The sequence below is a fragment of the Spermophilus citellus genome (genome assembly GCF_964194105.1).
Source record: "Spermophilus citellus genome assembly, chromosome: 3".
NCBI classification, from domain to species: Eukaryota; Metazoa; Chordata; class Mammalia; order Rodentia; family Sciuridae; genus Spermophilus; species Spermophilus citellus.
This window is the reverse complement of record NC_138184.1, coordinates 177,211,688-177,494,762: the sequence shown is the minus strand read 5'-3', so window position 1 is coordinate 177,494,762 and position 283,075 is coordinate 177,211,688. Positions and strand designations below refer to the sequence as shown.

Sequence of the window (283,075 nt, the reverse complement as noted above, 5' to 3'; positions counted from 1 at the left end):
CGACCGGCTGACAGAAGCCGAGTCCGGCAAGGGACGGTGGGGTTAAGAAATACACAGGATACCAAGGTTCTTCATCCAGGAGGAGGCATGTGTGCACGTGCTTTATTATCAAAGTTTGTTCCCTTATATACTTTCTATAACTGCAGTGGAAATTTAGCCAAAACAGGGGAGGAATAACACCTGCTACTCTTGGGTTACCGTGATCGTCCCTTATCAGGAAGCTCCGAGAAGGCCAAGATGTTCCCAAAAAGGCACATATGTCTGAGGCAGATAAACATGAAACCTCAAGCCTGCATCACGACCCTGTGAGCTGGCCACTTTGACATGCAGAACAAGGAACTGGGGGCTGGGCCCCGGGGGCCAGGGAAGGCCTGCTACCAGCACCCTGGTATCTGACCATCCTCTCAATAGTCAGCCAATATTGTTCTTTGTTCTCTAACAATGTCAAAATTGAATGAGGAACTCTGACAACCAATTCTTGCCCCAGATCCAGTTTATCAGCTTTCGACTCCAGAAGGGCTATAGCTACAAGGGCCAAGGGCCTGTAAACAAGGTGGCTAGCCTTGAGCTACGGAGTCCAGCTGTTTAGAATGATAGGTCACTGAATGGTGCCATGTCCCCAGCATTTGAGTCAGAACTCCTACAGCTATTTCAGACCATTCATGGACATGCAGAAAGAAAGGCTTTGTGAGGCCAGGGAGTCCTAGTCCAGATGTACCAGTGAGTGCTCGTTTAATGTCCTCAAAGGCCTTTTGCTGAGCTGGCCCCTGCATCAGAGGATCCCATTCTCCCCCTTTGTGGTTTCTTAGAGGAGTTTGGCCATAACTGAAAAGTTAGGGATCCTTATACAGCAGAATCCAGCAGCACCCAAGAACTCTGATCTGACTGTGGGTTAAAGGAAACAGAAGTGAGCAGATCACCTGTTTCCTCTCAGGGCAAGTTGCTGTTGTCCCGGGGTCAGATAGAAACCAAGGTACTTGACTTTTTCTTGATAGATGTGGGCTTTCTTCCTTTGAGACTTTGTAAGCATTTCCACATAGGAGAGTGAGAAGCAGTTGTGTCCCCTTTATGCAGTCTTCTCTGGTTGCCCTGGCCAACAAGAGATCATCTACAGATTGGAGCAATGTGTATTCACATCAGAGGCCAGCTATGCCTGTAATAGAGATCAAACACATTTTCATCTTTCCATAATGTCAGAATTTGTTGAATAACAATAAATTCATAAGTTACATGGTTACATGGAGTTCTTGTGGGTCACCTGGCAATCACAGGTTCTTTTATTCCAATCTTAATTACTATCTATAATACTCAAGTCACACATCATACTTTACACAATGATATATATAGGTTACAGATTTTTAAAAAGATTAAGGCAGCCATGGGGGTTTAGGTGGCTGAATTGAACAAAGGCCAGCAGATATGAATCTGTCACTGTAGGTGGTCAGATAAGATTTCAACAAGCCAGCCATAGAATTTGTTCAGGGTACAGAACTGTCAAAATGGGGAATTTATTCTAGACCAGGGTCCAGACAGACATCAGGCAGTTTTGAAGGTCACTGAATGGTGCCATGTCCTGAATGGGACATATTAAGCAGGAAGATCAACCTCAACTGAAGCCAGAGAAAAGAGAATTGGAGGTTTGTAATCTGTTCCTCTTGTGACTAGATTATCAGAAGTTCTGATAGTGACTCAGGTCATTATGTGCTGCCGCAACCAGTCTTAGGGTGCTCCTGTTTTTGTGGACCTAAGGTGAGGGAATTATTTTATTTGGTGGTCTGGTGTGTTTGTTAAGTCCATGGGCCTGGTTTTTCTGATATGGGGTTGATTCATTCATGCATCCATGTGCTTCAGATTTAATTCAACAAGTTCACTGGTGAACATTTTTTATTAGCACAATTAATTCATCAATTTATGCCTTATAGTTGTACTGTGCAGATGGTGGTTGTTTACTTGTACAAACAAGGTGTAGAGTCATTCTAACTTAGCACTTAAAATGAGCAACTCACTGCTTTCTAAAATGGAGTAACTCGCAGCGAGACACAGCCTGAAAACTACTGTTCTATTCATCGTGGAATAGCTATGAGCAAGACATAGCCTGTCTCAAATAAAATGAATTTCTAAATTGGCAGGGGATGTAGAGAATCCCTGGGTTTAATCCCCACTACTGTAAAACAAGCTGGGCATGGAGGTACATACCTGTAATCCCAGTAGTTTGGTAGGCTGAGGTAGAATAATGGCAAATTCAAGGCCAGCCTCAGCAACTTAACAAGACAATGTCTCAAAAATTTTAAAAAACTACAAGGATGTACAGCTCAGTGGTAAAGTATCCCTGCACTCAATCCCCAGTACAAACAAACAGACAAAAACCGCCAAAACCAAAACACTCAAAATACAAAACCAAAAAAAAAAAAATCCTCTCTAAGTAATAATCTAATGGAGATAAATGACTATATGTTTGTTGTAGTTGTTGTTCTTGTTTGGTTTGGGGATGGGACCCAAGCGCTTTACCACTGAGATACACCCTGAACCCTATGAGAATTTTTCAGAGCAGTAAAGGGGTCCATTATTATCAATTGAGAACATGCTTATCAATTGGGAGGGATACACTTTGAATGACATCAGCAAGTCACATCCCAACATGAAAAAGAACTAGAAATAGGGATGGGTGAGATTTCCAGAACCAAATGAGAGAGTTGGGAGTCTGAGACACTAGATAGTTTAGACTGCTTTTCAGGACAGTGTGGCGGGGGGTGTGTGCTTAGGAGGGACTGGGCTATTTAATTGAGGCTGTCCATTAAGAATGGTCAGCTTGACTCTCTAGTTATACCCAGGGCTTGGAAGAGTCAGTCAAGAAAAGGGAAAAGGGGCGGGGTCTCCTCCAATGCCTGTGTACTTTTTCCCTCTTTATCCTTCTCCCAGCAGCAATATCTGTCCTTCTTGACTGGGACAAGAGGCAGTAAGACAGCCACTCATTCTCCACTAGCCAACTTGGAGCAGAGTGATGAAGTTATCCAGCTGGCAACAGAAATGTCCGGGCATCTGTGTCTGGGATAGAGGTGCCAGCCAGCTAGGAAGAGGGAGAATGTGCCTATGTGCACACATGTGTGTAAATATGAGGCATGTGTGTGAGGGGGAAGTCATTTTTGTAATGATGAATGAAAACAGCACAGAAATCTGGAGAACCCCTGTTGGCTTCCAACACTTTGACCCCTGCACTTCCACCCCCTGTCGGGACAGCAAGACACCTGCCTTCTTGATAGCACTTCCACCACCATTTGTCAAGTAGTAGGAAGCTCCAGGGCTGGTTTTTGTGGCTGCCAGGCCTTCCCATACTCAAAACCCAGGGACCAACAAAACAAGATGACAGGAGGAAGGTTCCCTCTAGATTTCATTTTATTTTTTGATACTGGAGATTGAACCCAGGGGTACTTTAACCACTGAGCTACATTCCCAGCACCCCCCCCCACCTTTTTAAAATTTGAGACAGGGTCTCCCTAAGTTGCCCAGGCTGACTTTGATTTGTGAGATTACAAGTGTATGCCACAGTGTGTGTGTGTATGTGTTGGGGGGTCCTGGAACCAATTTCCCACAGATAAAAAGGGACAACTGAATATGCTCATATTTGAAAATTGGAAACTATAAAACTTCCATAATCCACCCACTCTCACTTTAAAAACTTCCACAGGCCATATACATTCTACCATAGGTTGTTCCCATCACATTAAGATGCACACACAGCATTGAAGTTACTGTTAAGCTGGGTGTGGTGGCTGTTAAGCTGGGTGTGGTGGCATACACTTATAATCTCAGCAACTTGGGAGGCTAGGCAGGAGGATCACAAGAGTGAAGCCAGCCTCAGCAATTTAGTGAGGCCCTGTGTCAAAAAATAAAAAGGGCTGGGGATGTGGCTCAGGGGTAATGCATCTCTGGGTTCAATCCTCAGCATATATATATTCTATTGAAGCTGGGAAAGTGAGGTGCACCTGTATTTCTAGTAACTTGGGAGGCTGAGAAAGGAGGATCTCAAGTTCAAGGCTGACCTTGGTTCCTCAATAACTAAGAAAGACCCTGTTTCAAAAAGTAAGTAAGTAAGTAAGTAAGTAAGTAGATAGGACTGTGAATGTAGCTCAGTGACAAAGCATCCCTGGGTTCAACTCCCAGTACAAAAAAAAAAAAAAAAAAAAAAAAAGACTGCATTGAATTGCAATTGTCCAATTGACATATGTGAAATTTTGCTGACCACTGATGAACCATCTACTTGTTTTGGTGTGCTGGGAATTGAACCCAGGGTGCCCTATGCCCATCTTTCAGGGCTGTCCCACTGGCTATGGGGCTCTTCTCCTGGTACCCCCTACCTACACTGTCATAGCTCTCCCACTTACTCCCACCTCCTATCAGCTGCCTTGCTGCTCTCATTTGTTTGTTTTGCCATGCTAGGGATTGAACCCAGGGCCTTGCACATGCTAGGCAAGTGTTCAACTATTGACTGAGTGACACCCCCACTCCTGCCCCAAGCTCTTGACCTAATTTCCCCATTCAATTCACATGATTGTTTGTCCTTCATTGCACACATATTGTCACAATGTTGCTCAAGGGGTGAATTTACCAAATGTGAATACATTTTAATTTTTTTTTCTCTGATTCTAACAGTAACAGTTGCCATTGGGAGAAAAAAGAAGTTCATCATCATTTAACACAGATATGATCATTGTTAACTGCTGTTGCACAACAAATACCAATAGTCACTAAGCAGCTGTCCTGTTCTCCCCCCTCCAAAAAATTTTTTTGTGAAATATCTTAGATATACAAAAATGGTTACTTTATCAAATAAATATTTGTTGATTACCTAGTATATGTCAAGCACTGTTTTGGGTTTATGGATATAGTAATTTCAAAAATTGTACAATCCTCACTTTCAAGAAGTTATCTTCTAGTGGGGGAAGATAGCTAATCAAAAATACAGTGCCGCGTCCGGCAGAAATGGACCGAGTCCGGCGGGAGACGTCGGGGTTAAAAGAATTCACAGGACACCAAGGTTCTTCATCCAGGGAGAGTCTGACTTTATTATCTCAGCTCATACTTATATATTTCTTTCAGACAGAATGGAAAGTTACTGGTAGGCAGAAGCAAGGACGGAGGGGGGCAGGTGGTCCTTGTCGACTCATACTAAGCCTTCAACCAGGAACCTTATCAGACCCAAGCAGGTCGGGACGTTCCCACATGACTGTTATAGGCTGAATATGAAAACAGACACCACAAATCTTTCAAGGCCTTGGGAGCTGGCCTCTTTGACGTGCACACAAGAAACCAGGGCCGGCACCAAGCCCCGGGGGCCAGGGGGAATCCGAGCCAGCAGTTCCCCCTCTTTTGTTTGTTGCACGTCAAAGGGAATCAAGTAGCCCCTGTCTTAGGTCGTTCACTGCCCTTACAGTGCTTACCCGTCTCTGGGGAGGCCCCATTCCCCTGTCTTAGGTTGCAGTGTAAGCGTGAAAGTTGCCCGTCTCTGGGTACTACAAGATCAGCTCGTTATTACCAAGGCATTTAGTGGTAGCGATCCAGCCAGTCATTATTGGGTCTCTAATCAGTTCCGGTTCAACAAGGCATAGAGTCAGAGGAGAGGAATAACAAAAATAAAGAAGGAAAAGGGGGTAAAAGGAGGAAGGCATGAAGCAGGGATCATTGTAGAAAAATCATCTTCGAATCGGTCGGAGACAAACTTCAGCAAAATCATCCTTGGTTTGTAGGCGTTGATAATGAACCTGTATTGGCTTAGAAGTCAGAATGTTAATTTGATCTTTAATAAATTGTGTTATTCTATTGACAAGGCAGGGGCCTACAGCAACTATAAGGAGAAGGCCCGACAGGGGTCCAAGCAAAGGAAGGAGATAAGGCAGAAATCCATTTAGTCCCGTCCAAAGGGGATTTTCAAGTAACTCCCTTTTTCTTTTCTCCAAGTCATCTTGAAGTTCCTTAATTTTTGTACCAGATCAGATTTATCACTAGTTCATAAAAGGGAGTTATCACCCGAAAGTTAGAAGCGGGTAGATGGACCCAATAGATGGGACTTGTTTGTCAAAACACTCCAGTAGGAGTTAATTTTGATGGCAGGATTATAAATGATAGGGGTATAGAATAATCTATCTGGGTAACCTGTATCTTTTGTGGGGCTGTTTTTATTAACCTGAGTGCCTTCAAGGCTTTTGGAGTAGGTTTTCACAGGGAGGTGGGTGAGGGGTCTCCTCTCAAAAGGTCATACAGGGGTTTAAGTTAGTAGTTCAATATACTTAATGTTTAATCAACAATGTGAATTTATTTACCAAAATTAATCTTTATCTTAAACAGTAAGAATTATTAGGCAATAAGGATCTTTCTTTAAAGAAGTAAACTTACATTTTAATAGGTGTTTATCATATCAAAATATGGACAAAATTTTTGCTCACATTAATATAGTTAAATTAGGAAAATAACCTGAAATACCCTTAAATTAATTATAGTCAGTTTAGTATATATAAATCTCTTTTTTAATTGTTCTAACTTTTTACATCATCTGTTTAGATACCAATATAAACCCCCCCCCCTTTTTTTTTTTTTTTTTTTTTTTAGGAAAATGAATATAAAGACCTTGTTTTACCCAAAGATGATTTCTTTCTTCTTTTTAGGATCCATGTGTGCTTTTTCTTTGTTGAAGCACCTTTTTCTTAAAAAAATATATACTTTGGAACAATTTCTGAAAACCTTAGAATCTATAAACAAATTATTATACTTTGATAAGAAATATCAATGAAAATATAGTTAAAACCCTTAGATATTTTGTAGAAATAATTATAATAGTTTATCATCTTGTAAGTTTAAACAGTAACCTTGAGAATTAGAAACTACTTGATTGTATTTTCACTTAAAAGCAAATTTATAGTAAACACATTTATCTCAAATATCTGTAACTGAAAAGGCAGAGTATCTTGATAAATGTAAATATAAAACATAAATTATGGGTTTCCTGTTGAAGGAAAACAATTAGGCAAATATATATTAACTAATCAATTAGGCATGTGCTAATTAATTTATGGATTAACAAATATAGGTTATTTAAATGTCTAAAAAATATATATTAAGAATAAGAACTTAACTTATAATTGTATTAACTTTATGTAACCACGTGGTCTTAAAATATTTGGATCCATTTTAATTTATTTTTAATTAGGAGTGCACTCTTTTATGTGACGTCACTTGATGTAACTGAAATAAGATCCTTGAGTATACATTTTATTTTTATAGTTAGCAATGAGAATAAGGATTTTTTGGTCATCACAGGAACTTTGCCGGCTTGTTCCTGTGACGAGCAAATGCATTCTCATAACCTCCAAAATTAAAGGTAAAATATAAAGAAGCATATTTGATATCTCTCATCAATAGAACATTATTTAGTAACACAACTATAAAGAAAAAGTCAGGTTATTTAACTTAGAACTAGCTTAAATTTAGGACTGTAACATAGAAACCTGTAGAATTAAATTTTGTCTGAAAAAGATATCTTTCGTTAGCATTTACAGGTAGGCATCTTTTAAAAATACAGGCTCTGAGCAGCTCCGGTAGAAATCTGAAACACAGCAGTACAGGTTAGTGGCTGGAAGGTGGGACTAGAAGTCCTGTCTAAGTGACTGTGGAAGAACCAATCAGTAGCCCCCAAAAGTGTGGAAGGTGGGACCAGGAAGCCGCTCTTCCGGCCAGGCACCCCATGGTTACCATGGTGATGCAAACAACATGGAGTCCGCTGCTCATTTTGGAGGCAAAAGTTCCCTAAGTTTTCCTAGCCGATTGCATTTTGTTTGATTTTGTCTGCATTTTTCCCTGCCTGGCCAAGATCTTACTGCGGTAGCAGCTTGTTTTGTCTCTGTATCGCCCCGTACACTCTGGCTTTCGGGGCCCGGGGTGGGCCCCTGTTCCCGTTTCCCGGCTGCAATGGGCGTCCCTGAGCAACAAACTTGGAAGGACACTCGCTGCTCCAATGATTCCCCTTGCCACATTGGGGACAGGGGCCAGGCATGTCTTCCCGACCCCGCCTATCCCCCTCGGGACAATTTCATTTCTTTCTATCTGCATCAATCGGGCTATGAAGTCAGAATAAGGCTCAGAGGGTCTTTGAACAATTTTTGAAATTTTTGTTTCAGCATTTGAAATAGGTAGAGCCTTCCAAGCCTGAACGGCTGCTGTAGCTATCTGAGCATAGACCCCAGGATCATAATTAATTTGTTGATTTATGATAGCATATTGTCCCGAGCCTGTTAACATTTCAAGGTTACGCCGTGGGAAGCCGGCGTCCTGATTGACTCGGGCTAGCTCGCGACACCTCTCTTGATTTTCACTTTCCCACAACAAAAAAAATCCCCTCCGAACAATACAGCCCTACAAAGCTGTTGCCAGTCACTAGGTGTCAGCTGATTGGCAGAGAAAGACTTGAAGAGAGTCAATGTGAAGGGGGCATGGGGTCTGTAATTAGTAACTGCCTCCTTTAGTTGTTTAATATCCTTAAAGGCTAAAGAAACATACACTCTGGCCGGCTGTCCATAGGCATCCAGGTTTTCAATTACTGGAAAAGTTTGGGCTATCTTAGGCTGCCACTGAATACCCTTGCCCCCCGCCTTCTGGGGTTGTCCTTGTCTCAATTGGGGTTGTAAGGAGGGAGCGCAACAGGGATTGGGGCCATAGGTGCTTTAAATCTTGGCTTCTTCATTCGACCCTCCTGTTCCTCTATCTCCCTTTCTAGTTTCTCCTCCTGCCAGCTGTTACCATGGAGCCCAGTTAGTAACTCCCTTATCTTAGAAATGTACTCAGCACTGTGAAGCCCAGCTCAAGGCCAGAGGCCTTGTTTACATATTTTTGTGAAAAACTAGTAAGGGAGTGTCTAGCGCCTGGAGTGCTAATTTTTTCAGACAGTAGCCAAATAAAACAGGGCAATATGAAAATAGGAAATTTATCCACATTGAACTTTTTTGTAGAGATTGTTTTGTAGAAAGTCCTAAAATAAGCCATGGTGAATATTCTGGAGAAGGTCAGTTAAGACTTTTTTGTGGGCCTATTAGGGAGGGGGAAGATGAGAAGGCGGGGTTGAGAGCAGCTAGGGTGGATCTAAGAATGAAGAAGGAGATGTGAAAGAATAATGGGAAAGGGGTAAGGACTCTGCCATTTGCTCTTCCTGGACCTGGCCAAGGACTTGTTCACATTCTGCAAGCTGTTCCTTAATCTTTATTTTATCTATTAACAAAGCATCTTTAACCAGTCTCCATAAAGAGAAAGTGGCGATTGGGATACTTTCCGGACCTTGATCCCTCAACAATCTTTGTAAATCACATCTGACCTGATCCCAATCATTGTTATTAAGAAATCCCCCTGTCAGAAACCAAGGACATGCCTGGGCAATAACTTCAACAAATTCTGTTACAGTTTTTGTTTTTATTCCTGTTCCTTGTGTGTTCAGCAGCTCCCTGAGTTCGTTGGCCAGACGAACTTTTGCTGCTGAGTTACCCATGGTTCCTTATTTAAGTTGCAACTTTTTCCCCCTTCTCTTATGGAAGGTCTCTTTTTCTTATGGAAGGACCCCTTCTTCTAATGGAAGGCTTCCAGTCTCTTTACTTTATGGAAGGACCCCTTCTGCTTATGGAAGGCTTCCAGTCTCTTTACTTTATGGAAGGACCCCTTCTGCTTATGGAAGGCTTCCAGTCTCTTTACTTTATGGAAGGACCCCTTCTGCTTATGGAAGGCTTCCAGTCCCCCCTCTCCGTGGAGGGAGCCCCCGTCCGCTTACCTCCTCTTTCCGGTCGGCGGAACCTCCAAACTGCCGCGTCCGGCAGAAAGACCGAGTCCGGCGGGAGACGTCGGGGTTAAAAGAATTCACAGGACACCAAGGTTCTTCATCCAGGGAGAGTCTGACTTTATTATCTCAGCTCATACTTATATATTTCTTTCAGACAGAATGGAAAGTTACTGGTAGGCAGAAGCAAGGACGGAGGGGGGCAGGTGGTCCTTGTCGACTCATACTAAGCCTTCAACCAGGAACCTTATCAGACCCAAGCAGGTCGGGACGTTCCCACATGACTGTTATAGGCTGAATATGAAAACAGACACCACAAATCTTTCAAGGCCTTGGGAGCTGGCCTCTTTGACGTGCACACAAGAAACCAGGGCCGGCACCAAGCCCCGGGGGCCAGGGGGAATCCGAGCCAGCAATACAGGACTAGGGTGGTGGCTCCGTGGTAGAACACTTGCCTGGCATGTATGAGGCACTGGATTCTATTCTCAGCACTGCATTTAAATAAGTAAAATAAAGGTCCATTGACAACTAAAAATAAATAAATTAATACAGGATTGGTGTTGTTGAGTACTATGAATTCATTTTTTTTTTTTTTTTTTTAGAGTACTATGAATTCAGAATGAAGTTTGGAGTAAGGAAGATGGGGGAGGATGTCCAGTATTGCTTTGTATGAAAAAGCCTACGAGAAATAACATTTGATCAGAGTCCAGAAGGAAGTGAGTAAGCCATTCATTCATTAAATATTTATCAAACATATTTTTAGACTCTAAGGACACAGCAGTGACTAGAAGACATTCCATTATGGGCCACAGATACTCCTCTTCACTGCAGAAAACTTGCTTTGTTTTACCTAATGTCTTGAAGACTAAAATGTTCTGGAAGGGAAAGAAGAGGAAAACTTACACTTAACTTTTTATTCTTTGGTGCAGTGCCAGGAATCAAACCCAGGGTGGGCCTTGTGTGCTGGGCAAATACTCTACCATTGAACCACATCCCCATTCCTACCCTTAAAATTTTGATATAAAGACTTTAAAAGTCTAAAATTAATCAGAATCTATTTTCTTCCTAAATAAAAGGAATTGTTCAACTTTATCTCTGCTTCCATCTTAAATGCATACCATTTTTTGGATTCATTTTATTTTTATTTTACCAAAGTAATCATTAGGGTTAAAAGTAGTTTTGAGTATTCATAATTATAGACAGCTCCATATGTTTTCCAAATATTTCTTCTTGCATGTCATTATTTTTGAGGGGAGGGGTTCAGTTTTCTACTTTCTACTTTTTTCTTAAGTACATATTTCAGAAATTTCCTTATATGGTAGCTACTCTGTTTTTGTCTGTCATCTATAGAGGTTTTTAATTTAAGACAATAATGACTTGGGCTGATGTAGCTCAGTGGTAAAGTGCTTGCCTAGCCCATACATCCAGCACCTCAAAAAAGAAAAAAAATGACTTTATCCAGACATAATTTACAGTGTACAATTCTCTCCATAGGGATTAAGACAAGGGGTGCTTTGTCATTGAGCTATATCCCCAGGCCTTTTAATCTTTTTTTATTTTGAGACAGGGTCTTGCTAAATTGCCCAGGTTGGCCTCAAACCTTCAATCCCCCACCTCAGTCTCCCGAGTTGGATGTGTACCACTGGGCCAAGCATCCACACGTTTTAAATATGTTCACCAACTTGTGCAATTATCACCACTAATTTCATAACATTTCCTTATTCCCAAAATAAACCCCATATCTATTAGCAAACATTCCCCATTCCCCTGACAACCATTAACCTATTTTCTGTCTCTAAATTTGCTTATTCTGACATGTCTCAAATGAAATCATACAATATGTGCCCTTTTGTGTCTGATTTCTTTCAGTTAGCATGTTTTCAAGGTTCATTCATGTTGAAGCATGCATCAGTACTCCATTTTTTAAAAAAAAATGTTTTTAAATTGTCAGTGAATCTTTTATTAATTTACTTTTATGTGGTGCTGAGGATCGAATCCAGGTCCTCACGCATGCTCGGCAAGTGCTCTACCACCAAGCCACAACCCCAGCCCAATTCGCCATTTTTTTATGGTTGAATAATACTTTATTGTTTCACATTTCAACTATCCTTTCACAAGTTGATCAACATTTGAGTTGTTTCCACTCATTTGGCTATTGTGAATGATTCTATGAACATTTGTGTACATGCTTTTGTGTGAATGTATGTCAATTATTTTGAATATACTTAGGAGTGGAATTGCTGGATCATATGGAAACTCTGTTTAACCTTCTGAGGGACTGTCAAGCTGTTTTCAAAAGCAGCTACACCATTTTACACTTCCAATAGCAACATACAAGCAAAACATCCATTTTCTCCATATTTTCACCAACACTTCTTTTTCTGATTTTGTTTGTGTTTATTATAGCCATCCTAGTGGGCCTGAAGAAGGATCTCATTGTGTACATTCTAATTGGTGGGTTTGTTTTCATACAAACTGACACACACTATACTTGCACTATATGCTTATCTTATCAACATACTGTGGAGATGATGTCAGTATGTACAGAACTGCTTCTTTTTTTTTTCTTGCCAAATTTAACCAGTTCCTTATTGATGTTTTTTTTTTCCCCCAGTTTTTTGCTATTACTAGCAGTTGCTGCAATGACTATCCCCTACTACATTCTCCACACATAGAATATTGTCCACAAGGATAATTGCTTGGTGTGGAAATCCGGGTTAAAGGGTACAAACATTCTGGTATAATGAAGGACCACAAAATTGCTGTGGGTTGAGGAGGGAAGTTGGTTTACAAGTGCCTGTCTGTCAGCACGTCTTCATCCCCAACTTTCTCCTTTTCCAGCCTCCCCACCCTATCTTCCTCACACACCATAAACATGAAAAGTAGGGGAAAGGTTGAGGCAGGGATTTGGCTTCTCCCTTCCCATCAGTTCAGCGCCTTTTGGGCAGAGCTAGCCAAGTTGGGGGAGTTCCCGGGTTCTCTCAGCCCAGCCAGGGCACTTGGTTTGGGCACAAAAATTCATTGCATCCCTACTTGAGTCAGCCCTGCTCCATGAGCTTTGACCTGCTGTCTCTTCCTTCCCAGGATAAAGACCCTGAAGCTACCCACAGCCTTCCCTTCCATGGAGTGGATGTTCATTCCAAGTGGCCTCTTCATTCTCATAGTCTCCCCAGGACTCTTTTTTTCTGAGATATTCTCTGGCTCTCTCACAACAGAACATCATATTGTTTTGGTTGGGGTGACAGATGGTAGCCCTGTCCCCAAATCTGGGCATAAAACTGAATTGCAACCTCCTTAGTGCCGCGTTCCGGCGAATGGCCCGAGTCCGGCGAGAGGCGGCGGGATAAAAAACACAGGAGTCCGAGGTTCTTCATCCAGGGGGAATCTGTCTTTATTATCTCAGCTCATACTTATATATTTCTTTCAGACAGAATGGAAAGTTACTGGTAGGCGGAAGCAAGGACGGAGGGGGGCAGGTGGTCCTTGTCGACTCATACTAAGCCTTCAACCAGGAACCTTATCAGACCCAAGCAGGTCAGGACGTTCCCACATGACCATTATAGGCTGAATATGAAAACAGACACCACAAATCTTTCAAGGCCTTGGGAGCTGGCCTCTTTGACGTGCATAACAAGAAACCAGGGCCGGCACCAAGCCCCGGGGGCCAGGGGGGATCCGAGCCAGCACCTTAGCTCTTTAGATCAAGTTAAAAGTATCCTTAGCAATTATATAGGGGGCAAGAGCATGGCTCACACCTGTAATTCCAGCTAATCTGCTGATGGTTTACATTTGATGTCAACCTGGGCAATTTGGTGAGACCCTGTATCAAAAATTAAAAATACCGGTGAGGCCTAGGGCTGTGGCTGTGGCTCAGTGGTACAGCATTTGCCCAGCACATGTGAGGCACTGGGTTTGAGCCTCGGTGCCACATAAAAATAAATAAATTAATTAAATAAAGCTATTGTGTCCATAAAAAAAGTTTGGAAAAATACCGATGGAAAAAAAATCACTCAGCAGCCAGTGCCCCCACAATAGTTGAGACTGAGGCCACTGACGACAAAGTGTTTTGCCCATACCTCACCAGGGCCAGGAGTACCTCCAGTCTCTTAAGCAACATGACAAACTTTTATGAAAAGTGAGTTAACATGATACAAAAGGGCTGCCACCATTTCAGATAGATCCGTGGTAAATTCAATCTCAGGATCTGGAATGGAGGGTGGAGAGGGGTCTCAACTGGTTCTTCTAAGAATTCAAACAAAAGCCGCTCTTCAGTCCCTGAAATGGAGGGGTGGAATGGGGGTCCAACACCCTCTGACAAGTTGTTCTTTGGGAAGTCTCTGGTTAACTCCCTCTACCTGCTGGGGTTGTGGCTCAGTGGTAGAGTGGTTGGCTGTTGTGATGGGCAAAAGGTGCGACTTATGCAGTCCAGGGGGAGAAATACAGAATGTCCACGAGCTTCTGCCCTTTTCAATACTTTATTCACTCAAATCACTCAATACAATTTAACTCTATAGGTTCTTAGTCAAGAAAAGACAATCCTTAATGCTAGGCACTGCAACAGATATAATCAAATCACAGCAAACAATTCTAGATTAATTCTAAGCACTGCAAACACACTTAATCGTGACAGACTTTTGACAGACATTTCCTCTGTGTGCTAAGTTCAATCGTCAGATCAAAAGTCTTAAGACTTAGGCTTTAAGTCCAGCAGATGCACACTCACTCAGATGGAGGTGATCAGATCAGGAACCAAAGCAGGCTTCTCTTAGGATGGAGCTGATGGCTGAGGAGAGGGTCATAGAAGTTGCGGTTCTCAACAGGGTCAAGATTCGACTATAGAGTTTGAGAGCAGTGAGGACCACACAGAGAATCAGGCAAACAATGACAAGTGATGGGATGTCAGTCCAGGTCCTCATCATCAGGCTCTCCAGCTTGAGTGCATCTGTATTGGGCTGGCTGATATCTGTCATTTGCTCTATTATTTATACTAAATTTGGGGGCTTTTGAACCCCCCTCCTTTTTCAATCCTTATCAGCTATCAAGGCTTCACTTTTGAGTTTATCAGGGTGAGTGGAAGTGACTTGTTTGTGCCTGGGGGGCCATACTGGAGGGCTCCATTAGGTTGCCTCATGAGACAGCAGGTTTCAAACTGAAGTTTTTAAAATGGAGTAGCTTAGGGTCTGGCCTAAGGCCATCCTCACATTGCCTAGCAAGTGTGAGGCAGTGGGTTCAATCTCCTTCATCAAACACAAAAATAACTAAATAAACAAAATAAAGGTATTGTGCCCATCTACAACTAAAAAAAAAACCCAACCAACCAACCAAACAAACCAAAAAAAAAAAAAACCCAAGAACCCCTCCGCCATGGCGGAGCCTTCAGGGGTCATCTGAGGTGTGCTTTCCGCGGGTTGTGGCATAGATTAATGTCTTCTGACTCCTTCCGAAGTTTAGGACAGGCGAAGGCAGGCGGAGGTAATGCACTCGACCAGTACCACCCCGGCGGCAACGATTCTGAACCATTAGCCACACACTTTTAAGAACACGTCTGCCCTTAACCACCCACACCAGACCGCTTCGCGCGGGGGCGGGGGCGGGGCCGCGGGCGGAGGTGCGTGCAGGCCGGAGCGTGCGGACGCCATGGCGAGTGCGTCAGCCGCTCGGGGGGCGGGGCCGCGGGTATAAGAGGCGGGGCCGGGCAGGCTGACTGTTGGTTTCGCCACGAGCTGGGCTTTTGCCTTCGTAGACCTTAGTGCGTGGGGCGCTGAAGCTGCTACCGGTCGAAGGACTTGCCTTCCGATTCCTGTGCGACCTGCTGTGACCGTTTGCGGGCCACTCCCGGCCTTCCCCCTCGAGGTGAGTGGCTTTCCCGGCTCCCCGCCCCCATCCTCCGAGCTGCGTGCTGGGCTGGCCGCCTCGTGGACTGGGGCTGGGCCGCCAGGAGCTTTGGCTTCTTGTCTCTACCGGTCAGCCGCCCCAACCCGTTTTCCTCTAAAATGGACTGGGATTCCGGTAGCCCACCCCTTGCTTGCTGGTGTTTGGATTAGGCATCCCTGTCACGCCCCCCAAAAGCACCCTCAGCATATTTTTTCCTATCCCAGCGTGTAGTTTGTTGAGGGCATGGTTTGAGTCTGTGGGGTTATCTTGTGGCCCTAGTACCTTCTGGGGTGCCTGACACTTTTAAGTATTCAGGGTTTATTTGTTGAGTAAATGAACTGATAGATTTGACTCTTAAGGTTATTTTAACTTTCAAAAAATTTATGGTTAACTGGAATCTAACAGTAAAATGGGAGAGACTTCTTGGTAAGTTGTCTTGTATTTCCCCCTTTCCCCTGCAAGAAGGCTCTACCTCTGCTACAGGTAGCAGCAGTGTAGTATAGGGTCTGTGCATTGTACCTGCCAAGAACAGTCTTAAAGAGAAGTAGAAGTTTTAAGTAGTCCTCTTGAATTAGAGAAGCAAGTGAGGCTCTACAGTAGTGGAGTTTGCAGTGCAAATTTATGTACTTGGAGATTTTGTTGTGAGAAAACTGTTGGCCACTGACTCCCTGGCTGGCCAAGCCTCTCATTTACTCCTGGGAGGCAGAAGTGTTGGGGCATGATGCATGTAGATCTCCAAAGGCTGAAGATTAACCCCTTCCTTTCTTTCCTCAGGATCCAGAGACCATCCAGAAGTAGAAGGCAGCACTACTGCTCTGTAAAGGAGTGGGGTACTTTCAGCCATGAAGAATATGTTGAACCTTTACCTGCTAGGTGTGGTGTTGACCCTACTGTCCGTCTTTGTTAGACTGATGGACACTTTGGGGGCCTTAGTGGAGAGCCCATTGCCAGGGAGTACATGGAACACCAGAGGTCAGCTAACTAACACAGAGTCCCCCAAGGGCCTACCAGACCATCAATCCAGAGGGGTGCAGTAAAACTGTCCTCTGCATCAGCCATACTTTGGAACATCGACCTCCGCAACGCCAGCCAAGTTTCCCATTTACTAGCAGGCAAGCTTACACCACCAGTGTTTCCAGAGAACTGTTACTAGGCACAGACAGACCTGTTTGACTGGATATGCTCCTTGCCCTGGGGGTGGGGGAGCCTGTTTAATGCACAGATGTGCATGGGTTGCCTATGGCTACGGGATGGAGTGAACTTGCCCTTCTCCCCAGGATGGGCTGTATGCTTTGCTGTCCTTCACAGTGTGGATCTTGACACATCTGGGATGTGGACTTGTGCTGCACTTTCAGCTGTTGGGAGATGGTGGTGTTTTCAACCCAGCATCCTAAACATCTGCCAAAGGTTTCTTTGGACATGAATGTCTTGTGGTCAGTTTATTTGGTGTTCAGTTTTTTCTTCCTGAGAGTGCCTCTGTTTCTGGGTAACTATTAAGGTGTGTACATTGGCTACAAGGAAGGAGATGTTTAATTCTCATTGTCCTATATTTTATAAGTTCTTTCTCCAACATAGCATGCATGTGTTTGTGTATGTTGGTCTGAAGAGGGCAGTGGGATGATAAAGCCTGCTTAGGATGTGGGCATTTTGGCCACTATGTGGTTTAAATGAATTTTTTGATGCAATAAAGTTGAAAAAGTATTTCCACTGTGTTATTTTGACTTCTGACCTTGAAATTAGTGATAGGGAAGAGTTTTAATTCCTAGTCTAAGGATTAACATCCTAAAACTTCAGAACAGGAAAATGCTTAAAGCACTTTTGTTTAATCATAAACTTCTGAATTTGGGGGTGTGGGCAGTTTACTGCCCATATAACAACCAGTTATTAGAGCCTATGCTTTGACTATTACAGTTTACTATATCAGACTAATAAAATTCTATATTCATGGATTCAGCCAAGTGTAGATTAAGATTTTTTGTTTGTTTGTTTTCAGTAATAGGAATTGAACTACCATTAAGCTGCATCTTAGCCCTTAAAAGTATTTTTAATTAAAAAATTACTTCTGAACCAGGCACAGTGGTAAGCTCCTGTAATCTTAGTTCCTTGGCAAGCTGAGGCAGGAGGATTGCAAGTTTGAGGTTAGCTTGGGCAATGTGGACCCTGTGTCAAAAATAAATAAAAAGGGCTGGAGATGTAGCTCCGAGGGAGAACACCCCTGGATTCAGTCCCTACTACAGCCAAAAAAGTCTGTACTGAACATTTAACAGATTTGTCATTCCTAAACAATATAGGATAACTACATGGTATATGGCATTGTAAGTCATCAAAAGATAATTTAAATTACATGGGAGAATGTGCAGAGGTTATATGCAAATACTATACCGTTAAATAAAACAGACTTAAGCTCTAAATGGGGTAGGGGCAGTCCTGGAACCAACCCCTAAAGATACAGAGGAACAACCACAGTCCTTTCGTGACTATCCATTCCCTTTTTCCTTTTTTTGTGCTGCTGGGGATTGAACCCAGGGCTTTGCCCGTGCTAGGCAAAAACTATACTATTGAGCTATATCCTCAGCCCATTTTATTTTTTATTTTGAGGCAGTGTCTCACTAAGATACTGAATCTGGCTTCAAACTTTTGATCCTTCTGCCTCAGTCTCCCGAGTTGCTAGGATTATAGGAATGTGCCACCATGCTCAGCCTCTATTTCTTAAAAAAAAAAAAAAAAAAAAAAGATCCCTCTTCCAGGCCCTCAACTTTAGTCTCTGGGGGAAAGAGAATTACCAGTCCAGGAGACTTTTTTCCTTCTATGTTCTTCAATGTCTTTTCTTTACGAAAATGACTGCTTTATTCTGATCAGGTCATCTGACAATATCTGCATCTCACAGGTAATTGTTTTTGTTCTCTTGTATCCATCATCACTCCTCCACATCCTGTCGCGTGTATAAGTATACGTCTATTCACTCTGCTTTTGGTAATATACCTATTTACACTCCCATCTGGGTGTATGCATTATTTTATTAATTTTACCAAAGAGAAGAATGGAACATGATGTCCTCTGTTAAACCAGTTTATCTTCCCGAGTAATTTTTTTTTCTAGTTGTGGATGAACACAATGCCTTTATTTTACTTGTTTATTTTTATGTAGTGCTGAGGATAAACCCAGCGCCTCATGCATGCTAGGCAAGCATTCTACCAGTGAGCTACAGCCCCAGCCCCTGAGTTTCTTAAATTTAAATGCCACTACCTGAGAAACTAGTGGTTTAGGCATCAGTTTTATTTATTACACTATGGTAGTCAGTATGGGACTAGTAGACTAGTTCCTAAGAGGTTGGTTAGATTTATGTGACTTGTATTTTGTTAGTATAGTACTATAAAAAATGTAGTTGGCCTTTTATCTCTGATTTTAGGGCAGTTTCATGTGCTAATACCTGCCCTTTTCTAGATTTTTTTTTTTTTTTTTTTTTTTTGGTGGTACTGGAACACACTGTAACTCTGCCATTAAGCTGTATCCCAAATTCCTTTTATTGAGACAAGGTCTCACCAAGTCGCCTAGGGTGCTCTTTAACTTGTGATCCTCCTGCCTCAGCCTCCCAAGTTGCTGGGATTACAGGTATTCACCTCTGCTCCTGGCCTGTAGTCTGATGCTTTACACCTGCTGACAAATAGCTATTCTAATTGTTGTCAGTGACAACAAATAGTAACCCATATTCATGTTGCTAAAATTCTGTCTCTCCTAGATCTACAAGCTTGTTAGATAAAGTCACTGTAGGCTACAATTCTACCACATATTTTGCTACTACATAACAGTGTTTGCCATCCTTCCATCCTCCAGCAAGATCTCTGCTGCCCTCTGTGTAAGTTAATATCATACATGTTACTTTTTTTTTTGTTTCATTTTGTTTTTTGTGACTCTGGGAGTTGAACTCAGGGCCTCATGCATGCTAGGCAAGCTGTCTACCACTGAGCTCTGTCCCCTAGCCCTTTTTAATTTTGAGGGTACCAGGGATTGAACTCAGGGGCACTCAACCACTGAGCCACATCCCCAGCCCTATTTTGTATTTTATTTAGAGACAGGATCTCATTGAGTTGCTTAGCTCCTAGCTTTTGCTGAGGCTGGCTTTGAACTTGTGATCTTCCTGCCTCAGCCTCTGGAGCCACTGGGATTACAAAATACACCACCACGCTTGGCTCCTTTTTAATTTTGAGATAGAGTTTCACCAAATTGCTGAGGCTGCCCCGAACTTGGGGTGGTTCTTTTTCAACCTCTTGAGTACCTGGTATACAGGCATGTGCCACCATGCCTGTTTTATTTTTTAAATATCAATACCCCTCTCTAGATTCCAGTTTCTGAGTCAATCAAGGACACATTAGGTTAGGTTATGCTGTAGCAAGAACACTAAAGTCTCAATGGCTTAAAACAGAAAAATAATCAGCTCTATTTTGTATTTTATTTAGAGACAGGGTCTCATTGAGTTGCTTAGCACCTTGTTTAGTTGCTGAGGCTACCTAAGAATCCCCTCCTAAGAAGTGAAATTGGAGCCTAAGCAAGGTTATCCTCTTCCCCCAGGGCAAGAGGTCCTGCCACATCTGCCTAGTGGGATATCATCATCACTACATTGTGGTGCCTCCCATTCTTCCTCTTCCTCCTTTACTGCTTTAGTCTGTCATTATTCCATTACTGTGCATTAGATATGCGGGGCACATAGCTTGTCTTTTTAGTTATAGATCTCCACCTCAAGCCTCATCTGAAACTAGTGGAGAAACTTTTGTGCATCACCCAGAGATTGTTATATTTGAATCTAATATTATTATAGCCAACTCTTTAACCTGTCTTGGATTGTTTTCTTTGGGGGAAGGGTAATGAGTATATGCAGGAGGAGAGAGTGAGCTGCATGATTATCAACAAGAATCCTTAGTGATAGTCTTTGGTATTCAAATACGTCTCCCATACATTCTAAGCGCTAGGTAGATGGTACTTTTTGACCCCTTTCTGGTTGGATGGGGCCATGTAATTAATTCCTGACAGTGAGTTGTGAGTGGAAGTGACTATATCAATTCTAGGTTAAAACATTTTAAGAGCTGATTCCCAAACCTGCAAGGCCCTCTTCCTTTGCCTCAGTGACTGGAATTGTTCCATCTGGAACTGCTCCATTAGGGTAGGTCCTGGAGTGGAGATGCCACAGAAAAGAACCCTCAATGGGGGGGCCGGGGTTGTGGCTCAGCGGTAGAGTGCTCACCTAGCACGTGCAAGGCCCTTGGTTCAATCCTCAGCACCACATAAAAATAAATAAAATAAAGGTATTGTGTTCAACTACAACTTAAAAAAAATTTAAAAATAAAATAAACCCTCAATGGATCCCTGATGAATACAATTACTTTGCTGTGTTAAGTTACTGAGATTTTGGGATTTGTTGCTGAGGTATAACTTTGCCTCTCAGCTCTGATAAATTGCTTACAGAACATTTCAGATGTCAGGCTTTAACTAAGACCCCCCACCACTATTTCCTCAGATAATGTATGTACACAAGGGAGTAGAGGGTACTGACATTGTGGCACATGCCTGTCATCTAAACATCATGGGATCCTGAGGCAGGAGGGTCCTAAGATCAACCTCAGCAACTTAGTTAAACCCTGTCTCAAAAAAATAAAAAGGGGCTTGGCACAGTGGCACATGCCTGTAATCCCAGTGGCTTGGGAGCCTGAGGCAGGAGGATTGTGAGTTCAAAGTCAGCCACAGCAAAAAGCGAGGTGCTAAGCAACTCAGTGAGACCCTTTCTCTAAATAAAATACAAAAAAGAGCTAGGGATGTAGCTCAATGGTAGACTACTTGTCTAGCATGTGTAAGGTCTTGGTTCAATCCCCAGTTAACCCTCTAAAAAAGATAGTAGAACGAAATTCAGGTAAAAAGATGTACATAGTTCTGTAAAATAAATAAATAAATTTATACACACACACACACATATATACAAAAGGGTACAATAAAGTCATTTGCAGGCAACAGTAGGATGTTAAGGAAGGGCTTCTTAGAGGAGCTGAAATTTTTCTTAATTGTTTTTTTTTTTAGTTGTAGTTGGACACAATACCCTTATTTTTATTTTTATGTGGTGCTGAGGATTGAACCCAGCGCCTCACACGTGCTAGGCGAGTTGCTGTACCGCTGAGTCACAACCTCAGCCCCATAGAGGAGCTGAATTTTTTTTAAATTTTTATTTATTTTTTGATATTGGGGATAGAACTCAGGCAAATTGACCACTGAGCCACATCCCCAGCTCTGTTTTGTATTTTATTTAGAGACAGGGTCTCACTGAGTTGCTTAGCACCTTGTTTAGTTGCTGAGGCTAGCTTTGAACTCACCATCCTCCTGCTTTAGCCTCCCCTGAAATTTTTAAAATGAGTAAGCTTGTGGGCCTGCTGCCCAAGGTGAGTAAAGAGTTTTCCAGTTGAGGGAATAATGTGAGCAAAGCCAAGCAGATGAGACTATGCAGAACATAGTTTAGGAAGGTGCAAGTACAAATTTTAAATTTCTAAATTATTAGGTAGAGGTCGGAATTCTAGTGCCATCTAGTGGACACTAAGGAAGAAGGGATTACTTCAAACATACATGCTGCAGATGCTTTCTTGATTTGTTTTAGAGAGGAGAATATTAAAGGCTGGAAGATATGATCTAGCCCAGTGTCATTCAATAAAAATACAATGAAAACCACATGTATAATTTTAAATTTTGTAGTGGCCATATTAGCAAAAAGAAACAGGAAAATATATTTTAACACTTAACCTAATATGTTCAACATATTATCATTTCAACATATAGTCAATGTAAAAAGTCATTAATGGGGGCCAGAGTTGTGGCTCAGTTGTAGAGCACTTGCCTAGCATGTGTGAGGCACTGAGTTTGATCCCCAGCACCACAAAAAATAAACGAAGGTAAAAAAAAATCCTACATTAAAAAAGTCATTAATGAGATAGTTTAAATTATTTTTTAGTGTACTAAGTGTGTATTGTGATGATGGGCATTTTACTCCTCCAATACATTTCCATTTGGACTATCCTCATTTCAAGTGCTCAATAGTCACAGAAATGTGGCTACTGTATTAGACAGTGTAGGACTAACCCAATCTTCCCATTTTACTGTGGAGGAAAAGAAGACACCAAGTGAATCAAATAGTTTTACTGAGCTAATTGGTGGTAGAGTCTCAGTATGAAGCTCTATTTTCTACATCATATTTTCTTCTTTTTCTAGGACTCTTTAAAATGCATTATAGCAAAGCATATTAATAATAATGAACTTTTTCACTCTCGAGGTAATTCTTATGTGGGAATGTGTGGAATTCTAAAAAATAAATAAACCCTAAACCAGGTGAGGTGGCATATAAACTGTAATCCCAGCAACTCTGGAAGCTGAGGCAGGAGGATTGCAAGTTGCCCAAGTTGCCAGCCTGGGCAACTTTATTTTGAGACTTTGTCTAGTGCCACCTAGTGAACACTGAGAACATTTGGTCTCAAAATAAAAAATTAAAAGGGCTGAGGAGATAGCTCAGTGGTAAAGCACCCCTGGGTTCAATCCCCTGTATTACAATCAGTCAATCAACCAATCAGTTTTATTGTATTTAATTTTATTTAATTTTAACAAATCAAAATTCTAAACAGATATAACTTAAGAATGTGTGCTGCTTTGCCCATCAACTATTAATAATGCATATACACTTGATGTACTTTATATAGTAAAAAGTTTGCCAAATTATAACTCATAACTCATCACTTGGATACTATTTTTTTATTGTTTCCTTCTAGACTTTTTCCATACATGTGGAACATTCATATATTGCTGTACTAGTACGAGTGCAATTTGGACTTTTTCCTTTTATTTAACACTGTAAATGCAGAACTAAATAATTGATTAAAGGTAGTTTTCATTTTTATGTAGTGTGAAAAATCCTACCCTGAACGACATACATTCTTATAACTTATTAGCAAAATATAATGTTAAATAAATTAATACAGTGTTACATTTTTAGGTTTTAGGTGCCCAGAGGTAAAAAAGATTAATAATCAGATGGAAGAATGCAGAGAAGACAAGACATTACCTTCAGAAATATGCTAAAAGTGTTTCAGAGGAAAACTAAATTATTATACAATAACCAAGAAGAAATCAGAGTTCCTCTCCCTTCTTATGTAAAGTTTTCCCTTTTCTTTAGGGCTTTTCTTTCCTCCTCCTTTTTTTGGTTGATTCCACTTGTTTCAGTTAATATTTCAGTTTTCTGTTACTGTGTAACAAATTATCCCTAAGCTTCAAATAATTGTTTTCTTATACAGTTGCAGAAGGTCGGGAATCTGGGAGTGGCTTAGCTGGGTGGTTCCAACTCAGCATCTCTCTGGACATTGTAGTGGTGCTGTTGGTCAGGATGACTGTCATCTGAAATCTCATTGGCCCCTAAAAGATTCCTTTCCAAGGCCATTCATGTGGCTCTTGATAGGCCATAGTTCTTCACTATGTGGGCTTCTCTGTAGGGCTACTCAAAACATGCCAGATGGTTTCCTCCAGGGTGAATGATGAAAAAGGAACGAGAAAGAGAGAGGAAACCACCAAATGGAAGCTTCAGTGCTTTTTATTACCTAATCTCAGAAGAAACATCCTACCACTTCTGCTTAGTTTTTCAGTCACACAGACCAACCCTGTGAGTGAGATCTTGGTGACAACCAAAAGTAGGAGTAACAGGAGGTGACATCATTGGGGCCCTCTGGGAGACTGACCACCACAGTTGTCTTTTCCTTTTCAGATCACTTGCAAAGATTTTGTTACCACAGAGATAGCTGTGGGTATTATCAAAGCGTACATGTTGTACAGTCCTTTATTGTACAAAACTCTGCAGTGAAACAATGAATAGATCATTGCCAAAACAGTTATAAAGTGTAGAATTGGGGGAGGGGAAACTAAACTGTCACATGATAGGACTCTCAAAAGTCTGCCTGTACACACACATAAATGTGCATTAGGGAAAACTAAGAAGTGACCCAAAAATCTTCCTAAAGTAGTATTGTCTAGAGAGATTGATAGATCTAACAGCATCCTGAAACGGTGTTTCTGGAGTCTCAATAGTTATAAGAACTTGACAAACAAAGTTGACAAATAAGTTAATCTAAAAATTACCAATTTTTGCAGGTTCATTTCAGTATACCAATTATAATCTTAAAAGAAAAGGGAGAAAGGATTTTTTTTTTTTTGGTACCAACTGTATTCCCATTTGGGCTTTTACTACTGTAGAAATGGAAATACTGAAGTTCTTTTTTGAATGGGTATGGTATTGTGGGATAAATCTGCAAATGATAAATCAATAGCTATATTTTCCTATTATACAAGATATTCATGTGATATGATGTACTAATGCACACTGTGAACTTAGATTTAGATTCTATTGGTTAGATGTGAATCTAAATGTTACTCATTTCCTTTTTAACCTTTAATATTTCCATATATAGGTTTTTAATAATAAAGATCACTTTTATAGCATTTCAAGATATAGATATTGTTTTTCTTTCTTTTTTTTTAAAGAGAGAGAGAATTTTTTTAATATTTATTTTTTAGTTTTCGGCGGACACAACATCTTTGTTTGTATGTGGTGCTGAGGATGGAACTCGGGCAGCACGCATGCCAGGTGAGCACGCTACAACTTGAGCCACATCCCCAGCCCCTAGATATTGTTTTTCTTTGTTTTATTTGGTACTGGGCATTTAATCCAGGCACATCTCCCACCAAGCTACGACCCCATCCCTTTTAATTTTGCTAAAGTGCTAGACTGGCCTTGAACTTGCAATAATCCTGCATCAGCCTCCCAAGATACTGGGATTACAGGTGTGCACCACTGGCAAGATAAAAACTATTCTTAAATAATTTTAAAAATTTTTTAGCTATAGATGGACACAATGCCTTTATTTATTTTTATGTGGTGCTGAAGATCCAACCTAGTACCTAACACATGCTAGGCAAGCATTCCACCACCAAGCAAAAGCCCCAGAAATAATTTTATTCATGTTAAATTTTTCTGATTTCAAAAACAATGATGAAATTGGTAGTGTATTTGGAAATTGTAGAAATTTGGGAAAGTCCCAATGTGAAAATGAGGATTCAGATTCAGCCGCACCCAATGTTACTAATTTTGTATCATCTTCACATTTGACAATTATAGTTAGGGTCTTCTTTTTTGGTACTGGAGATTGAACCACTGAGCTACATACCCAGCCCTTTTTATTTTTTATTTTGAGATAGGGTCTTACTGTGTTGCTGAGGGCCTTGTTAAGTTGCTGAGGCTAGCTTCAAACTTGTGATTCTCCGTCTGAGCCTCCTGTCTCTGAGATTACAGGCATGCACCACTGGGCCTGGCTCAGAGTGCTTCTTTTATGATGTAGCGTTAGTAATTTATTTTGTGACTAACTTTTTTTTTTTTTTCATGCTGGGGATTGAAACCAGGGCCTTGTGCATGCAAGGAAACCAGTCTACCAACTTAATTATATCCCCAGCCCTAGGACTAACTTTCTTTGAGCTGTTATTATGAAAGTTTTTTCTCTGCTGAGAATTTTATCCAGGCAGAGACAAGGAACCAATTGCAAACAATTGCTTGTCTTACTGAAATTTTTTAAAAACTTGCCAATTATGAAGTGCCTTACTATTCAAACTTATCTTTCAAATTCTCTGTGTTAGAAATATCCCATTCAGGGCTGAGGGGGTGGGGCAGGAATAGGCAGTGGTAGAGCACTTGCTTAGCATACCAGAGACCTTGAATTCAAACCCCAGCAAAGGAAAGGAGGGAGGGAAGGAGGAAGGAATTATTTCCTTCAAACTAACCTGATCAGATTAGGAAATACTATAAATCCTCAATATTTAAAATGGTATGGTACTATACTATGAATGGACAGATCAATGGAATATATAATAAATTGTGAAATTGGGCCAATAATAGGACTTTTGATTATCATGAAGGTGACATTGTTCTCTTAAATCTCAGTGAGATTTAAAAAAAAAATCTTTATTTATTTTCTATGTGGTGCTAAGGATTGAACCCAGAACCTCACACATGCAAGGCATGCACTCTACCACTGAGCTACAGCCCCAGCCCTCTTAGTGAGATTTAAACTACAATCTGCTCATTCCATCCTCCACCAACCTTTCTGGTCCCCCTTATTCTACTTCTCCAACCCCCCACTTTTTACCCATATTTCATTTCCTAACTTCTACATAATTATTTGTTGTGTTTATTTTTTATTGTCTGAATCCCCTTCCAAAAATGTAAACTTTTTGTTTTGTTTTCTTTTGTTCAAGCACCCAGGATGTAGTAGCATGTAGTAGGTACTCAGTAAACTCAATGAATGAATGACTCTCAAATCAGTGAAAAAATATGTAACTTACTATACGGTAAGGGTGTTGGACAATTAATTGATAGCCATCTGGAGAAACAGAAAAAAAATACATTGATTATAAACTTCACATGACATACCAGGAAAAGAATCTAGATAAATTAAAGGCATATAGAAAGGTAACAAACATAAAAGTAATACAGAAAAGCCTGGGGAAATTATTATATAACCTTGGAATGAGAAAACTTCTTCAAAATATATTACCATAATAAAAAGATTAATAAATTTAATTACCAAAATAATTCCACCTGGCAAAAAACACTGTAAACAAATTCAAAGACAAATTACAAACTAGAAAATAATGCAATTCAGTTTACACACACAACAAATTATGTTTCCAATATAAAAAAAGGCCTGAAAACAGAGAAAAAGAAGACCAGTAATGTAATAGAAAAATTGGCAAATGCTATGAACAAAAATTAATGGAAGAAAAAAAAAGCAAGTGGAAAGATGCTCAATTAAAATCACATTGAGATGTCATTTGTTTTGCCTTTCAAAGTTCAAAAGTTTGATGATCCACAGAGATAATGGATCTATAAATATGAGCTGTCAAACATTATTAGTGGAAATGTGAATTGGTGTAATGTTATAAACATCTTCCAAAGGATGAAAAGAAAATGACAACTTTACCAAAGGCCAAATGCTTTCCCTTTTAAGCAGATGCTGATCCATAATGCAGGTGGGGGGTTGGGTAGGGGAGAAGGAAGGAACTCTGGATTGTGCAGATGGGAGGGAGGGGAGGGGAAGAGGGGGTGAAGAGGGGAAGGGCAGTGGAATGAGATGGACAGTATTAACCTATATACATGTATGATTATACTACTGCATCATGTACAGCCAGAGGAATGAGAAGTTGTGCTCCATTTGTGTACAATGTGTCAAAATGCATTCCACTGTCCTGTATAACTAATGAGAACAAATTAAAATAAGAATGACAACTGTGGCTTTGTTTCGGGGAAGGTTAGTGGGAATTGGGTCAAGGACAGGGGTGGGAGGGAGACGACTCTTCTCTATCTCCCCTTTCATGCTGTTGGATGTTTGTACCTTGTGAATGTGTTATCTGCTCAAATTTTTATCTTAAAAATAACTATAATCAATCTTTGCCAATTTCTAGTGTCTGGAATTTTTATTGGGACTTTATTCAATATACAGATCTACTTAGGGGAGAATTGACATCTTAATACTGAATCTTCCAACCCCTGAACAGAGTATGTCTCTTTTGGTTGTGGGTCAGTGATTTTGTGTCCATTTCTGAATAGTCCTGGTCTGTTGATTTTTTTTTCTTACATTGTCTTTATTTGGTTTTGGTAATGCTGGATCATAAAATGAGTGCTATTTCATTTCCTGAGTTTAAATTGATGTTATTCATTCCTCAAATGTTTGGTGGACTCCTCTAGTGATGCCATATGGACCTGGAGTTTCATTTGTGGAGAGATATTTAATTACGAGTATTGTGTGAATATATGTATTTATTTGTTTTATTCCTAAACAAATTTTAAAAGTCAGCCAAAGGCTGGGTTGTAGCTCAATGGTAGAGCGCTTGCCTAGCTTGTATGAGGCACTGGGTTGGAATATCAGCACCACATATAAAAAATAAATAAAGGTCCATTGACAACTAAAAAATAATATTTTTTAAAAGTCAGTTAAAATATATATATATATAAATATTTGATACTGGGGATTGAACCCAAAGGGACTTTACCCCTGAGCCACATCCCTGCCCTTTTTATTTTTTGAGACAGGATTTCACTAAGTTGCTCCAAGCCTAAGTTGCTGAGGCTGGCTTTGAACTTTCAATCCTCTTTCCTCAGCATCCCAAATTGCTGGGATTACAGATGTTGACCATTGTACTTAGCTTAAAATGTTTTTCTTAAGACAGTTTTACTCAATTGTATGTGATGGCATAGAAATAGAAAGTCTAAGTTGTCAATTTTTGGCATAAAGTTATTGGAACTATTTTCTTTTCATACTTTTAAAATTCATAATATCCATAGTGATATTCCCTCTGTCTTTTAAATTGGTAATTTGTATTTTCTCTCTTTTCTAGATCACTGTAGCAACAAATTTTTTTCAATTTTTATCAATTTTATTGGTTTTTTTATAAGTCAACTTTTAGTTTTATTTATTTTTCTTTGTCCATTTCTATTTCATTGATTTATATTCTTTATTTTTTAACTCTTTCCATTTAATTTGTTTAATGTTTTTTTTAAGCTAAATTTTATATGGAAGCTTAAATAATTTTTGAACTTTTCCTATAAGACAATTAAACTATAATTTCCCTTCCTAAGTACTGCTTTTATTTCAATTCATGTTTTATGTTTTCATTTTACTAAATTCACAATATTTTAGCTGGGCATGGTGGACTTGGGAGGCTGAGGCAGGAGGACAAGTTCAAGGTCAGCCTCAGCAACATAGTGAGGCTCTAAGCAACTTTGTAGACCCTGTCTTAAAATAAAAAATGAAAAGGACTGGAGATATAGCTCAGTGGTAAAGTACCTCTGGATTCAATCCCCAGTACCCTTTTTTTCCTCTCTCTACATATATATTATATATAATATAGTATATATAATATATATTTTTATATATTTTATAATTTCCCTGGTGATTTCTGATTTCTTCTTTGATGATGAGTTATTTAGAAATGTGTTATTTTATTTGCAAATACTTTGAAGTTTAAAAAAGAACAAAAGTTTTTTTGTGATGGGGTCGCACTATGTTTGCCAAGGTTAGCCTCAAACTCTTTGGCTCAAGTGATCTTCGTCCCTCAGCCTCCCAAGTCGTTGGGACCACAGACACTTGCCACTGCACCTAGCTTCCTTCATGACCCATTTTGAGTTGGCTCCAGCCTAACGCTGTGCCAAATACTTCTTCCTTTGTCCACTGTTTCTAAATAAATGAGCCTCTTTGTTAATAGCCTGGTAATTAAAAAATAATTCTCATTTTATCCCATGAGATGGGGTAGGAAAAATGAATTCCATTCTCCCACCCTTAGACTCATCTGGGCAGGTCAGAGCCTGATCTGAGGTGAGCAATTCAGTCAGAGTTTATGTGAGCAGTTTCACTGTGAGGAGAGAGAATTAAAGCCTGTGGGTGTCCCCAGACCCTTTCTCGCTGTCCTGGCCAACTCACTTCTCTCACGGTATAATCTTGGGAAGGTCATTTTCCTCCTTCTTAGAGTAAGACTGAATGTTGGAAGAGTGGAAGAGGCTTCGTGACTGGTGGTTTGTAGCCAGTAGAGAGAGGGACAAGAGGGTCATGCATATCTGTCATGCTTCCTGTCCTCTTCTTTTTTCCTTTCCTGTTGTTGCCCCTCACACTCCCTGATGTCATTCCTGCCATTGTGAGCTGACAGGCCCTCCCAGCCCTGGGGGACAGCCATAAGGAGGGAGGGAGGTAGAGCTGCAGGAGGTGGGGGAAGCAGTGGTCACAACGGCAACACCTTGGAGTTGGGCTGGGTCTGCAAGGAGCCCCAGAGATGTTCCCCAGCCCATTCTTCCCAAGAACCAATGAGTAAAATTAGGGGCCTCCCTCCTAAGGTCAGGGAACCAGGCCCTGGAGTAGCACTTGGGGTGGAAAATGGCCTTCTTTGTCGACTGATTCATTCTCCAGAATTCAACTTATTCTCCAACTCAGTAGTGTTTGAAAGCAACTTTATCCAGGTATCTCCATGCCTGTCAGGGCCACCTGTCTTCCCCTTCCTGAAACTGTTCCTAGGGGTTGTTCACAAGATGCTGTGGACTTTGAAAGCCCTGGGGTGGAGAAAGAAACCACCAAAGCCAGAACAAAGCAGAGGATCTGGGTCCCAAGTTCAACTTCAGTTTGTGCCTACAGCATGAGAGAGCTCCCTGCAGGCATGTGCTTTAAGGAACTAGACTCAAACCTTACAAGGAAGCCAGAGCTGTCTCCAGGTAGGACCACAGGTGCCCTTTCTGGGCCATTTGTCTGAAGTGGATGGTTTCAGGGAATGGAGGCCACTTTTGGAGTCCCTGTTCTGAGATCCAGCCTCTCTAAGATAGTTTAGAAACATCTATTTGAAAACAAGGCCCCTGGGCAGATTGGTCTTGTTTAGATTCTGCCAAGTTCCCACAGAGAGGTGATAATGACAGTGGAAGTGTGCATTCATGGCCTGGGGAAGCATGGAGCCACTGGGAGTAGTGTGAGGTGGTTGTTTGAATAGGCACCTGTTATTACCCAGGTCCTGCCTGACCTCCACAGACACTAGCCTGACCCTGTGTGTCTATGCTCCTTTGTAGTATGATAAAACCAATTAGCTAGGAAGCACATTCTCAAGGCCTATTGCATGCAGGGCAGAAGATGCCCAGAATATCAGGTAGTGTCTTGGGCTGAGAAAGCTTATATGTTTGGTCTACCCATTATAAAATGCTGTCTAAGTAAGCTCTGTGTTGAATAGTTTGGAACAACTGATCCCCAAGGCATGAGCACAGAGAACAGGTACCTGGAGCATCCAGAGCACCTCCTTTGAACTTAAACAGTTGGAAAAAGCTTTCCAGAAAACAGTGTTGTGAGTCATTCTTTGAGGTATTGCTGAGTCTTTGGTGAGCGGAAGAACAGGAGTGGGATGTATCTGGCATAGGAATTTCAAAGTACCTGGGTCAAGGCAGGGAGGCTGGAATTCACAGAGTCTGCAGGACCCACCCAGATGAAGTAAATAAGGGGCAAGGAATTGTAGGAGAGAAGGGGGGAACGTCTGGAGGTATGTCAGCGGCTTAATTTGGGGATTACTCACAGAACAATAAGCTACTTCCTATTGCAGTTCCAGAGTGGAGGAGCTGTGCTCAGGGGTCCTGATGCTCCCCAGGGGGACATGTACTTGGGTCAGCTGGTAAGCCCAGGCAGAACTCATTGCTAACACTCTTGTGGAAAAGGAGCATTAACATGGACTTGGGATCTGATTTCCTGTCGTTTCTCTTTGGATGTAGTGTTTTGGCAGCAGATTTGTCCTCTTAATATTTTCTAGTTGGTCTAATATTAAAACCATTTGGAATCTCTGAGTGGATACCAGGAGGCCTAATAGGCAGTAGGAAACTCAGAATGTGCCAGGGAAGATGGACCCATAGCAGAAGTCAAAGTTTACTAGATGTGATTGAGCCCGAGATTAGTCATAACTCAGTGGTGCTGCCTCCTCTGTCCCTGCTGTCTACATCACCACCTTCACCTCAGAGCAGGTTCAGCTTTTATGGAACGCTACTTTCAATATGTGCTGTCCTCTATGTTTTGCAGGGAATACAAATTTCATTCTACAACATGGGCTCCAAGAAATGTCACTTTTCCCCATAACATCAAAATTCATATTTCTTTTTTCTTTTCTTTTTTTAGTTGTATACGGACACAACACGTTTATTTTGTTTATTTTTGTGTGGATCGAACCCAGTGCCTCACACATACTAGGCAAACTCTCTACCAACTGAGCTGCAATCCCAGCCCCAAATTCATTTTTCTAGGAGTACCATTTGGTCAGGCTGTTGGGAAATAAGTTCCTGTTATTCCTGGGGCTTTCTCCTTGTCCCCAAGAGCAGAGCAACAGTCTTGGTGACTTTACAAAGTCTAAAATGTTGGGAGAAGGCTTAGTGTCTTGGGAACATAGGTGTCTCTCCTCATTTGTACCTTACCTTGGTCCCTGTGTCTCCTTAGTGGCCACGGCTCTTATGCCTTTCTGTCAGTGAACTGAGACATTGTGTCCCAGTGCCGGGCATCCATCCAGACTTTCTGTCCTGGCACGCCCCCACCCCCCCAGGTGCTTCAGAACAAGTCATATGGCACTCAAGACCTAGCAACAAGCTGCTCCTTGTGCTGAGGAAAGCTCTTGAATCTCCCTCCACTTGAGTTGTCTGGGTCTTCTCCCTTTGACATCTCTTCCCTTTCTCCCCTCCTCTTCTGGGACTTTCTTCACAATAACTCCCTTTCAAGTCATTAGAAGCCAGTGCTGGCTTCTGCTAACCAAGGAAGAGAAGATAAAATTTCAGTGCCACTTAACTTTTTTCTTACATCTTTTTACAGTTAGGAAATGCTACACAGGGTTCCTGTAGCCAGAGAGCTTAAAGACTATTTGCAGAGACCAATAAAAAGGACTAATAGTAGATCATGGCCCAACCTAGTATGCTCTACACCTGTCACAAGCTGAAGTACTGTTTTCTGTATCCTCCTACCCTTCTGCTCCTTTCTGATCCATGTTCCTGGGGCTGATTTCCAGGTCAATAAACCCACAGACTGGATGGATGTCTGGGAAGGATCTACCCCCATCATTCTTGGGGTGACGTCCTCAGTGCCCTCCTTGCCACTCCCCAATGTCCTCCTGATGGCCAATGTCACCTGGCCCCAGAATCAGTTTTCTACCTGGAACACACCTGGTATCCCAGTCATCACACTGAGCAGGTAAAGGCTGGAGGGAGGGACTAAAAGTGGTAGGAGGTTACAGCTGTTCTGCAGTTAGATTTCAGATCAAAAGAAAGAACAGTGTTCTTCAGAGTGACCTTCATTCATTCATTTAATAAGCATTTAGTATCTAAATATAGTAAGCATTGTGTATGGTGCTGGGGGTGAAGTTCCTGTCTCAAGTTGTTGAGGATTTTGTCTTCCTTTTGTTTAGTTTATTTATTTTTTTTGCAATATGGAGGTTCCCCAAGAAAAGATAGAGATATGAAAGTAAAATCTGACTGTAATGTGTTAAGATTGAAAAGAAAATACTGACTATATAGGAGACATCCATCCTTGTCCTTACCCTCTCAACACAGATAATCACAATGTAGGGAGAAAGCCTGGAGATGGAGTCAGAAAAACCTTGTTCCAGTTCCCACTTGAGCAAACTGATAAGACTTCCCAAATCTCAGTTTTAAAATCCGTAAAGTGGAAGTACAACACTTATTTTTCCTCCATCAAAATGTTGCTGTGGGAATTAAATGAGATATTATGCACCAATAGCAGCCATTGTTATTGATGTGGGCAGATTGGTTAACAAAAGTCCTGGTAGTCAAAGAGGAGTCATCCCCACTTGGTCATCCCCACTCTCAGAACACAAGCCTCTGTATTCCCAAGCAGTGGTGGGAGGCACCAACATGGGAATTTCCTGATTATGCCCAGGATTCTCCCCCTGAAGTATGTGGAGCTACAAATCTATGACCGGACCCAACGTATTCTGCGACTTAGAACAGTAACAGAAAAAATCTACTACCTGAGGCTCCATGATAAACATCCAGAGGCTGTGTTTCAATTTTGGATCCGCTTGGTGAGAATTCTACAGAAAGGTCTATCCATCACCACCAAAGACCCAAGAATCCAATTCACTCACTGCCTGGTACCCAAGATGCCTAGCCCCTCCACTGAAACAACAGTAAGTAGGCATCCCTCCAAGGTCTGCAGTGAAATAAAAATAAATGTAGATGTGTCTGTATGCACACACATAATATACATATGTACAGAGGCACAGTGGCCTTCCATATCTGCAGGTTCCATATCCATGGGTTCAACCTCAGAAATATTTGAAAAATAGATGCTGGGCTGCATTCAGTCTGGCCCATCGACTGACTTCCTCTCTCCTCTTATCCCATTCCATTCACACTGGCCCATAAAGCTCCTTGAAATTTTTCCCTCAGAACTTTGCACTTGCTACTTCCCCTGCCTGGAGGTTTTCCCCAGATTTCTACAGGTCTGTTCTCTCAGCTCTGTTAGATCTTCGTTCAAGGGTCATCTTTGCAGTGAGGCCCTCTCTGAAAAGACTCCATATTCCCTTCCCTTGCTTCCTTCCAGTTGGATGCACGTTACCTTAGACCACATAAAAACTTATTTATTATTTTACTGTTTGTCTCTGAAATAGAATGTGAGGGCAGAGATTTCTTTTTGTCAATTGCGGGTTGGGAAACTTTTCCTATAAAAGGGTAAGATAGTATACATTTTAGACTTTCTGAGTCACAGAGTCTTTGCACAACTATTCATCTCCACTGATATAGAGCACTGAAGGATATAAGGAAGCAAAAGGGCATGAATGTATGTGTTCCAATAGAATTTTACAAAAACAGGTGGTAGACCAGATTTTGGTCTAGGGACTAAGATTTGATGAACCTTTGTCTAATGTGTTCATTGTTTTATCTTCAGTGCCTACAATTGTGCCAGGTAAACAACTGGTCCTCAGTATTTTTTTTTTTCTGCTTTTGGACTGAGCTAATAACTAAAATGGAATTCAGTGTAATTTTTTGAAAAGTTACAAATTAGGAAAACACCATGATTGCATTCATTACTACACTTTTAGACAAATATCAAATCAAAACTGTGAGGTTAATTATGTCTTAAGAGTTTTTTAGGCTCTTGTGATTTTTTTGCTATTATTTTTGTTAATGCTGTAATAGAGTACACACATACATGACTTTATAAGTAGTTTGAAATTATTTTGCTCAGAAAAATTTAAAGTTTTAGATATGCAAAAAGAATAACAAAGCAAATGATTATTTTTCCACAGCATAGAAATAACAATGAGCAATAATTTACAATACCGGGCTGGGGTTGTGGCTCAGCTGTAGAGTGCTCACCTAGTATGTGAGAGGCCCTGGGCTCGATCCTCAACACCACATAAAAATAAGTAAATAAATAAAACAAAGGTATTGTGTCCAACTACAATTGAAAAATAAATATTTTTAAAAATAATTTACAATATTTTTTCAAGTCTTTTTTTTCAAATGTTGATGGACTTTTATTTTATTCATTCATTTATATGCAGTGCTCAGAATCAAACCCAGTGCCTCACCCATGATAGGCAAGCAGTCTACCACTGAGCCACAACCCCAGCCCCTCAAGTCTATTTTTTTTTTAATGAATAAAATGTTGCAGGTTAATTGGAAATCTTTTTTGAGCACCTCTAGTCCTAGTTATCTTTCCGCTCCCTAGGGGTAACCTATCATCATGAGTTTGATGTAACCTTTCTGATCCATGATATTATTCTTCTGCTCTATGTAATTTGAGATATATCTCAATGTTAAGTTTAAACACCTGTCCTTGGTGTGTGTATGTGTAGTTCATTATTTTCAATTGTTGTTAATGCTAAATTTCATTATGTATAGACAACATGAAATAAAATATTTTCATTTTCCAAATGAAAATATTTACAAGGACAAAACTTGCAAAACCATTTATCGTATTATAGGGCAGTCTTAATCATTTTTTTTTAGATTGTGCCTACTGAAGTCCAGTGTTGCTCAAGTCTTTCACCCAATAAAATAATTTTTAAAACAATCAAAAGAATTTGGAATAAGAAATTGTATCTGGCCAGGTGTAGTGGTGCAGGCCAACCTGAGCAACTTAGCAAGACCCTGTCTCAAAATAAAGAAGGCTGGGGATGTAGCTCAGTCCCTAGTACTGTGAAAAGAAAGAGAGAGAGGGAAGGAAAGGGAGGGAAGAGGGGAAGGAAAGGAGGGAGGAAAGAAAGAGGAAAGGAAAGGAAGAAATGAAGGGAGAAAGAATGAGGGAAAAAAGAAAGAAGAAATAATAAATTGTGTCTGTAGTGAACATATCACACATTTTTTTGTCATTTTTTCCCCAAACAATATGGTCTATTTACATAGCATTTACATTGTATTAGGTATCATAAGTAATCTATAGATGATTTAAAGTAGGAGGACATGTGCAGATGATATGCAGTATTGTGCTATTTTATGTAAGGGACTTGAGCATCCATGGATTCTGGTATTGGGGTCCTGGAACCAATCCCCATGGATACTGAGGCACAAGTGTGTATATTGGTGAATGCTGTTTTTTTCACTTTAGATTATATTATAGGATTTTTTCCATGTCATAGAGATTCTGTATCCTTATCACAATAGAGTAATGATAAGTCTTAACAAATTTTCTCATATGATGGGTAAGAATGTGGCATTAATTTCAAGGAGTCTGAACATTGTTACTTGTGTATTTGTGTTTTATTCCTTTTTTTTTTTGCATTAACTGTTGCGTTCCTATTTAATTTTTTAGTGGTGCTGAGAATCAAACCCAGAACTTGCTCATACCAGGCAAGCGCTCTACCATTGAGCTACTTCCCCAGATCATGGGGTGATTTTTGACACCTTTGCAGCCTTTCTAGACCTGCCTAGTGTAGAAGCACAAGAAAGAAAGCTTGATAGATTGTATTTCCCTAAACCTTGGTATTTCAGAACCTGAATGCTTGCCTCCTCTCATTATGTGGTATAGTTTAGGTGACTTATCACGGACTTTGAAAGTCAGCCATTTCGCCGACAAGATCTTGTGTTTTGGACCAAGTAGCCTCTAAAACCCATCAGAGACAGGATACAGTCCTTACAGGCATCCTGTGTTTGGTCTGATGATTCTAGGGCTGAATGCTGAAGGAACAGATTTCCAGGATTAGGCTGTGAAACTCATGTATAAGCCCACAAATTCCTTCAAGGTTATGCCTGGGGAGTCCAGGGATTCTCAGGAGCAAACTGGCCTTCTGATGTGCATTTCTCCACACAGCCTGAATGCAGCCTCTCATCATCCTCCCAGACCAGTGAGACACTCAGGCTGCTGGCAGCTGAGCAGAAGAGTCGCAGTTGCTTGGGACTCTCTACAAGGACCCAGCTCACATCAAACAGGTGGGTCCAGTTTGGTCAGCTCCATTGTCCCTTCCTCCTGCATGGAGTCACAGGGTCACTGACAACCTCTACCAACTTTCCTTTTATTCTGAATAGTCATGCACATGACTCCACTTTGTTGTAAGCCCATCCTTGAAAATAGAGTCTGTAGGGGCTGAGGCTGTTGCTCAGTGGTAGAGCACTCACCTAGCGCAAGTGAGGCACTGGATTCGATCCTCAGCACCACATAAAAATAAATAAATAAATAAAAATAAAGTCATTGTGTCCACCTACATCTAAAAAAATACTTTAAAAAAAGGGGGTCTGTGGTATTCAGGTCTCTTTTGTCTGACTGTTCATTCCCTAGGCAAACCACAGTGTTTTCATATGGCAGGTGCTTATTAATAAAAGGGATAAAGGATGAGTAAATTAAGCTTAAGAAACATTCTTAATAACTCCGGTTCATAGAGTTAGCTATTGACTCTCTTTGTCCCAGCTTAAAAGAGTTACTTGGGAAGATGCTACTTCTCTTTGCCTCACCCATGTCTTCTGTCAAATGGACAGAACAGACAGTGACCCAGAGGGGAGATATCTCTAGCTCCAATGTTTTATTAATTTGCTAATTATATTACATTCTTTCGGTAACATGCAATAGAAATCCACAGCAAGTGCAACAATATGTTGAATGAGTATAGCTTATAGTTGGGCACAGTGGCCCACACCTGGAATCCCAGCTTCTTGGGAAATTGAGGCAAGAGGAGGTTAAGTTTGAGGCCAGCCTGGGCAGCTTGACAAGACCCTGTCTCAAAGTTAAAATTAAAAAGGGCTAGGGATGTGATTCAGAGGCTTAGTGCCCCTGGATTCAATCCCTAGCTCTACAAAACAAATAAAAGTAGAATTTGTAGGATATTATCAAGATGCAAACTTTTTTGGGGGGGAGGGTACCAGGGATTGAATTCATGGGTACTCAGCCACTGTGTCACATCCCCAGCCCTATTCTGTATTTTATTTAAAGACAGGGTCTCTCCTAACACTTCACTTTTGCTGAGGCTGGCTTTGAACTTATGAGCCTCCTTCCTCAGTCTCCTGAGCTGTTGGGATTACAGGCATTTGCCACAGTGCCCAGCACAAACTTATTTTTAAAAAATATTTTTTTTTTAGTTATTGATGGAACGTTATTTATTTGTATGTTGTGCCAAGAATTGAATCCAGTGCCTCACGCATGCTAGGCAAGCGCTCTACCACCCCAGCCAGCCCCACAAAGTTATTTTTATATTGATTTTTTTTCAGTGGGAGAAGTTTTCCTTTTGCTAAAGGATAAAAACTGCTTTTCTTGGCAGTCCCCATAGCATATGGATCTCTCTTAGTGTGTGTGTGTGTGTGCATGTGTGTGTGTGTGTGTGTGTGTGTGTGTGTGTGTGTGTGATCCCTTTAAATTGCAAAAGTGGCCTCAATTCTGAAATTAGAATGTCCAATGCCTGAAGATTTCAAGACACTAAATTTATTACTTTATTATTCCTCTTTCTCTTTACTACCCTCAACCTGGCCCTTTGTCAAATTGTCCTTTCCTAGTGGTAGACTGGCAGACTGAGTTGTCACTCTTTCTAATGCTTTAAGGTGACTCTTAGGAACTTGTTTTCTCCCTTCCTTTGTCCCCCTCTTCCCCAGTACGGGAGATCAAACTCAGGACCTTGAGCATGCTAGGCAAGTGCTCTCCCACTGAGCCACATCCTTTTTGAAAATTTTTCATTTTTGAGACAGGGTCTGGCTAAGTTGCCAGTTTGTTTTTTTTCTATTGCTTTCAATGACCCTGACATTTCTGGTTTCACATAGATATACTCAAACTGTCAACTTAAGCTAATTTGCTTAAGTTGCTGGCCTTGAACTTACCTTTCTCCTATTAGCCTTCCAAGTATGAAATTATATGTGTGAGCCACTACCTGCAGCTTTTGGGTTCTTTAGAGTCCCTCTCTTTAATTGCAACTCTGGAAATATTGTGATATCTCCCTTGAATATGGCCACTCCTTTCCCTCAGGGTCTGGCTCTACAGACGTCCTTGCCACCAAGCACTAGTTGTCAGCATGCCCTCTTGGGTAGGACTTGCAACTGCTTCATGCTGGTATACCATCTGTCTGTGTGTCTCTGGCTGGTACTCCTCACATCTGGTCCTCAGGAAATGTCCTCTTGTACAATGACCAGCCACTTGGAGGAGGACCGTGCTTCCTTGATAGTAGCAGCTTGTTACTGCACAAAGAAAGAAGCCCCTGTCTCTTCTCTCCTGCCCTCCCTGTGCCTGGTCCGAAATGTGTCCCATCTAAAGTGTCTCCAGATCTTAGGACCACAGCTCCAGCTTTTGGGTGGCCTCAGGAAGGCCCTCCCTTTAGCCAGTCACTCTTTGCAAACGACGCCCTGGGCACAGGGCCAGCCCTTGATTCCCAAAGCTGGAGAGTCCCACTGGCAGCCCACTTCACACTCCCTTCTCTGGTTGGGGATTTGGGGTTCCTGGGGTTATTTGATTTGTAAACTCAATAATGCACTTAAAATTACATTTCATATCTTTTATCCAGGCATTTTGTAGCAAAGAGGCCTTTAGATATTTTAGCCGTATTGCCAGTTTTTAGCTTTTAACTAAATTCTAAAATTATCTTCACTTAAAAGAACTCATTGCATTTATCTCTGAATAGTCACAGAGTGAGCAATTTTTACTTTCTTTTCAGTGTTCTTTTATAGTTTCTATGTTTTTCTCTTAATCATCTATATCACCACTGAGCCACATTCACAGCTCTTTTTTTTAGAGTCAGCATCTTGCTTAAGTTGCTGAGGCTGACTTTGAACCTGCAATCCTTCCTGTCTCAGTCTCCCAGGTCACTGGGATTACAAGTGTATGTAACAGTGCCTGGCACCCCCAACTCTTTTTATTTTTTATTTTTGAGACAGAGTCTTGCTAAGTTGCCTAGGCTGGTCTTGAACTTCCAATCCTTCTGACTCAGCCTCCCAAGTCACAGGGATTATAGGCCTGGCATAAAATGGTTTTTAAAGTAGAATTTTAACCATGTTTTTTTTTTTTCTATTGCTTTCAATGACCCTGACATTTCTGGTTTCCCATAGAAACACCCAAACTGCCATTGAAATAGGCAGTTGCCACAGCTATAAGAAACCCTCACTGGTGACATCTCCACTCAACTTGAATATACCCATGAGAGCCACCTTGAACCACAGCCTCTGGGAACAAGAAGATCCAGACGAGCATTTCCTACAGGTTCCTGTAGCCAGTTCCCTAGGAGAGAACTTTCTGGGCCCCTGACACCTAGCTAAAATGGGGTGATCATCCTTGGTGTCTGTGCAGCCTCTAAGGCTGTTCACCACAGTGCCAAGAGACATGAGTGGGGTAAGATGGAGTTACTAACAACGTGCTGCTGTACTTCCACCAATAAACCTCCATGTGAGTCCCTCACTGTTTGTTGGTTGTTCCATGGGGAGATTCTAGGCTGGGGAACAGGAGCTTGCTCTGTGGGAAATGAGAGGTAAGAGAGTTGAAACCCCAAAGCAACTTCCTTTCTCAAAGGGATAAGTAGGTACACAGGAAGGGCTTGGCTACAAGCTCAAAGTTAAAGAAATCCAGAGGATGATGGTGACCAACTGGGAGATACCTCTGTGTGACCCTACTTATCTCGAGTAAAAAAATTGAGTCTTCATTTCCCCACTCCCTGTATTAGTGTAAAAGGTGTAAAGTGTCATCCTGGGCCATGAAGACTTAGATTGCTAATGAAGACATGGCTTCTGGGAAGGAAGATGTTACCTATGTATCACTGCAAGCCCCAATCGAATTGACTATCATATTTCTATCCAGGACCTAATGAAAGTAGACTGAGTGACATTGTGTCTTTGCATATTGGGGTTGGGGCAGGAGTTTTGGCCACCCTCTGCACAAGTAAGAAATATTTATTCAGAAAATTCCAGCACACTGCGGATCAGAAAGTCACAAAAATGGCATTTTTCTCCTAATTTTAACAATTGATATACCTTGCTTTAGTCTCTAAGAATACTCATTACATACTATGCCAGATTATAAAATACTTATTTTTTAAATGAAATCTATATATTGACTTTCTTATCAATTATCTTATTGTGCAATCAAAATTAGAAATACTTGGTTTAAAAACAACACCTAAGGAACCTCCAGATAACTTTTAAGAACTTATTTAGCTTTGTGGGTGGTAAGAGAGTTTAATATTTTGTAGAAGTTTGGTCATATTTTAATGGTTGTTGTATGGCAGTATGTACAAACTGTGTTAAGTTCTTCAACAATCTCTCCTTTAAAACTTTGAGGTTAATACTTTTGTGCAACTGTGTTTGTGAATAAAGCCAAGAAAGTGTTAAAAACAAAACAACAACAACAAAGAAAATGCCAGCACACTATTCAATAAGTATTTATCAAGTTCCTGTTTGTGTCAGACACTGTACCTGATGCTGAATGTGTTATATCAGAGAAGACACAACAGACGGTCAAGTTACCTGTCATCAGGGAGGGTATAGGAGAAATATAGAGCTCTGTTTTGGAGACAGAGCAAGGCCATTAAAGCTGACATGATGTTTGAGCCACTTAATGTACAAATAAAGGCTGGAGGATCTGCCTTCCTGTAGTTCACATCCTGAGTGATGCAGAGAGAAATAACTTGATTTCCCTCCCTCTTGTGCTTGCTTAGTTGGGCTGAGTGGTAAATCCAGGCTAGACTGAGCCAGAAGAGATAGCTGAGGGGATGCCTAATGGTTGTGGGTTTCTTCCTGCTTCTGTTAAAAATACAAACATAACAAATTTCCTTTGACATATTATAATCAAATAAGCTGAGCATTGTTGGTGCTGGTGAGAGACATTTAGAAGCTGAAATGAGAAGGGACTAATGTGGAAGGTTCCTGTAATTCCCAATTTATGTCTATTGTCCTACTATTACTGTATATCTATAATAATCTCCTAATTGTTCCTGTATGGATAAATTGTATGGATACCCTATGAACATGGTATGTGAATGAACATTTAAAGGGTCTCTGGCCCCATTTCTGTGGCTTGGGTTTAAGCTTATATCAATTCTCAGCTAGACTGTTGAGATTATCCTAATTGGTCTCCCAGGCTCCATCATCACCATAACAATAATAGCTTATTAGAAACTTTCTATGTGCCTAACACTATGCTAAGGCTGTACAGTTATCACTCAGTATACACCATAACTCACTGGGAGGTAGCTACTCATTACATTTTATAGGTGATACATGTGGGCACAGAGACTAAACAACTTTTTGAGATTACATACAAGTAGTAAGTAGCAAAGCCAGGTCTTGAATCCAGTCTTCAAAGCCCACACTCTTAATATTCCTCTAGGCTTTTCCCAGTCCATCCCCTTTCCACACCTCTAACACAGCAACCTTTCTGAAACACACATATAACCAAAACTTCACTTCAATAAAACTGAACTCTTTGACACGAAATGACCAGGACCCTGCCAATATTTCAGCCTTTCCACTGGACACCATTTCATTTCAACTTTATGCTCCCATAACACCAAATTTATTATGGTTTCCTAAGTACACCATGTTTATTGTTGTTGTTTGGTTTTGTTTTGGTTTGGTTTGGTTTGATGTTTTGGGGTACTGGGGATTGAACTCATGGGCACACAACCACTGAGCCACATCCCTAGCCCTCTTTTGTATTTTATCAGAGACAAGGTCTCATTGAGTTGCTTACGACCTCACTAAATTGCTGTGGCTGGCTTTGAACTTGTGAATCCTCCTGCTTCAGGCTCCTAAGCCACTAGGAGCCACTGGGATTACAGGTGTGCACCACTATTCCCGGCTTAAGTGCAACATGTTTTTAGATACTGCAATGATGTTGCATCTACCAAAGACACTTTCCCTTGCATTTTCTCTCCATTGCCCTCAAGATACTTTTCCTTGTTGACAGAGCTTTTCTGTATTGCTTATGTGCCCTGTGTGTGCCTTGTATTATAGCATTTCTCACCTTATTGTAGTTATTTGTTTACATGCCTGTCTCCTTGGTGAAACTGCAAACTCTTTGAGAACAGATATCATTTGATATCAGAATGCTTTGGTTGCAAGTAAAAGAAACTGACTATAACTAACTTAAACCCAATGGATTTCACTGGAAGGATGTGGGTTGACTCACAGAACCAAACGGACAACTGAAGAGTCAGTCTTAGAATGCAGTGACACCAGAATGGGTCTGGGAATCAGGGAGAGGCGGCTGATTGATCATCACATCAAATGCTTCAGCAGGCCAATTGTTTTCCTCAAGAGTGTTATAAGAGAACAAACAGGAATGGGTGTCTGGTTGCTAATAATAACAAGTATCCACTGCACTCACCTTAGTTTCTTTTATGGAAATGGTCTGCCATGGCCTTGTGTACATCTCTACACATCCTTACTAAGTATGCCGAATTTCAAGACCTAACTATCCTCTGACCCTGAACTATTTTTGTAGCTAGTCACATAGGCAATTAAGGAGGTCAAGGCAGCCACAGTATGGTTACCTGCTGACTTCTTACTCTCCCAGGGAGGGATCTGGTTTGACTAATGTTTGCTTAATTCCTGGGCTCTCAGCTGCACTGCAGCCCATTGCTGGTGTAGCCATGGCCTGGACCCACTATGTTACTTGGGTCAGGGCAACTGGGCCTGCCTTGTGCTCCTGCTATTTGCTGAGATAGTAGTAGTAAATTATCTGACTTTGACCCATTGAATCCCCTCATCTACCTTAGGTGCCCAAACAATTATGGTAAGTCAAACTGCTTTCTTGTTTAGTCACTTTTTTACAGTATTGTTACTCTTTGCCATCGACAGTGAGACCTAGCTTCTTCCCTTACAGTGACTCCCAAATTCACATATACTCTCATTCTATCATTTTATTCACTATTAAAATAATCTTCAACTAACATAATGCCTCTGTTTCTGTGTGTGTGTGTGTGTGTGTGTGTGTGTGTGTGTGTGTGTGTTATTTTTAAAACTTTGAGACAGGGTCTCACTACTTTGACCAGGGAGACCTTGAACTCAATGATCCTCCTTGCACATTCCAGGTACAACCTGGAATGCCTCCGAGTAGCTGCCATTCCAGGTTACCCCACCATGCTTGGCCTCAATTTTGAAGAAAACACTTCTCTTTATAAAGACCACTCTGTCTTAAGACTTAAGCCTCTGTCTTAAGTCTGTTCAGGCTGCTTTAACAAAAATATCAAACTGGGTGGCTTATAAATAATAAATATTTATTTGTCTTGGTTCTGGAGGCTGGAAGTCCAAGATCAAGGTGCTGGCAGATTTGGTGTGTGGCGAGGACTCATTCCTCACAGATGGCACCTCCTTGCTGTGTCCTCAGCAGGCTGTTTGCTGTGGTGGAAGCAGGTCCTCTACGACAAGGGCTCTGATCTCATTCGTGAGGGTTCTACCCTCATCATCTAATCACCTCCCAAAGGCTTCTACCTCTCAACACTTGTCACCTTAGGGATTAGGTTTCAACATCAGTATCCTGGAGAACCCAAAAGTTCAACCCATAGCAACTCCCTGAGTTACTGTATCCCTCCTCGAATCTAGATCCACTGGGTAAAGTCCCATCTTCCTCTGGTTTGTTTCTGTCTTAGCTTTGTGTTACAAAATTTCCAAATCCAATGGTAAATTTAAATGCCATAAACACATCCTGCATACAATAATGAGAGGAGGAATAATTTAAGTAATATGTGTCACTGCAAAGAAAGAAATACAGGTAGGAGTTTTAGTTCTTATTCCTGTATCTTGGTTCCAAAGTAGTAGTAGCTGGTACTTATGATTTTGCTTGTTTACTACCCATTTTATATACTTCTTGCTTTGCCCTACTAGTACCTGATTGGAGTTTTTTCCCTGTTTGGGAGCCCACATACTTTCCCTCCTAAAGGCCCAAGCCCTCGATTGTTTTGCTCATACAGTGTTTGTGATCTTCTATTGGGCTGAGCAGGGTGCAGTAAGGATGCATCTCATTTCCATTTGGGTGCCATTCCTTCTCCTTCCTGTACCCACTTTGTAGAAGTCATTCTTTTTTTTTTTTTAAAGTCACAAATGTGTTTTATTTTTTTTTTCTTTTTTTTATTGGTTGTTCACAACATTACAAAGCTCTTGACATATCATATTTCATACATTAGATTGAAGTGGATTATGAACCCCCAATTTTACCCCAAATGCAGATTGCAGAATCACGTCGGTTACACATCCACAATTTTACATAATGCCCTATTAGTAATTGTTGTATTCTGCTACCTTTCCTATCCTCTACTATCCCCCCTCCCCTCCCCTCCCATCTTCTCTCTCTACCCCATCTACTGTAATTCATTTCTCTCCTTGTTTATTTTCCCATTCCCCTCACAACCTCTTATATGTAATTTTGTATAGCAATGAGGGTCTCCCTTCATTTCCATGCAATTTCCCTTTTCTCTCCCTTTCCCTCCCATCTCATGTCTCTGTTTAATGTTACTCTTTTCTTCCTACTCTTCCTCCCTGCTCTGTTCATAGTTGCTCTCATTATATCAAAGAAGACATTTGGTATTTGTTTTTTAGGGATTGGCTAGCTTCACTAAGCATAATCTGCTCTAGTGCCATCCATTTCCCTGCAAATTCTATGATTTTGTCATTTTTTATTGCTGCATAGTACTCCATTGTGTATAGATGCCACATTTTTTTTATCCATTCATCTATTGAAGGGCATTTGGGTTGGTTCCACAGTCTAGCTATTGTGAATTGTGCTGCTATGAACATCGATGTGGCAGTATCCCAGAAGTCATTCTTTTTGCCCTCAAAGACATTCCACTCCAAACAACTCCAGAATCCCCCTTATATATATGACCATCATTTTTACCTAAAGGAAAGGTAAGTCCAAAATGGCAACATTTGCCTTAGTTTTCAATCATTGGAATGACTTTAGTGCCCCTATGTATTAAAGTTTTCTTCCCTTAGGTATTAAAATCTCCCAAATTCAGACACGTTACATTATAAATTTTTTGCATATAGCTTGTGTTTGTCAGCTTTCTGTTACTGTGGCAAAATACCTGAGATAAAAAAACTTGAAAAGAAGAAAGGCTTGTTTTGGCTTATATTTTTGGAGGTTTCAGTCTATGGCCTGTTGGTTCTGCTGCTTTGGGGCCTGTGGCAAAGCAGCACATCATTCTGGGAGCACATGGTAGAAGAAGCCCATTCACCACATGACCAGGAATGAAAGAAAGGAGGAAGAAGGAACTATGGTCCCAATATTCCCTTCAAAGTCATACTTCCAATGACCAGAAGACCTCCCACTAGGCCTTATCTCTTCAAGTTTCCACTGCCTCCCAATAGAGCCCAGCTGGGGAATTTGGGGGGACATTCCACATCTAAACTATAGCACAATTCTTTAGGGGGAACTCCTAGAGGATGTACCCCATTAAAACAAAATCAAAGCAGAAAGAGGAAAACATAGGCCCAGGAAAGAGGTGGGTTCCATCAAGGAAAGAAGTGAAGGGAATATCCAGGATGACCTTTAAGGGAGAGTCCAGAATGACGGTGGGGCAGCAGTCAACTATTGTTGACCAGGAAAGAAGAGCCTGCTAGATGTGTCAGCCATCAAGTTGGTGGAATGCCTGTCGGGGTTGAGTGCACTGAGGAGATTTGCACATGTCGTAGAGTTAAAGGCATGTAAGGAGCCGAGAACCCAAGCAAACAAAAACATGAAAATAATTATTAACCCTAAGAAGAAAATGTTGTACAAAAAATAAATATCATTTAAGTATGTACTATCTCTGTGACACTCAATACTATAAACATTGAGTAAAGATTTAATCAAGGGTGATGAGAACTATGGTTGAAGAATGGATGAAGGGCAGGTGTGTTGGCAGGGAGGGAAGGAAAGTGAAGATAAATTCCATCCTCCATAATCAGAAATTCTGTGCCCCCGAACTCCTTTGGTTCCTGCCTATTCCCTCAGTAGATCTGTGCAGACCAATCAAACAGGCTCATCTCCTCCAGTTTCCCGTGGGTTTGGCCAGTGGGAAGTCCAGGTAGTGACCAGAGGGAGGAGGAGTGAGTCAGGACACCTCTTCTTCTTCATGGTCACGTAAGGCTGGCTCTGTCCTTTAACAAGGGAACTGCTCCTGTCATCGACCTCCTCTAGGAGAGTCCCCTTTCCTGGTCCAGTAACCTCTCCCTTCCCTTGTCCTTTGGGTTCATGGCATAGACTTAGCTAACCCAATGCTTCCCTCCTGAATTTTATGTGGACAGGGATGGGATTCATCTCCATGCAGATGTGGCAGCGGGGACAGCATCCTAACCAGGTAGTTCTCTTCTCTCCAGCTCCTTGCTTCTCTTTTTGTTCCAGCCTATTCTCAACACCTGGTGCCCTTAAACTTCAGTTGACGTCAAGACCCCCCAAATGCCATCCAACAAGTTCCCCTTGTCTTATTTGCCTGTGTATCCTCCTATCCTCCGGTGCCTGGTCCCTACCAGATACCCAATTAGAGGTTGTTAGATAATCTATTTCTGCCATCACCAGCTGCCCCACGCTGTCCCCACCACCCCAGGCTCCAAACAAGGGAAGAGACTACAGCCCTTGAATGGACTTCTCAGGGAAATTGACTAGAAACAGAGACTGTTTCTAGGATAAAAACAACACCACTCATGGGATTAATAAAGCTATTAATAGCTGATAAGCATGCCATTGAAAAGAGAAAAGAAAGTGTTGCAATCCGGAGTCAATTAAAGACCACCAGGACATGCCATTTGCAAAAACAATCTCCCAAACAATGAGAAACATACATCTTAAGGTTTCTGAGATTGAATTCAGAAAAAATGCCCTCAAGGAATAATAACAAGATGGACCCACTTAAAATATGTAGTGGGAATGAGATAAGAACTCCACAATTGCCCTTGGAATTGAGAAAGATATTAAATGGGGGGTCCATGATGACTCTATTTGTGCTGATGCAACAGCAGGAAGGAGAGGCAGAGAGTCTGGGAACACGGAGCACATGGAAACAAGCAGTTTTGACCTGCACTCGGGTACCATAGAATTCACCCGGACCCTCAGAACCACAGGCTGTTTACTTGGAGAAAAAACAAAACACAAGGGGCCAATCTTGAGAAATCCAAAACTATTGTTTGAAAAGGCCAACTGCAGAGAGTGGTAAAGGTTCAGAATTTGAAGTAAACATATAGAATTATGAAGGCCAAGGCCACTTACAGGAGCTATAACTTGAATGAAAATAACCAGCAATATAGAAATCTGGAGATATGCCCGCAGAAGGCTATTCTGCTTTTCACTCTTTCTCTGATTCCTTCCTGCCTTATAGTGTATTTCTCTACTACAGAGATGGATAATTTTTTATTAAAATATCACTGAAATTAAGCCCAAACAAAACACTGTTTGAGGGATGTTTATGTTGCTCTAGTAAGAAGAAGCACTGACGTGTTCCATGACATGCAAAGAAATACTCACAGATGTTTTTTTCCTAAGTTGGGCTTTATAACCCCCTGAAGTCTCAAATTAAGCACATTTCTCTGGACAAAGAAGGAAAGGAATTTCCTTCACATCCATCTCTCCCCTTATTACCATTCAAGGACCAGATCTAGATGCAAGAAGAATGTGGCACCTAGTGATATGGGAGTCACATACTCTCAGACTCAGGGTTTTGAATTTGGAAATGCTTAGCATTTTTGAAAATGTCTCCACATCTGTAACCTAATGAGAGTCTTATAATGGTGTAAGATAGCTGTTATTATTAATCATACTTCACAGGTGAGAAAAGTAATACCCAGAACAGCTTAAATTATTAATAAGCCTATTACGATTCTCAAAGTCCAGCAGGCAGTGCGTGATGGCCTCTGGCTAATGCACCAAGGGAAGGGTATAACATGGATGTTGGGTCTTCAGTAGGTACAGTCAGAGATGAGCCATGGTCCTGTGGTGGGCATATGAATGTTCTGATCGCCCCTATCCCTCACCCAGTGGACTCAGTTTCTTCCAGGATTCAAGAACTTCTCTGAACCCAGCACATGCACCTGAGGGCCTGATGGTGGTGACCCAACTAACTCTCCAGAGCCCTCCATGGAAAGCGGAAACTGTTTCCCACCTATGGTACTATCAAACATCCCGTGCTCAAATTTGTCTAACTTGTTTTTTAATTTTATTTTTAATTTGTTCTAATTAGTTATACATATCTAATTTGTTTATTTTACAGTAGACAACTAAATCTTATCACTTGAGCATTTCTTATTTATTTTTTATGTTTGGTACTGGGAATGGGATCAGAGAGCGCCTTACCACTGAGATACACAACAACGTTGTTTATTTTTTTTAATTTTGAATGAAGCAGCATCTCTGCTCGGTTGCTGTGGCCAACCTTGATCCTCTTGCCTCAGCCTCCCAGGTCGTGGGGATTCCAGACATACACCACTAATCCTGGCTACACTTGATCATTTTAAAAAAGATAACAGTTAACCTTTTCTTTGGACGCTTTTTGAGAATGTCACATTTCCTTCCTGGAGTCTTACAGCAACTCTGTGCCGGATTAGCAGTCCTCCTCACAGCCCTAATTGAATCCTCAGGAGCCAGGAAAACAGATAAGTGTGTTTCTTAATATCATTTGTAAACCAGATGCAGCTCCAGCCTCTTGCCCCCTGGAGAGGCAGGAATATACACTTCTCAGCGACTCCCTAACTTTGACCTCCGGCACCACCGCATGCCTTCACTGTCTGTTTTAGTGTTTTCTCCCTCCGGGTACTGGGGATGAGCCCAGGGGTTTCTACCACTGGGCTACATGCCATCCCCTTTTATTTTTTATTTCAAGACAAGAGTCTCACTAAGTTGTCCAGGCTGTCCTCAAACTTGAGATTTCCTGCTCAGTCTCCCCAGCAGCTGTGATTACAGGTGTTTAGAGCTCAACAATCACTGTCTTATACCCAAACCTCCAGAGCTCAGGACTTGTCCTTAACTGCTAAAGGAATCTATACCAAGCATATTGTGGACTCTTAAAAATCAAGAAGTCAACTAATAGGGCTTCTCCCCTCCTAATGGTTTTCCTCCTCCCTCCCCTTGCTTCCTATTCCTTCTCCCAGATCATCTCCTGACTCCAGACTCTACTTCCTACCATGCAGGGAAATCCAGCTCTCCCAGCTCCTGCATAAGGATGAGACATACCAGCTTGCTGAGGTACTCAGCAAACAACACATGACCAAGGAGAGAACCCTTCTTGGAGAACATGTGGGATAGTAAATCTCCCCCCCGCTTCACACTGCTTGGGATCAAACCCAAGGTTTCATATATGCTAGGCAAGTGCTCTACCACTGAGCTACACCCCAAGCCCAATATTTTTTAAAGGTAAAAAGGAAAACTAGTTATTCTTGCCTATTTCTCTGGAATAAATAGGCTAAGGATGAGGAAATGATGAATGGGCTTTTGTTCATTATAACATATAATCCATGAGAATATAAATAGACTTTGTTAAAACAATTTTATAAGGGATACTGGTAACAAGTATTTTTCCTCTGTGAGTTTAAGAACCCAGTTTATACTTTTTTTTTCTATATCAGTACACATTAAGGCTCTTTTCTTTGGGAGGTTTATGAGAACAGGAAATGGATTGGTTGAAAATGGCCACATTCATGCCCTGAAATGAAGACTACATTTTGCGATGTAGATGATTTAGGCATAAATATGGTCACCCAACTATAAATACTCATCTTGGAGTTCTGACGCCTGTACTTCCAGGCTTCTGCTTTGCTCAGGTCTTATTTGGACTCTTTGTCCCCAGATCTATTGGTTTTCTTTGTATGATTCATGCTGTCTTCACCAGAAAGTTGCTTCTTGCTTTAGGCTCTATTAGCTATTCCCATGTTGAACTGTAAACAAGGAGAACCTATTCAATGACAGCTTAGTAACACTTCACTCTCCCCAGCCAGTGAATGAGAAAGCCACAAGTTCACTGTTTCTAACCTTTAAAGTAAAAAAATGTTACCTAATGTGTCCAAACCAAACCAAGTTCTTTGGTGTCATGCTGGATATCTGTCTGTCCCTCACTGTCCAGGCCAGGCTAGATCCCATTCCACCACCCTCCGTCCTTTCTGACAGGTGCAGATCTCTATGGGCTGGATCACTGAGGCTCGTGCCTCCTCTGGCTTTGTCAGTGGGGAGGCAGTGTGGGACGAGTCTCAGGCCGCAGCTTCAGGTCTAAGAAGGTTTTGGCTAGACTGGTAAAGAGCCCTCATATCAGTTGCTCATTAGAGGAGTCTGTTGTCCCCCAGCCCATTGCATTCAATGGCTGGTGGGAGCAGCAGTGGTTAGCTGAGTTTCAGTGGTCCCAAATCAGTGGTGGGTCCGGAGGCAGCCAGTGAGTCCTCCCCACAGCTGATGTCTAAGGAGAGCATTTTCATGGTCTCACGTAGCACTGCCCAAACCTACTTGAACTGAGAGTGCTTTTTCCCTATTGAAACTTCTGTTAATACCCCTTAAAACTGTTATTAAAATGTGGTTTGGAAGAATAACATAAATCTTTCTTGAGAATTTTTATTTTTTATATTGCATTATTTTTATTGCCTTTAACTTCCCCAATAGAACAAATTCCAACACATACTATGTGTTGTGTAAAATAGAATTATGTTTCACAAGATTATTTTCAAGTTTTTTTGTTTTTTGTTTTTTGATTTTTTTTTTTTTTTTTTGTAGTACTGGGGATTGAACCCAAGGGAGCTCTATCATTGAGTTATACCCCCAGCCCTTTATATATATATATATATATATATATATATATATATTATTTCTGAGACAGGGTCTTGCTAAATTGCCTCTGCTGGTCTTGAACTTGCAATCTTTCTGCTTCAGCCTCCTGAGTAGCTGGGATTACAGGCATATGCCACCACACCCAGTCCTTTTCAGATATGAAGATGTGTCCCCAAGGATGTGTGGATGCCTGTGTGGAATCTCAACACACCCCCTTTTCCCTTTGTGCTTTGAAATTGCCTCTCTCCCTCTCTTGTTGTTCTATTTATCATATTGTCTCCTGTGTCCCTTTTGTACTTCAGATGCATTTGTATTGACTTTGTCTAGTCCCTCTCTCAACTCAGATTTCTGTCAGTAGACTGAGATATTCGACCAGGTTATTAATGTCGTCCAAGTCTAATTCTAAGTCAATGAGTTTTAGAGGGGCATAATCTGCTTTTAGAGTTGTTTGGAATTTTTTAATTGATGAGAGGTGTTTGGGGAGTTGCCATAGTTGGAGGCCACTAAAATATCTTGTAGGCCAGGCCCATGATGCCAGAAGTCCTATGGAGAACAAGTTACCCAGCACCCTGAATGATTTTTTTTTTATGCCACTGGAAGCATTCTAGTAAGTGTAAATATATTTGCAACTACTCAAGTCTAGATGGTAATTCTGAAGTAAGCCAAAGATCTCCCAGCCAACTCTCACCCCCAGTTTTAATATATACTAATTTTTTCCAGGAATGTAACCACCATGTACATTGTAGGGAGATAATATTTTGTTTTCTTTAGCACTTGACCACGTTTGTTCACAGTTGAGAAAATCATAACAAAGTTGTATTTAGTACAGTATAATCTATCTAATAAGCAGATTTGGATCCCAAACCCTCATCTTAGTTGGGATTCACTGAGCAGGTCTTGAAGGGAAAGGCAAAATCTTCCAGGAAAGGAGGACAACCAGTCTTGCAGGTGGAGGCTTCTCCTCTCCTGTGGGTCCATATTCTCCCCATCTTTTCCCCCAGATCAGGCCAAGGAAATAGGCGCCAAGCAACCAGAGACTGCTGGAATCCAGTGCCTCTTCTGGAGATCCTAGCCAGCCTCAGACTCTGATTTTTTCACAATACTACATAAGCAGAATGAAAGATGCCACTAGGTGGCGCCACACACAGTAGGGCCCTTGTGATGGGATCTGCCCCTCCCATCTGCCCCTCTCAGCCCCCAGTGGAACAGGCTAACCCAGGCATTTTATTAACTTCACAATAATGCTACCCTATCTTGACTATTTTAAACCCCATTATCAATCTGCAGTGGAGCTTAACTGTTTTTGAGTAACCAGTTCAAGTCACCTTTACAAGTCCATTTTGTTCCTTCTGCATTTTGGGTACAAGCTCTTGATTGTATTTCATGACCTCTAGTGGAGTCACAATCAATCATTTACATATTGGCATACATATTATTTTATGCCTTTTCCTTTTATACTACAGTTGGAACAGTGTGCCTATTTTTAAAAAAACTTAATATGTATAAGTAGGTTATAATTGCTGTTAATTTTATTTTGGGATGGTGAAAGAGTGTTACAAAATATTTGTCATCAAAAAACCTTGGGCTGGATGTGGTAGCACACACCTGTAATCCTAGCTACTTGGGGGGCTGAGGCAGGAGGACCTCGAGTTGGAAGTCAGTCTGGGCAATTTAGTGAGAACTTGTCTCAAAATAAAATTGAAAAAAAGGGGTGGGAATGTGGCTCAGTGGTCGAGGACCCATGGGTTCATTCCCCACTACCACAAAAAAGATGACAACTTGGGTGAGACAGAGTTCGAGTCACATATTTATTGGAACATTGGCCTGCTCCTCACTACTTCTCTGTTGAGCCTCACCAAAGTGAGGCTTCTCCACCATCTCCACTGCCTCCTACTCCCACCTCATACTGGGGCTGCTCCTCAAGGTTCCTTTGCTCAGTTCTTCCCACACCTTCTCCTTGCTCTCAGGGTAGCAAATTCCTGTTAACCTTACCTAAACCCAGGTGCACTCCCAGCATGGCACAGATGGCACAGCCCCCTCCTCAGAGTTGTCCTCCTCTGCAACTCGGTTCTGCCTGTCCCAACTCATCCATCTGGAGCCCCAACTCCATTCTCTTCTGGGCTGTCCATTAGGTGAGGGGACCCATTTGCACTCCTCTCCTGTCCACAGGTCCAATGCCCCCTCATCATCCAGTCCTGGGTCAGCCTTCTGAGCCCCTGGGGGTTCCTAACCAAGTCCTGTCATATCTGTAGTCACCTGAGTTGTCAGACATTCTCTATAATCAATGTCTTCCCTGTAGGCTCTTGCTCCTGAAGTCTTAACTGTCTCTGTCACCACAATACTCTAGGACAACCAGGTTCAAGTCCTCCTAGTTATCTTTCTTTTTTAATAATATGATAATTTTAGAAAGCCTTTTATTTTAAAATCACAATAGACCCTCAGAAAGTTTAAAAAATGATGTAGAAAGGTTCTGGGTATTCATCATTTGCTTCCTTGAATAACAGCATCTTATATCTCTTGTAGTACAATATCAAAACCAAGAAATCGACATTGCTAGAATCTACAGGCTTTATTCAGATTTCAAATTATTTATTTGTTTTTAGTTATAGGTGGATATAATACCTTTATTTCATTTTTATGTGGTGCTGAGGATTGAACCCAATGCCTCAGGCGAGCACTCTCCCTCTCAGCCACAAAACCAGCCCCTCAACAGTTTTAATATTTGCTTATTTGTGTGTTTTCATATGATAGTTCTATGTAAATTTACCACATGTACAGACTTTTTCAAAATACATAAGAATGATAAATACTTTTATTATCATGATCTCCAATGCACATTTTTTTCTTTTTTTTCCCTCCTGGTCATCTTTGACTCAACTTCACCTTTGTCTCTCATATTTCATCAGACACCAATTGAATGAAACTTAGTGAACATTTTAATGAGATTTTTGTTTTGCTTTTTATAAAATTTAAAATATGTATTACAAAAATTATGTTCATAAAGATGCCAATTAAGAAATAGAGTCATACAGGTCTGCAGGAAAGGACCCACTGATGTTAAATCAGCACTGTCTCAAACTTGGGATCAAAAACTGAGACAGGTATGTTACCTGTCTGAGTTGCTCAATCTATGTGGGAGAGAGGTGGACGATAGTCCTTAAGGCTCTTCTTATTTTATGACTTGCAATTCTTTGTGGCATTCCTCTGATGGAGATAATAAATTCTCTTTGGTCAGGAAAAAAAATAAAATAAAAGAAAGAAAGAAATAGAATCATTTCTGTGCCCATTATCTGTCCATCCCTCCAAAAAACACTTTGTTGAAAAAAAAAAACACTTTGATAAACTTTGAAATTACTTTAAGAAGAAGTCTGTGGTATCAGACTAAAACCAAGCTCTCTACCAAGAAATGAAGACTACTGGAAATAAAATAAAGGAAAGCAATATGGAATTCATTTGTTAAGATTTTAATTTCTCAAAGATTTTAATTTCTCTAATAGATAACTGATTGTCTAAAGAAAAATAGTAGCAATATTTGTGAGTTTATAGTATATATAAAAAGAAAATGTGTGATAACAATAGCAGAAAAAACAGGAGGGAGAAACTGGGAGGACCTTTTGTAAGGCTGTCTCACTACATAGGAAGCAGTATATTATTATATATTCTAAATATGCAATGTATTCATTTTTAGGTTTAAATGAGGTGTCCCCCAAAAGCTCACGTGTGAGACAATGCAAGAAGGTTGGAGGAGAAATGATTAGGTCACAACCTTAACCTAATCAATAAATTAATCCCTGATGGGATTAACTGAGTGGTAACTGGAGGCAGGTGGGCTGTGGCTGGAGGAAGTGGCTCATTGGGGGTTTGGCTATGGGGTGTATATATATATTTGTAAGTGGAGAGTGGAGTCTCTCTCTCTCTCTCTCTCTCTCTTTCCTTCTGATTATGATGTGAGCTGCTTCCGGCTCCCATACTCTTCTGCCTTGATGTTCTGCCTCACCTCCAGCCCCAAGGAATGGAGCCAGCCTTCTATGGACTAAGATCCCTGAATCTGTGAGCCCTCTAGTCACAGCAGCAAAAAAGCTGACTAAAATATTCATAAAATAATAGTGGTGATAAAATGAAATCATAAAAAATAGCAATAAAAAGAGAAGGCAGAAAAAGAGAAAGAACAAACAGAACACACAGTGCTCAGCAATAGTATGCAGCAATAATCATATTATATATGGACAGTCCGTCTAAATGCACCAGCTGAAAATCAGAAATTGTCAGACTAGACTTAAAAAATAGAACCCTAGGGGCTGGGGGTGGGCTCAACAGTAGCACACTTGCCTGGTATGTGTGAGGCACTGGGTTCAATTCTCGGCACCGAGTATAAATAAGATAAAGGTCTATCAATAATTAATATAACCCAACTATTTTCTCTCTACAAGTACATTGCTTTAAAATATAAAGACATGGAGATGTTAAGAACAAATGTATGGAGACATCTATACAACACACAGACACTAAGGAAAAGAAAGCTGGAGTGACTATTTTAGTGTCAGCATAGATTTCAGAACAAGGAATATTATAAAAAATAAAGGGGGTAGTATCTAGTAACAGAGATAAATTCTTCAAAAAGATAAAACAGTTCTAAACATGTATGCATGTAACAAAAAAGCTTCAAAATACATAAGGGAAAACATAATAGAGCTAAAAAAAGAAGAAAAAATAAACAAGTCCACTGTTATAGGTAGATAATTCAATATTTTTTTCTCAGTAAATTGATAAAAATAGAAAGTCAATGATGATATAAAAAATCTTGGCTGGTATGGTGGCACATGCCTGTAATCCCAGTGGCTTGGGAGACTGAAGCAGGAGGATCAAGAGTTCAAAGGCAGCTTCAGTAACATAGTGAGGCCCTAAGCAACTCAGCAAGACCCAGTCTCTAAATAAAAATTTGTAAAAGGGCTGAGGATGTGGCTCAGTGGTTAAGCACCCCTGGGTTCAATTCCTGGCACACACACACACACACATACAAAAAAATCCTGTCCACCAACTAGGTCAAACTGATATTTACAGGACACTCCATCCAATAACAGTATAAGGCACTCTCTTTTCAAGTGCACATGGAAATCTGTTAATTAAGATAGACTACATTTTGGACCTAAAACAAACCTCAATGACTTTAAAAGAAACCATATAAGCATGGAATCAGACCACAACAGAATAAACTAGATATCAATAACAGAAAGATTTCTAGGAAATTCCCAAGTATTTGGAAATCAAACAACACATTTCTTAAATAACCCATGGGTCAGAGAGTACTCAAGGGAAAATTTTAAATATCCTGAACTGCACTGAATGAAAATAAAAGTACAGTCTATCAAACATTTGTAGGATGCTGTCACAGCAGTGCTTAGCAGGATGGTGAAGAATTCAGTGGGGCCCGGCATAGTGTTGCACGCCTATAATCCCAGTGTCTCTGGAGCCTGAAGCAGGAAGATCAAGAGTTCAAAGCCAGACTCAACAATTTAGCAAGGCCTTAAGCAATTCAGGGGGACTCTGTCTCAAAAAAAAAAAAAAAAAAAAAAAAAAGGACTAGGGATGTGGTTCAGTGGTTAAGCACCCTGGGTTTAATCCCTGACACTCCCTGTCCCTCCCAAATAAAAACACCCAGTGGCACTAAGTAGAGGCTGGGGAAAGGTTTGACTGCAGGCCCCAAGGCAATTCTGGGGTGGCCCCATATTGGTGGATACGTACCTATGCATTTGTGAAAATCTATAGCATATATATTACTAAGGGAGTTTCACCATATGCAAAGGGGAAAAAAAATCAATCAGAATGTCAGGGGGACCCAGGGAAGAGTGCACACTATGACAAATGAAGGGCACAGCTACTCTGAAGGGAGTGCAGGAGAAGGAGTCCACCCAAGTAACTTGGAAAAACAGTTACTAATTAAGAACCAGAAAAATTGCTAGAAACATTGCACTCAAGCAAATTTGTTTCTCATGGGTGTGGATTAGCAATTCTGAAATTCCATTGCACAAATGAGAAAATATTTATAATGAAAGCAACCTTTCCCTAGAGAAAGAAGTTAAAAACATATCAGACAGTACACAGGCTTTCTGTCTCCTTGTGCTTAGCCTTGTTGTTGCATCAATAGTTTATTCTTTTTGTTGCCGAAAGGGATTCCATTGTGTGGCTGCATGGGTTTGTTTATCCAATCAACCTGGGGAAAGACATCTGGATTGTTTCCAGTTGGGGTGATAGAGCTGCTACAAACATTTCATAGTAAACATGCATGGAATTTTGTTTTCCTGTCTTTTTTGGTAACCTCTCCCTACCCCCAATCTGGAAGTTTCTTGGCCTTTCCTTGTCTTTCCAGTTCTCAACAGTTTTAGATAGTACAGATTTTGCGTTTCCACTGGGTCTCTGGGACTTTCCTCACAATCAGTCTTGGGTCATGTTCTCTTGGCAGGAATCCCTAGGGAATGGTGCTGTGCTATTCTAAGCTGCACATGAGGGGGCATGATTTTATTGTCTGCCAGATTTTTACACTGTAACATCACTATTTCTGCCCTCCAGTAGGATGTTCAGTTGGATTTTTTGGGATGAGAGTCCAGCATTACATCCATACTTGGTTCCTTATCAAACCTCCTCTATTCACCAGCTTCAGCCTCTCCTGAAAACTCCCACTTGGAATTACCACCACACTGATGGTGCCAAATTCTATTTCCATTATCCCTTCCACAATTCATAGTCAGCATTCTACTCTAAGGAAAAGCTTTGTCTTTTTATACATCTGTCCATCTACTATCTATCTATCATTTATCTATTATCAGCATGGTTTATGGGTTCCAATTTTATTCAAAGGTTTATAATTTACTACTATTATTATTTGCTTTGCTACTCAAACTGTCTCAGATCTGGCCAGTAGCAGCACCTGCATGTTGGCTTCTGAGTTCTTTTGACTTGTCCCTATCCTTCTCTGAATATTTCCTTCCTTTCTGACAAACATGATGTTCGTCTTATCTTGTATTTTTCCTGCCCCAACATGGAATCAGCCATTTCTCCAAGAGAAAAAAATATATATTTCCTTATAGGGAAAGACGGTATTTAGAAAACCAATCTGGGCATTTGGTATGATCTTGGCTACTATGATGTGACTGCTTCTAGGTCCTCTGATGGAGAGAGTTAGAAATATACACACACACACACACACACACAATTCATAGATACACATTTACATACTCAAGCATCTATAACTATTTCCTTTTTTTTTTTTTCTGACACTGGGGATTGAACCCAGGGCCTTGTGGATGCTAAGCACACCATCTACCACTGAACCAGCCCCTATAACTGTTGATTCTATCCATATAAATGTACATATTTAAAAAAACTGATTCATATTGATTTCTCCAATTTTAGTCCAATGTCTATCTCCAGTTCTTTTTAGCCTTCCCAAACTGTCCACGTTTACAACACCTTGTCTAATGATGGCAGGAGCTGGAGCTCAGTGATGAAGGCCGCATGCTCAGAATGGCAGAGGTACTCGTACCAGCTCAGGACCACCTGCTGAAAACTTTTAAAACACCTTCTTCTCTAGTCAGGGAACTACCATATCTATTCTCATGGATGTATCCTATTCCATCAATTCAATTTGAAAGTCTGAAAAATGATGAGCCCAGCAGAGCATTTTTTGCTTCTGGAGACTGGCTGTGATCAGTAGGGACTTCTACTCTTGAAGATGTGTCTTAAATTGTTCTCCCTGAGCTCATCATTCATTTTATCAAACTCTCCATTTTGTGTGGGAGTGGAAGAGGCAATTATATGATCATATAATTAACACAATTATATAAACTAGACTTCTTTCTCTGTTTTCAAATCATACCTAGATTTTATGTTGTATGTTTTAGCCACCCAACTTAACCTCCTTCCTTGTTAGGTTGTCACTAGTTCAACTTTTGCTATTAAAAAAATTCAGTATGGCCAGGCACAGTAGTGCATGTTTGTAATCCCAGCAGCTCGGGAGGCTGAGGTAGGAGGATCTGGAGTTCAAAGCCAGCCTCAGCAAGTTAGTGAGACCCTAAGGAACTCAGCAAGACCCTATCTCTAAATAAAATATTTTTAAAAGGGCTGAGAGGGGCTCGGGCTGTAGCTCAGTGGCAGAGTGCTTGCCTAGGGTGTGTGAGTCACTAGGTTCGATCCTCAGCACCACTTAAAAATAAACAAACAAAGGCATTCTGTCCATCTACAACTACAAAAAAAAAAATTAAAAATAAAAAGGGCTGAGAATGTGACTCAGTAGCCAAGCACTGTTGGGTTCAATCTCTATTACAAAAAAAAAAAAAAAAAAAAAAAAAACTTATTATGGACTTACCGTGCAGAGGGCCTAGTTCTATGACATAGCTTCTTAGCAGTGGGGACTAATTGTCCACAGATATCCTTCATCTTTAAAGAATAAATAATAAAATCTCTACTTCTAATTAGGCTTATGGCCACCCAGCTAAGAGGTACATTTCCCAACTTCCCTTGTACCTGGGTGTGGTCATGTGTCTGAATTCCAACCAATGGGGTGTAAGCAGAAGTGATTATGTCATTTCTAGGTCATGGCTTTAAAAGGAATGTGTGTGAGCTCCCCTTTCCTTTCCCTTTTCTCACTGACCAGGATGCAGACACTATGGCAGAAGCTGGAGCAGCCACCTTGGACTTCAGAGATGAAGGCCACATGTTGAGAATGGCAGAGATATTGTACCAGCTCTGGACTGCCTGCTTCTAAACTTCTGTGTAAGAGAAAAATCAGAGTTCTATTTTCTTTAATCACTATATTTTGGGGCCTTGGATTATATCCTAAGTAATATAATTTTATACCACTACTTTTACCCAGAAGCCTGTACTTCCTTTTTATTTATACATCTTTTTAATTCAAAATTTATATTATATGTCCATGCTTTAAAATCAAACTATTAGCTAGTGATTCAGGTATTTTTTTCCAAAAAAAAAAAGCTGTGGGTTTACTTATTTTAGTATTATTAGTGTTTTAAGTTACTTTTGCTATCTCTACACTCAAATGAATTTTAAGCCATTTATAGAATTATGGAGTCACATCCTTTCCCCCCTCAACATTCTTTCTACATTGTTCCATTGTCCTTTGCTGTTAAAATTGCTGAAAAGTCTGAGGCCAGTCTCAGTTTATTCTGCTGGACAGATTATCTGCTTCTTCTACCTGGACATTTATAGTAGGATTTTTTTTAACTCCAAAGATTTATGAACTTCATAAAAGCCATTTTGGTCTTAATGGCGTCTTTGCTCAGTTTACTTGGAACATAGTAAATCCTGTCCATTTGCCAATTTAAATCTTTTTTTGTTGTTGTTTCCTAAATAACTCTTTTTCTACTATGTTTTTTTTTTTTGACTAATTATTTCAATGCCATTAGTTTCCTCTTCATGGGAGATTCTGTCCATATGTTGGATCAACATAAATGTCTCTCCTAGCTATCATTTCTTTCTAATTGCTGTCTCTCTTTCCTCTTCTTTGTTTTGTTCTCCAGGATATCCTTCAACCTGTCACCTATATCACTAATTCACATTTCTGTCATTCAGCTCTGCTTCTTGTGGCTTCTGACTTGCAGAATTTGCGGAAGTTTTCTTCTTTTTTTCCTCCTTATCTCTCCCAGTCTCCCTTTCTTGTATTTTAGAACCTCTAATTTCTTATTTCATCAGGTCCTTAAAAGTACAGAGAAGATTCTTATCAAATAGTCTTCTGTTTCCTGAATCATTTCTCTTCTGATAGGGAGTCATTCTATGTATTTTCCTTCTGACATCGTTTGAGAGAAGAGAGTAGTATCTCACATATATCTCATGGCAGATCTTTAATAAGAAATAAGGACTTTAAAAAATTTTTTTTAAATGTTTATCTTGAATCCAAAAACCCTTTAGATGTAAGTTCTAGTTCATGAGAAATTAGTGAGAACCAAGCTACATATCACCACAAAGAAACAACCAGACAAATCCAGAAGGTGAGACATTGTGTAGGACAACTCACTTAACTTCTTTCACAAATAAGTGTCCTAAGAAAGGGAACTACACTAGATTAAAAGAAAGTAAGGGAAAATGTATGGTTCTAGATTTGATAAGTCAGCTGTAGCAATAATTGCAGTTAACTGGAAAAATTTGTAATATGACATGGAAAATTGGATAAGATGAAAATACACTGAAACACAAAGACATAGAGTGTTGACTAGATGCAACAGATGATTAAAAGGTTTTAAAGCAATATTTTAAGGATGGTCTTATTTTGGTTTTACACACCCACCCACCCATACACAGTGGTAACAAGGATGTTCTCTAAGAAGTAGGAATATCCTTGTTTTTTTAAGCGACTTGTCTTGCATTTTATAATGTTCTACAGAGTATAGTACTGCCTGTGTAAAAAAAAAAAGTGTTTTAAATAGTGGCATAGATTTAAATGGGATTTACCACAAGGAGAATAAAGCTTAAGTTTCAGAATCCCTTATACACATGAGCCTTCCAAGGCCCTAAGAACAATTCTAAATTTCTTTTTAGTTTTTAAAACACACACACACACACACACACACACACACACACACACACGGAGATATATTTGCTATGCTGGGGATTGAACCCAGGATACTAGGCAAGTGCTCTACCATTATACTTACTATGCCCCTTGTCTGATGCAATCTTACTTTTATTTTATCTTACTCTTGTGAGGTTTTAAATTTATTTTTTAAGTTCAAACATCTATTTGTAATTTTAAAACACAGAACATAAAATGTGCTATTTTAACCACTTTTCAGTGGACAGTGCAGAGGTGCTAAATACCTCCCGACTGTCGTGCAGATCACCACCGTCCACTGACAGACTTTTATCTTTCCAAACTGAAATGCTGTGCCGAATAATTTTTGATGATTCACTGTTTCCCCTCCACAAAGTCTTCTTATCTTTGAGGGTGTCCAAAACTGTATATAGAGATTTTTCTAAATGATACTGGAGATTAAACTCAGGGGTACTCTACCACTTAGCTATACCCCCAGGCTATTTATTTTTTGAGACAGGGTCTTTCTAAATTTTCCAGGCTGGTTTCACAGTTGTGTTCCTCTTGCCTCAGCCTCCTGAGCCATGGGGATTACAGGTGTGTGCCACCATGCCTGGACATAATTGCATAAGCTGTAAATTCTATGAAACCCAGCTCCATCCCCAGCTAACAACCAGACATCCTGGTTAGCCCTGCACAAGCTATAGAACAACAACTTGCACTGTCAGAGTGGCTTTAGCCTCAAATCAAAAGACAATTAATACAGTGAGGAGACAGTCACCAAAATTCTCATCACCAAATATGCAAAGAATGGTGATTATGATGACATCAATATTACTGAATACACAAGGAGGACAAGAGCAATGTTTGCTCAAATTATTGGAATATCTATACAATTTCCCCCCAAAAGCTCTTAGTTTGCTATTCTGTGGTTCTAATTTTCTGTAAATCAACCCTATTTTCTTTGTTGCTTGTAATTATTTGTAAATAATTGGTAAGCAGCACGAATTTGAGAACAGCTGGGCAACATAATGAGACCCCATCTCTCTCTTATTCACACACACTCACATACACAGAATCTAGAAATACACAATTAAGGACTGTTATGGTAGTTTGATGATCATCAAAGAAGATAAAAAAAAAAACAAACCTTTTATCCTGCCATTCTACTGTCCTTAGCATGTCACTTCATACCCAATAGGGATGCTCAAGCTCCAGACATCAGATTCTGGGGTGCTTAACCACTGAGCCACATCCCCAGCTCTTTTTTGTATTTTATTTACAGGCAGGGTCTCACTGAGTATTTAGGGCCTTACTTGGTTGCTGAGGCTGGCTTTGAACTTACCATCCTCCTGCCTTAGCCTCCCAAGCCTCAGAGATTACAGGCATGTGCCACCATGCCCAGCCATCGTGTCTTATTTTGATCAGAGGAAAAAAACAAGGAGTGAAAAGAGAGCATTCCTGCTTCCTACAATGATTCCTTTCAGAAATTGCACCAAATACTTGAGCTTACATTAAATTTTTTTTTTTTTAGTTGTAGATGGACACAATACCTTTAATTAATTTATTTTTTTATGTGGTGCTGAGGATCGAACCCACTGCTTCACACATGCCAGGCAAGTGCTCTACCACTGAGCCACAACCTTAGCCCCGAGCTTATATTTCTTTTGCCAGAACAGTCAAATGGCCTTATCTGGCAGCAAGGGAAGCCAGGCAATGTACTTTCTATTCCAGAAGACCTTGTGCCCAACTAAATGCCACTTATTTTGTACTAAAGAGATGGAAAGAATGGCTGCTGGGATACACAAATAAGCATCTGTCATATGGTTTTTAAAAGACTCAGTGTGCTAGTATTGGAGGTTTAGCAGAGACAGGAGGAAGGGGTTGATGGTGTTTTGTTGTTGTTTGTTCATTTTTGTTTTTGTCTTGGTACTGGGGGGTGACCCCGGGGGTGCTTTACCACTGGAGCTATATTTTCAGTCCTTTTTAAAAATATTGTCATTAAAAAAGGTCTCACTTGCTATATGCTTGAGGCTAGACTCAATGTTGTAATCCTCCTCCCTCAGTCTCCCAAATTCCTAGGATTACAGGCATGTGCTACCATGCCTGGCTAGGGGCAGACATCTTAAATCACTATTTATACAATTGCTCAGCATCTTGTTTAGATCCACAAGCTCACTTCCTCACACTTAGCTTTCTAGATGGTGTTCTAAAGCTTTCATCCACTGTAGCTTGAGGAAATCCACGGAAGTGGACATTGTCCAGTCAACTTTGGGATGTCTCAGTGGCCAAATATATCCAAACCATATGTTTAAATCATAAGCTTTAAGCTTTAACTGCAAAAGCAACATATCAATTTTTTTTTCTTATTAGAACTTTTTTATTATTTGAGGTTTTTATCAGATCCTGAATTTTTTTTCTAAACCTATAATGATTCAATCACAGGACTGGGAACATTGCTTCTGAGAAAGACTCATTTGCTAATGGGAAAGTTCAATTCCAACTGGGGAAATTTACCCGAGTCCCAGCCTTTTCAGCTTAACATTATACCTGTCCCCTAGAAAAACAAATCCAAGTATTCATCTGGGTTGAAGAAAGAGAGTTAATTATAATTTTATTTAAAAAATGGAACTATGGAATGTAAAATTCAAAAGAAGTCAGATAGTGCTAATAAGACATTTTATTCTTTTTCGTAGAAGAAAGGAGTTATATGGAAACTTCTCATTTTTTGCCTTCCACTCCTCTATGTCCAAAGTTGAAGGCAGATTATGCTTTAGGGTCCATCACATCTTAACTAAAAAAACCACTCATGCTACTTTTCTTCCAACCTTGGCCACATGGAAAACTAAATCTTATGTGCTATATGACCCCACAAAACAGGATGAATAAAACTGTACTAAGTGGCCTCTCATCCCAGGGGGATGAATAGAGTTCTATCACTGGACTTAATTATGTTTGCTTTTACTACACTTTCCACTAAATGTAAGCTTGCATTTACAGGGTTAGCTGCTTCATAATCTTTTCCTCCATAGAAGAATGAAAAAGTTTAAAAATAGCAAATGTTCCAAGACTTTTTAAAAAGTCAACAACAGTGTCTTTCTCCAGGAGGAAAACCCCTCCTCTTATTCAAAAATGTGGATTTACATGGGTAAAAAAATGTATATTTTTACATAAATTTATTCAGATATGAATCAATCTTTATATCTTATCTTTATGCTTCTTTATCACATCAAGAGCTAATGGCAAAACAGGAACTTTGTTTCTGTCCAGGAAATCTATGTCACAAGATGAATAAGAATTTAGAGCTGGGCATGGTAGCGCACGCCTGTAATCCCAATGGTTTGGGAGGCTGAGGCAGGAGGATCATGATTCAAAGGCAGTCTCAGCAACTTAGCAAGACCCTAAGCAACTTAGTGAGACCCTGTCTCTAAATTTTTTTTTTTTTTAAATAAGGGCTGGGGATGTAGCTCAGTGGTTAAGTGCCCCTGGTTCAAGCTCAGTGCTTAAGCATCCCTGGGTTCAATCCCTGCTTTAATGCTTTAAAAGAGAGAGAGAGAGAGAGAGAGAGAGAGAGAGAGAGAGAGAGAGAACGAGAACTTTTTAACATCTCTTTCTTTTCAAATTACAACAAATATTTGGAAGTTATTGCTGAGGTCTCAAATGTGCTTATCAAATGTGCCAAAACTGGAAGGTATTTTTAAAAGACCCTGAAGTCATCTTAACTTGCCATTTGTTTAGTCTTCTTGTTTGGAGCAAAAGGCAAAGAATTCACAAATGCTACATCTTAAGCACCTGTTTCAAATTAAACATCAGCCTTTAGCTGGCAAAATAATTTCTTGATAATTAAGCAAATTGCAGCAGAAGATCCATCTCAGTTGATTTTTTATTTCCTGGAAAAGTCAGCAGGATAACTGTATACTAAGGGTTTCTTTCTGTGTTGAATCTGAAAGGTGGAACAAAAGAAAAGCAGTCTTTTCCATTCTAAACCGTGGAGATCATGTAAAGAAAGATATCTGTATTTTTTAAAATATGTTTTTAGTTGTAGATGGACACATTATCTTTATTCTTATGTGGTGCTGAGGATTGAACCCAGTGCCTCACATGTGCAAAGCAAGCGCTCTACCACTGAGCTACAGCCCCAGCTTCAAGATATCTGTATTTTAACAGGAAAAGTGGATGAATAAAAGAAACAGGGCTACCTGCTATAGAAGACTACATAGAAATATGTGCCATGTCCTGAATTTTGTTTTGAGATAAATGTAAAAGCACCTAAATGTCAAGAAAATGTTCTTCCTGTACGATAAGGATCCTCCCATGGTCCAACAGACACAATCATTCTCTCACAGGCCCACTCCAGGCCCAGAGGACGGACAGACAGACAGACAGAGGGTCAAGCACACCTCATTCCCACATCTTCACTTCTTCCAACATATCAGCTTATTAATGACCATTGCTGTGGTATCATAATTCCGTTTCTAGGGAAATGCAAACCACAGGATGTGGTCTCTGAACCCATCCTTAGAGAATATTACCATGGAGTATATTTTTCCCACATAGTAAACAAAAGAAAATGAGGATAGTGATCTCGGAAGTTGTGTCACTGACCAGGGAGCTGTAACAGGCTCAGGCAGGGTGTAACCTAGATGACTAGATGACCAGGGGAGACAGTGGCCACATTGCGTGGGGAAACCTCAGCCCTCTCCCTGATTCTGCAATGAAATAATAAATCATCAGGCTTTGTCCTTCACTCATATTTGTTGTCAAACTGGTTTTCTACACTGATCACATTTGACTTTGATGGTGATACATTATAAGTGCTGGAATTTTATCCCAATTAAAAGATGATTTCTGCCAGGCGTGGTGACACGCCTGTAATCCCAGTGCCTTGGGGGGAGGCTGAAGCAGAAGGATCAAATAAATAAATAAAATACAAAATAGATCTGGGGATGTGGTTTAGTGGTTGAGTGCCCGAGTTCAATCCCCAGTACACTCCCCCCACCACCACCAAAAAAAAAAAAAAAAAAGTAGAATATGATTTCTCCTTGAAATGGCTTTGATCAGTGATCCACCTGCTTGGTTCTTTGCCCTTGATGTAGCTGCTCCAGGATTTGGGCTCTTCCTCTTGCTCAGTGGAGGTGGGGAGGCACTGTCATTCTCAGAGAGGAGGATCTGCTTGTTGATCCAGAAGAGCGGCTCATGGGTGCTATTCCTCCCCCGAGATGCTCCTCCAAAGCCTGCCTCCGGGTAAGAAACTAATTACTTCTCCTGTTCCTGCAGTTTGGCCTCCTAAGGGAATGAACCCTGCAGCAGTAACCAGCCATCCATAACAGAGCACAGAACAAGTGTCAGCTGCCCTGCAACCCCTAGAAGCAGAAAAGGCGCTCAAACCCAGGGAGTGGAGGACCCCATCATGCAGAGCTCGGGAAGACTGGAGTTTGAATAGATGAGCAGCCCTTAACATTATTTGCGATGTGTTGCACTAAAACAAGGGAGAGCTGGCACCAGGAGCAGTGGCACGTGACTCAGCAACTTAGCAAGGCTCTCAGCAACTTAGTGACACCCTGTCTCTAAAGGAAATATTTTTTTAAAAGAGCCGGGGATGTGGCTCAGTGGTTAAACACCCCTGGGTTCAATCCCCAGGACCAAAAAATAAAATTCCCTGGTACCAAAAATAAATAAATAAATAAATAAATAAATAAATAAAGTAAAATGTAGAGTGAGGGATGGTTGGGTTAGGTGTGTGGCTTCGTGGTAGAGTGCTTGCCTAGAATGTTTGAGATCCTGGGTTGGATCCCCCCTGCTAAAAAAAAAAAAAAAAAAAAAAAAAAGCAAAGTAAAAAAAAAATAGGGAGGGTCGAAAAGCAAGGTTGTTTCCTCTTGGCAGCAGAAGGAGCTCTTGCTTCCTGCCTCTTTCACTCCCTTCTCAGCAAGTTCTGGGAGAGCCACGTCCTGGGGTCCAGGAAAGGGCTGGGGGTTGATAGGACATCAGTAAGTCCCAGCAACAGTCTAGAGGAAAAGGGAGGTTCCTCTGCATTTCCCTTTCCTGCAGGCCTGCTGGTTTTTCATGATGTCATCCATTCATCATTGTGAGCTGATTGGCCAGCCCGGGGCTTGGCCAGCTGCCCAAGGCCAGAAGGGAAGAGCGAGATCCCAGGACAAATGTGCAGCCGGCCCCTGAGCATGTGTAGAAATGTTGACATCAGTTCCACATAGAAAGACTTGGTGGAAATCAAAGAAGACAGTACAAGTCACAAGATCTTTTCCAACCTTCCCTTCCCTGAATGCCTGGGAAGAATTCAGGGGCCTCTTGCCTGTGGATGGGGAACCGAACCCTGGAGTAGGCCTGGGTGTAGAGGAGGGACTGCTCTGCCAGATGGTTCATTCTCCAGAGTTCAACCTGTTTCCTGACTCAGTGGTGTTTGAAAGCAACTTTGTCCAGGTATTCTTGGGTGACTCAGAGTAGTACTCCTTGATTAAAAGAAAAGAAAACCTGTTCCAAAGATGTGAGCAGGACAATCACTCCTGGAACTAGAGTGGAGTGAGAACTGAGGCAAGGAGAAGCTGGGGGCCTGGAATACAAGACCAGTCCCCCTGACCAGGGCTTCTCCTGTAGCCATGGACACCTGGGAAGAGTGGAGGACTTGAGATGTGAAGCCCCAACTTATGTCATCCTCCAGGCTTTTGCCCAGAGTCAGGTGGACACGGAGGCAGGAAAAGGAGATGGTCTTTGAGGGTTCAGGACAGAAATGATTATGGGAGAAAGAATAGGAGCTGGGGACCCAGAAAACCTGGGCTCAGATTCCAATCCTCTGCTTTATCATGGGGGAGGTGTCACTGGGCACAAAACCTGCACATCCTTATTCCACTTGCTCTAATGTAAGAGGGTTGGACTGATCTGAAGATTAAATGTAGATGCAGCAAGCAAGGCACCTGGTGGAACAGGCACTTAAGGTGTCCCCTAGGGCCAGACAGAATCTTGAAAAACTAGACTGTGGAGCTGGAAGGGAAATTCCCAGCCAATAAAGGTGCAGGAGATTAGACAGCCCCTCCAAGGAGGGCCAGGAGGATAAGTTTCTCAGAGGAAAGGCAGGAAATAGACCAGGGTGGGATTCACGGAAATGTGATAGATGCCTAGGTTATAGTTCTTGTGGACAGTTGTTAATAGCAGGTCATTTAGACACTAGTATAAGTTTGTGGGGATTTTTTGGTGGTGTTTGTTCTTTTTTTTTTTTTTAACCAATATAAGTTAGAACACTTATTCTTAACAAGCCACGATATTGTGCCCCTTTACCCGGGGACATTTGGCAATGTCTGAAGACATTTTTGGTTCTCACAATTTGAGTGAGTGGTTGCTAGTAGCATCTGGGGGCAGAAGTCAAAAATTCTGATAAACAATCTACAATGCACAGTACAGCCTCTCTCTCAAACAAAGAATCATCTTAATAGTGCCGAGTTGAGAAACCCTGGGCTAAAACATACTGCTACTTCTGCCAAATACTCAGGCTGTGCCTGGGGGCTGCATTGCAGGTCAAAAGGGGCCGAAACTGGATAGACATCAACAAAGCCCCCAACACCGTGGCCCTTGGGGTGACCTCCTCTGTGCCTTGCCTGCCCCTTCCCAACGTCCTCCTCATGGCCAGAGTCAAATGGCATCCGGGGCAGAGCCAGACATGGAACAGACCATCTAAAGCTCCAAAGATTATCCTGAGGAGGTAAGCAATGCAGGTGGGAATGAGGGACAAGACAGTGACAAGGGGACCCAAGGTGGTGACTAAAGGTGGGGAGAAAGCAGACACAGTGGTGATGTGACCTTTTTTAGACAGCAATAACCCCAGATAGGGAGTAAAATGGAAGGGCATGTGGGATAAGGGAGGGGTGGTGTGGACAGGAGGAGGGGCCAGTCTATAAGCCCACTCCCTTCTTGCTGCACTTATCCCCACCCCTGACTTCAGAGGAGCCCTCCCAGTCTGTGGCTAAGGATCGAGGAGGCAGTGAGGTCTGACAGATCGAGTGCTGGTTGGGAGAGGCCAGTTCTTTCCAGTCCTTGATATACAAGTAGCTAGACTTAAAATTAGTTTGAAGCACAGGTCACCTACTGCATCTCAGTTCTCCCATCTATAAGATGTCTGGGACTGGGTCCCATTCAGAATTTAACATATGGTCACATCGTATTTGTCTGGAATAAAGCAGATGTTCTTGATGTTTAAACCTCTTGAGACAATTTGTAGTCTGCCTCATGAATCTCTAGATAGTCCCAGAGTTCCAAGAAACCCCTTCATTTCTCCATACTACTACATGATAGGCCTCTCTGCTATGTTATTGGTGTACCTATAGCAAGTACAACCCAGGCCCAGATAACTAACATTAGACCCAAGGCCAAAACCTTGAACTTCAGCACCTTTGGGAAGAGTTATGGAGGCACTAAGGTCAATGAATGGACAAATTGAACACATGGATTTCTTCCTGTCAAGACAAAATTTGCAAAAACCCGTAATCCCAGCCATCCCACTCCTAGGCTGTGTCTCAAGCTGGATCTAAAGAATATCAGCATGAAAATTATGGCAGGGAGGGTGGAAATTAAAATGAAGATTCCAGGGCCACAGTCCAGACCTAGAGAATCTGAATCCTTGGGGATATCTGCAGGCATCTGTGTTTTAAGTAAGCTCCTCTGTGTGTCTGGTCTCCACAAAGTTTGAGCAGCACTATGTTAAGTGTTCTTTCTCCTACCCCTAAAAGCTTCCATCCACAAAGAGACACCCCTTGTTTTAGTGAAGACAGGGTCACATCAGAAGCAATGGGGTTGTCAGTGTCTTCCCCTGTGCCTTCAGGATTCTCCCATTGAAATTTGTGGAGCTCCAGGTCTGTGACCGCCTTCAACGCATCCTGAGGTTGAGAACAGTCACTGAGAAGATCTACTACCTAAAACTCCACCCTGACCATCCAAAGACTGTCTTCCACTTCTGGATCCGGCTGATTCAAATTCTGCAGACGGGCCTGTCCATCACCACCAAAGACCCTAGGATTCTTGTCACTCACTGCCTGGTACCCAAGAATTGCTATAGCCCATCTGGAAACTCTAAGGTAAGGGAAGGGATCACCGTCACCAGCCTTCAGAGGCTGAGCTTAGACTAGTTGTTGGTGAGCATTCTGGGTAGGCAATTCCAGCTTTAGGCCTTTTACAGAGAGTTTTACTCAGTTACCATTTATAACCATAAAATTCACACACTATAAGTATACTGCATACTTTTTTATCCTGTTTTCTTCAACAGTTTTGGTAAATTTATAATTTTGAAATTGTTAATCGTCAACACAATCCAGTTTTAGAACATTTCTATCACCTTAAAAAAGTCCCTGTTGCCCGTTTGCAGTCATTCCCTGTTTCAACACCTAGCTCTAGGGAACCACTGATCTGTTTTCAATCTCTGTAAAGTCATCTTTCTTAGGATTTTATATACATGGAATCCTATAATATATAGTTTTTGTGTCTGACTTTCATTTATCACAGTTCATCCATATGACAGCATGGAACCAGTTCTGGGGCAAAGTCACTGACTATCAGTAGTTAATTCGTTTTCATTGCTGAGTAGTATTCCATTTTGTTCATCCATTCATGAATTGATGGACATTTAGATTGCTCCAGTTTGGGGCTCTAATGAATTATGCTGCTTTGTACATTTGTGTACAGACTGTTGTATCGTCATGTTTTCATTTGTCTTCAGTAGATTCCAAATAATAACGTTGATGAGTTTTATGGAAAGTTTATGTTTAACTTTTTTTTTTTTTGGTGGCACTTGGGATTGAACCCAGGACCTTTTGCATGTGAGGCAAGCACTCTATCAACTGAGCTATATCCCCAGCCCCTATGTTTGACTTTTAAAGAAACTGAAAACCTGTTTTACCAAAGTGACCATTTTACATTCCAACAATTTGTGAGGTTTTAAGTTTCTCCACATTCTAACACCAGCATTGTTCATCTTTTTGATTATAGTCAGTCTTGCAGATATGTGTTGGTTATAATTTGGATTTCCCTAGTGACTCAGGATGTTGAGCACCTTTTCCTAGGCTTTTTAGTTTTTCATACATCATCTTTGGTGAAATGTCTATTCAAATATTTCACCAATTTTTAAAGTGAGTTTCATCTTCCTACTGAGTGTGAGAATTCTTCAAATTCTACTCTGGATACAAATCCTTCATCAGATATATAATCTGCAGATATTTTCTCTCACTCTGTAACTTGTCTTTATTTTCTCTTCTTTTTCACTGTCTCATTCCTTCCTTCCTCCTTTCTTTTCCTTTTTCTTATCTTCAGTGCTAGGGATTGAACCCAGAGTCTTGCACTTGCATGCATCTACCACTGAGTCCTAGCCCTGGTTTCATGCTCTTTTTTAAAAAAATATTTTTAGTTGTAGATGGACACAATACCTTTATTGTATTTATTTATGTTGTGCTAAGGATCAAACCCAGTGCTTCATACCTGCTAGGCAAGTGCTCTACAACTGAGCCCCAGCTCCAGCCCTGGTTTCATGCTCTTAATGACATCTTTTGAAGAACGAAAATGTTTGATTCTGATCAAGTGCAGTTGGTCAACTTTTTGTGGATCAGGCTTTGGTTCTGTATCTAGCTCTTTATTCAACCTAAACCCACAAATATTTTATCCTGTTTTCTTCTAGAAGTTTTGTAGATTCAGCTGGTACACTTAGGTTTGTGATCCTTTTTGAATTAATATTTGTGTGTGGCATGAGGTAAGAGACTAAATTCTTTCTTCTTTTCATTATTTTGATTGTTTTTGCATGTGGATATACAATTGGGGTCCCCATCATTTGTAGAAAAGATTATCATTTCCCCAGAATTGCCTTGACATCATTGTAAAAAAATCAATTGATCCCAATAAAAAATGGGAAAGGAAAAAAAAGAAAACTCAATTGATCTTAAATTTAAGGATTTATTTCTGAATTCTCACTGATTCATACAAATCTACAAAAGTCATTTATGTTACCCAAATATTGCTACTTTAACCTGTAAAATAATACACTGATATTATCTGCAAACAAGATAGATATATTCGCAATCTGGATTTATTCATTTATTGCCTTATTGCAGCTGCTAGAACATTCAGTATGATGTTCAATAGAAGAAACAAAGCAAGTGTCTTTGCTGTGTTCCCAGTCTTAGGGGAAATGCAGTTAGTCATTTGCCATTAAGTATGATGCTAGTTCTGGGATTTTTGTAAATGTTCTTTATCAATTTGAGGATGTTCGTTTGTTAAAATGCTTCTCTGCATCTATGAAGACAATCATGACGTTTGTCCTTTATTCTGTCAACATATGCTATTACATTAATTGATTTTTTTATGTTAAATCAACCATATATTCCTTCAAAAATAAATTGGTTTTCTAGCATTCTGATAAGTATTTAGAAGACTATGTTCCTGGGAGATGTTGAGTTATAGTTTTCTTGTGATATCTTTATGATACTCTGGCTTTGGGATCAAATTAATTCTAGCCTCAGTGAGTGAGCTGGGAAGTGTTCTCTCCTCCTCTATTTTCTGGAAGATTTTGTGAAAAATCTTAAAGTGATTTTTTTTTTTACTTCTTAAAATATTTGATAGATTTCACCAATAAAGCCCCCTAGGCCCTTTTGCCCCAGGTCTTTTCTGCTTATGAGCTATACCATACATCCCATGAAGACAGATTCTTATCTGTTATATCCTTATTGCCTTGCATTGTTGATTTTCAGTGGTGAATGAATCAATTAATATGGGCAGCGTGTGCAGCTGAAGTACATTTGGAATATCATAAGCAACAGGAAAGAAATTAATTTTAGACAGTTGTAAAAAAGCAACTTCATGTAGGATTTTCTTAGAGAAGTTATTTTTCTAAAACATTTATTTTTTAGTTGGACACAACACCTTTATTTTGTTTATTTTTATTTTTATGTTGTGCTGAGGATCAAACCCAGGGCCTCGTACATGCTAAGCAAGTACTCTACTGCTAAGTCACAACCCCAGCCAGAGAACTTTTTTTAATTCATTAAATTCTTAAAATAAATATATGATCTCCTACATTTCATTATAAAACCAAGTAGTATTAACTTTATTAAAGTTTACATTGGTAGGCTATTCAATAAACTATGTTAAGGTATATTAATGGGAATAGGCTCTCTACTAAATTGTTATCAAGTATTCAATGAAGATATTAACTTTAGAGGCACAAAGTACATGGCTATAAACAGACATGGTCAGAATTGCCTCTATACATACAAGCTGCCCAATGGGAGAGATTGGATTCCAACTCTTGAGAGTTTTGACTATGATACTGAGAAAATACACAGAGGTCCTAAGGCCTTAACCACCATTTTGGTTTTTGTTCATTCTTCATATAGTTAGTACAGAAGAAACCCCAAGCCTCCCACCCCAGTGAGAGCCTCTTGCAGCTGATGGCCAAGGGGGAGAGTGAGGCCCTCTCTCAAATCTTTGCCGACTTGCACCAGCGGAACCAGTTCAGGTACATGACTTAAATCAAGCAGACCATGATGTCCCTTCCTGCAGCCAGATGATCTAGGCAGTGAGATCCAGAAACCAAGTCCCTGGGTTAATGAGCCCATGGAGGTTCAATAAAGTACTGCCATGCAGCGCAGCACCCGGTCTTTATCCTTGGCTTAGCCTTTTCCAGGTGCCCTTTACCTTTGTCCCCTTCTCCACAGAGCAAGCAAGGTAGGTTTGACTTCAAGGAGGAGTCTTGCACAAAGTGAAAAGTAACTCTTCGACAAAGAGAATGGGGAAGGTAATGCAGGTGGAAAAATTAAACCTAATTTCTGATCCAATTCCTGATCCTATACAGAAATACCCAAAACACCGTTAAAAACACTTGTCAATCTATTGGGTTCATTTACCTGCTCACTTGGCTTCTGCTTGGACTTCATGGAGTTTCTGTGACTGTTTTCTAAATGTATAGTCTGTTCTGAAAAGTTCTATGGTACAAGCCTATCTTCTTGGCTTGAAGAAATATCCCTCTACGTACAGATGACTTCACATTGAATCTTATGTATTAAGAAAGATAGGAGTTGAAAACACTGAGACCAGAAGGTACCATGACCAGTAAACAAGTGGAGCTCTAGGTCCCAGTGAATGTCATTGTGGCTTAAAAGAACAGAAGCTGGGTGTGGTGGTGCACACCTGTAATCCCAGCGGCTTGGGAGGCGAGGCAAGAGGATCACGAGTTCAAAGCCAACCTCAGCAAAAGCAAGGTGCTAAGCAACTCAGTGAGACTGTCACTAAATAAAATACTGCCCCCCCCAAAAAAAAATAGGACTGGAGATGTAGATCAGTGGTCGAGTGCCCCTGAGTTCAATCCCTGGTACCACCCTACAAAAAAGAAACAAAAAAGAACAGAAATAGATGAGTAAATATCACCAGGAGAAAAATGAATTGCCACAAAGAGATTTTTGGCACAATAGGAACCAGGTAGACCAGAAGCTCAGAGGCAGAGCAAATCAACATTTTTTTTCTGAGTGATGGTAGCAAACTAAGAACCGGTTCAGCTCAGTGGAAGCAATCTCTTATAGTGATGAAGAGCTCATATAGATCTGGGCCCATGTCCCTGCTCCAAGAGTACCTGTGAGCATACTGTGTAACTTTTCTGGGCCTCAGTTTTTAGATCTGTAAAATGAAAATAATGCCAACCGCAGCCAAATATTGTCAGGATTAAATGAGCTTATACTACATCAAGTGCTTAGCATACTTCTGTGAAGGTTTGGAGGTGGATATAAGTAAGCTCTCAGTAATTATTAATGTGTATTATGAGCTCTAACTTGGGTTGGAGGTAGAAAAGTATTAATACAAAAAGTCTTAACAGTTTTCCAGTGCTAAAGAACATATACCAGGCATCATTACTGTTTGTATCATACAGAGATCTCTAAGAAATTTCTGAATAAGATGTCACATTGCTGAGCTAAAGAGTGCTAGATTCTAATAAAACAAGATATTTCAAAAGGACAGTTTTGACTGTCTCCAATTATTAAATCACTGATTTTTAATTACTACCTAAAAGACATTTTCTGCTCATATCTCATTGGCCACAACTCAGTCCCTTGGCCACACTCAAGGGAGTCTGGGGAATGCATTTTTTTCTAGTAGCAAGCCTGAAAAAAATTAGGTGCTCTGCTGCATTATTGGTATTATTTTCACTTTAGAGAACTGAAAACTGAGGCCCATTATGCTCACAGGTACACTTGGAACAGGGACTTGGGCTCAGATCTATATGAGCTCTTCATCACTACAAGAGATTGCTTCACTGAACTGGACTGAGTTACGAGGGGCCTACTGGAAATCTCTGACCTAGACAGCTTTTGATGTTTCTGGAAGGTCACAGGAGACTAAATCCTGAAGGGAGGTATAGTCAGTAACAATATAAAGGGTGGAAGCTGCAGTGGCACAGGCCTGTAATCCAGTGGCTCAGGAGGCTGAGGCATGAGGATCGTGAGTTCAAAGTCAGTCTTGGCAATTTAGTAAGGCCCTAAGCAACTCAGGGGGTTGGGGATGTGGCCCAGTGGCTAAGCACCCCTGGATTCAATCCAGGTACCAAAAAAAGAGAGAAAGAGTGGAAAAGGAACAAATGGGTGCAAGGGAATGAAAGAGGAAGAAGCTTGGTGAGTTTAGGGAAAGGGTAGGAAGGCCAGTGGGGAAGAAGAGCAGGTGGCAGTGGAAGAGAATAAGCAAAAGTGGGCAGGGGCTCAGCCAGGCAGGGCCTAGGAAGCCACAAGAAGGAATTTAGACTTTAAATGTAGTGGGAGCCTTAGCAGCATTTTAAATAGTCAAATGTCGTGATCCAATTTACATTTTGAAAAGGTCATGCTAGCTGCTGCTCTGACAGTTGATTTGAAGGGAGGGAGAAGAGACTTGGAGAGATCAGCTATGAAGCCATGGCAACCTAGTCTGTCCCAGCACACACAAAATGGGTCAGAGGGGTGCAAGAAAATGGGAGGCAGGGTGGGTTTTGCTTCACTTTATGTCAGTACTTTGTATGGACATTTGGTTGCTTCAGTTTACCAGCAGAAACCCTTGAGTGGTGATTTTTCTCCTCATTCAGGCAGGTTCCAGTCTGGTTGCAATTAGTATCAGTTTGTGCACATTGGCAACAACATGCAGTGTCACAGTAAATAAAATAAATGGCTGAGACACAGGACCCAACAAATGGAGTCCCAGTCCCTTTTCCTCAGCAGAATCAGTAGCATGGGCTCTGCTTCTTGCCTCCCCCATCTCACCTCCCTCTTCCTTTTTTTTTCTTCTGGAAATTTAATATGCATTGCACCCACCTAACGTAGCCACAGCTGGTCTTTTTCATATTTACATCTCTCTAAAGCTTCTGCATCAGGAAAAATCTAACTAGAAATAAGTTTGAAATACGCGTTTGATGTTCTATTCTTTTTACTTTCAACCTTCATTTCCTTGACCTTGAAATGACTGGAGTTCCAGGAGCTGCAAAAAGATGAAGATCCACAAGATCTGCACAGGTAAGAGAGGGCCAAGGCACTGTGCCTGGGAGAACTGTCCCCACCGCAGGCATAGGAGTCAGATCCTCTGCTGCTCCCTCTCCTGACCTTCCCGGTGCCATGGGGACTGCCATCATCTTTCCCTGCCGCAGTAGAATTCCTCTGGGCAATTTTGCCACTATAGTCAATTTGGCACCAAGTTCTAACAACGGTTTGAAATATTTCTTATATTCTTTACTTCATTTCCAGGACCCATAGACCTTATCTTCACTCAGTCCTTCCCCCAAAGACTGCAATAATTTCCCACTAGTTCATTCAGTCATTTTTTTTTTATTCAAAAGCATGTACTAAGTGTTTTATAAGTGCCACTCATTGTTGATAGGCTTTGGGGTCACTGTGTAGAAAAACATAGTGGCCCTTTCAAGGACTTTATCCTGGAATGGAGTCAGATGGGTAAATACCAAAATTACAAAACCTCTCCTGCCAAAGGAGCACAAAGAAGGAGGTTTCTCATGCCCCCCCAGGACTCTGGCCCAGGAGGCTCGGGGTCTGAGCCGAGTCATGGGGGATGATGAATTCCTGTGAGCTGGCTGAGCGGATGAGGGAAGGCATTCCCGGAAGAAAAGGCCATCTGTGTGGGCAGTCTTGACACATTCTGGAAGCAGTAGTTGATTGTCTTATTTCCCGGTTCTAGTTTATCCCCAATTCACTTGCAGCCCTGCATAAACTTTCCCCATCCTACCTGTCTCTCACCTCCTCTGCCTCCTCATCACCCACCTCCAGCCCACAGCTTCTGCAGCCAAACCTCAGCTATTCTTTCCCATAGCTCATTCATCCCCTCTCTGTTCCCCTCCCTCAAGGCTCACTTTAAATCCTACCTGTCCTAAACCCTATGTTCGCACCACCATCCTGCCCAAACGTATCTGTCCTTGTCACAAACTCTCAACATTATTCTCTAGTTGTTTTGTAGGCTTATTTCTTCAACAAATACTAAACTGTATTCATGTCTCTGAATTATGCACACCAACAAGCACAGGCTGGGGACACAATAGGAGTTCAATAAATACCCATATACCATACTACTAACAAATTATTCTCCATATTGGCTCAGGAGACAGACAGAACATCATGTTCTATTTTGGAATTTAGAGAAGGTTGCTCTTAAGGGAGCTCTACTAACTTTTGTCCAAACCAGGCCTACACACTGGTGGTATAAATGGGTAAAAGTCTGGGGACATTGATAGAAGAAGTAGTTGACTTTTCTCTAACTCAGTTATAATCAAAATACTGTTGAGAGGCTGGGGTTATGGCTCAGTGGTGGAGTGATTGCCTAGCATGTGTGAGGCTCTGGGTTCAATTCCCAGCACCTCATATAAATGAAATAAAAACAAAGGTCCATCAACAACCAAATATATATACATAAACAAACTGTTGGCAGCAAAACCTTAGTTTCAACCTTGAAGAGACAATAGGGAGTGGTGGGGACAGTGGCAACAAAACAAAAAAAGGGGAAGGTTTCAATTAATTGTGAGTGTGCTAGAACACAGGTCTGCTAATGCCACATACTTTAAGTTTTTGAAAGACTTAAATATGGATTTAAAAAAAGAACATGGCATGTCCCTCCATTAAAAAAATTAAAGCACAGTGTAGGGTAACATCTAGTGGGCAAACATAACATAGCCACAGACCACATTCAGCCAGCTCACAGCCCCTGTCCTGAATGGCGAGCAGAGCTGCTGCTGACTCCCATTTCCTCCCAGTCTGACTGCTTTCTCATGTTCTGTGACATTCGATTTTTACACATGCATTCAAACATAAACACACACAGGTACGTACGTACTTAAACATAACCCACAAAGTTAGGGTGGAAAAAACAGAAACAGAGAATGTTTCTAATTTATTTCTGGGACTGAAGAGAACAGCTAGAATTTCAAGGTCACAGAATATCTGATGTCATGGGGGCCAGATATTTGAAGATACTCCTAGGCTAGTTTCAAGGAACCATCCTGGGATGTCCTCTGGACCTCTTTTCTCACTGGTCCAGGTAGTGGAAAGACACTTTGAAAGGGCAGTTATACTCCAGCCTATGGAACTTTTGGATAAAAAGAGTTGGAAAAAAACAGAGGCCCAAAGCTTACCTGCATAGCTAACCTTTTGGCTCTCCATCAGTGGGTAGCATGGCCTGAGACTGTGGTGTTTTCCAAAATTTAAAGCAAAAACAGACCATGTAAGTCTTGCTAAAGTGCAGATTCTAATTCATTAGGTCTGGGGGATGGAGAATAGTACATTTGAAACATGCTCCCGGGTGATGCCAAGGTTTCAGCCCTAACCAGGGCTAAGGAGACCAAGAACAGTTTCTGGCTTTGATCTGAGTTCAAGGCCATTGCCAATTCAGCTGGCCAATCTTCTGGGAGAAATGTACTCAGTTAATTTGTCCCAGCTACAGTGGGTCCCTCCTTTCAATGGGGCTGTCTTGCACACATGGTGTGATGGGAAAAATGTGAGCTCTGGAGCCAGGCTGCCTGGCTTTGAATTCTGACTCTGCCACCTCATAATGTGACCATTGTTAAATTACTCAACCTCTCTGGACCTTACATTTCTTCTCCATAAAATGGGGATTATGGCAGCACGGCCCTCACCAAGTTGTCATGAGGCTTAAATGAGGAAGAATGTGTGTAATTGTCTGGAACAGTGCCTGGCGCTGTAGTCCACCCCACCCCAATGACTGTAAGCTGTAAGAGTGCTCTGTAAGCCAGAGTGCAAATGCTTTTCTTTCCTTAACCTAGAGAAATATACTGCCCGGGAAGACAGCATCCCTTGTACCCGTGACCTCAGTTGGAGGGAATCGTTCACTTGTGGAGAGTGGGAAAGAGAGAACCCCTCTGGGCCGCAGCCACTTTCACTCCTCAGCACTCTGGCGGCTTCCACCTGGCCACAGCTGGCCCCATCCATAGGTATGGTGATGGGGTTGGTCTGGGGGTCTTCATGGGACAGCACTGGTGCTCAGCCTCAGGACTGGGTCCAGTGCTGAGGGTGATTTCAGAACACGTAATGAGGTGGGGGTGAGGGGCGTGGTTGAGATGACCCCTGCTCTCTTCTCTCCTGCTGCATACTTCCCTGCCTCCAATGGGGCCGAGCAAACCTCTGCAGTGTGGCTCCTCCAGAGCTCCCAGAGTTCTCACAAGTGACTGGAGACAAAGACATGTGTAGAATGATGCTGGGGCTCCGTCTCCTTGCTCTGTGGAGAGGTGTAAGGGCTTCCTCCGGGAGTTATTAACCACCGTTCCCTCCAGCCAGTCTCTTTTCCTACAGCTCTTGGCACTTTGTTTTCTTTTTCTTTTTCCCAGTAATGGGGATTCTACCCAGGGCCTTGAACATGCTAGGCAAGTGCTCTATCACTGAGCTACACCTCCAGCCCTTTTAAAATTTTGAGATGGGGTCTTGTTAAGTTAAGGCTGGCCTTGAACTTGCAAAACCCTCCTGCTTCAACCTCCTGAGGAGCTAGGATTAGAGCCCTGCTCCACCACACATCACTTGGTAGTCTCTGTACTGCCAGGGTTGGGGTACAGAGAGGGAGGCCTGGATCAGGCAAACTTCCCTGAGGTCCCACCTTCTTCTTTGCTTGCTCCAAGACTCCCTGATCCATCCTTTATTCATATAATAAGAATCTGTGAAGGATCTCCTATGTGGTCTGACAGAGACAGAGCATAGAGAAGGTGGGGTGATTTGTTTTCTAAAGGAAAAAAAATCAATAATTCACCCCCTCCCCAACTAGGGCTTTGAACCCAGGGGCACTCTACCATTGAGCTACATTCCCAGCTCTTTTCTTTTTTTTTTTCTTTAATTTTTATTTTTGGTACGGTGATTGAACCCAGGGGTACTAACCACTGAGCCATATCCTCCCCAGCCATTTTTTATATGTTATTTAGAAACAGGATTTTGCTAGGTTGCTGAGGCTGGCTTTGAACTCACTATTCTCCTGCCTCAGCCTCCCAAACCACTGGAATCACAGACCTGGCTCATTTTTTATTTTGAGACAATGTCTTGCTAAATTGCTGAGGCTGGCCTCAAACTTGCCATCCTTCTGTCTCAATCTCCCAAGTAGCTGGGATTACAGGTGCATGCTACAATATTCGGCATGAACCACTAATGCTTACAAGAGACCATTAATAATTGACAGTTTAAAAAATTAAACTGGGTACAGTAGTCCCCCTCTTCTTTATCTGCAGCTTTGCTTTCTGAGGTTTCAGTTACCTAGACAACTTCAATCTAAAAAATATTAAATTGAAAATTCCACATTTTGAGAGAGAGAGAATGAACTACATTCTACATTTGCATAATTTTTGTTATGTTGTTATAATTTTTCTTTTTAATGACAGTTATTATTGTTAATTTCTTACCATGCCTAACCTGTAAATTAAGCTTTATCACAGATATATACCTACAGGTAAAACAGAATATTTGCAGGTTTTGGTACTATCTGCCATTTCAGGCATCCTTGCCCCACAAATATAAGGGGAGACTATTGTCTCTATGTGCCTATAACAGAACTTTCTGAGTGATGTATATGCTATCAAACACTTTTCTCTCTGCCACTCACAGGAAACTCTATTTGACTTACACGGGGGCAAGTCTGTGCAACCCTAACCAACACTGCTGGGCAGCATTCAGCTCCATCCAGGGACTCTATCTGGACAGAGGGGAAGAGAAAGCAGCAACTAAGAGAAAACTAGGGTCATCATCATCATGTGGTGACAGCAGAGCCTTTCCTCATTCCAGCTGTGCTTACCTCTGCATCCTCAGTACCACACACAAGCACAGCCCAATCCCATCCCAAGGGCTGTGAGTGGGCACAGAAAGACCTGCACTCCGAATGGCTGGAGCCAAGAGATGGAGAAGCAATGTGAGGAGCAGAAGCAGAGGGGAGGCTGAAGAGAGCCAAGTGGAGATGAAGAGAGAGGTGGCAGGAGGGAGTCAAAGAAGATAAGAGATACAAAGAGAAGAGGTAACAGAAGGAAGCAGAAGAGACTTGGGAGAAGAGATGAAGAGGACAAGAGAAGAAGTACATCACTGAGAGATGCCTCACTAAGCTTCTATTTATCTAATTTAAAACTTGAAAGTAAAGCCATAAACCAAAAAAAAAGTGTGTTTTCTTCTCTGTTCAGATCACTCTGAACAGTGCAAGGGACTCTCCTTCAAATTCCCCTTTCACCATGGTCCTTCTCTTCTGATTCAAGCTATATACCTGCTTCCTTAGCCTGTTCTTAACCTGGCCTTGCAAGCACAGCCCTGGTGTGTCAGACTTGGGTTTGAGGTTGAGGAATGTTTCCTACAGAAGGTTGTAAGATGTGTGTAAAGTAGAGTGAATTGCTCTTTGGTTTTCAAACTTCCTAGGTTTGCTGTTGTGTCAGTCCTGCAAACACTGGCTAATTTCTTTTGTGTATGACATTCCCTTGAAATGCTGACATACTGTGCTAGTGCTTATTAAATTAATGATTCCAAAGAGAGATGATGACAGACTCAAAGTACATGTTCACAAGTTATAGATCAAGAGGGCTTCTAAAAAGTGTCCTGTCCGATGGCCCGTGGACTGGTCTCTTTTTATTTGTGCAATATTTTGCATTCAATAAAGTCCAGACTATGAGGATTGCAGAACAGCCAACTAACTTCCAACTGGAAGGTTTCTTGGATGTTTTTGCTCTGGTTTAAGATATTCCAAAAGGGTCTTTGTCTTCATCAATCGGGGCTTTAGACTGAAATGGTTGGAGAACTTAAAAAAAATAAGCTCTTGAATCACTGTCCTCCCAAGGATGAATTACATCCTAACTCTTGGTGATTTCAATGTCCACATAGATGACCCTTCCATACTCCGGTCGCCATTCTGTGAGATTCTATCCTCCACCCTTCTCAGCCACTGACTCCTCTGATTTCAACTAGATTTTTCCATTAAAACCTGCATCCTACCCCATTACTCCCACTGTCCCACTATGCCACCTCCTATCTTTTCCTCTGAGGTTGCGGCTCATTCAACCCCACCAATCCTACAACCTGTCGCTCCTACCAGGCATCTCAACAAGTCCAAACTAATCTTTCAATGTTATCACACAAAACTTACTCTCCCCCAATTTTCCCCCATCTAGTAAATGGCAGCTTCACTTTTCTAGTTGCCCAAAACCTTTCAGTTTATCTTTGACTTTTCTTTCTCTCTCTCTCTACCCCATTTCTAACCCATCAGGAAATCCTTTCAAAATCTATTTGGAATCTGACCCCTCTCACTACTTTCACTGAATCACCTGGACAAAACTTCCACCATCACTCACCTGCACTATCAAAAAAAAAAAAAAAATCTTCCTCAATGCCCTCCCTGCTTCTAACCTTACCCTTTCCAGTCTACTGTAATTCTTTTAAAATCTTAGATCATGTCCCTTCTCTGCTCAAAACCTTGTCGACGTCTTCCCACCTATATTAGCAGAATGCTGGCTCCATAAGAGATAAACCCCCATACATAAATGGCATAAACCAACTAATTTTTACTTCTTACCCACAAAAAGTCCAAAATGATTGCTTCCGGTCAATGAGTGGCTCTTTAATAGGAACTTGGATTCCTTCCATCCTGTGGTTTAAAGGGTTTATAGAAAGAGGACTTAGAAAACTGTACATGGCTCACTGATGGCCAGTAGTGGAAGGTAGTGTACATCAGTTCTGTCAACCTTCCTTGGTCAGAGATCAGTCATTTGACCACCAGGTAAAGGAGCCTGGAAATGTGGTCAAGTAAGATTCACAGGATGACAAGAAAAGAATTTGGCAAATAGCCAGGATCTGCCACACCATCTCAGATTAAGGCCCTAAGTGTGGCTCTCTCCCCCTCCCCCCAATCCCTGCTACCTGGCTGACCTCATACCCTCCTCCTACTGCCCTCCAGCTGCCTGGCTTCCGGCTGCTCCTCAAATGTTGCAAATATGCTCCCAGCTCCACGCCTTTGCCTTTGCTGTTCACTTTTCTCAGAATGTTCTTAACCACCATCAGATGTTCACTCAGGTGTTACTCCTGAGCCCTCCCTGGCTGTCCTTTCTAAGATGGCAACACCACTCCCAATAGTCCCAACACTCCTCACTCTCCTTCTCTGCTTCATTGCTGTCTTAGCACTCATCACCACCTCTTATATATTTTTCTTTTTAAATGTTTTTAAGGTACTGGGGATTAAACAAGTGGTACTCTACCACAGAGCACATCAACAGCCCTTTATATTTTGTTTTTTAAATTTTGAGGCAGGGTCTGCTAAGTTGCCCAGGCTGGCTTCAAACTTGCAATTCTCTTGCCTTACACTTCCAGTCGCTGGGATTACAGGCATGTGCCACCACTCTTGAATTCTTTTTATATCTTGTTCAGTATCTGTTTCACCTGCCCCTACAGACCAGAATATAAGCACCATGACAGAGTTTAATCCATTTTGTTCACTGCTATATTGTCAGTGTGTGGAACAGTGTCTGACACACAGGAAACACTCAATACATCCATTTGAGGAGTGCGGGTTCAGTAACAGCACATGAACAGAGCTAGGTTGCTTAGCGGGGAACATCACCTTTCTGCAATCAACATCATGCCTTTCGCAGCAGTCCTTCGATGCTGCGCTCAGAGAAGGAATCCAGGGCTACAGGAGTACAAGAGAATAAGCAGCACTATATAGCAAAATGTGACAGCGCAATTGATGGCGACGTTTCTTTTGTGTATCATCTCACCGGTCCTCAAACCCTGCTACCTACTTTCTAACTCTGCTACCTACTTTCTAACTCTGAGGCTCCCATGATGCCTAATCTGCTTCATTCTCCTCAGAATGCTCATCTGTTCTTTTGGATCCATCAGCCCAGTTCTCCACCTTAAGTATCTCTTCCAGCCTATGGGCTCTTTCTTTTTAGATGTTCTTTCATAACCTAGACTGACCATGTCTTGGAATTCACTCATTTCCCTCTACCTCCATGTGTCTAGCTCATTCTCCCCATCTCCCATGATTGAAACTTTTAATTTTTGAGTCCCTTCTTCATTTCTTTCATCCAAGTGATCACTAAATCCAGGACATGTTATTTCTATCTTGAATTTTTTTTTGTTTTTAATTGAATACAAATTGTTATTTAAAATCTCTCTGGCATTGCCGGGTACAGTGGCGCATGCCTCTGATCCCAGCTACTGGGGAGGCTGAGGCAGGAGGATCATGAGTTCAAAGTCAGCCTCAGCAACTTAGCATGCCACTTAGAGACTCAGTGATACCCTGTCTTTAAATAAAATACATAAAAGGGATGGGGATGTTGCTTAGCAGTTAAGAGCCCCTGGGTTCAAATCCAGATATATATATCTGGCATAAAGGTTTCATTTCTGTTTCCTTTTCCTTGCCAGGACAGGTCCCTATCTACAGGGAATGTCAGGGTTTGAGGGCTGTATCTCTAGCAGAATCTCACTACCTGTTCAGCCTTCACTATGACACTTCCAGAATGGTGGTTCTCCCATTTGGCTGTAGTTTCTTGAGGGCTGGGATGATGTTCCCTTCATTGTGCGTCCACCAGTACCTAGCACAGTACCTGACTTCAGGTGGCATTTTAAAAAAGTTTTTGAAGTAATACCTCCGTTTTATAGTCAATCCCTATTTGAAGATGTGCCTGTCTGAGAGAACCACTCTCAATCTCATTCCACAGGGCCCCCACATAGGCACAAGTTTAGAAAACTTCCAAAGGAGACTCACAATTCCCATTGCCTTCAGTTTAGTGTCTTCAGACTATCAAGACCTTCCATGCACCTATGTTTTTCTGCATGGCTTCCTTTCTTAACCTTTCTCAGTCCCTACCTGGCCTGAGGATTTACCCTCTGCTCTGCTTCCCCACTTGCTTCTATTTTTGCTATTCCTTTTGCTGACTAGTCCATTTGGGATTTTCTTAGTCTAGCCTGAGTCACACCTTCCTATGAATCCCTCTCCGGCTACCATCAAGGGTTACTGGCACTCCTTTATTTGAATACCCAGAGCATTAGTTGTCCGTCTTTCATCTTGGCACTTTAAACTAACTTGCTTTGCATTTAAATCTTTCATGAACTTACTACTTGTCTTAACTGAATTTTAAACTATAGAGGCTTTATGTTAAGAATTTAGGTTTGCAGTCTAGTAGTGTAGAAAATAGAGTACCCTTCATCGGTATTTGTTTCAATTCATGACACTAAAATGAACAAGTGAGTTATATCCTGTGTTTTTCCTAAATCAAGGATACGCAATGAAGTCCACTTCTTCAGTTTATTTATATTACTGAGCAATTTCTCGGACCTGGGCAGTAAGCTCAGGGCTGTAAATACAAAGAATAGGCAGATCTCTACTCTGGAAGTTAGTTGGGGAACTTAGTCTGTTTCCCAGAGTAAGTTATTATAGATAAGCAATGTTATACAATAAAATTTGGTAGTGTACTGAAGATACAAAGTGCTATGAGGGCAAATAAAATAAGTGTTATTATGCTTAGTGGGGTCAGGAAAGGTTTCTAGAGCTAACATCTGAACTGGGACGTCTACTGGCCTTCACAAACAGAAAATTAAGAAAATGAATTTATTCCAGGCAAAGGAAGACGCTTGGTGAACAAAGATCACAGAAATGTGAAAGGACAAGTAGTTAAGGAAAGACTAGACGATGGTGGTCATAAGTGAAGGGGCGTGGTGGGAGACAAAGCTAAAAGATACAGGATAGCCAGAGAGAAGAGCTTCCACTAGATGCCACGTCTGGGCAGCAAGGTTTAAGGGTAAGAGATTGAGACTGTTCACCATTGTAATGGCGGTGACGGTAAAAAACGGATTTACGGTCTTGTGGGCATGAAGATTACTAGCAGGGTAATTCTAGACATCCTGTGGAGGCAGAGTCACGCGCTATGAATGGGGACGTGGCGTCCGGACAGCCGCGCCCACACGCCGCCCAAGCACCAGGCTGGGGCCTGCAGCAGGCCCAGGGACTAGACTTGGGCGGGAATCAGCTCCACGCAACTCGGCGCGCTCCCGGGGACGTGGCGCTTTCCAGCCTATCCGGGCTACGCAATTGTGGGGCCAATGGCTACTCGGGAAAGCTCTGCGTCGACGGGGGGCTTGTTGATGATTGGTTGGGAAGCCGCGGCGAGGCGGATGAGGGCGGGGCGCGGACTCGCTTCCGGTTGGGCGGTGCTTTCGCGTGTGAGCTGAGCCGGTGGGTGAACCGCGGCCACCGTGACCTGGGTTGTGAGGCTGCGAGAGAGGTAGGTATCGTGGTGCTCAAGCCTTCTGCCGCCGCCGTGTCCTTATTCGCTTTCTTTCTGTCCTGGAGCCTTGCTCCTGGAGAGGCGTGGGCTTTTTTTTCATTCTTAGCTCCTGTCTCTGCTGGTGCCGGAGTCCAGGCCTGAGCCTTTCCAGGATTCCAGGGCCCGAGGCGCTCCGCCTGGGATGGAACTCCCAGCTAGAATTCCCGCACGCTGTGAGTGCTGCGTCGCGTCAAACTTTGGCTCCCTAACTCATATCTTGTTGGGTACTGTTTTGTGCCTGGCTTGCCGTGTCCTTGCCCTCGGGTCCCTGATCTACACCCTTCACAGTGTACCTCGGACTAGAGGGTCACTTTTGTTTGCCTCCTGAAGGTCGGAGAACTGTAGGGAAGGGTTATTGAATCTGCTGCCTGCCACCTCCCACTCCCCCGCCAGTGTAGATCTGCCAGCCCCGCCCCAAGGCCACATCCCGGGAGTTGGGTGCCTCTGCCAAGAAAGTCGTGTTCGCTGACTTAAAGGGTGTAGGAAGAGGGTGGAAATTACGAATGAAGACCCTACGTGATTTTTTTTTTAGAATATCTTATATAATTGCAAAGAAAACCAGAAATTTTTGAGCTCCGGTGTTTGGTGCATAGTTGAGTCAGCAACGAGAACGGTCTTAAAAGCATTATTAAGGAATTGCTTTTTTTTTTTTTTAACCTTGTTTTATTGCTTCCAACCCTAGATCCCAGTTCTGACTTTATCATACTGTGTTATGAAGTAAACTTAATTCCCTACAGCTGCCATGATTAAGAGTTGTTGAGTGGTTTGAAGTTTGGAAAGCTGCTTTTGTATCAAGGAAAAAACTTCCTGGATCTCCTGCTAAAACTTTTGGGCTTTTTGTTTGAATTTCTAAGTGTACATAGTCCCCGAGAAGTGGATTTTTGTTTGTTTTATTTGAGAACTGAAATGCATTCATTTCCTAAGTTGGACCATAAAGTCAACGTTAATGAATTGTGAATAGGTTGCATCTAGTTTTTTTTTTCTAGTATTTTATTGAGCTTTGGGAGTAGAGAACCCCAGAATCTCTGATAAATTACTGTTTGCCGTGGAAAAAAACTTGACCTAAGACAAATGCATTTTTTTACCTCATTAGATGAGCTAACCAAGTATCAAATAATAGTCATCACTGAAGAATTTGTGGAACAGTTGCAATGAGGGATCAGAGATAATCTATGAATTGTATTTGTAGATAAAATGATTTCCCTAGGCCTGATCTGAGTATTCAGCAATTCAAGGGTTTCTATTTTCTTTTTTTCTTTTTCTTAGAATTACAACTAGGAGAGCCATAAACTACAAAAATCTAATGAGTATTCTAGAGTGTATGGTGCTCAATAGAGCTTTGAAACCAATGTCTCATCATTATTTGCTTCCATTCATCCAGTAATGTATCAAGAGATACTTACTGTAGCAGTATCTATACATTCATCACACAATCTGTACATTGGTACTACAGATTTTCTGTAACATGGAAATGCCAGGGATGTTGGAGGGATAGCAGTATAGTCAGGAATAGCAATTAGAAATGCCTGTTAGGATATAAGGCCCTAGATCCTGCCAGGAGTGATAGCTCACGCCTGTAATCCCAGCAGCTCAGGAGACTGAGGCAGGAGGATTGCGAATTCAAAGCCAAAGCCAGCCTCAGCAACAGTGAAGCACTAAGCAACTCAGTGGGACCCTGTCTCTAAATAAAATACAAAATAGGGTTGGACTGTGGCTCAGGGGTTGAATGCCCCTGAGTTCAATCTCCAGTACCCCCTAAAAAGAAAAAGGCCCTAGATCCTCTCTCTCTGAGCTTTTCAATATGGATGTTGCTGATGTTGCAATTTATGTATTAGAGTTAAGACAGCTGAAATAACACTCTTGAAAGTAGCTGGCTTTTAGCCAGATCCAGTAAGGGGAATTGGGTTGGAGAACACAAACAGGCAGCACCATAGTACTGCCCAGTACTACCCACTTAATCTGATAAAATGTTATCTAAAAAGTGCAAGACAGTGCATTAGAAACTATAGAGGGAGAAAAATTTATAATAGCTAGATGAAGAAATTCTCCCAAATATGTAGAATCTGTAGGGGAACTAAGGAGATAACTTAAAGTAGCCTGTGATCATGATTATGGAGTGCTACAAACAAATGTAGAAGAATTAGTACTGATCATTTCCAGCTTGAGTGATCATAGTAAATAGGTCTTTTCATCTAGAATTTTAAAACAATTTATAGGCATTTGACCCTGAGGAAAGGTTGAGCTAAAATAACTACCAAGTTCTGAAGATTTCATGTGTATTACCAATACACAAAATTAACAAACATCAAATCTCTTGTTTCTATATTTTGCATAGCACTCTTACAATAATTATGTATTAAAGTTTCATCAACCAAAAGGAGACGTTTTTCTTCCAGAATTTCTAAAACTTTTTTCTTACAAGAAAATTTTTGATTTTGTAGCCAGAAAAATTTCAGGTTCCTGCTGGGTTGCTTTGATTATAGAACTAATGAAGCTTGGACCATTAGTTTCCTTATCAGGTATTTTCCTTCAACAGCTAAATTTTGTACTTTTATATACTTAGCAGTCTTGTAAATGAATTCCCACTGCCACAATTAATAAGAATGTATTAATGAACTAATATAAATTCACTGTCACTAGAGAAATGTTAAATAAGTGGCTTGTCAGTGTTATGTCTCCTGTCAAATTATGAAGGATGACATTATTTTTTCATATTTTATAACCTGGGCCTTGGTACAGTTGAGTATAAGTAAATTGCTGTCAGGCTGATAACCATAATCCCCAATTGAAGTAGACACTTAAGCAGTGAGATTCCATTTTGGCTACATTATGGAGAAATGCCTTTTCTGCTGAATATCCAGCTCAGAGAACTGGAATTTTACCACCACACCCATTTCTCCCACTGATTAAAGTTGAGCAATGGGTCTATGGTCAACCGTAATTGGGGGATCTCTTATTGTTAATATTCCTGAGAAGTTGAATTTAATTTTAAACATCTGAATTTCCTGAAACAGTCTACTTTCTGTGATCAATGGATTTTTTTTTTTTAATCAAAAGTAGGAAGGAAGGAATAGGGATAGAGGTAAGAATTTAGAGCTTTCAAGGAAATTTTTGCATATATAAAATAGATTTCATATGACTCATTGTTATTAAAATCAAACTTATGCCATTAATCTTTTCTCCTTTAGATTACTGAAATAATTCATGATAATAACTTTGCAGAAGACCATTATTGGTGACATACTACAAAAGGATGCTAGCTACTTGATAACCTTTTCTGTTCTAGGCCTTTAGTTTGTGACTCTCTAACATGGTGCTGTCCAGTAGAAGTATAATACCACACACCTGTGTCATTTTAAATTTTCAGAGGAAAATTTTTAAACAGGTGAATTAATTTTGATACATTTTATGCAATGTAATACATAAAATAGTATACTTTTGATATAAAATATAACACTATAAATGTGGCATTAACCACATAAAGTAAGGTATTAGGATTCATGTGGATAATGGCTAGACATTTTTTTCTTTTTTAGAAAAAAAAAATTAGATGCTGCTGAGCGTGGTGGCTCACACTTATAATCCCAACAGCTTGGGAGGCTGATACAGGAGGATCTTGAGTTCAAAGCCAGCCTCAGCAATGGCGGAGTTCTAAACAATTCATTGAGACCCTGTCTCTAAATGAAATACAAAAATAGGCCTGGGGATGTGGCTCAGTAGTCAAGTGCCCCTGAGTTCAATCCCTGATACTGAAAAGTGTGTGTGTGTGTGTGTGTGTGTGGGTGTGTGTATACATGATACTACTGTTGATAAAGGAGGGACAGAATTTTAGAGAAACTTATAGGATATTTGATATTGGGAGAAGGAGAGGTTCATTTTTCACAACCCTTGGTTTACCTTCTAGATCACATGTTAGAGCTCATACAGCTAAGTTTTCATTTGTTATGTCATAAATTTTCCTAATATGTTAATTGTTGATGTGTAGCTGTGCTGAAGTCGGTAGAGAAGTGAGAAGGGTCCTTTAGCTTGGAGCTTTCTAACTTTTTGAGTTCAGTGTGGTTAAAAAAAGAATGATAGAGTTCAGATTGGGGTTCAGAAATGAACTCTATTAATGTAGTTCTTCATATGCCTTGTATGAAAAACTTATTTTATGCTGCTGCTTTTCATTTTTTCCCACATAAAATATCCTTTGTCTTATAAGGATATCCTTTGTTTCTACTTGAAATTTTATATGTATATGGATTTTCTATTCTTATGTGTCTATATTCATAAAACAAGAGGCCTTTGTTAGAGAGTCTGATAGCCAGGAGCTGGTATATGTGGGCACAAAGAACTTTTTCCCCCTCAAATAGAAGTTATTTAAAGTGCAGATTTTTGCATTGCTTATTGCAGAGAGGTGAAGATTAGGTAGGACCATTGGCCTTGTCCGTCAGGTGGTCCTTGATGAATTTTTTAGGCAGTTTCATCAGTGGTAAGATAGAAAGCCAGATTTTAGGTGATGGTGGATGTTGAAGCAGAGGCAGCAGTGTACACGCCTGTGTGTATGCGAAAGCAAGCTGGAAGAAATAACAGTCTAGGAAAGACTGATTTGGGATGGTAGAGACTTGAGAAGTGTTGATTAATGAAATGTGGGAGCCTGTAGGGAAGTGGGGATGGCAAAATTAAGAGAGTAGAAGGAAAGAAAAATGAATACATGATAAAGCCAGATCTTTATTGTCTTTGGGATTCTTATGTTCTTGTATCAAAATATTAAGTCAGACATAAATGTAGTATTCCCTCTAAATCACAAAGTGAATCAATTTGTTGTATTTCTGTTTGCTACATGTCTCCAAACTGTACAGTTTCTACTCTTTCCAGGACCCAAGTGTTTAGCCATTTATTCATTTTGTAATATTTGGGGTTTGCAAGAGTTGTTAGGGTATTATGCTGTATTTTATTCTAAAGACATATTTAAGCACTTACAACATTTTTCTAAACGTGAAGTTCCCTTATTAGTAGTCATAAGGGAAATCCCTTGTTACAGTGACTCCTGAATTTACTTGCCTCTGTAAGCTTCTGGCATAGCTATTGCTTGATCATGTTACCAACATCAACAACATATCCTGTTCCTCAATTCATAAAATTGTACTCATCTAAAGAATTATTTAGTTTTAGGTAGAAATTTCATTTTACCTTAAAATAAAGATTCTAATAGCCAACTTTGATGTTGAATTTAAAAGAGCCACTAAGTCTCTGATTTTCTCTGTACTGTTCAACTGATGTAACTGATAGACTAAATTATTGTAGGGTCAGCTGAAATGTTATTTGCCTTGACCAATTTTTTACTTAAAAAAAATTTATCTTATGTTTTAAAGATAGATATGCATTTTTCCTTCAATCTTGAAATACAGCTTGAAAATATCTGTTTTGCCACCTACTATTGAAAATATTTTTTAATGTTTAAATTAAAAGGTAATACATATGAGAGAGTGCTTATTTACAAAAATTAAATGTGCACTAAAGTTCACTTCCATAGTGGTCTCACTGACCCACTGCACTCCTATGTCTTTTCCCTTGAGCCTAGAGATTACTACTATTTACGCGTGGGTGTTTATTTGACCACCCCATTTTCTTGTGTGTTATATTTTATATATATTTAAACAACCTGGGGAGACTCTTTACTTTTTTTTGCTTTTATAAATGATATCTTGAGCTGAGCGCTGTGGCACACACCTGTAATCCCAGTGGCTCGGGAGGCTGAGGCAGGAAGATCCGAGAGTTTAAAGCCACTCTCAGCAACTTAGCAAGGCCTTAAGCAACTCAGCCAGATGCTTTCTCAAAATAAAATATAAAAAGGGCTGGGTGTGTGACTCAGTAGTTGAGTGCCCCTGGGTTCAATCCCCAGTACCTTCCTCCACCTCCACCTCCACCCCCCAAAAAGAGAGATCTTGACATTATTTTTTAAATTGCTTTTTATACTTAATGTATGTTGGTGAGTGCTCTTTCACTGAAGATAGATCCACTTCATTCTTTTTAAACTCTGTGTACTTTTCCTTTTTGTAGATTTAATGTCTTACCAGTTCTCTGGTATAGCTTGTTTCCAATTATTTTATTTTATTTTCTTAAACTTTTATTTATTTATTTTTTTAGTCATACATGACAGTAGAATGCATTTTGATATATAATACATACATGGAATGTACATACATCAATCATATTGTCTATTCTATTCTGCTGCCCTTCCTATCCTCCCTACTCCTCCCCTCCTCTCCCATCCTTTCTCTCTATCCAATGTAATGTGACACACTTTTTTTTTTCTTTTTCTCATTACAACATCATATATGTATTCTGTTTAACAGTGAGGTTCTACTTCCATCTTCTGTGCAACTCTCCAATTATTTTAGTAACTAAAAATTCTCATGCTGGTTGCAGTGGTATGCACCTGTAATCCCAGCTACCCAGAGAGACTGAGGGAGGAGAATCACACGTTCAATGCTAGCCTGGAAAACTTCGCAAAACCCCATCCCAAAATAAATTAAGAGGTCAGTAGCTGCGGTTAAGTGGTAAAGCACCCTAAATTTAATCGCCAGTACCCAAAAATTAAAACCAAAAAAAGCTGTCATCATTGAACATCTTCTTATGGTTTCTTTGTACAATTTGTGTGTTTTGATGGAATGGAGTGAAAATGTTGAGGAAGTTTCAGAAATATAACCAAACCTAACATTGGTGGGAGCAGTATAAGAAAGATAACACTTTCTACCCCCTTTCTCTATGGATCTCGTGATCTTTCTCCTTGCTTCCCCTGATGGATTTTCAGTCTTAATTATCACATCATTGGGTAACAGGTTCTTTTTTTTTTGTTTTTAATATTTTTAGTTGTAGATAGACACAATAACTTTATTGTTTTATGTGGTACTGGGGATAGAACCCAGTGTCTCACACATGCCAGACAAGCGCTCTACCACTGAGCCACAATCCCAGCCTAACCATCTCTTTTGAGAATGGGTGCTTAGGGAGTAACCACCCCTGATTACCTCCTTAGCTACCTTTCTTTTTTTCTTTTTCCTTTGTATTTATTTTTTAGTTGTAGTTGGACACAATGTCTTTATTTTATTAATTTTTATGTAGTGCTAAGGATCGAACCCAGGGCCCCACATGCCAGGCAGTGCTCCACCGCTAAGCCACAACCCCAGCTCTCTTTTTTTCTTTTTTAAAAATATTTTTTAATTGTCAGTGGACCTTTATTTTATTTATTTATATGTGGTGCTGAGATTCAAACCCAGTGCCTCACACGATGCTAGGCAAGAACTGTACAATACCAGCCCTTTAGCTGTATTTCTTTTCATTTTATTGGCGCTGATCTATTTACTCTGTAATGCTTTCTACTCTGATGCTGTATCCTCTATCAGTCCAGGACTTCTCCCTTCCCCTGCTTTCCCAGTGATTGTATCCTGTGCCCTTTGTGCTCTTTCATAGCCTGGAAGTTGTTCATGGAGGCCTCAGCTTGTGCCTTTCTATATAGTCAGCTCTATAGGTTGTGTTGCAATTAAACTTATTTCTCTATTTGCTTTCCTTTTTACAGGATCTTTATATAACATATTCACCTTTAGCTGTACTGGGCTTTTTTTTTTTTTTTTTTAATTCAAAGGGCTGTATAAATCCAAGTTAATATAACCTACGTTTTTGGCTATTAATTGGGACTTACAAGAAAAATGGACTTACATTGAAAGGTGTGTAATATATTGGGATGTTTGATTTCCTTATCCCCTGACTCAATTCACTTCCTTCATTCTGGTTCCCAAAACTTTGAGACAGGATCAAGATAAGGAATTTTATAGGGATTCTGAATTGAGAACTTGTAGAAGTTATGCTGAAAGAATTTTTAAATTTTTATCAGTATTTACATAGAAAATATGAATGCTTAGACTAGCTAGGTCCATCAGTGACATCCTGAGGAAGGTGAAATCTGTGACTGGTTTAAAATGCTGATTAGGACGGTGTAATTCATTTAACTCTCCTGTGGTACAGGATCCCTGTGTACTCTAGCCTTCTATTAGTTTCCTAGGGCTGCTGTAACAAACTGTTACAAACTTGAGTGAATTAAAAGAATAGAATTTTATTGTTGTTCAGTTCTGGAGGCTAAAAGTTCAAAGTCATAGGTGTGGGCAGGACCATAATCTCTGAAGACTTTAGGGGAGGATCCTTCCATAGCTATTCCTGGCTTCTGCTGTTAACAGTCTTTGGCATTTCCTAACATGTAGATTCATCACTTCAATCTCTTCCTCTTTCAGTATATGGCACTCTCATTCAGTGTGTCTGTGTTCAAATTATTGTCTTATAGGAACTCCAGTCTTTGGATTAGAGCCCACTCTAGAGTAACATGACTTCATTTTAACTTGATTACATCTGCAAAAATCCTCTACTTCCAAATAAAGTCAGTCAAAGGTACCAGGGATTAGGCATAATGGGAGATGAGTGAGCAATAATGTGAAATTGCAAAAACTTATTCTCACTGGGGGCAGGAACATTCAAAGTCCATGTTCCACTGATGGAAGATTAATTTAAAAATGAAAACCTAGGGGCTGGTTTGTGGCTCAGTGGTAGAGCCTTGCCTGGTATGTGTGAGGCACTGGGTTTAATTCTAGGTACTGCATATAAATAAATAAATAAATAAATGTCCATCGATAACTAAAATTTTTTTCTTTAAATGAAAGCCTAGGAAAACCTTTCCCCTTGGTTTTTAAATTTTAAGTTTTTTGTTTGTTTTTACCTCTATGGCCTTAACCTCTGGACATTACTGTGGGATATCTATAGAGTGTGCTAAACAGGTATTTAACTCAAAGCTTTTCTGCAGATTTTTAGTCACATTTTTTCAATAAAATGTTCCAGCCTTGTGCTTGTTCATGAAGTTCCCTGTGATTGCAGAGCAGCAGTGTGGAGGTCTGGAGAAGAGCCTGGGAGTCTGTATTTGAATAGTACTTCTTGTGGTTCTTATGCTTGAGCAAGTTTGAGAAACCCAACTGTACAAAGGGATAAAGAAGTTCTTATGACAGGACCATCTAACTGGTTTGGTCTTTGATGGTGATTCAGGGTTGAACTGGGACTTGGGAAAATTGGTGTTATAGAACAAGGAAACTATTCAATATTTCATTAGTTCCTAATGGGATGGTCATCAGAATCATGGGAGAAGCATTTAAATATACAGATGCAACTTTGGAGATTCTAAATCAATGGGGAAACTTACTTAAAAACGCTTCCTAAGTGACTAATAACTAGGCAAGTTTGAAGACCAGACCACTAATATAGTATAAAAAAATAAAGGATTTGGAGTCAGGATTTAAATCTTGGTCCTATGACTTTAAACTGTTATCAACTGAGACAAAAGGATTAAAGTTCTATTTTGATGTCTTTTAAAGAGACACTACTTACAAAAAGATTTTAGCTATAAATTCCTTATCAACTTAAAATCGATGAAGAACACTGGTAAAAATTTCCCACCATCATAATCTTGAGATTTCAATAATCTTCCATATTTATTGTGTGGATTAAATAAAATACTTGGGTAATATAACTGACTTGCATAGACTTGTATGTATATTAAAAATTTAACTGGTACATGAATGTTTTCTTGTTTAATTGTTAAGCTTATTGTCTCCTTTATCAACTGCCTTTTGTTTTCTTAAGATCCGATTATCATGGACCTTCGACAGTTCCTTATGTGCTTGTCCCTGTGCACAGCCTTTGCCTTGAGCAAGCCCACAGAAAAGAAGGACCGTGTACATCATGAGCCTCAACTTAGCGACAAAGTTCACAATGATGCTCAGAGTTTTGATTATGATCACGATGCCTTCTTGGGTGCTGAAGAAGCAAAGACCTTTGATCAGCTGACACCAGAAGAGAGCAAGGAAAGGCTTGGGTAAGGTGCCAGATCTCAAGGGGCTACTTAGGGTAATACCATTCTTTGTAAATCAGCTGATTCTTTTTTTCTTTTCTGGTTTAGTCACCACTAAAGTTATGCTGAACCCTGTCTTCTGAAAGCTAACCACAGAATTGCTACCACTAAAATTTAATTAAGTGCCTGCTTTTCTACATTTCTCCATTGAATAACAATTTGTATCTCATTCTACAAAGCAAAATCATTTTTTAATAAAAGTACCAGGTACTGCAGGACCCATCTTGAACTGTATTGTCTTGATCTCAGAACATTACATGGGCCATCTTTATTTCTGCTGCTTTTAATTTTGAAAAATAGTTTGTGACCTATTTATTCATTATTGCCCAAGCCTAGTCTTTGGGAAAAAAATTGCAGATTTTACCCCTGGACTATCACTTTCTGTACAGTTTATAATTTTCAGAGTGTCCTTCAACACAATCCAAAGCAACCTTGCCTTTTAGAGATTATAGCAAGTAATGGTCTTACTGTCATAGCTTCAGTAATGGCTGGGCCATAGTCAGGTTCTGTGACTCTCTGAGCAGATAGCCTTTCACCTAGAGAGTTTATTTAGTAGAATCCCAGCTGATTATTTCTAATTGGAGGTCCTAGAATGTCCTTTGGGTCTTCTAAGGCCTTGGTTTAAAAGAAAAAGTAAATTTTGTGAAAAAAATTTTTTCGTCAATGAGCACTGTTGGTGCAGCTTTCTGAACTCTACTCCAGAGATTTGTGTGGAACTTGTACCACTCAGTAATTTCCAAAAATATTTTGCCATCGGGGATAGTGCTATGATATAAGGCATTATTATAGAGTTTACTTTATACTTCAATTTAACATTCTTTATTTGTGTTATCTGCTGACTAAAGGGTACAATATTTTATTCTTCAACAGTAACAGAAAGTAATTAAAAGATTTTGCTATACAACCAGCTATCCCAAGACATTTGAAAGTAGATATAGTTGGATGCAGTGGTAAACTCCTATAATCCCAAAAATTTAAGAAGCTGAAGCAGGGGCTGGGGATGTGGCTCAGGCGGTAGCGCGCTCGCCTGGCATGCGTGCGGCCCGGGTTCGATCCTCAGCACCACATACAAACAACGATGTTGTGTCCACCAAGAACTAAAAAATAAATATTAAAAATCCTCTCTCTCTCTCTCTCTCTCTCCCTCTATCAGTCTCTCTTTAAAAAAAAAAAAAAAAAAGAAGCTGAAGCAGGAGGATTGCAAGTTCAAGGCCAGGCTGGGCAATGTAGTAAGACCCTGTCTAGTAATAAAAAGGGTTGAGTACTGTAGAGTGCCCCTGTGTTCAATCCCCAGTACCATCAAATAAAGGAAAGAAGCTAGATATAGAAACCATACATCAGCCAGGTGCAGTGGCACATGCCTGTATTCCCAGCAACTCGAGAGGCTGAGGCAGGAGAATCCTGAGTTCAAAGCCAGTCTCAGCAGATTAGCAAAGCACTTAGCAACTCAGTGAGACCCTGTCTCTAAATAAAATATTAAAAAAAAAAAAAAAAAAAGGCTGGGCATGTGGCTCAGTGGTTAAGCGCTGTAGGTTCAAAAAAAAAGAAACCATCTATCAAAAAGTCAGTCTTGGGCTGGGGTTGCTGGGTTCAATTCTCAGCACCACATGTAAATAAATAAAATAAAAAGATCTATCGACAACTTAAAAAAAAAAAAAGTCTTCTTGTTAGGTTGCTTTTCTAACTTTGAGAGACTGCTGTGCTCGCTTTCAGTTTTAATCATGTAACTGTGTTAATATTCCATGCTGAAAATAGAGATTCATGAGGGTGTTCTCAGCCTGTATGTCATTGCCTATTAATGTTGTACCTGTCCATCCTACATTCAATCTGCAAAAATTGCTTCACAGAATTACCCTTAAATAATGAAGGTCCTTTAGGTTTGGTCATTTAAGGTAGATGTTCTGTCTCTTTGCAGGTAGTAGAACAGTTTTTCTGGCAGTTTTCAGTAGAGGAAAAGATGTTCCTTTCTGTTCTCAGCAAATATCAAAGCTTCAACACATAAGTGGACTGTATTTAATTAGAATATGAATGAACTAAGTACTGTTTGCTTCTCCCAAATTTTGGAGATAGTGACAAATATCCCCAGTATATGCAGTAACATACTATTGGAAGCAAAAATCCCAGGTTACTTAAAAACAAAAACAAACAAACAAAAAAAACAAACTTATTTACTATGGCATTTCTAAACATTGTTTTGGCAGGTAACTATATACCAGAAGTTGAAAACCAGATTTCCCCCTTTTTTCTCATCTGTCTATAAGGCAAATAATTAAGAGAGTTATAGATGGACACATTTATTTTATTTATTTTTACATGGTGCTGAGAATCGAACCCAGTGCCTCACACATGCTAGGCAAGCACTCTACCACTGCGCTAGAACTCCAGCCCCCAATTTTAAGCAATTTTAACATACAACTATTCACACCTTTATCTTGTTAATTAAGATTTGACAAATAAGAAATTTTTTCTGCATGTATATTATCATTCTCCCTCTCCCTGCAAAGCACTGATTTTTACGTATGTATCCTTCAAATGAAGGTTTTTGTTTTGAGGTGGTATGCCTTAATATTAAAAAGTTCTTGTCCTTGATATATTTACTACAGAAATGAACTATAGCAATTCATGATCTTTTGTGGGATCACAGGCGCAAACACTTTGGAAGTCTAATGAAAACTAAGTATTCTTCCTTAGAAAAGTACACATGTATGGATCTATACATATAAAATTTTGCATACCCTAAATTTCAGGACTGTTATACCTCCTTCTAGAGCCATTTATTGACCAAATTTTTAAAAAAAACTCAGGATCAGCTTCATGCCACTTGAAATGTGTAGAGACGTGTTACCTTGTAACTGTAATAACAGGAGGTCCACTAAGTGCATTATATCTGTCCTAGAATAAGTGCTGATTAGTGGCATCATAACTATGTCTATAGGATTCTCCACTGTCATAGTATACTATGCCATTAGCTTCATAAATTAACACAAGCTTTTAAAGATCAAAATTAAGAGCTTCATGCCTTAAATAGGATGTGCCTGATATACTTTCATAACTAACTGCCTGCAAGCTGCATGAACAGCAAGACATTAATCACTTTTTTATTAAAGTGTTGTCATATACATGTATGTGCATATATGTTCTCATGCCAGACCATGTGTGTCTCACAAAGTAAGAAATATTGCTGGGCATGGTGGTGCACACCTGTAATCCCAGCAGCTTGGGAGGCTGAGACAGGAGGATCACAAGTTCAAAGTGGCCCCCCCCCCCCCCCGGCCCCTCAGCAATACTGAGGCACTAAGCAACTCATTGAGACCTTGTCTCTAAATAAAATACAAAATAGGGCTCAGGATGTGGCTCAGTGGTCAAGTGGCCCTGAGTTCAATCCCTGGTACGAAAAAAAACATACATTAAACATTTGGGATATTTCCATTGACTAAAATGCTATTCAACCACTTTCATTTTAAAAAGCCCATCTTGAATAGTCATATGTCTTTTATTAATCTGGGTGATACACTTCAGGCTATTTATAATAGTTTAAAAATATCATTTGAGGGTAGAAGTTTTGATACCTTGCCATTTTTTTCTTAATAGTACAATGGCATTATTGGTAGCCAATGCCATTTTAATAAAAATTGGATTCCATTATAGATAATGCAGAAGTTTTCAATACTGGTATAACTTAATTCTGTTAATATTGATTAAATTCTATAGATTTAAAGTTGCCAAAAAGCCAGGCATGGTGGCACATTCCTATAATTCCAGATACTGGGAGGGATGAAGCTGGAGGATCACAAATTTGAGGCTAGCCTGGGCAATTTAGATGCTGTCTCAAAATAATATTTAAATAGGGCTGGGGATGCAACTCAGTGGTGGAGCACTTACCTAACATTTCTACTACTGCAAAAAATGAGTGAAGTTTTTAAAAAGTTCTGTTATTATGTCCGTGTAATTAAAGGAGGATATATATTAACATTTTAGAGTTAAGGCTACAAGATTACATATTCTGTGAAGGAAAATGCTTGTTATTTGTAGGGTTTATGCAATATGCAATTATGGCTAATGCCATATTAGTATCAAAATTGTATTCACAGTGTCACCAATACTCTTTGATCTAATCACTTTCTTATATTAATGGAATTAAGACAAACTGGGAAAAGCCATCATTTATTACCAGGGGACAGTCTTTTTCAGTCAAGCATAGTAGTAAGCTTTCACATCTTTTTGGAAGTTTTGATTGTTTCTGTTCACATAAACTTATTTATATGGTTTGATTTTTCTGAGCCTCTATAAGCAAATGATTGCATCTTTAAACAGGAATTTTCATATCATGAACATATTTTTAAATCCCTAAGTTAAGATGTTCAGATCTGGAAGAAAGAAGCTCACAAAGCAGAGAAGTAGATTGATTAGCTTTATAATCTTCACACTAACCCTCTCAGCTTATTAACAGTCTCATCAAAGATACACATTCTTACTATATTTCCTCAGAGTTTTAGATAAGTGTCCTGTCTATGTACCTGTTTTTAAAAATAAACTTGCTTTGGCCAGGTGTGGTAGAACATGCCTTTAATCCCAGTGACTCGAGGCTGAGGCAGGAGGATCACAAGTTCAAAGCCAGCCTAAAATAATAAACTTGCTTTGAAATATAAGTGATATTTTTAAGAAGAATGTTTTTTCCAAAAGCATCTACATTTTTAAAAGTCTGATTTAAATATTTTGAATTTTTAGAAAACCATTGTCAACAATTATGATTATTTACTAAGAAATGGAGATTCTCCTTTAAGTGTAATAAAGAAAAAATATAGAGGTTTACCTGTTTGATGTAGTGTGAGAACTTAGATGGGCATGGATATTCCATGAAATTCTGACCATAGGCTCAGACCTAACCAAAGAGTTAGACTGGGTTTGCTTTTGGTCTCAGCACGCAAGCTACAGCTTGTATTTATCTTAACCAGATGGCTCACTATAGGCAGGAATGGGCCACTTAAGAGAAAAATTTTCAGTTGCCTGTCTGGCAGTTTTGTTTCAGAGGTAATTTTTTTTATTTCTTTATGTTAGCCCTGGATAACACCTATGGTCACAGCACACACCTGGCTATTTCCAGAGCCTTGTGTCCTTTTAACCTCTTGCTGGATTTCTCTGCATTTTCTACAGAAAGATTGTAAGTAAAATAGATGGCGACAAGGACGGGTTTGTCACTGTGGATGAACTCAAAGACTGGATTAAATTTGCACAAAAGCGCTGGATTTACGAGGATGTAGAGCGACAGTGGAAGGGGCATGACCTCAATGAGGACGGCCTCGTTTCCTGGGAAGAGTATAAAAATGCCACCTACGGCTACGTTTTAGGTAGGTCCCTACTATCTGGGGGAAAAAGTCTTGTGGAGCTGGCACCTTGAAACGTAACTATTTTGTCTTGTAGAATGATTGTAGATAAAATAGACGCGGATAAAGATGGGTTTGTGACGGAGGGGGAGCTGAAAACCTGGATTAAACACGCCCAGAAGAAATACATATATGACAATGTTGAAAACCAATGGCAGGAGTTTGATATGAATCAAGACGGCTTAATCTCCTGGGATGAGTACAGAAACGTGACTTATGGCACGTACCTGGGTAAGGGGCAAGATGTCAGCTTGGCCGAGACTATGGTCTTGAGTCAAAGAAACAAATGGGTCACACAGTAAAGGAAAGGAAGAAATTGTGCCTATCCTAAATAATTCAATACTGAACTGATTTCCTTGCATCTTATTAATTTTAAATTTGTATATTATGTATTTTTAAATTTGCTTAATTGTGGTTTTCTGAAGTCTAGCATCTTCTACATCATTAGCATTGCAAATATTTTACCATTTTTTTCTATCATCCCTTATAAGAACAATTTTTGGAGTAGATCTCATTTAAAAGGCTGCATTGTTCCAATGATGAAAAGCAAGAGACCTTTGGATGTCTCTTAATCCAGTCACACAAAGATGGTGGACCTGAAATTCAAACCAAATTAGATTCCTTTATAATTGGGGAGAAGAGGAAGAAAATCACTGCTTTTCTTAAAATAAAATACAAATAAAACAGCTTCCCTTGATAAAATTTAACTGCTTCAGTATATCTGCTTACTGAAGTTTAGAAATAAAGATTTCCCATTTGTTTTCTCTGGCACATGAGTTTATCAGCCTGCTTTGCAAATGCTCCAAGGCAGATAAATGTTATTTGATTGCTTTCTGTTGATTTGGTAGCTTTTTTTGCTTCTTTGGGCCACCTGTTAGTAATTTTCTTTGATTTTGGTATTTCTATACTTGCCTGCTATGGAATAGTAGGTGGCAGTCTTGTGGATTTGATGATCTAGGGTGTTTTTATTTGTGAGATTCCTCTATTATACATGGTTACCATTTGCGACAAAAATATATAAATGGCGTTTTTGCATTTTTATCCTGGAAATTAGGCAAAATTAAGTTAAAGGAAGCATTCTTCACCACTGACTAGTAGTATATATATAAAGATCTGTTTCCCCACAAGATAGCCAGCTGTCCATGTTAATTACAAGAGTGCATACATTTCTGGTGAAGAGACTTTTATTTCTGTGTAGGGCTTGTTCTCATTCCTAAGACAAAAGTGGTAATCTCTCTCTCAATACTTGACATTTAGCCAAGAACCAAACATATCATTCATTCAATAAAGAACATGTGTATTAAAAAGCCAGCACAAATGGAGAGTCATCCTGTGTTTCTTATTTTCTGGCTGAGGCCCAACACCCTCCTGACTTTTTAGAATTAATTATAAATATAAAGCAAAGGGTAGACTATTGGTGATGTAAACAAAATGGTACATTAATAAATCTTAGCTCAGACCTAGACACAAACATGCTGCCCAGAATGCTGCTTCAACTGTGTATGATTATGTGCATAAAAATCTGTTGAGAGCTCTGTTGCCTCACAGGGCAGATGATTCAATGTAATGGGTATTCCTACTGCCTGAAACTTCACAAGCTGAAGCACTGACTGGAGAAGCAATGTCTTTATAAGGCATCTTTCCCAGGAAGCCTGTGGGGAAATAGCCCTCAGTGGGTAATGAGTTGGATTAGAAAAGTGCTGGAGAGTTTTTGTGAAAATGTGTTCTCAATTCAATTTTGAATTCAGGTATAAATAATCTTGGCTGTTAAAATCTGTTTCAATTAATCTACTCTTCACAAAAGGAATGTTAATATTGTCTGTACCCCAAGTAAGATACCAAATACTAAAATCCTCTCTGCCTATACCAAAATTAGATTAAATGGCCAACCAGAGGCTGTGTACAGGCCAGGAAAGTCTATAAAATGGTGCTTAGGATAAGTATAGAAGCCCAAGCAGGACTGTAGGTGTATAAATTTCATCTTTAAAAATAATGCATTGCGGGGCTGGAGTTGTGGCTCAGTGGCAGAACGCTTGCCTAGCATGAGTGAGGCCCTGGGTTTAAGTGTCAGCACCACATATAAATGAATAAATAAACATATTGTGTCCAGCTACAACTTAAAAAATATTTTAAAAAATAATGCATTGCATCCTTTTCCATTCTTTTATATGTACATGTTGCTATTAGGTTGCTTGATGCTAGTCACCACGTTTTATCCCAGAAGAGGGGAGGAGGGCTTTTAGCTTATAATCTAATCTGAAAATGTGAAGTGACTTTTTCTCTTATCTTCTTTCTGATACATAGTTGGTACTGCAATTTGGTATTTGTTTAGAAGAGATGACTTAGTATCTGAGAAAGATGGTATTTTCCATAAATTCTGCATCTCCCTCCTGTTCTGGTTTTCAGTATTCAAATATAGAGTCCCAAAGCCTTATGAGGCAATAAGCTGTCTCATTATATTTTTGACACTCAACAAAGAAAGAAGCTTCAAGCTGCTTGGCTCTCAAAATAGATCCGTTTTTGGTTTTGTTTTTTAAACTGTGCTTAAAATATGGAAAGATTGAACTGCAATATCAGAGGTCAGTGGTATGATCTTTCTGTTAAAGGGGCCCTGTAGGTCTTAAAAAAAAAAGTGCCCTTTTTATTTAGTCTATATATTACAGGAACAATAATTTCTTACCTTTAACGTGGTGTCTTTTCAAAGTATCTTCACGTCTGCTGTCTCATTTGGTTTATACAGTAACTCAATAACTTTTTTATTTTTTGTGGTTAACTCCTTTGCCATTTTTTCAGCTTATGGAAATTAAATTTTATTCTTCTAGATTCTTATAGTATCTGCTACTTGTGTGGTTAAACATTATAACAAATAGGACTAAATTCAGTTGTAATCTAATGTCTATTTTTAAATAACAGCCTAAGCAATGTACAATTGCATATTAAAATGCACAATTAATGAGTCTTGATATATGTATACACCAGTGAAACCATCACTACAGTCAATATAATGAGCATATCTATCACCTCTCCCCCCCAAAAAAATTTTCTCATATCTTACCTTCCATGTATTCCTGTCCCTAAGCAACCACTGACCTACTCTCTGTAACTCTAGGTTATTTTCTAGAATTTCATGTAAGTGGAAGATAAATAATACATGTAACTCATGATAGGTAAAATGTAACCTCTTAAAGAGGTGGTGTTCTGTTGCTTAACTCCAAATGTCTTTAAAATGAGGGTGAAGGTCTTTGATATCTATCTTATTAATGTTTAATAAAAATAACAATAATTGACATTTATTGAATGCCAACTATATGCCAGGCATTGTTCTAAGTGCTTGACTTAGTTCTGTTGTTGCTGGTTCTCACTTGAACCTCATAACAACCCAGTGAGGCAGGCATCATTATTATCCTCATTTTACAGATGAGACTGAGGCACAATTAAGTTATTCACCCAGGGCCACACAGCTAGGGATGGTAGACTTCAAACTCAGTATGGCATTAGAACCACCACTGCCTCCCAGATATAACTAGGAAATTCAAGCCTTAACATCAATAACAATGAAACATTACATGTTGAGTTAAGTAACCCAGGAGACAGAGTTCCATGTTGATTGGCAGACATTTACTTCAATTTGGACCTAACTGAGATATGATTGATTACTGGAGCTTCATCCCAAAATTGTATGTCTTTGGGCTGCTGCCTGTGTAATCAAGAATTATTTCTTCATTGCTTGGTTTTTTATTTCTTGGAAATTGATTGTCCATACTATATATTTTTGTATTTTCTTTCCATATTTGACCTAAATGTTTGTTTTCTAGATGATCCAGACCCTGATGATGGATTTAACTATAAACAGATGATGGTTAGAGATGAGCGGAGGTTTAAGATGGCAGACAAGGATGGAGACCTCATTGCCACAAAGGAAGAGTTCACAGCTTTCCTGCACCCTGAGGAATATGACTATATGAAAGACATAGTAGTGCAGGTGGGTGAGATCGGGGTTCTGAACAGGAATTCAGTTTCTCTTTTGGTTATTATGCTGTCTCCCCTCTTGAACCTTTCCTGTAATTTTGGAAGAATGACTAGTTTTTCAAGTACTGGCTGGATTCAGAGTCCAGGTTCTGTCACTGCCTGCCTCCTGCCTACTATGCATCCATCCATCCAACTATCCGTAGTGGAGATTGAACCCAGGGGTATTCTAAACTGAGCTACATTCCCAGCCCTTTTAATTTTTTATTTTGAGACAGGGTTTTGCTTAGTTTTGGTCCTCCTGCCTCAGCCTTCTGAGTAACTGGGAATTCAGGCAATTGCTCCAGTGCCTGGCTCTGTCATGGTTTTTTCCTAAGTGCCTTAGGCTTTCTGTTTGTCATGACATTACTTGACATCAAATGATGTATTTTGCCATTTCATTGGTAGGAAAATCCTTTTTAAAAAAATATCCCCCAATCAATTACCAAAAACTAATAACAGTGATGTTGAAGAATTTTCAAAGAATGCAATTACTGATAACATAGACTTCCTATAGATGTAGACATAATTAATGGTCACATCTCCTATTAGCATGACAAGAGCTACCATCTTTAAGCGGTGTCAGTGTTCTTTCAAGAAGACTCATAGTTATTTTAGGTTAATGCATAAGAAATTGCCAATATTTGACCTTGTGATCTCAGTGACTGGGGAGACTGAGGCAGGATGATTGCAAGTTGGAGGCCAGTCTCAGTAACTTAGCAAGATCCTATCTCAAAATAAAAAAAGGACTGGGGATGTTATAACTCAGAGACACTAATATTTTACCATTTTCTAGCTAGAAAAACATCACTTTCCTATGGTTTTAAACGTACAGATACATCATACTCTTCTGTGAAATTCATTCTTCTTTTCTGTTTTAGGAAACAATGGAGGATATAGATAAGAATGCTGATGGTTTCATTGATCTAGAAGAGTATATTGGTAAGTTTCTTTTTCAAGTGTTTTTTTCCTTAGAAAAAGCTGAGACATTTGGGGAGATGTAATCACCTATAGAAACAATTTTTCCAATGATTCAGCTCTTCAGAGATCATTAAACCACACCAGTGTTACGAATAGTGGGTTGTGGTAAACTATCTGTAGTAGCACTAACCAATCAAAATGGAAATGTGACCCACATATGTAATTTCTATTTTTTTTTTTATTTGTTGTTCACAACATTGCAAAGCTCTTGACATATCATATTTCATACATTAGATTGAAGTGGGTTATGAACCCCCAATTTTACCCCAAATGCAGATTGCAGAATCACGTCGGTTACACATCCACAATTTTACATAATGCCCTATTAGTAATTGTTGTATTCTGCTACCTTTCCTATCCCCTACTATCCCCCCTCCCCTCCCGTCCCATCTTCTCTCTCTACCCCATCTACTGTAATTCATTTCTCTCCTTGTTTATTTTCCCATTCCCCTCACAACCTCTTATATGTAATTTTGTATAGCAATGAGGGTCTCCCTTCATTTCCATGCAATTTCCCTTTTCTCTCCCTTTCCCTCCCATCTCATGTCTCTGTTTAATGTTAATCCTTTCTTCCTACTCTTCCTCCCTGCTCTGTTCATAAGACATTTGGTATTTGTTTTTTAGGGATTGGCTAGCTTCACTAAGCATAATCTGCTCTAGTGCCATCCGTTTCCCTGGAAATTCTAAGATTTTGTCATTTTTTATTGCTGCATAGTACTCCATTGTGTATAGATGCCACATTTTTTTTATCCATTCATCTGTTGAAGGGCATCTGGGTTGGTTCCACAGTCTAGCTATTGTGAATTGTGCTGCTATGAACATCGATGTGGCAGTATCCCTGTAGCATGCTCTTTTAAGGTCTTCAGGGAATAGTCCGAGAAGGGCAATAGCAGGGTCAAATGGTGGTTCCATTCCCATCTTTCCCAGGAATCTCCAAACTGCTTTCCAAATTGGCCGCACCGATTTGCAGTCCCACCAGCAATGTACAGGTGTACCCTTTTCTCCACATCCTCGCCAGCACTTGTTGTTGTTTGACTTCATAGTGGCTGCCAATCTTACTGGAGTGAGATGGTATCTTAGGGTGGTTTTGATTTGCATTTCTCTGACTGCTAGAGATGGTGAGCATTTTTTCATGTACTTGTTGATTGATTGTATATCCTCCTCTGAGAAGTGTCTGTTCAGATCCTTGGCCCATTTGTTGATTGGGTGATTTGTTATCTTATTGTCTAATTTTTTGAGTTCTTTGTATACTCTGGATATTAGGGCTCTATCTGAAGTGTGAGGAGTAAAAATTTGTTCCCAGGATGTAGGCTCCCTGTTTACCTCTCTTATTGTTTCTCTTGCTGAGAAAAAACTTTTTAGTTTAAGTAAGTCCCATTTGTTGATTCTTGTTATTAACTCTTGTGCTATGGGTGTCCTATTAAGGAATTTGGAGCCCGACCCCACAATATGTAGATCGGAGCCAACTTTTTCTTCTACCAGACGCAGAGTCTCTGATTTGATATCAGGCTCCTTGATCCATTTTGAGTTAACTTTTGTGCATGGTGAGAGAAAGGTATTCAGTTTCATTTTGTTGCATATGGATTTCCAGTTTTCCCAACACCATTTGTTGAAGATGCTATCCTTCCTCCATTGCATGCTTATAGCCCCTTTATCAAATATAAGATAGTTGTAACTTTGTGGATTAGTCTCTGTGTCCTCTATTCTATACCATTGGTCCACCTGCCTGTTTTGGTACCAGTACCATGCTGTTTTTGTCACTATTGCTCTGTAATATAGTTTGAAATCTGGTATCGCTATACCGCCTGATTCACACTTCCTGCTTAGAATTGCTTTTGCTATTCTGGGTCTTTTATTTTTCCATATGAATTTCATGATTGCTTTATCTATTTCTACAAGAAATGCCATTGGGATTTTGATTGGCATTGCATTAAACCTATAGAGAACTTTTGGTAATATCGCCATTTTGATGATGTTAGTTCTGCCTATCCATGAACAGGGTATATTTTTCCATCTTCTAAGATCTTCTTCTACTTCTCTCTTTAGGGTTCTGTAGTTTTCATTGTATAAATCTTTCACCTCTTTTGTTAGATTGATTCCCAAGTATTTTATTTTTTTTGAGGATATTGTGAATGGAGTGTTTTTCCTCATTTCCGTTTCAGAAGTTTTGTCGCTGATATACAGAAATGCCTTTGATTTATGCGTGTTGATTTTATATCCTGCCACTTTGCTGAATTCATTTATTAGTTCTGGTAGTTTCTTTGTAGACCCTTTTGGGTCTTCTAGGTATAGAATCATGTCATCTGCAAATAGTGATAATTTAAGTTCTTCTTTTCCAATTTTTATGCCTTTAATTTCTTTCGTCTGTCTAATTGCTCTGGCCAGTGTTTCGAGAACTATATTGAATAGAAGTGGTGATAGAGGGCATCCCTGTCTTGTTCCAGATTTTAGAGGGAATGCCTTTTTGACTTTTGTCCATTCAGAATGATGCTAGCCTGAGGCTTAGCATAGATAGCTTTTACAATGTCAAGGTAAGTTCCTGTTATCCCTAGTTTTTCTAATGTTTTGAACATAAAGGGATGCTGAACTTTGTCGAATGCTTTCTCTGCGTCTGTCGAGATGATCATATAGTTCTTATCTTTAAGTCTATTGATGTGGTGAATAACATTTATTGATTTCCATATATTGAACCATCCTTGCATCCCAGGGATGAATCCTACTTGATCATGGTGCACAATTTTTTTGATGTGTTTTTGTATTCGATTCGCCAGAATTTTATTGAGGATTTTTGCATCTAGGTTCATTAGAGATATTGGTCTGTAGTTTTCTTTCTTTGAGGTGTCTTTGTCTGGTTTCGGCATCAGGGTGATGTTGGCCTCATAGAATGAATTTGGAAGAGCTCCCTCTTTTTCTATTTCCTGAAATAACTTGAAAAGTATTGGTATTAATTCTTCTTTAAAGGTTTTGTAAAACTCCGCTGTATACCCATCCGGTCCTGGGCTTTTCTTGGTTGGTAGTCTTTTGATGGCTTCTTCAATTTCATCCATTGATATTGGTCTGTTCAAATTGTGTGTATCCTCCTGACTCAGTCTGGGCAAATCATATGACTTAAGAAATTTATCGATGTCTTCACTATCTTCTATTTTATTGGAATATAGGTTTTCAAAATAATTTCTAATTGTCTTCTGTATTTCTGTAGCATCTGTTGTGATATTGCCTTTTTCATCCCGTATGTTAGTAATTTGAGTTCTCTCTCTTCTTCTCTTCGTTAGCATGGCTAATGGTCTGTCGATCTTACTTATTTTTTCGAAGAACCAACTTTTAGTTTTGTTAATTTTTTCAATAGTTTCTTTTGTTTCAATTTCATTGATTTCCGCTCTGATTTTAATTATTTCTTGCCTTCTGCTACATTTGCTGTTGTTTTGCTCTTCCTTTTCTAGGGCTTTGAGATGAAGTGTGAGCTCATTTATTTGTTGTTTTTTTCTGTTTTTGAGGAATGACCACCAGGCGATGAATTTTCCTCTTAAAACTGCTTTCATTGTGTCCCATAGATTCCGATATGTTGTGTCTGTATTTTCATTTATCTCTAAGAATTTTTTTATTTCCTCCTTTATGTCTTCTGTAACCCATTGATCATTCAGTAACATATTGTTCATTTTCCATGTGATGTAGGGTTTTTCCTTCCTTCTTTTATCATTGATTTCCAGTTTCATTCTATTATGATCAGATAAAATGCATGGTATTATCTTCACCCCTTTATATTTACTGAGGGTTGCCCTATGGCATAATATATGGTCTATTTTTGAGAAGGATCCATGTGCTGCTGAGAAAAAAGTATATCCATTTGATGATGGTTGGTATATTCTATATATGTCAGTTAAGTCTAGGTTATTGATTGTGGTATTGAGTTCTATAGTTTCTTTATTCATCTTTTGTTTGGAGGATCTGTCCAATGGTGAGAGAGGTGTGTTGAAGTCACCTATAATTATTGTGTTGTGGTCTATTTGATTCTTGAACTTGAGGAGAATTTGTTTTATGAACATAGCAGCACCATTATTTGGTGCATAAATATTGATAATTGTTATGTCTTGTTGGTGAATGGTTCCTTTTAACAGTATATAATGTCCTTCCTTATCCTTTTTGATTAACTTAGTCTTGAAGTCGATTTTATTCGATATGAGGATGGCCACCCCTGCTTGCTTACGAGGACCGTGTGCGTGGTATATTTTTTCCCATCCTTTCACCTTCAGCCTGTGTATGTCTTTTCCAATCAGATGTGTCTCCTGGAGGCAGCATATTGTTGGATTTGTTTTTTTAATCCATGATACCAGCCTATGTCGCTTTATTGGAGAGTTTAATCCATTAACATTCAGAGTTACTATTGATATATGGTTTGTACTTCCATCCATGTTTGATTATTTATCCTTTTTTTTTTAAATTTAGTTTGTTTCTCCATGATTATCTTTCCCCTCACCCTCTGTCTTTACTGAGGCACTTCCCACTGATGGTTTTGGTTATTGTTTTTCATTTCTTCCTCGTGTAGTGTTTTGCTCAAAATGCTTTGCAATGCTGGTTTTCTGGCTGCAAATTCTTTTAACTTTTGTTTATCATGAAAGATTTTTATTTAGTTGTCATACCTGAAGCTTAATTTTGCTGGATACAGAATTCTTGGTTGGCATCCATTGTCTTTCAGTGTTTAAAATACATTGTTCCATGACCTTCTTGCTTTCAGTGTCTGTGATGAAAAATCCGTTGTTAACCTTATTGGTTTACCCCTGAATGTAATCTGTTTCCTTTCTCTTGTAGCTTTTAATATTTTCTCTTTGTTCTGTATATTGGATATCTTCATAACAATGTGTCTTGGCGTTGGTCTACTGTGATTTTGTGTGCTCGGTGTCCTGTATGCATCTTCAATTTGTATATCTGTTTCCTTTTTTATTTCTGGAAAGTTTTCTGTAATTATTTCATTCAGCAGGTTACTCATTCCCTTGGTTTGAATCTCTGTACCTTCTTCTATCCCGATGACTCGTAAGTTTGGTTTTCTTATGTTATCCCATAACTCTTGGATGTTTTTCTCGTGATTTTTTACCAGCCTTTCTGAGTTGGCTAGACTGTTTTCAAGATGATATATTTTGTCTTCATTATCTGACATTCTGGCTTCTATTTGCTCCACTCTGTTAGTGATACTCTCAATTGAGTTTTTAATTTGGTTTATCGTTTCCTTCATTTCTAGAATTATTGTTTGATTATTTTTTATAATCTCTATCTCCTGATAAAGATGCTTAACTTCTTCTTTTATCTGTTTATGTAATTCATTCTCAATGTGTTCTTTCGCTGCTTGAATTTGCTGTCTTGTATCCTCTTTAAGGTTCCATTCTATCTGTCTAAGGTGTTCCTTGAGTTCTTTATATGACCATTTTTCTGATGACTCTATGTCCTCCTGAATATTTAGGCTGTCCTGCATTGTTTGTACTCCTTTTCTTCCTTGCTTTTTGAAGCTGCTCATGTTACTTCTTGTTCTGTTTGACTGCTGAGTTACTGGTTACTCCTATAAATTTATTTGATGCTTGGGAGGAAAGGTATTAGAAGGGAAGGGAAGAAGTCACTAAAGAGAATGAGAGTAAGCAGGTAGAATTCAAGGAAGGGGGATAAGAGAAATGAAAAGACAAAAGAAGAAAAAAATAGGAAATAAAAAAAGAAAAATAAATTAAAAAAAAAATTAAAAAAATTAAAATTAAAGTTAGAAGAAAAAAATTTAAAAAAAATTAAAAAACAACAAGAAAGAAAAATGAAAATGAAAGAAAAACCCAAATCAAAAAAAAAAGAGAAAAGAAAAAAAAAACTAATAAATGCAGTCTTAGAATTTGATTAACTTCTCTTCCAGTAGGTGGTGCTGTGCCCACCAGGCCAAGTTTCTCCTATCGATATGCAGGAACCAATCACTGTGCAGCAGCTCCTCCCAGACTGGGCGAGTCTCCAATCCTGAGTGCCTAGGGCCGCCTCTTGTGTCTAGTCACTTCCCACTTTCCTCTAGCCAGGCCCCTCTCACGGGTGCCGCTCACCACAATACTGGCTACTCGCCAGGTCTGCTGCTCCTGGGAGCCCTGTTTTCATGAACGACTGGGCACACTCTTCCAGTTTGCCATTGCCTCAGACCCTAAGTTTGTAGAGCTTGGGGCTGAGAATCCTCAGCGAATTTTACTTGCCCTCCGGTAGCCACGCCCCCAGTAGCTGGTGCAAGAGGCCTCAGCTGTCAGCACTGGTGGGAGCAGTAATTCTGCGCCACGGGTCCTGCGCCACCTCTGATTCCCTCGGGCTGGCTATCACGCTCACGGGAGTGCTGGGAGGGGCCCTTAAGGTTTCCCCGATGTGTGGAGAGGGAAGGCTAGGGAATTACACACCTGTAGCCGCAGGTTTCAATGAAGTTATCTCCTCCGCCACAGTCTAATGATGTCAGTTCTCTGCCATGGTGGTGTCTCTTGCAAATGGCGACAGTTCGTTTCCCTTTGCCGGGCGACCAATGCAACGGGTGGGTCCTTACTGTCTCTCCCAAGCCCCGTTTCAAACCTGTGGCCACTACCTATGAAGGCTCGGTAGGCATTTACCTCCGTAGGATGAGAAGGGCTGACCAGTTGTTTCAGCCGGATGGATTAGTGCTGAGTCACAGCTGTTTGTCTGCGGGAAGCAGGCGAACGGGAGCTTGAATTCAGCCAATCCGGGCTCAGTGTGTGTTCTGAGAGGCCCAGACTGTTTGCCCCAGATCCACGTCAGCTCAGCATTGCCTAGTGATCCTGAGCAAACAGATTTAGGTTGTTTACGACTCCCTATGCCCGCACAGCTGAAGAGGTCAGAGACTTGATCTCTCCGCGCCCACCGCCATGTTCATTTATAATGTTCTACAACAGCCGTCTGTGCTCGAGCTTTGGCAGCTCCAGGGTCAAAAACCGCCCACCTCTGGCAACCATAGAGACCGAGAACCCTAATTTCTATTTTTTAATAGCCACATTAATAAGTAAAAAGAAGGGCTGTGGATATGATTCAGTGGCTAAGTGCCCCTGGGTTCAGTCCTTGGTGCCACCCCCCCAAAAAAAAAAGTAAAAAGAAGCAGATGAGATTAATTTCAAGATTGCATTTGATATTTCAAAATACTATAATTTCCCCTTATTAATATAAATTGTTGAGCCTGTAATTCCAGCGGCTCGGGATAAGTTCAAAGCTAGCCTCAGCAAAAGTGAGGTGATAAGCAATTCAGCAAGACCCTGTCTCTTAATAAAGTACAGAATAGGGCTGGGGATGTGGCTCAGTGGTTGAGTGCCCCTGAGTTCCATCCCTGGTACCCCTCCCAAAAGAGGGGGAGGGGTGGGGATGTGGCTTAGTGATTGATTGCCCCTGGGTTCAATCCCTGGTACCACAAAAAAATTAAAAAATAATTTTTTTTAACACTTATTATGTATAGCACATGCCAGTGTGGACTAGCCACATTTCAAGGATTTGATACCTACATGTAGCTAGCGCTTATAATCTTCTGCAGCACAGATAATAGTGTATCCCAGATGCCCTGATGAATTGATAGTAAATAGTTACAGGGAGCTCAGAGAGGCATTCAGAAACTCAGGAAGGAGAACTGGGGAGTAGATTAAAAGAGCTGGTTATTTGAGGGATCAGCTCTCTAATAACCTTGTCTTTTCATTATGTTGTATTCATGTTTTCTGTCTGGCACTAGTTTTCTTTTTGTTTAGGGTTATTTTTCTGTTTTGGTTTTCTGTTTCCATTTTCCTTTTTGGGGGCAGGATACTCCGTCATTGGGGCTAATTTCTTCCAAGTAAAGCTCTGGTTCTTTTTTATCAGAATGATTTGAAGATTTTCCTGTGACTTTTAAAAAAAGAGCTACTTGTCTTACCAAGTAGTTGAATAAACTATTTCACAATTACTAAATGTCCTTGTTACAAATGTTATTCTATTTTGAAACATATTAGATATTTTTATACTTCACATCTTTATTCTTTGTTTGTTTTGGGTGGTACTTTGAATTGAACCCAACACCTCACCCAGGCTAGGCAAGCACTTTATCACTGAGCATCCTTTTAATTTTTAATTTATATATAATGATTGTACATGTTGATGAGGTAAGTATGACAATATACAGTATGATGAGATACAGGTATACAAAGTATAACGAGCAAATCAGTGTAGTTAGCCTTTCCTAAACATTTATATTTCTTTGTGTTGGGAACCATTGAATTCCTCTCTTTTGGTTCTATAAGTATAAATAATAAATTGTTATAAACTGTAATTTTCTATAGTGCTATAGAACAGTATAACTTATTTCTCCTGTCTGACTTATCTTTTGGTGTCCATTATCCAGCCTCCCTTTATCTACCTTCCCCCTACTCTTTCTAACCTTTAACAATCACTGTCTTCTTCTATCAAATCAACTTCTTTAACTTCCTTCTAGGAAAAGAATATGCCATTTCTCTCTCTCTCTTTTAATATTTATTTTTTAGTTGTAGTTGGACACAATACCTTTGTTTTATTTGTTTATTTTTATGTGGTGCTGAAGATCAAACCCAGGGCATTGCACACACTAGGCAAGTGCTCTACTGCTGAGCCACAACCCAACCTCTCCCGTTTTTTTCTTCCTGTGCCTGATTTATTTCACGTAACATATAAATGTCCTCTAGTTTCACCTGTGTTGCTGGATATGAGACATTTTATTATTATTATTTTGGCTAAATAACATTCCATTGTGTGTATATACATCACATTTTCTTTATTCAGCCATCAGTGCATACCTTAGTTGATTATTGCCTATCCTGGCTGTTGTGAATATTGCTGCAAAAATATGGGGATGCAGGTGTCTATTTTTTTTTAACCTTTATTTAATTTTTTTATGTGATGCTGAGGAGAGAACCTAGTGCTTCTCACATATGCTAGGCAAGTACTCTACCATTGAGCTACAACCCCAGCCCACAGGTATCTCTTTGATATACTGATTTCATTTTCTTTGGACATACAACCAGTAGTGAAATGAGTGGATCACATGTGTCTTTAGTTAGGTTTTGTTGTTGTTTTGAGGACTCCATATTGTTTTCTTTTTTAGTACCATGGTACTGGGGACTGAACTCAGGGGTGCTTAACCTTGAGCCCCATCTCCATACTGTTTTCTGTAATGGCTGTGCTAATATACATTCTCATCAACAGTGTATAAGAGTTCCCCTTTCTCCACATCCTCTCTAACATTTGTTGTTCTATTTTTCTGTTAGCCATTTTAACTGGGGTGGTACCTCATTATAATTTTTGGTTTTCATTTCCCTGATGATTAGTGATGTTGAGCATTTTATTTATACCACAAACACACACACACACACACACACACACACACGCGGTTGGCCATTTGTATGTCTTCTGAGAAATATCATTTGCCCACATTTTAATTGGGTTATTTGTTGTTTGTTTATTTTGCTGTTGAGTTTCTTATATATTCTAGATATTAACCCCTTATCAGATGAATAGTTGACATTTTTTCCCATTCTGCTTGTTTTCTCTTCACTTCATTGTTTACTTTAATATACTGAAGCTTATTAGTTTAATATAATCTCATTTGTCTGTTTTTACTTTTGTTTCCTGGGTTTTTGGTTTGGGGGGTCTTATCCAGAATATCACTGCCTATATTGATGTATTAAAAATGTTTCCTCTCTGCTGGGGTTGTGGCTCAGCAGTAGAGCACTCGCCTAGCACATGCGAGGCCCTGGGTTCGATCCTCAGCACCACATAAAAATAAATAAATAAAGATATCGTGTCCAACTAAAAAATAAATATTTTTAAAAAATGTTTCCTCTCTGTCTTCTTCTAGTACTTTTTAAAGTTCCAGGTTTTACATTTAGGTCTTTAGTCCATTTTGAGTTGATTGCTGTATGTGGTAGGAGATGAGGATCAAGTTTTGGTCTTCTGAATATGGATATTCAATTTCCTCTGCACCATTTATTATAGAGGCTGTCCTTTCTCTGATGTATGGTTTTGGCACCTTTATCAAAAATCATTTTGGCTCAGTGGTAGAGCACTTGCCTAGCATGTGCAAGTCACTAGGCTTGATTCTCAGCACCACATTAAGAAAAACTAAATAAAATTGTGTTCATCTACAATTTTAAAAATATTTTTAAAAAATCAATTGGCTCTAGAAACTGGGGATGTAACTCAGTGGAAGAGCACTTGCATAGCATGCATGAGGCCCTGTGTTCAATCCTCAACATTGAAAAAAAATCACTTGACTATAGATGTGTAGATTTCTGGGTTCTCTGTTCTGTTGATATTTCACATCTTATTTTTGCTTATAGTAACTTATTCTAGTGAACCACTGCTTTATTTTTAGATCTCTTATCTTTACCTGAAATACTTATTTTAAGTCTGTAAGGGAGACTAAAGACCTACTTCTATCACCTGTCATTAAACTGCATTGAACAGTCTCTACTTAGATATTGTCTAATCATACCTACTAGAGAAAGAGGGATGAGCAATGAAAATAGCTCCCCCCACCAAAGTTTTTTTTTTTTTTTTTTTTTTTTTTTTTTTGATTGGAGTTCATCAGGATAGTGGATAATTCAAATGTTTTTTTTTTTTTCATTCTTCTCTTTTGCCATTTTATCATCATTGTTTAGGTTTAGATTTATCACTGTTAAGTATTACCACTTGCCAAGCATTGAGGCCACATGAGGAGATGTTTCTGTTTTCTTCCACATAAGAAGATACTTCTGTTTTCTGCATCATAATAGATTAAAAAGCACAGGGATTATATCTTGAAACTACCAGAACTATCAAGTATGTGTGCACATCTGTGTGTTACTTCCTTTTATAAGTCAGTAACTAATGGAGACACTTTTACACCTGGGGTGTTGGTCTCTATAAATCTTAAAGTCTCTCCAATACATTTTGTAGCTTCTAGGGCTGTGCCAGTTTCTGTCCTGTTGAGGAAAAAGATCATAAAGAAGCAAAGTTGTTTGCCTCTTACATGTAGCATTAATAAGAGGCCTCAGAGTTATGCTGTTTAGTTCTTTTGTTTTTTTCAATTTATTACAAAGTATTGTAAACATGCACAAAATTAGAAGAATATAATGACCCCTATGCCTCAACAATCATCAACCCTCCGCCACATCCACTTCTTCCCCCTTTTTTTTTGTTTGTTTTGTTTTGTTTTGTTTTGTTTTTGTACCTGGCATTGAACACAGGGATGTTTAACACTGAGTCACATCTCCAGCCCTTTGTGTTTTTTGAGCTAGGGTCTCTCTAAGTTGCTTAGGGCTTTGTTAAATTGCTAAGACTGGTTTTGAATGTGCAATCCTCCTGCCTCAGCCTCCAAATTGCTGGATTACAGGCATGCACTACCACACCCGGCTTCCTTCTTTTTAAAAAAAAAATAAATGGAAGGAAGGAAGGCAGAACTGGTAAAGAAGCCATCATTCTTTAAAAAATATTTTTAGTTTTAGATGAACACAATACCTTTATTTGTTGATTTCGGGTTTGGTTTTTTTTTTTTTTTTTTTAATGAGGTGCTGGACATAAAACATTGAGCCACAACCCCAGCCCCTGACTTCCTTTCTTATTTTGAAGTAAATCCTAATCATCATCTCATTTCATCTATAAACATTTGGTTATGCATCTCTAAAATAAATGTGTATTTCTTAAAACTTCTTAATCTCAACCAAAAAATTTCTGATCCTTAATATTATCCAAGGATTAAATCCTTTTTAAGTAGAATTCAAATAATATTTTTTATGTCTTTACTCATCTACCCCTAAAATGCTCATTATATTGGGGTTTTTTTCCTTTTCTTTTTTTCGGTGGTGGTGGTAGGGATTAAACCCAGGGCCTTGTGCATGTGAGGGAAGCACTCTACCAACTGAGCTATATCCCCAGCCTTATATTGTATTTTCTAGCTTCTATGAAAATAATATATATATTTTAAAATTTGTTCTAAGTAGTTATATACATGACAGTAGAATGCATTTTGACACATTGTACACAAATGGAGCACAACTTCTCATTCCTCTGGTTGTATGTGGTATAGAGTCACACCAATAGTGTAATCATACATATATATAGGGCTCTAATGCCTGTCTCATTTTACCATCCTTCCCCTCCCCACAGCCCCATCCCCCCCCCCCACGCACACTATGGATCAGCATCCGCTTATCAAAGAAAACATTTGGGCTTTGGGAAAACTATGTATTTTAAACATATTTCCATTCCCTCTCTAATTCTGAACTTTCCAATCTATACTGTAAATAAGTCTTCTTGACCCTTGAGTAATTGGTACAGGACCCTGGCTTCTGAACCTCATATAAATACATTTTCTGAATATACTATAATAGCCTGGAGAATTTGGCAAGGTTGAAATTCTGAAGAACTTCTTGAGATAAAGTCAGAGGAAGTGAGTGAATCTGCTCTTAATCCCCAGGTTTTGGAAAATGACAGTACTGACTGACTCCTTTGCTTAGAGTTTCCAGAAACTATTTATCCTTTTTAGGTTTGCTCCCATGTCTTACATGAGATGCAGGTGCATTTAATTAGATATAGTATGAAGTATCTTAGTTCTGAAATATATCTCTAAAATTTGATAAATTAAAAATAAACACCATAGCTACTTCCTACTCATCATTCATGTGAATAATTTGAACAAACTTTATTTTTGTTTTTGCTTTTTTGTGATTTTGTTGTCACTGGAGATTAAACTCAAGGGCTCTTTAACACTAAGCTACATCCGTAGCCCTCTGTATTTTTCACATTGATACATGGTCTCATTGAGTTGCTTAGGGCTTTGCCAAATTGCTGGAGCTAGCCTCAAACTTGGCAATCCTGCTGCCTTAGCCTGAGAGGCTGGGATTACAGGCATGTGCCACCATGGCCAGCTTGGACAAACCAACTTTAAAAAAAGAATCAGAAAGTTCAAATTTGGACTGGGTATTAAGATTATACCAAGGAATTGGTTTTATAAAACATAACAGATATATTCTAGAATACATAGTGTGAGGGATTACCTGGGATTTGTCCTAAAATAATTCAGGGAGATAAAGTGATAGTATAAGTAGAATGTTTATTATGATGCCTAGAAATCAATAAGCTACTCAGTAAATGTTAGTGGCTATGTCTTCATTTAAGAATAATTAAAAATGAAATAGTTCTTTGGTACTGTATTATTTTAAATAATAGCATTCAGTTGGTAATAGTGTGACCATTGCTTGGTTACAATTGTTTGTTTAATTTTGTAGGCATTTGGGGATCTTTTTCTCATTTTCTGATGACAAAACTGACAAGAAATAGTATTGTCTTGAATTAGCAATTCTCTACTATTTTTATACTGTCTTGTTTCTTAATTCTATTTTTAATTTACTTTCCCCACAGAAGTATCTAAAAGCCTTAAATCACCTTGACGTAGTTATGCAAGTGTATTCTATATATACAAATACTTGTTTCCTAAGCTCTTAAGTATGTGTAAGTGTTGTTTTTAAATGTTTTTAAGTCTTTTCTAGGTTCAGTTACTGTTACAATTATTAATAAACAGACAAAATAACATTTGCTACAAACATGTTCATATTAAACAACAATGTATCTCTTTGCTACCTTTTTTCCTAGTAGTTTTGTATTTATAGATGGCAGTTACTTCCCATTAGAGTACAATAATTCAACACTAACTCCTAATTTTATTTTTTTGAAGAGTAGATATTAAGAGACCTTATTTATATAAGTTGATGGGAATGGAATATTTTTATAGCAGTATCATTTAGTTTTTGGAATACCTTTTGACTTATATGAAAAAATCAATTGATCTGTCATCAAAAATTATTTTTAATGATCCCATGGCTAAAACTCAATTAGAACCTCTTTTCAGGTTTTTGGTTTTTTTTTTAAGCAAAGCCTTTAACATTTGTCATGCATTTTTTCAAACATCTTTCTTAATACCAACACTAATGTTTCTAATGGGCACTTTTTTCATCATCGTGGAGTGGAGCTTTTTACACTGTAAAGTTTCACAATGGCTGAGAGAATATGCCTCTCTTGTATACAGTGAGAAAGGGTAATGGTAAAGGGGAGACAGGAAAGAAGCCTTGAGGGCCAGAGCTATATTCTGCAGATAAGCTTTTTAGGGAAACTGAAAGTTCAGGACATGAAATTTGATTCTTTCCTGTCTGGTCCTTTCCTGTGCACTCCTTGACAGTGTTCCTATTTACCCAGGGGCATGTTGCCCTGACTAAAGACCACTGGTATAATGCATTTTATGTAGGAGTTGATTAGTTGGTTTAGTAGTTTGTTTTGGCTTATGACATAACATTTCTAAGTTTTCCAGAGAATTTAAAACTGTGCTTTTTATACCAGTGGTCCAATTTAAGTAGCTACCATATGTCAAAATAAAATGTTGGGAATAACTAGTCCACCTGTCATGGTGCTGATCAACTCATCTTATTTCTGTATATCTTAAGATAATAAGGCGTCTCTTTGCTTTTGTGTAACTCAAAGTCAATAGCTGGAAATGGTCTTTTTGCGAGATTATTAATTAATCTCAGGAAAATAAGCTTCTTTCTAAGGGTTCTGGCCTGAAGTACCAATATAAATTGCTATTAGGTTGAAAACAGATGAAGAAGGGTTAGACCAAATTAGCATGAAGCAGTCTTTGGAAAAAGACAAACTTTTTTTTTGTATGTATTTCTGTGCACACAGGTGACATGTACAGCCATGATGGAAATGCAGATGAGCCAGAATGGGTGAAGACAGAGCGAGAGCAGTTTGTTGAATTTCGAGATAAGAACCGTGATGGGAAGATGGACAAGGAAGAAACCAAAGACTGGATACTCCCTTCAGACTATGACCATGCAGAGGCAGAAGCTAGGCACCTAGTCTATGAGTCAGACCAAAATAAGGTAAGTCTGAACAGGCCAAAGTAGCCTAGTAATATGAGTCTGTTTCTAAGGAAAACAGACTAAAAAAATTGCCTAAAAATTTTTTTGTCAAGATACATAGAGCATTTAAGATCTTAATTAATGTGTCTGCTTAGGATTTAAATTTGGCAGTTGAAAACTTTGAAGGCAACACTTTCTCTCTGGTCTCATTTTAGTCATCTCTGCCCAGTGTTCAAGGTGTTGGAGGAACCTGGGCTGCATAAAAGAGCCTCTGTGTAGCCTGCCTCCACGCAGCGTGCATCACTTATTATCTTTGGATACTCAGAAAATTTTCTTTTTATTTTTTTGCTTTGTTACTTCCTTTGCTCTTTTTTTTTTTTTTCCTTTAACCTATTACTCATTCTGCCTGCTGGTTATTTCCTTCTTAAATGTACTTTAATTTTTTTTTTTTAATAGAGAGTTATAAATCAGCTTTTCCTTGGAATCTATTAAAATTGTCCTTGATCGATTATCTGAGATATACAGTTCATTAAGAATAATGTTAATAGGTTGGGGTTGTGGCTCAGTGGTAGAGTGCTCGCCTAGCACGGGCGAGACACTGGGTTTTATCCTCAGCAGCATATAAAAATAAATAAATAAAATAAAGTTATTGTGTCCAACTACAACTAAAGAAAAAAGAATAGTGTTATCACTATACTCTGTCACTTTTGACAGAGATTTGAGTATTGTGGTTAAAATAAACTGAAAGTCTAAAGATGGGGATTTCTGTTATTTTGAACATTATATTATCTAGGCTAATCTTCAGTTTCAGATGCAGAATCTTAGAAACCTTTTAAGGTTGGTCTGTTTCAAGTTCTTACTCAGTCACTTCAGTTGCCAACTGCCTTGTCTTAGCTACATGAGAGAAGGAAATATGAGCAGTTGTCCCTTGGGAATCTTAATACTGTTTGAGGTGTGTGTCAGAGTCTTTGTTTGGGTGTATCTAATCTGGTTGGTGGCAAGGACAGAGGGAGGTGCAGGCTAGATTTGATACTGGCAGACTTCATTGTTCCTATTAGATAGCAACTTGATTGATTCACTTTGAAGTATTATCCATTTGTTATTGGCCATCTCTTGCCCATATCTAACAGACGTTTTACATGTTAACAGTTTGCTCGTCAGTCTTGGAACTTTTGAGCTATATTAATCACCACCCTTTCAGTTTTAACTTTCTTAATAAGAGAAACATATTCATTGTTATTTTCTCCCTCTGTGTATATATGGAAGAAAGATTTAAGTTGAATTCACATTTAATTAAATCCTGAATAACCCATGTTCTCTAGTAGTATTTCTGTATTTGGAATAGGAAATATTCTGCCTCAACTCACTGCTTTCTCTGATTTCAGGATGGCAAGCTTACTAAGGAGGAGATTGTTGACAAGTATGATTTGTTTGTGGGCAGCCAGGCCACAGATTTTGGGGAGGCCTTAGTACGACATGATGAATTCTGAGCTGCAGACAGAGGAACCCGTGCTTCTTCAAAAGTAATTTATTTTTACAGCTTTTGTTTTCACATGAAATTGTTTGCGCTACTGAGACTGTTATTACAAACTTTTTAAGACATGAAAAGGCGTATGAAATAATGAAAATCATCCCGTCCCCATTCCTCCTTCTCTCTAAGGGACTGGAGGGAACTGCTTCTGAGGAACAACTCTAATTAGTACACTTGTGTTTGTAGATTTACACTTTGTATAATGTATAACATGGTGTGTTTATTTTTGTATTTGTTCTCTAGTTGGGAGTATGATATGAAGGATCAAGATCCTCAACCCACACTTGTAGGCAAAAAATAGCCCTTTACTCTTTCTCAACCCCTTATATAATTTTTATAATTCTCATTTAACTAATATTTTAAGCCTGAGATCAATAAGAAGTGTTGAGAAAAGAAAGGAAAATTATATGCTCCATGATTTATATTTAGAGAGAACACTTAATCTTGCCTATGAAAAGTCTTACATTTCACATGTAGTAGTCTGACATTTCATATTGCATTCAGTTGCTATGGGTTCAGCAATTGGTCCTGCCATTTCTGGTCAGGGACAGAATCCCTGTGCTCTAAGAAAGCTTGGCTCAACTTGACTTCATTCTTTTTTCCCCTGTAGAACTAGTTACTTGCTAATTTTGTCAAGCACAGCTGTGATAGGAAGTTAGGGCCAGTGTCTTGAAAATCAATCAAGTAGTGAGTGCAGTCTCTTTACAGAGTTAATTCTAGCTTTTTATAGAGCAGTTTCCAGCTAGAAACAGCTGGAAAACTAAAGGAACAATATAAGTGTGTTCAGGGCATACATTTTTTTCTGGGTGTGCATCTGTTGAAATGCTCACAACAACGTTATTTGCCTGTTGAAATCACTTTAAGTTCTCCAGGAGGCTCTTCTTCCCCAGGAATTAATCTTGATGTCATTGCAGTTAAAATTCACTCCTTGCGGGCATGGTGGCACATGCCTGTAATCCCAGCAACTTGGGAGGCTGAGGCAAGAAGATCTCAAGTTTGAGGCCAGCCTCAGCAACTTAGCAAGACCCTGTCTCAAAATAAAAAATAAAAAGGGCTGAATGTAACTCAGTCATAGAGCATCCTGGGTTCAATTCCCAGTACCAAAAAAAAAAAAATCCTTTCCGATCATGTCATAAAAAGTGCCTTTAACGAGATACGATCATTGAATGGGAATTTGCTTAAGAAACCCTAAGATCAAATGAAGAGATTATTTAGACCATCTTATATGAAAGCTTAAACCCTCCCAATGTAGTGGGGATTTCTTCCCCTTTTCTCTTTTGGATGATAGTTAAATAGCAGTATTAGTTACAAGCTTGGTTGCAGTGTTCTTATCTTGTGGGCTGGTTTCCAAAAACCAGGTGCTGCTGACTTTACCAGGGATCCTCATACCTCGGAATGCAAACCACTCACTACAAGGCCTCTCTGTGTCCACCCTAGAGCTTGAGCTCAGACTCAAGGGTAGGAGGACGTGCAGATAGGGGACTCTTTGGTTTGAGGACCATTGCTCACTCTTCCTGCCTTTGACCATCACACCCCATTCCCTCATTTCCTCCCTCTCTGATGCCAAAAAACAAAAATGGTTTGTCCTGGATCATCAGGTATTCTATTGTTATCAAAGAGAGGAACCCTATAAAAGGAGCTGAAGAAACCACCCTCTTTCCAACTCCATTTTAACCATATTTTATATAATAAACTATCCACGTTAGTCCCTTACTGATGGACCTCTTCTGAGAAGAACTATTCCAAATCTTTTTAGCCCTCAGGTTACTAAGATAAATAAATATATATAAAACCTTTATTATTTTCTATATCGCTGGATAATACATTCAGGTGGTGCTGAGTGATGATTGTATCTGAACCTAGGTATATCTCTTGGTCTTCCACAATCCTGTTGAGGTGGGCTGCTTGGTGTGGTAAAGAGCCAGGTGTCACTTCACCCCGGCCTTTGCATCAAGCTCTCAATAGAGGATATACTCTTTACATTTAACCCCAGTATAGATAATGGACATTCTCCACCTCCAGATTCCCCCTTTTTATTAACACCAGAGATAATAAATAATGCCACCACCCTAGCTTAGGTAGGGCACATTATGAACTGTATGAGCCTCAAGGTTTATTAGGTGCAGAGAGCACAGGCATGACATAGAATCATGCACTTAGACAGCAAACCATAATCTGCTAGGATGGCAGCTTTTGGATGTGGGGACTCGCCAGCAAGCATTATACTCTCATCTCCATGAGCCCCTTGGAGTGTTTGTGGTTTATTGGGGGAGGGTGGGGTTTTTTTTTGGGGGGGGGCTGTTTGTTTAAATCAAACCTGAGGCTGGTGATGAGTAGCTACACACCCACAGTATGTATTCTGTGAGTGCTAGTTCTCTTAAATTTGGGTATTGGTTATTTTTTATAGAGTGTAAACCAAGTTTTATATTCTATAATGCAAACAGGTACCTATCTGTTTCTAAATAAAACCGTTTACATTCATTGTGGATGTGCGTCCTTCATTCTTGTGGGAGTGGAGCTCTAGCTTAGAATTATGGATGCTATGTTACAGAAAAGGACCTCCTAGAAGATTCAGCCCACCACTCAATCTCAGAGAAAGTACTACCTTCTCTCAAACTGATTATTCCTTTTCTCCTATTTCTGAAATTGCCTAGTATCCTCTCTCATAGCTATAATCCTTCTGAGCTATTTGTAGGCCATGTCACTGGAGAGGAACCCAGCTGCTCATTGCATACCTGATACCAACAGACACCATTCTTTGTATGATAGATATACGCGTTTATCTTGGGTTTTATTCAAAAAGGCTCTTCTTCAGGGAGTAGAAGGAGGCTATAAAGTGAAACACTTTGATATAGTTTATAAGGGATAATAAGATATGCAAATTAATTTTGAGAATATCAAGGTAATTAAACTATTTTAATAAACACACAGCTTAAGACATATATTGATTTAGCCAAATGCAGGCAGGGGGAAGCACCTAAGAATAAACCTGGCTCAGGGGCTTCTAGACATAGTTATCCCTACCAAAGCTGTAGCAGTTACTTGCAGAGATAGCATAAGGAAGTTCTCTCACACTCATTTGGGGTCTACCAAGGGGTTTTTTGTTTTTGTTTTTTGATTTTATATATATTATATATATATATATTATATATATATTTCTAAAGCATTTTAATTCAGAATACATCACTTCAGAACTGATCCTCAGTAGGGGGAGAGAGGTCACTAAAAAGGAACAAAAGTGTTATCTACACTCTGAAAAACCAGCTATGCTCTTTTATGGTTCTCCAAATGCTGTAAAGGGTGCCTCTTAGGAGTAGAAACTGGTGATTGTTGAAATGGCTTTTGGGTGGTCTGAAGTAGACCTTGCTGAAACAGCTTTATAGACAGGAAGGGAATAGTAGAAAAATAAAAAATTGACTTCACAAAACTGCCCTCATTCCCCTTCCCATCTCCTTACTGTGTTGTTAGTAGTTAGGTTTTTGATGGAGAACATGAAAACTTACTTAAATGACGTTCTAGTTGGCTGCAAACAGGTCAACATGGGGTTCCTAGTTGGGACCAACTTTGCTAGAAGAGACAGTGGAAACTTCTGTTTTCTGGGAGCTGGACACCTCAGATTCATCTGTCATGGGCTTCCTACACACCATCTCCATGATACAAGCTCGGAACTGGAGGGAAAGGCAGAATTGGAGATAGTTCCCATGGCAGATGAATAAAAGGAAGATAACATCAGGAAGTATAGGGGGAAAGTTTTATTTTTTGTATCCCAATAGCCTCTCACAGTGCTTTATACCCAATATCTCAGGTGGTTTTGATTGTCTTCCTTATCCTGATACCTAGCTAAATTCCAGTCTAGAATCACTTGTTTCTACACGCTAGAGTTTGAAAGGGAAAGGTTTCAAAACCTTTTCAGAGCCCTTTCTTGGGAGTAGATTGATTTTTTTTTTTTTTTTGCTCAAGTTCTATCCTTCCTGGATTCTATTATCTTAAATACCATGCCTTCCTCCCTGTGCTTACCAGGGGCTTTCTAGCCTCCTTGAGGTTCCCATGGCTTCCCTTGTTCACTCCTAGAAATCCTCTGAGTAGGTCTAGGGTGTTCTGAGTTAAAAGGTGTTGGAAAAAAACCAGTGATTTTATGGACCAGGACCTTATGGGAATGTGATAGACAACTTTACCTGCTTATTCATGAAGCTGTAGATAATGGGGTTGTAGACGCAAGAGCTCTTAGAGAAGAAGGCAGGAATGGTGACGAGCCGTAAGTCCAGCCCATGGTTGCGGTTGTTGACCATGTACATGGCCAGGGCAGCATAGGGCACGTAGCAGACACAGAAGGATCCCACCATCACTACCACCATGCGGCTCACCTCCCTCTCAGCCTTCTGAGTTGTAGCTGACTCCTGCTGCTGAGCTGCCACCTGGGGCAGAGCATAGAGAGCATCACATCACTCTTTCCCCCAGTCTTCCAATCCCAGATCTCTGGACCCTTTTCTACTGGGAACATTCACTCTGATTGCCTTGCTTCTGGCCAGGTTCTGTTGGCTTTCCTCCCTTGAGGACAGCAGGGTGGAGGTAGCTTTCTGGTCTACAGTGATGGAAGGGATCACATGCATACATCTCTTTACACCAATTTAAGCAGCAATACTACCTTATTCGTTCCATTTCATATCCCCCACCACCACCACCGCTTCCTTCACTGCTTTTTAGATACCCGTTTATCTGGCCATGAACATTTCCAGATACCTTATGTTCTACAGCATGTCCCTACTCTTTCATCTCTCCTGGAGACCCCTGGTCTGCTCCTCCGTGATTCTCAAAAACCACTCACAGTTCTGAGGGTCCTCAGCAACTGAGCATAGGAGAAACAGATGAGGCCAAGAGGTAAGATGAAGCAGAAGATGAAGAGGAACCAGGTGTAGTATTCACTGCGGTATTTAGTGCCCACAGTGTACCAGTCTGGACCACAGGAACACTGAAGGCCCTCAGGAATGAACCTGCAAAGGACCAAGAACTCATTTACTCTGGGTTCTCCACAAGAATCAGTGGAGTGAGGCTGAGAATCCTGGATTGTGTTCTCCACTTAGAACCCAGAGAGTGCCAGGTTTGGGGCAGGGGGATTTTCTTCCTTTTAATTTTTTTTATTTTAACTTTTTAGATAGGGTCTGACTAAGTTATACAAGCTGATCTCAACTCTAGATCCTCCCACCTCAGCTTCCTGAATCTGGGATTATAGGCACTCAACACTGTACTTGGTGGCAGAGGAATTTTCTGGTAGAGGCCACAGTAATTCCAACTGCAAAGTATTGATGCTCGTCTCCCACAGCTCTTGCCTCACCTACTACACCAAAAAAAAAAAAAAAAAAAAAAAAATTACAGGTCAAAGACTAAGTGGTTATACCCAATCTCTCTTTCTACCCATTTGAACCTGAACCCCCAACTAAGTCAGCACCACTTCCCTGTGCTCTCACCGGCTCCAGCCAAAGAAGGGTGGAATGGAAACGCCAACACCAATGATCCAGGTAGCCAGAACCACCACCAGTGCATGCTTGGAACTGAAGCGGAAGTTGCCGAAGGGCTTACAGATGACAATGTAGCGTTCAAAGGCCAGGAAGGCCAGTGACCAGGCTGTCACCAGACCTGTGACAAAATGTGAGAATAGGATAGACAGAGCCCCATCCAGCCTGGCAAGTACAGTGGAAGACAGATGGGTAGAGCAAGCCCAAAGAGAGAATTGGCCTGATACGTTTGGAGTGGAGTTTAAGACTCAAACATTTTATTTTGGTCATATGTCTATAGTCAACTTGGGGGCCTGCTCCAAACCCATAGTCTAGTTCCTGGAGTAGTGTCCTTTGCCTCCCCAGACCCCTCTTCCCCTGTAGTACCTGCTGCGGAACCCAGGAAAGCCTCCAGAGCACAAACATGGCGGCCAAAGACGAAGTATCCATGACAGCTGTTGACGAAGACAACGAAGACAGAGAACATGCAGTAGATGAAGCCCCCAAGGGACACATTGACCAGAATGTAGTTGAGTGGCTGTCGCAACTTTTTGTAGCGCAGCGTGGCCACCAGCACTATGGCATTCAGTGGTGTCCCTGCAAAGAAGACGAAGCCCAAGAAAGCTGCCTGGAGGTGGAAGGCCCAAACAGGGGCAATGTGGTACTGAGGCCCATCCCAGGGCCCCACCGATGAGATGTTCTTGAACAGAAAAAACTCTTCTTCCTCTGACATTGTGTTCATGGGATGAACCCCACCCCCTCTGATCCCTCTTATAGATTATCCTTCCACCATGCCCCGCCCCGCCCCCCAGCCCCATCAAACCCCTCTTCTAAAGACACTTTTGGGCTCTGTGAATGATCCTAAGCCTCCCAAGGACAAAGTCTGGGATTAAGAGATCTCTAAGCCCCCGCCTAAACCTTTTGTGGTCCTAAAGCCAATTGTGTGTTCTTCAGAGGACAAAAGATTGGGGTCACAGAATCTAATATGCTATATTGGGTGCTGGCATGAGTCAATGCTGGTTCGCTAAATCCTAGAATGTGCTGACCCATATTCAATGAAGATACTTCCGTCTCTGTCTTTTGGCTTCTGGCACAGCTATATCCCTAAAGATTTCTGAACCTCATCTGCCCTTTTATGGAAGGTGCCCATCTAAATCACCCTCTCCAGAGAGAATGGGAATCAGACCCAAGCTAGAGGAAGGGGTGGGGAGTGGACAGCATGCTGTAAACAATCATGAAAGAACAGGCAGCTTGACTAGGACATCCTTGAGCCAGCTTCTTCCATTTCTTCATATCGAACCTACCCAGTGTCTTTCCCACTGTCTAGACAGGTTGAGGTTGGTCTTCTCACTGTCCTCACAACACATTTATGTCAACTCCTGCCCTCAGCAGAGCCCAAGTTGCCACACTCATCCTCTATTTGTTCCTTAAAATCCTGCTCAACCCCTAGTGTATCTCAAAGACCTCTTCTGGGAAGCTTGCCCCAGTGACCCCTGTAAAAGTTCCAACTGCATTTGGACTCAACGTCACACTTTATCTTTTATGAATGTGTTTTCTTCCTCACCCTGGTAGAATATGGACAAATAAGTTAAAAGGGACACTTCAAAGTGAAAGGATGATCTAGTAATGACAGAGTAGTTTATTAGATGAACCCCCCATAGGTAGCAGATTATAAACTCAGCAAGACATGAAAAACAACTATATTAAAACACTTAAACTATCACAAAGCACACAGAAACGAGGGGACCCAACCCTTAAAGGAACCATCTACACTTAAATAAGATTTTTCTTGGGGGCACTTCCCAGTTCCTATGGTATAGGACAGCTAGAACTCTAGCAGGAAGTCCAGCCTTTTAGGGCTTGAAGAGTCAGAGGACAGGGGCTGGGGATGTGGCTCAAGCGGTAGCGCGCTCGCCTCGCATGCGTGCGGCCCGGGTTCGATCCTCAGCACCACATACCAACAAAGATGTTGTGTCCGCCGAGAACTTAAAAATAAATATTAAAAAGAAAAAAAAAGAGTCAGAGGACAGATTTGGGGACTCTAGAAAAGTTGAAAACTGAAGATAGATTTCCTGGAATGGTCAAGCCACAAAAGGGGAAGCCTTTGCATTTAATTAAATCCTCCTGAAATCAAAGGCCGATTGCCAAATTATGGATGGAGGAAACTTCAAGGAGCTCAGCAAATGGCAACAGCTGAAGACCTGAAAGAGCTGACTAGAGGTTTTGACTACTACCCACTGCAACAGAGTAAGTCTGAGTTAGAATCCCTCCAACTTGAGGTGTTAGAACACTTGCCTAGAATGCACTAGGACCCAGGTTCAATACCTAGCACTGCCAAAACAAACAAAAGAATCCCGCCAAGAACTGGGTAAACACTTCAGGCTTTCCATTTGAAACTCCAATAAAAGCTGTACATGATGGCAACACATGCAGTCCCAGCCACTGAGAGCCTATGGTAGGAGGATTAAATGTTCAAGGCCAGCTTGGGCATCCTAGTGAGATCCTGTCTCAAAATAAATAAAATAAAAAGGGCTGGAGGTATAGCTCAGTGGTTAAATGCCCCTGAGTTAACCCCCAGTATAAAAAAAATTAATTAAAAAATAAATAAAACTCCAAAGTCATAAGGCTAAAATCTATATTTAGTTCCAGAACTAAAGATTTGCCCTGAGTCTAAGGCAAAACCAAAGCTGACTCATAATAGCAAAGGATAAAACTTGAAGCCTCTAGTTCAAGGTCATCAATTAGTAATTTAACTGTCTATTAAATGGAAACTCAACAATCTAGTCTCCAAAGTATACTATCCACAATGTCTAAGATACAATAAAATACTAAAAGGCAGATGACGGGGGGGGGGGGGGGTGGAGGTGGGTGGGGGGGAAGCACCCATAGGAATGTGTGACTCATAGCCAAAGGAAAAAATAGTCTATAGAACCAGACCCATGGATAACCTAGAAGTTGGCACCAGCAGAAAGGACCTTAAGCAGCTGAAGGACTGAAGGGGTGGGGGTGGGGGATGGTCATTGTGAGTTAACATATCTCAACAGAAGAATGGGAAGAATGAAAAAGAACCAGTGGAATTGTGGAACTGAAAAGTTCAATATGTGCAATGCAGAATTCACTGGATGCCTTATAGCAGATTGAACCGCAGAAGAAAGGATCAGTGAACTTGAAGATAGAACAATAACAAAAAGCTATCTAGACATTCTCCAAACACTTATTAAAAAAAAGAATATACATCTAAATAGTAGCTTGGGAGGCTGAGGCAGGAGGATTGTGAGTTCAAACCAGCCTTGGAGGGTTGGGGCTGTAGCTCAGTGGTAGAGTGCATGCCTTGCATGTTTGAGGCACTGGGTTCGATCCTCAAGCACTACATTAAAAAAAAAAAATCACCAATCAAACCAGCCTTGGCAACTTATAAAGCCCTGTCTCAAAAAAATACAAAAAAAGGGCCAGGAATGCGGCTCTGTGGTTAAGTGCCCCTGGGCTCAATTCCCTGTACCAAAAAAAAAAAAATTGAGAGTCAGGGGTGGTGGGGCAGGCCTATAATTACAGCAACTCAGGAAGCCAAGGCAACAGGACTGTAAGTTCAAGCCCAGCCTCTACAACTTAGCAAGACCCTGTCTCAAAATAAAAATAGGACTGTGGTAGAGCTCAGTGGCAGAGTCCCCCTGGGTTCCATCCCCAATAATGGGGAGAAAAAAAATTGAGGATGCTGCTAAGTAGTGCTGAAAGAGAAATCTACCACAGTCCTATTTTTTTTTGCCTCTGTCTAGGATTATCCTGCAGAGGGCTGGGGCTGCGCCAGGGGTGAGCATGCCTTCCCCTTTGTCATGGCTGTTATCATGGGGTCTGAGCCTGCTCTGGACTCTTTGGCAGCTGTGCATATCCCAGTGAACTCACAGTCAATAAAAGCAATCCCTTCCACACATGAGGTCACATAAGTGCGCCTGTAGATTGGACCTTATGCTCACTCCAAATCTCATCTTGTTGGACGGGTCATTATTCCAGCTTGGCCAGACCCCTGTGAAGTTTCACCAGTGTGTCGGCTTCAAGTCACCTTCTAAATACATAGCACACAAATCCTCCCAAGTAGGAGGAAGAGCTCCCTAGAAGGAAAGCTCTGAGTATGGGCTTGTGAGGTCTGTAGTTATAGGAGGAGGTGCTGGGGCTCCGCCTCTCCAAGGTCCTGCACATCCCCAAGGCCTGTCCACCCTGGCCACTGGTGGTTCTCCCAACCTGGTCTCTGTCATGGTCACACAGCTCTGCTGCTCCACTTTTCATCCTAGCCTAGGTGGGGACAAAAAAAATGAAACCCTGCTTTGCTTGGCTCAGCCCCAGCCACAGGTATTTACTAGAAAGCAAGGGAAGTTGTGCCACTGATTCAGACCTTCTTCCCACCCCTCTTCTTCCAACTCCTTTTGGCGTCATTCCTTCTGAGCCAAGGAATAGAGTAAAGCTCTAAGCCTGGCTGACCATCAGAGTTTATTGACTCAACCCAAGTTGAAGATAGATATGATCTTCCCCTAAAGAACGTATTAATGCAGAAGAAACCCATTTGCATAGGGACACTCCTCTTCCCTTCCCCTGCCAAGCCTCTTTGCTAGGAGAGAGGGCATTAGACAAGCCAGAGACACAGCACTGTGGCCCTCCACTGAAGACCTCATACCTGGTTCACAACTTTGGGTGCCATTCTTCAGCCATTCCTTCATCTTTCTACTATTTTCAAGTTGATATTCTTTCTTTGGTCAACGAATGTTTCCCAGAAATCCAGATACTATCTGCCTTAGGGTCCCATTTGATAATGCATCTTATTGGCCCTATCAAAATTCTTAAAAAGGAAGTGAGGGCTGGGGATGTGGCTCAAGCAGTAATGTGCTCGCCTGGCATGCCTGGGGCACTGGGTTCAATCCTCAGCATCACATAAAAATAAAATAAAGATGTTGTGTCCACCGAAAACTGAAAAATAAATATTAAAAAGTTCTCTCTCTCTTCTCTTCTCTTCTCTTCTCTTCTCTCTCTCTCTCTCTCTCTCTCTCTCTCTCTCTCTCTCTTCTTTAAAAAAAAAAAGGAAATGAGTGGGGTTTGATAGGACTTTTTCATAGTGAATCCAGCCAGCTTCCTTACCTTTCTATCATTTTCCTTTTTACACATTTATAGAAGTGTTAGTGGCCACTAGGCCAACCAGTCACCTGTGGAGGCTGGCTCTCAAAGGCCTTGGATATACTGGTCACCCAGTCTGGATGAAGCCTGCAGATTTGACATGCCTCCAGCCTTCCTCTAGCCTCATAGTTCTCTGCTACCTATGTGGGTTAATAAAAGCAAAGCCAGCTGAGCACAGGGGTGCACACCTGGAATCTCAGCAGCTCAGGAGGCTAAGATAGAAGGATTGCAAGTTCGAGGCCAGCCTCAGCAATTTAGTGAAACCTTTTCTTAAAGTTGAAAAATAAAAAGAGCTGGGGATATGGCTTAGTGGCAAAGCACCCCGGGTTAAATTCCCAGTACCAAAAATAAATAAATAAAAATAAAGCCAAAGCCATATTCTAGACTGACTGGGATATCTACTGAGTTCACCTGACCACTAAGTTAGAAGAACAGATTGGAGTCTAGTCAGTTATTTTTGAAAGACAGACATTCTCACGTGTGCACAACATAACCCCATACAAATGCTCACCCAGATAGGTTCCCGTAGAGGTTACTGAAGAGATCAAATCAAGGGTTCAGAAATTGCAAGGCTGCTTCAAGCCCACCAGAATACAAGGGCCAGAGGCCACTTTAAGGCACCCATTCCTGGGTAGGGCACATTGCCTGTGAGTTAGCCTAACCTGAATGGAGCAAATCAACCTCTGCTCTGTGCAGGATGCTGCCAAGGCACCTACCTCTGCAACTGAGAGTCTAATTGTCATGGGTACAAGACACTGAGGCCCTTCTACTCCCACTGTACAGGCTAAGTAGCTACATCTTTGGCCTCTCCTAGCCCTATCCTGACACCTCCCCAGACCATCCCCTCCTACTATATCCCATCCAGCATCAGAGGGAGGAAAACTGGCCCAAGCTGGGCACAACCCAGCCCCAGGTAAGATGCTCCCCTGAGGAGCTCAGGCCAAAAAGAGCATCACCCAAGCACAGGGTCTCACCGGCATCCACCCGGAACCAAAATTTCCCGAAGGTATTGAAGCCATTGAGTAGAAGGAGGCGGGGCATGAGGTGAGATGGAGGGTAATGACACAAAAAATGGATGCATTCAGGTGCATATAATAGACACAGTGCTCTTTCCAGGTCAAAGTTTCTTTATTAGTTTAGGAACAAAACAACACACGGAGGCTTTAAGCCTTTATGGAAGGTCATGTGATATATATTCCGACCTAGGTTTCTCATCCTCAGCACTATTGACATATTGTACCAGATAATTACTTGTTGTGGAGGCAGTCCTGTGCTTCAGAGGATGTTTAACACATCCCTGATCTCTACCCAAACTATCACTACATGCCTAGTCATATTAACCAAGGCTGTCCGCAGAGATAAAATCCCTGTTCTCCACTGCACCCCTGCCCTGCTCTGATTTAGATTTAGACTTATAAATGCCCAGAATTGAATGGAAAACAGTCAAGAGGCAATTTGTTTTTCCAGTCATTCTAATTGTCCAGAAAAAAGTAAAGTAGATATTTTCTGAATAGCTTCAGGAGGGGTTTTTTCCCCCTCATTATCATTAGGAGTTTATCTGTTTGTATCCCCTCTTTATCCAGACATAGATTAAGGGAGGCTTGCAGGAAGTATGACATAAAGAAACCACGAATCAAATACAAGAATGAGAGAGAAACAACATAGAAGAGTTAAAGAGTCAGGAATGAAATTGAAATATGATCATGCTGTGAATTTGCTAGTGAGTGAGGCCACAAGCTCTGCTCCTCTGATCCATAGGAAATTTTGGCAATCTGGAGGCTTAGAGTGCACTTCTCTCTTAATTATTGCTTCTGTTAGTATTTTATGATTTTATTTATATTTATTTATTTATTTAGAAAAAAAAGTTTATTGCTTTGCTAGCAAAGGAGAAACACAGGAGACTTCTGTCCCAAAGGCTGTGTTCTACCCATCAGTAGGAACAGGGGGCTTTTAAAGAAGTGACTCAAGGACTACATTCCATGTGTTCTCTGTCTGGAGTTGTAATTCACTTGTTAATTTAGGAGAGTCATTTCTGAGATCTTCTATAGTCTAGAGTACTTGGTTCCTATGGTGGGTCTGTACTCAGGGACAGATAAATCTGCCTAGGAAGGGGAAGAAAGTTAATCCTGTTTCCCCTGAGAGTATGGAGGGGGAGAGAGGAAAGGAAGGAAATATGTCCACTTAAAAACTAAGTTGTAGTGGCAGAGCAGCAAGGGTTAATTTCAAAGCATAAAGTAATCCACTGTTACATTTCCCCACTGTCAATTTCTACATTCCATTGCTAGGAAAAATGGGTAAGGACATCTCCAAACTGCTGCCTTCTGAGAGGGGCAAAGTTGCGGGGAGTAACCTAAAATCCTTGTTCTCTATCAGATGGAGTATGGACAGTTAAGGTCACTCAGGATCAGAGCAGTCCAGAGGTCCACAGTGGCAGATGGCAGGAGACTGGACAAAGCATACATAAGGCAGGGATCATACTAAGACAATACGTTATGGCCAGGCTATGTCCAAATTTCATTTTACCCTGAGACTCCATGTCATATAAGAAAAGCTTCTCCCATGGGAACACTCCACCTCTGTACCATCAATAGTTGCTTAGCAAAGCATGTTTGGCAACACGAAACAGCAATTCTTATACAATGTACATTGTTCTCTCTTTGGTTCCCATTTTTCTTATCAGAGACTGATTATCTAGACGTTAGTAACCATTCTCTAACTTGTACTCAACTAGGATCATTTTGACCCACTTCCCTTCTGCTTGCTTGCTGCTATGCCACCCTGGAAAGTCCTGAGGGAAATGCCATTGTTTTGCTAACTGCTCAATTCAGCTTCTGTCCCCCTGCTTGCTTGCAGCTGTGTCAACCTGGATGTGTTGTTGTGGGTTTTTTTTTTTTTTTTTTTTTTTCAGATTTTGCCTTTAAAGCCCCTGAAATGCTCAGGCTCCAGGCTGTTCCTTGCAGAGACAGTCATGGGTCCTGCAGGGAGTAGTCGCCAGCTGGCTGGCTGGCTAAATAAAGACTCTCCAAATGGACTTGGTATGTTTTCTGAGCGGTCTGCCCCATAATAAAAGCATTACTTTCTTGTAAATAATTAGCACAAAAACAATTAGTATCTCAGCCAGTCTCTGAAAACCATGAGGACAGCAACTCATAATCTTATCAGTGAAAAACAGATCAAGTTTATCAACGCAGGGCGTTAAGAAGATTTGTAGGACTATGAGATCAGGCTCAAATTAACTCAGGATAAATTTGTGACTCTTGTGATCAATATTAGGCACTCTCACAGAAGAATACTTCCTTTATAGCCTCCAGCTTTACTTGCTTTTGGTAGGGCTGACACTGTACATCTTAAGTTACATTAAAAAATTAATTTTTATTTTGAGTGGACTATATATATAGATGAAAAATTGATTGAGCTCAAAATTCAAAAAGCACACACACACACACACAAAACATAAAAATAGTTACTTTCTCCCATCTGGAGTAGCCTCCAGCTACTCAGTAATCCGTTTGATAGGCCACCAGCATTAGCTTTCTGCTAATTTTGATGCAGAGAAGGTAACAGTGAACTTGAGAAGACGTGTTGTGGCAGCGTTGTCTGTTGGATCCTGACCCCTAAGTATTTCCCCATAAGTGATGAGATGAAGGAAGGATTGACAGGCTCTTATGAAAATGAGAATTCACTTAAGAATCTGCCTTGCAAAAAGCCATCCTCATGCCTGAGAGAATAGGAAGCTCTGGAGGTAGAACTACAAATCTCCCTAGAAAATTTCATCTGTGTCTTTTTCAATGCAGAGACAAACAAGCAATGGGGGTCCTAAGTTCTACTTCAAGGAGCAAGGGCACAGTAATATTAGAAATAAATTGAAAGCAGATACCAATGGATTCTTACCAGAGCATCACTCTTCCCCCATCCCGACCCCACCATGAAAGAGGCATTGAGAGGGCACAAGGTGTTTTATGGCTGTTGTAACAGCAGAGAAAGGACTATTGGTATTTAGTGAACAGAATGCTGCTCCAAAGAGGCTACATAAAGAAGAACAATCCTGCCCCCAGTTCAACGGCACCACCATCCCCCGCCCAGGAGAGAAGCACTGGCTGTGACCCAACCCTCGACTCAGCTCTGAAACATTTTCAGCAAAGTCCCCCTAGGAACTCTAGCTTTGAGCAGCATCACTCCCTGGCATACCCGCTAAGAGGAACAATTTAGGGAATGTGTGCTGAGGTCATAGGATGACATGTGTGCTTTTATTTATAAGGCAGTTTAAAGCTCAAAAAGAGTTATCCAAAAAAGTCTCTTCGATTTGAGAATAGATGAGCTGTTATGTCTCACTCTGACCATGTTATTGAGGAGAGCCAGTTGTCTGGTTCAGACACTCCTGTGTGAAAATAACAAAACTTTATGGCCTGAGGACAAAGGAATCCTGGTCAATCCGTTCTCTGAAGTGGGCTTTTCCTCCCCACCTATCCAAGAGAGGGACATGTTCCCAAGGAGGCCTGCTCAACAGGAGAGAGGGCCAGCAGGTCCCTCCTAATTTATGGTCTCTTCTCCAAGCCAAGTGGTGAGGTGTGGCCTGAGTGTCTGTGGCCACTAGTGATTTTTTGTGCCCACTTGTGAGACTCTTTCCCACACATTCATGCACTCCACAGACATTTTGGGAAGCGATAATTACAGCCATTGTGTGAGGATTAAAGGAGACTGACCTAGTTAACATTTTCACAGGCCCACTCACAGAATCTGCACTGTTAGAATTGCCAAGGGCTGGACACTGTCTTAGACCCAAAGACCACTAAGGCAGAGCTCTTCCTGATGGAGCTCCCAGCTCACAGAGGGCAGCTTCCTTGGAAGAAGACAAGGGCCCCAGGTGTGGTGGATGTGGTACAGGCACAGTGGAAGAACAAGAAAGAGCCTGGCTGAGCCGACAGGGTCTCCTACAAGGATTTTGCCTCACATCTCATCCTCTTTTGGAGTGGGTCCTACCCACCTGAAGAAGCCCCATCCAGGCCTCCCTTATGCAGTGAGCAAGTTCTACCAGACAGCTTCTGTCAGCAGGGTAATAAGCAGGATGGCTGGGCTGGGGGGTGGGAAGGGGAGTATGGCTATACTTAGTATATACTTAGTATATGGCTACACTATAGGATGTAGTCCCTATCTCTGTTTTTCTAGAAAGTTTGGATAGCTGTGTATACTACATTTAAAACAGGCTTTGGATTTAGATAAATGTGAATAAGCTGAATTTAGGTGAGTTTAAGCACTCAGATGAATACAGATACAGATTAAAAATCTAGACAATCTTCTTTATCTTACTCTGAGGGTAATCATCAGTCTTACCATGTTGTTACAGGATTAAATTAGATGTATAAATCTAATCTGGAAGGCATTAAATGGTCACTTTCCTATTGTGTACTGTCCCAGTACCCCCTGTTGCTATTGTACCCATTTCCTTTGTATAGCACTTTACAGTTTGCAGAGTGTTTTCACATAATCCTCTCACCTGATCCTTCCCATTACCTCGTAAGGTAGACAGATGAGGAAACAAGAGTAATTTAGTAAATGTCACCTACTCAGAGGTAAGCTGCGACAGTCTTCTGTGTCCTCACCTAAGAGTCTAAAGAGTGTGGAGAATTTTTTTCTGGTAGTCTAATCATGAGATAAGAAAGAAGGATGGTTCTTAATTTGTTGTGAAAGCTCCTAGACTGGCTCACTCAGCCCTGGGGTTGCCCAGGACAGTGGTAATTATCCTGGCCCAGATGCTTTCATGCCTTTCTTTCACCAACCCTATGTGGATGAATAAATATGCATGGAGCCCTAGGGCAGAGGCAGGCGTGTGTGTGTGTGTGTGTGTGTGTGTGTGTGTGTGTGTGTGTGTGACTTCTGTGGGCTGGGGAAGAGCAGAAGAGAACCCAGGAGCAAGGCATGCTGGAGTGCTGCCGGCCTGGGCTGGGAGCCAGCCTGGAAGGAGGAAAGAGGCCACTCCTAGGACCACAAATGATCCTTGCTGCTATAATGATGATGATGTGGCAGGGAAGACACATCTGGCCAGATGCAACTGCCAGTGGCTCGTTGGTCTAGGGGTATGATTCTCGCTTAGGGTGCGAGAGGTCCCGGGTTCAAATCCCGGACGAGCCCTATTTATTCTTTTCTATTTCTAGTTCCCCTGGCCTATTCCCAGTATGTACCCCTCTTATTTCCACAGAGGCTAAACTGGGTAAGAGAGAGCTGGCACAGGGTGGGAACATTAGAGGTTGTTACAGGATTAAGTTAGATGTTTAAATCACAGTATACACTGCCTGGCCTTTGGAAGGCATTAAATGGTCGCTTTCCTATTGTGTACTGTCCCAGTACCCCCTGTTGCTATTGTACCCATTTCCTTTGTATAGCACTTTTCAGTTTGCAGAGTGTTTTCACATAATCCTCTCACCTATCCTTCCCATTACCTTATAAGGTAGACAGATGAGGAAACAAGAGTGGGAACATTAGAGTCAAAGGGTTGCATTTGATTAGACAGAAGGACAGCCTCTCAGAGGGCCTGGGATAAAGAGCTAGTGATAGGGACAAGGAGGGGACTGGAACTGAGCTGCATCAAGGTCAAGAACAGACAATCTTTCCATGCAAAAAATCCAAGCTATGAAACATGCTGGACTCATGGTCCAAAAGCTAGGATTAAAATTTACACTCAGTTTTCCCCTCAGTAAAATGGGAACAACAATATTTATTTTTCAGAGCTGTTGGGAGGATTAATTCAGAAACTGCAACATGCCTTAGAGAAATAGAGATTGTTAGGAATGACACAAGGATAAAGAGCATCTACAGTGGAAATTCTGGTACCGTGACAGACTGGACTAATATATCTATCCCTTCATCAAGCACCCCTGAAAACATACACGGAGATGTTGGATAAAACAGAATTGAAATATTGAAATGACAAATTTTACATTTTAGAAAAAGAAAATTTCCACATATCAGAATTAAAGAAGAAATGCAAAGCCAAATAAAAAATAGAAGGAGGATGTCCTCAGCAGGAGTCACACACAATTAAATGCTCAGGGTCCTGGAGCTCTGTTTTAATACTTCCAGTTACAGAACATATGACCTCATCCCTCCAGACACAAGAAGCAGGAACTGAATTTCCTGCATAAAGCTCAAAACATCAAAGATATACCTCACCTGTATAAAGAGAACTAAAAATTACATCCACCAGTTAAAGGAACCAGAGAAAAGGGTAGAAATACAAATCGACTCTGAGACATTAAAGTCCCAAGCCTCACCAACTGCTTGTATTATATCTGAATTTACTGTCTAAATTAGGTACAGTAAGAGATCATTAATAACAGTAAAATAGAACAATTATAACAATATACTATAATAAAAGTTTTGTGAAAATGTGACATTTCTCAAAATATCTTATAGTACTGTACTCACTGTTATTGATCATGTGATATGATACAATGCCTAGTTGATGAGATGAAGTGAACTGGTTGATATAGACATGGTGATGTAGCATTTGCCTACTATGTAAGGATTATTGGAATACAGCACTGTGATAATGCAAAAGCCAATCTGATGAAACTAAGACAGCTACTAAGTGACTAGTGGACAGATAGCCCATCTTGGGCTGATAAGAGCTAGATGGTGCAAAATTTCATCATGTTGCTCAGAATGGCATACAATTTAAAATTTATAAATTGCTTATTTCTGGAATTTTTCACTTAATATTATCAAACCACAGTTACCTGTGGGTAAGAGAAACTGTGGAAAGCAAAACTGTGGATAAGGAGAAACTACTGAAAATTAAACTTTATCACAGATATTTATGTACTGGAAAAAAACAAAAACAAACCATAGTATATATAGGATTATATATATATATATATATATTATCTATGGTTTCAGGCATCCATTGGGAGTCCTAGAACATAGATTAAGGGAAAGTATTGTATATTATTTACATTGTGCAGGATCCAGGCAGATAAATTAAATGTAAACCTGGTTTAGGCTCCTTGAAACCCTTAGAAATACTACATCTAAGCAAGGAAAAGTTCTATAAGAATGTTTTCATAAGACAGGGCATATGGAACTCTCGCCAAAACAAAACAAAATACCCCTGGTGCTGGAGAACCAACTGAAGGAGCACTTACAATAAAATATCATCAACTTATAGGGTCCCCCCTCTCACTTTTTCCTCTGTCCTTACCAAAAAATACAGAAGGCACTGATAACTGTGACCTAGCCAGTTGCATGCTGCCCCTGTAGGCTTGAACCAAGCTGAGCCCCTGAACATTTCCAGGCATTGATAAACATGTTAGGTTGTTGCTCAAAACACTGAAAGATCAACCTAAGCTGCTAAATACACAGAATCTAGCTCCATCCCCAATCAAATCCCTTAAATCTTCATATAAATTCTACATCCTGACCCCCTCATTGTGGAAATACCTAGGCAGAAGAACCTTTGTCTTACTTCCTTGAGGATACTCAGCAGCCTACTTTATATGTGAGTTGAATTGACCACCCTGGTATTTAGAGCTTCTTTCTTTGGAGTCCTAACCAGTCCCATCTTGGGATGGTTTGGGGCATATTCTTGCAGGAACTCCCCTGATGCCAATTTTGAGGTAATTTCAGTCCCATGTTTGGCCTAGATGAAATAAAACTAGACAAGGAAGCAATCTATCATAAGAGAAAGCTGACAAACAAAAGATCATTCCAAGAAGTGCATATAATACAACATGAAAAACACTATGTAAGAAGTATACTTAAAAGTATTAAATATTAAGGCAAGCAGGGGTGGTGACGCACATCTGTAATCTCAGCTACTTATGAGGCTAAGCAGGAGGACCATGAGTTTGTAGTTAGCTTGGACAACTTAGATGAGACCCTGCCTCAAAATTAAAAAAAAAATTTAAAGATTAATAGTAATAAAACAAACTGTAATGAAAATAGGATATAATGAAACAAAACCCATAGTACTGAAGAAAAATGAATAAAACATTAAGGAATGAAAGATATAACCATTAAAATTAAAGACTCTGTGATGTATTAAATAGTAGATTAGACTCAGTTAAAGACAGACTAGTGAATTGAAAGACGGAACTGATGCACTCATTTAAAAATATGAAAAAAGTAGAAAAGTAATGAGAGAAAATAGGAAAGATAAGTTAAAAACACAGGGAAAGTATGAGACACATTAATATACATATATAATCAGAGTTCCTATGAGAGACTGAGAGAATGGGGAAATTTTAATATTCCAATAAATAATGCTGAGAATTTTTCATAATGGAATGAAAAACATAGGTTCTCAGGTTGAAGAGTCCTGACTCAAACACACAGTGGTAAATCTGTAGAATACTAGACAGACAATGAAAAATCTTAAAAGCAATAAGAAAGGAAAAAAATGCCTGTTTGTCTACAAAAATAACATCATATTAGCAGCTGACTTCTTATTAGCAACAAAAGATTATAGATAAATGGAAAAAATATCACTTGTTACTTATTAGTAGCAAAAAATTATAGGAAAAATATCTTCAAAAGCTCAAGAGAAATTGTCATTCTGAATTCTATGGGCACTAAATTTCCATATGAAGTGTGTGAAATAATGACATTTTAAGACAAAGACTGAGAATGCTTATGACTCAAAGAGTTTCCCTGAAATGTCACAACTGAATATACTTCATAAGAAGGGAACTGAAATTACAAGGAAAAAGTGAAATGCAAGAAGAAATGGAGGGCAGAAATGAGAATGAGAATGGAATGTAAGAAGAAATGAACAGAAGACTTTATAAATATGTTAGTAAATCTATACAAGCATTGAGGTGGTGGTGAGACTTAGTGGGCATAGAAATTAGGTAAAACAAAAACAACAGATTGAAATATGAGGAATTATGGGAAAAGAAGATCAGAGTTTACATGTCCTAAGTTCCTTCTATTATTTAGGAAAAGTATGATGACAGTGACTCACTGTAGACTTCAGTAAGAATCATAAGAAAATATAAAAAGAGGTAATCAGTAAAAAAAAAAAAAACAGAAATAGAATGTGTAATTTCTAAATCAGCAGGGGCCAGGAGATAAATAAGATAAGTAAAATAAATATAGCTACTGATACTGGTGTTTAAATTGCTTCTTTAATGTTTAAATTGCTATTTTATAGAACAATTTGGCAACAACTAGTGAAGTTTAAGATGCACCTACTCTGGGACCCAGAAATTCTACTTCTATGTATCTGCCCTGGGGAAATACTCACACAAGAAGGCATGCACAGAACTGTCCATTGCAGCATTGTTTTTAATATGGACAACTGGAAATAACTAAATTCAATTAGCAAAAGAATGATAAATAAATTGTGGTCTATTCAGCAATAAAATAGTATTCATGAACTAGAGCTATGTGAAACAACATGGGTAAATGTAAATAATTGAGAAATGTATCTGCAGAAGAAAGTGTACAATATAATACCATTCAGATAGATTTCAAAAACACAAATCAAAAGTTTAGATTGTTTGAAGATATATACATCTCAAGTAAAACTATAAAATCATAAATGGGGGCTCCTCTGAAATAAATGTGTTTCAGTCTGTGTACATGGTTAATTGCTATCTTATTCTCTGTGCGTTCCTGCATGTTTCAAATATTTTTTTTTCTTTTTAATGAAAGGATCTAATCATTTAGAAATAAGGGTAAAGGAGATAAATGACTGCATCAGTCCTCAGAGAGGATGATCTCCTGGGATGGGATTAGGAGGGAGGCTGAGTCCTGCATCCAGGGATTATAAGGATTAATTCAGATTATCCCCTAAGATGATCACCTGGCTGACATGCCCACCACTCCTGCCCTTCTGAGATGCATCCCTGGACCATCGCCCACCTTCCTCCCAACCTTCAAGCTTTATTCTCCTGTCTCCTAATTTCACCCTCACCCTCAACCCAGCACTAGTCTGAACATGGTTTGACCAATTGGCTCCTGAAAATGGACTGTTTCAGGTTGGTGACCCACACTGTGGCAGCCAAGGAGAGATTAGTCCTAATACTCAAGATCAGAGCTCCCTAAGAGAGCTTGGAACCCTGGATGTCACAATTGACAATTTCTTCCCTATCCCTCCTCTCATCTGCCCAGAGGTCACAACAGTCAAGGCCAATGCTAAACTGGCCTTGCTGGCTGAGGCAGAACCAAAAGAAGCTGGTTGGAGTGAAGAGCCATTGTGCTTCCAGATTTAGTCTCTGTCAGTCCCCTGAGCTGCAAGTTGAGTCCCCAATGCCAGCCCCTTTCCATCCTGATAATTGCCCTGTTCCTGGAGTCTAGGCAGACCCTCTGCAGGAGTCTGGGTGGGCTTGTTCAACACTCTTCACCCACAGATGAATCACTTGGCCATGGGAATCTGAAGATGTATCTGTCCTCTGGGGAGTAAATGACACATTCTTTGTTCATCTTTCAGAGCACCAGGGTTGGGGAGTGAGAGAAGAGAAATGGGCAGAGAGACAGGAGAAACGGGGAGAGAGATATGGATTTTTGGACATTGTTACTGATAGGAAATATTTAACTTTGCAAGTATGAGATCCAATGTTAAATAAAACAGAGCATTAACTGGGTAGTTGGGAGATTTATGTTTATCTATATCTTCTTTGGGCCAGGTACTTTGTTATACATTGGAGATACAAGGGTGACTAAGATAGTTTACAACTTTTAAGATTTGGTGGGCAGAAACCCAAAGTGATTAGTGCCACTCAGAGACAGAGGACAGGTAGGAGCATCTAATGGAGAGGAGATGGAGCACCAGGGTTGTCTCTCAACAAAGGGATGAAGGATAAGCAGGAGATGTGCAGGCAAAGAAATGCTTCTTTCTTGTGGAACATGGCAAGCTTATGAGCCTGGGAGCCTGTGGAACTAAAGTCACACAACATGTGCCCAGACCTTGGGAGTGGTTATGCAAAAAAAAAAAAAAAAAAAAAAAAGAATTAGTGAGTGTCACTGTCTTAGGAGTCTCCCACCAATTTCCTCAGTGTGCTGGGAAGCCCCGAGTCCCAAGTATAACCAACCATTTCTATCCTGAACGACAGGGAAGGCTACCTAGAGGTGACTCCCAAATGAGGGTTGAAGAATAAGCAGGGGATGTGCATGCAAAGAAGAGCTTCTTTCCTGCGGAACCTGGAGAGCAAAATGCTGTACAGGTAGTCATTTCTTGAATGAATGAACGTTTAAGTAAATGAAACAAGCCCTCTGGGCTTCTACAACTCCCTTCTACACGAGCGAACATTAGTAGAGCCCACTCCCCAGCAGGACACAGCGGGGGCGTGGCTTGAAGCTCAAAGGGTTGGCAGGCCCTTGTAGAGAAGAGGCCTTGGACACCGGGCACAAAGGCTGCTTGGGGCCACCCCTCCTAAACCTATGGCTGGCTCTGGCTTGGTGGGAGGCGCTGAGAAAGCAGAGAGTTCGGGGCCCAGCTATCTCGGCCTCGGCTTTCCTCCTCTAGCTGTGTTACCGATCTGGGACGCAAGAGGCACCGCGCAGGGCTGGGGTCCAGGCTGGCTACGGAGGTGGGGACTTCGGCCCTGCATGGAGCAGGAGGGGGCGCGTCTGTGCGTTTGGAGGAAACACTATCCTTTCCTTTTCTGACCCAGTCACCCGACAGAACCGCGTTCTGACATGTGGTAAGAGGGGTCCTTATGCGCAGCTGACCCGATGTGAGACCCGCCGCCAGAACCAGTGGATCCTGTCGCTCCCTCTCGGAGCAGCCTTAAGCCTAGATTAGCTCATGTCGATAGTCTGGACCCGGCCGCTCCCCGAGCTCTCTCAGGCAGGAGTGGGACACAACGGGGACCGGCGCTCACCCTCCTGTGCCCTCCGCTGCGGGGTCGCAAGCAGGGGACAGTAAGGGCTTCCGGGCGGCGGGGGCGGGGGCCTGCGTCAGGTGGCCTGGCCCCGCCCCCTCGGCCCGCCCTCCCTCTCTGCGCACCCGGCTCGTGGTCCCGGGTCCGGCGGCTGCGGTTTCAGCTCCGGGAGGCGGCGGCGGCGGGAGCGGCCATGGAGGCGGGCGCCGGGGCCGGCGCGGGAGCCGCGGGCTGGAGCTGCCCGGGCCCAGGTCAGAGCCGCCCCTCCTTATCTCCCACCGCCCCGCTTCCTCTCCCCACTCTCCTCCAACCCGACCCCCAAGTGCTCCTGTCGCCACTGCTCCCCAGATCTCTGTCCTAAGTCTACTCCTTCCCGGCCTTCACCCGGGCCCGGTCTCCATCTTTCGGCCTGAGGCTCCCTCCCCCTGACATCTTCTCCCTGGGCGCTCGCCGTAATATCTCTTCAGCCAGATGGTTCTTCCAACCCGCAGGGACTCGAGAGTCTGCACTGCTCTGGCCCCGAAGGTTCCTGAGTGCCCGGCGAGGGTGGGGTGGTGGGGATGGAAGGAGGGGAGCGGCCCTGGCCCTTGCCCCTTAGCGCACGCCGCCCCACCTCCCTCCCCTCCGCGTGCCACCGCCCCCTTTCAGCCCCTTCCTCCCTGGCTTCTGCCTTCTCTCTCATTCTAGCCTCTCGCGTCCCTGTCCCCCAGAGTAAACAGACACACACCCTCTTTCTGTCTGTGCAAGGAAGAGGAGCCTGGAACGGCCTGGAACAGGGGTGCCGATGAGGTTGGGTAGCGTGGGTCTGGGCTCCCCACCCCATTTAGAGCATTGAGAGGTGGCTGAAGGAGGGTAATCACAGAGCAGAGCAGACTCTGGCACCTCCACTGGGACAAGTCCCGGGGCTCCCTGGGCTAGATGTCATGCCTTCTCTGTCCTCTGCATCGCAGTCCCCAGCCCCACTGCATCCCACAGTACCTCCTTTCTTCCTGCTCACAGGACCCACAGTAACCACTTTAGGCTCCTATGAGGTATCTGAGGGTTGTGAGAGGAAGAAAGGCCAACGCTGGGGGTCCCTGGAACGTCGTGGGATGCAAGCCATGGAAGGTGAGTCTTCCCAAAAGGCCTTCTGTCCCTTTACCCTCCTCCCCCAGTTCCTATCCCTCCCTCTTCCTCCCTCTGACCCTAGAGCTGTGCCCGGACACAGCCTTTCCCTCAGCTCACCTCTGGCCCCTCCTCATTCGCTGCTGAGCTCCAGTCCTCCCCAGGGTTCAGGCTTTGATGGAAGTTGAGGATACATCCCTTTGGGGCCCTAATCGCCCAGCTAACCAGGTTGTATGTCCTGGGGGAGCTGCCAGATAGAGAAAGAGGCCTCGTTGGACAGAGCTTTGAAGCAGGCTTTCGGCAGGGGGTTTGTTCTCACTGCCTGACAACCCAGATCCCAAGCTGTCTCTTATTTTAAAAAGCAAGGACATGAGCATGTGAATTGTCTTTCTGGGGCCACCACCATTAACTTCTAATGGAAGTCTTGTGTTTGGTTCTCTATAGAATATCTTCCTTCCTGAAAGACAGAGCCTAAAGGGTGAGGCCAACCTCTCAACATGCATGCATCCCCACCACACCCTTCTGACTTGGCAGTTGCTGCCAACACATTTCCCAGGACTTCCTATGAAGTGTCCCCAATAAGCCTCTCTGCTTATTCAGTGTGGACAGCTCTACTCCCTCTGAGGGGGTCAGATGACACAAGTGTCCCAGATGAAGCTTAGGCAGCTGATATTAGAGAAAGTAAGACAAAAGATTCAGAATTTCAAAGCAAAGCAGACATTTCCCACACAGACAAGATTTTGCTATATACAGGAACTGCATTGCAGTAAAGGAGGGGGTGCTCACCAACCAGAGGCTGGGGACCAGCACCAAACCCCAGTTTTTTTATGCATTAAGATGCCAGACTTTCTTTTAAATGGAAGTACCCAAGAGTTTCATTGAAAACCTCCTGGGTCAGTAGGGGAGCGGGAACCTCATGACACCCAGCAGGAAAAAGCCACGTGGACCTTTTAGAAAATTCCAAAAATATATTTGTTAACATACATTTGAAAGAGTCCCAATATTTTTGCAAAAAGAGACTTGGAATTGTTTCATTCCAATGTTTTCTTTCTCTACCCACCAACAGTCAATGCTTTCTTATTATGGAAAGGCTAATGTCTTGCAAACCATCTGGGTAATTTTTTAACCTTCTACAAACCCTCAAACTAACTCATCAGCCTGATGGTTTGGCAGTGTCAGAATCCTTCTTGACTACTTGGCCCACTTCCAGACCACCAAGCTAGAAGAACCAGGCATTCCTATGCAAACTTTGTTAGAATAACCAAACATTCCTGTGTCCTTTGTTCACCTGGTCAAAGTTCACCCAACAGTAGGCTGCTCCATTAGCTCAATGGCAGTGGAAGGGGGCCACCAAGTGTGATCTTGGACCAGAAAAGACTTTAGAGAAGATGCTTCCAAACTTGGCCCTTACACCTGAGGACTCATCATGAATATGGTGAGGTCTTGTCCAGGGGCTCCTTAGGGGATACCAGATGAAACTATTCTACCATCTTGGTCCTGGGTGGAGGGTTTTGGAGGGCCCTGGAAAGACTGTGGATAGGAAGTTCCACTGACTCCCTGGTGGGATGTCTCTCCTAGGGGAGGTATTACTCCCAGCTCTCTATGAGGAGGAAGAGGAAGAAGAAGAGGAGGAAGAGGTAGAAGAAGAAGAACAAGTACAGAAAAGTGGCAGTGTGGGCTCCCTGTCACTGGGCAAGCACCGGGGCCTAAGCCTCACAGAAACAGAGCTGGAGGAGCTGAGGGCACAGGTGCTCCAGCTGGTGGCAGAGCTGGAGGAGACCCGTGAACTGGCAGGGCAGCATGAGGATGACTCCCTGGAGCTGCAAGGTGAGCACTTGTGATGCAGGGCGGAGCAGGGATGGTTGGACTCAAAGGCTCTGTGCTTCCCAGCTGACACTCCCTTTCACTGCAGGGCTCCTGGAGGATGAACGGCTGGCCAGTGCCCAGCAGGCAGAAGTGTTCACCAAGCAGATCCAGCAGCTCCAAGGTAACACCCTGATTGTGACAGTGGAGAGGTGACCATCTAAGGTGCTACCCAATTACCTTTATCCTAGGGGCTTGCTGAAGCATAGAAGACAAGAATAACCTAAAGCAATACTTTCAATTCATTTCATTGTCTCTCCATTCTTCTCTTTCCTGAATTTTTTTCTTTGTATCTCTTCCTGGCTCTTCTGTTCTCCTTCTTCCTTCTTCTCCTTCTCCTTCTCCTTTTCCTTCTTCTTTGTACTGGGGATTGAACCCAGTGGCACTTAACCTCTGAGCCACATTCCAGCCCCTTCTTTTTTTCTTTCTTTTTAAAAATATTTTTTAGTTGTAGGTGGACATAATACATTTATTTATTTATTTATTTTTATGTGTTGTTGAGGATCACATATACTAGATAAGCACTCTACTGCTGAGCCACAACTACAGTACCCCTAGCCTCTTTCTTATATTTAGAGACAGGGTCTCACTTAGGGCCTTGCTAAATTGCTGAAGCTGGCTTTGAACTCATTATCTTCTTGTCTCAGCTTCCTGAGCTGCTGGGATTATAGCATGAGGCTCAGCACCTGGCTCTTCCCTTTCTTGCCCTTCTACCTCATATATTTTTTCAGGTTCACTCCTTTCTCTTCTCAGCCTTCTCCCTCACACCATATCCCTTGTCCTTTGTTCACCTGGTCAGTGCCAGGGGTGAGTGATCAAGGCTGAATTCCAAACCAAATGCCTTTTTCTGGTCCCTCCAGGGACACCATGGGAAGGAGTAGGGAACCAATAAGAAGTGGCCGGACAGTGTACCATGCATCTTTAAGGGAAACAAATGAGAGTGTTTTTCTGGCTCCTTAGGACCTGAGCTTGTAGCTCCCACAAACCTTTCTTCCAACACCCACGTCCCTTTGTCTCTGGAAAAGCAGCAAGGCAGGAGTCCCATATTCCACTGCAGTACCCAATAAAGGGCAGCTTTGGTTACTTTTTTGGTCTTCCAGAAGGTTTTGGGGGAGCTGCCCTAGAAAACAGTAGGGACTCTCTGGGGAGAACTGAGATCAAGCCAAATGAAAGTATAAATGAAGAAAAAAGGAAGTCCAGAAAGCTGGCCTAGAGAGAAGCAAGCAAAGCTATAAGAGAAGCTGGGTGTGGTGGTGCATACCTATAATCCCAGTGATTTGGGAGACTAAGGCAGGAGGATCACAAGTTCAAGGCCAGCCTTAGCAACTTGGACCCTTGGCAACTTAGTGAGACCCTGTCTCAAATTTTTTTTAAAAAATTAAAAAGGTATAGAAGAGGGAAAGAGAAGGAGACAGAAGATATAAGCAAAGGGAGATGCAGGAAATGTGGCAACAAAGAGAAGAAAAATGGCAGATGTGTCCCACAGGTGGTCTTGGTTCCCCTTTGGGTCCAGCTCTCTCACTTACAAATTTTGTGATCTGGGGAAGGTCACTGAGATTCAGTTTCTTATCTGTAAAATGACACTGATTAATTTGCTTATCAACTATTTATTGAGAGCTTTTATATTTGAAAGGCCAGCTATGAACAGGACAGACAAAATCTCTATTGAAGAGTAAGTTCTAATGGAGAAAGGAAGAAAACATAAGCATGGGAGTCAATAAACGTTATGAACATAACAATATGATACACAGAGAAGGGATAAGATAGGAGTTTATTTTAGCTAGGGTGGTTTGAAAAGTCCTTTTTGAAAAGGTGACATTTGAGCTGAATCATGAGTAGGATCCAGCCTTTCAATATCTGAGAGAAAGGCACACCAGGCAGAAGGAACAGCAACTGCTAAGGATCAGAGGTGAGAATAAGTTTCATGTGTTTGAGAGACAGAACAAAGGTCCTGGTGGCTTGAGTGAAGTATACGTGGGGGATCTTGGTAAGGTTAAATTCTGGTTAGCAGGTGGAGGCCAGATTACAGGGAGTCTTGTAGACTAGCAGAGAGGTCTGGCATTCATTTTAAGTGTACTAGAAAGCCATGGGAAAGTGTTAGACAGGGCTGGGGTGATATAATCTTCTGTACATTTTTTAAAGAGCACTTGGCCACTGATGGAAACTGGATAGAAAGAAAGGGTGTTGAAACAGTGAGTCTGATCAGGAAGTTATTGCAGTTGCCCAACTAGAGGTGATGGTTGCTTGGATTAGGGCTTCAGAAATATATTTTGAAGGTGAAGTCCTTAGGACTTGCTGATGAATTGGATGGAGGATAATAAACATGAAAGATGAGTTTACCTCGAGAAACTGGGTGAGTGGTGGCATCATTTATTGGGACAAGAAAAACTTGGCAAGGAACAAATTTGGGGAATAGGGGAACCATTTAGGTTTTCTACCTGATGAGTTTGAAATGGCTATAGATATTCAAATAAGTATGTTAAGGAGGCCACTAGACCAGAAGAGAAATTGGGGCTGAAGATAGAGATTTGGTACTTATCAGTATAACATATACAATATAATCCATACAGTCACATGGAGATAACCATACAGTCACATGGAGAAATACCAGAGGAGGAGAGAGAAGGGTCCAATTTGCAGACACTCCAGTATTTAGGACTCCTATTGAAGGAGAAATGAACAAGAGACTGTGGCAGGAGATTCCTGAAACACTGTCATGCCCTGGAAAGCCAAGAGCAGAAAATGCTTCAAAGAGAGAATGATCCACTGGGTCAAAAGTTGCTAAGGCAAGTGAGATGACCCTTGGAGTTAGGGAGATGGAGAATCTGAAACATTTCAGTGCAGATCAGTGCTGACTGGATTGGAGTTGAAGAGGAAATAGGAGGTCAGGTAGAAAAAGTGAGTACAGATCACTTTGTTGGTCATTTTGAAGAGAATCAAGGCAAAGAGAAATGGGGTCAAAGGAGAGTTGTTTTGTTTTTATAAGGTAGGAAATGCTAGATCATGTTTTTTTGAAGGAAAGATCCGCTAGATCCAAAAAAAGTAGTAGCCATAGCTTGGAGAAATGGAGCGTTCTTCCTTTCCAACAGATGAGAAGTTAAGAGAAGCTGAACTATCAGGGAAAACAGTACTCTAGAGAGTTTCGGTCCTTACCAGGATTGTTCCCAGGATTTACAGGATCACCAAGATCTCGACCAGGGAGGGGTCCCAGCCTGGATGGCCGCCCCGCGCCCCGCGCCCCGCGCCCCGCGCCGGGCGCCCGGCCGCCCGCTGGAGGGAACCTGAGACGGTCTGCGCGCACGCGCGTTGCCCGTTTCCGTCGAGAGGGGGCGCGCGCGGCCTCAGAGGCAGCTGGTGTTAAGAGGCGGTTCGGGCCGCCACAGCCCCTCGGGGGGGCCCGGACCCCGGCCGGCGTCGGGAGGCCCCCCAGGGAGACCTCTTGAGGGGGGGCCATTGAGATGGAGGCCATAACCAGTGAGTGAGAATCAACTTGTTTGCCCTGCAGCCCAACTCCTGGGCCCTTGGCCTCACCCCGAGAGTAACAGCTCCACATTCAACTGGCACCAGCACTTTGGAACCCAGCTTGGGCCTTTCCAACTCCCAACTTTCGGATGGGCCCCGTCCCGCAGGCCTGCAAGCCCCGCCCCGCCCCGCCCCGTTCCACACGTTCATTCGACCTAGGAGCTGGGACTGCTGAAGAGTACTGAAAGGAGATTTGAACCCTGATGTCAAGGGCATATTAGGGAATGGAGGTTGGTCTGCCCCTACAGGAAGCCCACCTCAGGCTGTAGAGCCTTTATCCTAATGACCATTTACTCATGCATCTTCCGGTCTAGGCTGAGCTCCGAGATGGAACTCTCTATGCTATTCAGTAGTAGGGATGGAGGAAGGACTTTCTTCCTTTAAAATAGGAAGTCACACCTGGGACAGTGGCACAAGCCTGTAAATTCAACGACTTGGAAGGCTGAGGCAAGAGAAGCACAAATTCAAGGCCAGCGTCGTTAACTTGGCAAGGCCCCAAGCAATTTAGGGAGACTCTGTCTTAAAATTGAAAGGTCTGGGAATGTAGCTCAGTGGTTGAGTGTCCCTGGGTCCAAGCCCCAATACCTCCCCCTCCACACACACACACAAAAAGTCAAGTAGGAGTCAGAGAACTTAAGTGGACATACTTGGTCTTGGTACAGTTCATTAGCTAATACTTGTTCAATAGACCAGGAAGAGGAGACAGCTAGGGAAAAAAAAAAAAGTGACCAGAACAGCACATATGAGTTCACAAGCCTACGGCAGGGCAGTAGACCTTCCCCTGAGATGCCTGGTCCCTTCAGCCTCTATATCTGCAGTATGCCCAAATTTGTCATTGTCTTCTTAGTTATCTCTCCACTCCTTTCTTTTTTTAAGACAAGTTCTCACCATGTTTCCCAGGCTGGTCTTGAACTCCTGGGTTCAAGTGATCTTTCTACTTCAGCCTCCCAGATTCTTGGACTGCAGCTAGGCCACCACACCCTAAATTTGCCTTTAAAATGTCTGGGTTCTCAAGCTTGATGGGGCATGCATGTGTGTAATCCCAGCCACTAGAAAGACTAAGACTAGGGGCATTGTAAGTTTGAGGCCAGCTTCTGCAACCTAGACCTTATCTTAAAAATAAAAAGGGTTTGGGGTGTGGCTCAGTGATAGAGGATCCCTGGGTTTAATCCCCAGCACTGCCCTACCCACAGAATGTCTAGGTTCTCTTCTGATTTTTTAAAAAATACCCAAACATATAATTCTGTACACATAGGGGAAACAAGTTTATTGAATATATGAACCTCTACCTCATTTATGCATGAATATGGCAAATACATGTTGAGTTGCATTCTGCTCAGCACAATACCAGGTCCTGGAACTATAATGGTGAGCAAAACCATAATGTTCTTTGTCTATAAAACTTACAACTAAATGAGGTGGAGACTACACAACACTCACTGAAAAGTTTAAAGTGCTATGAGAGCATTTAATAGAGGAATTTTCTTAGCTTTTTGAGGAGGTTGGGGGAGAGGCTGGGGAAAGTTGGACTCTTAATGGTAAGTAGAATGAGCAGGAGTTAAAGATGGGGCTTGGGGAGAATATGTCCTGCAAAGGGTTTGTTGGAAGGTCCTGACGCTTCTGGCCCAGTCCTCATGAATTGCCTAATGCTGGTCTCTAAATCCTGATTTTTTTTTTCTTTTTTTGTGGTACTGAGATTGAACCCAGGGCCCTGTGCATGCGAGGCAGACACTCTACTGACTGAGCTATATATCTCCAGCCTCCTAAATCCTGAATTCTTATTGGTGTCCATTCCTTTTATTCTTCATCCACCTTTGGGTTCTCCTGATCCTAGATGATGAGTACCTGTGTCTAGAAATCATAAGATGCTCCACAGATACAGAGAGCTCTGACACACTGCTTTTGTAAATTGAAAAGAATATATATTATTACATAGAGACTTGTTGCAAAAACCAAACAGCATACCTATATATGATTTGGAATACTTTGTCACATCTCCCACTCTTCTAAAACAACTGCTCTTTAGGGTTTTGGGGCATAGATCTTTTCTGTGCCTTTTCTTATGTCTTTGTACATTTGTGTGTTTTATGCTATATATAAATATATTTTTATAAAAATTAGGTAATGCCTTACATTTTCTGGCTCATTTTTCTTTCTAGTTCATATATATGGAAGTCTTTTTGTATCTTCATTATGGATCTGCCACTTTCTTTTAGAGGTCTGCATGATATTCTATTTAAATATCATCAATCCCTTATCAATCAACATTTACATATTGTTTTGGGTCCAGTACTTCTAGTATATCCTGTAAAGTCTAAGCTTTGAGGGTGAATAGGTGAAAAATCTGTGAAAACTTTTTAGTTAGGGAATTTTTAGGACTCAGGGTATCAATAAAATATTGTCAGTTAGGTTTGAGTTTGACTGTCGGGTAATTCCCTAGAAGAATCTGGGAGCACTTGTTTATAGTAGCCCAAGTTGTTGCTTTCAGTGTGAGGCCTCAAAATCTGTCTTCCTGCTGTGCCTTGTAGAGTCACCGTGTTCCCTTCTCAGGTATTCCTTTCATTCCATGCCATATGATGCTTTACTTTTCTGATAAGGTAGAGGCTAGGTTGTTAGCCATTTCCAGACAAGAAATAAGTCTGCCTAGAACTTTTTATCTATAGAACATGGTAGATTAGTTCACTTAACTCAACCTTTGGGCTTTGCAGGTGAGCTACGGCATCTACGGGAGGAGATTTCCTTGTTAGAGCGTGAGAAAGAAAGTGAACTTAAAGAAATAGAACAGGAGTTGCAGTTGGCCCAGACTGAGATCCAGAATCTGCGGCAAGCTGCAGCAGATTCTGCGAGTGAACATGAGAGTGACATGGCATCCCTGCAGGAGGATCTCTGCCGAATGCAGAATGAACTTGAGGACATGGAACGCATTCGGGGGGACTACGAGATGGAGATTGCCTCGCTCCGTGCAGAAATGGAAACAAAGACCTCTGAATCAACCAGTAGTCCTACGGACTTTAGTGGGTTGCAAGGTATGAGTGCAAGCCCTTCTCCTATTCTGTCAGCAGAGTCAAGCTGAGGAGAGATCATAGATAGGAAGATGGAGGAAGAGTTGTGTTATATCATGCATGGAAAACCTCTAGGGAAAAAAGCTTCTAGACTGAATTCAAGACTGTAGTGTAGAAAAACTTACCCAAATATTTTATAAGCAGTCCATGGTGGTGTAAGAAATGGTACCATGGAGATGTGCCCTGGGGATTCTTCCCCAGAGAGCCATTGGGTACTTGTTGATTTGACTATGGGAAAGCCCTTCCTGGGAAAGTGCCCAGTTCTGGGATGAGTGTACAAGGACTTGTCACCTTGGGGAACTCTTCCTGCTTATGTGGCATCATGGCACTTTGCCTGAACCACTTTAGGGAGGCCTCCAGTTCTCCTTTCCAGGTCCCAGGATGCAATTCTTAGGCTTCTTTAGCTTTCCCCAAAGTAGAAACTTTAGGGGGCAAAAAATCAGAGCACAAGACAGCTGGAGAGGAAGGGAGGTTATTTCTAGTAATTCATGAGGTACCTGAAAGCTTCCAATGCTGCTTTCAGATAGTCTCCAGCTAGTTGCTAGGATTCATGACATCAGAGTCTACCTTTATACTAGGCTAGATTTGTGATCTGAGTATGAAAGCCCTATATTTGGCCAGGTCAAACAGAGGCAATGAACAAGGAATCAAAGAACTGCAAGTTTTCCCAGATATATGAAGGCTCTCAGAAGAGCCTTTGGCCTGGTAGTGCTGGGAGAGGGAGGCTAGCACAGAGGAAAGGCCTTTGCTGGAGTGAAACAAACCAGAGTTCAGAAATAAAGCTCTACCCAATAGCTGGATGAACTTAGGTTATCCTCTCTCTGGAACCTCTATATCTGAGGTCTCCATATCTCCAGATTGGTTAATAAAACCTTAAAGGTAGATGGGATTCTGAAATAGAAAAATGAGCCTAGGGAAAATGCAGAAAATAAAGTATAGAATTTAGGGAATAATAATATGCCAGTATTGATTCCTTAGTCATGGCAAGTGTACCATGCTAATGTCATATGTTAGCATTTGAGGAGACTGGGTAAGAACTCTCCCAAGGAACTTGATACTATCTTCAGCTTTCCTATAAATCTAAAACTTTTCCAAAATTGAAAGTTTATTTAAACGAAAAAAAAAAACTTACAGGGTTATTTCAGGGATTAAATGAAATGCCCATTCAAGACCAAAACCATCAAGTCTAATACTTAGCTCTATTAGTTTTCAATCTGCACTATTGTAAGGACTTCTGATTGGAACAAAGAGGAAACATTGGAAATGACTGAAGTGTTGAATCTTCCAGCAGGTACTGTAGGTACAATTAGAGCAAGTTTTTGTTCCTCAAATGTCAGTAGAATTAGTGTTCTAAGATGATTCTTAATTTTGAAAAGATAAAACGTGGTGTTTGTATCATCACAGCATTAAAAATTGCTAACTGGTGCTTAAGGACATGTGCTGGAGCACTTCTCTTGTAATGCTTGAGAATGAGATAGGGCATGGTTGGAATGGGCTTTTCTGTCAGCAGATAAAAGGCCACTAGAAAGATTATTTGATCACATTTAGGCCAGTGTCTTCAGTGTGGTGATAAAAGAAGTAAAGGAAATTCAAAATGCCTGGATATATTTGAAAGGCAGGGACTGGCAGACTGATATCTAAAACTTCACACTTCCCAACTTTTTGTGCTAAAAGCATAGTAGGGAAGAAATCTTAAAGTTAGCAAGAACTTTATATATGATAAACCAAAACTTATTTAAACCCTCAAGAGCTCCTAAAAGCTTGGGGCTGAGTATCAGTGCTCTCCTTACCCCTTAATGATCTCACATCTTCCCCATTTGTTCTCTGCAGAAGAATTACAGCAACTGCGGGACCGCTACCAATTCCTGAATGAGGAGTACCGGACCCTGAAGGAGAGCAACAGCAGCCTCACAGGGCAGCTAGCCCAGCTGGAGAGTGAGAGGTACAACCAGGAGGCAGGGGCACTGAAATTCTGTCTTGGGAATTCCCTGAAAGGCAGAGGCCAGGGTCATGAGTGTTCCTGTCTTCCCAGAGAGCCAGACCTTTCTGTGGTATCCCAAGGGTACAGAGACCATTTGGAAGCAAACATGGGATCCTACCCAATTGTCTCAGGACAAGAGTTCAGTGAATTTGATTTTCTTCCATTTTCAGCATTGCTCTGCCTTAGAGTAGATCAGAAGAGATTCCTTTGTTGTCCCCACAGACATGATTCAGTCTAATGGCACAAAGCCTCCAGGCTGTTAGCTGACTTGACACTAGGCCCATCCTTAAAACCAACTGGACCGGCACTCTTATGGTGTCTCAGAGCCAAACATGCCTCTGCAGATGAGGCTCTGGAGACTTTCTGTAATCTTCAAAACATGTTTATTTGAGGAGCGAATCACAATAGGTCTCTAACTATCTTTGGCCTAAACAGAAGGCCTCAGAACTGAGCACACTTGTATGATGATACGAGGCAGGGTTCCTCCAAACATGTCTGTGGGTTCTGGTTTTCAGGACACGAAAAGCAACAGAGAAGTGGCTGGAGTATCAAACAGCAAAGAGTATGATATCATCAGAGTCTCAGACCTCAGAAGTGGATTTCCTAGAGCCTGATCCTGAAATGCATTTGTTGCGCCAGCAGCTGCTAGATGCTGAGCAGCAGATGCATAACATGCAGAGTAAGGTAGGTCTCTTGAGGATGGGGAGGCAGGCCCTTTCCACCCTTTCGTTTCACCTTCTCCTGGTCTGTGGTAGGCACAGGGCTAATAAAGCAGGTGTGCACTGTGATAGTAGAGAGTGTTCTAGGGTCTTGATAACTTGCCTGATGTAAATATAGCCATATGCCACATAATGACATTTTGATCACTAACGGATTGCATAAACCATGGTGGTTCCATAACATTGTAATAGAGCTGAAAAAAAATTCCTATCACCTACTACTGTGGTAGTGCAACACAGTATCATACTCATAGTGATGCTGGCGTAAACAAACCTGCACTGCCATCCTATAAAAATACAACATATACAGGTACATACAGTACTTAATAATGATCATAAGTGATTATGCTACTGGTTTATGTATTTACTATACTATATTGTATTTTTTATTATTATTTTAGAGTTACTCCTCCTACTTAGAAAAATAACAAAAAAGTTTTTTTATACAGTTTTCCATGTATTCCATGTTATTCAGCCTATTGATTGAATTGTTTTCTCTTGTGCTTCATTTGATCTTGATGTTTAATTCATCAGAGCCCTAGAAGTAATAGCCTATGCCATATGTATATGTACCACATAGCCTAGGTGTGTAATAGGCTATACCATTACAGTCTATGTAAATATAGTCTGTGATGTTTGCACAATGATTCAATGGCCTAACAACACATTTCTGAGCATAAGTCCATGTTGTTAAGTTACACTTGACTGTATTTCAAAGGAATGCATACTCTCCCCAAACGTATTCCTGGAGCACATATAGCACTTGTCATAAATCAGCCTCCCTGTTTCATTTCTTGCACAGTGTAAGGAATTGTGTTGTGAGTTGCAAGAGCTACAGCATCATCGCCGTGTCAGCGAGGAGGAGCAGAAGCGGCTGCAGAAGGAGCTCAAATGTGCCCAGAATGAGGTGCTTAGGTTTCAGTCATCTCACACGGTCATGCAGGTAAACACTGCCAGGGGAGGCACTTAGGAGGGTAGGAGGGCCTGCATGGAGTCACTGCTTCAGCAGAGGCTAGACAAAAGGAGCAAAAGGCAAAGGTCTGCTGACCCTTGCCCTACAATCAGGGTCCCAGACTACTGGAGAAGCCAGTTATAGAAGCCACACAGCATGGCATTCTAGAAATGGTGGTCATTGTTGAGTGTCTGCCTTGCCAAAGAAACCAAATCATAGACCCAGGGATCTTTTCAAGCCATATGCCCCTGAAAAGGACCATAGTGACCTGAAGAGGGGTCTGCTATTTCCTGAGAGTGACTGTTCCTCCCTCACCCTCCCCACCAAAAATGAGGAGCTAAAGACTAGGCTCTGTGATCTGCAGAAAAAGTATGATGCCAGCCAGGACAAGCAGAGCGAGCTCTTGAAGGTGCAGGTGCAGCTTCAGACTGAGCTCAGGCAGCTTAAAGTCATGAAATCCACAATTATAGAGAGCCAAAGTGAGAAGGTAACAGCACCCAGAGGTTAGGGAATGACTCAGAGTATTTGTCTGAGATCTTGGAAAGGTAAATAAAGAGTAAAGTTTCAAATAAGTCCAGCCATTGCCTAGGCAGTACCACATGTGAATATCCCCAACCCCTTTCAAGTGCTGCCTTAGGTCAGAGGACAAGCAGAAAGTGAAGGGAGGGAAGAGTAATTGCATAGCCTGTCAGTGGCTGAGAGAGTCAGGCAGAAGGGCAGGAGGTTATGGACCCTGCAGTGCTGCCCAGAGCCCCCTGCACTGCAGGAGTCACTATGCCGGCTCCAGAAGATGCAAGTCCAGCACCAGAACATCTCAAGTGAGAAGGAAAAGCTATTGGAAGTGCAGCATCAGCTGCAGGAGAAGCTGCGGTGCCATGAGGCAGAGTTGCAGCACCTTCGGAATATGGTGGCCTCCTTGCAAGAAAGTGATGAAAAGGTAATAGGAAGGCCAGGTGATGGAAAGTGTAGGCAGGCAGGACCCTTGGGGAGGTGAGAGCACAGAAATATGGGTGTGTTAGAAGATCTGTGGAGTAGCTCCTGGTAAGGGAGCAAAGAGGTGTGCTAGGAAAGCCCTTCTGTAGGAGTCACAATGCCCACAGCTTCCTTTGATTTTAAATCAGAAAATCAGTCTAGGAAGCCCCTTTCTTGCCCCAACTCCCCCAAAAAGGAAGCCCTACAAGTACTGGGTTTTGAGCCTATTAGGGATGGGTCCATCTGAGGTCTCCTTGGCTGGAATGAAATCAGAGCTAGAAAGGATGGGAGGATGGAACCCCAGTCCCCATTCAAAGTGCATAGCAGGTTACCTGGGATGATGGTCGGTCCTGCCTCTCCCAACCAGAACAAAAAGATTCAAGTCCAGTTTCGTGAGGTGAAGCAGCTGTACAAGTCTAGCGCGAATGAGTTGGAGCAGCAGAAGCACATTTCCAACCAGCTAGAGCAGGACCTCTTGCTCTGCCAACTGGAACTAAAAGAGCTCAAGAACACCCAGAACATTCCTGAGGACAAGGGAAAGTGTTTCAATAAGGTAATTACAGTGCAGAGTGAAAAGCACTCCTGGGCATCTGCTTTGCAGAGAGGAGGTATAGCGGCAAGAGATGAAGTTCTCAATCAAGAGCCTTAGTGGGCTTCCTAGGCAGGAAAAAGAGGCAGAGACACATGTTGCCAACTTTGGAACAGTTTTCCTTGATCTTGATTTTGAGCCAGAGCTCAAAGTACATCTAGATCCCAGCAATTACACACCTGGCTGTTTTCACGCATAATTCTATGTATGTAGATGTTTGCACATTGATTTAGCAACTGCAGTGATATCAGGCCATTTGTGGAGAAGAACATACACATAGGTTCATGTTACTGTTGGAACTAGAAAGCTGAGCCAGTTTTCTGAGGCAGTTTGCAAGTACTCTTTTTAGGGGGTATGGTCTGTGTCTAGAGTGCTGCTTGAGTATTAGAAGGACCTAGACTCTTCCAGGATTTATTCTGTGACTTAGTGTGGTGATATTCCCAAGACTTGATATTGCCCTTCTTAAATTGAATAGAGTGTTACTATTATCTCAATTGCTTTTAGTATTAAATCCTAGTAGGACAAATAAGACCTTATTTACTTTTTCTTTTTCCATGGTATATAAAATGCAAACTGTTGGGTGTGATGCAACTGTTGTGGTGCATACTTATAATTCAACTCTGGAGGCTGAGGCAGGAGAATTGCAAGTTCAAAGCCAGCCTCAGCAACTTAGTGAGGCCCTACCTAAGTAACTCAGTGAGACCCTGTCTCTAAATAAAATATCAAAAAGAGCTGGGCATGTGGCTAAGTGGTTAAGTGTCCCTGGGTTCAATCCCCAGTACCAAAAAAAAAAAAAAAAAAAAAAAAAAAAAGGCAAACCAATGCCATTACTCAGATGAGTGCTTTCAGCCCCTGATTACTGATAGGAAGTGGAAAGGTGTTGAAGCATGTTGGAGAAAAGGCCCAAGAATTCTGCCAGAATACACAGCAATCCCTGCCATGGCCAACATCAGTGTTCCTACTAGGGAGAGGCCTTTAGGAGATAAGGAGAGGGAACGTTACAGTCTACTTACCTTTCTGTGCACAGGTTTAGGAGATACATGATTTCCTTGTCACCTCCCCTCTTCATAAAAGTCTTTGGGAAAGGAGAAGCATGGTGGCATACAAAGCTAATCAATCTGTTCTGTAGTCATAGAACAGCACTGAGAGTCATTTGATATTAGAGGACTTAGAAGACGAAATCATAGAATGATTTAGTCTTAAACCAAATATAGTAGTGGCTCATACTTTTGTAAAGTTTTTAAGACATTATTAGGAAAACAAAAATGGGAAAAATTAGAGTAAAATTAAGTCCTTATTGATAAGGAGCATGATTAGGTTCAAAAACAACTGATGCTAATGAAAGTAATCAGAATTGGAGCTCCTGTCAGCATGAGAAGGTAGTTAATACACCAAAGGAAAGAGCCAGAGACAGGAAGACAGGAAGGAAGAAGGGAGGGGCATTGATAGCACTCACGCTCAGTCTGATTTCTGAAGGGACTGGCACAGGGAATTTAGAACAAGCCACTGCCCATCCAGAGCAGCCTGCTGACTGCTGGGGCTCCCCCCTTAGCATGGAGGCCCAGTCTTCATGGGATGATCAGTTCAAGGTGATTGAATGGGGAGGGAGACCCTGGGAATTCACAGGAGGCAGGAGAGCACACAAATGCTCTGCTAGCCCCCCAGAAGTGTACTTCACAGAGTAACCATGCCTGCATGCCCCACCCTACCCACAGTGTGGTGCACTGGTGTCCAAGCTGACAGAATTGCAGGACAAGTTCAAGGTCAGCCAGAAGGAGATGGGGCAGCTGCAGATGGAGCAGTGTGAACTCCTGGAGGATCAGAGGAGGCTGCAGGAGGAGCAGGGCCAGCTGCAGGAAGAGTTGCACAGGCTCATATACCCCACACCCAAGTGTGGCCTCTTTAATAAGGTATCCACAGCTAGTTAAAGGCTGCTGCCTATGAAGAGGCTGCGTTGAAAAACTGTGACTGTCCCTGGGAAACATAAATGGGTGGGGATTGAACCTTTTCCTTTCTTAGCCGACATTCCTTCCTTTCTCCCAATCTCCCCACATTAAACAGATCCACAGAGCTAATTCAGGTTTTTCCTCATAAGGGCTTTAAATCTTAAAAATACATTTTATGCTCAGGAATCTGCAACATTTTACTTTTAGTACCTCTTGAGGAAATGCACCTGAAAGTACTTTGTTAACTACAAAATACATTCACAAACAAGAGGTCGTTGCTACTCAATGAGTAGGTCTTCATAGAAAACCCCCTCCCCCAATCCTGTGCCCAGGGGACTGTATGAAGAAACTAACAACAAAGATTGGGGGAGCTTAAGACTTGCCATTGAATTGCCATTCTTCCTCCTTCCTCTGCTCTACTCAGAGTCAGGAGCTGCTTACAAAGTTACAAGACCTATGTGAGCTGCAGCTGCTCTACCAAGGCATGCAGGAGGAACAGAAAAAACTGATACAGAACCAAGAGTGTGTATTAAAAGAACAGTTAGAGGCACATGAAGAGCTACGAGGTCTCAAAGAGTCTCATTTCCAGGAAGTGTTGGAAAATCCTGAGGATGCCAAAAAGCATAAGTTCTCAAATTCTGGTCAGAACAAGGTAATCATGGGAAGAGAAAGGGAGATGGGTTGCCAGAGCACACCAGCATTGCAGGGAAAGAAGCTACCCAGAAGGGTCAGAGTCAGGAAGGACTATTTGGCAGGAGGCAGATGAAGCCTTGACCTTCACCAGCCAGAGCCTCCATAGGCTCCATTATGATGTGGCCTTAGATGCACTGGGGACCTCACCCAGAGGCATGCCAGCTGAAGTCCTGCAAGCACTTAGAACAAAGCTGGGATGACCTAGAGGTCTGTAATCTGACCATTGGGCTCAGTCCCATTGAGATATCATTTTCAAGATTTATAATATCAATTCAGTGTTTGTTTAGATTCCTGTGGACTGACTCTAAGCATGTCATCCTTTTCCTATGAGTTCAAAAGTACACTTCTCCATTTTTAAAATCTATATAACCTTTTGCTGCTTTCTATGAGGCTAATCTGAGCCCATTCATCTCCAAAGGAAACATTTCTATGCAGAGTTCTCAGTACTGACTATACTCTCTTCATTGGGCTAGATCAGGAGTGTTAGACCAGAAAATTGGTTTGTCTCAAGCTCTTATCAGGAGGTCAGGAATATTGAGGTCACACAGAAATTTCCATGCAAGTCTATTCAGAGTTGGGAGATAGATTTGGTCTGAGGTCTCAGCATGAAGAAGGAAGAGCAGGTGGATAGCTTTAATTTAGGCTGAATCTGTTCCTTCAAATATTAAACTGAACAGGAGAACTAGGGAATAGCAGTAGTTCAAACTATGAGTCTTGGTCACATTCCAGGGGCATCAAATATCTAGGCTGAAAGCCTGAGAACACAGAGACAGGAAACCAGGTATAAAGTATTTCCTTAACTGATCAGATCTCATCCTAGGCATAAGCAGCCAAGGAGGCAGGCCCAGAGAGGCTGGGAAACATGCCCAGGAGGCCAGGTTCAGAATCAGGGTAGGAAGTAAAGGACCAGTGATAAGACCTTGATTCCAAGCCTATACCGTCTCAGGAAGGATTTACTTAGAGGTGCACATTTGAATCTAGAGCTGGTTTTAACATTAGGGGTTGGGTAGAAGACCAAGCCTAAAGGTCAGGATAATGGATACACCTGACTAAGAAGAGGGTGAGGTAGTGAGCCAGGATGTCCTTGAGACAACTAGGCTGCTCTCAGGAGAGAAGGGTGTGCCAGAATGCAGAAACCAGCAGAAGTGGGAACCCCCAAATCATGGAGTATCTGCCCTGGGAATATTTTCCCAAATGTACAGAAAGCTGACACATGTCCAATCACCTGGAGGCTTAAGTCAAAGATATAGGTCTGGGGAGTCTGAAGGGTAGGTATGCACTTCTCTTAGGTATGCACTTAGACACTGGGACTGAAATGTCTTTTAGAGTAATGGTGATGTCTCCCACCCCTACCCCTGGCAGTCCAAGTTGCTCCTGGAAGATCTACAGGCTCTGAAGGCGCTGTATATCTCCAGTCAGAAGGAACAGGAGCTATTGCAGCAGGAGCATGGGAGGCTCGTAGAGGAGCGGAAGAGGCTGCAGGCAGAGATGCAGCTCTGCCTGGAAGAAATGCAGCTGCTCCAAGTGCAGTCCCCCTCAATAAAAATGAGCCTTGAGTCCTGCAAGAAGAACTCTGACAGTGTGATTCCCAGCAGTGAGAACTTCCACAGGAGTTATGCAAGCACCATTGATGGCAAGGAAAGCTTTCTTAAGAATTATGGTACCAGCCAGGCCAGCAGTGAGTCCTTCCTCAAGAGCTATGCCAGCACTATGGGTGCCAGCGAGACTTTTGCAAAGAGTTACCTCTCCAGTGGCAGCAGTATCATCTCTAAGAAGAGTTATGGCACCACCAGTAGTTCTAACAGTTATCATAAGAGTTATATCAGCAGCATCGCTGATGAGGAACCAGTTGTGCCTGAAGACATGGAGGTAACCATCCTCAGGTTAGGCAGGGGATTATAGGCTCTTGTCTTTCTAAGAGAAATGTCACCAGGGGAAGGGCACAAGAAGTGAGATGGGAATGGGGTCAGAGCTGACCTGGGAAACTCCTGGAAGCAAGCAAGGCTTTTACTCATGGTGGCCCTGCCTCCTCTTCAGTCCCTCTCCTACAGAGGTGCCCCCATCCAGTCCTAGGACTGAGGACTGTCATCAACACAGTCAGGTACTCCTTATGGGGAAAAATACAGTGTCTCCCTGGGCAGTTTCAGATCCCTGTGGCCACTGTTTTGTGAGTAGGGAAGGGCCTAGCAAAGTGTGGGGCAGAGTCAGAGCTTCTTGGGATGCCGTCATTGCTCCCCTACCTCCTGCAGCACTTTGAGGAAACGGTGGCCAAGGTGCTGACCAAGCTGCAGGCAGTGCAGGCCCTGTACCAGGTTAGCCAAGAGGAACACTCCCGACTGCAAGAGCAGATGAGCACGCTGCTGGACCAACAGAAATCGCTGAGGGAAGAGCTGGAGACCTGCGAAAAGGAATTCAAGGAGTGCATAGAAAGCCTGGAGAAATCTGCAGCCCCCCAGAACGACAGGAGTGAGGTAACTGATGCCAGGGAGGCAGGGTTTCACCTAGGAGTCCCGAAAGCTGGAGGAGGGGATGGCTACTTCAGAGAGAATACAAATATATGGCAGACAGGGAGACTGAATTCCAGCAGGCCAGGCAGTTTGCTACATGTGGTGGACACCACTCAATCTGAGGGACATTTCTCAGGTGCCCACTGAGCTAGTCATCTAGACACCTCTCCTGGAACTATCCTCTTCTTCCTTTTATTACTTCTCTCTTTTGCTCTATGTCCTAGAGAACTTCTGTGGAACTATACTTTTTCACTTTCCAGTTTTCTTTATTATTTTGTATGCATTTGTCCAGTCTCCCCAGCTAAACTATAAATACTTCAAGGACAGGACCACATCTTCTTTTGGATCTCTCAATAATGCCAAGAAAAGTACTCTGCATTTGCTAGGATGGGAGAAGAGGCATTGTCTCTGATGTTGTTCACATTCCAGTGAAAGGGTCTCTATGCATCTGGGAAAGATCACTAGACAAAGTAGTGCCCACCAGGTGGATCCATCACCCAAGGAAGACAAAACCTGAGATTAGGGAGCTGGGTTTTAATTTGCCTGTTTCTTGGGGGAAGGTATGGAAGCCTAGTACATTCTCAGATGTGTGCAACATAGCTCCTTAAGTCAACATACCTATGAGAGAAATGGGTTGGGTGATATAGGAGTTCCCATCAAAACAATAATATAAATTATTATTCCCCAGACAAGTTATGCAAAGAAAAAAAAGCCCACAAAACAAAAAAAGCCCATAATTTAAGATTTTTTTTTTAATCTGGTCAGATGTAAATTTCAGATGCCTCTAGTTAGGGAAAAGCTATTTATAAAACTATTTAAGACGCTTATTTTCCAGTTTAATGTTTTTTTTTTTTTAAGGGAGTGAGAGAGAGAGAGAGAGAGAGAGAGAGAGAGAGAGAGAATTTTTAATATTTATTTTTTAGTTCTCGGCGGACACAACATCTTTGTTGGTATGTGGTGCTGAGGATCGAACCTGGGCCGCATGCATGCCAGGCGAGCGCGCTACCGCTTGAGCCACATCCCCAGACCCTAATGTTTTCTTTATTGTCTACTTCCTCATGGGCTTTAGCAGGTAGATATCTGAAGCAGTGACCCCCAAGCAGGGCCCAGGCTTATTGCAAGGGCCCAGCTCTGGGTAATTGGCCCCACTACCAACAGATCAAAGAACTGCAGACCAAGCTGCGGGAGCTGCAGCTGCAGTACCAGGCTAGCATGGATGAACAGGGGCGGCTCCTGGCAGTGCAGGAGCAGCTGGAGGGGCAACTGCAGTGCTGCCAGGAAGAACTCCACCAGCTCAAAGAGAGAAAGTCGTCCTATGTTGGCAAAGAGGCCAGGGGAAAGAATGGTAATAAGAACATGAACAAGAATGCCAACGGGGCTAAAAAGAAAAAGGTGCCCAAGCCATCCTATGACAATTCTGAGGGCAACTTTGAGAACACAAAGGTGAGTCACAGCTCTAGCAGCCATTTTATTAGGAGGGTGGAGGAGGCGCTGGGAGGAATAATCATCTCCATGGCCATTTCTGCCAGGTGAGGTTCTTGTACAAAGGCTTCTGGGATCCCTAAGTGTCACCAGTAGTTGGGACTCCCTTTTCTCAGGAGTGGTGGGGAGGGAGGATGCAGTGCCTTAAGCTGAACAACTGTTCCCACTGGCCCAGCCCCATTTCCAGGGCCTCTGTTCTTCCTGAGTTACATGTGCAAGAGAAGACCAACCAGATACAGGGAAAGGGATTTATTCAGAATAGTTGTGTACTAATAAGTGAAAGGATTGGGCACTATAAGAGTCACCGTGAGGGGTGGGAAGGAAAAGCAGAGGCACAGAGCCCAAGAATTGTGAGCTGTTTGAAAGGGCTTAATGGCCTGTTAGAGTATTGGCCCCAAGAGGTTAGGTGTGACTACCTTCTACATTATGCTCAGAGAGATTGGCTTGCAGTCCGAGAACATAGCACTACATCCTGGCACAGTAACATGATGCAATAGAGTTTTCTGAAGATAGTGCAGCACTGTCAGGAGAGTAGGAGTCTTCATGGGTAACAGCAGCCCTCATCCTGCCCTACCTCCACCCTGCAGTCTCTGGAGGTGGTACTGTACTACACGGCTAGCCAGAGCCAATTAGATGAGCTAGCAAAAGAGGAGGAAAAGAAAGAGGAGGTGGGAGAGCCAAAACAGGAAGAAACAAAAGAGGAAACCATGGAGCTTCACTCAGATGAGCTAGCTACTGAGCCAACAGATGCTAAGGAGGCTAAGACAACAGAAGATCACGAGGAAGAAAATGAAGAGTACAGCGAACAGAATAAGGAAGAAGATAATGAAGAAGACGACGACAATGACTCTTCCCCTGAGACTTCTGAGGAAAACAACCCTCTTAAACTTTCTGAAAGTAAAAAGGTAACCACAACCAAAGGTTGGATCAAGTGGGAAATGGGCCTTGGGCTCAGGCACCCTGGTGTTCAGGACTGGCCCTGCCAAGGATGGGCTTCTATCAGAGCATAGGCAAACCAGTGCAAGGGTTGGTACTCAGGGAACTGGGTATGGAGAAGGGTTGGAGAGTGCAGTTCCTCTAAGGGAAATGGCAGGCTTAGACCAATTTGTTATGGAACCATCTCACAATGACCACCTTTTCTGAGGACCAAGATGGGATCTCTGGAGTCTTGTTTCCTTACATTTGCATAGTAGCCCTTGTTATGTTTCTCTGTCAAGAGGGTTCTCTCGTTCCTGTCTTTGCAATACATGAAGGACCTTAATAGTGTAAGGCCTTCTATGGAGCATTTCTGTCAGCTTGGGAAAGTCACTCAGTCCTATTTTCCATTGGTACCATATTAGGCTTAACCTTTGTCATTGCTGTTAGGGGGTATGGGGAAGGTGATAATCTCTTTTTATAGGCTTGTGCCACCCATTGGGTTCCAAATACTGCAGGACATGAGGGTGGGGTGGGGGGGGTGATAAGAGTGATTACAACAGGGGCTTTATCTGGTCCATGACTAGCTATAGCCCTAACCCCTTTGGTTGTTGGATCTTTGAGAGATTATGGTAGAGGTATTATGGGGGGAGGTATGCCAGGATAACAAGCATAATTTACCAACTGTACAGAAGTATTTCCATCTTAAAAATTGGTCCATCTGTATAGGTATGTACCAGCTGAATTCCTGCCCTGGGTTTTTTGGGGGCTCTGGGGTTTGAGTACTTCCTGAGAAAGTCCTCAGTTTATAGTATAGGTCCTTTCTGTCCCTCAAAACACAGGAAAGGAAATAAGTCTCTTGTGCTAGGATAACCCAGTCAATTCTAAGGATATCTGGAATTTTCCAGTCATTCATTCTGTAGCATTGGTTAAGGATCCATTGTGAAGTTCTCTGTTAACCTTGTGGCAGAGGACTCCTACCTAGGATGTAGACAGTAGAAGCAACTGCTACATTTCTTTGAATTCCTCATATTCTACCACATGGTGGTTCAGAGCCTCATAGAAATCTTGAGGGACCACATTTATAAAGCCAGATCTGATTTTTGTACTTCAAAATCAAGTCTATTCCTTGTGTCTATGCATGGAGTTACCCCCTTTGCCCCAGTGGGTCCTGTACTTTCTCTTTTTGTGGGGCACTCAGATGGTATATTTATTATTGCCTATAAAATTCAGTTTCTGTAGACAACTGTTTTGTCAAAGAACTAACCCTTCTCCATTGTCTTTAGTGCACTTTGTCTCACAACTAATGTACCAGATTCCTAGGGAATCATAGGAACTAGAGCTTAAAATTCTAAGAAACTTGATAGAAAATAAGCCAGATAGATGACCTGGCCAAAGACAGGCTTTTCCTAGAGTGATTAGGAAGTGTCCACCCTATTTCTCTAAGGAAGCTCAGTTTACTCTGGAGCTTCACTTTTCCAGAGTCCAGCCCACAACAAAGGTCTAAGTGCAGATAACTCCTGCTTGACCAGATATGAGAAGTACACAACAAGACAGAAAACAGGCTTTGCCCCAGATGTGGATCTAGCTGCTGCTCAACCCATTCAATTTTGTGACTTCTGCAGGCTGCCAGTGGGAAGAACTCCTCTGCTCTCCTCAGGGCCCAGGGGCAGAGAAGAAATGCTACTGCTCTACCCTACATGATTTTTAACCTCTGGATTCTTTTCTCTTTCCCCTTTGTTTTCTCATCTTCATTATCTGTTGGATTCGTGTGTTTATGTCTTTTCATACCATTTCACATCTCCTGGTCTCTCCTTGTGCTTTTCTCTCATTTGACGTGTTGCAGCCATCCCCTGCCCCCGATCCCCCCATCTTCTCCTTGCCTCTTGTAGGCCTGGTGGTCATATCGGCTCTGCTCTGGTGCTGGTGGGCTGAGACATCATCCTAACGCAGGTACTGGTATTGCTTCCTCCTCTTTCCTCTCAGCTGCTTGCTTCTTGCTTTGGCCACTATACAACAGGTGATGCTCAGGTCTGTTTTATCTCGGCTTTTCCTCCAGCTGTCACATATAACTTCTCGAGCATGTCTTCATGGAGTACAGAATGCACAGGGAGTTGGAATGTTTACTAAAGGCATGGTTTGAGTTTCTATCCTTTGCTGGGAAAAACTTGGATTAACCCAGCACTGTTGCTACTGTCAAAGCTGCCCAACTACTTCTGATGAGCTGATGTTTGTCTGAAAGGCTGCCTTGGGCCCTCTTTGTCTTTTTTAACCCCCAAGCCAATTTCTCATCATTGCTTCTATGCAGGATGACAAAATAAGGAGTCACTCCCTCTTCCCATGGGGGGGGGGTGGTAGGGGTTGGAAGAGCTTTAATTCTTCTGATCTCCCCAGGAGCATTCAAATGAGAGCAACCTAAATTGATCCTTCAACCTTGATGAAAGTGGAACTGAACCCCTAACCATATTGTGCACCTTGTCTTGAAAAGTTCTCTGGTTTGGTACTTCTAGTCTTCAGAAAAATTAGAACAGAATACCAGGAAATATTTTTTAGTTCTCTGATTATTCCTTTTGGAGGCCAGATTCCATTGTAATTGATTTCCTAAGTTTTCTAAAGAGAATACAGGACTAATGAAAAGTTTGTACTAGCTACAGATGTAAGTATTCTTAGGAAATCAAGACTGATACATTCTGGGCACCTCCCAGTTTGTCCCAGTTCATGTAATCTTATCTGTCAATGGAATACCAAATTCATGAAGCAGATTGTGGTCTCATGGCCCTGGGGTTCCACCTGTTTTCTGGAACCACGCTATTCCTTCTTGTTCTGTTTTGCCTCCAATCTCATGTTCTCCCTTGCCACTTTCCCTCCCCTGTCCTCTCTTCTCACATCCCTGTAAGTGAGGTGTAGTTGGCTTAAGGCACAGGTTTGGAGGGCAGCCGAAGCATTTTTTGATGGTACTTCTCACTGTTTTCCTTTCTGTCCCTCCTTTTTTCCCTTCCCTAATTATTTCCTTCTCTTCATCACTTCTTCTCTCTTTCCTATTATACTTCATGACAGTCTTTAGCTTCTTTAGTGACAGCAGTCTCTCCTTACATCTTTTCCTTCACTGCACACCCTCAGATGTCTTTAGTACCTATAATGTAAGACCCAAAGCACCCAGCTGTAGCCTTTCACCAGACCCTATCAGAATGAGAGGAAAGAATTGTTGCCTAAAGTTCCTCTCGCAGCAGCCTCTTATTCCCAGAGCTCTTCTTAAGCTCTGACTTGAGGTAGCATAGTGTAGCAGAATGTGTGACTGACAAGTGGTGAGGAGAGCTTGGTCGAGTCTATCTTTTCTTACAAAGCTTTATCTTAGCAAAATGTGTCATCTGAACTTAATTTCCTCAAATATATTATGTTTGACGAAGCTCTGTGTTCCTCACCAGGCTTCTGTGAGGATCAGATAAGTGAATGTATATGAAAGTACCATAAAATATCAATAACAAAAAGAGCATAAACTTATATAAGACATACTGTGTGTTGGACACCCCTCTATCACTGCATATATTAATTAATTTGATCTTTACAGCAACCCTAGGAGGAAGCTCTACTATTGTCATTTTAAACATGATAAAACTGAGGCATAGAGAGGTGACTAAAAGCCTGGAAATTGTGAATTGGATTTTAAGGACTTAATATTAGCTACAGATAAAAACTCTAATTCTATTTCCTGTTATCATTTTTTTCCCATTTTGAGCACTTTTCTCTAGTTGGCTCCAAGTAGCAGGAAGATGCCATATACTTCTGTTTATGCAACCTCAAATCTCATTAGCTTTTTTTGGTAACTAACGTCATGGATTAGCTTCATGTCTTCTTTATAAAACCCCTTTGTACATTGCTTATGCTAAGCATCACCTTCTGATTCTGTACTAGCATTTGATTGTTTTGGATCCAAAGGCAGAAATTTCCTTTTATCCATATCAGATATAGTCCATTGTTCTAACCTATGGAGTGTTTTGTTTGTTTGTTTGTTTGTTTTTATCTTGGCCCTCTGTTTTCAAAATGTTGACTTTCCTTGTCAGCTCCATGTTATCCTCAGGGGTGACAAGCCCACCAGGAGGACTTTATCCTCCTGATGACTTCATCCAAGTCACAAGCAAGGACCCAAGCCAGGAGTGGTGGTGCATATCTGTAATCCCAACTCCTTGGAAGGCTGACACTGGAGGATCATAGGTTTCAATCCGGCCTGGGCAACTTTGTGAAATCCTGTTTCAAAATAAAAAATAAAGGCTGGGGATGTAACTCAGTGGTAGAGTGCCTCAGGGTTTAATCCCTAGTACCAGAAAAAAAAAAGAAAAAAAAAAAAAAAAAAGAAAAAAGAAAAAGAAAGAAACAAAAGAACAGAACAGTGGGTATCCAACTTCTAGGGTGCCAGTTCTCTTTTATTTAGCTTATTGACCACTTAACAAATGGTCATCCTAATCTTATTTCCTCATGTTATCTGCAAGGATTTTAAGAAAAATCTTGTCAAACACCTTGGTTAAGCCTCAAAACATGATTTCCTTGATCTATCAATTTAATAATGCAGTGCATAAGCCTGCAATTTCTAGAAGCCTGTGACTTCTTGAAGCCTATAACTTCCTCCTTTGGAAAACCCAAACCATTCCTTTATGTGTCCAGTCCAGAATCTTGATTCTGCTCAATGTATAGTGCACCAGTTAGCATTTATGGATTTCAGCTCTTTCCTCCTTTTAAGAACATTAGACTGACATTTTTAGCAATGTACATCAGGATATTAACATCTATGCATGTAAACATTTTTCCTAGCACCCTTCTCAGTTATTTTCTTTGTAGATTAGTCTGTATATGCACTTCCAACATTATTTTTGCTTTCTATTAGATATTTCTTGTTCTACCGTGTAACTATTTCTACAAATTTAGAGGATTTTCTTTGTCATTTATAGTTATCTTAAAATCTTTGTTTTAGATCAGTTATTCTCTGAGCAAATGTATTCTTATTAATGGATTTTATTCCATCTTTACCAAAAGACATCCTTTTACTTTATGCCATAGCTCTTGACTCAATATTAAAATTTCATCTTTCACATAATAAGTAAAAAGAATAACAAAAATGGGAACTATTTCCCCAAGTATGTATTTTCTTATCTGAGGTTTCATTTCTTAAAGGGTATTTTGTGGATCTCTTCTGATGGTGTTATTTGTTGTCCATGAATCAGCAGAGTTCACCAGTGGCCAGCAGTGTGTAGAAGGCTCAGCAGACTGCAACACATGTGCTAGGAAGCCAGTCCACACACTTAGGGTAGGGTATCTGGTGACTCTTGACATTTGCTTCTCAGGGCAATTAACACTTCCCTTGAATTTCCTTGAACTGACATCCTTCTGTGCATAAGGTCTGGCTGTATAAAGGACCTCCTGTGCACTTGTACTCCTTCACTTCCCTTCCTTCCTCTTGGCTCTGAGTTGTTTCTCCTTCACAAAGCTTACTAGGAATGGCCACTTTCCCTGAAGATCCAGCTTTACCCTCTCCCTTCTTGCTACAGCATCTGCCCTTTCTCAAGCATCCTCGTGGAGAATCTGCAATCTGGCCCATGAGCTTGCCTCCACATTTAAGGACCAGTATTCTCATTGTTTGGGGAGAAAGGAAGACTTACACACAAGTGTCACCTGAGGTGACATGTACAGTGTTGCACCCCATATCTAGTGTCAGGAAGAAGAGACCATGTGATCTCCACTGCTTACCTGGGAGGTGAGAGAAGCTGAACCATGATGTTCCTGAGGTATCCCTCTCTGGCACAAGCAGGCAGGTGATTTCTGGCTTTGGGAAGGGTTCAGAAGGCTGGAAACTCACGTTTTTCTTTGGTCCCCACAGAACATGTTTGGGATGTGGAAGCCTATGGCATTCTTGGCTATTGCAGCTGTGGCTCTGTATGTGTTACCCAGCATGCGACCGCAGGAGTCAGAGTTCTGCCTCATGGAGTGATGGCAGACCTGGGCCAGCCGAAAGGGCAGATCCCCAGGAGCCACCACCCTCACCTTTGGGCAGGACACACTATGCCAGAGCTCCCACCTCACTCATGTCCCATGTGTCCCCACCTATCTCCTTAGCCTCAGCCACTGAAGCTGGAAAGGCTTATGGGAGCTGCTGTCTCCCATCTCCTGCCTTGTATAAGATCCTGGGTTCCTTGTAATTAAATATCAACCCAATTACATGAGACTTTGTGGCTCTTTATTTACTAAATGCTTCATATACAACCAGAACAAAGCAGCTCCCCTTCAACCAAGTACTTCATGTAAGGATCTGGCTCCTAAATATGATTTCTCACCTTACAGATGACCTCAGAAACAAGTCTGGCTCCCTGTGCTGCCAGCTAAATCACAGAGGGTTTGGTCTGTACCTGTTAACTTAGCTCAAGGAACTCTGAGCTTGGAAAAATGGAGGGGGTCCAAAAGACCTCCCCTTAGGTTTTCTGTACCCATACCCCTCCCTGTATGAGGATTCCCCAAGAAGATCTGTGTGGGCGTCTTCATGGATTAGTCCTTGTGACTCAAGGGGTTTGCTCAGATGACTTTTTCATCAGTCAAGTTCCTGGCCATAAACAGGATACTCAAAACTTTAACTAAAAGAGATCAATGAAGGAACTAAGCACAGAAGGCAGGGTTAGGAGAGCCAACAAGGAAAGGCAACACAGCTAGGTCGTGGCACTAGTGGAAAGCTGTTGCCACCTCCACTGGAAGGGGAGGGGAGGAAGCAAGAGCTGGAGCCCCAAAAGGAACCCCAAGCAGGAGTGCAGTGCCAGGGCCCTGAGGAAGAGGGAAGACTTTTTAGTCCTAGCCCTTTCCTCCTACCTGCCTGCTTCCTGTTGGTACCTCTGGTTGACTGAACCCAGCAGGGAGCCAGAGAGCAGAGGTGCCCAGTTGATATGATCTTTCAAGGTCAGCCTCCTGGACTCAGAGCAGGACATAAGGGGACAGCAGAATGGCCAGATAATTTATGTGTATTCCTGTTTACCTTCGTTCCACTTAATGATTGGTTGTTCTCATTGTGAGTGTTGGCACATGAAAGACTCTGAGTGTATTAAACCCCATGACCACTGGTTTCCTAGGGACTCTTCTTTCTGCCACGAAAGGACTTTGTTCCATTCAACCAAGTATGTGGAGCAATGTATGGACACAGAGCATGGATGGATGCTGAATGGATGCTGCTGAGCTCCAGATGAGTCCATTTCTTCCCAGCCCTTGCCTAGGGGGAACAGCAAGAACATGTAAAATGAGGAGTTCAAACTTACCCATTTACCCATCCTAGAGAAGTGATAACTGAACTAGAAGTCCCTTCTGGCAGGACTAGAGTCAGTGCCAACACTGGGACCAGCCCCTTATAAACATGGCTGTGACCAGGCAAACTGAGGGTGGTGCCACTTGTTCTTTTTCTTTTCAAGTGACTCTTCTCTGAAGATCATCCTGATTTAGGGTAGCCTAATCCATTTCTATTCCAAGTGACCCAGGACCAGCAGCATCAACATCACCTGGGAGCTTTTAGAAAGGCAGAGTCTCAGGCCTGCCCCAGACCTCCTGACACAGAATCTGTATTTTAACAAGACACATAGGTCATTAGTATGCCTAGTAACATTTGAGAAACACTGCCCTCACCAGTTATATTAGGTTTTATGTATTCAGTCGTTACCTAATTCAAGAAATTCCTTTGTAGCTACCTGGTACTACTTGATTCTGAGGGTACTGAGACCCTGCTTCTTATTCAGTTTACTCACCAACAATTGCTTGGAAAACAATTTGGAAAGGACCAGAAGATGACCTATAGCCAAGTGCTATGGCCCGAATGTCTGTGCCCCCAAGAATTCCTGTTGAAATCCTAATCTCCAAGATGATGCTATTAGGAAGTGGGGCAAAGCTCTCACAGTGGGTTTAGTTTCCTTATGAAAGAGAACTCAGACCCCTTTACCCCTTCTGCCATGTGAGGTTACAATGAGAAGATGGCTATGAGGAAGGGTGGCCTCACCAGACAAGGAATCTGCATGTGCCTTACCTTGAGCTTTCCAGCCAGAAGAAAAATGAGAAATTTCTGTTGTTTATAAGCTATCCAGTTTACAATATTTTGCTGTAGCACTTAGATAAGCTAAGAAATCAAGGATCGCTTGGATTTAGAAACCAAGATGGAGATCAGGTTCTGGGTAATAATGACAGGAATGTGGGCTTGCCTTTCCCCAGCCTTTAGGACACTTGCCCCTCTCTGTGCACTTTAGAATCTCTTCCCCTTCCTTTGGTTTGAATCTGGAGCCACCTGATCTTATTGATCGGTGTTACCAAAACATGTGAAAGAGGTCTCCTTGTTAAACATTTGTTTGAGATAACTTAAAAACTGGTGGAGTGAGGAGGACTGACCTTAAGTCCACAGCAGTATGTCTTAGAAACTACAGGCAGGCATGCACCCTGGCATTGGTATAGCTAGAACCAAGAACCCCCAAACACCTTCATGAGCCTCCATCTTTTGGCTTCTACCCTCTGTATAACTGCTTTCTACCCATTGTCTACAGTCTGGGCCCGCCTTGCTGTCTCTACCCAACCCACCACTGCCACGCCTGCCAAGGACCAGCTGCTGCTATTGGGGTGGGTGGTTATGAAGTACAGTAACTCTGGTTCTGATTCTGGCAGGTGGTGTATCAGGATGGAGGAAAGGGGTGAGGGGAGTAGTGTCGATATCTAGGCAGTGTATCTGCAGGGCTATGGACACAGCTGTGAGGAAGGGCCTCACTCCCTAGAACGGACCCACACACACCAGCAGAGGAAGCAAACTAACTTTTTTTAAAATCCCCTATTAGATGCCAGGTGTCATGCTAGTCATATGTTATTTCTTCTCATCTTCACACATTTAAAAAAAAAAACACTATTGAGGGTGTTATTCCATTTTACAGACGAGAAAGGGAGGCCTGAAAGAGTTATGTAACCTGCTCAAGGTTATAGAACCAGAAATGAAGAGGCTGGAATTAAGCCTTTGGATCTTTCTTTTCCTGCCACCTGGGACAGAGCCACAGCCAGTGCCTGCTGTGGGCCTGACCAGCCTAGAATCATCAAATGACTGCAGGAATGTCCCTGGTTCCAGGAAAACAAGATTTTTAAACATGGCCCACTGGATCCACTCAGGCAAATTTGGCTCAACCCAAATTAAATACAGCCCATGTCAGTGGCTGTCAATCAGTGCCCCTTGATGAGAGAGACAGGCCCAGATGAAAGGCCAGGCAACCTGGTCTCCTGAGATAGGTCAACGGGTGATGAGTCAGGGGGCTATAAACGGCCTGTGGCCCCAGCCATCAAAGCCCCATGTACTCAACTGATGAAACCCCTAATAAGCCCCTCTCGGTATCCCTGCCTGGCTTGGGGAGGAACACATTAGCTCTCCCTGGGGAAGGGGCCCCACTTGGCAGGTCCCAGGACAGCATTGTGCACGGTCTGTTCCAGCCCGCGTGGCCAGGCCTGGGGCCTGGGCTCATGGGCTATATTGAGGGCTGAGTCACCAGCCTGTGCCTGGGTAGGCTGACTGTGACTGGCTGCTGGGGCTTGAGTCAGGCCCCGATTTATCCTGGAGAGCAACAGGCTCAGGTTTCTGGGGTTGGGGAGGTTGGCGGGAATCATCCTTTGGCACTTTGCACCCTGCTCTGCTGACCATTTACTTGCTCCTCTGGGACCCACACACTGATCTTTCCCAAGTGAGATAGTGAGATAATGAGTCAGAGAGGAGAGCAAGGCAAGTTATCCTTGGGAGTTTTCCCTGGCTTTGCTCTGAACCCTCCCACCTAATTCACTATTATTGTTGTTGTTGTTATTATTATTGGAACTGATCAGTTGAACCCAGGGGTGCTTTACCACTGAGCTACATCCCCAGCCCTTTTTATTTTGAGACAGGGTTTTGCTAAATTGCTGGCCTTGAACTTGCAATCCTGGTGCCTTAGCCTATGGAGTCACTGGGATTATAAGTATGTGCCACCATGCCTGAAAGAACCCTTCCAGCTCTTGACTGACTGGGTACCTCTGATAATGACACCCACCAGACAGGACTATGTATGTTTAGGTTCCATAGAAGAGCTGTGAGCCCCAGGCAACCCCACCTGACCCCTTTCTCCCCTCCCCAGCAGCTCAGAAAGGTATCCATCATTTCTCAGATCTGAACCTCAGTTTCTTCATCAAGGCTCCAGAGACAACAGTGGAACCCTGAGCTCCTGGCACTTTGGGTTGGCTGTCAGAAGTTGACTTCTCTGCCCCACACACACTTTCCTTATGAGACCCAGCTATGTATCTTGAGCTGGGCATCTCTCTAAAGAGAGCTCAGCCTCTCAAGTGGACAGCACTAGTACCTGATGTGTGGTTTTGGCCATTGGATGAAGATAGTTTAGAGAGAATGAGAGCTCTGGAGACAAGGAGAGGGGGTTGCCAATAGGAGAGTGGAATTCCTGAGTACCTCGTCACAGGCGGCCAACAGAACATGAGCTGCAGGGCCCAAGCTATTTATACCTCGCCTGTCACTATCAGGGCCCCCAGACAACACCCCCTCCAGCTATGTAGAGCAGGTCCCTTTTCTGTTTCTGGTCCCTTCCACTCCTCCCCCTCTCTACCAAAGGACTAGGCAGTCTCGTTACATGAGAAGAGAAATAAATGATTCATGGAACCCTGTCACCATAAGCACTGGCCCTCACAAACCCCTAAACTTCTTTGTTAGTCCATAATAGGTACTGCCCTCACTCTGCCCTTGGTGAAAGTTCCCCTAGATGTCTCCTATACCATACCCTTCCTTTTCACCAGGCTTGGGAAGAGTAAAGAAGTTAGAATGATTCACCTACAAAGTCCATAATCCTTCCCAATTCTTAAACCACCATGTGTCTTGAGTTGGGGACTATCTGGCTTGAAGAAATATCTCAAGCTTAGACATGGCCTCCTCCCCAATTAAATTTACTGGGTCTAGAAGGATGGGGAAGCAGAGGAAGCTTAAAGGAGGGCAGGAAGTTTGGAGTCAATGTGTGCTACGAGTTGCCAAATACATATTCTCCTTATATGTTCTGTGGCTTTCTCCTCATCCCCCACCAGTGCTTCTAGTGCCTCACTTTCCCCGCTGTCACCACTCCCCAAGCCTCCAGCTGCCTCTGGCTCACTCTGAGCCCAGTTCTGCCTAGGCATCTTGCCTGGCTCCCTGGGTTCTCCCTGCCCACTCTGCCCCAGGCCCTGCCCACCTGCCTCAGTCACATTTCCCCTTGGCTGCTCCACCAGGGCTCTCCCTGCTTCTGTCTGGCTAACCTGCCCTTTCCCTGAGAGGATCTGTCCTGTGGCCCAGATGGGCACATTGCCCAGGGGGCTCCCTGGCATCACAGGGGCAGTCTCTCCTTTCCCTCTCATCACCTCAGTTGAGTCAGACTGGGGGAGGGGGCCGGAGTGGGGACACACAGCCTGACTCACTGGGTACCTTTTTCCTGAGCTCAGCTTCATTCTCAGAGGATGAGGCCAAATCGACTGGTGACAGGGACACTGAGTCAAGGGCAGGATCCTTGGTCTTTTCCCTAGGACCTTGAGTTTGGGCTCCAAATGAGGCTATTCTACCTGTAAAGAGGAGCAATGAGGAAAGACCCCACACCTTCCTCCTCCCCCTAATTGGCCTGGGTAACATCTCCTTCCTCTCAGGCCATCTCTGTGCAAGCACACAAATTTCCCTTCCCAGTCCACAGGTGGACAATGCCCTGGGCTAGAAGCCAAGATTCCCAGGCTCTTGTCAACAGCCTCACTACGTCCAGAAACTTCTGTCGGCACCTTATCAGTGTGTTTAGCTCTAACCACTGGCCTCAGTTTCCCCATTTATCTCTATAATTCCTGCTGGATGTGGAGGGAGCATATTTTATCTATACTAACACTTAGTTTTGTAATGCCGGTGCGTGTGGGGCACTGCCGCCCTCCCAGAGCCAAGGAACCCTGCGGAGGGGGCGGGAGCCCCAACCCAGTAGCGTCTGCCACGGGCGGGCCGCGTGGGGGAGGGGCGGCGGAGGCGGGGCCGTGGGCTGGCGCGGCCCCCACCCGCGGGCCGGGCGGCATTCCTGGGAGGCCGGCGCTCTGACGTGGACCCGGGGGCCGCGGGCGCGGCTGGGGGGGCCATCGGCCCGGGGGCTTCTTAAACCCCCCGGCCCGGCCTGGCCCTCACTTCCCGAGCACCGCTCCGCCCCCGGAGAGAGAGAGAGAGCCAGAGCCAGAGAGCCGTAGAGGAGCCTAGGAGGCCCACAGAACCCGGTCAGCCAGGGCGCAAGAGAAGTTGGAGAAGAGAGCGCAGAGCAAAACAGCGAGTCCCGCGGTCGCAGCCCAACAGCGCCCAACAGCATTCGCTAGCACCCGCAGTCCAAGCCCCCAGCCCACGCAACCCCGTCCCCGCTCGCGACAACATGATGAACAACAGTGGCTACTCGGACGCCGCCGGCCTCGGCCTGGGCGACGAGGCGGACGAGATGCCGTCCACAGAGAAGGACCTAGCAGAGGACGCTCCGTGGAAGAAGATCCAGCAGAACACATTTACGCGCTGGTGCAACGAGCACCTCAAGTGCGTGGGCAAGCGCCTGACCGACCTGCAGCGCGACCTCAGCGACGGGCTGCGCCTCATCGCGCTGCTTGAGGTGCTCAGTCAGAAGCGCATGTACCGCAAGTTCCACCCGCGTCCCAACTTCCGCCAGATGAAGCTGGAGAACGTATCTGTGGCCCTTGAGTTCCTGGAGCGCGAGCACATCAAGCTCGTGTCCATCGGTCAGTGTGGGCGATGAGGGCATGGTCACAATAGGGAAGAGGTGGTCCCATGTGGGTAGGGGACATAGATTCGGGTGGGCCCATCAGGATCTGAGAGATGAGATAGGAATGGGGACCAGGGGGAGGACCCTGGCCTGGTCTCTCCCCCCCCCCCCCCACCAATGCAGACCACCTGGGCACTACCTTGACACCCCTCTCAGGACAATGAGCACTCCCTGAGTGGCCGGGGAAGTCCTGAGGTTTCCGCTTCTGAGCCCTGCAGCTACAGCCTCCCCATGAGCTCTCCCACCAACCTGCTTCCCTCGCTGTCCCCTTTCCTTCCATTGAACAGCTCCTATGCATGCTTGAGAGAAAAGGGCCAGTAACCATAGCTGATTCTGGGGGTATACCCGGGATCCCAAAAAAGCAAATGGCTTCCCAGCCCCTCCAAGGGGAAGACCAGACTGAAGACAGATCCTGACCACCCCCTGGATCTCTCTCTGAGCTCAGAGGCCCGGGAAAGCTGGTGGCCTGTCAGCTCCACTGAGGCCCTCTGTAGGCATGTGCTCTGCAGCTGGGTTCAGTCCTGGGATGGGGCAGGCAGAGCCCAGCCTCAGAAACCTAAAAAGGCACTGAGCTAAGGCAGGGAACCTTAACCCCTGCCTGCCCTCCTGCTTTAGCCTTCCCTGGAGGGGGGCTCTTGCCTGTCCTTGCCCTGCCCCAACCCACCACCTATGCTTGGGATTGGCTGTAGCTAACAGTCTGGGCTTTGAGGAGGGAGGGGAAGTCCTGCAGAGGGGAGGAAGTCATTGAGTATAACCAGATTTGGAAGGTGTGTCAGTGCTGGGTGGAGGTGGGGAGGCATTCTAGCTCTGGGGGCCCAGAATTCCCAGGGTGGGCTTCTAGTGGCAAGAGGCTGCCTCTCCCCTTATAACCTGTCCTTTCCTTGTAGGCTGGAGGCCAGGGACAGACTCCCACCTCACCCCTGTAGTGAGTTCATGAGAGCTCTATTGTGTTAAGAAAGGGCCCCCTGACCGGCCTCAGCGCTAGGGAAGTTGTACATGGGATTAGGTGCCCCCACACAGGCTGTCCCAGAGTCTTGTCTAGATAACTGGATGCCTGTACACCCTCATTTTCCCTCAGGGCCATCTCCAGCCCTCCTGAATTAGCAGCTGAGGTCAGTCTGGGGCCCTTTGCTCTGTCCAGTCTCCTCCCTAGGCCTTACCTCCTCCTGTCCCAATACTGCCACCCCTCACCCCCTCCTGCCTGGCCTGGAAATAGCCCTGTCTCCGTGACACAGCAGATGTCTCTGAGCTTTCCAGAAGGACAAGTCTGAGGGCAAGGGGTGGGGGAGGGGACCCTGGTGTGTGTAGTGGGGCTGAAGGCTAGAAGAATTAGGAGGGGTGGGTCACACATGAGCCAGCCCTGGGGTCATCATCACACTCCATGCTGGGATTTGAAAAGTAGGACTGACTGTCCCAGGTGGGTCTCCAGGGGAAGGACTGAGGCCTCTGCAAAACATTATAGAAACCACTCAGCCTCCCCTCCCTCCCAGCTGTGGGAGCAGCAGGCCCCTCTCCAGGCCTCTTCCTTCCCCTGTGCACCTCTCCCCTCCCCCATGTCGGTGCCTGGCTCCAGCCCCCCTTGGCTCAGCTATGGAGGGGCCGGATCCGAGTAGAGGGGAAGAAGCCAGCACTGGTTTGGGGGCGGGAGGGAAGCTCCCTGGGTTCCTGCTGAGAGGAAGGGGAGCTGAACCCCCTTTGGGCCAAGTGGCTCACTCCTGCTGATGAGATAAGCTGTCAGCAATTCAGCTGTTGGGCCGGGGTGAGGCTGCGGGGAGGGGCTGAGACACCAGCCTGGTTGACCCCAGGAGACATAAAGGAAACTGCCCACAGTGGAGGAGGGGGACATCCTGCTTCGTCTGGCTTCCCATTCCATTTATTGGTGGGAAGGGGCCTTCCGGGGAGTCTCCTGGGCATTGTCTTGGGACTGAAACTGAACATTTGGGCACCTGAGGGAGCAAGGGTCACAAAGACATTCCACTTCTCTTCCTAGAAGGGAAGTCAGGGCCTGGAGTGGGAGCTGGAGGTGGGGTCCTTGGCCGGGTTGAAGAAGCTGTGTGCCTTTTCTTTCCTAGCACCCCTGTGAAGGCCCCCACCACCCCATATCCCCTCCGAACAAAGAGGCCTATGAGGCAGCCCTGTCCCGCAGCTGTTCCCCAGTTGCTATTCCTTCTCCGGGAGCCAATAGCCGAAGGAGGGGCTGGAGGGGGCAGCAGCTGTCCCAGCACCTCCCTTGGCCCAGCCCTCTCTCTCCTTTCTCTATCCTCCCCCCCCCCAGGCAGGGGTGTCCAGGACTAGTTGTCTGGCTCCTCCCATCCCTTTGGGGGTATCCCCAGGCAGAGGGAATGGTGATTTGGTGGGTTGTTGCACAGGAAGAAGCCTGGGTAGAATACAGTTCTTCCCCTCTCCCTGGCCTCCGAGAGGGAGGCGGGAGAGGAAGGTCATTGCTCCCAGGGTGGGACTCTGGGCCCAGATGCCTCTCTCCTGCCCTAAGCCATGGACCACTTGCTGTCTGGCCCAGGGCCAGTTGCTAGGGAAAAACTTTCTCTCCAGCAAACATGAATGACCCCCTCTCTACCTCACCCACCCCCATCCCGAAGCCTCAAGGCCTCCCTCCCAGGGTCTGGCTCCAGTTTGTAAGAAGCACTTCTGGGTGTGTAAGACCCTAGCTTCGGAAGCTGTCAGGGCCATGAAAGGCTGGGGACACTGGGACGTACAGATTGTGTGAAAGTGTTGTGGGCCTGTGTGTTTGAAAGAGTGAAAGCATAGGAGGCCGGCAGTGAGTGTGTCATGGAACCCGAGAGCTGCCAAACCATTGTGCTGCAGGGAAGCCAGGGGAAAGGGGTGGGCTGGGGAGCTGCTGGGGAAGGAAGGATGAATCAGTGAAGGGTGGGAGAGCTGAAGGGCTAAGCCCCAGGGCCAGGGAGGCCAAGAGATTCTTCCTTCAGGGCCAGGTGAAGTGGAGGGGAGATGCCAGGGGTTCCCCAGACCCCTGTCTCCTGATACCCTCCCCCAAGATCTAGGAAAGGGGAGCCTCCAGCTCCACCTTCTCTCATCAGGCAGCATCAATAAACAAGACTGAGTCTTCCACCCACTCCCTGCTTCCTAAGAGCAATGCTCAGGGAAGCTGATGGGTTTCAGACCTGCATTATCCTTTAAGCTGGATTCCAAAATCTATACTCTAGCCCCCTCCCCTCCTGAACATTTCCCTTTGACTATTAAAGGGGAGTTGGGTCTCTAAAATCTTAGGAAAACAGCTCAGAGAAGATAGTGGATAGCCTATGTCTGAGCCTGACACTTGAACCCACATGAATGACATTTCCCCGGGCACTTGTGAGATCCGACTGGCTCCCAGCATTTTGCAACACAATTTCCAAGCCTTATTGAGCATGCAATGTACCCTTTCCTCCTCCCAGAACCCCATTGTTCCAAAAGCCTTATGGCCTTTGGGGTAGAGTGTGAATGGAATGGAACAGATCACATTCCTCTCTAAGATTTAAAGTATTTCATTCAACCATTTTTGTTGAGACCTTCCTAAGTTCTAGGCCAGACCAATAAATTTGTATTTTTAATGTATAATTCCATTTATACACAATCCTAGAAAATATATATACTAATCTATATGACAGAGGGCAGATCAGTTGTTGCCTGGGAGGATGGAACAAGGACAGGCAGGAGAGAGGGATCACAAGAGGGAGAATGTACAAGGAAATTTGGGCAGTGATGGCTGTGCCAATTATTTTTGATTGGTAACAGTAGCTTTGTGGGCATATGCCTATTTTCAAGGCTTTTCAAATTGTATTCTTTAATATATGCCATTTGTTGTATGTCAGTTAGGTGGTTAAAAAAACAAAATGAAATAGTGTATATCCCCAAGAGAACTGCAGTCCAGTAAGGCCAGAGGCAGGATGGCTTGCTTAGATCAGAGGCAGACTCAAGTGTGGCAGCAGAGGTGGAAATACCTGCACAGGAGCAGAGAGGTGCAGCCTGGGTCTGAAGCTGGAACCCAGAGAGGGCTTGTCATTCTGGGCCAGGCCTTGCTAGAGGGAATTTGGTAGGTTGAGAAAGGGATAAATTCTGGAGGAAGGAGTCTGACCTTAAGGTCCCTCCTGAGCTGGCTTGTTCCCTCTGCTTTGCAGACAGCAAGGCTATTGTGGATGGGAACCTGAAGTTGATCCTGGGCCTGATCTGGACACTGATCCTGCACTACTCCATCTCCATGCCCATGTGGGAGGATGAGGATGATGAGGATGCCCGCAAACAGACACCTAAGCAGCGTCTGCTTGGCTGGATCCAGAACAAGGTGCCCCAGCTGCCCATCACCAACTTTAACCGAGACTGGCAAGATGGCAAGGCTCTGGGTGCTCTTGTGGACAACTGTGCTCCTGGTGAGTAGGCAGTGGGCATACCATGGAGCCCTTAGCCTAGAAGGACAGTGGGAATGAGCTGGGGTGCTGAGGCTTATGGTTGTCAGAATGTACACCCCAGGGCCTGGGGGGTCAGGGTCACCTGGGGGAGGGTTATTCCTCTAGCCAGGAATCACTGCTGGAATTAGGTCTTACCCCATGGGTGGACTATATTCTGCAGGGACAGGAAAATGTTTAAAACTCATTTTATAGGCCAGGACAGCCAGGTCCAGAGAGGGCCAGTGACTTGTCTATGATTATACAGTTTGTGGCAAAAGTACCTGGAGCCCAAGGCCTGGACTCCCTGCTCCATGAGCTGCCTACTCTGCCACATGGACACCATTCCCACTGAGCTGAGAGAGGGGAGATGGAGTGGGGCTTGCAGCAAGAAGGTCCCAGTTAGACCCAGAGAGGCCTCTTCTTTGTGAGATCAGCTTTGAGAAGCAGTTGAAACTCAGGATGGTATGGGCTGAGGCAGCAAGGTACTGTCCAGTGACAGGTGACCTAGCTCCACTCCTCCGGGTGTAGGCCCTGGACTGATCAGGTGGGAGAAGACCAGGGCCCTAAAAAAACTAAGGCAGTATGAGCCAGAGCCCCACCTGTTGACAGCTCCTTCCTGACCCTTCTCTCAGAAGAGAGGTCTTCTTCCAACCTAGGTCTCTGGCCCTGCCTGAGGAGCCACAATCCCTCAGGGAATCCTCCCCCACCCTGGGGTCAGCTGGGGAGCAGGGGTGGGAGGCGGGGGTGCCTCCTGGGAAACATTCCCAGCTGCTGAGCCATTGCCCACGACTGGTGTGGCTGCCAGCAGTGACCTCAGCTGTTCCAGCCAGTCATGGATTCCAGCCTTTGAGCTGGCCCCCTCCCTGCACCGCTGCTCATTGCCCCCCTCCAGCTTTGTCCTGGACTAAGCCCCTCCAACCCTGCACCCCTTTACAGGGTGATCTGGGGTTGCCTCAGCACTCTTCTGACAGGAGGCTGGGCTCTTGATGGCCATAAAGAAGACTTCATTTTCTTCCAACAAGCCTTTTAGTGCCTCAGTTTCCCCAAGTGGCAGTTAGTAAGAGAGAGGAATGCTTAGAGCATTCCTCTAAGGCTGGTGTGGGAAGTGTGGGAAGAGCTGGAATTACAGGGCAGCTGTGAAGGGACAGATCAGAAGCATGTGTGGGAAAGGGTGGGTGCTCACCTCCTCTACCTACCCCGAGGCAGCTGGAATGAGGCAAAAGGGACCTGGGAAAGGGTCCCTCATGGGGGTTTGTGTTCAGGGTCTCTACTGGGTCCTGGGCAGGCAGGAGGCTGGCTATTAGGGCTGGTGCCAGGCTGCGTCAACCAGGGCAGAAAGGGCTTATTGTTGGTGCTAGTGAGGGCTGCTGTGCCTACCCAGTGATGAGCATGATGAGTTGGGATGTCAGGGGCAGCCAGAACCTGGCTGGTAAGGGGCCTAGAGCTGGCCAGAAGGGTTGTGAAGTCACAGGTACTGAGGGAGTTCACTTAGTGAACACAACCTCCGTGCTCTGGCTGGTTGGTTTCCCCTAACTGTTGTCTCCTTCCACCATCTCTCCAGGCCTCTGTCCTGACTGGGAGGCCTGGGATCCCAACCAGCCTGTGCAGAATGCTCGAGAAGCCATGCAGCAGGCAGACGACTGGCTCGGGGTGCCCCAGGTACACTGGCATATGGGGTGAGGTGGGACATAGGGGCAGAAGGGGCAGGGGTGAAGGTTGGGTCTATAAGGATACCTGGCCAGGATGCAGGTAAGAACTGGGGCTTCTGGGTAGGTGGGGAGCCCATGTAAACATTGTTCCTTCCTGTGGCAGGTGATTGCCCCTGAGGAGATCGTGGACCCCAACGTGGATGAGCATTCTGTCATGACCTACCTGTCCCAGTTCCCCAAGGCCAAACTAAAACCTGGTGCCCCTGTTCGATCTAAGCAGCTGAACCCAAAGAAAGCTATTGCCTATGGGCCTGGTTAGTGTTGAGCCTTGAGAACCCCCCTGGGGAACTGGGAACGTGTTGGATCCCCTGATAATCTGAGCTCTGCTTCTGCCCCTCAGGCATCGAGCCTCAGGGCAACACCGTGTTGCAGCCTGCACATTTCACCGTGCAGACAGTGGATGCAGGTGTGGGTGAAGTGCTGGTCTACATTGAGGACCCCGAGGGCCACACTGAGGAGGTATGGAGAGGCTGCTGGAGATGTTGGGATTGGAACCAGAAGCCATGGGACCAACAGCAGGAATGGCCTAGAGGTGGCTGCCAAAGCCACCCATTGTGCTTTGGAGGCTAGGAAGGCAATACCATGGGGACTTCCTGGGGCTGGGGAGCCCTGGGCACTATGGGATCAGGTGGGGCTACAACCACTGTGGTTTTCGATCTTTTTCCTTCCTGATAGGCCAAGGTGGTTCCCAACAATGACAAGGACCGCACATATGCTGTCTCCTATGTGCCCAAGGTCGCTGGATTACACAAGGTATCTCCCAGTGGGCCCCTGCCCTCCCATCATCCTCATTCATGGCTGTGACTAAATGGACCCCCTCAGCCCACACCCCACCCCTTCCCAATGTACCAGCCATCCATCTCTTGCCCTCCTTGGCTCTCTTCTGCCCCTCTATCCCCTCTCAGAACTGGTCTGCCCTAGTAGCTAACCTTTGACCCCTCATCCCCAGGTGACTGTGCTCTTTGCTGGCCAGAATATTGAGCGTAGCCCCTTTGAAGTGAATGTGGGCATGGCCTTAGGGGATGCCAACAAGGTGTCAGCCCGTGGCCCTGGCTTGGAACCTGTGGGTAATGTGGCCAACAAACCCACCTACTTTGACATCTACACTGCGGGTAAGGGCACATTAGACAGGCAGCCCTGATGGCATATGGGTATGTGTGTATATGGGGACCTGGGTGGTCTCAGGATGAGGATCAGCTGTGTGTTTCCAGAGTGGGCACTGATGGTATCCTTTGTTACCACAGGGGCTGGCACTGGTGATGTTGCTGTGGTGATTGTGGACCCACAGGGCCGACAGGACACAGTAGAGGTGGCCTTGGAGGACAAGGGCGACAGCACGTTCCGCTGCACTTATAGGCCTGTGATGGAGGGGCCACACACTGTGCATGTGGCCTTCGCTGGTGCCCCCATCACCCGCAGTCCCTTCCCTGTTCATGTGGCAGAAGGTAAGGACCCTTCACTGATCCTCACAATAACCCTCATGAAAGCCAAAATGCAAAGACCTGTCACCAAATTCTGCCAAATTGGTGGAAAGTGAGGCACTTAATCCACAGGGTTGGGGCAGGTAGCGGGGCTTGAGATGAGCAGAAGGAGCAGCTAGGGAGAGCTCTGGGTGATCTTACCCTTATCATGAACCCACCCTGAGCATCCTGGAATGGGTAAGAGGAGGGTCAGGAGACCATGGAAGGAAACTAGAGTAGGTGGCACATGGAGCCCTTGAGGGGGAAGCAGCAGGACCACACATAGTTAGCCCCCACCCACTCATCAGGCCCTCAGTTGATGACCCCCCCACACATACCAATTCTTTTCCTGTACTTAACTCTGGCTTTCTCCTCTCCCTTCCATACCCCATCGAGCACCAGACCAAGAGAGTGGCACCATGTTAGTACTTGTCAGCAGAGGCTGGGCCAGGCATGGCCATAACTGACTGGCCTTACCCATGCTGTGTGGCATGGTCCACACAGTGCAGATTCATTTCCCTACTCTGTGGCATTCTATGACAGGCTTAGGTTCTTGATCTGGGATTAATTCTCTCTGCCCTACTGCCTGTGTTCCATAGAAGGTCTAGCTAGCTTCCCTGCCATTTGCCTGATGATTTCTATGATAAAATTTAGGCTCTGGGCCATGGCATGTGTTTTGTGGCAGGCCCTGGGTTCTGTGCCATTGTCTACATCCTATGGCACACCCTAGGTAGGTCTGGATTACACATCATTGCCTATTTTGTGGCATCATGTATTCCATGCTATTTTGTGTATTCTGCATCAGGCTGAGATCCCCACTCTTGCCAGTGCTTTGTGGCAGTCTGGTTCCCATGCATTTTCCATGCTCCATGTCAGGCTTTATGTTACATGGAACAGCTCTTGTTCCATGGCATTACTGGATATTTTGTGGCATGATTTAGTTCCTGAGGTTGCTATGATGGTTCTGAGAAGGCCCAGATGGCTCTAGGTCAATGGCCTTGGGTGTGCATAAGGGCCCTTCCCTGTCTTTCTTAGCCCACTCTCAGCCTAGGCTGTACCATGCCTTCCTCCAAAGTGACACCAGCTCTAAGGACCACACATAAAGGGTTTCTTGTAACCTCTTGACCTGGGGCCCACAGTCAGCCTCCTGCCCAGCCTGGCTCCCAGCAACTCCAATTGTGATGGAAATATAAGAGAGCCCAGGGCAAGGTTGCCTGAAGCCATGGCCTGTGTCTCTGAGGGGCTCAGGAGGACTGTGCACAGTGAGGGGATGGTGACAAGGAGCAAAGAATCTGTCCAGGGCCCTGACCTCCCTTTTCTTCCTCTCCCTAGCTTGCAACCCCAATGCCTGCCGGGCCTCTGGACGAGGCCTACAGCCCAAAGGTGTGCGTGTGAAAGAGGTGGCTGACTTCAAGGTGTTCACCAAGGGTGCTGGCAGTGGTGAACTCAAGGTCACAGTCAAGGGGCCAAGTGAGTACCAAGGCCCAGGGCTGAGGAACTGGGGGTAGGGGTGTAGGGAGGAAATATGGCCTATAGTTCTGACAGTCTAAGGGCAATGATAACCAGCACCACATACACCCAGGAGAGACTCCAAAGAGGCACCATGGAATCTCAGGTACATCAGCTCCTCCCGGTCTACAATCTGGGATTAATTCTCTCTGCCCTATGTGTTATACGGGGCTCTTATGCACAGGGACGACATGTGGTCCCTGCCCTGAGTTTTACCTCTGCCCACTAGTAGCACTGCCCTCAATTTGGCTTGGGGCCCAAGGGCTCTTTGAGAGGATTGAGAAGCTGGGCCTCACAGATCGTTGATTGCACCCCTATCCCCATCTTCTTCAGAGGGCACAGAGGAGCCAGTGAAGGTGCGGGAGGCTGGGGATGGAGTGTTTGAGTGCGAGTACTACCCTGTGGTGCCTGGGAAGTATGTGGTGACCATCACTTGGGGTGGCTATGCCATCCCCCGCAGGTAAGTACCACGCTGCCCCTGCCCCATGCTTTTCTGTCTGGACCATCATGGGGGAGAGTAAGGGAGGTGAGCTGCATGGGGATTTGAGGGAAGAGAGGAGGGGTGCCTTTGGCAGGTGTACTTCCTGGCATTGACCCCAGCTCCCTGTTTGTCCTAGTCCCTTTGAGGTCCAGGTGAGCCCAGAGGCAGGAACACAGAAGGTGCGGGCCTGGGGTCCTGGTTTGGAGACTGGCCAGGTGGGCAAGTCTGCTGACTTTGTGGTGGAGGCCATTGGCACAGAAGTGGGGACACTGGGTAAGTGACTGGGTGGCAGAAGGTAGGGATGCTGGGGAGAGGTGTGAATGGGGAGGGATGCCGGGGATTGTTTGGGGACAGAGAGTAGGAATCTGAGGAATATCAGGAAACATAAGGAGATGAGACATAAAGGTTTCTGGGGTGGAAGTTGGGAGAGGGGTGTAGTACCTGCCTAAGAGTCCAAGATGCCTTGGGCTTTCTGACCCTCCCCACCTTGCTCCAGGTTTCTCCATTGAGGGGCCCTCACAGGCTAAGATAGAGTGTGATGATAAGGGAGATGGCTCCTGCGACGTGCGGTACTGGCCCACAGAGCCAGGGGAGTATGCTGTGCATGTCATCTGTGATGACGAGGACATCCGTGACTCGCCCTTCATTGCCCACATTCAGCCAGCCCCACCAGACTGCTTCCCGGACAAGGTGTGTCCCAGCTCCTGCACACTGATTAGGACAGGAATGGGGTGCACTGGACCTCTTCCAGGCCCAACTCAGCCCCCCTCTCTTGCCCCACATAGGTGAAGGCCTTTGGGCCTGGCCTGGAGCCCACTGGCTGCATAGTGGACAAGCCTGCCGAGTTCACCATTGATGCTCGTGCAGCTGGCAAAGGAGACCTGAAGCTCTATGCCCAGGTAGGGCGCTGCTTAGTCTCTACTGCTGTCATTACCCAAGGCAGGGGCCTCTCAAAAGGAGGTTATAAAGTCACAGTAGTCATGGGCCCATAAGTACTATGGGAAATTTAAAACTGTTTTCTTACTGATGCTAATATTAAAAACGTATTTTACAAAAATACTCATATTCATACTAATAATCTGCAATTGAAAGATGATTTCACCAACTAGGAATTTGGTTTCAAGTCAGTTTCTCAGACTGGTGTCTGTTGACCCCTAGAGGTTAATGAATATGGTCTTAAGGCTCCAAGAGATCAATTCTTCTTTACAAGGCTCTTTATTCTATTCTAGGAACATCAATTTAGTACAGCCTCTCCCCAAACAACACATTTTAGAGATCAGGCAACCTAGGCTAGGGGAGCAGGCCTTACAGATAGCCTTAAGCTGGTTTCCTGGCTCCTAGGGTGGACCCTGGCCAACAGAGCACGTGGCACTGGGTTCCACAGTGCTAGGGTGTGTGGGTGTTAGTAGGTGGGAAAGAAGGGGTGCTGAGGCCAGCAAGGAGTGCACTGTCTGAGGTGGCTATGCCACTACAAACCTTGCTTGGATGCTGCCCACAGGATGCAGATGGCTGCCCCATCGACATCAAGGTGATCCCCAATGGTGACGGCACCTTCCGCTGCTCCTACGTGCCTACCAAGCCAATCAAACACACCATTATCATCTCCTGGGGAGGCGTCAACATACCCAAGAGCCCCTTCAGGGTGAGTCCTTTAAGTTTGCCCCCTGCCTGTTGCTAGGGGTCCCAGAAAGAGGCCAGGCCCACATAGCAGACCTTGGCTATTCCTGGGCCTCTGCCATCCTTCCTGCCTCATGGCTCCCACAAAGAGGCTGTGATGGGTGGTGCAGGGAGAGGGTTGGGCCTTGAGGGAGGTGCACTGAGCTGAGCCTTGACCTCTGCCCACAGGTGAATGTGGGAGAAGGGAGCCACCCTGAGCGGGTGAAGGTATATGGCCCCGGTGTGGAGAAGACAGGCCTCAAGGCCAACGAGCCCACCTACTTCACTGTGGACTGCAGCGAGGCAGGGCAAGGTGTGAGCAGCCCAAGGGTGGGGTCCAGGCGGGAGGGGCACCCCTGGGCACAGCTCCTGTGACTGTTGGTGTGGGAGGCTGTTGAGCTCCACTCATAGCCTCTGCCTGCCTGCCTCTCCTCAGGTGACGTGAGCATTGGTATCAAGTGTGCCCCTGGCGTGGTGGGCCCTGCAGAGGCTGACATTGACTTTGATATCATCAAGAATGACAACGATACCTTCACAGTCAAGTACACACCCCCAGGGGCCGGCCACTACACCATCATGGTGCTGTTTGCCAACCAGGTACCCCAGCCTGCAGTTATCAATAGTCATAAAGCCTGCATGGTGGAGGTCTATGGGGACAACTGGAAACCTGGTCTCAGGGAGGGGGAGACACAGTTACACAGATGCTGCCAGAACCCTCCTGTTTGCGGGCAGCATGCCTCACAGAACATCAGTGGACTTTTTCAGAGGCCTCCCTTGTCCTCACTGGGTCCCTGGGGCATACTGACAGCATCTAGCCTGGCATGGGGGTGTGTTCCACAGGGTAAAGTCCTGACAAAGCCTTTTCCACATCCAGGAGATCCCTGCCAGCCCCTTCCACATCAAAGTAGACCCGTCCCATGATGCTAGCAAGGTTAAGGCTGAGGGCCCAGGGCTAAACCGCACAGGTGAGTGTCAGGCAGGGAGTGGGGCTGGTTTGAGGTTGGGTTTGGGGGTAGTGGTTGCCAGGCCCTCACTGTCATCTCTGGATGGTCTCCCAGGTGTGGAAGTTGGAAAGCCCACTCACTTCACAGTGCTGACCAAGGGAGCTGGCAAGGCCAAACTGGACGTGCAATTTGCTGGGGCAGCCAAGGGCGAGGCTGTGCGGGACTTTGAAATCATAGACAACCACGACTACTCCTACACTGTCAAGTACACTGCTGTCCAGCAGGTGTGTCCCACTCCTGCATGCCCTCACCTGTCCTGCTGACTAGGGATTGGGTGTCCCTCCTCCAATCTTATAGACCCGGGTCTGGATCCTTTTCCTTTTCCTGCCTCCAGTCCTCTCTCTTGCTCTCTGAGCCTCAGGGTCCACAAAGGCCCATGGGATGTTGCCAGGTGGTATCTAAACCACTGGGTTCTGACCTTCACTTGTACCCAATAGGGCAATATGGCAGTCACAGTAACCTATGGTGGGGACCCTGTCCCTAAAAGCCCCTTTGTGGTGAATGTGGCACCCCCACTGGACCTCAGCAAAGTCAAAGTTCAAGGCCTCAACAGCAGTAAGTGGGGCAAGAATTTCCGTGGGAGTGAGGGGTTTTGGGGTGGAATTGGCTGGAGTCTCTTCTTCACTATGTCCTTTGTCCTCCATGTAGAGGTGGCTGTGGGGCAGGAACAGGCATTCTCTGTGAACACACGAGGGGCTGGTGGTCAGGGCCAGCTGGATGTGCGGATGACTTCACCCTCCCGACGACCTATCCCCTGCAAGCTGGAACCTGGGGGTGGAGCTGATGCCCAGGCTGTGCGCTACATGCCCCCTGAGGAGGGGCCCTACAAAGTGGACATCACCTATGATGGACACCCAGTGCCTGGAAGCCCCTTTGCTGTGGAAGGTGTCCTGCCCCCTGACCCCTCCAAGGTGAGGAGACAGGAGCTGGTGGGAGGCAGGAGTTGGTGGAATATAGATGATTCATACAGATAGAGGATAGAGGCCAGAAGGTCTTATGTACCTGGAGTGGGCACAGCCAAGGGTCCAGGGCCAGGACTATCCCCTACGTCAGGACCTTCCATAGAGATAGTTATTAAAAGCCTGGCCTTGGAATCAGACCTGGGCTTGAATTCTAGGTCCAACAAATAGGACAAATGATTTCATCTCTCTACCTCCTTGTCTGCACCTGAAATTGTTCCAAGTAGTCACTCTGTGGTAGCTACTACAGTAGAAAGTGCTCAGTTAGGTGGGCAGCCATGGAGGTGGTGCAGCCTGGGATAGGCCAGAGGTAGGGAACTCATATGCCTCTCCTTTTCCAGGTCTGTGCTTATGGCCCTGGTCTCAAGGGTGGGCTGGTAGGCACCCCTGCACCATTCTCTATTGACACCAAGGGGGCTGGCACAGGAGGCCTGGGGCTGACGGTGGAGGGCCCCTGCGAAGCCAAGATCGAGTGCCAGGATAATGGTGATGGTTCGTGTGCTGTCAGCTACCTGCCCACAGAGCCAGGCGAATACACCATCAACATCCTGTTTGCTGAAGCCCACATCCCTGGCTCGCCCTTCAAGGCCACCATCCAGCCTGTGTTCGACCCAAGCAAGGTGCGGGCCAGTGGGCCGGGCCTGGAACGTGGCAAGGCTGGAGAAGCAGCCACCTTCACTGTGGACTGCTCGGAGGCGGGTGAGGCAGAACTGACCATTGAGATTCTGTCAGATGCGGGCGTCAAGGCCGAGGTGCTGATCCACAACAACGCCGATGGCACCTACCATATAACCTACAGCCCTGCCTTCCCTGGCACCTACACTATCACCATCAAATATGGAGGCCACCCCATCCCCAAATTTCCCACCCGTGTCCATGTGCAGCCAGCTGTTGACACCAGTGGTGTCAAGGTCTCTGGGCCTGGTGTGGAGCCACATGGTGAGTAAGAGGAAAAGACAGCAGTGATCAAGTTGCAGGTCAAGGATTCAAGGAGTGAGGTCGTCAGCGGGAGGGAGGGAAGCTGAGCTGAGGACTGAGGTAAAATGGAGGACTGGGGAAGCCTCAATTCTATAGATGCTCAGATACTCCAGAGAAGGAGTGAAGGGGACCATAAGGGCAAGGACACTGGTCTCTACTCTTGTCACAAAAATGATATCTGCCTCTGAGCATTTTTCTGGGGAGATCCTTGCACTCACCAGATCAAGGGATTCCTAATCCAAGAAAGCTAAGAATCCTGCCCACGGGGGTACAGAGGGAAAGGTTTGGGGTAGATGATGGCGTTCAGGAGATGGTGGTGCACATGGGCTGCCTGCAGGGGGCCAGACCCTGGGCTGGGCATGGGCCAGGAAGAGGCATGTAAGATTCAAACTTGCCCTTCAGGGCAGGTGAAGCAGCTGATGTGGGTGGAGATTGTCACCAAATTGTGAAGGGAGTGGCCTTGGGGCAGCATGGAGCTCACAGGGGGTGCTGAGGGTGAGCGGGCTGTACTTAGAAGAACAGCATGGAGGAGGGGAGGGTCAGGAGGGACTGCATGAAGGCTGGCACCAGACTAAGTGTGCCTCTGTGGGATCCAGGTGTCCTGCGAGAGGTGACTACTGAGTTCACTGTGGATGCAAGATCCTTAACAGCCGCAGGTGGCAACCATGTGACAGCTCGTGTACTCAACCCTTCGGGCGCTAAGACTGATACCTATGTGACTGACAATGGGGATGGCACCTACCGAGTGCAGTACACGGCCTTTGAAGAGGGTAAGAGACTGGGAGCTTATTATGATGTGCCCAGGGCAGGGATGGTGGGGGCTGTGACCCTGACTGACTCTGGCCGACTTCTAGGTGTGCATCTGGTGGAGGTGCTGTATGATGATGTAGCTGTACCCAAGAGCCCCTTCCGAGTGGGTGTGACTGAGGGCTGTGACCCCACCCGTGTCAGAGCCTTTGGGCCAGGTCTGGAGGGTGGCTTGGTCAACAAGGCCAATCGCTTCACAGTGGAAACCAGGTATCCTTCACTTTGTCTAACCTTGACCTGAGGCTGTAGCCCCCTTGATCTGAGCCACTTGTGTTTCTCAATTGTCCTCTATCTGTGCCTCATCATACCCCATCCTCTCTGGAGTGACCTAGGAGCAAACCTCCCCAGTATCCCTAGTCAGCCCCTGAAGCTCTTCCCCCCTTAGCTGCCCCTGTCCCTCAGCCCTCTCTAGCCCTTCTCACTGGTCCTAGCAGAGTTGATGAGGGTATCATCTTGCAGGGGAGCCGGCACTGGGGGCCTAGGCCTGGCCATCGAGGGACCCTCAGAAGCTAAGATGTCCTGCAAAGACAACAAAGATGGTAGCTGCACCGTGGAGTACATTCCCTTCACCCCTGGAGATTATGACGTCAACATCACCTTTGGGGGGCGGCCCATCCCAGGTGTGCAAAGAGGGTGGGCACAGGCTCAGGGAAGGCAAGGGAGGATGGCAGGATGTATGTTTCATGAGGGGGAAACTGAAGGGAAGTTGGATGTGCAGATTTGCAGAGGGAGCACCCCAAAGCATGAAGCATGTTGGAGCAGGAGCTCAGATGGCTGGAAGGTGGCCTGGGTACTCCGAGTCTGGCCAAGAGGCAGGGCAGTGGGTGCTGTGAATGTGGCAGCCCCTCCAGTTAATTCCCAGAGGCCCTTGCCTGGAGCGCCAGACCTTGATCATGCAGGTCCACTCACTGGGCTTAGTCACTCAGTCTAGGGCGCTGTCACTGGCTCACTGGCCACTCTTACCTTTCACCCTCTTACTTTCTTGCCCAACCTTAGTCTATAGCCCAGTTTGTTTATTTTATTTTATTTTATTTTTTGGTTGTTGTTGTTTTATCAAGTTCCTAAGCATTTTCACCTGTTTGTCTGGCCTGCCTGTGGACATCTCAGGCAGGGGAAGCTGCCTCTCCTTAGTTCCAGGCATCAGGGAGACTCTCCCAGGCAGGTAGGTAAAGACTAATGTCTTTCTCCTAGGGAGTCCATTCCGGGTGCCTGTGAAGGATGTGGTCGATCCTGGGAAGGTGAAGTGCTCCGGGCCAGGATTGGGGGCCGGTGTCAGGGCCCGGGTACCCCAGACCTTCACAGTGGACTGCAGTCAGGCTGGCCGAGCCCCCCTGCAGGTGGCTGTGCTGGGCCCCACAGGTAAAATATGTCTGGAACAAGATAGGAGGGAAGGAGGGTGGGGTCCCAGGAGACTCTTCTGACCCTGCATCCCTTGCCTAGGAGTGGCTGAACCTGTAGAGGTGCGTGACAATGGAGATGGCACCCACACTGTCCACTATACCCCTGCCACTGATGGGCCTTACACAGTAGCAGTCAAGTACGCTGACCAGGAAGTGCCACGCAGGTAAGGGATGGCCCTGGGCTCTCCATACTGAGCCACAAGTGCTGCTTCGGGGGGCCACACCTGCAGGCCCAGTGCCACACTTTGGGGAGAACCTCTTTCATTTGTCACAGCCTCACTCAGTCTGGTTGCCCCACCCTGCTCTTCCCCAGAGTTCACTGCCCTTAAGGCAGCACAGCCCTAGGGACTTTGGCATTGTAATTAGCACCAGAGTAATCACTCCTGTCCATTTGTTGGAAGAACTCAATGCGTAAGATGAGAAGGGACCCCAGTTAACTGTCTATCCTTCTTCCCCTCAAGCCCTTTCAAGATCAAAGTGCTTCCAGCCCATGATGCCAGCAAGGTGCGGGCCAGCGGCCCTGGCCTCAATGCCTCTGGCATCCCTGCCAGCCTGCCCGTGGAGTTCACCATCGATGCTCGGGATGCTGGGGAGGGGCTGCTCACTGTGCAGATCTTGGTGAGTCCAGGTGCAGCCCCTCTGTCCTGGGAAGGCTGTAGGCACAGGCAGGCATTTACCTCTGCTTCTTCTCCAGGACCCTGAGGGTAAGCCCAAGAAGGCCAATATCAGAGACAACGGGGACGGCACATACACCGTGTCCTACCTGCCAGACATGAGTGGTCGATACACCATCACCATCAAGTATGGCGGCGATGAGATTCCCTACTCGCCCTTCCGCATCCATGCCCTGCCCACTGGGGATGCCAGCAAGTGCCTTGTCACAGGTGGGCACCCACTTCACATCCCTGCCCTTCTCCATCCAACCTCCTCAAAGCACATCCAGATCTGTAGCCCAGTCCCTGTGGCCAAAGATCCTCTCCCCCAGCCCTTCCCACCCCCAGTTCCCTACTGAGTGCCACAGGGCCTAACACTTGGCTCTCTTTCCAGTGTCCATTGGAGGCCATGGCCTGGGTGAGTGCCTTCCTCTTCTGCTGGGGGCCAGGGAGATCTGGGAAGGGAGAGTACTGGGCGCAGCCCCCACAGCTCCTGACCTGACCTGGCTTTTCCACGTGGCAGGTGCCTGCCTGGGTCCCCGAATCCAGATCGGAGAGGAGACTGTAATCACAGTGGATGCTAAGGCAGCAGGCAAGGGGAAGGTGACCTGCACAGTGTCCACGCCAGATGGAGCAGAGCTTGATGTGGATGTGGTTGAGAATCATGATGGTACATTTGACATCTACTATACTGCGCCCGAGCCGGGCAAGTATGTCATCACCATCCGCTTTGGAGGCGAGCACATCCCCAACAGCCCCTTCCACGTGCTGGTAAGCTCCACAGCTATGGCAGGGCTGGACAGCGACTGGGAGAGGGTGGGGCCCACACCCTCTTAGCAGCAGTAAGGGATCCCAGAAGGTGTCCCCAAGGAATCCCATAACCTGTCCCCATATCTGTTGAATCCTGGGGCCAGTGGGCTCCAGAATCAAGCCTTTGCTGTTCCCACAGTCTCCTAAGTGAGAGGTGACGGTGCTGCCTCAGGCTCCAGTGGCATTAGCCCTCTCTGCAGAAACTCTGTGTTCTTCTCTAACCCTCAGGCCACTGTCCCCAGAGGAGGTTCTGTAGGATAACAAGGGTAGAGTACTCAAGGTGTCTCCCCTAGGCTGCATGTCCATGGGCAATTCTGAGTCAGCTCTGGTCCTGTAGGCTCACCACATCCTGTGCCCCATGCCTTGCCTCCCCAGGCTTGTGACCCCCTGCCCCACGTGGAGGAGCCCTCTGAAGTGCCACAGCTGCGCCAGCCCTACGTCCCTCCCCGGCCTGGCACCTGCCCCACACACTGGGTACTGCCGCCTCCCATGGCGGGCCTCACCCTGCTCTTCTCCCTTTCTTCATTTCTTCCTTCTATTCTTCTGCAGCCAGGGCTGGGGCATGGTTTGGGGCCTCTAGGAAGGCAGGCAGGCATGAGGCTGGCAGGTGCAGCCCCACCAGGGCAGGGCACTTCTCCTCCTACAGCTGGCACGTTTTCCTCCCTCTCAGGTTTTACCATTAACATCTTGTTCTTTCCTTGCTCTGTCTAGTAGTAGTCATGTGGCAGGTCACACTCCCAAGCCTTTCCCAACCACTGACTATTTCCTCTCATCTGCCTAGGCCACAGAGGAGCCAGTGGTACCTGTGGAGCCATTGGAGTCCATGTTGAGGCCCTTCAACCTGGTCATCCCCTTCACTGTGCAGAAAGGGGAACTCACAGGTACCTTTCTGGGGCCCTAAGGCTCAAGGACCCAGAGGGCAGAGACCTTACCCCAGGCCTACCCTCTTGTTCTAAAGATGAAAACTGGGGCCCAGAGAGGGGAATTGAACTATTCAGGGTCATACAGCAAGTTGCGCAGAGCTAGAACTTAGGCTCAAGGCATCTATCTCCTGGCTCAGGGTTCATCTGCCACTCCAGGCTGTGACTGGGTGCCTTGCCTCTGGAGTAAAACCAGAGCCATACAGGAGCAAGACCTGGGACAACAGGGGCTTGTAGTGGGAAAAACCAGGGTCCCCCATGTAACCGTGTCTGGCCTGCAGGGGAGGTGCGGATGCCCTCTGGGAAGACTGCGAGACCCAACATCACAGACAACAAGGACGGTACCATCACAGTCAGATATGCACCCACCGAGAAAGGACTGCACCAGATGGGAATCAAGTATGATGGCAACCACATCCCTGGTGAGTTGGGGTCGGGCCATGCTGTATTTGGCAAGAGAAACTGGCATCCATGTCAGTCTTGCCTTCCTTCTTTGAATAAATATTTATTGAGAACCTACCATGTGCAGATGCACGTGAGGCTCTGAGGAACCTTACATCCCTGGTGAGGGGTAGGATTCCATGAGCCAGGTTCCTATGGCAGAGATACAGGGCTTGGCAGGTAGGCTGCTGGAAGGTGTTGGGGCAAAGAGGGACACAGGCTGCCTCTGTCTCTGTGCTGACCCAGCCTCTGTCTCTGTCTCCCTTTAGGAAGCCCCCTGCAGTTCTATGTGGATGCCATCAACAGCCGCCATGTCAGTGCCTATGGGCCAGGCCTGAGTCATGGCATGGTCAACAAGCCAGCTACCTTCACCATTGTCACTAAGGATGCTGGAGAAGGTGAGGAGAGCACAGGCAGGGGACATGGATGAAGGGAGGTCAGGTGCAGGGGCAAGGACAGAATCTCTGATCTCAGTCCCCCCTCCACCTACAGGGGGTCTGTCGCTGGCTGTGGAGGGCCCATCAAAGGCAGAGATCACCTGCAAGGACAATAAGGATGGCACCTGCACAGTGTCCTACCTGCCCACGGCTCCTGGGGACTACAGCATCATTGTGCGCTTTGATGACAAGCACATCCCAGGGAGCCCCTTCACTGCCAAGATCACAGGTGGGGTGGATATTGGTGGGACAGAGCCTACAACACACAGCACACAGCGTATGTGCAAGCCGGCCTGTTCAAGTCACTCAGGGATTTGGGCCCATGCCCCCCCTGAGGTGGAGGAGGGCATTTTTGGATAAATGTAGGAATACTATTCTATGCAACAGTCAGGAAACATCCAGCCTCCCAGTGCTTTGAAAGACATTTCATTTTGTTTTTCAAGTTTCTCTCAAGAAGCTGGGTATTGTCATTCCTTTTGATAGATGAGGAAACTTGTCCCAAAGAAGCTAAGTATTTTGATGAGAGACACACAGCAAGGAAGGGGTCTGTGTGGTCTTGTTTCCAATGCACTGCCTGACTCGGGATTGAATACACAAGGGTCCACTTAGAGATTAGCCCCTGTGGGACTGAGGCAACCATGGGGAATTGGGGTGCAGGGCCCTTTGTGGTGTTGGCAGCAAATGTGAATGCAGACACTAGTCTCCGGGCCTGGGCCTCTGTGAGTGGCCCTGGGTCTCTGTTGAGCCCAGCAGGGTCTGTCCTGGGGGGTTCTGCAAGGGCAAGGCCTGCCTGGAGTCATGATAGCACTATGCCCCAACTGCCCCACAGGCGATGACTCTATGAGGACTTCACAGTTGAATGTTGGCACTTCCACGGATGTGTCACTGAAGATCACAGAGAGTGACTTGAGCCTGCTGACTGCCAGCATCCGCGCCCCGTCCGGTAATGAGGAGCCCTGCCTGCTGAAGCGCCTGCCCAACCGGCACATTGGTGAGTTTGGGGTCTTGACAGGCACCTTAGGGGGAGGGGGTCTCACAGGGACACTCTACCTGACACCCTCTCTCCATAGGAATCTCCTTCACCCCCAAGGAGGTTGGGGAACACGTGGTGAGCGTGCGCAAGAGTGGCAAGCATGTCACCAACAGCCCCTTCAAGATCCTGGTGGGGCCATCTGAAATCGGGGATGCCAGCAAGGTTCGGGTCTGGGGCAAGGGCCTTTCAGAAGGACACACTTTCCAGGTGGCAGAGTTCATCGTAGACACTCGTAACGCAGGTACTTCTTGCCACAGTGACCCCATTCCAGCTGAACCCTCCAGAGGGTACTTGTCCTTCTTTTCCATCCAGCATGCCCTTGGTCATACCCTTCTCCCTGAACTTCCTTGCATAGTCCCTGTTGGGATTTAGAGTCTGAGACCCATTTGGAGGAAAGTAATATTCCCCTGTCAGTTTTCTCACTTTGAAGAGAAAACAACCATCCCGAGTTTGTCCCTCAATCCCTGGAATCCAAGAGGACTGCCTTAGGGAATTTTCTAGACTGCCTATCCCCGGACCCTTGCAGATAGTGCCTGGCTCACCCCTTCTCCTTCCATGGTACCATTTTCTCCTTGGAGGTTACTATAGGAGCTGGGCATTCATTCTGGGCAGAGCCTACAGCTTGGGGCAGGGAGAGCAGTGTGGTGTGGGTGGTGTAGGGCTGAGGGAAATACCCTCATTCTTCCCCCAGGTTATGGGGGTCTGGGGCTGAGCATCGAAGGCCCTAGCAAGGTGGACATCAACTGTGAGGATATGGAGGATGGCACATGCAAAGTTACCTACTGCCCCACTGAGCCTGGTACCTACATTATCAACATCAAGTTTGCTGACAAGCACGTTCCAGGTAAGGCTGTAGTCAGGGCTAGGCAGGGGCAGATGAGGAGGCCGAGAGCTGGGTGGTCTGTGCATCTGACCCACCCTTCATCCCACAGGAAGCCCCTTCACTGTGAAGGTGACTGGTGAGGGCCGCATGAAGGAAAGCATCACCCGACGTAGACAGGCACCTTCCATCGCCACCATTGGCAGCACCTGTGACCTCAACCTCAAGATCCCAGGTAGAGCTGGGAAGAGCCCAGGGGGCAGGGTGGTGGGGAAAGGGTTGGCTGGGCCAGAGCTGCGCTCAGGGTCCCCTTTCTGCTTGCCGACTCTTCACCTTGTGTACTCACTCTGGCTCCCTGGTGTCTCACAGGGAACTGGTTCCAGATGGTGTCTGCCCAGGAGCGCCTGACTCGCACCTTCACACGCAGCAGCCACACGTACACCCGCACAGAGCGGACAGAGATCAGCAAGACACGGGGCGGGGAGACCAAGCGTGAGGTGCGGGTGGAGGAGTCCACTCAAGTCGGTGGGGACCCATTCCCTGCTGTCTTCGGGGACTTCCTGGGCCGGGAACGCCTGGGCTCCTTCGGCAGCATCACCCGGCAGCAGGAGGGTGAGCAGAGAGTGCTGGGCTGGGTCCAGTCCACCTAGGGAGGCTGGGCCTTCTGTCACCTGAGACAGGAGGGGAGGGTGAGATCAGCCAGGCCCTGACCCTGGCAGACTTGTCCCAGATAGCCAGGGCTGGTCTGAGCAGAGGAGGGACTTTACTGAGAAGGGAGGTCAGGGTCAGCACCTTGCTGCACTGATGTCCCCCCACCACTCTGCAGGTGAGGCCAGCTCTCAGGACATGACTGCGCAGGTGACCAGCCCGTCAGGCAAAACTGAAGCTGCAGAGATCGTTGAAGGGGAGGACAGTGCATACAGCGTGCGCTTTGTGCCCCAGGAGATGGGGCCTCATACGGTTGCTGTCAAGTACCGTGGCCAACATGTGCCCGGCAGCCCCTTTCAGTTCACTGTAGGGCCATTGGGTGAAGGTGGTGCTCACAAAGTGCGTGCTGGAGGCACAGGGCTGGAGCGAGGTGTGGCTGGTGTGCCAGGTGAGGGGCAGGCCCAGGTGGGTGTTTGGGGTAGAATGGCCAAGCCTGTGTGAAGGGCAGTGGTGCTTAAGTGCCACCCTCGCTCTTCCCTGAATGCAGCTGAGTTCAGCATCTGGACCCGAGAAGCAGGTGCAGGGGGCTTGTCTATCGCTGTGGAGGGTCCCAGCAAGGCGGAGATTGCATTTGAGGACCGCAAAGATGGCTCCTGTGGTGTCTCCTATGTTGTCCAAGAGCCAGGTAGTGGTCCATGCTGGGGTTGGGGCTGAGCCAACCTGACTTTCCAGACTGGGTTTCTGCTCACTGACCAGGAGAAAATGCTGGGGGCGGCAGGAAGCCCCTTACTTGCCCCTGCTCTTTCCCTGCCTGGTCTTCTTCCATCCCACCCCTGGGGAATGTGTCTGCAGAGCTGGGCTGGGACCTCATGAGTGTGTCCCAGCATGATGCTGGAGTGGGTGGCTATGTCCCTGCTCTCCCCAGTTCTGGAACCTGTGCTGACTAGCCTCCCTCCCCAGGTGACTATGAAGTCTCCATCAAGTTCAATGATGAGCACATCCCAGACAGCCCCTTTGTGGTGCCTGTGGCCTCCCTCTCAGATGATGCCCGCCGTCTCACAGTTACCAGCCTCCAGGTATGTTCCAGGGGTTGGGTCTCTCTACCACCTGAGAGAGGGCAGAAATATGCATGGTCAGGGACTTCTTGGGAGAGCTGGTCAGCAGAAGTCCCCTCTCTCCACTGTACAGCACAGGGTAGGGCCCTTGAAGGACTTGTCTGGGTCGCTGTTGATGTGCCCTTGCTGTGTCACTCCAGGCCTTATTTCTTCCTTTTACAAGTTTGGTTTCCCTGTTTATATTGTCACCTGAAATTTCTTGTCCCATTTCTTTTTGAATGTTATAAACTAATGATTTCATGAGAATAAGAATATAAAGTAGAGCTGGGGATGTAGTTCAGTGATAGAGTGCTTGCCATGTGGGCCCTGGGTTTAATACTCAGTACTGTAGAAATATATATATATATATATATATATATATATATATATATATATATATATATATATATATATAAATATAAATACAAAATAAGAACAAGCTGGTTGCAGAGAGGCTAAGGATTCCTAGGCAAATGCACGTGGCCTCAGGGCCTGAGCTACAGCCTCTCCTGGCTTCTGAGAACCCGTTTGCTTTGTCCTGCTGTGATCTGTAGAGAGAACCTGACTTCCTTCACTTCTGTCATGTGGGAATATGTGCCAATCAGACCCTTATCAAGTGTACAGAGACACACAGGCAGCTTGCTAAATAAGGGGCCAGGAGAAGGCCAAGCCACCATACCCCTCCAGCTGCCCCTCAGGGAAGTTCTGTCAGCCCACAGGAGCCCTTATATATCTCCCTTGACCCTAGAACCAGGCTCCATCCCCAGCCCAGAATCCCCTCCCCCATAGTTCTCTAGTGCTCCCTTTAGTCCTCCTTCTTGGCTCACCTGTTCCCAGAAGTGCCCCCAGGCCAGCCCAGCCACATTCAGCCTTCTACATTTGACCTCCGGGGCGCCTGCAGCCCTCACAGCACTGTCATAAACACCCACTTCTCTGCCACCAGGCCCACTTTATAGTATTGGATCTCTGCTTCTTCATCCAGGACAGGGACACATCATCCCTTATCCACTGCTGAACCCAGCATGGCTAGGGTGGTGCCCATCTCATGGCAGGTGTGGATGCAGAGGTTACAGACCAGCTCCTGCCTCCTCCATCCCTCCCTGCCAGCTGGCCTGGCAGGAGGAGACAGGCTGAAAAGAGGACCAATCTAGCCCCATTCTCCCAGGACTCTGAGTGTCCCCTGTGGCCTTTGCAGGAAACTGGACTCAAGGTGAACCAGCCGGCATCCTTTGCAGTGCAGCTGAATGGTGCTCGGGGTGTGATTGATGCTAGGGTGCACACACCCTCAGGTGCTGTGGAAGAGTGCTATGTCTCTGAGCTGGATAGTGGTGAGCTGGCCCTGCCCCTGTGACCCTCTGCCAGGCCAGACCCTCCTGGGAAGGGGTGGTGAAGAAGGGAGATTCATCCATCAAACTTCTGCTCCACAGATAAGCATACCATCCGCTTCATCCCCCATGAGAATGGTGTCCACTCCATCGATGTCAAGTTCAATGGTGCCCACATCCCTGGAAGTCCCTTCAAGATCCGCGTTGGGGAGCAGAGCCAGGCTGGGGACCCAGGCTTGGTGTCAGCCTATGGTCCTGGGCTTGAGGGAGGCACTACTGGTGAGTGCCTGGAGCTTACAAGGAAGGGGTAGATTTGCATCTTTACTATCTTGCCTTGGAGATAAGGGCAATGCTCATTGAGCCCCCAAATCCTCACTGTGCTGCCCTGGGGGCCTGAGGGCCTGGGGGCTTGGGGCCTAGTCCAGCTTTTGGCTGTATCATTTCCTGCCTAAGGTCTTGCTCCCTCTGGTCTCTAGGTGTGTCATCGGAGTTCATTGTGAATACCCTGAATGCGGGCTCAGGGGCCTTGTCTGTCACCATTGATGGCCCCTCCAAGGTGCAGTTGGACTGTCGGGAATGTCCTGAGGGCCACGTAGTCACTTACACTCCCATGGCCCCTGGTAACTACCTCATTGCCATCAAGTATGGTGGTCCCCAGCACATCGTGGGCAGCCCCTTCAAAGCCAAGGTGACAGGTGAGTGTCCTGGATCAGAGAGGTCCATGCAGGTCAGCCCAGCCTAAACAGCTGCAGTACCCATTCACATCTGTCACAGTCTGTCCACAGACATCATGGTCAATTTACCAGGAATGGAGGTGGGCCCAGATTATATAGCATTCCATTCTGTGAAGTTGTGCATAATCCACCTTTAAAAATCCAATTCTTCCTCTCTATTCTGACCCACCTCTTGATTAATCTTTTATTTGCAATACACCCTCAAGCTTTAGCTTAGCTTTCTTCCTCTTGGTTTCCCTCATTTTTTTGCTGCTAATAAGTTTAGCCAGCTTCCCTTTCTGAAGCTGTTTAAAGGACTTGTTGGACATTTGTTCCTTTTTTTTCCCCCCTGGTACTGGGGCGTTTAACCACTGAGCAGTATCCCCAGCCCTTTTTATTTTTATTTTGAGAGTCTTACTAAGTTGCTTAAGGCCTCGCTAAGTTGCTGAGGATGGCTTTGAACTTGCAATCTTCCTGCCTTAGCCTCCCAAGTTGCTGGGATTATAGATGTACACCACCACACCCAACTGGACATACATTCCTTTTTAAAATAAAAGTTACTCTGTGGGTTAACTTTAAGTTTTCAGACCAAGGCTAGGAGGATGAGAGATGGAGCTATCTGAGGCCAAGACCTAGAGGGAAGCAGGAATTGGCACTGGTAGCATGGAAACTTAACTTGGAATGAGGCTGTGCTCTTCAAATGCCATAGTTAGGACAGGAGGTGGGAGCACATGATACAGGCCCAGAAGGCTGTCAATGCTGGCTGAGGGCCTACAATCTAGGGAAACCCTCTGACCAGGCTCTTGACCACCCACTCTGCTCCTCAGGTCCCCGGCTGTCTGGAGGCCACAGCCTTCATGAAACATCCACAGTTCTGGTGGAGACTGTGACCAAGTCATCTTCAAGCCGTGGCTCCAGCTATAGTTCCATCCCCAAGTTCTCCTCAGATGCCAGCAAAGTGGTGACGCGGGGCCCAGGGCTGTCCCAGGCCTTTGTGGGCCAGAAGAACTCCTTCACAGTGGACTGCAGCAAAGCAGGCAGGCTCCAGGGGGAGATGAGGCTATCCCTCAGGATGGGCTTGCCTGGAAGTGTGGGGTGGGAGCAAGGAGCCCTGGGAAAGTGGGGTATGGCTTGGAAGATGCTGGTGCGAGTCCTCCCTCTCTGCCTCCTTCTCCAGGCACCAACATGATGATGGTGGGTGTGCATGGACCCAAGACCCCCTGCGAGGAGGTGTATGTGAAGCACATGGGGAACCGAGTGTACAACGTCACCTACACTGTCAAGGAGAAAGGGGACTACATCCTCATTGTCAAGTGGGGTGATGAAAGTGTTCCTGGAAGCCCCTTCAAAGTCAATGTGCCCTGAATCCCAGAAGTGCCTCTCCCAGCCTCGGCCCCCACCTCCAGCCAATCACACACACACACACACACACACACACACACACACACATGCCACACACCCAGATGCACATGCACAGAGTCAGACACTGCAAACACCTATCTTGGGTGTGATGTGAATGGCACAGCCTCCCACCCCACTGTGCCCTTGCAGGGTGGAGGGCCTTGTCTGTCTTAGGGCAGTGTCCTTCCCTTGAATGTGGCTTGATGGCAACCTGGGAAGCCCTGAGTTTCTTGGTGGGGCCAAGACCAGCCGGGGAACACTGTTAGGGATGTCTATGTGTGAGAAGTCACCTTCAAACCACACTGCCAGCCAGGTACCCTGGCCCCTGAGGACTGCGTCTAGCCACTCTGGTGGCCACAACCCCAGAGCGTTAAGGACTTGGAAAAGAAAGCACAATCAGAGAAGAAAACAGTCCCTGAACAAGTGCTACGTTGGACTGGCTTCAAGCAATACATACTTCGCCCAAGCCAGGCTTCCTGGGAAACTGATTTCTCTCTCTGTCTTTTTTTTTGTTTGTTTTTTTTACAGTTGCACAGCTCTGCCCCATGAGGGCCTTTTTTACCCATTGCGAGGCCCAGCTTTCTGGGGGGACTTTTTGCACATATCATGTGGCTCAGCTGGGAGCCACTTAGGTGGAAAACTCCAAATAAAGCGCGGCTGTCGCAGAGGCATGGCTGTTCCTTGTGCGTGTGCTCTTTAAGGCTGGTTTCTTAGTTCACTGACACTAAATCAGGCCCCAGGGAGGCAGGGGCTGGATGGCTGTTCCCAGGAGGACTGACCCAGGCCGAGGTGAAGGGCCTGGGGCAGGCGGAAGGTCTGAGATATTGGCAAGAAGCTTGAAGGACAAGAGAGGAGGTGGGGCTCAATCGTCAGCTAGCTGGAAGGTTGGTGGATGGTAGAGGGAAGCGACAGGGTTCTGAAAGACTGCCCTAGGGCTACTGGAAGGCCTAACCTGGTGAGTATTATTCAAATTAGGACCAGTGGCCACTGAGTCAAACAGTAAAGATGCCTTGCACAGCAGGCAGGCTGGGTGCCTGGGAACCCTGAACCCTCACTCCAGGTCCTGGGTCCATACTAGGTCTGTGGCACCTACACCTCCAGCCCTAACTGGTTCAGGCCTCCTCCTTGACTCCTGCATCAGCCTCTGAATCAGTCTCTGGGCCCTGGCCAGTTCCCTCCAGCCACCCTCCATGCTGCAGCTAGAGAGGTGCTGCTAAAGGTTCCTCTTCTACAAAGGGCCCTAAGGTCCTCCCCCATGTCCATTCAGTTGACAGCCTCCCTGCCATGTGAGTACAGCACAGTGCTCACTCCCCCATTGCACCCTCCACCACTAACCCCCTTCATGGTCTCTAGTTTCCTGGGAACCTCAGCTACAGTCTGGTCTCTCTGTCCAGAAACACCCTTACCTCTGCACCCTCATTTTCCTAGCCAACAGGAAGCTTTCCTGGGCCTCCCCTTGTTCCTAGATCAGTGCCCCAGGCCTCCACACTGCCCAGGGTCACATCTCTGGCTACATTTATTACCTGGCCCATGACCAGGTCTCCCTACCAGCCCGAGACCCCTGGCCCTAGAAGCCTAATTCAGGTGTGAATGAATACATAAATGAGCAATTCAGTGGAAGAAGAGGGTAGAGACACACTTTATTCAATGGATCCCCCTGCAGTAGATCTGTCTGTAGGAATCTGGTGGTGGGGATACCAGAAAAGACCCAACCATGTGGCCCTAGCTCCTGCTGCCTCCTCCCTACCCTTTAGTGGTCTGTCTGCCTCTACTCCTCTGTTTCTTCTTTTCCTTAATATTCCTAGGGGGAGTTTCCTTCCCTATCCTCAGTCTGAATAAGCCCCCCAAAAGGTTCTTCCAGAGCTTCTCTTCACTGCATGTCCCTGCTCTCCCCTGAGATTTCCCACCTTTCCCTTAGTCCTGCAGGGAGCTCCTGAGGACAGAAATCATGTTTTATCAATCTTTGGTCTTCAGCTCCTAATTGTGACATGTGTGATAACTGATGGTTGAATTAAGAGTGAACAGTGATGAATGGAGATCTGTCCCTTTACCTGACAAGTCCATTGAAGACAGGTCTGTTCTTTTAAATATCCAACCACTTGTTGAGAGCCAGTTCAGAGCCAAGGCACTGGTCCAATTGCTTTACAAACAACCTTTTTCACATCCTCCTCATTCTCTGCTCCCCATTTCCCCACAACCCCAAATTGAGGGTCTTCCCAGCTAGTTTGCTGCCCTCCTCCTGGGGGTTGATGCATTTATAGATCCCCAGCCCAGCTGCTCTTATAGAACCACAGAGGGGCACTGGGTGCTGAGCATTTGTGGTCCTCTTCTCACTTAATCTTCAAACAGCTCTGCTAAGTGGATCTACTATTATTTGGATAAACCAAGGCCATGAATTTCAGTGGAGTCCAAAATCAAACCTCAAAGTAACAGAGTAGAAAGTTGAATTCATGTGCATTCACATCAAGTACCCTAAACTCACAAAACCACATGCCCAACACTAGGGGGGTTTGTTGAAAGAGAAAAAATGTGGCCTAATCAGGTGCAGTGCTGCACACCTGTAATTCTAGCTACTCTGGATGCTAAGGCAGGAGAAACTCAAGTTCAAGGCCAGCCTGGGCAACTTAGTAAGATCCCGTCTCAATAAATAAATAGATAAATAATAAACAAATGTCTGGGGATGTAAATCAGTGGTAGACCACCTCAAAAAAAAAAAAAAAAAAAGGTAGCCCTCTGTTTCCACCCTTAATCTCACAAAGGTTCATTCCCTCAGTAATATTGCTTCTATCTACCTAGTTGCACAGGCAAGAACCCTGGAAGTCACCTGGGTCTCTCTACCTTGCTCCCCAAACATCCAACCCAAAAACCAACTTTGTCCATTGTGGCTTTAAATATCTCTCTACTCCACCTTCTTCTCTACATTCTCCATTTGCAGTACCAGAGTTCCAGCCAAAGAATTGCCCTTTGTCTTGAGCACAGTGGGCAGAACATCTGGATTCTACTTCAAGTTCTCACTTCCTTCCCTGGGTCAAGGATGACATCTTCGAAGTGTGGGTACAGGCATGCCCTTTAATCCAGGAAGTATCCTGGTGGCTAGAATTGAGAATGCTGGCCTCCTAGTCTTTCCCTCACCCCTTCTCCCAGTTTGGTTTCTGCTGGTGTAGTCTTGCCTCTACAACAGCACAGTTCCAGCCACAGCTCTAACATGTAAGTCTCGTGATATCCTCCTTTTCCATAAAGTTCTTCAGTGGCTTCAGGAAAGTATCTTCAGAAAACTTCTAGATTCTTTAACTTTTCTTGAATGCCCTTCTTGCTCTAGAGCGACCAAACCTTTGCATATGCCGTACTTGTGCCTAGAACACCCACTTGTCCTCTATCCCCCTTCACCCTGCTGGTCCTTCAGGTCTCAGCTTTTTAGGGAAGTGTCCTTTGAGGGCTCTCTCTCCTCGGGGGCTAGTTACCACGGATCTGTGCTTTATATGTACTTCTCACATTTTAGGAATTAACACAACGTTTTATAATTGTCTGTTTCTTGACTCTCTATCTTACCGGACAGTATCATCATCCACTTGTTTATTTCTTTACTAACTGAACAAGTATGTATTGAGTCATTGTTAACCATGTCGTTGTTACGTACATGCATACACGGTCCAGACTCGGACCTTGCCCATGACACCAAGCAGTGCTTTTTCTTCCCTGGGGTCTCGGGGTCTAACAGGGTTAGATTTGAACCAGCAAAGGAAGGAACGAAGGAACCCGAGAACAGTGTGCCGTGCAGCCTTCTGGGAATCGTAGTCCCCTGGTACGGGTCTCTCTGTAGAGCGCAGGCGGCGTATTCAGGGTGAGGCTTGTTGCTGCTAACGCGCATGTCCGGAAGGCGGTGTGGGTGAACTGCGCATGTCTGAAGGGAGGGGACGATGCCGGCTCGACGTCGCGCTGCGGGGGCGGGGCTGCCTTGACTTCTGGCGCTCCAGGACAGCTCAATCTACCTGTGGGGATGGCGGGGAGAGGGAAATTAATCGCGGTGATTGGTGACGAGGACACGGTGACTGGCTTCCTACTGGGCGGCATAGGGGAGCTTAACAAGAACCGCCATCCTAATTTCCTGGTGGTGGAGAAGGATACAACCATCAATGAGATTGAAGATACTTTCCGGTACGGTACCCTGCGAGGCCGAGCGGGCCCGTCTGCTGCTGGTGCGGGGTCTGGGAGAGGGCGGAGGCGGCCGGGGACCGAGGTGTCAGACCCCGTTGGGAATGTGGTTCACTCCTCCTGGAGCAGAAGCCTCTGCGCCCCAAGTCCTCTTTGGGAGGAGCGGGGCTCTCAGGTCACCGAGTTCCCCCTCACATGACCGTGTGTCAGGAAAGAGGAGGAACAGTTTATGACCTGCCCCTGCTATAGCTGGACGTCTGGACGCCCAGCCGGTGGTGACCGCCAGCCTCAGCGCCTCTTCCGGGGTCTCAGACTTTCACCTAGGGCCTTGCAATGCTCCAACTGTACGCTCGCTGTGAGCCTAGGGAGTGGGCTTGCGCTTTCTCGTACAGTCATCTCCCTTTGAGGCTCATAATCGTCCTGTAAGGAAGGGGTTATTCTCACTGGTGAGAAAATTGCAGCTTAGAGAAGTTAAGCACATGCCCAAGGGAATCGCAGAGCTGGAATAGGAACCCAGTGCCCTTTCTGCTTCTCTTAAACCAGTACACTCTGTGCAATTCTCAGTCTACCTTAGAATTTCCTTTTGTTCTAAGCATAGTGGGCTGAACATCTGGATTCTGTTAGCCATATACTTCAGTCCTCACTTGTGCCCTGGGTCAAGGATGACAACTTCAAAGTGTGGATGCAGGCATGCCCTTTAATCCAGGAGGTGTTTTGGTGGTTAGGATTGAGAAAGCTAGCCTCCTAGTCTTTTGGTCAACCCTTCCCAAGGGCTTCTGTGCCAGAATCAGGAAAAAAACACTCACCTGTTTCCCCTAAACAGCCCAACCCAGAACTGCTGGCTGAGACTGGTTCCGGCTGGCTGGTGTGTAATAGGCCCTGACCTGGGTGGCTGTTGTCTGCTTATCTCTAAGCAGTTTGGTAAAGTGACCCAAGTTGTCATTGGAGGACAAATTTCACTTCAAGAGTTTTACAGCTGGGTATGGGGGCTTAGACCTGTAATCCCAGCAACTGGGGAGGCTGAGGCAGGAGGATCTCAAGTTTAGGTCAGCCTTAGCAACTTAGCAAGGCCCTCAGCAATTTAGTGAAATCCTGTCTCAAAATTGAAAGGGCTGGGGATGTGGGTTAGTGGTTAAGCACTCCTACATTCAATCCCTGGTACCACCCCCCTAAAAAGAATTTCCCATGTTTCCGGCATAAGAGATCTCAGAGATGGAGTCTAACCTACCCCAGTGCCTAGCCCAGTGTAGGTGCTCAGTAGTTTTTAATGAATAAAAAGGGAATGAATAGTAGGATGATCACAATAAAGGAGGGCTGCAGTGGCAAGTTTTATTTTTGGAAAGTATGATTCCTTCATTGCTGAGTTTCCTATCTGTGTTCTTGGCTCATGCCAGTGTTCCCTCTGACTCATCCCCTACCCTCATCAGTGGGGAACTTTAGGCCAGTGTTCTCATCAGCCCTATTTTTTTTTTTTTTTTTTTTGTGGTGCTGGGGTTTGAACCCAGTACCTTGTGCATGCAAGGCAAGCACTTTACCAACTGAGCTACATCCCCAGCCCTCATCAGCCCTATTTAAAAAAAAATAATATTTAAAATGTCTAAATTAAAGAGTATCACACCACAATCCTTGTATCTCTTTGTCTCCCTCCTCCACCCCTATAGATAACCACTTAGTTTCTTCTTTATCTTTCTGGAATCTCTATGCAGATACATATATTCTTATCCTCTCCCTTTCCTATACAAAGGCAGCATGTGGAATACACTGGCATCACCCTAATCTTCATTACCAGTTCTCTCTCTGAGCAAGGGAGGTAGAAACCAACCCTGACCAACATGGTCCTGAGCTCTTAAATGAAATTGCCTCATTCAAGGAAGGATAGGATTGAGAATGGGTTTAGGGTAGCAGTCTTTCCCTCTTGTCCTCTGTGCCTCAGGTCACTTTCATTTCCCCACAACCCTGAGTGGGCTGTTAGGTAGGGGAGACAGCAGCCCCCTGGGCTGCCCTGGACTCCCATCTCGTCTCTCTCCACAGGCAGTTTCTAAACCGGGACGACATTGGCATCATCCTCATTAACCAGTACATCGCAGAGATGGTACGGCACGCCCTTGACGCCCACCAGCGCTCCATTCCAGCTGTCCTGGAGATCCCATCCAAGGAGCACCCCTATGATGCTGCCAAGGACTCGATCCTGCGCAGGGCCAAGGGCATGTTCACTGCAGAAGACCTGCGCTAGGGGACTCCCCCCAGCCCTTTAGCCCCTTGCTTGTTGCCAGGCCTCTCCCAGGCTTGCCATCCTTTGTTTCAAGCCTCCGGTTTTCAATTCCCACTCCTTCCCCACTCCACTGAGAGGCTGGGTGAGGTGTTTGTAGGCTCTGCCATTAAAATCCAGGCTGGTTAGGGAACAGGAAGCCCAACCATCTTCTCTCTCCATTACTTCTTCCCTGTGCTGATACATGGTGTCATTATTGATGTTAAATTAAAACAGTATTCTTGCTTCTCTTCATATGGGGTTGGGTGCTGGAAAGAACACATGTAGGGTGAGGCTTCTGGGGGAGATTAGATTGGCAAGGATGGAAAAAGTTCTGCCAAAGAGCCAGGCAGAGGAGTTGGACCAGGATGGAGGCTGTAACGAGGACTAACTTTCTGGATCAAAGAGGACCAGGGAAGGGGGTCTGGGCATGGCTGAGCCTAGTCCCTGGTTCCCCCTGCCTCAGTCTGCATGGGGTGAGGAAGGAGCCTGATCCAAGGGACAGAATCAGAAAGCACAGGAAACCTGGAAGCCTGTAATTCTAGACTGGGTTTTGATTCTACAGGAGTTTTGGGGTGAAGGTTTTTAACCTTCCAGGTTGCTGGAAGGGAGGAATGTGAGGTCCACTGAGGGCAGGGCAAGTAGAACCCTACCCTGTGTGAGGTGAGGCTTGGTTGCCAAGTGACTGTCCCAGGGAGCCATCTGCTGTCAGAAGAACTCTGCTTGTTGTGTTCACCCCTTAGCTGCAGGCACCTTGATACTGCTCGTTCCCTTGCGCCATGGCACGGCAGCTCAACTTGGACACAGTGTGGCAAAACTTCTGGAAGGAGGAATATCTAAGGGAGAAGATGTTGCGCTGTGAATGGTACCGCAAGTATGGGTTATTGGTGAGGGCCAAGCAGAAGGCTAAGGCTGCAGCCCGCCTGCCCCTCAAACTGCCCACCCTGACACCCAAGGCCCGAGTCTCACCGCCACCTGTCCCCAAAGCAGTCCCTGCCAAGCCCCCTAGCCCTGTCTCTGAGGCTCCTTTTCAGACAGAAATGTACCCAGTACTGCCTGCAACTCGGGCTCTGCTGTATGAAGGCATCTCCCATGACTCCCAGGGGCGCTATCACTACCTCAACACCCGAAAACTGGACGTGCCAGAGAAGCGCTACCTCTTCCCCGTCACCACCAACTTCACATATGGCTGGCAGCTGGGTGAGCCCCAACCTTGTAGAAATTAATTACAAACAGAGCACTTGCCATGGGCCAGGGAGCAGACATTGTAATGGAGGGTCAGACTACAAACAACAAGGAAATGTCCAGGGAGGACAAGTTCTTGGGTGTGGTGGGGGACATGTGTTTCTTTAGATTGAATTATCCAGAAAAGCCTTTCTGAAGCCCTCAATGCTGAGCAAGTGGCAAGAAAGGGATTTGGATTTTATTCTAATTGGAGGAGGGTTTTAAGAAGATCAGTGCTTTTTAAAATAATTTTTTTGTAAGTAATAGCTTTTCAGGGGAATTTATAGGATCTTGCAGGTGAATTAGGCATCTGTTTTGAGTTATCTAGGCAAGACATGATGGTGGCTTCAGATAGAGGGATTATTAGCAGTAGAGCTGAAGCCAATTTGGAATGTTTGGGAGGGAGACATGGATGGGTTGACTGGGAGGGAAAGGAAGAGAGAAACCAATGGCAACACCCAGATTGGAAAAGGGTAGGGCTGGAAGGGTCTTGAAGACACAACGGGCTTGGCCATGGTAGGCTCGAAGTGCCAATGAGGCTGGACATCAGGATGGAGGAATATCTGGAAGGAGAAATATCTAAGGGAGAAGATGTTGCGCTGTGAATGGTACTGCAAGTATGGGTTACTTGCGGTACCATTCAGGATGGAGAAAGTCTGGACATTAGGATTTAGGTCAGAGTTGGAGAAGTAAATTCAGGGCTTACTGGAATATAAGTGTAACTTAAAGCCCAGAGATGGGGTCAGGTCACCTGGAGAGCTGGAGTTGCTGAAATCTGACTTGAGGGTGGAGTCAGGCATAGGTGGAAATGGTGTGGCAGAAAGGCTGTCTGCTCCCTAACCCCAGCTCAGTTTTGGTTTTCCAGAAGTGCTGCTGGTTTGCTGGGTGGTGTTGAGAGCCACTAATCTCAAGGGAGATCACTTAGTCCTGGATCTTTTTCCAGCTGTTTGAGAGCCTGTGCAGGAAAGGTGGGTGGTGGGGGGTCAGCAAGTTGAAAGTTTACCCAAAAAGCTCCCACATTTCCCCTAGGGCCCTAAGAGAGAAGTAAGGGGAGCAGAGGTAGAAGGCCCCTTCTCTGCAGTCTATCCTGGGACAAGCAGGGCTGGCAAGGGATCCTAAAGCAGGGGATGATGATGGCTGACAGCTGTCAGGTCATGTTGCCATTGGTGCAATGTCCAGGATCCAGCCTGTATTTTCCTGAAGTGCTACTCCTCAGAAGCTTTTTATTTATTCACAAAAAGTAGATCCAACACAGGCAGAGTCCTAGTGCTATGCAGACAGATAGCTTCTGTGCTGAGTTCCTTCCCCAGGAACTCATTCCTGGCCTCTGACATCTTTTCCCAAGGTACCCCAGCAAAGCAAGAACTGGCCTCCTGCAAGATGTGCCACATAGAGTCATTCTTCCGGAAGAATGGGGCCTTTTCAATGCTGGATCCCCGGGATCTGGCCCTCTGACCTTTAGCCCGTGGGAGGCACGAAAAAATAACAGGCCTCCTGGTAGGGCGAAGCTGCCTTGTGTTTCTGGTCTGCTCTCCCTGGCCCTGAAGCTGCGTTCTAGGCCTTTCTGACCTGGCGGTAGACGTCTTTGCCTTTTCCTTAACTCCTATCCTTAATTATCCCCTCAGAGACCCAGCAATGCCCAGAGCCCATCGGGAAGTGTGGGCGCTATTCTCCAGGTGCAGGCTTCTCAGCGCCAGGGGGCCACAGTAGCTCCTGGAAGTTCCGGGTATTCCTGGGGAGACAGTGGTCTGTCATCCAGATGCCAGGGAAAAGGGACTCTATCACTCCCCCCAAAGCTCCCTGCCCCCCCCCCCCACCTGGTCCTGAGCGCCCGCAGCCACCGGGTCCTTTCCAGGTGCACTTGTTCTAGCTGCTTCTGCAGGGCGCTCCACCGCCCGGCCACGTCCTCCTAGGTAGGCAGAAGGCTGAGCCGATGTCACTGGCCAGGGTAGCAACTGCATCACACACCCGCCCCTCTGGCGCTCCACCCCTCCCGGGGCCAGGTCCGGAGACCCGCTCTTCTTGCCTGTGGCGGGAGCTGAGCCGGGCTGGAAGGGAGCCCCAGAGGGTGAACTCGGCAGTGGCGGTGGCTGGCGATGCGGAGCCGTTCCAAGACCTGGAGAGGCGGCAGTCAGCTCGGAGCCCTGCCCGCCTGCCCGCCGCAGGAGACTAGGTCGGCCCCGCGCGGGTACGCACCCGGAGCCGCTGCTGCTCGCGTTCCTGCCGCCGTCGCCGCCTGGCCGCGCCGTGCAGCTCCAGCAGCCGCTGCAGAGCCATCTCCTGCTGCGCCGCGCTCACGCTCGCCTTCTCCCCGCCCAGGGGCGCGGGCCACGCAGCCTTCGAAGCTTTGGGTCCCCCAGGAACGCCCCTAAGCTCCGGGAGTGCGCCCGGGAGCTTCACCTCACCCACCTCCTGCTCCGCGGGACGGTGGCCTCCTCCCTGGGTAGCCTGCTGCCCACAGCCCTCGGTGCTTAGTGCCGCCAGCATCCCACCTCCTGGGCCTGTGAGTTGTGGTCGGGCCAGAGACCTGGGGGCCAGGAGAGGAGTCCACGCCCCATCCCGGGTGGCCCCTGGCTTTATCACGGCCTCGGCCGCCTTGTGACTCCGGCCTTCGGGCTTGGCCTGCATTCGCTGGATGGTTTTTCCCCAGCGGCCTGGACTCTCCCTTTCCCGAGCCCGTACAGGCGCTTCTCCCTGAGTCACCTCCCATGCTTGTGAGAGAGGGGCTTCCCAAGATTGAAGGGTTTTCATTTCCTGACCCTGCCCAATCTCCTTTCTCTGGCACTTAGGGCTATTTCCTCTTTGAGGAATCTCTTTGTTCTCATCCTGGGGTGCTTCCCCACTCTGACCCTGGAATGTCTTCTCTCTCTGACTCTGAGATACTTCTCTGTTCCCCCACTGGGAGGTGTTCCCTCGCTGACCCTGAGGGGTCTTTTCTGTCTGGCCCATAGGGTCCTCCTGTCTCTGACTCTGAAGAGGGTCCAAACTCAGCAGTTTCTGAGTTTCTCTCTCCTGACCTAGGCCAGAGCCCAGCCCCTGTGGGGTATTTTGGGGTGCTGGAAGGCACTGCAAGGCCAGGACAGAGGGCTCTGAAGCTTTCTGTGTCAGCTTTCTCCCTGGCCAGCTCTGTAGGTGGGGCCTCTGCATGGCTGGTGCTGGCTCCTCTTGGCTCCTGTCTTCCCTCTGGGCCAGATCCTGGGAATGAAAAGCACTTTGGGCCCAGGCTTGAGAGGGAATCCCCAAGCCAGGGCCCTTCCCCTAGAAGAACCTGGAGACCCCAGTGACTAGTCCTTGCCTGATTGCTGAATTTACTAAACCTCTTTTATGTGGTGTAAGAGGTGCTTCAGCAATGATCCCTTTTTCCATTTGGCTGCAGGAGGCAGCCCCACTTCATCCCGCAGCCTCCTCCCTGGAAAGCTCCATTCCTGCTGTCCCAACCTGAGAGGGTCCTGGTCCAGAGTCCCCAGAGCTAGTGGTAGTAGGGTTCAGCTCTTTTAAGTGACCTAAGAGAGAAGGATCAATATTGAGAGAGCACTCCCTGCTCATGTCCCAGCTTCTCACACACATTCCCCCCTGAACTGTAACCTGGAAGCCTAAGGGGCATGAAGGACCATGGAGCCCTGAGAGTGCTGCTTGAACTTCATGGCTGTCACAGTTTATTATTCCACGTTTATTCCCATCACCTGCCATGCATCTGCTTGTCAGGTGTGCCTGCCAACAGCCAACTCCATCTCCCTCATCCTCCCAGGCAAGGCTGGCCACTATGCAATGCCTGGGAGTGAGAAAGGCCTGTTTGCCGGGGCTCCCTCTGCATAAGGATATCTCCATTTTGTCCTGGTGTGTGTGTTCAGGTTCACAGAAGAAACCCACTGTGTGTGCCATGCTTTTTCCTGTTGTTAAAATCCTCCTTAGCCCCCCTCCTTTTTTTTTTTCTTTCTGGCAACAAAATCAAATGAAACTTAAGTAAAATTTTAAGCCAGAGCCTGGCCTAAAAAACTGCAAGTCTTCATAATGAACAAAGAAATCTAAAAAAGGGATGTGCTGTCACTGCTCCTGCAGCTGTGGAGGAAGGAGAGATGTTCTGCATCCATAAAACTAATTGAAGGAATCTGCTTTCATAAGTATTAAAAACCTTTCACAAGAATATTGCATTTTTCTCTGGTAAGCAATGCAGAGACCTGTGAATATTCATAACAGTAACCAAAGGGGTGTGGTTTCTGTGGAACTAGATCTGAATTTCAAAGGGTTTTGTGAACAAAGGAGTCTCAGGAGAGACTTCAGAAATGATTGCTGCAGAACTGTGAAAGCAGCCTCCTACACCTGTCTCTGAGATGCTCACCTGTTGTATTCCTAGAGTTTATTTCCCAGGTAATAGTGTAATTGACATCTCTGTCTTCCCAAGAGATAAAATACTTGTAAAAATTTATCTGTCAATCAGGAGAGAATCATTGGCAGTCCTCTTCTTTCATGTGTGTGATGGGACAACTAAAAGTTTATGACTTTGCTATTATTGTTTAACAAATAATTTAAGTCTGTTTCCTTTAAATTAACAGGCTCATGCCCACAGTGTCCATCCCACTGAATTCTAATTGCCTGTTTAGAGTCATGCTCTATCACTGGGCTTTGATCTCAAAGACTCAAGGTATCTATTGTTCTCCATATGTCCCCAGTGCCTGGTATAAGGGTGGCAAACAGGTGGCCTAGAATTGCTATTCCTCTTCCTTCTCCCTGGGCAGTCAGTGATGGTCATTTCCTGCCCACTCAACAGAGCCCCAGTTTAGCTTAAAAACCCTAACAGGCACAGCATCTGAGACAACTGGTGCCAGTCAGGGAATTGGCACATAAAATTGACTTGCCATCCCTGGGCACCCAATGAAAGGTGCAAGATGCAGAATAAGTGAAAAATGATGGAAGTCTTTGGACTTGGGATGAGAACTTCTCTGCTCCCAATCTAATCTGGTTTCTCCAACTTCAGGGGCTCCCTGCTATCTTGGCTGCCCATCACGTCCTGTCAACATACCAGGTGTGGCCTCTGCAGGTATGCCAGGGCCCTCCCATCTTGGGTCTGAATCTCTCCCAGCTTCACCCAGATCCACGGCAGATGATGGGTCTGCTGTCTGCATCCTGCACGATTCAGGGGCTACCTCAGAGGCACCTCCAGCAGCCCCATAGGTGCTGGAGAAAGGAGGGAGCTTGCTTCAGTCTTCCTAGTCCCCAACACCCCAACACCCAAACTCTGAGTCCAGGGTGGCCTCCTCTAATCCCTAAACCCACTGGATTTTGGAACTGGAATTCTGAGGTTACCCTTCCAGGGGCTGTGGAGCAGGACTGTGGGAGGAGACAGGGGGAAAAGGCCAGGTTCTTGGTCACTTTGTATGTCAACAAGGGAGTGCCAGAGTCCCTGGGAGAAAGACTTACCCCTCTGGGAACTGATGGTTCTGGCTCAGGGAATCCCTAGTTTGGGATGAAGGCCACAGCCTGGAACTCTGAAAAATTTTGGGGAGCTCAGGACACAGGGCATCATCCTTTAGTGTGGTAGTCAGCCTCTAAGATGCTTCCTGCCCCCCATAATCCTTGTCTCCTGGTGTTCATGAAGTGGACACATAAGTGGCCTTATGTGTCCCCTCTCCCTTCCCATCCACTGCAGAGAGGCTACCAACAGGCCCAAAGCTACTCTGGCAGCTGGTGGCTGAGCTGGGACTGGGAAGTACATCCTCAGTTCTTAGCTCTGTTCTGGGGTCCTCACCACAACATCCCCCTCCTGGAGGGTCAGCACAGCTCTAGCCCTGGAGGGAGCCCCCCACTCAGCAGGGGCTGCTCGGTGTCCTTGTCTTAGTGCCACCCTAGACTCCAGTGCCTCTGCTCTCAGGGACCCTTCCAGGCACAGTTCTCCCTCACACAGTCACATGGACAGGCTTCCCAGTGTCACTGCACAGTTGATTTGACAAGCCAGTAGTTAGCTATGGAATAACACTAGACCCCATAAGTAGCAAGAGGTTCAAACCCCTTGTTTAGATGAGTTCACTGTTCCTCAGAGAAAGATCTGCCATAGTCCACATTTTACAGCCAATGGAGGCTCACAGTCCACAGGGAGCATCAGAGCAGAGCTCTGAATCCAGGGGTCTCTAAAGCTCAAGCACCTTGGTGACCTTGAGGGGGTCACACCACAACCACCCCAATGTCACACAGTGTCTCTCTCCACTCACCAGCTGCTCCAAGTCCCTGCCAATCTTGCTACTCATCTGGCTGTGCTGGCTCCATGCACGCTGGGCCTGGTCCCTCCAACCACCAAACTGGGTCCAAGGGGCCCTGAAGAGGCCCAGCCCTGCTCCAGTCAGCAGATCCAATTCCCAGAGGAGCTGCAGGAAGGTGGAGAGCCAGAGTGTGAGGGGCACCCAGCCAGCCCTCCCCCACCCCCATGGTCAGCCTCTACCTGCTCCTGGGCCCACCGGCTCCGTTCCATCTCCAGCAGTACTGTGGTTAGCTCCATCCCTGGGGGACAGCCCTGGCCCTCTTGCACCTGGTGGGGATGGGAGGGGAGGTAGAATCAGGCTCCTGCCTGTACCCCTTGGCAATATCTGGCCTCCTCACCTGCCGAAGTGCAGTCCGGAGCTGGCCTAGGCCTGCAGGGTGCCTGAAGATGAGGTAGTACAGGGCCAAGGCCTGCTTGGGACTACAAGGGAGCCCTGGGCTCCCAGGTATAGTTGCCTGCGCCATGGGAAAGGGGTTAGGGCAGATGCCCCCTCCTTCCTCTGCCTCTGCCATCAGAGCCTGGAGAGAGATGGAGGATTGGGCACTGAGGACCAGGAGCAAGGAGAAACAAAGACTCTGATCTCAATAATTCAGGGCCGACTGACACCTGAGAAGGGCCTGGGGCATAGGAGCCTTACAGAGACTCTGGCCTGACTCCAAGACCACTTGGAGGTAGCAGAGTACAGTGCAGAGAGTGACCCTGACAGAAAGAGGTGTGTGCATGTGCTCATTTGCAACCCCCAGTGAGTATCAGGCTCACATATATACAAGTTAACATCCACGTGAACGTTCAAACTGTGATATGTGGTACAAATGTGTTTAGGATGGGCAGCGGTGGCAGCACATGTGGATACCTCCTCAGCAGCTCCATGAATAGGTGCTATTGTCCCAATTTACAGATAAGAAGCTCTGAATCCAGGGCTGCACAGTGGCACATGCTTATAATCCCAGCTACTTGGGAGGCTGAAACAGGAGGATAGTAAGATGGAGGCCATCATCAACAACTTAGTGAGATCTTGTCTCAAAATAAAAACAAAAAAGAGCTGGGATATGTGGTTCAGGAGAAGAGTGCCCCTGGGTACAGTGATCCCCAGTACTGGGGTGAAAGGGAAACTGGCTCTAGAGAGTAACTTGCTTTAACACGTGGTAGTGTTTCCCCTGCCTGTGAAGACAGACAACCACAGTGACAAACACTCTGGGGGCACATGGCTCCCAGGAGGCAAGGCATCCATCACTAAGAGGTGTGACAGTAAGAGGCACAAAAATGGCCCATCATCACCTGCTAAGTGCTGTCCACAGGCCACCCCATGGACTCCTCCCAACATGCGCACAGACACACGGACACACACACAGACACACACACACACACACACATATACACATTGCTGTCATGTTACAGATGAGGAAACCATTTGTATAAGTTATAATGAGAGGGACTGAATGCAGGAGGCTATCTGGGCTAAAGCTGGGATGTTGAATGTTCCTCAAAGGCCTATGTGTACAAGGCTTAGTCCCCAAGATCACTAGTGGGAGGTGCTGTGGACCTATAGGACCTCCTGGGAGGGCCTTAGGTGTACCTTTGATGGGGTTGGGGGAATTCTGCTTCCTCCTGTTTCCCACCTCACTTTGGGAGGGACCAGGCCCAGCGTGCAGTTGGTTCTGACACACATTCCCCACCTTTTAGATCCAGTGCTCTTATCAGAAGCTCAAAACATGGGGTCACCGATTTCAGATGTGAACCCCCAGAACAATGTGCCAAAATAAATTTTTTTTCCAGTAGTGGGCATTGAACCCTGGGTTCTACCATCAAGCTACATCCCCAGCACTTTTTATGTTTTATTTTGAGACAGGACTTCACTAAGTTGCTGATTCTGGCTTTGATTGTGATTCTCCTAACTCAGCCTCCTAAGTAGCTGGAATTGCAGGTGTGAAACATTGTGTCTGGCAACCTTTTCTCTTTTTAATTGCTCATGTATTCATTATAGTAATATAAAGGTGACTAATACAGTCTGGAATCCTTTACATCCTTTCCATCTTAAGTAACTTCACCTGACTGAATCCTTGTCACTGCTCCAGGAGTGAATGAAGCAAACTCTCCTCTCTGGGTCTTAGAACAGCTTCCCCTGGAGAAGGCTGAGCTGGCAGAGAAGGTGACCTCCAATTTCAACGCAGTGCTCTTTTACTTAAGTAAACAATAAGGGACTGGGCTGTGTCCTTTTCTAGATCACTGAGCCCTCACTCCCCACTAGAACATTAGAGACTTAAAATGACAATGGAGTTCCTTTGATCTTACATCCAGGGACCCTAAAACTCCAAGGTCCCCAGCAGTACATGGCAAAGAGAGCTCAAATTCTGACTTTGTCAGTTGTTTGTTTCCTGATAACTGGGGATTGACCCTAGGGATGCTCTGCTGCTGGGCTACATCCCTAGCCCTTTTCATTTTTTTTTTATTTTGAGGCAGGGTCTTGCTAAGTTGCCCTGGTCAGCCTTGAACTTGCAATTCTCCTGCCTCAGCCTCACCAATAGCTGGAATTAGGGAGGTGTGCTAGGTTTCTGTTCACGACTAAAAGGCTCAGGGGTCACTCCAGGTAAACTGGGCTAACTGTGCTGTGCAAAATAACCACACAAGAGACACAAATACCTTTTTCTTTGGGGTCGCTGTGACAGCTCCTCTGACCTTAAGGGTCCTCAGGAAGAGAGAGAGAGCATGTGCTGACCTCTTTTATTGAGAAGCTATTCAAATGAGGCAAGGGGTCAGGTTTCAGGGGGCTGAGTCTATCTTCATGATGTCCACTGTCAGCAGGTTGACTGACTTCTGGGTAGGCCACACCCAAGGGCACAGTAAGAGAAGGGGACACACACAAAGCACTTCCATGGAAGATTCTATCCTAAACAGGGCAAGGGGTTATATTACAAAGGAACAGGTGAGCATAGCTTCACCCATGGGGCTGTAGGAAGCATGCCCAGGCATGAAGACACAGTCACTCCAACCCTAGAAGAGCGGGGCAGTCTAGCAGCATGGGTGCCTGACAACATATTGCCCAGCAGGGGAGTTAACTCAGTCACATGCAAGGTTGGTCCCCCACAGAGGTGCACTAACATGCCTGGTGACCTTGTTCATTTCAAAAGCCCCTATGATGTTCTCCCCTTATGATGAGTCTTCCCAAGTGTGCATGCACACTTTACACGCGTTTCTAAAGAGTGTTCGTGTGCATGCATGCACATGTATCTGTATTTCATCACAGCCTATCATCTCTTCTCCCCAGGCATGGAGTTCTTAAAGTGACCCAGAAGGTACCTGAGCATTTGGTACTGCCATAGACTAAGCACAGGGCAAGGACCAGGGCACTTGGGTCCTCCTGCACACTTTTAGGTTCCCCAGACAGCACCAAGCAATGGCCAGTTGAAGCAGCCCAGGGATACTAGTGTGAGGACTGTGCAAAACCCTCTGACTTGAAGGACACTGACCACTGAGCCCCATGTTCCAAGCAGCCCAGCTGCCTCCCCAGCACCAGGAGGAAACACAACAAGGAAGTCTTGGGAAGGCCCAGAATTTATTGTTTTTCAATACCAACAGGGGCTTTGCAGGACACGGGTCCAGGCTCCCCATGTCCAACCAGGGCGTTGTCTCCACAGCTCTGGCCAGGGAGGCTGCTGCTCACCAAGGGCAGACCTTAGGCCTGATGAGTCCTGGTCTGTTATCTTCCTGTCTCAGGGCGAAGCAAGGAGCTGCTCCCAACTGGGGCTGGTCAGAGTGCTGGGTGGCTTGTCCCCGGTGAGCAGCACTGGAGGGCAGGCCTCAGGAGGGATACAGTGGGCCTCATGCTCCACCAGGCCTGCAGGGCACTGGCAGCCAGGAACACAGGGCCTCACACAGTGGGCTTCCAGGTCTCCAAGGGGAACATGCTGGTTGAAGCAGGTGCGGGGACAGGGTGGGCCACACTCATCAAACACAAATCCACGGTCCAGGGGGCAGCCCATCACTGCAGGCAGAGTGGAAAGTGGGGTCACAGGGATCCCCAACACTGCTTCAGTTGTATGCCCCCTCCTTGCTGGCCTCTAAGTATCGACCCCATCTGGGCTGAGCTTTGGGCTACCCTTCTTTGCACTGTCCCCTCCCCCAATGCTGGGCATCACCCCCTCACCACAGAGTGTAGGGCCTCGCCAGGCAGGTGTCACCCCTGCCTGGCGACAGTGGCTGGCATAGGCTTCCAAGACATCACAGAGGCAGGTGTCAGCTGAGGAGCCAGGGCCACAAGCACATAGGTCATACACACAGGCAGCAAAGAAGGGCTCCAGTGGCACCACAGCATGGCAGCGATGGAATGGGGAGGACCTCAGCAGCCCACACCGGGCATTGGCCTCACGCCTGGAACGGTAACCTGCTGCCCGGCATGGATCCACTTCCTGGCCTGCAGAACAAGGCCGGCCAGGCCTTGGCCCCTCTGGAACCTAGGTGGGGAGAACAACCTTGAGGTGAGCCTTGATCTTTGCATGTGGGGCCTCTGAAGCTCTTCCCAGACAGTCATTTGTTTTAACCTCAAAAACTCCAATAAAAGCAAAGGAAGCACTGTTTACCTTCTCCTTGACCTCATATTACAGATGAAAAACTAAGGCCCACGGTAAGTGAGCAACTTTTCTAAGGTCAGCCTTTCACAGGTTCTGGCTCCTGTGCCACTCACCTGCCAGCTGTTCCCAAATGCAGCTTCTATAGGCAGGAGCAGTCCGTCAGGGCCCTGTAGATCATCCTCGGCAAAGCCATTGAAGTTCCCACAAAGTCCACAAGTCTGGCCCCGGTAGGAGCCTGGCACGCTCACCTCCACCTGGGACTGCCCATCCCACAGTACCTGTGCAGAGAGGCCTGGGACTGGGAAATGGGGAAGGAGAAGGACCCCCAAAAGCCCAGGTTCATCATGGTCCCATGCACTGAGCTGGCACACCCTGTGCAATAGCAGAGGAAGATAAACAAGTGCAGACTCCCCATGGAGAGGATGTCGCCTTGGCCTGGGCCAAGTTGGCACATGTGGTGCATCCCAGGGCAAACACGACAGGAAGTGCTGCCATGGCTTCCATCTGTATCCCTAAACTGGGCCCAAGGTGGAATGCAGCCCACTTCCAGAGATTTGCAGTCTCCTGGGCACTCGGGCCTTACACAAGACAGAACACAATTGAGTCTGGATCAGAAGTGCACACAGCTTGATTTTAAGAATTTATAAGCTGTGCTTCTGGCCAGGGGCAGGGAACAAGTTTCTCTTCCACATAGGAATCAGGAGGAACCTCAGATACCTCCTAGGAGACCTTGGTTGACATCCTCCCGACCCCTAGGAACCCCATTCTCACACTTGAGAAAACTGAGGTCCAGAGAAGGTTGGTAGTAGCTCAAGAGCCCCAGTGTAGGAGTGGCTGAGCCAAGATTAAAACTAGGCGCTGAACTCCTCTGGATGCCCCCAGAGGTCTCTGCACCCGATTTCTTTCCTGGGAATCCAGCAGAACTCTCCCACCTCCACTACCTCATTAGGTCCAGGATGTAAGGGCACTCCCACTCCCTCTACAGATACAGAAACTTTAAAAGGCCCAAGACTCCCCAGCCCTGGGTTTGGAAGCACAGCCCCAACCAGCTTTCTCCCTTTTGCCACACCTTGAGCCCAGGCTGGGTGTGCAGGATCACAGAGCGTCCCCACAGCTCCACATACAGCAGAGGCTCCTGCAGGAAGGGCAGGGCCACTGGGCTGCCATCCACCTGTAGAAAAGGCCAAAGTGGAATAGAGAGGTGCACCACACAGGACCAGCTTTCCCTGGGTCTTCTGCTCACCATGACTGTCTTGCCCTGCAGCAGCTGCACAACCACATCTCCCAACAGCACTGCCACCTCTTGGGTCCAGGCCACACCTCTGCGGCCCCGGTCATTGTTGGTCACATGCACACTATGGGGAAAAAAGGTCAGTGTGACAAGATTCAGCTAGGTCGTGTGTAGGGGTAAAGGGAAGGGAGAGGAGGTGCGCACCTGAAGTCCCCGCCATGGCAGTCTTTGGCCAGCACATAGCTGCAGCTGCCCTGGAAGTGCAGCAGGCGGCCGTCGAAGGTGCGGTAGTGGGGGTCTCCGAAGGCCATGCAGGAAGCGGGCCGGGGTAAGCAGCGAGGGCAGCAACTGCCAGGACTCAGGGCAGGGGCCTCGTCCTGGCCTCAGCCCCAGACACCGTCAGACCCGGGGAGCTCCAGCCCACGCTCTGGGAGGCCACCCCATCACCCAGCCTCTCTCACGCCTGCTCCCGGGCTCACTGCGAGCGGACTCAGGGCACCACCTGGTGGCTACTTTAGGAACAGCACCTTCCCTCCTACCCGTCGGCTCCCAGACCCAGCGGAAACTCAGCCTCCTAGTCTCCACCCCTGTTGCCCTGGGATGGCAGTGCCAGGTGCAACCTTGCCTCCACTGCCTCAACCTCAGCACTCACCTGGCCACAAGAAAGCGGTGGACAGCGCTGGCTCTGGCAGCGCACAGTGCCAGCCACGCAAGAGCAGCTGGTGCAGGTGTCCACCGCCCAGTGCTCCCCGACAGCCACCTGACGGCCCTGGTGGACACACGACTCGGTGGGAGCTGAAGGGACAAGAGACACAATGGGTTGGCACCTCCCCCATATATGCGCCAGGTCTCTCTTCCCCCTCCCCATCGTTCTGGCCCCTCACCTTGGCATTGCTCACAGCAGCTGCCAGGCTTGGGCACTTTCAGCCAGCCATGGGGACAGGAAAGGGCCTGGCACTCCTCGAGGTGGCATTCCACATGACCCCGCTGCAGACAACATCCTTGCTGTAGGCATTTTCTGCAAGACCTGGAGTGCCTGGCCTCACATTTCTGGGGGCCTCCTAGGCAGCAGCCCCTTCTGGCTGCCTACCCCTACCCCACAAGAACACCCATACTGTGATCCAAGCAGGGAATAAAATCTAGCCCTCCACGCCTTAACCCAGCACAGAGATGCCTCAGCCCCTCAAAGACCCCATATTTGCTGATGGATGCCCTGCGCTCTTCTCTGGGTCTATCTATATGGTCCACCCCTCCCCCACCACATCTTCTCCCAGGTTACTTGGCAGGTGCAAGCAATGCAGGCGTTGCTGGGGTCCCGCCAGCTCTCTCCATCGGCCACTCTCCGGCCACTGGCCTCTACCACACATTCTAAAGAGAAATGAATGGGAGCCATCCAGCTGTGCCCTCCCTCCCTGGAGCTTACTCTGAGCATCTGGGTAGGGAAGTGCCCACCCGATCCCACCAGCACCTTGTTGGTGCTGATTTCCTCAATCAGTATGCAGAAAGCCGGATGTCATTAGGGCCAGAGGCCCAAACGGCCAGAGCCTGGAACCCTTTTCTGGACCAGCTGCTAGATCCACAGTGCAGTGTCCTGTTAGTGGCCTGAGGTTCCTGAGATCTTGGAAAAGCCTCAGGCCAGGACTTGAGAATCCAGACTTCATCCCCCACCTCCCTCTGCCTCATGGGTCTCTTCTCCACCCCAACATATAGCCTCTCTATTTACATAACAGAATGAAATCTGAGTGCAGAACCCAAGCCACCTCCTGAATGTCACCACCTCCCATGTCTCTCCTGGGATCCTTTCTGAGGGTGAGGCCAAGGTTGGTCACTTACCCTGGCACACAGGGCAGCAGCTCCCTGGGGGAATATGATGCTCCAGCAGGGGACAGCTGAGCTGAGGACAGGCCCGGTGAGTGCAGAGCCATGTCAGGTCCTGTTCATTGTCATGTGAACACAGTGGGTAGAGCACAGCAGAGTTGGCAGGACATAGTTATGAGTAGGATGTGGGTGAGATGTGACATTCAGGACAAATGAGCAAAGTTCAGGTGAGCCCACAGACCACAGAGGAGGATGGGATTCAGAGCCCCTAGGGCAGGAGGACTCACCTGGCACTGGCAGGTGTAGCAGGGGTCTAGTGGGGCCAGCTCAGAGCCCAGCAGGCCCTCTGTGCAGTTACTCAGCGCCTCTGTGAAGACAAGACCCAGTGTGGGGGATGAAAGGGTCGGGGGCAGGGACTGCTACCCTAGCTGTCTCCAGAGTTCTTGGGCCCAAGGTGTACTTACTAGCATTTTGACTCCAGGGAGGATAAATATGCTTTCCTTTAGCTCAGCAAAGAAAAGTTTGGTCTTTCTAAAGGAATTTTGCCAGGTATCAAGATGGGAACCCTGAAAACTGATAGTATGACTCCTTCAGCCTGAGGTCACTAGGAACAGCCACACTTCTGGACCTGCTCTCTGTTACTTCCTTTGATATAATTTGGCTCAAACAGAATAACAACCATAAAGAGCCAGACTTCCCAGGTTCTAATCCTGTCTCCAGCACTCAATTCCTGTGCCATTTTCGGGCAAATTAATCAACTTCTCAAGGCCTCAGTTTCTTTATCTGTAAAAAGGTAATTGTGAAAATTAAATGAAATAGTGTTCATTAGAAGCCCTATGTGCAGTGTGTGGCATGCATTAAGTGCTTAACAATGATCCTTCTTCTAATCTCCGGAAGTATTATCCACTTCTCTAGCAAGTATTTCAAGAATAGTTCTCCCTGAACTATACACTTAAATATAGTTAAGATAGTAAATTATACATTATATGTATTTTGACACAATAAGAAATTATAAAAAATGGAGGAGAATGTGGTCCTCATCCTATAAAGCACATCTTATATATGTGGGATCACATTAGCTTGCTTTGCAAAGCTAGGTTATCATTTCAAAGCTGGTATACTACCAGATGCTGAAAAAATATTGCTTTCATAACAAATATGTAATGGCTGTGTCAGGTAAACTGCAAGGATTAAATCCAGGAAATAAATCCAAGAAATAATTTGACTGTCTTTCTTTTGGGGGTGGTACTGGGGATTGAATCCAGGAGTGCTCTCTGCCAAACTCCATTCCCAGCCCTTTTTATTTTTTATTTTGAGATAGGATCTAACTAAATTGCTGAGGGTCTCACTAAATTTCTGAGGTTGGCCTCAAACTTGTGATCCTCCTGTCTCAGCCTCCTGAGTTGCTGGGATTATAGGTATGTGCCACTGCACCAGACCAATATGACTATCTTTTTGTATTTGAATGAATAACATTTCTTTATTCTTCCTCCCAATATTTATAAGTCATTATTCCAAAAAGAAAGAAAAGGAGGGAGGGACCGACAGAACAGAAAACAGAATAGCTCTCTCCACCCCTGAGACTGACCATTCAATGTCCCTGCTGGTCCTCACCTCACAACCCCAGAGGAGTCAGCAACTAGCCCAACTGCCACCCTGCAGCGCCACCTGCTGGGCAAGAAGCTGTACTAATTGCACCCCACTTGAGAGCTGCAAGGGGCCACCTCCAGCTTCCCTCTCTCCCCCTGGGGCTTGTGCTGACCAGTGCAAGACCAGTGCAAGGCTTACAGAACAGTCCCCTGGAGCCAGGAAAGGGTGGGAAGGGCCAGGGGAGGAGAGCTGGCTAGCTGTTCCAGCATCAACCTGGGGTGGCTGCACTTCCCTCATCTACTTCCGTCTCCTGGGACTCACGGGCACAGGTGGGGCAGCAGTGCTGGGCATCAGGGGGCAGAAGCTGGCTAGGTGGGCAGCCCAGCAGGCTGGGACACTGCCGCCGGTGACAGTGAAGGCTGGGAGGCCCCTCAGACTGTGACTACAACAAGAATGAATGAAAAAAAAAAAAAAAAGAATGAATGACCGGAAGTGGGTACCAGGCCCTGAAAGCCAAGAGCCACCCCCTTCCCTGGTCTCCGGGCACACCATCTGCTTGCTGTGCCATTCTCCAGGCTGTGGGTGGCCCAACTCTGAAGAGAGTGTCCCCTAGACTAGCCCCCCCACCCCATGTCCTAATTCCCAGAGGTGATGTCCCTTCCCCTTTTCAGTCACTTGGGCCTGAACCCTCATGTGACTTTTGACTTTCTGTCCTTTCATGCCATCCTCCCCATCTCTACTGCCTCTCTCCTGATCTATGGCATCATTCACCTTCCATGGCTCACCATTACCTTTCGATACATTTGCATACTAGTTGGCCCTGCCACGCCCTCTACCCCCCACCCCACAGTCTGACCAGGAGCGCTACGCACTGCTCATTCCACACTCGGGCCCTGCGCCCTGTGTCTCGACCCAAACTTCTGGTCCCACTGGCCCAAACCCTGCCTCAGCTCCTGGCCTCAGGGTCACACTCCTGTCTTGGACTCCCATGGTGCCTGCTCCATGCAATGTCCGGCTTGGCTGGGCCTCCCCAGGATGCCCCCAGCCCTCAGCTCCACCCGTCCTACCTCACAGATGCACAATTCGCAGGGGTCAGCCCCTGGCTGGAAGCTCTCCCCAGGCTCATACTTCCGACCATCATGCACACAGTCTTGGGGATGGGGTAAGAGAGAGCAGGGAGTTTTCAGGCTGGCATCATGCCAGGATGGGGTTATCCTCCCTCCAGGTCCCCCTCACCAGGAACTGGGGTGAATGTAAGTATGGAACACTTCTCCTGGAGCCACCTCCTCTGCTGCCCAGTCCAGCACACAGGGAGGTATGACCACCATGATCCCTCCCTGTCCCAGGTCCCAGTACCAGAGCAACGAGGGCAGCAGTCAGTGGGCCCCTGGTGGGGCTGGGCACAGGAGCTGACACACTGGACACTGGCACAAGTGACGATACCCTCGTGACACATGCAGGAGGAGCAGGGGCTGTCAGGGGGCACCCAGCTACTGCCTTCAGGGTGCTCCTCCCCGTGAGCGAGGCAGCCTGCAGTCCCAGGTGGACAGGAATAAGCTTTGAGTCTGAGATCTGATCATCTGCCTCTGTCCACCACCCCTGTGGTCCCCAGGACATGTGGGCACTAGGAAGGGGTCTACAGGGATGTGGCAGGGAAATGCGCTGGGGCAGAATTCCCATCTGTGTGGAGGGGTCAGAGCACCTAGGTTCTAATCCTGCTCTGTGTCTGCTTGCTAGAACAAGCTGCAAGCAGCAGGCACTGTCTAGCATGGGCAGCACTGGCATATAGCAGGTGGGTAATATATGCACAAGGAATGAATGAACAGCTCTGTCAATGATCAATGTGCCTCAGGTATCTCCAGGCCTTGGTCTCCCCTGTGTTAAATGGGATTGCACCTGTCCTGCCGTCCTGTCCTCTGGGGGCAAGTGGGGCTGCTGTGCTGGCTTTGCGTGAACTACACCATGCTGAGTGGTGTCTGGGTGAGCGGCAGCAGGCAAGCTAAGAATGGGTGAGTGGCAGCAGGCAAGCTAAGAAAGGCCCATGTTCCTAGCTAGGATGCACATCTGGACTCTGCTACCTACTCACCCCAGTGACCATAGGCAAGTTGTGTTAGCTCTGTATACTTCTATTTTCTTTCTTTCTGGGGATTGAACCTAGGGCCTTGTGCATGTGAGGCAAGCACTCTACCAACTGAGCTATATCCCCAGCCCTGTACCTCTGTTTTCTTGTCTGTAAAATAGATGTAATGGCAGCACTTATCTGGGAAGATTCTGATTAAATGAGATAATAGTAATAAAGTGCTTTGCTCAGAGCCTGGCACTAAGTAAAGTACTTAGTTCAGAGAAATGTCAATTATCATGATTATTATTATGAATGGGGTGTGGTTAGGAAGAGGGGCAGCTTCAGGGAAATCTAATGAGCACCTGGAAGGGTGGTCTGGTCAGGGAGAGGGAGGAAGAGCTGAGGTGGACTAGATGACAGTCAAGGGCAGAGGCAAGAAAGGGACAGAGGGTGGACAGGGAGGTAGGAAGGCAGCAGAAGAGCTGAGGGCAGAGTGGGGGGCAGATGGAGGGATACAGGGTGAGGGGCTGAAACATGGGGCAGCCCCGAGGGCCAGGCATACCTCTGCAGCGAGGACAGCAGCTCCCTGGCTCTGTGACCTGTAACAGGCAGGGCAGGGGTGGGCACCGTAGCCGCACACAGCTGACCTGGCCAGCCTACAAGAGATGCAGAATCAGAGGTTTGCCACCAAGACCTGGAGGCGCGGTGGCCCAGCCTCGCCCAGCACCTTCCCAAATCCCTGCTGTACCTGACAACGACATTGCTCACAGCTGCCTGAGGGCCCCTCAAACTCCTCACCATCCTGGTACTCCCGGCCTTGAGAGAGGCAGCCTGTAGGGGACACACTTCCTGGGTGGGGCCTGTGCCACCCTGCCCTGCCCAACCCCAGGCCTGCAGACATGGAGGGAAGGAAGAGGGGGCCCCAACACATGGAAAGGGACTCACTATGGCAAACAGGGCAGAAGCAGGGTCCTGGAGAGGGGTGCGTGCAGAGAACTGGGGAACATGGCTTCTTCTTGCAATGCATGGAACCTTCCTGGGAGAGAGAGGCCATGTTACCACTTCTGACCCCCAAGTCACTCCATCGCATCTTCAGACTAGGCTGTGCTGCCCTTTGGCAGGTGCTCCTACTAAACCTGCCAGGCCCCAACCCCCTCCCTGGCCCAGGAAACCTAAGCCCAACTGTGTCCCCAAGACACTGCAGGCAGAGGGAACTACTTGTGGCCTGGGTGGAGATAACCCCTTCCAAAGAGGATAAGAGATAAAGGTTACCAAGTCCCCAGAGGCACTGCCTCACCTGGCAGGTGCAGAGGGAGCAGGTGGGATCAAGTGGATCAGGAAGGGTTTCTCCAAGGGCAGCAGTGACCCCGTGGTAGAAGCATCCTGGCAGAGTGGGGAACACAATGGGAAGGCCGCCATCAACGGAGTCCTCTGCTGTCACACACACACACACACACACACACAGCCATGCCTGGGGGCCTCCCTCAAAGCTTAGGAAGAGATCAGTGTGGCTAGGAGAGGAGGAAAGTAAGGGATGTGGAGGACAGCCATCAGCTAGGCTGCAGATGGCAAGATTTGCATGCTCCTGCACGTTTCAGGCCCAAAGACTGAAGAAGCAGAGGGGAGAGGTGAGCTGAAAGACTGCTGAGAACTTCCTGTCCACCCAGGAAGAAGACATGTGGCACAGGCACACTAGATATGGGACCAGGTGGGCCAGGCCAGGCAGGGTAGGCTAAGGAAGCCACCCTCCTGATTGGTGATTCCAGGGCAAGCAATGGGAGCCATCAAACGATTTGAGTAGGGCCTCGTGGCATTTTAGGAAGAGAGCAAGACAGTTGGAGAGTCTGAAGGTATGGAAGCCAAAGGACCAGGTATTTGGTGTGACAATCTGGTGTGAGTGTGGATATGGTGTGAGAGAAGTCCAGTGAGAGTGTGTGTGTGTGTGTGTGTGTGTGTGTGTGTGTGTGTGTGTGTATCAGGGGAAGGCTGATGGGGTTCAGCTGGGTGGCAAAGCCTGGACTTCTGGCAACCAGGGCCCTGGGGAGCCCTAGCAGGAGGTATGGAAGGGCAGGTGCGGACCTACCCTGACATGTTGGGCAGCAGCGCCCAGGTGGGGTGAGTGGGTGGCTGCAACCCAGAGGCTCACAGGGCTGGCGGCTGCAGGTCACAAATCCTCCCAGGCAGGTGCACAGGTTGCAGGGCTCTCGGGGATCTGAGAATTCTTGGAGACTCAGGTAGGACTCCCCCAGGTACTCACAGCCTTCCAGAGAGGAGAGAGAGAGGGGTGGGTATGGGAAGAAAGGGATGAGAGGAAAGTCAGTTACTTGGTTTTGATCTTGGGTCTAGCAGGGGCCAAGTCCTCAAAGACCTGGTACCTAGGAGGAAGGCAGGGGACCAGTCCAGGCCAGGAGGCAAAGGAACCACAAGGGGACAAGTGGGTTTGGACTAGACAGCCTGTAAGAAAGTCCCCTGTCCATCTATAGGAGAAAGCCCAGGAGGATCTGTTCCTGAGATAAACACTCAGCAGGCCACTGGCAGAGAGCTGGGAGTAGCCCAAGTGGGTTAGGTGGTGGAGGCCCAGGGTATACCCTTTCCAATGCTGTTTCAAGCCCTCTTGTTACTCAAGGATGGTAATGGGGCCCCATGGTGCGGTCAGCCTGTGCTGGGCTCCTCTCTGATGCTGACTCACAGCCCTTTTTAAAAGGAGAGGGTACGATATATCATGAGCTCTGTAATGTTTTGAACAATCAATTAAAAAAAATAAAAAAATAAAAGGAGAGGGTAAGCTAGGCATGGTGGCTCATGCTTACAATTCCAGCAGCACTGGAACCCGAAGCAGGAGTATCACAAGTTCAAAGCCAGCCTCAGCAACTTAGTGAGGCCCTAAGTAACTTAGCAAGACCCTGTCTCAAAATAAAACGGCTGGTGATGTGGCTCAGTGGTTAAGCACCACTGGGTTTAATCCCTGAGTGAGCCTGAATCTCAGGCTCTAGTCTTGACAGGAAAAAGTATCTAACTAGAATCTAACAATATTATATTTTAATTGTATTCATGTACTGTATGATATAACTCCTTTCTAAATAAATTTAAAATAATAAGTGAGTTCATTTGAAGAAAAGTATTAAATAAACTACAGTTGGTAGGAGGTGTATAGCAAAAAATTCTAAGCTAGTACAAAGACTTGGGAACTGGGTCTGGTTCAACTCTTTTTTATAGGAGTTAAAAATTAGGCTTGGGGGGTGGAATTGTGGCTCAGTGGTACAGCACTTGTGAGGCATTGGGTTCAATCCTGAGCAGTACATAAAAATAAATAAATAAAGTAAAGGTATTGTGTCCATCTACAACTAAAAATATTTTTTAAAAAGAAAGAAAGAGGCTGGGCATGGTGGTTTAGGCCTATAATCCCAGCAACTTGAGAGGCTGAGGCAGGAGGATCTCAAGTTCAAAGCCTCAGCAATGGTGAGGTACTATGCAACTCAGTGAGACCCTGTCTCTAAATAAAATACAAAAAAAGGTCTGGGGATGTGGCTCAGTGGTTGAGTGCCCATGAGTTCAATCTCACTCCCCCCCCCCCAAAAAAAAAAGGAAAGAAAAGAAATTAGGCCCAGGGCAATTATTTAACTTGCCGAAGAACACACAAAGACAAGAGCAAATACAGACTTTAGTCTAGGACTTTCAGTTTCTGAGGCTCCCTCTTCTCCCCCATCTCCCTATACAAGGTCTCACTCTATTGCCTAGGATGGTCTCAACTCAGGGGTTCAAGCGATCCTCCTGCCTAGAGTAGCCGGGCTACAGTCCTGCACCACCGCACCTGGCTCAGAGCCTTTTTCTTTCTGTAAAAAGTATTCTAGGTCTTCCCAAGAATGCTGACCCAGCTCTCCAGTCCTCCCCTGGCTCCCCTCAGTCCCTATCCCCTGCCTCTCACCATCACAGGCAGGGCAGCAGTCGTCCCTGGCAGGGAAGGGGCACTGTGCGGGGGCACAAACCCTGGGCTCACAACTGACGCTGCCCTCCCAGCAGAGGCACGTGTGGCAAGCAACGCTGGGCGATGGGAAGCGCTCCCCGCTGGCGAACTCCTTCCCCTGGTACAGGCAGCCTAGGGAGAAGGGCGAGGGCTGGGCTGAGGGGCGGTGGGCGGCTAGCTCCCAGGCCCTGATGAAGGAAAATGGTCCTTACTGTGTGCGGGGTGTGTGTGTGAGTGAGTGTGTGTGTGTCATGGGGATGGAACGCTGGGCCTCCTGCATCATAGGCAAGTGCTCTGCCGCTGAGCTACACTCCCAGTCCTCCTACATTACTGAGAACCCCAGTGTGGGAGGCCGGGTGGTGGAGAGAGATCCGGGTGGCAGAGCATCCAGGGCTGAGCAGGGGGCACCGAGCAAAGGGCGCGGGCGTGGCCGGTGCAGGCAGTGGCCAGGAGATGAGGCCGCTGCCCATTCCGGAGGAGACGCCCAGGCAGTACCATCGCAAGAGGGGCAGCAGGGTCCCTGGCGTGGATGGGCGCAGAGCGCGGGCAGGCAGGGCAGACGCTGGCAGGACACCGAGCCATCGAGGCAGAGGCAGCGGCGGCAGGGGTCGCCGGGCGGGGAGAAGTGTTCCTGGTGGCGGGCGGGGACAGTGAACCCGGGCCACATGCAGCCCGCGGGAGAGGCTGCGGGGAGAGAAATTGCAAGAAGAGCGTCCAGGGAGGGGGCGCCCAGGGCTCCTGGGGAGCAGCGGCCGAAGAGTGCGGTTCCTACCCGGGCACTGCGGGCAGCAGTCTCCCTGTGGCAGGACCGGCTCTGGACAGGGCAGCGGCGGGCAGCGGCGGGCCAGGCACTGCACGGTGCCGCCCTGCGGATGGATAGATGCCAGCCCGGTGAGTGGGAGGAGGCCAGGGAGACCCCCACCCCTTTCCACCCCATCTCGTGAACCCCTCCTAACTTCCCTAAGTCCCACCTCCACTCTGTTGAGCTCCTCTTTTCTGTCGCACTCACCAGGCAGTGACACAAACGGCAGGGGTCAGATGGGTGAGGGAAATCTGCTCCGTTGGGGTACTCTTTGCCGCCATAGGCACAGCCTAGGGAAGGGGCAGCTATAGGTCTGGGGGAGGCTCTGCTGCGCCCAGGCCTAAATGCCTGTCAGGTGGGGCAGAGCTGTACCAGAAGCACCCCCTCTGGATCCCATTGACCTCACCACTGCAGTTGTTCTGGCAGCAGGTACCAGGCAGCGGGTGGGCACAGAGGGCCTTGGGGCAGGCCCGAGGCTGACAGAGGGCATGGCCTTCCTGACACTGACACTCCTGGCAGGGGTCTCCAGGGTGGGAGAAGCTCTCACCATCCACAAACACCTGTTTCTCCAGGATGCAGTCTGGGAAGTATACAGTGGGGACAGGAACAGGGCAAAGGCTGACAGCACTAGGTACAGAAGAAAGTCCCTCTGCCCATGGAGTCCAGAGCCACAGGGAAAGTACCAGCTTGGGAGCTGTCCCCAAGGAGGGCCCTGTGCACCTGTGCATGCATGTATATTGCTCCAAGCATATGCCAGTGTGTGTGTGTGTGTGTGTGTGTGTGTGTGTGTGTGTGTAATTTGAGCTTGTACCTGCAGGCAGTTTTGTCTCTGGGGGTGAAGGGGTGAAGAGCTTACACACATGTGCCTGGTTTGTGACACGCACCCTAGCACAGAATTCTCCATGCATGTAGAGATAATGTCCCACTGCACCCCAGCACCCAGTTTCCTACATGGCAGATGCAAACACTTGTTGCAGGACCCTGTTATTCAGGTGCATATGTGAGTATCTGAGAGGTGGGCATTGGAAGAGGAAGTGTACAGAGGGTTAATAAATCCCTACTCTCCACCCACCCACACCCTATAAGTTCCAGAGAATTCTTAGCTGTGTGGAACCAAAAATAGTTTAGAAAGCCATTGCTTTCAAAGACATCCATCAGGCTTATGGGACCATGAGCAATAAGCACATACCTGGACACTTGGGGCAGCACTGGCCTGGTCCACTCTGAGGCCTGGCACAGGTCATGGGAGGACAGTAGACCAAAGAGCACCTCACAGTCCCATCCTGGGAGCAGGGGAGAGGGCCATGGGGGCAGGCCCCAGGAGGGGCTCAGCAGGGCAGCACAAGCCTCAGCAGGTACCTCACAGCGGCAGGTGTGGCAAGGGCTGTCAGCATCCGTGAAGTTCAGCCCATTGGCATACACTTGGCCATGGTAGGTGCAGCTCTCACAGCTGGGGCAGCAGGCACCTGGCAGGGCAGGCTGGTCAGGGTGGGTTGGGCAAAGCAGGGGAAGAAAGCCAAGATCTGGGCAAGAGTACTCACCAGGAGGCTGGGTGGGGTGCTGGCAAGGGGTTGGGGGGCAGAGCACAGCCCTGCACACAGGCACCCCATCCTGGCAGGAGCAGGAAGTGCAGGGCTGACCATCAGGCTCCCACTGGACCCCCTCAGCAAACTCTTCTCCATCAAGCACACAGGCTACAGCAAGGGGGGCTGTCACCATGGCAACTGGAAGACCTCCCACCTATCCTGTCCTCACCAACCCACAGAGACCCTGGCTCATCACCGCCCCTTAATTAGGCTCTGCACACTCTGGAATGATTAGTGGACCCTCCCCCTTTACTGCAAAGAAACAAGGTCCCTCTCCATTCCCCTGGAAGCAGCACCTTTGGCAGTTGCCAACCCCCTCCCCTGTAGCCCCCGACACACACCTGGGCAGAGCTGGGGGCCAGAGGTAGGCGGGCCACAGGGAGCGACTGGGCACTCCTGCTCCTCACAGGAGATCTCACCAGCCTAGAAGGAAGGCCAGGTAAGAGGCCCTCAAAGAGTGAGACAGACCTGGGCAGGAGATAGGATTGCCCACCTGGCAAGAGCAGCGGACGCAGCGGCCACTCTTTTGGAGACTGAAAGTCTCCTGGCTCTGATACTGGTGTCCCTGGTACTCACAGCCTGGACAGGAGGACAGGAGGCTAAGAGGACAGGGCTGGCAGCTGACGGAGAAACCTCATGCTACCCCAAGGCATCCATTCTCCCCTCTGACAAAGAACACACAGCCATGTCTTCCTGGAGACCCTGCCAGCACCCTCTTCATACCACAGCATCACTTTGCCATGAGAAGGTGAGGTGGGGACTCTCCTGAGTGGGTACAAGGGAAGTGAAGTCCACCCACCTAGGAACTTCTCTGCAGCCAGTGCCTTCCCCTCCCATGGTCACCCCAGGCCCTACTCACTGTCACAGCCTGGACAGCACTGCCCAGGGATCCTGCCTGGGTGTCTGCAGGGCACGGGCGGGCAGGGCAGAGGCTCACACTGGACACTCCCATTCTGCCAATAGGGTCTGGTCAGCAGGCAGCAGGCAGGCCAGGAAGCCAGGCCCTCCCTGCTAGGAAGCCACACTCACAGCACAGTGGCACTGCAAGCAGGGGTCCCTGGAGCCCACTGGCTCCCCGCTGCGGTGCTCCCGCCCATTTAGGAAACAGCCTGCAGAGAAGAGGTGCCCAGACTGCTCAGAGTCCCCTCCCAGCCTCACTCCTGGCCTTCATGGGAGACCCGAGCTGGGCCAGCCATCAGCTTTCTGAGCCCCTCTGGGCTCAGCACCCTGTTCCACCCACCAACTCACCATCACACACTGGGCAGCAGGTGCCTGGGAGGGGCCGGGCAGGGTATGGGCACAGGCTGGCACATTCTCGCTGGCGGCACTGGATGTGGCCCTCCTGGTAGAGGACAGGATGAGCAGGGGAGAGCTGTCAGGGATCAGCCACATGGCAGAAACAGCACTGGAGTTCCAGCCATTTGCCCATTGGAGGTTGTTATGGGTTGAACTGCCCCCAAATGCAAGTACCTCAGAATGTGATCTTATTTGGAAATAGGGTTATAGATATAATTAGTTAAGAAGAGGTTAGCCAGTATAGATGCACACATCTGTAATCCCAGGAAGGAGGCTGAGGCAAGAGGATTGCAAATTCAATGATAGAGTGCCCTGGAATTCAATCCCCAGTTCCCCCAGCCCCCAAAAGAAAAAAAACAAGAAAGATGAGAGAATAGTGGTAGGTGGGACCCTCATCCACTATGAGTGGTGTCCTTATAAAAAGGGAGAGTGGTAGAGTGCTTGCTTAGCATGTGTGAGGCACTGGGTTCGATTCTCAGCACCACATGTAAATAAGTAAATAAATAATAAAGGCCCATCAATAACTAAAATAAAAAGTAAAAAAAAGAAATCTCCAAATGTTTAAAAAAAGGGAGGGGGCAGGTAGTTTAGACCCAGACACACAAGGGAGAATGCCATGAGAAGATGAGGGCGGAGATTCAGGTGCTGTAGAAGCCAAGGACTGCCAGCTACCACCAGAAGCTAGGAGACGGGCATGCAGCAGATCCTCCTTCCTAGCCCACTAAAAGGACCAACCCTGCTTACACCTTGATCTTGGATTTCTGGCCTCCAGAACTGTGGGAGAATAAATTTCTATTGCTTGGGCCACTCAGTTGGGGTTCTTTGTTATGGCAGCCCCAGGAAATTAATATAGTATAACCTAGTGTATTACTTAAGCACTCTGTGACTTATTATACCTACCTGGAAAAAATAGACATACTTATGGTGGGATGAAATGAGAGAAGGGTTGGCGTGGTGTCCATGGCTGGAAGCTGCTGCTACATTCTTGGGGTCTATTTGCAATTCACTTCAATTCACTCTCCATCCCTGGGCTCTTTACTTTCAACCCCACCAGGGTATGGGCAGTTAGTGACTCTTCTTACAGATGGCAAGGGCCCATGTGAACAGGGAGGGGGAGGACATGTTTCCAGTGGGGCTGGGCACCCCAGTGGCCTTCACAATGGAGTCCTACTCTTTAGCAGGCCATAGGAAACTCTGGCCCTGGCTCCAGCCCCCATGAGACAACCCTCCTCTGTGTACCTGCCTGACATTAGTGTCTACGGGTCCCTAGCTTCCCTATTCCACTTTCCTCTCCTCAAATCCAACTCATCCTGTAATGTCTAGGCAAATACCATCCCTTCCATGAAGTTGTTCTAGATCTGTGCTGCCCAAGAGCAATGTAATGCAAGCCATGTAGGTCATGTTAAATTCTCTCAGAGCCAACTTTTAAAAAAATAAAAAAGAAATAGAGAAAATAAATTTTAATCATATATTCAATTTATCCAATATATTCAAAATATTATTTCAACACAAAACATGTTCACGAGCTATTTTACATTTTGTTTTATCCTAATACATCTTTGGAATTGATGTGCCTTGCACACTTACCTCATCTCAATTCTGACCAGCCACATTTCAAGGGCTCAGGGGACACATGCAGCAGTGGCTATGGAACTGGGTGCCAAAGTCAAACTGTGCTTCTCCCTCAGGGAGTTTCTGCCTGTCATATCCTGTCACCTCTCTCCCCTCCTTCTACCCCTGAGCTCCTTGAGTTAGGACAGATCACACACAAGCCCTGCCAGACACCTGTGCTTATAGCTGGGCACACAGGTGTGCATGCTAGGCCCTGGGCTCACAGCACCCAGGATTCAGTCTTCTCCATCACTGTCCCCTCCCACTGCCCAGAGGATCTGTTCAGTGGACTGTAGTTATGAGGGCAGGGTGGAGTGAGGGACAGCTCAGGTGTAGTCTTGGGACTCACCAGACACTGGCAGATCCGGCAGGGGTCCCCAGGTGCAGTCCATTCTTGGCCATGGTCCCTCTGAGAGCCACCTTCTGTGCAGCCTAGGGCTGGGGACAGAGAGGCCTGGTGGGAGCTGGCCTAGTACCTGGAGTCAGCCTTCTCTCCCTCCTCTGCTCACATGCCTTCGCCAGACCAGGCCATGCCTAGACCCCAGGCAGGGTGAGGCCTCCTCTCTAGCCTACCATTCCCCTGCCTCCCTTGGGCAACACAGCCACACCTACCTACTCAGCTCACCCCTCTCTTTAACCTTGGTCATTTGTGCCTACATGCACAGTCCCACTAACATCCCCCCAACCCCGAGTGTCAAGTCCAAGTCTTCACTCACACTGTCCCCTCTTCCTGGAATGTCCTCTGTCTTCTCAGCCCATCACCCAGCTAACTGCTCTTTATCCTTAAGTGTTGCCTTAAGTGGCCTTTCCTTCCTGTGTCCAGCTGGATTAGTTCTCCTTTCCCTGAGTTTCCTGGGTACTGGCCCCAGCTTTTATTTCTGCTTTTATGATATTATTTTACAATATTGCCATATAACTCAGGTTTACCCTCTAGTGGTCATCCCAGGGGACTTACCCCTTGACTTCTGTGTTGGGGTTCCCAAAGTAGAAAATCATGATCATTTATTATGCAACACTATGAGATATAGAATATCATCACGTACATCTTGCAAATGGGAAAACTGAGGCACAGAGGGACTTAGAGTCCCACAACCACTGTGTGACAATAGCAGGATTTGAGCTCAGGCATTGTTGCTCCAGAGCAGGCTTAGACTGGAGATGCTCCCTCACTGGTCAAACCATAGAAGAAATGGTGTGATAGCCCCACTGGGGACTCCGTGAGGAAAGGGTGAGGGGTTCTCACCTTGGCAGGCTGGGCAGCAGTGTCCAGGCCTCAAGACTGGCTCAGGGCAGGGGCTGGGTGGACACTTCAGGGGCACACAACGAACCAGGCTCCTCTGAAACACACCAATGGCTGTAACTCCACCAGACCTGGCTCCCAGAGCAGGTGTGGTAGGCAGGTGTTGGGCAGGGATGGAGGGAGAACTTTGCTGGCCCAAGCTCTCAAAAGGCATGTGAGGGACTGACAGAGTGTTTGACATGGTCCAAGGTGGGGCAGGGTTGTCCAAAAAAGAGCAAACCTTGCAGAGGTGGCAGGGGACTCACCTGGCAGGAGCACTGGAGACAGGGATTGGAGCTGGGCAGGAAGCTGGCCCCCTCCTCATACAGCTGTCCCTCATACTCACAGCCTGAGGAGGGTTGCCAGGATGATAGATGGGTCACTAGAGAGCAGGGAGGGTAGACATCCCCCCAAGGGAAGGCATGACCCCAGGAAGGTACTGGACTGCTGGGGCTGAGGGGGTGGAGCAGGCAGGGCAGGAAGTCACCTGGCCGGCAGACAGGGCAGCACTCTCCAGGTGGAGTGTAGCTCTCCAGGCAGTTGAGCTCAGAGCATGAAGGCCCCTGGCACCGCATGGTCCCTGCCTGTAGGCAGACACTGAGCCCTCCCTCCCTCCTCCCTCTCCACTGCCCAAGCTGGGTTACTCTGCTGACCTTGCAGTAGCAGGCTTCAAGACCCATTGCCTGGGTAGAGGCAGCAGCCCTATTTGGCCCCAGGTTGGCATGACATGGCCAGGCCTGGCTTGTGCTAAGCAGCAGGTATGTGGGTGGTGGCTGGGGCCAGGTGCTGATTCTCTTACCTGGCAGGTGCAGGTGACACAGGGCTCTGGTTGCCATGTTTCCCCAGCCCTGCGGCTCTCAGGGCAGCCTGAAAAAACAGGCACAGGCCCACAAGTAAGAGACCCAGAGGACTGAGCACCATACCAAGGGAGCACCATTCAAGGCCCAGACTTCAGAGACTTTGATATTCACTGCACCTTTTCAGCAGATAGGAGTCAAGGGTCTGCCTCTAACATAATCAATATATTTCTTCTATTTCACAGCAGATGGGAAGTGTGTCTTGAAAGCAGTGCCTTTTTTTTCTTTCATCAAAAGCATCATGTAGGTTAACAGTGGCCCTGAGGCATCACATGCCCTGAAAGCTGTGTGCGTGTATCTTTTTGAGTTGTACAATTTTATTCTTAAGGTGCTGGGGATGGAACCCAGGGCCTTGTGCATGCCAGGCAAGTGCTATGCTACTGAGCTACACCAGTGTCCCTTTTCTTTGAGATCTATCAACTCCCAAGGCTTTAGTCCTTGGCTCTGGACAAAATTCTCAGGCTGCATTTCCAGCCCTCACTGGTCTGAGCCTTGCCCTTCCTTTCTCAATGCCAGCTGAGACTTGTCTCCAGGTAGGGTTGCTAGATAAAATAGAGGACACTCAGTAACATTTGAGTTTCAGATAAATAACACATAAATTTTTAGTATAAGAATGTCTTAAATATTGCATGGGATATACTTATACTAAAAAATTAGGTGTTATTTTAAATTCAAATTGAGCAGTGAACACACACACACACACACACACACACACACATACACACAAAGTGGATCAGATTTAACAAGGCATCCTATATTTTTTATTTGCTGAGTCTGACAACCTGTCCCCACTCTCTACTAGGAACCGGTGTCAACCCCTGTAGAGCTACTGCCTCCTCTTCCTTCCATCTCTCCTCATGTCACTAGACCACTGCTCTCCTAGTTTCCAAAGTTCAATCTCTGTTAATCCCTAGAATCCAACCAGTTATCAGTTCCTGCCCATCCTTTATAAACATAACCCTCTCCATAGCCTTCTGCCATACCTGACTCCATGCCTACACAACAGCCCTAACAGATCGGCCCCTGCCCCATCTCTCTTCATCCAGCCCATACCAAATGAATATTCCCCAAACACCTCTTTGAACATGCCACACTCTGACTTTTGGGGCTTCAATGGCTCCCCATTGCCCCCTCCCACACTCACAAATGTCCAGACTCTAAGGCTTTTAGCAGCCTGTTCCCATGAGCCTTCACTGACTGATGTGTGCCTTAGACCTCTCCCCACTCAGTTCTTGTGCGCAAAGGGCCCTCAATTACTCCTCCTTCTGGTGAAATCCCACTTTCTCTTGAAGATCAGCTCAGGCAACCCCTTGTCTATAAAGCCACCCTGACTGGCTGGTCTGTGTCCCTTCCTCTGGCAAACCATATTCTACCTTCTACACTACCTTTCATCTATTCATTGGATCTTAGATCTTGTGTAAAATTAAATATACATTTATCTTCTCAACTAGATTAGAAGCTCCCTAAGGAGCTGGAAAAAGGTCCAGTGCCTGTCTCCCTTATGGTTTCTGGCTCTGTCCCGGGCCAGGGTCAGTGTCTGATGACTTGAGCACTGATCATTTACTTCTGTAGCACTGAGAGAGGGAGCCAGCTTACACACGCCCAGATGGCAGACTACAGCTCTGGAGTCCCTAGAACATGTGCAGGAGGGACAACTGAGCCTGGCAGCAGGCTGACCTGGTTCACAGTGTGCACAGCATGCTCCTGGCTCAGGGCAAGGTCCTCTTGGGCATGGCCTCTGGGTACAGGTTATGGTTCCTTCCTGTGGGAAGCAGACTAGAGTGGCTGCGGGGCCTCCAGAACCCCAACCTCTCCCCAGGCTAGGCTTGTCAGGGAGCAAGAGGACAAGTTGGCTTGGACAACACGGGTTTTACTCAGCTCAAAGGCAGAAAAGACATGCCTCAGCCCACCACCATCATCCTTGACCCCTGAGATCCCTCTCTTACAAGTGCCTGCAACTTCCCAGGAGTGAATATCCTAGGAAGGGTATAAAGAACCTTTGCCCAACCTCCCCCCTGGACCTTTCTCCCCCTCCCCTCCTCTCTTTACAGTACTGGGAATTGGACCTAGGGGCGGTCTACCTCTGAGCTACATCCCCAGCCCTTTATTTTTTATTTTGAGACAGGGTCTCACTAAGTTGCTCAGGCTGATCCTGAACGCAATCCTCCCATCTTGTCCTCCTGAGTGGCTGGGATTAAAAGGTGTGTACCAATGTGCCTGCTAAGTGCTTTCACAGTGGAGGAGTGAGGAAGAAAAGGCCGAAAGACGATGGCTTCTGAAGCTGGGAGAGAAAGAACAGGCAGGCAGGGAAGGTCTGAGATAGAAGACCAGGCAAGTGGAAGGGTGGGGACGATGAGGGTCACACAGAGGATAGAGTGAGGAAGGAAGACAGCCTCAGCCCACCACCATCTGCTATCCCCCATGCCACTGTTGGACAGGCCCAAATCAAAGGATTTCGGGGCACCATCGAGAGCATAAGGATTGGCATGTGACACATGCCTATAATCCTAGTGGCTTGGGAGGCTGAGGCAAGAGGATCTCAAGTTCAAAGCCAGCATGAGCAATTTGTGAGGCCCTAAGCAGCTCAGTGAGACCCTGTCTCTAAATAAAATACAAAAAAGGGCTGAGGATGAGGCTCAGTGGTTAAGCATCACTGGGTTCAATCCCTGGTACAAAAAAAAAAAATAGTGTGTGAGAATTGAATTCCAGAAAGCAGAACCACTCAGCAAAGACTGGGGGAGGGGCAGGCAGAACCTGTCACCCAACATTCAGCTACCACTTTGTCAACAGGTAGCTGAAGTGAGACAGACAAGTGAGAGGGTCAGGTTTGGGACAACTAGCTATGTCACAGGAACTCACCTGGCAGTGGCAGATGGAGCAGGTGTCTGGGGAGAAGGTCTCCCCATGGCTGTAGGTCTGACCATTGTGCTTGCAGCCTGAGGAGGGGACAGTGCCACCACTTAGGTACTCAACACCATCTCCAGGTCCTGAGGCAGCATCAGTAGGTGGATGGGGTGGCACTAACCATGACAATGGGGCAGGTTGGGCTGGGGACCACAGCGTGCAGCCCCATCCTGGCAGATGCAGGCTGTACAGGCATCAGGCTCCCAACGAGCCCCTTCAGGCCAGATGCGTCCCAGCCCCCAGCACTGGGAAGAGGCCAGGTGGCACTCACAGGACTCTAGCCGCTTCACCCTTTCCTGCAGGTCCCTGTTCTGGGAGAAGAGAAGGGAAGGGGTAGCAGGCACTGGCTCAGCTTCCCCCAATTCTCATGGATTTGTGGGTACAGAAACTGAGGCAGGATGAGAAGGAAAACTGACAATCAGCATTTAGCTCAAATAGTTCTCAGGAAACACAGAGCTCCCAAGTCCCTCCTTGGACAAAATGGGGACCTGTCCTCCACCCAATAGTTAAAGACTTCTTTACCCATCCAGAAGCTTCCCTGGTGATGCATTATATGTAGGAGGGATTCTTTAATATTTGCCAAACACATGAGAGACTGAAAATCTGGATGAACAAAACAAAGAACCTGTAGGCTCTTCATGAAAAAACAGATGTTAAGAACTATTCCGATAAGAACCACTCCATGGGCATTTAAACTTAAACTCTATTTTAGGGACCCCAGGCCACCCACACCCAAGCCCCTCTCCTCCCCTGACTATGTAAAAGCCATACTACCCAATTCGCAGGGCCCATCATACCTGCTCTCTGAGCTCCAGCACCTCAGCCTCTAGCTGTCCCAACCGCTCCTCCAAGGGCTGTCCAGCAAGGGCCAAGGAATGGGTGTGTGCCTGCTGCCTGTAGTCATGGATGTCAGCAAGCCCAAAGGGTTCCCTGGGGACAACATCACCTGAAGGACACAAGAATAAACTGTGGGCCTACAGGCGAGGGCTGGCAAGGTTTCCTGAGTTCTGTCCTCTGAGCCATGCAGGGGAGGAGGGTCACCTCCTGAACTACACTCTGTCCATCATCTAAGGAAGGGGACGGAGACTATGGGGGTGTGGTAGTGAAAACTGGGGTGGGGACATGGGAGAAGGTGGAGGAACAAAAGTGGTCCAGACCAACTCTGCCTCCTAATTAGGTGTGACACCCAGGGATACTGATCTACTAGGGACACAGAGAGATCCAGACCTGGGCCTCCCTGCAGCCTGCCCTGAATCTCTGATGACTTTGTCATGGGGTGGGAATGTCAGGATCATCTATCATTTCTTGGGTCAAAGAAGATCTAGGGACCTGACATGTCATGCTGGAAAGGTCCAGGGCCAATGCAGACTCAAGTGCAGGATTGGGGATGCTAGACTCCTACAAGGGGGCTTCTGTAAGTAGCCATGATCTAGTAGGAGTCTTTTCATGAGAGCAGTCCCACCCTCCCCTGTCTGTCTACACCTGTCAAAAAAAAAAAAAAAAAGGCACCACTGCAGGAAAGGTGCTTAGGGAGGGGCAGTTGTCCCCCCACCCCTGCCTGACTACTGTTTCACAGGCCTGTGGCAGAGGGTCTGGTGATCCCACAGGAAGCAAGGCCAGAAAGCAGGGCCTGGCTGCATTTCCTGAAGAATTTTGGGGAAGTGCCAGCAGGGTCTCCACTAGCCTCTAATACTCCAGGCCCAGTGAAGACAGACCTCCCTGGGTTTAGATGATGCTATGCCAGAGCAGTGGGGTGCATCTCTAAATTCAGGCCTGGGGTGGGGAAGGCTGCTGGCACAATCTCACCTTGATCTCTCTCTTGAGTCAGGAAAGTAAGGAGGAGGCAGGGGGCAACATGCTGACTCCAGGGGTTGCTTCCCATAGACATCTAGGGGGGAAGGGGGTGGGCAGTGGAGGGTCCCAGGAGGAGGTGAGAGAGGAAGAGCCTGAGGGAGGGGAGTGAACTTTCACAGCAGCAGCTCACTAGTGAGGCTAGGTTCTGGTGGCTGAAAGGGTTTCTCACTGGGCCTATGAGGCAAGGAAACAATGTCCCCCGACAGCCACTACCAAGCCAGAAGGGGATTCTAATTCCAGACTAAACTTGCCTCTTGGCTTGGTTAATGCCATCCCACCAATCCAGATACCTAAGCCAGAAATATGGAGCTCAGCATCCCTCTTTTGTACCCTGCCCAAATCCCCCTAAAGCATGCCCCTCCTCTCCTCTTCCCTCTGTCTCTACAGAGAGGCTAAAAAGTCTCCCTAGCTTCCAGCTAGCTGCTCCTCTCTCTCAGGTGACCTTCTGAATTACAAGCTGAAGTCTGGCAGCCAAAAGCTCAAATGTGATCTCTCACCAGCTCCACCCATCTTTCCAGCCTGCCCTGCTACCTACCCCTATCAGAGATTCTAAGCCCCCAGATTTACTTCACCAGCACTCTCATGTTCTCATTTCCATCTCTTGCGCAGGTCATCTTGTCACTGGGAATGGCACTTTGTCTTGGCATGACCCCTAGACCCAACTTCCTTCCCATTCACACTAGGCTGCCCACCATGTGGTTTTAGCATCTGAAACCTTCCACCCAAGCCTGAGTTTATCCGGCTTCACCCTACCGCTGTGACTCTGCATCCCAGGCCACTCCTCCAGTCCTGCTTAAGCAGGCACAATAAGGGGGTCAGGAAGACACAAGGGCTCCTCTGGCGACCCCAGGTGAAGACAGGGCCAGTCCCTCACCTGGAGACACCTGCTGAAAGGGCTCCCAAGAGTGACACAAACCTGGTTGCTCCCCTCTAAGCCTCTCCCTGTTCAGTCCCTGCAGAAAGCCCTCCATTTCTGCCTATCCCCTGGCGGAGGGCCAGACTCAGAGTCAACTCCCATGTCCGAACTCGTCCCCCCCCCCCCCCACACCCCGCTTCCTCATGACAAATAATTAACTTCAGACTCGCAGATTCAGGGTTGCCTCTCTCCCACCCCACCGCTGCCTGCAGGAACCCCTCTGCCCAGATAGCCGGAGGCCCTTTCCCATTCCTGGACTTCTGCCTTAGTCGCCGTCTCCCCAGCCCCGATCGCCCCACAGACGGGGAGGACAGAAAGGACCCAGGCTGGCCACAGGGACGCGCAGCCGGGCTGAGCAGGGAGGAGCAGCCCGGGCCCCAGAGCGTCCTGGAGGCTGGACGGAGCAAGAGGTGGGGGCACGCTGTGGTCCCCAGGTCCTTGGCTCCCAACTCACCTCCCGTGGCGACGCTGCCTGCAGTCAGCGCCAGGCTCCCGAGCTGCAGGACCAGGGGCAGCAGCGCGGCCCCTGCCATGGCCATGCTCGCTCCTCCCGCCCAGCTCAGCTTGCCTTGCTGTCTACGGTCGCGGCTCAGCAGGCGCTGGGGGAGGCGGGGTGGGGAGACAGACCGCCTCCCACCCAGTCTTTGTTCAGGGACGGCCCCTGGCTTCCATCATTCAGCCCTGTGGCGCCTGCTTCCCCGATGGGCACCTCGCCCAGGGGCCCCAAGCGGGTCCTGACCCAGAGAGCAGACGCAGCCCCCAGTGGGGCGGGTGTGGGGGTGGGGAATGTCTCCTGTATGTGATCCAGAAGGAGACCCTGAACATAAACACAAAGTCACTGCTCCTGGGGCTGGGGCTGCCTGTCTCCTTGCCAGTGGAAACCTTCAGGGTTTCTCAGTTTAGCTTTGCCGCATCTCAGGAGTTTGTGGGAAAAGCAGCTTGAGACCTGGGTTCAAAGTCCCTGTACTCCATGTGGCTTTCCATAGATCCCTAATTTCTCTCAGGGCCTCAGTTTCCCTGTTTGTAAGCTGCAGGTCACAATATTGGCTTTAGAGACTTGCAGGGAGGATAAAGGGAGATTATGTAGATAGAGAACTAAGGAGGGCCAGGAGAGGTGATGCAAGCCTGTAGTTCCATCTACTAGGGAGGCTGAGGCAGGATGATCGCAATTTTGAGGCCAGCCTGAGCAACTTAGGCAGATCCTTTCTCAAAATAAAAATAAAGAGAATTAAAAAGGGCTGGGTGTGTAGCTCTGTGGTAGAGTACTTGTCTAGCCTGTTTGAGGTCCTGCTGTTTCATCCCACAGAGTGTGTGTGTGTGTGTGTGTGTGTGTGTGTGTGTGTGAGAGAGAGAGAGAGAGAGAGAGAGAGAGAGAGAGAGAGAGAATATGAATATTTAAGTAATGGTTGGCACATGATAAGTAGTAAATAAGTAACAAATAATTACAGTGCTATACCCAGTCTCAGAAATCAAGGGCACCCAAACTACTCCACTCTCCACTCTTGAATTTCTTTCCTGGACTGCACTCATCACCTCTATCCATCCCAACACTCCCAGTCTTGGCCCCAAATGTTGAGGCCTCCCCTTACTGGGTCCCAGCCTCCCTTCACAGTTGCTGAGCTCAGGCCTGGCCTGTGGAATGAGCCTGAGTAGGGGGTAGGGCTGGGCCCTGGGCTCAGTGCTGGGAGGAGGCCAAAGGGAGGAAGTGAGGAAAGCTGTCCACATGGGCCCATGGCTGGGAAACTCCTCAAGCAGCTGGGAAGCAGAGGGTCAGGGAGTGGGGCCCCAAGCTCACAGGCAAAGAAGGACATTAGAGGCGGAGCTCTGGATCCTGCCAAAACAGTCTCCCTCTGTGTCTTGAAGACCAGGAATCAGAAGCCACCCACCCCCTCCCCAGCCAGGCAGGGACTGAGGTCTCCCCAGTCCTCTCCTCTGGAAAGCTTCAGTAAAGAGAGGTCAGTGGCTCTTCCCCTGAGCAGTTTGCAGCCAGGGAAAGGGAGGCTATGACTCAATCTGCCCTCCACGACCTGGAACTGGGGTCATAGAAGAAAGAAAAGCCGGGGCCAGCCAGCCGGAAAAGGAACAAGGAAATGACAGCTGTCTTCCTACCAGAGTTAAGGAAAGTAGTTTACCTTCACTGGTTTATAAAGCAAGTCCTTGGGGAGTCTGGGAGTGGGTAGGGGGAGCCAAGATCATAGACTCCCATGGGACTGCTAGGGGGTCTACATTGTAGATCTGTTTCTCACTGCTGTGTGACCTCCAACAAGTCAATTCATTTTCAGCAGCTAATTTCTCTTAGCTGCCACACTGAGCTCTAACAACAACCAACTCTGTTTATGTTTATGAAGGTTTAAAAATTAATGCATCTAGCATAGTGCCTGTTGTACATATGAAGACTTATTGATTTCTTTCTTTTCTTTCTCTAATCTGTTCCCTGACCATGCAAGGTGTGAGGAGCCTTTGTCCCCATTTTACACACAATCCATCTGAGAGTTACTGGGTGAACAACTCAAAGTCACTCTGCAAATAAACCACAGAGCCCGATTCAATGCCAGGTCCCTGGAAAATTCATTCTGTCACTCCTAGAGCATTTCCTACATTTCAGTGGTTTAGCTATTTCCCACTGTATGGCAAGTTTTTGAACTTTTCTCAGTCTCAAGTTCCTTCCCTGTGAAACTGGGATAATAAGAGTACTTGTATCATAGTTGCAAAGATTGTCTTCGTCTGGATTTCCTGAAGGCAGAGCATGAGACAAAGACCTGTATGCAAGTTGATTTTAGAGTGTGATACTAGGGAGCACAACCCAGGGATGGAAAACTGAAACAGGGCAGGATGGAAAGCTATACAAGATTGCATCATGGAGCTGGACACTGCTACGGGCATCTGAGCATCTTATCCTGAAGGACCATCTAAGCCATATGACAGCACGGCAGAACATGCAAACGCTTATCCAACGACATCAACGCCCCATTGGTTAAGAGTGGCCTGCAGTGGCCCAGGTATGTATGAGTGAATACCCAAGTGAGTTCCTGAGGTGCCCATTGCCTTTATTTCACTTATTTACATTTATGTGGTGCTTAGGATTGAACCCAGGGCCCGCACGTACGAGGTGAGTGCTCTACCTCTGAGCTATGACCCCAGACCCTTCCTCTCCTTCTCCTTGAGCTTTCCCCTGGCACTTGCGGGTCTCTTGCTCCTTGGGTCCCTCATCCTCAGTTGGTTTGGTCTGTCCCTTGCCTGGGCTCCTGGCTTCGGTCCTGGCTCTAGTCCTGGCTCTTGCCCCTCTCTGTGACCCCCAGCCGTGCCCTCCCGTCACCCTCCTCCTGGCCCCTTCTGTTTCCAGGCCCCATTTGCTCAGTCCCTGGTTCTGGATTCTCATCTGGTCTAGGGCCCCTTAGGGGAAACAGAGCCCTGCCCCTCGCCTGGGACCCTTGCTCTCCCTGGGCCCTTGGTCCTGCACCCAGAACCCTGATACCTGGCAGTGGCCCTGAGCCTGGGGCCTAGCTTCCCCCTGCCGCATCCCCTGCCTTCCTTCCCCAGCTTTGTTCACTTTTTCTGAGCCCTCTGCCCCAGCCCTGGCCCTTGGCTCTCCATTCCCTGGCCTGGTTCCTCACCTGAGCCTCTGGTGGCCCTACTTGCTCCATGTGAGTCCCTGGGTTTAGACAGCGGGACCCTTGCTGAGGCCTCTTCCCTGCTCCTCTTGGATTCCCTGTACTGCAGTACCCTAGTGCAGTCCCGTCTTCCTGGCCTTGCCCCTCCCTGCTGTCCCCTGGAATGGACCCTCCTCTAGGTCCCTAACCTGGGCTTCCTGCTGAGGTTCTGGCCCCCACTCCACCCACACCTGTTTTTTCCTGACCTTCAAGCTGTGCCCTTCTTAGGCCCTCTTATCGTACCTGTCTCTGCCAGGGCCTTTTTCCCAATCCCCTTCCCAGGATTCTCACCCGGGCCAGGGGACTGGACCTGGCATCTTGGCCCTGCGGGCTCCCTTGGGGAAAACGTAGCCCTTTCCCTTCCTGGGCCCTTTGGCCTCCCTCAGCCCAAGCTCTACTCCCAAACCCTGACACCCAGCAGTGGACCTGGTTCTTGAGCCTTCCTCCTTTTGCGCCACCCGCTCCCCATTCTCCCCTCTCTCCCCTCCCAAACCTTGTCTGTTTTCATGCACCATAGCCAAAGCCCTCACACTTGGCTCTCCATTCCTGGGCTTGGCTCCTTGCTTGGGCCCCTGGATGCACTTCTGGAGGACCCTGTCTCTGTCTCTTGATTTCAGGCCCCTTTCCTGTGCCTCCCCTCTGTTCCCCTTGTGCTGTGGACCTTGTGCCCGGACCCTCTGCTCCCCCTGCTTCTCCCTAGCCTAGGCTCCTCCACAGGTCCTGGCTCTCCACTGACCCCACACCCCACCTCCGCATGCCAGGTATCCCCTCATACTGCCCTCTTTTGGCCCTCTTTTGGTCAAGTCCCTCTCTGAGGATCTACTCACCTGGGGGCAGAGGAGTGGAATTGGCTAGCCTCTGCGCCCTGAATGCTCCCTATGGGAAATGCACCCCTGCCCCTAGCCTGGGTCCCCTTAGCCGGAGGAACCTTGACAACTGGCAGTGGAGGTGGGACTTGCACCAACCTAGCCCTGATCGATCCCCTCCCTTCCCTCCCTTGCCTTCCTCCTTTTGCGCCACCCATTCTCACCTCCACCCCGCCCCATCAGCCCTGTCTCTTTTCATGTACCATGGCCCAAACACTAGCACTTGGCTCTCCATTCCTGGTCCTAGATTCTTGAGTGGGCCCCTGGCCACATTTCTGGAGAACCCCGTCTCTGTCTTTTGATTTCAGGCCTCTTGTTCCGGCCCCCTCCTGTGCCTCCCCTCTGTTCCCCTTGTGCTGTGGTATCCTGGCACTGCCTGGACCCTCTGCTCCCCCTGCTTCTTTCTTGCCTGGGCTCCTCAAATGGGTCCTGACTCCACAGGGACCCACCCCCCACTCCCAGACCAAAGATAGCCCCTCACAGTGCCCTTATTTGGTCGAGGTCCCTCTCTGAGGAAATACTCACCCGGGGCAGAGGAGTGGAATTGGCTAGCCTCTGTGCCCTGAAGATTCCCTATGAAAAACACAGCCTTAGCCTTCACCTAGGTCCCCTTTGGGCCCAAACCTTTACACCTGGCAGTGGACATGGGTCTAGTGCCGACCTTGCCCTAGGGCCATACCCTCCCTTCCCTCCCCTGTTCTCTGGCCTTGCATGCTATCCCTACCCCAATCCAACCCTCCTTAACCCTGACCCTTCGAGCTCCAGTCCCCGGGCCTGGCTACCACCTGAGCCCCTGTCTGCGTTTTTTGTGCCGGGAGGCTTCAAGTGGTGTCTCTCGTGTGATGTGGGGGCCCCTTGCTTTGGACCCCTAGCACACTTTGCTCGTTGCCTTTTGCATCACCCTCTGTCTCCTCATCCTATCACTGCCCCTTCCTCTCCTTCCCCTAGCGCTTTCCCCTGGACTGCGAACCTCTGCTCATTGGGTCCCTAATCCTATTTTGGTCTGGTCCATTCCTTGCCTGGCTCCTTGCTTGGGACTTGGCTCTTGCCTCTCTCTGCACCTACTGCGACCCTGCGCCATGCCATCCCGTTGCCATCCTCTTGGCCCCTGACGCTTGCCAGGTCCCCTTATCCTGGTCCCTGGCTCTTGATTCTCATCTAGGCCAGGACACCTTATGGGAAACAGAGCCCTGCCCTTCACCTGGGCCCCTTTCTTTCCCTGAGCCCTTGTTCTTGCATCAGGAACCCTGAAACCTGGCATTGGTGCTGGGCCTTGATTCTGCCACCCCCCCCCCCTGCTGGATCCCCTGCCTTCCCTGCTCATCCCTGTCCACTGTCCTGAGCTCCCTGCCCCAGCGCTGAGCGTTGGCTCTACATTCCATGGCCTGGCTCCTCACTTGAGCCTCTGGTGGCCCTTCCTTCTCTGTGTGTCCCTGAGCTTGGACTGTAGGTCCCTCCCTTAGGCCCTGACCCTTTGCACTCTAGTCCCTGGGCCTGGCTACCGCCTGAGCCCCTGACTGCGTTCTTTGTGTCACTTTGATTCACGTGGTGTCTCTTTGTGTTAGGTCTGACCTGGAGGCCCCTTGCTTTGGCCCCCTATCGCAATTTCCTCTGTGCCTTTTGCGCCATCCTCTGTCTCCTCATCCTAGTGCCTCCCCTTCCTCCCCTTCCCCTAGAGCTTTACTCTGGAGCCCAGGCCTCCTGCTCATTGGGTCCCTAATCCTCTTTTGGTCAAGGCCATCCCTTGGCTGGCTTCTTGCTTGGGTCCTGGATCTTGCCTCTCTCTGCACCCACTACGACCTTGTGCCATGCCCTCCCATCGCCATCCTCCTTGCCCCTGTCCCTTGCTAGGCCCTTTTAGCCTGTCCCTGGCCCTTGATTCTCATCTGGACCAGGGCGCCTTATGGGAAACAGAGCCCTGTCCTTCACTTGGGCCCCTTGCTCTCCCTGAGCCCTTGGTCCTCTACTCAGAACCCTGACACCTAACAGTGGCACTGGGCCTTGATCCTACTGTCCCCCTGCTGGATCCCCTCCTGCCTTCCCTCCTCAGCCCTGTCCAGGGTCCTAAGCCCCCTGCCCCAGTGCTGGCCCTTGGCTCTCCATTTCCTGGCCTGGCTCCTTGCTTGAGCCTCAGGTGGCCATCTTCCTCTGTGCGTCCCTGGGCTTGGACTGCCAGCCCCTCTCTTGGGCCACTTCTTTGCTCCTTTTGGCTTCTCTGCACCTCAGAACCCTAGTGTTGCCCACTTGCACAGCCCTACTTTTCCATTATCTCCCCTGGCCTGGGCCCTCCTTTAGGTCCCTATCCTATGCTTCTTTCTGGGGTCCTGTCCCCCACCCCACCAACTCCCTTCCTCTGGCCCTTCACATTGTGTCCTCCTTCAGCCCTCCTGTTGTCCCTGTCCTTGCTGGTCCCCTTTTCCAGATCCCTTTCCCAGGATGCTCACCAGGGCCAGGGGACTGGAACCGGGGGTTTGGCCCTGTGGGCTTCCAATGGGAACATGTGGCCCTGCCCCATACATTGGCCCTTTGGCCTCCCTCAGCCCGGTCCCTGCTCCCCAATCCTGACACCATGCAGTGGACCTGGGCCTTGATTCTTTCTCCTTCTGTGCCACCTGCTCCCCTCTCTCCCCTTTCTCCTCTTCCAGGCCTGCCCAGGCCCTGGCACATGGCTCTCCATTTCTGGGCCTGGCTTCTTGCTTGAGTCCCTGTCCACTCTTCTGGAGGACCCTGTCCCTGATTTCAGGCCCCTTGTTCTTGCCCCCTCCAATGCCTTTCCCCTCTTCCCTTTGCTGTGGTACCCTGGCACTGCCTGGACCCTCTGCTACTTCTGCTTCTCCCTAGCCTGGGCTCCTCCAATTGTTCCTGGCTCCCCAACCACCAGCCACCCCCGCCCCCATTTCCTGACGCAGGATTTCCCCACACAGTGCCCTCCTTTAGTCCTCCTTTGGTCCCGGTCTCTCTTTGAGGATCTACTCACCTGGGGCAGAGGAGTGGAACTGGCTGGCCTCTACGCCCTGAAGGCTCCCTATGGGAAACACAGCCCTGCCCCTCACCTGGGCACCCTTCGCCACTCAAACATTGATGCCTGGCAGTGAATGTTGGACTTGCTTGGAACTAGCCCTGAGCAATCCCCTCCTTTCCCTCCCCTGCCCTCTCACCTTGAATGCTGGCTCTACCCCAACCCAGCCCTCCCTAACCCTGACCCTTTGCGCTCCAATCCCCTGGCCTGGCTGCTTGTCTGAGTCCCTGACAGCATTACTCGTGTCGCATGGCTTGGCATGGCATCTCTTTGTGTGGGATCTGACCTGGAGGCCCCTGCTTGGGCCCCCTAGCGCCCTCCCCTCGGTGCACCTTGCGCCTCCCTCTGTCTTTTGGTCCTAGTGCAGGCCTTCCTCCCCTTGCCCTAGCACTGTCCCCTGGCTCTTGTGAGTCTCCTGCTCCTTGGGTCCCTCATCTTCGGTTGGTCGGGTTGGTCCTTTCCTGGGCTTCTGGCTTGGGTTCTGGCTCTCGCCCCTCTCTGCACTCACTGCCTCCCCCGCTGTGCCCTCTTGCCGCCATCCTCCTGGCCCCCGTCCCTTGCCAGGCACCTTTGCCTGTTCCCTGGCCATGGATTCTCATCTGGGGGTCAGGTCTCCTTATGTGAAACAGAACCCTGCCCATTGTCTTAGTCCCTTGCTTTCCCTGGGCCTATGGTCCTGCACCCAGAACCCTGACACCTAGCAGTGGCCCTAGGTGTCAGGCCCTTGAGCCTGCCTCCCTTGCCTTCCCTTTCAAGTCTTGTCCTCTGTCCTGAGCTCCCCCCCACCCCCCTCCCTTAGCCCTGGCCCTTGGCTCTCCATTCCCTGGCCTGGCTCCTTTCTTGAGCTTCTGATGGTCCTATTTCCTCCGTGTATCCCTGGACTTGGACTTTGGGCCTTTGCTTGGGCTGCTTCCCTGCTCCCCTTGGCTTCCCTGCACTACAGAACATTACTGCTGCCCGCCTGCCCAGTCTCGGCCTTCCCTGCTCTCCCCTGGCTTGGGCCCTCCTCTAGGTCACTAGCCTGGGCTTATTGCTGGGGTCCTGACCCCACCCCACCAACACTGTCCTCTGGCCCTTTCCTTAAACCTCCTAACATATTTGTCCCTGCTGCCCCCCTTTCCATGATCCCTTTCTCAGGATGCTCACGAGGGCCAGGGTACTGGACCTGGCCTTTTGTCCCTGTGGGGTCCCTCTGGGAAAATGAAGCCTTGCACCTTGCCTGGGCTCTTTGGCCTCCCTCATCCCAGGACCTGCTCCCCAACCCTGACACCTAGCAGTGTACCAGGGCCTTGAGCCCTCCTCTCCTTGTGCCACAACTCCCCTTTCTCCCCTCCCTGCCCTCCTTAGCCCTGTCCGTTTTCATGGGACCCCGGCCCAGGCCTTGGCACTTGGCTCTCCATTCCTGGGTCTGGCTCCTTGCTTGAGACCACCCTTCTACAGGACCCTGTTTCTTTCCCTTGATTTTGAGCCCTTTTATAGGGCCCCCTCTTGTGCCTCCCCTCTGTTCCCTTTGTACTGAAGAGGCAACCCCCTTTCTCCACAGAAAAGTCTTATCTGGGCTTCTCCAGAAATCTTCACCATGGCTGATTTTAGGACTTTCAGCAAAAGCGTCTCTGCGAAAGAGTTCAATGTAGATAAACTTCCAATTTTTGTGTCGCCCTGCTTTACTTGGCCACTGGCGGAGAAGATATCAGCACTCCAGGTTCTGGACACCCACTTATTAGTTTTTCACAAATATATCCAGTATAGTAGTTTGTAGAAATGTGCAAACAAGGCCTCCGTCCTTGACTTGGGCTTCACAGAGATGTCTACATTTTTAAGATAAGTTACCAACTGGGCTCCATGGTAACTGGCAGGGATAGGAAAAATGAAGAAAGGAAGCTCTCCCCTTCTCAGGTATTGTCCTTGAAGAGTTAACTTGCCCAAAACAGTGAAATAAAAGCTGTTTTTATGTGAACTTCTGCAGACTGTGAACTTCTGAGCCCCTCCCCTTACATGCTGGGTATAAAATTCTGAAACTGCCTGAACTCGGGGTTCAGGGGATTGACTAATTACAGCAAAAGCTGTGTACTCTGAGCTTGGCTGCAACCAAATAAAACTGTTTCCTGCTATGTTCGGTGCCTTGCCTCATTTGACCCTACAACAGTATTGTGGTATCCTGTTACTGCCCCGACACTCCCTCCCCATGCTTCTCCCTAGCCTGGGTTCCTCGAATGGGTCCTGGCTCCCCACAGACCCACCCCCCCAATTCCGGACACAAAGTATTGCCTCACAGTTCCCTTCTTTGGCCCTCCTTTAGTCCAGGTCTCTCTCTGAGGATCTACTCACCTGGGGCAGAGGAGTGGAATTGGCAGGCCTTTGCACCCTGAGGGCTCCCTATGGGAAACACAGCTCTGCCCCTCGCCTGGGCCCCCCTTGCCACCTGAACCTTGACACCTGGCAGTGGACATGGGCCTAGCGCTAACCTTGCCCTGCCCGATCCCCACCCTTCTATCCCCTGCCCTCTAGCCTTGCATGCTGCCCCTACACCATCTAGCACTCCTAACCCTGACCCTTCATGCTCCAGCCCCTGGGCCTGGTCGCTCACCTTAGCCCCTGACCACATTCCTGGTGTTGCATGTCTTCAAGTGGTATCTCTTTGTGTTGGGTCTGACCTGGGGGCCCCTTGCTTCCCCCTAATGTGATCCCCTCCTTGCCCTTTACACCGCCCTCTGTCTTCTCATCCTAGCATCACCCCTTCCTCTCCTTCCCCTGGAGGTCGGGATTCCTGCTCCTTGGATTCCTAATACTCTTTTGGTCAGGTGGGTCCCTGGCCTGGGCTCCTTGCTTGGGTCCTGGCTCTTGCCCCTCTCCGCACATACTGCAAACATGTGCCATGCCCTCCCTTTGCCAACCTCCTGACACTTGTCCCTTTCCAGGCCACCTTGGCCCGGTCCCTGGCCCTTGCTTCTCATCTGAACCAGGGCGCCTTATGGGAAACAGAGCCCTGTCTCTCACCTGGGCCCCTTGCTCTCTCTAGATTCTTGGTCCTGCACCAGGAACCCTGACACCTGGCAATGGTGATGGCACTCGAGCCTGCCTCCCCCCAGCTAGATCCCCTGCCTTCCCTCCTCAGCCCTGTCCACTGTCCTAAACCCCCTGGAATAGCCCTGGCCCTTGGCTCTCCATTCCCTGGCCTGGCTACTCGCTTGAGCCTCTGATGGCCCTTCTTTCTCTGTGCATCCCTGGGCTTGGACTGTGGGCACCTCGCTTGGGATTCTTCCTGCTCCCCTTGGCTTCTCTGCACTGCAGAACACTAGTGCCATCCTGCTGCCTGGCTCTGCCCTTTCCAGCTCTCCCCTGGCCAGGGCCCTCCTCTAGGTCCCTAGCCTGGGCTCCTTGTTGGGGTCCTGGCCCCCACGCCACCAACACCGTTCCTCGGGCCCTTCGTGCTCTGCCTTTCTTTGGCCCTCCTGCCATCCCTGTCCCTGCCAGGCCCATTTTCCTGATCCCTTTCCCTGGATTATCACCAGGGTCAGGGGACTGAACCAGGCCTTTTGGCCCTGTCGGCTCCCTTTGGGAAAATGTGGCCCTGCCGCTTGTCTGGACCCTTTGGCCTCCCTTAGCCCGGGCCCTGCTCCCCAATCCTGACACCCAGCAGTGGACCTGGGCCTTAAGCCCTCCAATCCCTGTGCCACTGGCTCCCCTTTCTCCCCTTCCTCCCCTTCCCAGCCCTGCCCATTTTCATGCAACCCTGGCCAGGACCAATGCACTTAATTCTCCATTCCTGGGCCTGGTTCATTGTTGGAACCCCCGGCCATCCTTCTTGAGGACCCTGTCCCTATCCTTTGATTTCAGGCACATTTTTGAGCCCCCCTCCCTCAGTTCCCTTGTATCCTGGCACTGCCTGGACCCTCCCCTCCCCCTGCTTCTCCCTAGCCTGAGCTCCTCAAATGGGTCCTGGCTCCCCCTGACCACCCTCCAATTCCGGAAGCAAGGGATCCCCTCCTTTGGCCCTCCTTTGGTCCCGTCTCTCTCTGAGGTTCTACTCACCTGGGGCAGAGGAGTGGAATTAGCTGGCTTCTGTGAACTGAAGGCTCCCTATGGGAAACACAACCCTGCCCCATGCCTGGGATCCCTTCACCACCAGAACCTTGACGCCTGTCAGTGGACTTGGACCTAGGACTGACCTTTCCCTATGTCTGCGTGATCTCCTACCTTCCATCCCCTGCCCTCTAGCCTTGCATGCTGCCCCTACCCCAACCCAGCCCTCACTAACCCTGACTCTTTGAGATCCAGTCCCCAGGCCTGGCTCCTTGCCTGGGCCCCTGACCGCATTCATGGCATTGTGTGGTCTCCGGTGGCGTCGCCTGGCATAGCGTTGCATTGCTCCATGTCGGGTCGGACCTGGGAGTCCCTTGATGGGCCGCATACCACGGTCCCCTCAGTGCCCCTTACACCCCCACCCGCTGTCTCCTAGTCCTGGCGCTGCCCCTTCCTCTCCTTCCCCACTTTCCCTTCACACAGTCTCCTTGGGTAATTCATCTTCCTAGGTCAGGTCAGTCTCTTAGCTGGATTCCTTGCTTGAGTCCCTGTTCTCGCTCTTCTCTGCACCCACTATGACCCTGCTCCAAGCCCTCCTATCCCCTCCACTCAGCCCCCATTCCTTGCCAGGCCTCCTTTGCCAGGTCCCTGGCTCAGGATACTCATCTGGGCCAGAGCGCCTAATGGGAAACACAGCCCTGCCCTTGCCTGGACCCCTTGTTCTCCCTGGCACCTTGGTCCTGCACCCAGAACCCTGATACTTGGCATTGGCCCTTGCCTCAAGCCTGCCTCCCTCCTGCCAGATCCCCTTCCTTCTCTCCCCATCCTTGTTCACTGGCCTGAACCCCATGCCCCAGCCCCATCCCTTGGCTCTCGATTTCCTGGCCTGGCTCCTTGCTTGAGCCTCTGGTGGCCCTTGGTGCATAGAGCGTCCCTGTGCGTTGATTACAGGTCCCTTGCTTGGGTCACTTCCCTACTTCCCTTGGTTTCTCTGTACGCAGTTCACTAGTGCCACCCGCCTGCCCAGCCCTGCCCTGCCCTGTTCTCCCCTGGCCTGGGCGCTTCTCTAGGTCCCTAGCCTGGGCTGCTTGCTGGGGTCCTGGCCCTCACTCCAGCAGTACTCATCCTCCAGCACTTCCCACTGTGCCCTCCTTTGACCGTCCTTTCTTCCCTCTCCCTGACAGACCCCCTTTCCCAGGATGCTCACTCATGCCAATGGAGTGGACCTGGCTTCTTGGCCCTCCTGGCTCCCTTTGGGAAATGTAGCCCTGCCCCTTGCCTGGGCCCTTTGGCCTCCCTCAGCCCGGGCCCTGCTCCCCAAAGCTAACACCCTGCAGTAGACCTGGGCCTTGAGCCTACCTCCCACTGTGCCACCCCATCCCCTCTCTCCCCTACCTCTCCTCCCTAGCCCTGCTGGGGCCCAGGTACTTGGCTCTCCATTCCTGGGCCTGGCTCCTTGATTGAGTCCCTGGCCGCCTTCTCAGGAACACTGTTTCTGTCCCTGTCCTTTGATTTCAGGCCCCTTGCTCGTGCCCCCTCCTGTGCCTCACCTCTGTTTCCCTTGTGCAGTGGTATCTTGGCACTGCCCGACCCTCCTCTCCCTTTGCTTCTCCCTAGCCTGGGCTCCTCCAAACGGTCCTGGCTCCCCACTCACCCAGCCACCCTTGCCCCTGCTTCTGGCCACAGGGTATCCTTACACTGAGCCTTCTTTTGGCCCTTCTTTGGTACTAGTCCCTCTCTGAGGAACTACTCACCTGGGGAAGAGGACTGGAATTGGCTGGCCTCTTCGTCCTGAAGGCTCCCTATGGGAAACACAGCCCTGCCGCTCGCCTGGGCCCCCTTCGCTGCCCGAAATCTGACGACTGGCAGTGGACATTGGCCTTGCACCTACCTTGGGCCGTGAAATCCCCTCCATTTCCTCTGCTGCCCTCCCACCTTGCATGCTGCCCCTACCCCACCCAGCCCTCCCGTACCCTGACCTATTGCGCTCCAAACTCCGGGCCTGACTCCTCACCTGGGCCTTTCGCTGCATTCATCCTGTTGTGTGATGTCGCGTGGCATTGTGTGGCATCGTTCTGTGTCTGGAAGGACCTGTGGGCCCCTTGCTTGGGCCCCCTATCGTGCTCCCCTATGTGCCCCTTTCACTGCCCGCCCGCAGTCTCATTGTCCTAGTGCTGCCCCTTCCTCTCATTCCCAGCTTTCCCCTTGCGTGGTCTCCCTCCAACTTGGGTCCCTCATTTTCCTAAGTCAGGTCGGTTCCTTGCCTGGACTCCTTGCTTGGGTCCTGGCTTTCGCCCCTCTCTGCACCCACAGCGACCCTGCGCCGAGCCCTCCCATCCCCTCCCTCTTGTCCCCATTACTTGCCTAGCCACCTTGCCAGGTCCCTGGTCCAGGATTCTCATCTGGGCCAGAGCGCCTCATGGGAAACAGAACCCTGACACTTGCCTGGGCCCCTGCTTTCCCTGGGCCTTTGGTCCTGCACTCAGATCCCTGACACCTGGCAGTGGCCCTGGGCCTTGAGACTGCCTGCTCCCTGCCAGATCCTCTGTCTTCCCTCTTCAGCCCTGTCCACTGTCCTGAGCCCTCTGCTCCAGCCCCACCCCTTGGCTCTCCATTTCTTGGCCTGGCTCCTTCCTTGAGCCTCTGGTGGCCCCTGTTGACCAGTGCGTCCTTGGGCATTGGCTGCAGGCCCCTTGCTTGGGCCGCATCCCTGTTCCCCTTAGTTTCTGTGCACTGCAGCCCACTACTGCTGACTTCCTGCCTGACCCTGCCCGCCTCTGCCCTCCCCTGGTGTGGGCCCTCCTCTAGGTCCCTAGCCTAGGCTCCTTCCCCCCACCCAACCATTACCCAGCTTCTGGCCCCTCATGCTGTGCCCTCCTTTGGCCCTCCTTTCGTCACTGTCCCTGCCAGGCCCCCTTTCCTGATCCCTTTCCCAGGATGCTCACTCAGGCCAGGGGAGTGAACCTGGCCTTTTGGCCCTGTGGGCTCCCTAGGGGAAAACGTAGCCCTTCCCCTTGCCTGGGCCCTTTGTTCTCCCTCAGCCCAGACCCTGCTCCCCAAACCTGACACCCTACAGTATTTCTGGGCCTTGAGCTTTCCTCACCCTGTGCCACCCACTTCCCTCACTCCCCTCCTCTTCTCTCCAGGCCTACCAGGGCCCTGGCATGTAGCTTTCTATTCCTGGGTCTGGCTACTTCCTAGAGCACCCAGCTGTCCGTCTTGAGGACCCTGTCCTTGTCTCTGTTTCTTGATTTCAGGTCTCTTGGTCGAGTCCCCTCCTGTGCCTCCCCTCTGTTTCCCTTGTGCTGTGGTATCCTAGCACTGCCCAGACCCTCCGCTCCCCCTGCTTCTCCCTAGCCTGGGCTGCTCCAATGGGTCCTGGCTCCCCACCCACCCAGCTACCCCCGCCCCCACTTCCAGACACAAGGTATCCCCACACAGTGCCTTCCTTTGGCCCTCCTTTGGTACAGGTCCCTCTCTGAGGATCTACTCACCTGGGGCAGAGGAGTAGAATTGGCTGGCCTCTGAGCCCTGAAGACTCCTTATGGGAAACACAGCCCTGCCCCTCTCCAGAGCCCCCTTCACTTCCCAAACCCTGACACCTGGCACTGGACATGGGCCTTGAGTCGACCTTGGCCTGCCCAATCCCTTCCCTTCCCTCTTCTGCTGTCTCATCTTGCATGCTGTCCTACCCAAACCCAGCCCTCCTGTACCATGACCCTTTGTGCTCCAGTCCCCGGGCCTGGCTCCTCACCTGGGTCCAGGACGGCATTCATAGTGTTGCGTGGCATCCCATGGCATCGCTCAGTGTTGGGTCGAACCTGAGGTTCCTTGCTTGGGCCCCCTACGGGGCTCCCCTCCATGCCCCTTGCGCTGCACTTCTGCTGTCTCTTGGTCCTTGCATTACCCCTTCTTCCCCTTCCCTGCTTTCCCCTCGTGTGGTCTCCCTGTTCCTTGGGTCCCTCATCGTCCCAGGTCAGGTAGGTCCCTAGCCTGGTCTCCTTGCTTAGATCCTGGATCTTGACCCTCTCCGCGCCCACCGGGTCCCTGTGCCATGCCATCCTGTTGGCCTCCTCCTGACCCCTTTTCCTATCCCAACCTAGCCCTCCCTAACCCTGAGCCTTTGCACTTTAGTCCCAGAGCCTGGCAGCTCATCTGAGCACCTGACTGCTATCCTTGTGTCACATGGCATGGCGTGGCATTGCTGTGTGTTGGGTCTGACATGGGGGCCCCTTGCTTGGGTCCCCTAGCATGCTCCCCTTGGTGCCCCTTGCACCTCCATCTATCTCCTGATCCTCGCGCAGCCCCTTTCTCCCCTTTCCCTTGAGCTTTCTCCTGGAGCTCTGGGGTCTCCTGCTCCTTGGGTCCCTCAACCTCGGTCAGTCGTGTCAGTTGCTTGCATGGGCTCCTGGCTTGGGTCCTGGCTCTCACCCCTCTTCGCAAACACCACAACAACCAGCCATGCCCTCCTGTCACCCTCGCTCCAGGCTGCATTTGCACAGTCCCTGGTTCTGGATTCTCCTCTGTGCCAGGCCGCCTTATTGGAAACAGATCCCTGCCCTTAGCCTGGGCCCCTTGTTCTGCCTGGTCCCTTGGTCCTGTTCCCGGAACCCTGACACCTGGCAGTGACTCTGGGCCTGGGGGAGGCTTTCCCCTGCCAGATCCCGTGCCTTCCCTTCCCAGCCTTGTCCACTTTCCCCTGCTTCATCCCTGGCCCTTGGCTCTCCATTCTCTGGCCTGGCTCCTTGCTTGAGACTCGAGTGGCCTTTCTTGCTCCGTGAGTCCCTTCTTGCTCCGTGGGCCCTTTGCTGGGGCCGCTTCCATGTTTCCCTTGGCTTCCCTGTCCTGCAATACACTAGTGCAGCCCCACTTTCCCGGCCCTGCCCTTCCCTGCTCTCCTCTGGCATGGGCCCTCCTCTAGTTCCCTAACCTGGGCTCCTTGCTGAGGTTCTGGCCCCCACCCCACCCACACCCGTCCTTAGGACCTTCAGGCTGTGCCCTTCTTTGGCCCTCTTGTCATCCCTGCCAGGCCTCTTTCTGGATCCCCTTCCCAGGATGCTCACTTGGGACCAGAAGACTAAACCTGGCCTCTTGGCCCTGTGTACTCCCTTTGGGAAAACATAGCCCTGCCCCTTGCCTGGGCCCTTTGGCTGCCCTCATCCTGAGTCCCACTCCTGAACCCTGATACCTGGCAGTGGACCTAGGCCTTGTGCCTTCCACCCCCTGTGCCACCTGCTCCCCTTTCTCCCTTCCGTCTCCTCCTGAGACCTGTTCTTTTACATGCATGGCGCCTGGCCCTTGCACTTGGCTCTCCATTCCTTGTCCTGGCTCCTTGCTTGAGCCCCTGGCCGCCCTTCTTGAGGACCCTGTCCCTGTCTCTTGATCTCAGGCCTCTTTTTATGGCCCCCTCCTGTGCCTCCCCTCTGTTCCCCTTGTGCTGTGGTATCCTGACACTGAGTGGATCCTCCACTGCCTCTGCTTCTCCCAAGCCTGGTCTCCTTGAATGGGTCCTGGTTCCCCACTGACCCCACCCCCCACCTCTGCACACCAGGTATCCCCTCACAGTGCCCTCTTTTGACCTTCTTTTGGTTTAGGTCCCTGAGGATCTACTCATCTGGGTCAGAGGAGTGTAATTGGCTGGCCTCTGTGCCCTGAATTCTCCCTAAGGGAAACACAGACCTGCCCCTCATCTGGTTCCACTTTGCCTCCTGAATCTTGATGCCTGGCAGTGGATGTGGGACTTGCGCTGATCTAGCCCTGAGCAATCTCCTCCTTTCCCTCCCCTGCCCTCTTGCCTTGCATACTGCCCCTATACCAACCCAGCCCTCCCTAACCCAGACCCTTCGCGCTCCAGTCCCCGGGCCTGATCACTTGCCTGAGCCCCTGACCGTGTTCCTCCTGTCAAGTGGCAGAGCATGGAATCAATTCGTGTTGGGTTTGACCTAGGGGCCCCTTGCATGGGACCCCTTGCGCGCTCCCCTCCATGTCCCTTGTGTCTCCCTCTGTCTCCTGGACCTCGTACAGCCCCTTTCTCCCCTTCCCCTTGCACTTTCCCTTGGCTCTTGGGAGTCTCCTACTCCTTGAGTCCCTCATCCTTGGTTGGTCGGGTGGGTCCTTTGCCTGGGCTCTAGGCTTGGGTCCTGGCTCTCGCCCCTCTCTGCACCCACGGCGACCCCCAGCCGTGTCCTCCTGTCGCCCTTCTCTTTGCCCCCTTTTCTCACAAGGCCCCCTTTGCCTGTTCCCTGGTTCTGGATTCTCATCAGTGCCAGGCTGCATTATGAGAAACAGATTCCTGCCCCTAGCCTGGGCCCCTTGCTCTCCCCTGGGCCCTTGGTCCTGTACCGGGAACCCTGACACCTGACAGTGGCCCTGGGCTCCTGCTGTATCCCCTGCTTTCCATCCCCAGCCTTGTCCATTTTCCTGAGCTCCCTGCCCTAGCCCTGGCCCTTAGCTCTCCATTCCCTGGCCTGGCTCCTGGCTGGAGCCTTGGGTGGCCCTTCTTGGTCCATGAGTCCCTAGGCTTTGACAGCGGGCCCTTTGCTGGGGCTGCTTCCCTGTTCCCCTTGGCATCCCTGTCCTGCAATACCCTAGTGCAGCCCTGCCTTCCCGGCCCCACCCTTCCCTGCTCTACCCCGGCATGGGCCCTGCTCTAGGTCCCTAACCTGGGCTCCTTGCTGAGGTCCTGGCCCTCACCTGACCAACAACCTTCCTCTGGCCCTTCAGGCTGTGCCCTTCTTTGGCCCTCCTGTCGTCCCTACCAGGCCCCTTTCCGGATCCCTTTCCCAGGATGCTCACCTGGGAAAACTGGACCTGGGCGGTTGGCCCTGTGGGCTCCCTTTGGGAAAAGGTAGCCCTGCCCCTTGCCAGGACCTTTTGGCCTCTGCCAGCTGGGTCCCAGCTCCTCAGTCCTGACACCCATCAGTGAACCTGGGCTCTGAGGCCTCCTCTCCCTGCGAAACTGGCTTCCCTTACTCCCCTCCCCAGCCCTGTCTGTTTTCAGGGGACCGAGGACCTGGTTCTGGCACCTGGCTCTCCATTCTTGGGTCTGGCTTCCTGCTGGAGCCCCCGGCTGCCCTTCTCGATGACCCTGTACCTGTCCCTTGATTTCAGGCCCATAACTTGGGTCCCCTCCTCTGCTTCCTCTCTGTTTTTCTTGTACTGTGGTATCCTGCACTGCCTGGACCATCCCCCCCACCCTGCTTCTCCCTAGCATGGGCTCCTCAAATGGGTCCTGGTTCCCCACTGACCCCCAACTCCAATTCCGGACCAAAGGTATCCCTCACAGTGCCCTCCTTTGGCCTTCCTTTGGTCCAGGTCTCTCTGAATATCTACATAACTGGGGCAGAAGAGTGGAATTGGCTGGCCTCTGCGCCCTGAAGGCTCCCTGTGAGAAACAGCCCTGCCTCTTGCCTGGTCCTCTTGCTTTCTCTAGGCCCTTGGTTCTGCACCTGGAACCCTGACACCTGGCAGTGGTGCTGGGCCTCTAGCCTGCCTTCCCCCTACTGGATCCTCTGCCTTCCCTTCCCAGCCCTGTCCACTGTCCTGAGGCCCCTGCCCCAATGCTGGCCCTTGGCTCTCAATTCCCTGGCCTGGCTCTGCGCTTGAGCCTCTGGTGGCCCTTCTTGCTCTTTGCATCCGTGGGCTTGGACTGCGGACACCTTGCTTGGGCGGCTTCCCGGCTCTCCTTGGCTTCCCTGCACCTCAGAACCCTAGTGCTGCCTGCCTGCCAGGCCCCATCCTTCCCTGCTCTCCACTGGCCTGGGCCCTCCTCTAGGTCCTTAGCCTGGCCTTCTTTCTGGGGTCCCGGCCCACCAACACCCTTCCTCCGGCCCTTCATGCTGTGCCCTCCTTCGGCCCTCCAGTCTTCTCTGTCCATGCTGGACCCCTTTTCCAGATCCCTTTCCCAGGATGCTCACCAGGGCCAGGGGACTGGCCCAGGGCGTTTGGCTCTGCAGGCTCCCTTTGGGAAAAGTTAGCCCTGATCCCTTGCCTGGGTCCTTTGGCCTCCCTAAGCCTGGTCCCTTCTCCTCAATCCTTATACCCATCAGTGAACCTCGGCCTTGAGCCCTCCCCTCCTTCCCCTCCCCAGCCCTGTCTGTTTTCGTGGGACCCACAACTGGGTCCTGGCACTTGGTTCTCTATTCTTGGGCCTGGCTCCTTATTGGAGTCCCAGGCCGGCCTTCTCAAGGACCCTGTCTCTGTCCCTTGATTTCAGGCCCCTTGCTAGGGCTCCCTCCTGTGCCTCTCCTTGGTTCCCCTTGTACTGTGGTATCCTGGCACTGCCTGGACCCTCCCCTCCCTGTGATTCTCTCTAGCCTGGGTTCCTCCAATGGGTCCTGGCTCCCCACCAACACCCCCTCAATCCCAGACCAAAATTATCTCCTCACAGTGCCCTCCTTTTGCCCACCTTTGGTTCCGGTCTCTCTCTCTTATTCTACTCACCTGGGGGAGCGGAGTGCCATTAGCTGGCCTCTGCGCCTTGAAAGCTCCCTGCCCTTCGCCTGGGCTTCCTTTGCTGCCCAACCTTGACACCTGGCAGTGGACATGGGTCTAGCGCCGACCTTGCCCTGGGCGATCCCCTGCCTTCCTTCCCCTGCCCTCTCTCCTTGCATGCTGCCCCTAACCCATCCCAGCCCTCCCTATCCCTGACCCTTCTCCTTACAGTTCCCGGGCCTGGCTGCCGGCCTGAGCCTTGATGGCGTTCCTAGTGTTGCATGGCATTGCGTGGTGTCTCTTTATGTCAGGTCTGACCTGGGGGCCCCTTGCTTTGGCCTCCTGGCTCCCTCCTCTCGGTGCCCTTTGCGCTGCCCTTTGTCTCCACATCCTAGTGCCTTCCCCTCCTTCCCCTAGAGCTTCATCCTGGAGCTCGGGCCTCCTGCTCATTGGGTCCCTAATATCTTTTGGTCGGGTAGGTCCCTTGCCTGGGCTCCTTGATTGGGTCCTGGCTCATGCCCCTCTCAGCACCACCGCGACCCCCAGCTGTGCCCTCCCATCGCACTACTCCTGGCCCTCGTCCCTTGCCAGGCCCCCTTGGCCTGGTCCCTGACCCTTGTTTCTCATCTGGGACAGGGCACCTTATGGGAAACAGAGCCCTGATCCTCACCTGGGGCCCTTGCTCTCCCTGGGCCCTTGGTCCTTCGTCCGGAACCCTGACACCGGCAGTGGCGCTGGGCCTCGATCCTGCCTCCCCTCTACTGGATCCCCTGCCTTCCCTCCCCAGCCCTGTCTACTGTCCTGAGCCCTCTGCCCCAGTGCTGGCCCTTGGCTCTTCATTCCCTGGCCATGGTCTTCTCTTGATCCTCTGGGGGCCCTGCTTGCTCCATGTTTCCCTGGACTTGGACTGCAGGCCCCTCGCTGGGGCCGCTTCCCCACTCCCCTTGGCTTCCCTGCACCTCAGAACTCTAGTGCTGCCCCCGACGGCCTGGTCCTGCCCTTCCCTGCTCTCCCCTGGTCTGGGCCTTCCTCTATGTCCCTAGCCTGGGCTCCTTTCTGGGTCCTGGTCTGCACCCCACCAACACCCTTCCTCTGGCCCTTCACGCTGTGCCCTCTTTTGGCCCTCTTGTTGTCCCTGTTCCTGCTGGGTCCCTTTTCCAGATCCCTTTCCCAGGATGCTCATCAGAGCTAGGGAACTGGACCTGGGCGTTTGGTCCTGCAGCCTCCCTTGGGAAAAGGTAGCCGTGCCCTTTGCCTGGGCACTTTGGCCTTTCTCAGCCTGGGCTCTGCTCCTCAATCCTGACACCCAGCAGTGAATCTGGGCCTTGAGCCCTCCTCTCCTAGCGCCACCCGCTCCCCTTGCTCCCCTTTTTCCCCTCCCCAGCCTTGTCTATTTTCATGCAACCCAGGACCAGGTCCTGGCACTTGGCTCTCTATTCTTGGACCTGGCACTTGCTGGAGTCCCCGGCCACCCTTCTCAAGGACCTGTCTCTGTCCCTTAATTTCAGGCCCCTTGCTCCCCTTCCTGTGCCTCCCCTCTGTTCCCCTTGTAATTGGTATTTTGGCATTGCCCAGACCCTCAACCTTCCCCAACTTCTCTCTAGCCTGGGCTCCTGCAACAGGTGCTAGATCCCCACAGACACCCCCCCAATCCTGAACCAAAGATATCCCTCACAGTGCCCTCCTTTGGTCCTGGTCTCTCTCTGAGGATCTACTCACCTGGGGCAGAGGAGTGAAATTGGCTGGCCTCTGGGCCCTGAAGGCTCCATATGGGAAACACAGCCCTGCCCTCGCCTGGGCCCCCTTTTTGCCCAAATTTGACAACTGGAAGTGGACATGGGCCTAGCAATGACCTTGCCCAGGGCAATCCCCTGCCTTCTCTCCCCTGCCCTCTAGCCTTGCAAGCTGCCCCTAAGCCAACCCAACCCTCCCTCACCCTGACCCTTCGCCCTACAGTCCCCTGGCCTGGCTGCCAGCCTGAGCTCCTTACTGCATTACTTGGATTGCATTGCTTTCTGTGGTGTCTCTTCTGACCTGGGGGCCCCTCTGTGCTCTTGCGCAGCTTTCTCTCTCCTCATCCTAGCACCACCCCTTCCTCTCCTTCCCCTAGAGCTTTTTCCTGGAGCATGGGCCTCCTGCTCACTGGGTCCCTAATACCTTTTGGTTGGGTCGGTTCCTTACCTGGGCTCCTTGATTGGGTCCTGGCTCTTGCCCCTTTCTGCACCCACTGAGACACCCCACTGTGTCCTCCCATCGCACTCCTCCTGGCCCCCGTCCCTTGCCAGGCCCCCTTGGCCTGGTTCCTGGCCCTTGATTCTTATCTGGGCCAGAGTGCCTTATAGGAAACAGAACCCTGACCCTTGCCTGGGCTACTTGTTCTCCCTGGGCCCTTGGGGCTGTACTCAGAACCTGGACCCTGGCAGTGGCGCTGGGCCTTGAGCCTGCCTCACCCCTGCTGGGTCCCCTGCCTTTGCTCCCCAGCCCTATCCACTGTCCTGAGCCCCTGCCCCAGCTGGCCCTTGGCTCTCCATTCCTTGGCCTGGCTCCCCGCTTGAGCCTCTGGGGCCCCTTCTTGCTCCATGCTTCTCTGGGCTTGGACTGGGGCCACTTCCCAGCTCCCCTTGGCTTCCCTGCACCTCAGAACCCTAGTGCCGCCCCCCGCCTTCCTGCCCCGCCCTTCCCTGCTCTTACCTAGCCTGGACCCTCCTCTAGGTCCCTAGCTAGAGCTCCTTTCTGGGGTCCTGGCCCGCACCCCACCAGCACCTTTCCTCCAGCCTTCACGCTGTGCCCTCCTTTGGCCCTCCTGTTGTCCTTGTCCCTGCTGGGCCCCTTTTCCAGATCCCTTTCCCAGGATGCTAACCAGGGCCAGTGGCTGGAACTAGGATGTTTGACCCTGCGGGCTTCCTTTGGGAGACCCCTCCCACCTGGCTGTCCAGGGAAGCTCATATAACACAGCAGCCAGGGGAGAGGGGACTCACTCCTCCAGGTAAGAGACCCTTCCCACCTGGGTGTCTGGGGAGCTCCTATACCATAGCAGCAAGGGTAGAGGGGACTCGCCCCTCCAAGTGGGAGACCCCTTTCACCTGGGTGTCAGGGAGAGCTCATAAAATGCCACAGCCAGGGAAGAGGGACTCACCCCTCCAGGCAGCAGACCCCTTCTACCAGGGTGTCCAGGGGAGCTCCTATACCACCTGAGGGGACTCTCCCCTCCAGGTGGGAGACTCCTCCTTCCTTGGTGTCCAGGGAGCTCCTATACAGCAGCAGCCAGGGTAGAGGGGACTCACCCATCCAGGCAGGAGACCCCTCCAACCTGGGTGCTGGGGGGAGCTCTTATACGGCTGCAGCGAGCCTAGAGGGGACCCGCCTCTCCAGGCCAGAGACCCCTCTCACCTGGGTGTCCAGGGAGCTCCTATACAGCAGCAGCCAGGGTAGAGGGGACTTGCCCATCCAGGCTGGAGAACCCTCCCACCTGGATGTTGTGGGGGAGCTCATATACCACCACAGCCAGGGTAGAGGGGATTTGCCCCTCAAGGCCGGAGACCCTTTCCACCTGGGTGTCCAGCGGAGCTCCTATACATCTCCAGGCAGGGTAGAGGGGACCCTCCCTTCCAGGTGGGAGACCCCTCCCACCTAGGTGTTGCAGGGAGCTCTTATACCACCGCAGCCTTATAGTATAAGGCCTCAGCCAGGGTAGAGGGGACTCACTCCTCCAGTCCCCTCTACCCTGGCTAATGTGGTATACAAGCTCCCTTCAACACCCAGGTGGGAGGGGTCTCTTCCTGGAGGGGCGAATCCCCTCTACCCTGGCTGCGGTGGTATAGGACAACCAGGTGGGAGGGATCTCCCAATTGGAGAGGGGAGTCCTTGCTACCCTGGCTGCAGCTGTATAGGAGCCCTCTCCCCCCATGTGGGAAGAGTCTTCAGACTAGAGGGGCGAGCCCCATCTACCCTGGCTTCGTCGGTGTATGAGCTCCCCCAGATGCCTAAATTAAAGGGGTCTCCAACATGGAGGGGCGAGTCTCCTCTACACTGGCTGCGGTGGTAAAGGAGCTCCACCACTGACACCCAGGTGAGATGGATTTTCCGCCTGGAAGGGCCAGTCCCCTATACCCTGGCTGCTGCAGTTTAGGAAATCCCCCACCCCCCACACCCAGGTGGGAGGTTCTACCGCCTGGAGGGGCAAGTCCCCTCAATCCTGGCTGCGGCGGTATAGGAGCTTTCCTGGACACCCAGGTTAGAAGGGTATCCCACCTGGAGGGGCGATTCCCTTCTACCCTGGCTGAACCAGGATACTAGCTCCCCCTGACACCCAGGTTAAAGGGTATCTCGCCTGGAGGGCAAGTCCCTGCTACCCTGGCTGCAGCTGTATGCTCCCCAACCGGACACCCAGGTGGGAGGGGTCTCCCGCCTGGAAGCGCGTGTCTCCTCTACCCTGGTTGGGGCGGTATACTAGCTCCCCCAGACACCCAGGTGAAAGGGGTCGGGCGAATTCCTCTACCCAGGCTGCGGGGATATATGAGCTCCCCCTGACACCCTTGTGCGAGGGGTCTCCCGCCTGGAGGGACAAGTACCCTGTACCCTAGCTGAGGTGGTAGGTATATGAGCTCCCCCTGACAGCCAGATGGGAGATGGGAGGGGTCTCAGCCTTGAGGGTCGAGTCCCCTCTACCCGGGCTAAGGTGGTATAGGAGTTCCTCCTGACACCCAGGCGGGAGGGGTCTTCCGCCTGGAGGGAGAGTCCCTCTACCCGGGACGCTGTAGTATTTGAGCTCCCTGGACACCTAGGTGGGAGGGGTCTCCCGACTTGAGGGGCGAGTCCCCTCTACCCTGGCTGCGGAGGTATAGGAGCTCCCCGAGACACGCAGGTGGAAGGGGTCTCCCAACTGGAGGGGCGAGTCCCCTTTACCCTGGCTGCGGAAGTATTAGGAGCTCCCCAGACATCCAGTTGGGAGGGGTCTCCCGCCTAGAGGGGTGAGTCACCTCTACCCTGGCTGCTGGGGTATACGAGCTCACCCTGACACCCAGGTGGGATGGGTCTCTCCGCTAAAGGGCAAGTCCCCTCTACCCTGCCTGCAGAGGAATAAGGGCTCCCCTTGACACCCAATTGGGATGGTCTCCCGTCTGGAGGTGCGAGTTGCCTCTACCCTGACTGCTGCGGTATAGGAGCTCCCCTGACACCCAGGTGGAAGGAGTCTCCCTCCTAAAGGGTAGAGTCCCCTCTACCTTGCCTGCATCAGTATAGAAGCTCTCCCGACATCCAGGTGGGAGGGGTGTCCCGCCTGTAGGGGCAAGTCCCTTCTACTCTGGCTGCTGTTGTATACATACTCTTCCCAGACACCAAGGTGTGAGGGGTCTTTGACTTGGAGAGGCAAGTCACCTCTTCCCTGGCTAAGGCGGTATGCAAGCTCCCCTTGACACCCAGATGGGAGGGGTCTCCCGCCTAGAGGGGAGATTCCCTTCTACCCTGACTGCTGCGATATAGGAGCTCCCCCTGAACACCCAGGTGTGAGGGGTCTCCCGCCTGGAGCGGGCGAGTCCCCTCTATACTGGCTATGGCGGTATACTAGCTCCCCCCCCCAGGTGGGAGGGGTCTCCTGCCTGGAGAGGCTAGTCCCCACTACCCTGGCTGTAGCGGTATGTGAGCTCCCCACCACACAACCAGGTGGGAGGGGCCTCCAGCATGGAGGGGCAAGTCCCCCCTACCCTGGCTGCAGTGGTAATCCAGCTCCCAGGACACCCAGGTGGGAGGGGTCTCCCGACTGGAGGGTCGAGTCCCCTCTACTCTGGCTGCGGCTTACGAGCTTCCCCTGACACCCAGGTGGGAGGAGTCTCCCGCCTGGAGGGGCAAGTCCCTGCTACTCTGGCTGCTGTGGTATAGGAGCTCCTCCTACCCCCAGCGGGGAAGGTTCTTTTGCCTGGAGTGGGGATTCCCCTCTACCCTGGCTGCGAGGGATACAAGCTCCCCAAGAATTCCAGGTGGGAGGGGTCTTCCGCCTGGAGGGGCGAGTCTCCTCTAACCTGGCTGTGGCGGTATGGGAGCTTTCCCCACACCCAGGTGAAAGGGGTGTCCTGCCTGGAGGGGCGAGGTTCCTCTACCCTGGCTGTGGCTGTATGACAGCTCTCCCTAACACCCAGGTGTCAGGGGTCTCTATACAAGCTATCCCAGACACCCAGGTGGGAGGGGTCTCTTGCCTGGAGGGGCAAGTCCCCTCTACCCTATCTTCCACAGTATACAAGCTCCCCTGACACCCAGGTGGAAGGTGTCTCCCGCCTAGAGGGGGGAGTCCCCTCTACTTAGTCTCGTGCCATAAAAAAAAGATAACCTGGGACACCCAGGTGGGAGGGGTCTGGAGAGGGGAGTCCCCTCTATGCTGGCTGTGGGAGGCCAACCTTATGGGTGACTGAGTTACACTCCCCAGCTGGGTGCTGAGGGGCTCAGTCACAGAAATGGGTGTGTCTTGCTACAGCCCCATGGGTGAAGCTATGCTCACCTGTTCCTTTGTAATATAACCCCTTGCCCTGTTTAGGATAGAATCTTCCATGGAAGTGCCTTGTGTGTGTCCCCTTCTCTTACTGTACCCTTGGGTGTGGCCTACCCAGGTGTCAGTCAACCTGCTGATAGTGGACATCATGAAGATAGACTCAGCCCCCTGAAACCTGACCCCTTGCCTCATTTGAATAGCTTCTCCTCAATAAAAGGGGTCAGCGCATGCTCTCTCTCTCTTCCTTTGGACCTGTGAGGTCAGAGGAGCTGTCACAGCGACCCCAAAGAAAAAGGTTTTTGTGTCTCTTGTGTGGTTATTTCGTGCAGCCCAGTTAGCCCAGTTTAACTAGAGTGACCCCTGAGCCTTTTAGTCTGGAGAACAGAAACCCGGCAGCTGGCTGCGGTGGTATATGAGTTTGCCCAACACCCAGGTGGGAGGGGTCTCCAGCCTGGAGAGGCGAGTTCCCTCTAGCCTGGCTGCAGAGGTATACCAGCTCCCCCAACACCCAGGTGGTACAGGTCTCCCGCCTGAAGGCACAAGTACCCTCTACCCTGATTGGGGCGGAATACTAGCTCCACCAACACCCAGTTGGGAGTGGTCTTCCGCCTGGAGGGGCTAGTCCTCTCTACTCTGGCTAAGGTGGAATACAAGCTCGCCCAAACACAAAGGTGGGAGGTGTCTTTCGCCTGGAAGAGGGATTCCCCTCTACCCTGGCAGCAGTGGTATATTAGCTCCCCCCAACACCAAGGTGTGAGGGGTCTCTTGTCTAGAGGGGCGAGTCCCCTCTACCTTGGCTGAGGGGGTGTATGAGCTCCCCCTGACACCCTGGTGCCACAAGAGTCTCCAGCTTGGATTGGCGAGTCCCTTCTACCCTGGCTGCAGCGGAATATAAGCTCCCCCCATACCCAGATGGGAGGGGTCTCCTGTCTGAAGGGGCGAGTCCCCTCTACCCTGGTTGAGGTGGTGTACTCGCTTTCCCTGACACCCAGATGGGAGGGGTTTCCTACCTGGAGAGGGGAATCCCCTCAACCCAGGCTGCTAAGGTATAGGAGCTCTCCCTGACAACCTGGTGGGAGGGGTCTCCCCTCTGGAGGGGCAAGTACACTCTACTCCTCTACTCGGGCTGCGGTGGTATATGTGCTTTCCCCGAAACCAAGGTGGAAAGGGTCTCCCGCCAAGAGGGGCGAGTCCCCTCTACCCTGTCTAAGGTTTATACAAGCTCCCTGTGACCCGCAGGTGGGAGGGGTCTCCTGCCTGCAGAGTCCCCACTACCCTGGCTTCAGCGGTATATGAGATCCCCCCACCGACACCCAGGTGGGAGGGGTCTCCCGCCAGGAGGGGTGAGTCCCCTCTACCCTGGCTGTGGGGGTATACAAGCCCCCTCCAACACCCAGATGGGAGGGGTCTCCTGCCTGGAGTGGCGAGTCGAGTCCACTCTACCCTGGCTGTGGCGGTATATAAGCTCCCCCTAACATCCAGGTGGGAGGGTTATCTGGCCTGGAGAGGAGAGTCCCCTCTAGCCTGGCTGCCATTGTATAGGAGCTTTCCCCATCCAGGAGGCAGGACTCTCCTGCCTGGAGGGCAAGTCCGCTCTACCCTGGCTGCAGCGGTATCTGGCTGCAGCGGTATATGACCTCCTCCAGATTCCCAGGTGGGAGGGCTTTTCCTCCTAGGTGTGCAAGTCCCCTCTATCCTGGCTTCAGCTCTATCTGAGCTCCCCCAGATATCCAGGTTAAAGGGGTCTCCCTTATGGAGGGCCGATTCCCCTCTACCCTGGCTGCAGTGGTATACTAGCGTTCACTGACACCCAGTTGTGAGGGGTCTTCCGCATGGAGTGGCGAGTTCCCTCTACACTGGCTGCGGAGATAAAGGAGCTCTCCCAGACAACCAGGTGTGAGGTGTCTCCCCCCCTGAAGAAACAAGTCCTCTCTACCCTGGTTAAGGCGGAATACAAGCTCCCCCTGACCCACAGGTGGGAGGGGTCTCCCTCCTAGAGGACGAGTCCCATCTACCCTGGCATTGGTGCTGTATGAGCTCCCCCAAAACAACCAGGTGGGAGGGGTCTCCCGCATAAAGAGGCGAGTCCCCTCTACCCTAGCTGCTGCTGTATACTAGCTCAATCTCCCCATTCCCAGATAGGAGGGGTCTCCCGCCTGAAGGGGCGAGTCTCCTCTACCTGGCTAAGGTGGTATACAAGCTCCCCTTGACACCCAGGTGTGGGGGGGTCTCCTTTCCGGAGGGGTGAATCCCCACTACCCTGGCTGCAGCAGTATAGGAGCTCCCTCCCACACACAGGTGCAAGGGATCTCCCACCTAGAGGGGTGAGTCCCCTGTACCCTGGCTTTTGGGGTAATAGAGCCCCCTCCTACACCCAGGAGGGAAGGGTCTCTCGCCTGGAGGGGCAAGTCGCTGCTACCATGGCTGCAGCTGTATAGGAGCCTTCCCTCCCCAGACACCCATATAGAAGGGGGCTTCTGCCTGGAGAGTCCCCTCTACCCTGGCTAAGGTGGAATACAAGCTCCCCCAGACATCCAGGTGGGAGGGGTCTCCTGCCTGGAGGGGCAAGTCCTGTCTGCTGCTGTTTAGGAGCTCCCATGACAACCAGGTGTGAGGAGTTAGCCGCCTGCAGGGTAGCATCCCCTCTACCCTGACTATGGTGGTATAGGAGCTCCCCCTGACACCCAGATGAAAGGGTTCTCTCGCCAGGAGGGGCGAGTCACTTCTACTCTGGCTGTGGCAGTATATGAACCCGCCCCCTCTGCCCCCAACACTCAGGTCGGAGGGTTCTTTCTCCTGGAGGGGCGAGTCCTCTCTACCCTGGATGTGGAAGTAAAGGAACTCCCCCGGACACATAGAGGTGAGTCCCTGCTACCCTAGCTGCAGCAGTAATGGACACCTAGGTGGTAGGGGTCTTTTGCATAGAGGGGGGAATCCCCACTACACTGGCTGCAGTGTCGTGAGCTCCCCACCCCCACTTCCAGATGGGAATGGTCTCCCGCCTGGAGGGGTGAGTCCTTTCTACCCTGGCTTCAGAGGAATATGAGCTCCCCCGACAGCCAGGTGGGAAGGGTCTCCTGCATGGAGGGGCGAGTCCCCTCTACCTGTCTTGGGAGGTATATAAGTTCCCCCTGACATGCAGGTAGGAGGGGTCTCCCGCCTGGAGGGGTGAGTCAGCTCTACCCTTGCTGGGGCAGTGTATGAGCTCCCCCAGATACCCAGGTGAAAGTGGTCTCCTGTCTGGAGGGGCGAGTGCCCTCTACCCTGGATGGTGCCCAATAGGAGCTCCAGGGACACCCAGGTGAGAGTGGTTGCCCGCCTGCAGGGGTGAACAACTCTACCCTGGCTATGGAAGTATACAAGCTCCCCCCCAATACCCAGGTGCAAGGGGTCTTCCACCTGTAGGGGCTAAGTTCCTATACCCTGGCTGCAGTGGTATTCGAGCTCTTCAAGACACGCAGGTGGGAGGCGTCTCCCACCTGGACAGGTGAGTTCCCTCTACCCTGGCTGTGGTGGTGTATAAGCTCCCCCAGACACCCAGGTGGGAGGGGTCCCCGCCTGGAGAGGCGAGTTCTGTCTATCCTGGTTGTAGCAGTATATGAGCTCCCCTGACACCCAGGTTGGAGGCGTCTTCCGACTGGAGGGGCGAGTCCCCTC

General features: G+C 46.4%; 9 protein-coding genes across 40 annotated transcripts; 7 read left to right on the top strand and 2 right to left on the bottom strand.

Annotated features, from left to right (window-relative positions):
* The first annotated feature begins 33,306 nt into the window (after positions 1 to 33,306).
* On the top strand, positions 33,307 to 41,091 carry GARIN1A (golgi associated RAB2 interactor 1A). The gene is made up of 4 exons (XM_081287346.1): positions 33,307 to 33,483; positions 34,189 to 34,438; positions 37,564 to 37,682; positions 40,770 to 41,091. Exons 1-4 carry the CDS (start codon positions 33,323 to 33,325, stop codon positions 40,963 to 40,965), a joined length of 726 nt encoding a protein of 241 aa, XP_081143472.1. The 5' UTR covers positions 33,307 to 33,322; the 3' UTR covers positions 40,966 to 41,091.
* Positions 41,092 to 69,140: 28,049 nt separating this feature from the next.
* Positions 69,141 to 83,401, top strand: GARIN1B (golgi associated RAB2 interactor 1B). The gene is made up of 7 exons (XM_081283787.1): positions 69,141 to 69,407; positions 70,496 to 70,680; positions 71,797 to 72,049; positions 75,350 to 75,471; positions 78,441 to 78,478; positions 81,244 to 81,411; positions 83,060 to 83,401. The coding sequence occupies exons 1-7, from the start codon at positions 69,159 to 69,161 to the stop codon at positions 83,071 to 83,073; spliced, it is 1,029 nt and encodes a 342-aa protein (XP_081139913.1). The 5' UTR covers positions 69,141 to 69,158; the 3' UTR covers positions 83,074 to 83,401.
* Positions 83,402 to 88,609: 5,208 nt separating this feature from the next.
* On the top strand, positions 88,610 to 127,955 carry CALU (calumenin). Of its 3 annotated transcripts, none has more exons than XM_081283785.1 (7): positions 88,610 to 88,707; positions 98,413 to 98,644; positions 104,102 to 104,295; positions 107,880 to 108,046; positions 108,951 to 109,011; positions 123,760 to 123,959; positions 125,324 to 127,955. In XM_081283785.1, exons 2-7 carry the CDS (start codon positions 98,424 to 98,426, stop codon positions 125,426 to 125,428), a joined length of 948 nt encoding a protein of 315 aa, XP_081139911.1. In that variant the 5' UTR covers positions 88,610 to 88,707; positions 98,413 to 98,423; the 3' UTR covers positions 125,429 to 127,955. The 3 variants fall into 3 exon arrangements, with proteins under 3 accessions (XP_081139911.1, XP_081139910.1, XP_081139912.1); XM_081283784.1 differs by lacking the exon at positions 104,102 to 104,295 and adding an exon at positions 103,835 to 104,028; XM_081283786.1 differs by lacking the exons at positions 88,610 to 88,707; positions 104,102 to 104,295 and adding exons at positions 95,171 to 95,270; positions 103,835 to 104,028.
* A 1,062-nt stretch (positions 127,956 to 129,017) lies between these two features.
* On the bottom strand, positions 129,018 to 131,703 carry OPN1SW (opsin 1, short wave sensitive; the record flags this gene model as incomplete). Its single annotated transcript, XM_081285141.1, has 5 exons — positions 129,018 to 129,137; positions 129,645 to 129,884; positions 130,295 to 130,460; positions 130,935 to 131,103; positions 131,349 to 131,703. The coding sequence occupies 5 exons, from the start codon at positions 131,701 to 131,703 to the stop codon at positions 129,018 to 129,020; spliced, it is 1,050 nt and encodes a 349-aa protein (XP_081141267.1).
* A 17,056-nt stretch (positions 131,704 to 148,759) lies between these two features.
* Positions 148,760 to 177,519, top strand: CCDC136 (coiled-coil domain containing 136). 26 transcript variants are annotated; one of them, XR_014020849.1, is made up of 19 exons: positions 148,761 to 149,190; positions 149,939 to 150,046; positions 151,622 to 151,870; positions 151,956 to 152,030; positions 158,137 to 158,454; positions 160,321 to 160,432; positions 160,987 to 161,155; positions 161,993 to 162,133; positions 162,909 to 163,079; positions 163,482 to 163,667; positions 165,419 to 165,613; positions 166,074 to 166,301; positions 167,705 to 168,211; positions 168,592 to 168,813; positions 170,008 to 170,292; positions 170,919 to 171,236; positions 173,139 to 173,199; positions 176,787 to 177,023; positions 177,116 to 177,253. XR_014020849.1 is itself a non-coding variant. In XM_081284422.1 (19 exons), exons 1-19 carry the CDS (start codon positions 149,133 to 149,135, stop codon positions 177,349 to 177,351), a joined length of 3,792 nt encoding a protein of 1,263 aa, XP_081140548.1. In that variant the 5' UTR covers positions 148,761 to 149,132; the 3' UTR covers positions 177,352 to 177,469. The 26 variants fall into 26 exon arrangements, 23 of the variants coding, with proteins under 23 accessions (XP_081140548.1, XP_081140532.1, XP_081140554.1 ...); XR_014020850.1 differs by having other exon boundaries at positions 176,787 to 176,992; positions 177,116 to 177,249; XM_081284422.1 differs by lacking the exon at positions 176,787 to 177,023 and adding an exon at positions 162,477 to 162,629 and having other exon boundaries at positions 177,116 to 177,469.
* A 5,806-nt stretch (positions 177,520 to 183,325) lies between these two features.
* Positions 183,326 to 211,406, top strand: FLNC (filamin C). 2 transcript variants are annotated; one of them, XM_081284405.1, is made up of 48 exons: positions 183,326 to 184,026; positions 188,207 to 188,455; positions 190,035 to 190,132; positions 190,286 to 190,436; positions 190,523 to 190,641; positions 190,858 to 190,935; positions 191,132 to 191,294; positions 191,427 to 191,627; positions 192,975 to 193,112; positions 193,485 to 193,611; positions 193,769 to 193,905; positions 194,129 to 194,322; positions 194,418 to 194,531; positions 195,131 to 195,274; positions 195,478 to 195,601; positions 195,725 to 195,885; positions 196,163 to 196,253; positions 196,347 to 196,516; positions 196,730 to 196,847; positions 196,941 to 197,203; positions 197,593 to 198,190; positions 198,826 to 198,999; positions 199,084 to 199,246; positions 199,496 to 199,656; positions 200,228 to 200,395; positions 200,477 to 200,600; positions 200,898 to 201,054; positions 201,131 to 201,320; positions 201,484 to 201,507; positions 201,613 to 201,860; positions 202,275 to 202,373; positions 202,681 to 202,780; positions 203,101 to 203,241; positions 203,530 to 203,658; positions 203,753 to 203,926; positions 204,527 to 204,688; positions 204,768 to 204,971; positions 205,422 to 205,574; positions 205,663 to 205,785; positions 205,920 to 206,162; positions 206,377 to 206,646; positions 206,746 to 206,883; positions 207,159 to 207,274; positions 208,488 to 208,620; positions 208,720 to 208,896; positions 209,094 to 209,312; positions 210,158 to 210,367; positions 210,508 to 211,406. In XM_081284405.1, the coding sequence occupies exons 1-48, from the start codon at positions 183,672 to 183,674 to the stop codon at positions 210,693 to 210,695; spliced, it is 8,181 nt and encodes a 2,726-aa protein (XP_081140531.1). In that variant the 5' UTR covers positions 183,326 to 183,671; the 3' UTR covers positions 210,696 to 211,406. The 2 variants fall into 2 exon arrangements, with proteins under 2 accessions (XP_081140531.1, XP_081140530.1); XM_081284404.1 differs by lacking the exon at positions 202,275 to 202,373.
* Positions 211,407 to 214,650: 3,244 nt separating this feature from the next.
* On the top strand, positions 214,651 to 217,374 carry ATP6V1F (ATPase H+ transporting V1 subunit F). The gene is made up of 2 exons (XM_081288578.1): positions 214,651 to 214,886; positions 216,915 to 217,374. The coding sequence occupies exons 1-2, from the start codon at positions 214,729 to 214,731 to the stop codon at positions 217,114 to 217,116; spliced, it is 360 nt and encodes a 119-aa protein (XP_081144704.1). The 5' UTR covers positions 214,651 to 214,728; the 3' UTR covers positions 217,117 to 217,374.
* A 146-nt stretch (positions 217,375 to 217,520) lies between these two features.
* Positions 217,521 to 222,746, top strand: SPMIP1 (sperm microtubule inner protein 1). Its single transcript, XM_081288577.1, has 2 exons — positions 217,521 to 218,331; positions 219,701 to 222,746. Exons 1-2 carry the CDS (start codon positions 217,911 to 217,913, stop codon positions 219,808 to 219,810), a joined length of 531 nt encoding a protein of 176 aa, XP_081144703.1. The 5' UTR covers positions 217,521 to 217,910; the 3' UTR covers positions 219,811 to 222,746.
* Positions 222,747 to 228,156: 5,410 nt separating this feature from the next.
* Positions 228,157 to 253,531, bottom strand: KCP (kielin cysteine rich BMP regulator). 4 transcript variants are annotated; one of them, XM_081285402.1, is made up of 42 exons: positions 253,401 to 253,531; positions 250,974 to 251,122; positions 250,298 to 250,487; positions 250,132 to 250,208; positions 248,950 to 249,034; positions 247,215 to 247,282; positions 246,903 to 246,999; positions 246,682 to 246,764; positions 246,380 to 246,473; positions 245,486 to 245,574; positions 243,478 to 243,571; positions 243,259 to 243,338; positions 243,089 to 243,182; positions 242,723 to 242,808; positions 242,571 to 242,652; positions 242,185 to 242,337; positions 242,003 to 242,109; positions 241,833 to 241,926; positions 241,050 to 241,223; positions 240,851 to 240,933; positions 240,614 to 240,707; positions 240,337 to 240,525; positions 239,803 to 239,973; positions 237,961 to 238,137; positions 237,175 to 237,260; positions 236,823 to 236,913; positions 236,626 to 236,708; positions 236,440 to 236,533; positions 235,172 to 235,345; positions 234,883 to 234,965; positions 234,137 to 234,257; positions 232,513 to 232,592; positions 232,241 to 232,340; positions 231,687 to 231,775; positions 231,292 to 231,394; positions 231,060 to 231,202; positions 230,612 to 230,784; positions 230,420 to 230,531; positions 230,246 to 230,347; positions 229,290 to 229,454; positions 228,753 to 229,059; positions 228,157 to 228,590 (listed from the first exon to the last, which is right to left on the bottom strand). In XM_081285402.1, the coding sequence occupies exons 1-42, from the start codon at positions 253,483 to 253,485 to the stop codon at positions 228,319 to 228,321; spliced, it is 5,073 nt and encodes a 1,690-aa protein (XP_081141528.1). In that variant the 5' UTR covers positions 253,486 to 253,531; the 3' UTR covers positions 228,157 to 228,318. The 4 variants fall into 4 exon arrangements, with proteins under 4 accessions (XP_081141528.1, XP_081141529.1, XP_081141530.1 ...); XM_081285403.1 differs by lacking the exons at positions 231,292 to 231,394; positions 231,687 to 231,775; XM_081285404.1 differs by lacking the exons at positions 228,157 to 228,590; positions 228,753 to 229,059; positions 229,290 to 229,454; ... (1 more) ...; positions 230,420 to 230,531; positions 231,292 to 231,394 and having other exon boundaries at positions 230,634 to 230,784.
* Positions 253,532 to 283,075: the final 29,544 nt, after the last annotated feature.

Coding starts and splice junctions, on each gene's coding strand:
- GARIN1A (XM_081287346.1), top strand. CDS start 33,323: ATGGATGTCTGGGAAGGATCTACCCCCATCATTCTTGGGGTGACGTCC. Junction 34,439..37,563: donor GCCCCTCCACTGAAACAACA/GTAAGTAGGCAT, acceptor TTCTCCACACAG/CCTGAATGCAGCCTCTCATC. Junction 37,683..40,769: donor ACCCAGCTCACATCAAACAG/GTGGGTCCAGTT, acceptor GGTTTCCCATAG/AAACACCCAAACTGCCATTG.
- GARIN1B (XM_081283787.1), top strand. CDS start 69,159: ATGTTGACATCAGTTCCACATAGAAAGACTTGGTGGAAATCAAAGAAG. Junction 69,408..70,495: donor TTGAAAGCAACTTTGTCCAG/GTATTCTTGGGT, acceptor GCTGCATTGCAG/GTCAAAAGGGGCCGAAACTG. Junction 72,050..75,349: donor GCCCATCTGGAAACTCTAAG/GTAAGGGAAGGG, acceptor TTCTTCATATAG/TTAGTACAGAAGAAACCCCA.
- CALU (XM_081283785.1), top strand. CDS start 98,424: ATGGACCTTCGACAGTTCCTTATGTGCTTGTCCCTGTGCACAGCCTTT. Junction 108,047..108,950: donor TGAAAGACATAGTAGTGCAG/GTGGGTGAGATC, acceptor TTTCTGTTTTAG/GAAACAATGGAGGATATAGA. Junction 109,012..123,759: donor TGATCTAGAAGAGTATATTG/GTAAGTTTCTTT, acceptor CTGTGCACACAG/GTGACATGTACAGCCATGAT.
- CCDC136 (XM_081284406.1), top strand. CDS start 149,133: ATGGAGGCGGGCGCCGGGGCCGGCGCGGGAGCCGCGGGCTGGAGCTGC. Junction 163,668..165,418: donor AGGGAAAGTGTTTCAATAAG/GTAATTACAGTG, acceptor CCCTACCCACAG/TGTGGTGCACTGGTGTCCAA. Junction 176,993..177,115: donor CTCCACTGCTTACCTGGGAG/GTGAGAGAAGCT, acceptor TGGTCCCCACAG/AACATGTTTGGGATGTGGAA.
- FLNC (XM_081284405.1), top strand. CDS start 183,672: ATGATGAACAACAGTGGCTACTCGGACGCCGCCGGCCTCGGCCTGGGC. Junction 205,786..205,919: donor CCTCAACCTCAAGATCCCAG/GTAGAGCTGGGA, acceptor GGTGTCTCACAG/GGAACTGGTTCCAGATGGTG. Junction 206,884..207,158: donor CTATGTTGTCCAAGAGCCAG/GTAGTGGTCCAT, acceptor CTCCCTCCCCAG/GTGACTATGAAGTCTCCATC.
- ATP6V1F (XM_081288578.1), top strand. CDS start 214,729: ATGGCGGGGAGAGGGAAATTAATCGCGGTGATTGGTGACGAGGACACG. Junction 214,887..216,914: donor GAGATTGAAGATACTTTCCG/GTACGGTACCCT, acceptor CTCTCTCCACAG/GCAGTTTCTAAACCGGGACG.
- SPMIP1 (XM_081288577.1), top strand. CDS start 217,911: ATGGCACGGCAGCTCAACTTGGACACAGTGTGGCAAAACTTCTGGAAG. Junction 218,332..219,700: donor CACATATGGCTGGCAGCTGG/GTGAGCCCCAAC, acceptor TCTTTTCCCAAG/GTACCCCAGCAAAGCAAGAA.
- KCP (XM_081285402.1), bottom strand. CDS start 253,485: ATGGCCATGGCAGGGGCCGCGCTGCTGCCCCTGGTCCTGCAGCTCGGG. Junction 237,261..237,960: donor CTGCTGCCCAACATGTCAGG/GTAGGTCCGCAC, acceptor CCACTCTGCCAG/GATGCTTCTACCACGGGGTC. Junction 229,060..229,289: donor CATTTGGGAACAGCTGGCAG/GTGAGTGGCACA, acceptor CTCCCCACCTAG/GTTCCAGAGGGGCCAAGGCC.